The sequence below is a fragment of the Pongo abelii genome, chromosome 17 (assembly GCF_028885655.2).
Source record: "Pongo abelii isolate AG06213 chromosome 17, NHGRI_mPonAbe1-v2.0_pri, whole genome shotgun sequence".
NCBI classification, from domain to species: Eukaryota; Metazoa; Chordata; class Mammalia; order Primates; family Hominidae; genus Pongo; species Pongo abelii.
Window position 1 is genome coordinate 92226556 of NC_072002.2, and position 288358 is coordinate 92514913.

General features: G+C 43.9%; 1 protein-coding gene and 1 long non-coding RNA gene across 23 annotated transcripts; one reads left to right on the forward strand and one right to left on the reverse strand.

Moving 5' to 3' along the window:
- Positions 1–65019: 65019 nt before the first annotated feature.
- Positions 65020–72749, reverse strand: LOC129051641 (uncharacterized). The gene is made up of 4 exons (XR_008516060.2): positions 72603–72749; positions 70132–71642; positions 65584–65694; positions 65020–65153 (listed from the first exon to the last, which is right to left on the reverse strand). It is a non-coding gene; the product is annotated as an uncharacterized LOC129051641 (long non-coding RNA).
- On the forward strand, positions 72749–205830 carry GALR1 (galanin receptor 1). Of its 22 annotated transcripts, none has more exons than XR_010137645.1 (8): positions 72759–72936; positions 73346–73570; positions 87970–88112; positions 89442–89529; positions 91148–91487; positions 94556–94668; positions 166456–166521; positions 205798–205830. XR_010137645.1 is itself a non-coding variant. In XM_002828329.4 (3 exons), exons 1-3 carry the CDS (start codon positions 160875–160877, stop codon positions 179981–179983), a joined length of 1050 nt encoding a protein of 349 aa, XP_002828375.4. In that variant the 3' UTR covers positions 179984–183800. The 22 variants fall into 22 exon arrangements, 1 of the variants encoding a protein (XP_002828375.4); XR_008516050.2 differs by lacking the exon at positions 205798–205830 and adding an exon at positions 167976–167992; XR_008516045.2 differs by lacking the exons at positions 166456–166521; positions 205798–205830 and adding exons at positions 158952–159074; positions 159145–159670.
- The last annotated feature ends 82528 nt before the right edge of the window (positions 205831–288358 follow it).

The following is a 288358-nucleotide window of genomic DNA, read 5'->3' on the forward strand; positions in this document are numbered from 1 at the left end:
ATACAATTTTTCACAAACATATTCCATTATATAAAAAGTTTCACTTCCAAATTTAAACTTTTAAAACCAGATTGCCGAAGATAGGGAACATCATTCTGAAAGCTGGATTTTTCAGGTTTCATCTCATTTAAAACATTTTAAGTGCATTTTATTAAATATAAAAAAGTTCTTTCCTAATAGTAAAAGCAAGCACAGATTTTAGACGAAAGGGCATGCTTTCCACTTCCAGAGTCTAAAATAAACCTGTCTGCACAGCTGCAATTACACGGCGGCGTTTCTGAAATGGCCTGGCACAGTGCGCGGCGCCTCACATATGCCCAGGGCCGCGGCCAGCGCCGAGCAGACTGGTGACTAGAAACAATTCCCCGTCAGGCTGCACCCTCCCTCTGTCCCTCGCGGGGGCATCTGCAGAAGGGCGCTGAATGCGCTCCCCACCCCAGGAAACCCAGCCCCTCCACTCTTCCAGGAAGGAGCGTCGTCATGGCGACACAGGCAGGGAAGTCGCCAATAACTGATGAACAGAATTCAGCCGGGCCGCACTCAGCACCGCGCTCCCCAGATTCAAATGGACACACGCAAACCGGACCCAAACTCGAGAATTCGTCCACAGAGATGCATCCACTACAACTCAAACATCATTCCACCTTAAAAACCCTGTTTAATGAAATCAGCCCTGCTCTGCCGGTTTTGTGGCCTCTTTGACGCAGGCTGAGGTCCTCTCTTCTCTGCCTCCCCGCTGGCTGCCAGATCTCACCAAGCCACAAGTTACAGACGCAGGGATGCAACTGAGGAACGCGATCAGTGAAGGAAGAAATAAGGAAGGGGGAGCTTTACGAGTCCAGCTAAAAACAAGAGGACAAACTAGCCAGACTCCTCGGAGAAGCAGGCTCCTCATTTTATGAAATCGGCCGTTTCCTTCAGCAGCCCGCCTGACTCCCATTACAGTCTGTGATGATGACGAGAGACATGCCTGCTGACCTGCTCAGTGTGGAACACACCGGCCCCGCGTGCATATTTCGCTGTTTCTGACTTCACACGAAGAACTGTTGTTATGTTTCTATCACTTACACACAGCAACCAGTGTTCAATGTTGTGCTCCCAAAGTCTGTTTAAAGTTGGCCGCTTGCAAACTGGGTCATAGTTTCTGACAAAAATGATGCTGGTAAGCTAACTCCCAAGCAGAGAATGTCCGTGCTGTGGGCAAAAGAACAGAGCCCACGTCCCCAGTGCCTGAGTGCCCGCCCCTGGGTTGTCTGAGCAGAAGCTGGATCGTGTGCCTGGAGCCCTGTCGCCGCTGGGCCACCTCTCCGGAAGCATCAGGGAACCGGTTGGAGAGAGGCTCATATGGCGGTCCCAGGGGCCACCTCGAGGGGGTTGACCGGAGCTGGGTCTGGGAGCTGCAGCAGAGGGAAGCTGGCATGAGGAGAGAACCGCAGGTGGGGTGTGTGCACAAAGTGAAGGCGTGTGGAGGCCCCGTGGGTTTACATGACCCTGAGACACCACTTCACAATCACCCCCACATTATTTTTAATAAAGGTTGTGGAGAGGCTGCCCTTGTTTGCTAATTACGCCTTATGTCTTTAATCATTGCATTCCAACTTAACAAAGCTCACCAGTTTATCAGATGAAGCAAAATGCCCACTTCCCTGCCTCCAAACCAGAATGACCTTCAGGTATGCTTTCCACCAAGCATGGATGAGAGACTTCCTCTGTGAATCTCCTCCAGAAGCAAAACATTACTGACTCAAAACGTTTGAGAGGCTGCTATCAAGGATGAACCTCGTAAGATTATTCTCTGATATCACTAAGAAATTCTGCATCTCAAACACAACATTCACAAGAAATTCCCATGGGCGGGCACTGCAACTGCTTCACGGGGTGGTGCAGGACACCCCGCCCAGCAGCCTGCAAGCATGCTCACGCGTTAGGGGAGGCTGCTGGCTTCCAAATGCAAACACGGTTTCATAAAACCACACCAGTACCATGCCTTACGCTCATTCTCAAGTCAGACATGGCTCCATTTGGGGTTTTCTTACTGTAACCAGGTTATTGACTATTCACGGGTCTTTAAAGGGTCTTTTTTTTTTTTTTTGAGATGGAGTCTTGCTCTGTCGCCCAGGCTGGAGTGCAGTGGCACAATCTCGGCTCACTGCAACCTCCGCCTCCTGGGTTCAAGCGATTCTCCTGCCTCAGCCTCCGGAGTAGCTGGGATTACAGGTGTTCACCACTACACCTGGCTAATTTTGTATTTTTAGTAGAGACGGGGTTTCACCATGTTGGCCAGGCTGGTCTTGAACTCCTGACCTCGTGATCCGCCTGCCTTGGCCTCCCAAAGTGCTGGGATTATAGGCGTGAGCCACCATGCCCAGCCTAAAGTTCTCTTTAAAAGGATGCCTTTTCTGTATTATTTTATTCCTCTCTTTAGGAGCTCACTGAAGTTTTATGGAAGCACTACATAAGTCAGCAGGGTGGGCTTTGGGGGGCGCATCACATCCAGAGGCAGTCCACACAAGGTTCCGTTGCTCGTAAGTGCCGGTTCCCGGACTCTGCAGGAGGCACACCTTAACGGGGACACTTTACTGCAGGTGCCACATTAAATGACGACTGTAGGACTCTCCCACATTGAGGTGAGCACAGGAGAGCTTACTTGTACATTTGTGCTGTGGTTTTTTACAGCACGCCAGCGCCATCCTTTTCAATTTGGGGCATTCATAAGTGTGACTGTATTTTTCAGAGGACTTTACCTCTGAACTCAAAATTAACTTTTGTATGATTTTGGGAAACACCCCAATTTTCCTCATGGACAAACAGAGCTAACACCTGTCTAGCAGGGCAATGGGAGAATAAGGGGCCGCCACAGCCAGCACACGGGAGAGCTCTGTTGTCCCGGGGGGAGCCACTCGCAACTGTGGCCACTTCCATCTAAATTGCTTAAAAATATATGACATTAAAAACACAGTTGTTCAGTTATATGGGTCTCGTGTACTGTGGGCCACATGTGTCTAGAGGCTAACGTGTCACCAGGCAGCACAAATATAGAACATCTCCATTATGGCAGAACATCCCACTGGAAGGTGCCGCAGGGGAGTGTCTGGATAGTAAGTTACCAACAAATGTGAGCTGTGACCACGTCGTCTGGCCATTTTAATGCACTTCTGCCTTCTAAGAGATCGTCGAATATTCTGCTATTGAGTTCAAGAGTTTTCTAGAGGTTTGTCATGTGGGAGGTGTGTGTGAAAGAGTTCTAAACTCTGCTGAAGATAAGGTACAGTAAAAAGCCTGTCGGCACTCACACGATCTAAGAATTTTCCAGGCATTGCTCAGTGCCTGCATGTGTCCAAGTGTCAGGCGAGATCGGTGAGTGTTTTTAGCCCCTACTTTTCAGTTCTCTAAGCTTTTAAACGTATATTAAATGAGCAATTTAAGAATTACATGAGTTCTCAAAAAATCTGCTTATGTGACTTACCTATAAAATAGAAATTTTACACGTACAGTTCTGTCAATTGCCAGCACACTGCAGTCAGATCAGAAAGGAAGAATTTCCCAGGGAATTTAGCGCTCAATGGCATGACAGCCGTGTCACAACAATCCAGGCGTGGGTTTGGATGACCGGAAGGAAGTGACTTTCTGAGTGATCGGGCTTTCCTTTCTGTGAAACGGTTATGGTGACAGGGGTCTATTTCAACACATAATTGTAAGAGGAAGTGTAAGGGAGGGACAAACAGCACATTGGATTTGGAGGTTTGACGGGTCTGGGCTTCAGTCCCACCTCTGCTGTTCTCCAGGGAGGATGGATGGCTTTTCCTGCCCCCTTCACATTTATGTGCTCAGATGTCACCCAGTCTTGTGGCTTCTGGACCTGCCTCTGGGCAGGGGAATGTCTGGAGATGTTCCGTAGACACCCCAGGCAGTTAGGATTCATTCCTTTAACAAACAGTTCCTCAACTTCAGCACTCGCCATGTGCATGCACCATTTGGGCCTGAGGACACCTCCGTCAGCAAAAACAAAGTTTACACTCACTGGACTTAATTTTACTGCGGAGACAGATGATTGCATAAAGCAGCTGTGAGCTAGTGATGGCTTAAAATATAATTATTTTTCATTCCTGAGGATGATATGACAAGAACAGAACTCACTAAAGATGTTAAATGCCCTGACAATCTCTTGCGCATAGGATAAAATGTTGCAGGATTTATGATTCCATAAAGGAATGGCCGTAAGAAAATAACTCCTAGTTGGAAAAAGTCAGTGACATTTCACAGCTGGGCTGTCAGTCATTTTAAAGGAAAAGCATTTTTCCCGTCAAAGTGAAGGATTCTATTTACATGTTGATGGAAAGAGCTGAATTGCTTCAATGCCTTTGTGTATATTTGCAAACTAAATGTCTCATTTCTCAGAATGTCATTTTAATAGTATCTGGAGAGTGTCATCGAGAAAGAGTTGGGTTTTAATGATAATTAAATATGGAGCAGATTCTGCAGGGGGTGTGATTACCCCTGGAGAGGTACAGAGCGTGCGCCTCATTCCTCCTGTCTGCACTTAGATTTGATGTGCAGCTTAAATAAAAAAAAAATCTGTTTAATTTGGAACACCAAACAGACCAATAAGTTAGTCTCCACTGTAAAATTTAGATACGATTTTACAGGCTCTCAGATCTTATTTTTAAGTGTGGTATCTTTTTTCTTAGGCTGATTAAATAGAAAAATCCAGAAATATTGCTCGGCATCTTTGTAGAACATTTTTGAGCCAGATATGATGACCAGGGAAAGCCCAGAGGCTAGCTTTTCTCAGCCCACCCACAGATGAAAAGCAGGTTTCCAGACTTATTGCTTGTTAGGTTTTGGAATGTTTTAGGAGCTCACCACTTGATTTCACCCATTTTGGGCAAATGTAAAAGTGTGAAGATAAACTACAGGTTGTGTTTTTATTTTTCAAGGTTCCTGGTTTACTGTTTCTAATTAGCAAGCCTTGTGAGTTTCATATGAGAAAAAGAAATAAGGTTTTTAGACCTCTCTTCTTCAAGTTCATTCACCTGTGAACTGAGACAGTGTTCAAAAAACCAAAGTGAAAGAATTCAAATGTTGACAAATAACTCAAGGCCACTACAAACCCCACTCCTTTGGGTTGGTGGGAAGTGGGGGAGCAGGAAGCACTGGGGAAGGGTACAGGGTCCCCAGAGACCAGGCCTGTTCTGGAACCTTCCACAGACACCCCCCCCCACAACAGGGCAACACAAGTGAGACCCACTGTGGGCCAACTCGGGGCAGGGGCTCCCCCCCGATCCTTTGGATAATCGTTCAGGTAAATTCCCAAAGGTCACGGCTCACAGATGTTGGGACCCCAGCTCTCCACCTCTGAAGATGGGGTCTGCAGGGGCCGGGCAGAGGGGAGCCCTGTGGCAGCTCTTCCTGTTGTGGACAACTTTCTCCTCCTGGAACCCATCTCTCTTCTTGGCTCTCCTGATTGTCTCCCTCCCTCTCAGCTATCAGTCACCCAGGAGGATTCCATCTCCTCTCATAACAAAAGATGCCACTGACACTCTTTTCCGCAGGACTTTGCTGCTCTGGGAGATGTTCTAGGGGAGAAGGGAGCTTCGAGCTTCCAGGATTCAAGAGGAAAACAGCTACCCTCGGGAGACAGAGTCTCAGCCAGGGCCATATGCAGAGCCAGACATCTTCTACACAGCCTGAGATGATTCCAACCTGTGTTAATAAATTGCAGCCTCACCCAGCGGGCATCCTCTCGGAAATTGAGATCTCAATGGGATGTGTTAGGAGCTGCCAGCCACTCACACAGTGACGCGGATTCATCACAGAGGGTGGCTGTCTCCCAGCAATCGCTCTGCGAGTTACATTTGGATGGGTCTGCAGAGCCAGGTGTTTTGGAAGGCAGAGTTCTTTGTGGGATAAAGCTGGACTGGGTGGAGCCGGTATTAGGGGGACACCCAGACCCTACAGCCTTGGCGATATTGAGTGGGAGAGGTTTGCAGCAGGTGCCCCAAATCAAATCTTTTTTAAAAAAAATACAGTATTTAAATATTTGCTTATGCTTATCTCAACCCTGGAAAATGGGGAAGGACACCCCGGTCTCTCCCTCTGATGTGAGCCCTCCCCGTAGCTTCTCTTGCTGGCCTGTGGGCTCTGGAGTCCTGCTGTCCTGAACTCTTCATACCCGTCACTCCTCTGAATGTGGTTTTGTAATTTTGTTGGTCTCCTGATTGGACTGTGAGCTATTCTGAGGACAGACACAGGGACTTCCTTCTTTTTTTTTTTTTACAATAATAGCAATAAGAAGAAAATTAGTAACACCAAACAACGCACACCACTTGCTATGTACAAGGGGGTGTTCTAAGTGCACCACACATGTGGACTCATTCACTTTACATAATGTTGTCATGGCATCATGTTACCATCTTAAGGAAGCACAGAGAGAGAAAGTAACTTGCCCAAGATCACCCAACTAGCTGCTGGTGAAGCCGCAATTTTCATTCACAAAGTTTATCGCAGTGTCCTATGCAGAGTAGGCATTCAATAAAAAGTATTTTTAATTAGCTGGTAGTGAAGCTGGAATTTTCATTCACAAAGTTTGTCGCAGTGTCCTATGCAGAGTAGGCAGTCAATAAAAAGTATTTTTAATTAGCTGGTAGTGAAGCTGGAATTTTCATGTACAAAGTTTATCACTGTCCTATGCAGAGTGGGCACTTAATAAAAAGTATTTTTAATATGTGTGTGTGGGGATGGATAAATGCAGGAATGAACAAGCATTTAAAATATTCCTTTCAGTCCTAAACAGCTAATTTTCACCTGCACTTGGAAAGAGCACGATCGATCCACTCATGAATTAAAAACAGGCTGTCTGTTGTCAGAGAAAATTTGTGGCAAGACAACTTGATAAATGTCATGACACCTGCAGGGCTCAGCCACAGCTCTTGGTTCAGAACCTGTGCTGAGGTCCCAGGTCTGAGCCTTTACCGCAAGGGCTTGGGAGGGCTTTGAGGCACCACCAAGGCAGGGCAGAGTGGGACGTGGGGCTGGATGCACTTCAGCAAACATCACTCTCACTGGCCCTAAATGGCCTCCGAGTCTGGGCAGATTTAAACAGGCCGTTCCTCGTTCCTCCTCCGCACTGCATTTTTATCCACGGCAACCCTTACAACTGCATTTATTAGCCTGGCCCACTACCCCCTCCCCTCTTCCTTCCCCCTCCCCCTCCTCCCTCTTCTCCTCTTCTCTCCCCTCCTCTCCATCCTCCCCCTCATCCTCCTCATCTTTATCAATCCCAACTCATTTCATACAAGGGGAGGGGGAGTGTGTGAAAAATTGGACCTGTAAGCATCTCTCAGGGAAAAATATTGGTAACTTACAATTTTTTCTGACTTCTTCAGAAAGTGCTTATTTATCAAGCAATGGGTACCATGCACAAAGGGGATGGTGAACGGCATGACGTACACTGTACGGGGGGGTCTCAGTGTGTCCTACCTGGCTATAGATGGCAAGGGGCGTGGGCATGGCCAGGGTTGGAGCTGTGCTGCCCAGACCTATGGTCCCAGCCACGTGTGGCCACCCAGCACCTGAGACATGGCCAGGCCACACTGCACCATGAGTTAAAATGTATCCCAGAGTGTGAGGACTTCATGGGAGAAGAATTGTAAACCATTTCATGAACAATTTTTATATGGATTCTATGCTTACGTGACATTGGAGGCTTCTTAGGTTAAAGAAAAGACATGACATTAAAATGATTTCACCTGTCTCTTTCCTCATTTCCTGTGGCCACGAGAAGACTGACACTCCCATGCAGGGATCGTTTCTGCCCGGCTGTGCCACCTGGGGCTCCAGGCCTGGCTTTGCTCTCTGGCTTCCCCACCATTGGCTACTCAGCCTCGGGCAGGCCCAGCCCAGCTCTGAGACTCAGTCCCTGGGAGAATGAAGATGATCCTTTGAGGGTCCTAAGTATGGGGAGGGGTGCACAAAGCCATGACTCAGCACGTGGCAGATGAGCGCTCTGCAGATGCCCGTCTGCCCTGGGAGGAGCCGCCGGCTGGGGCCTGTGGCAGGAGGCAGGAAGAAGGAACCTTGCACAGGAAGGGCCCAACCAGAGTCTGCAGAAGAGAAACCAGGTCTGCTGTCTCCTGAGGACAGGGCAGAGACTGCATGCGGCTGCTGGCGTGGAGTCCCTTCCCCAGGAAGCGTCAGACATGGCGGCAAATGCCAATTCCAGGCTTTCCTTCTCTACTCTAATTGTGCAGCCGCTGCTGGGGTTTATCAAGTAACACATGTGATAACCTTAACTGCGATCCTCCCGAGTCTATATGTGGATGTCCTAACCCTCACTGCCTCACAATGTGACTGCATTTGGAGATGGTGCCTTTAAAGAGGCCATGACATTAAGATGAGGTCCCATTGGAGTAGGGTGGCCCTGATCCAACGTGATGCTGTCCTTCTAAGCAGAGATTAGGACACAGACACACACAGAGAGACAGCCACTGGAGGACGCAGAGAGAAGATGCTGTCTACAAGCCAAGGAGAGGCTGCAGAGGAGACCAACCCTTGGCACCTTGCTGTCGGATTTCCAGTCTTCTGGACTGTGACAGAAGAAATGTCGGTCATTTAAGCCACCCAGTCTGTGCTATTTTGTTATGGCAGCCCCAAGAACTCATACAACATACAACGTAGACAATGTCTGCAAAGTCCCTGGCTCACAGGAGGCACTAATACAGTGTTAGTGCTGGCCTAGATAGAATTTGGTGTGTGTGTGTGTGTGTGTGTGTGTGTGTGTGTGTTTTGTGGTTTTTTTTTTTTTTTTTTGAGACAGGGTCTCACTCTGTTGCTCAGGGTGGAGTGCAGTGGTGTGATCATGGCTCACTGTAGCCTCGACCTCTCCAGGCTCAGGCGATCTTTCCACCTCAGCTTTCCGAGTAGCTGGGACTGTAGGTGCACACCACCATGCCTGGCTAATTTTTTAATTTTTTTTAGAGATAGGGTCTCACTTTTGTTGTCTAGGCTGGTCTCGAACTCCTAGGCTCAAGCAATCTGCCTGCTTCAGCCTCCCGCAGTGCTGGGATTCCAGGTGTGGGCCACCGCACCTGGCCTCGTTTGGTGTTTTGAACACATATTGAATCATCCCCAGGAGGCTTAGCTATCACCAGAAAACATCAAAGAGCAAGCCCACAGGTCAACAGATCCACAGCATTCAGAGAAAGCTGAGGGAGAAAAGCCACAAGCAGCCTGGCCAGGCACATGGGCACGTTCTGAGCACTTGCTGACCCTCCCAAAGGTAACTGCTCAGCCCCTTTGATTCACACTGCCAAAAAGGAATTAATTCCTCCAGTAGCCAGTGAAGCCAAGTGTCTTATGTCCTAAGGACCACGGACTGCCAGGCAGGCAAAGACTGCCTAAGACAGGGCATCCCTCTGTGGGTGGGTCTTGCCCCCTGCCCCTCTCCTGGCATTGAGGCGCATCCCTGGGTTCTCCAGGGCAGCTGGCACCCTTTCCTTCTTGAGTTCTGCCAAGTTCTGTAGTAAGACGGAGAACCAAATACAAAATGGGCAGAGTGACAAAAACCTGGTAAATTAGTGAGGCAGGACCACTTGGAAACCAAATTTCCCTGCAACTTAAAAAACATAGGGAGTCAAAGGCAGAACAGGAGTTTCTTCGTTTCTGAGAAGGAGCGCTGTGCCCTGAACCTGCGCCTGCCTGGAGGAAGTTACACTCCATCCACATGAGTGAATCATGCATCAGGAGGGCAGGCTGCCCACTCCTCTGATGGGTGGAGTGTTTCTGCCTGAATCTGATGTCTCCTGTTCTGACCCTCAACTGGCCCAGGAAGACGGCTCAACCACTGATTACCAGGGACCTGTGCCCCACATGACTGGACTAACACTGCAACTCCAGAAAAGTGTCTTTTTTTCACCAATCAGAGACATTCCACAGTTAACCCTTTAGTTAGTTTCTCTTCCTCTTACATCCTGCCGTGGCTTATTTGGGATGAGAGAGAAGCAAATTTCAAAGCCCTGAGTCACTGAGGGCAAAACTTGCAAAGGAGACTGGAAGCTCCTGCAGGCAACAGACGAGGCCTCCCCACCACCTCCCCAGCAGCCAACGGCACCCAAAGCCTGCTCAGGAAACTGAGCTTTTATGTGAAAAAGAAGTTAGGAAATAGGTATGATTCATTTACTCTTTGGAACATCTGTGAGCCAGTTATGTGCTGGGGATGCTCCAGGCTTAGAGATGGAGGCATCAGAGAGAGGAAAGTTCCCTCCTTGATATAGGAGGGGAGGAAGTCGGATGATAAACAAATCACCACAATCTGTATCAGAGCACTTGGCCGCAGGCTCTATGATAAACAAATCACCACGATCTGTATCAGAGCAGGTGGCTGCAGGCTCTATGATAAAACAAATCACCACGATCTGTATCAGAGCACTTGGCCGCAGGCTCTATGACAGCAGAGGAAAGAGTCATCCAGTGTGGGTGGGGAGAGGTGGAGAAGGTGGCAGCGGAGTGGGAAGGAGAGGGCCCTAAGCAGCCTGGGCCAGGCAGTGGGGCAGCTCTGCAGAGGCAGTGTGTGGGGTGGACTGGGCAGCCCCCACCGCAGCTACCCTCTCTGCGGACAGATCAGTAACCAGCACCTGAAACTGACAGAAACTTTCCTTGACTCTCTCATAAGGGGGAAAAATGCCTCCCAAAATCACACACAGAAATGCGCAGAGTGGTAGGCGACACGGCTGGAGCTCATGTCATGTTTTCTTTTGTGGTTCAAGTTTAAATGCTCTACTAAGCTATGCAGCATCACAGAGCATGTACTTGGAAGGGCACAAAATATTTCCCATCAAGTTTAAAGGAAAAAAAAAAAAAAGCTCTTACTTCTTAAAACTACCTACAGGAACCATAGTTTTAAAATTTCCAAGTTTTGAGGTTTTTAAATGATCAGAACTTTAAACATGAGATTTCAGAAAACAAAAGCCTCAGTATGGGCTTTGCTATGGCTTAACAGTCTTACTCTGATAGCATTAAACAAATTAAAAACATAAGTGGGTGTTTCACAGCGTCAAACAACAGGAAAGAAACTGTACACCACAGAGAGTTTCCTTGAAACTGGTGTTGCAAATCAGTCATTCTAAGACTTAAAATACCAACAGTGTTAAGAGCCTAGAGACTGCTAAGCAGAGCTGTTTTTTCCACTTTCACTTTAGCTGAAACTTAATCCTCCTGGTGCAGATACTATATCCAAGCCATGTTCTTAATAAATTAGTAACTTAATACATTTATGGTTGTTATTGCTAATTATAATGCTGACATTATCAGTAATACAGTTTAAGTATGGGCTGAATAAAATAATGAGTCACCCCCCCATTCAACATTGACCAGAACCATTTACATATTTATAAAATTAGTCTTTCTGAATCCTTAGGTAAGAAACTAAATACTGTTTATCACTTTAATCAAGATAAAATATACACAGGAACAGTATATAGTCACCTACTCGCCTTCCATGGATGATTTGAAAGCAAATCATGGAAAATTACTCATGTGGCTGACGCAGAAATTGAGTTCAAGTACAAATCAGAGAAGGACCTATTTCTTCCAAGTTTATTATTATTATGAAATAAAAACGCACTACAGACCTCAGTGAAGAGGTCTGGAGACTGAAATTCAATTCCGTTCAATTTTGTGGACATTTCTAAAGCATTTGGGTGTAAGTCGGGGGTTCCCCTGTCCCTCACCCCAGCCCATCTTCAGCAGCCGGACATTCTAGTGCACCACCATCTGCCTCGAGTTGGAGACACATAATTTTATGTTGAATTAAAGTACCAATGAATTGGAATAATTTCCTTTGAGGGGAAAACATATATGTTTAAAAAATAAAAAATGTTGAAAAATCAAAAGTATTTTTGCATCAGAGCAAAGGAATTTCATAATCTCTTCCCTCTCTGAGAACCTCCTGATACTTCTGGGAACAATCACACAGCATGGACCAAGAGCAAGGGCCGCCCCCATACAAATTAGGGGGGGTCCACAGTTCTGTGCACACTGGCAGGCTTACTCCTCACAGTCTGAAACGATTCTCCAGTGTAGAGAGAGGGGTAGGCAGACAGACAGACAGCTAGGACCCCTGGGCATTTGTGGTCCTTGTCAACATCATTGGATCATCTGTCCTGAGCGTCTCAGTGGGAAAAGGGTCCAGAACCCTGATTCAGGGCACTACAGGGGAACTGAAGGCAATGTAGAGAATCCAAATCAGACAGAGGAAGCTGATGCCTTCAAATAAGGTGGACAATGGCGAATGCTGCGCTAGAAATACAAAGAAGATGAATTCTTACTAGCCGGAAGAATTCGAATGATTTTTAATTTGCAGTTTCCTGTTTGTTTAACTGTATTTTCCAAATGTTCCCTGATAAGGGTTAGGAAAGGGCTGTAGGGGAGCCGCCACTGGAAAGGCCAGTGACAGTGAGATTGAAGAAGGGCTGGAGCCAGAGGCTGAGGACCTTGGACTTCAGTCTGCGCTAAGGACTTCCTGGAAGTTCCAGGGGCAGAAGGGTGATGATCCAATCAATAGAGGAAAATCCTGGCAGCCAAAGTACAAGACACACGGGAGCAGGAGGAACCTGGAACCTTGGCTCTAGAGCCTGGAGAGCTTTGAAAAATGCCCATGTCTGCATTGGGATCTAAGGAGGGCAAAGACCCTGGCAAGTCTGAAGTCTCTGGGAGATTCCAATATGCTGTCAGGCCAGAGCATGACCCCAAAGGAAGGACAACTGGTGAGGAGCCAAGGAGCCGCACGCAGGAGAAAGGAGGTAATCGATCTAGGAGAGGGCCAAGGAAACAGCTCAAGTATTTCCTGTCCTTTCGCCAGACCTCTGGGATTCAGTGTGAGTTCTTCTAGAACCAGACCAGAGCGAAAAGTTAGAGGCAAACTCCACGGTGGGTGAGAAGAAAGAAGTGGGACCTTAGCAGATGGAATTAGGTTTTTGAGCTAAAAGAAAATCTGATATGTTTCACTGTTTATGAATTGGTGTAAATTTTCATGCTCTTTCAAACCAGCAGCTAGTTAGAGAGAATGCAGTTTGGAAATACCTTTATCTAAAAAATAAAAATGTTAAAAAAAAATCAAAAGTATTTTTGCATGAGAGCAAAGGAATTTACAACCTCTTTCCTCTCTGAGAGCCTCCTGATACTTCTAGGACCAATCACAGAATGTGGACCAAGAGGAAGGGCTGCTTCGTCTTCCTCTCCTCCTGGTTTCCCTCTTTCTCTTTCTCCTTCTCTGTGTCTCTTTTTTCCTCCCTTTCTTTCTTCTTCCTAACTCCTTCCCTTCCTTCATTCCTTTATTTCTTTGCAAGGTCAGGACGTACCTATTGCCATGCAATCTTCCTGAATAAATTAATAATTAATAATCAATTGTAATAATAAATCATAATTATTAATTATTAATAATAATTAACAAGGACCAGGCTTCCACCCAGCTGTCAGGGAAGAGTGTAGCAGCAAGAGCCCATACCCGTAGCCTCTGACACACCAAGGGGATTTGTGTTTAATAAGAAAATGACATGCGCATGTTTAGGATCAGCTCACGTCTTACCGTACTGGCCTTCTCGGCATTTAATTCTCGTTTGCCTGCGTGGTTTCCCATCCTGAATGGATTGGTTCTTCAGAGGCTAAAAGAGAAAGAGAAAGAAAGAGTTAGCCCTAAGTCTAGTGCTCTTAGAGTTTTCGACGTTGTTTTTCCATCAGAAAGACAATCCTGTGATATATATAATGCCCATTTTTGAGAAGAGTAAACCAAGGCCCTGAAAACAGAAGAGACACGTCCAAGTCATCTTATTAACAAATGCTGTCTTTCCATCCCATGCAAAGAGCTAGAAAACAGAACCGCACCAACATCCAAATTCTGTTCAGTAACACACTTCAACCTGTCTCGAGAAATCTTGCAGATCTGTGTATATGTACAGAAATATCTATCTATTCATCCATCCATCCACCTATCCATCCATACCTATGTACACACACAGAGAATTACATCCCATACTCAGGTGCATTGTAATGAGATGAGCTGAGATGTCAGACAGGTGCTGACACTCTTCTAAAACTAAAAGGTAGTAAGAAGCTATTCATGCTCACTGCTTTAAAGAAACCGTGTGAGCACAGAAAGAGTCAACATCAGACCAAGGACAGCTTAACAGACAAGTGTCCAAAGAATCTGCAGAATTTGTAGGGAAGATAAAGTTGGATTCAGAAAGCACATGACTCATTTTTATTTTCTAACCCAAACCTTAGCAGCACATTTATGATTTTTCCCCAAGATATGTAAAGAACGGAAGAATTGAGCCACACCCATTCCAAGCAAATTGCTCCTTCCAGCCTTCCTGCAGAACCTGCCCTGGCCTTGGGGCCCTTCAGCCGAGGGCCACTGGAACCATCAGCCCAGACCTGGCTGCAGGTGCCCAGAGTCTTTAAGGACAATGACAACATGTTTTCCATGATGGATGTATTCTTTTGCAAAAAGGTGTGAGTACCCATTCTCCTGTAGAACCCAGGAACAGCTTTCCTTGAGAGGGAAGAAGATGAACCGTCTTCTGAACATGGGGAGAGGGGACTCTCCAAAACAGTAGATACGCCTGAACACAATGCAAATTGTGTTCCTCAAAAGTCTCTCTTTAGAAAAGAGAATTGCCTGACAGCCGAGCTTTTCCATCTCCCACGTTACTGGGGTCCCTTTTTGGTGGCTCAGGAAGACTGGCTGAGGACACTTTTCTGCAGGCGGGCACCCCCATCACCCCACAGCCGCTGGAAGGATTGCTGAGAAGAGAAGCAAACGCCTACAGCACAGTCGCCTCTCCCAGAGTCCACCTCCCTCACGTGTGTGGGAGACGACTAGCAGCCAACCACAAACTGGAAACCCCACCCACCTTCAGGGTGTGTGATGGAAACTGGGGCCCACCATAAGACTTCCGGTGAGGGGCTCGTGCAGGGAGATTTAAAACACATGTACTGCAAGTAACTTAGGTCAAAATGCCCACAGGTGATGCTCTGGGAAACAAAGATGCGGTTCTAGTGATGATATGAACACAATCCACCTGCAAGAATCAGGTGCACTCCCCATGCTTCATGGCATGAGAGTGAAAAAAGCAATAATAGTTTGATATGTGTGATTTTAAAAACACAAGGCTACCTTTGCGGATGATTTCGGTGTCCAGTGCGATTCTACCTTCCCAATTTATTTAAATCGGACAACCAAAAAAACCTTGAAGGGGCATTCTTCTCACCGGGAAATGAGGGTTTGTCGCACATGTGGTGCCTTACTGGATAAGAATGGGTTAACCAAGGGAAAGGCCAAATTCACTGTGTCCTTTTGGGGTCTACGAAAGAAGGGGTGTGTTCCTTGTGAGGTGTTGCTTTGAACCCTGGGTACACAGGGGCTGTCATTCCCTAATTCTGGCTCTCTAATTCCATGTGGTGTTGTTTTAACTAAATATTACGAGCTTGCAGGATGGACACACATTATAGAATAAAAACACGTCAAATATCTGTCAATCCATCTTTCTGTTTAAGAAATGAGAAGTGGTCTATTCAAAGCTAAACACAGGCAAAAACAGGTAACTTCCTTTAGTTAAGTTTGACAACTTGGACCTTCGGGAGCATTTTGCCCGTCCAGACATAAATGAACCTCCTATCACTGGCTGTGTGCTCCAAGTGCCTGTTTCTGGCCCAGGCGTCATCTCACCTCTGCCTCCTGTGAGCCCTCGCCTGCCCAGTCCCCTTCCTGTTCCCTGGCTTCATCCGTGTTTCACCCTCCTCCTCCCACCTCCTCATGCTGGGACTAGGCAAACCCAAATGCAACACTCACTCCTTCCAGAAAACAAAGCTCCAAGGACTTGTCCCAAATCAGAATAGTGTGGGCCATGTAAATATTTTGGGACTTGCTGGTAGACAAAGAGAGCTATTTTTGGGCAAAGGGCTCTTGAACACAGCCAAAATCTGCCCACAAGGTGCTGAACTGCTCCTTGGAGAGGGGCCATGTTTCTTCTGAGTCAGTTTGTTCTGATCAAATGTTATCATGCTTCATAGCACAACTCTAGGTTACGCTTGGGATGATTGATCTTAATCATGATTTAGAAAACTCAAGAATACTGGACACAGAATTGGTGAAAATAACTCAAGTCCAGATCAGACTTTTGAATACACCTCGTTGGATTTGACTAGTTAGACAAGCCTACTTACTTGCATTTGACTGGCCTCTCAGATTAATATAAAGAATATTTATATGGATCACTGAGGGTTGGTTAATTATAGCCTTAAATGCAAAATTTATATACTAGCAGGAAAAGAAAGACAAGAGGAACAAAACGACAACTTGATGTGTGGGAGCTCCCATCAGAGCCCTTAGTGGAAATGGCCCCTGAGCACTGGTAAGTGAGACGTGTCTCAAGGAACTATGGTGGGAACGACAGAGCATCTGGCTGATAATCATGAGTGACTGGCAGACTGCCTTATTAGCTTCTGACACTCTGCCCCAGTCTGCCTTTTAGAGAAGAGTTCGAGAAGGATGACGTTCTCACTATCACGGGGCTAAGAGCTCAGCCCGGCAGCTGGTTTCTGTAATGTGCTGAAAAGATCCATCTGCACACAAAAGCAGCTGCATGCTTGGAGGAAATCTTTTTTATTTCATTTTTTGCAATTAATCAAATTGAGAGAGCCAGAGAAAAATTGGGTAAACATGTGAAATGCTGCAAGGAAAGTCAGCTGACTCTGAAGCATCTCTTGGGTAATTAAAGAAGCCTTTTGTAAACTAATAGAAAAGGAAAGAGAGGGAGGAAGAACTGAGCTAGAGCTGTGGGAGGGACAGACTTTCAGATTCCATCAGGACCGCTGAGACTTCCATGGTCTCAGTTGGTATTCAGTTCTAGATCTGATTTCCAGCCACTGGGATTACTGGACACTTTGATAATGTCTGTGTGATTATCAACACTTAGTGTTACCTCGAGGGTTAACATTGGGCACAGGCAAAGTTAGTCATCCAGATTTACTAGGAAGCAGTCCACTGTTGTTAACTGTTAGGCCCTCGTGTTTAATAATGTACACCTAAAGCAGCTTAGACTACATGTCACCTTGGTGGAGCCATAGGATAATTCAGCATAGATAAAACTCACTAGCCTATCTGTGCAGGGAAATAGCTCCCAGCTGAAATGCTGGGGAGCAAACACCTTGTTCCTAGGTATTTTACTGATTTCATTCTGTAGGTAGTTCTGACTTTCTATAGTGAAAATCAGGCAGGTGAGACCTAGGTCTCAATCCAGGTTCCATCTGGGTGACCCCGAACAAGACTCCACTTTTCTCAGTTTCCCATAAAGTGGAGGTAATAAAACTTGCCTTTCTGCACTGGTGTGAGAATGAAGCCCATGTGGGCTGCAGGGCTGGGCAGGGCTAGGGCTAGGGTTGGGGTGTGCTGCAGGGCTGGTCAGGGCTAGGGTTAGGGTTGGGGTGTGCTGCAGGGGTTGCTTTGCTTTCTGTCCTCCTCTTCCCTCCACCAGGTCCAGGGTTCCCTGGGTGGGTGGTGAACAGCTGCAGAAACATTGCTACCTACTTACTATCACACATGTTCAGAGATCTCTAGATGGCTTCCCACATCTAGATGCATCCACTCCTAAACTGACGAGGTCAAGGGAAGAAAAAGGGCTAAAAACACCAGCTGCCTTGAGAAGCCCAGAAGTTACATCCTACAATTGCCCGTCAACAAAGCTCTTGATCCAACACACACAACTAAAGCACAGGGGAAATGCTGCTGCTGCTTTAAGACCACACAAAGTGCCCCAGGGTGTGGAAGGTGAGGAAAGAGGGAAAAAAGTGAAGAGGACATTCACGAGACAGCATGCACCAAATGCCAGGCAAGTATTCAAATATTAAAATGTGAAACTGGCTGTTTTTGAAATAATTGTGAGTGCAATTTTACAAGCAATGGGATTATTGTGAAATCCCTTGTTGAAATAAATGTATCATGAGATAGAGAAGACCTCAATGCCAGTCTTCCTAGATAGTTGGCACTTGGTTACCCAAATCATCTCACTCCCACTCCCAAACCTGCGAAAATGTAAGGAGCAAACATCGTCCCTGTTGAGGGTTAAGCTGACAAGCATGTCAGGTGCCACAATGCAAGGTCAAGTTTATGATGGCGTGGAATTCATCATATGCTCTCCACACTTCATTGTGTGTTTAGGCTTATTAGCAAAACATTTGCATTGTGTAGAGCTGCAGGGTATACCCATATTGTAGGACACAGATCACGCTTGTGTTACTTTTAGACTTAGGATTCTTTGGACGTTGTTTTCATAACATGCTTTTGATTGCACATTTTTTTTTTTGAGTCCATGTTCAAGAAAGCAATCCTAAAGTAACGTTTCTATGGAGATAACAGGACTTATTTTACAATGATTTGCTTTATCCTTCACGTTTCTATAAACCTAAGTTAGATAATTGCAGGAATAACCCTGTAAGCTTCATTCCCATTTTACAGTTGAGAAAGTTTAGAAGACTGAATCTAGCTATAAGAATGCCTCTAGGAATATATTTTAGTTATGAACAGTTATTTACATTTTGAATGTCCCATGTGGAAAGTATGACAGTAGGCCTAAGACATTCTACATTCCTAAATTATTGATGAATACAATAAGAGAAGTGTGCGGTGGTGAGGGTCTCAGAAGCGGATACGAGGCAGCGTGATGCGGTGTGGGGACCGGCCATCAGCACCTGAGAACTTCTTAGAAACACACATTCTTGGGCCCTGGACTCTTTGCTTTCAGAAGCACTGCAGGTGATTTGTGTTTGAGAACCTTCTTCATATAGATCAGGGGGCAAAAACCTATGACATATGTGAATTTTTTTTTTTCAGAATAGAGATTTCCCATGCTTGTGTCACAAGGACCTTCTCCCCAGTCCCCCACCTTCCCTTCTCCATGTAGTGAGAGAACTGCTCCTCTCCCCACACCACCTGCCTTGCACTGGCCACCTGGCTGCCCTGGCAGGGACTACATTTCCCAGCAGCCGTTGCAGCTGTTGCTGGTCACCACCGGACAAGGGGCCTTTCTCCATTCCACAAGTGTGTATGGAACTTTTGTTCTAAGACCACTTCCCTAGGCATCAAATAAATTAGATAAGATTTTTTTTTTTCTGTATTTGGAAACTGTAACATGTTATACCTAAACAGACACATGAGAATATGTTATAAAACACATAAATTGTGGTTAATTTAATAAAATCTACCCAGCAGGATCCACTTGGGAAAGACTTAACTTGTGCCTCTGCTAGTAGAATTTGAAGAGCCCACCATGAAGGCATCTTTTTCTGCTTTCTCTGCTTTTTAAAATCCCAGGAGCAATGTTTTCGACATCCCAAGTGCTTTGGAGTCTTCGCTGTGTACGGGACCTTAAAGCTGAGCTGGCTGTATTGCCTCGTGGCTGCTCCAATCCTGTGCTAGACCTCTCGCTGGCCTTGGGGTTCTCAGCGCCTGTTCAGAAAGCCTGGCAATGTTTGCCTGGGAGGAAAAGCTCCATAAATACATGCTGATGACACAACTCTGTGGGTCCGTCAGATGAAACACAGCATCACCCAGCATCCACCGAGGAGCCCAGTGCTCATGGGCATGGTTCTGTATTTTGGAGGTGCCATAACTACAGCTTCTTGAAGAATGCAACTAAGGGAAATGCTACTGTGGATCTGCACACATCAGAAAAGGCTTCTCTGACCCCTCAACTGTGTGCTAAATAATAAAGGAGACACCATGTAGAATTCAGGTAGAGAAAGGTGCAGACCCAGTATCCCAGGAATGAGAAAACCTGAATAAACAGTGGAACTGTGGAAATTCCAGAGGGTGTCGTGACCCTTTGTGGAGACGCTAAAGGCCAGGCAGGGGGAGCAGCAGAAGGCTGCGGGCTGCAGGAAGGAGACCCCCACAGGAGAGCCCTGGGGTCGTGTGAACCCTGGGCAGGTCCACTTGGTCTTGTGAGGCCTCTGCCTGCTCTCCAGCACCCAGGGCGGGATTCACCAGGGCCGCCACCAACATGCTGAGACCTGGTGATCTTCCCAGCCGTTGGTAACTGCTTGGGAGACCACGCCCTGGCTTGGCAGGCTCAGTAAGAGCTGTAGACACCGCCCACCCTCCCTGCAGAGAGAAAACAAGCCCCTCACCCCTACAACACGGACAGTGACAGCCTCAAGTCGGAGGGGCGGACAATACAACTCTGCTTCTTTGACATTTGAAAAAGAAATCCTGGAGAACAAATTTCAAAGAACAAGCAACTCATATATAAAATAAAACCAAAGATATCTGAAAGAAAATAAATGAAACCAAGTGATGGGACTTCTCTTCTTTCACTATCCTTGTCTCCTTTCTCTCTCCCCCCACGTCCCTCCTTCCATTCCTCTTCCTCTTATTCTATCAATACCCAAGCACTGAAGACTGTGTTCTGTAGACAATCATTTTTATTTCCCAGACCAAAAGTATGACTGTAACACTCTGTGTTCGGAGCATAGTACACAGCTACCGACGTCACCGAAAACCAATAAAATGAACACCGTGCACACGCACGCGCGCGCGCGCACACACACACACACACGCGCGGCAAAAAGAAACAGCCCATTTCAGAGCTGAGGACAAGGCGTGGGAAGAAGACGCGTTTGGTTTCACCCAGGCGAGTGGCGGCAAAGTTCTGAGATGCGCGCGCCGCACACTCCTTCCGTCATCCCGTTCCCACCTTCCACACACACCTGTGGGAGGTCAGACACGTCCTGATTGCGTGTTCATCACGATGGCAAACTGAACATGAAGAGAACGCCACCGATGCTGGGTGCGCCGGCTTTCCCAGCCCTCGTGCATGGGTGCAGACCCCATAACGGGGAGGGAGATGCAGGAAGTTTTTCCAACATCGGTGCAAAGGGGAAACTGTGGTTTTCCCATGGAGGAGGGTCAGGTCCCTGTCTTCCTCATCTCCCTCCCTCTTCCCCTTCTCTGTTTCCAGCTCCCTGTGGACTCTGTCCCACCCACAAGCTCGAGGCTGCTGCCATCTGGGAGGCCAGGAGAGAGACGGGCCCTGCCAGGACAGGGGCCCGCTGTTTGCAGGGGAGGCGTGTGCGTGGAGAACGCCTAGGAACACGTGGGTGGCCACGAACCCTGACCGTGCAGGTCGAGAAACCCTTCCCAGGATAGTATGTGGTGGATCGTGTCCACCTAAAAGGTATGTTATGTCCAAGTCCTGAGCCCAGGACCTGTGAAGGTGGCCTGGTTTGGAAGGAAGGTTTTGTAGATGTCCTCCAGTTAAGATGAGGTCATTCTGGATTAGAGCGGGCTCTAAATGCAATGACTGATGTCCTTACCAGAGAAAGGAAAGGGATTTTTTTTGAGACAGAATTTCACTCTTGTTGCAGAGGCTGGAGTGCAGTGGCGTGATCTTGGCTCACTGCCACCTCCGCCTCCCGGGTTCAAGCAATCTCCTGCCTCAGACTCCAGAGTAGCTGGGATTACAGGTGCCCGCCACCACACCTGGCTAATTTTTTTGTATTTTTAGTAGAGATGGGGTTTCACCATGTTGGCCAGGCTGGTCTTGAACTCCTGACCTCAGGTGATCCACCCACCTCAGCCTCCCAAAATGCTGGGATTAGAGGCATGCAGCACTGTGCCTGGTCAAGGAGAGGGAATTTTGGACATAGATACACGGCATTTCACACAAGGAGAAACACCACATGACAATGGAGGCAGAGATTTGGAATGACATGGCTACAAGGCCAGGGACACCAGGGATTGCCGCAGCCACCAGAAGCTGGAAGAGGTGAAGACAGAGCCTCCTGCGGAGCTCCCACTCTGCCAATGCCTTGACTTTGCACTTCTGGCCTCCAGGACTGTGGGGGCACTGCTTCTGCTGTTTCAGGACGCCCGCTTGTGGTGCCGCCTTACAGCAGCCCCAGAGGGTAACATGCAGGGAAGTGGGAAGTAAGTGGAGACTTGCAGGATGCAGAAGGTGCAGGTGAAGGTGCTGAGGAGGGAAACAGCGTTCTGGGCAGAGGGCATGGCTGTGCAAAGGCCCTGTCGCACAGACACCGTGAGTGGAGTTTGAGTGTGGCACAAAGTGACCTAATAGAACAGAATCTGCGAATGCACGGGGTGCACTCATGGGGATGTGGGGGGAGTGACTTACACCACGGGACACAGACAATGCTCTTCACCCGTTTTGAACAGTGAGTCAATTCTGCCAATGAGCAAGTCTTCCAGACTGTTGGGCCCTAGATGAAGAACGACCTGCAAGCCCGGAATTCTCTGCGAAGGACAATGTCAAAACTCATCTGAGGCATCCGTGTCTGTCCTAGAGCAGGCTTCCCCGAGCCACTGGAGGGACCTAGGCTCCCGGTAGTTTTCAGGAGCCAGCCCTGGGCTAGGGGCTCCACAGTACTTGCAAACAAAAAGAGTTCCAAAAACCCAATTTGCATTCACCCATGTAAGAAGTGCCTGATAAGGAAGTAGCTTCTGAATTTCCTGGGATGGGGATTTTTGCTCTGGGGTATCAGATAATATTATTTGTAAGCTAGTCATCACCATCCTTCGTTTTCTTCTGGCTTAGCAGATTCAAGTAGATTTATGGCACTATCACTGCTTTAAAGTTATCAAAAATCATTTTAAAAGAAAACGATGGAATTGCAGAAAAGTGGAGTTTATTGAAAATCTGACTGTGGTCCCTTGAAGCTACTGCTTACAGGATCAGCTGACTTTGGAGAGAAAGCAATTATCAGAATCAAGCAGCAAATTACTGGCTCCGGAGTTCCCAGCTTGCTACAATATCAGCTGTCTAAACCAAAACAAAGCATTTTGTTGAAGTGGGGGAAAAAAGGCAGATCAAAGAGTAGCTCATCCACGTGTCAGTTAGATTAGCACTGGAAATTCCTTGTGAATGTATCCACATGTTTACGTCAGGCATGGTGTTCAGCTTTAGCAGCATTATGGGGAGTTACGAAATTCTCTGTGTAAAAATAGCGAGGTCATGAGGAAACCACTCTTGCTGTGTAAGTCCTGACAAGCCATGCCAACACCGTCACGCTGGGACTGGCCTTCGGATGGCACGGGGAGGGCAGAGTCACGCAGGCACACGTGACACGCCCTTGCTCTGTGGCCAGTGGGATCCCTGGTAGCTTCGCAGTCATGTGGGGCTTAGTCATAGGAGCATAGGTCAGGTCCTGCTGAGCCCCCTTTCCAAGTGTGCGATGTGCAAGCCGCCCAACCCAGGGGCCGGCAGCTGGGACAAGGTGAGGAGTGGGCTGCAGGGAGGAAGTGAGGAAGGCCTGGGGCAGACGTGCCTGGGCGAGGGCCTTCCTATTCCTGCTCTCCCTGCCTGCTCTGAAGATGTGGGCCTGACCTCCTTATCTGTAAAGCCCTGATGGTGGATGCAGCTTCCTGGAGCTGCTGTGGAAACCACTGGTTAATATTTTACAGGTCGCTGGGTTACAAACTGTCAAGTCAGAGGAACACTACACACTGGCACCAGCTGCTCCTCTGTAGCCACCCGTATGTCCCTCCTGAGCCATGGCAGGGAGTGACACCTTTGCCGATACCACCATCCACAGGGTCAACATGACCCTGGGCCCTGGTCTTGGTAACTAGAGGAAACACACCGACTTCAGGCCTTGCTCACAGCCAGAGCTGGTGTTAACAGAACAATGTTTTAATTCACCTGCCGAGGAACTCACACATTCCTTGCCAGCAGGCACAATGGCTCTTGATAGCCTGTGTGCAGGGAACAAATGCGTTGGCCCCATGCTCAGGCCATGCGTACACATAAGAGCTGTCGTCTGGGTCTTGGCTAAAATAAACTGAATCTTCCTGAAAACACAGATTCCTATCACGGAGTCCATGATAGGAAAGATGTTCAGCTCTGCTGCTATCATGGGGAAGTAGAGTGGTTGATCAGAAATCTCCAGATTCTAATCAAGGAGAAGAATGCTGTGCTGTGGCCACAGACCCCACCATGGTCTCACAGAAAACCTGGCTCAGAGCCCATCTTCTGATCGGTGCCACACCTTCACATGGGTGTGCAGCGTTTTACTGGGTGACTGCCTTTCAGAACCTTCTGGAATTTTCCAGAGCCTTCTAGATTGTAATAAAGAAAAAGAATGCAATGTGTAGTCATTAATCTCAGCATGGTCCTGCAGAAGAACTGGCTCTGAGCTGATCTCCTAAGGGGCCCCACGTCTTCACATGGGTGTGTAGTGTTTTACTGGGCAACTGCCTTTCAGAACCTTCTGGAATTTTCCAGAGCCTTCCAGGTTCTAATCAAGGAAAAGAAGGCAATGTGTGGTCATTAATCTCACTGTGGTCCCTCAGAAGACCTGGCTCTGAGCTGTCTCCTGAGGGGCCCCACATTTTCACATGAGTGTGCAGCATTTTACTGGGCAACTGCCTTTCAGAACCTTCTGGAACTTTCCAGAGTCTTCCAGATTCTAATCAAGAAAGAGAATGCAATGTGTGGTCATTAACCTCACCATGGTCTCATGAAAGACCTGGCTCTGAGCTGATCTCCTAAAGGGCCCCATGTCTTCACATGGGCATGCAGCATTTTACCGGGCAAGTCCTTAACTTCGCAGGACACATTAGAAAGACAAAGGATGCTAGCAAGTGACAATTATATTTAAAGAAAAGGACAGGAGACACAGCTTGAGACAGAATTATGCATTGAACGGAACTAGATTTGGGCTCAGGAAAGCTTGGAGAGCAGCCAGCATCGACGGGGCGCTTACTGCAGGCTAGGTGCTCATGGAACAGGTCAGAAGTATAGCTTCTTAGTCCCGTCTACCGTACAAGGAGGCAAGTGCTATTATTATGCTCCCCACTTTACAGACGTTGAAACTCATGAGGTTTAGAAAGCCCGAGTAATGCGTGACCAGCCTGGCCAACATGGCGAAACCCCGTCTCTACTAAAAATACAAAACTTAGCCGGGTGTGGTGGTGCATGCCTGTAATCCCAGCTACTCGGGAGGCTGAGGCAGGAGAATCTCTTGAACCCAGGAGGCAGAGGTTGCATTGAGGCACTGAGTCGAGATTGTGCCACTGCACTCCAGCCTGGGAGACAAAGCGAGACTGTCTCAAAAAAAAAAAAAAAAAAAAAAATAGAAAGCCCAAGTAACACAAGTCCACACAGCAGGGCCTGACACCAACACCAACAGGTCAGAGCTAAGCTGTGCTCCTGGCTGCTACATGGTTTGTGACTTCATCAACCTGACGACCTGGTCTTTGGTTTCCTGATGCTTGAAGTCCTGTATTTCTTATGGAAAAGACCTCCATTGAAAGGCTAGAGGGTGCTTTCTCCTTCATATCACATGTATGCTCTGAAGACTCAAAATATATTAACAACTCCATAACCCGTTTCCTTCTACATGAAAATTATCACAAAGTAACAATAAATTATGACGCACTATAGGAATTTGTCATTAAGTGAAGTATCTTTTAAAAATCTGTTATTAAAAATGGCATTTAAATGAATGATTCAATAATAAACACCTAGCATGCACGGTGTATGTTATGAACATAAGACTGCTACTGAGCTTGCATTTTGAACTTGAACTTTTCGAGTGTTTTCTGCATGCCATTAAATTTCTACATGACATTTTTGGGCCTAAAAAGGTCAGTATCCTTTCAAAAGGTGATGATTTATTATCACTAGGTAGAGGCCTTATAATTTTATCCCTACATCAAAATCAAGATTATCCAGGAAGGCTTTTCACAAGGGGTAAAGAACAGGGTTTGAAAGATGCAAACACATTGGCAGAACACATTCACAGTTTCGTAGCTTGCCTGATAGACTGTGACTGTCCTGAAATTATAATCAAGTGTCTGAACTATTGATACTTCTCCAGAATTCCAGTATCTATGGATGGGTAATTTCCTAGTTGACCCTGATCTCAGATTTTGAATGAGGTAGGTAACATCTTGAGACTGCACAGAACCTCTGAGCAGCAGGTTGGAGTGGGATAGGGGACAGTGGGTTGTAGTGGGATGGGGGTCAGTGGGTTGGGGTGGGATGGGGGACGGGGGGTTGGGGTGGGATGGGGGACGGTGGGTTGGGGTGGGATGGGGGACGGTGGGTTGGGGTGGGATGGGAGACGGTGGGTTGGGGTGGGATGGGAGACGGTGGGTTGGGGTGGGATGGGGGATAGTGGGTTGGGGTGGGATGGGGGTCGGTGGGTTGGGGTGGGATGGGAGACGGTGGGATGGGAGACAGTGGGTTGGGGTGGGATGGGAGACAGTGGGTTGGGGTGGGATGGGGGACAGTGGGTTTAGGAGCAGGATGCCTGTGTCCCACCCCATCTCTCCCCTAGGGTGGACTGGCCTCAGCCAGACTGCTTGGTCTCTCTGAGCTCCACCCACCACCCTTACAACATGGGCTGGATTCTGGGGGCTTTGCACCCAGCAGTTGGCACAGGACAGGCCTGTTCAGGTTTTAGCACAGTCAGCTATGATCTGTGAGCTGCTGACCTGGCTTCTTCCCACTGGAGGCCAAATCCAAAATGAAATGCAGGAAATCTCCTGTGTGAGTGTCTGCCCTGTGCTCGGCACCAGGGTTCACAGACAGAGACAAGGCGGAGAGCTAGATTCCACCACACAGGCCACCCCCCGCCACCCACACACACACTCCACAGACACCACACACACACACACACACTACACACCACACACACACACCCCCACACACACACCACACATGCACACACTCCAGATGCCACACACACTCCATACCCCCCCACACACTATATGCACACCACACACACCCTCCACAGACACCACACACACACCACACACACACTCCACACCCCCCACACACTATACGCACACCACACACATACTCCACAGACACCACACACACACTCCACAGACACTTCACACACACCACACAGACACACACCACACATACATAGCCACAACACACCACCCACCCATGTGCACACACACTACCACACATGGTGCTCCTTTCTGCTGTCCCAGGGCGCCGGAAGGACACACTCACACTACCCTTGGCTGTGAGACACTGCCCGGCAGACACACTTTCCCTTGCACCCTCTGTGAGGGCAGCTGACAGGGGAAAGTGAAGACCACAGTTGGTCCCACAGGTCCCCGAGCTGGAGATGGGGCAGCCATGGCTTGGAGCTGGGCAGTGGAGGTGTCACTTGCCCCAGCCCAGAACAGGCAGGGGCTTGGGGACATGGAAGCCTCGGGAGAGAGCCTGAGGTGTCCTGGAAGCCACCAGGACCCTGTGGGGTGCTGAGAAGAGCCACTGTGTCACTGCCCAGGCGTTCTGCTTCCCCATCCCCATGTGTGCTCCGTCACCACCCCTGCCACAGGAGAGCACACCCAGCCGGGTCTCTGTCTTGTCACCATGGTGTCCCCAGGACCTAGCACAGTCCACAGCACACAGCAGGCACATGGTACACAGCAGGCACATAGCACATGGCAGGCACATGGTACATGGTAGGTACATGGCACACAGTAGGCACACAATACCCAGCAGGCACACAGCACACAGTAGGCACACAGCAAGTGCTTGACAAATGCCTGTCAAGTGGATGAGAGAACGGCAAGGGAAGTGCTGGCTCTTCCCTGTCACCTCAAGCCGCGCCCACACAGCTCAGCACCTCCATGTGTGTCTGGAGAAGAGACCACCTGGTAAGCTCCAGAGAGCCGAGCGCAGGAGCCAGGACTGAAGGCTCCTCCCAGAAAACTGAAGCCTTGATTCTGGAGGAACAAGGGACACCCCAAGGGAAGTGTGTGTGAGCCTCCTGAGGAAATGGGGCTTGGCACCGACGGTGGGGTGCTGGGGACGAAGGGACTCAGAGACAGTCAAGGTGGTCCTGGCTGTGGACCAGCTCCCTTCCCTGAGCTCGAGGCTGAAGCCTCAGATGCAAAGCCCCCAGGAGACACAGAGGGCCCTGGGACAGCCACGGGAAAGGCCCGGGCGCAGTGGGAGCAGATGCAGTGGCCCAGGCCACCCCCAGGTGACTCTCCTCCAGGGCAGACGGTGACCCTAACAGGGTGGGACAGACCCCCAGTGTCTCCAGAGACAGAGCAGGACCTGCAATTTAGGAAGAGCACAGCTGTGCTCAGCCCACAAAGCACGAATCCCACCTTGTCTTGGGTGAGGTATGCTAAAGGGTTCACTCTCCCTCGGTGCAAGCATTCTTCTGTGAATCCATTACGGGTCTCAAAGTCCTAATGTGGGGAACACACGCTCCCATAGGCTTCTCCCAATGCTGGCAAAATAGAAACCTCTAAAATCAGGTCAGCCCTCGCAGCATCTGGTGCAGCTGTGACTGGCACGGCCAGGTGACCTCAGACGCGCTGCACACACCTGGGAGGCCGCAGAGGGGCAGCGGTGAAGTGGGCCTGTGATGCCCAGAGGCACTCAGGCATTCAGACCTGCACTGACCCGGGACAAAGACCTCAGCGTGGGGTGTTTTTCTTCCTTTCAGGAAGCCCCCCAGGCGCTGATTTGGGCCTGAGCTAGGCCTGCTTGGAGGAGTGAATGAGTGATGAATGAATGAATGCCCTCTGCCTGGCTTCTCCCTGCCAATTTTTATATCTGGCTTTCTCTGGGCCTCCAGATTATTTTAGAAAACACATTGTTAGTCACGAGGTCTATTGCACCAACAGCAGAAAATTCCAGAGACAGTGGCAAGAAAAGTTCACCCAAGAAAAGGATGGGGAAATATTGGGATTCGGAAAACCACATTACCGACCTTTGGAGCTGCCCTCTGAGCACAGGTGGCATGGTAATTAAGCGTCATTCCATCGAAAGAGGTCAGGAATAAACCTCTGTGCGTGGAATCGGTAAATTTTTCAAATTCCTCTTCTACACATGTTGTAAAAACAAATGAAGTTGAATCTACAAGATTTAGGACCCCGTGAGGATCAACCCATACAAAAATACTGCCAGGACCTTTTCTATCTTCTTGAGCAAATGTAGTTGTTTTGTTTTTGAAATTGTGTGAAACGTAATCCATGTTTTAATGTACCTCCCATTAAAATTTAAGGTTGGGCACAGTGGCTCACGCCTGTAATCCCAGCACTTTGGGAGACCAGGTGGGAGGATCCCTTGAACCCAGGTGTTCGAGACAAGCTGGGGCAACATGGAGAGACTTTGTCTCCACAAAAAATAAAAATACAAAAATTAGCCTGGTGTGGCAGTGTGTGCCTGTCTGTGGTCCCAGCTACTCAGGGAGATTGAGGTGGGAGGGTCATTTGAGCCCCAGAGATTGAGGGGTCAGTGAGCTGTGATCACACCACTGTACTCCAGACTGGGCAACAGAGGGAGACTGTCTCAAAAAAAAAAAAAAAAAAGACTTTTACTTTAAGTTTCTATAGTACGCTTGATTTTGGTGTTGCTTATCTAGCTGTGTGTTTTAGTATTAGGACTCTTTCCTAATGAGGCTTTAACCCTGACATTTCACATACATTTAAACATGCGTGTTCAGGAGGGCTGTTGCCAGGCCTCAGCTCTTCTGAGTTCTCCCGCCCTGCATACACCAATTTTCAACCACTAGTCTGAAATGAATAAGGTGAGCTTTTAACATCTTGCTTAAATCCTCCTCTCTTCAGATATGTCTTGACATATGAAAATGACAGAATAAAAGAATCATCATCTCCCTTTCAAAATCACACCACCTTTCATACAGCAACCTAAAATGATATCTTGAAGCTGTCCACAGACGTGCTATGCCTGTTTCTGAAATACAATTGATCCTCTTTATATTTCTAGAAAGACAACTGTAGCTGGTGCTCATACTTCATAAATCTTGCTCTCAAGCTATCCCAAGGTTATTACATTTTCAGATAGCCGAAAGAACCGGAATAAAAACAACTGGAACACGCTGCCTGCCATAACCCCATGTAAGAGAAACCTAGCTCCTCAAATATGTGAGAGTCTTTTTTTTTTTTTTTTGGTCAAATTACTGAGTTAATTTATCTGGTATTTTCAGGCAACAATTTAAGCTGAATAAATCATGCCAGGTCTTTAGCTTCTGATTGGTGGAGAACAGATTTAGACCCATGACTTCTGGAAAGTATAGGCTCTTGCTGTATATCAATTGGATGATGATGAGTAGAACTGGCAGAATCCACCTCAGTTTATGCAACAAGTATTAGGGACTGTGCACTACGGTAGACATCAGTGGGGGCTAACACATATTTTAACAGTTTTCCAGAACAGAAGTTTGCAATGTAGCATTTAAGCCCCTTGTAAACAAAATGCTACCAAAACTGGAGAAGACAGCCATCCTTTTTGGAAGCTGTGCAAAGAAGGAGACAGCTGAGAAACAAGGGCAAGGAGGCGACTCCAGAAAGGAGTGGACTACATCAATGATGAGCTGGGAATCCCAGCTAGAGTCCCAGCTAGAGTCCCAGCTAGAGTCCCAAGAAGTCTCTCAGATGGGCAAGCTGGGAGAAGCTCAGGCAGCTGCCGGGACAGTGGAGGCCAAGTGGGAAGTGAACTGCGGCGTAGAAGACACCAAAACATTACAGTGTATTTTGTTTCTTTCTTTTTTTTTATTTTTTATGAGACAGAATCTTGCTCTGTCACTCAGGCTGGAGTGCATTGGCGCAATCTGGGCTCACTGCAACCTCCGCCTCCCGGGTTCAAGCAGTTCTCCTGCCTCAGCCTCTTGAGTAGCTGGGATTACAGGCGCCCACCACCACGCCTGGCTAATTTTTGTATTTTTAGTAGAGACAGGGTTTCACCTTGTTGGTCAGGCTGGTGTTGAACTCCTGACCTCAGTTGATCCACCCGCCTCGGCCTCCCAAAGTGCTGGGATTACAGGTGTGAGCCACCGCGCTTGGCTAGTATATTTTCCATTCAACATAATTCTGCCAGTTCTAGTCATCATCATCCAGTCTACTCCACTCCTCTACCGAGTGCAACCCCCTTCTTTAGAAACCCTGCGGCATTTTGCATACATGGCAGGGTATTGAGCAAATATTTTGCCTTGGGAAACTTACTTGGGAACTTCTAAGTTTCCTAATAAAACTATAAGCACTTCAAGGGCAAGAACAACATCTATTTTCTCTTAACGTACCCTGAAATGGACAGCATAGTATTTTTGTACACAGTAGACACCAAGGAATTTTTAAAAAGTAATGGTACGTTTGCTGTATGTGAGGAGCCTGCAACATAGTTCTGTAAGTTTTTGCTTTGATAGCAAGTTTAGCAAACATGGTAGCTTTCAACTATACAAGAAAGATGAAGAAAATGAGTATCCATAAACGTTTCTCATCAGATGAAGACTCACGCAGGACACAAAATATTATTCTCTAAATACGGAGAAAGTATCAAAAATGCATGATGCAAATAAAAATAAACTGTCAACAAAAAGCTTTAGTATCAATTAGTTATTCTAATGCAAATTCAATTTATCAGTGAAACAGAAAGGACTTCCTGATCACATGAAAGTACACTTTTGAGAGCTTGTGTGTGTCTATTTAGATGAGCTGTGTCGACCTGGAAACACCGAGGTACTCACGGTCTGTTTCCTTCCTTCACTTACAGCAGCGATCCTGAGTTAACCTGGAGCTCACTAAAATACATATTCCTGGGCCCGTCCCCAAGACTGTGGGGTGGTATGCCAGGGTGGGCCTAGGACTCTGCACTTAATTTGAATTCTCAGTGTAATGTGTGCAGGTGGCTGCAGACCACAGGAGCCAGCTTGTCCCCTCCCCTGGTGAGGAGATGCTTGGCTTGGGAGTTGGGCGTCCAGCCACCAAGCCACTTCTGTCCCTGCTAGGACCCTAAACTGACCCAGGTAGCTTTGTTTTGTAGCTTTGTTTTGTTTTCTGCATGTATTGACCTCTGGAGCTTTAGGTTTCTTAATCAGGCTCCAGGTGAAAAGCAGATCTGAGTGGAGCATTTCTCTGTCTCTGTGGGTTGGTGGTCAGCCGGGAAGCAGCCTAGGGCACCTGCATGGAGTCTGCGGGTGGAGCTGCCCTGAGCTCCATCCCTTCCCAGCACAGCGCATTTTGCTCTTGCTTGCAGGGCAGCACGGGCACACCCTCCCACCTGGAAGGAGCAGGGCTCTCTGGGAGCATCCCGTGTCACCGGATGCCCCAAAAAGTGGAGCTGCAACACCAGCAGTCCCCTGAACAGCTGAGAAACCTCCCTTTCTCCAGCCTCCTGCCTCCCCCTCATCTCTGCCTCCGAGTCATTTGTTTCCATGTTCTATCTCCTCTTTATTACTCGCCTTTTGATACATTTTATATGTGGTCTCTAATGTAAAATTAAACAGGTAATTTGGTTAATCACTTACTAGGAATAAAACTTCATTTTCTTTCTTGACCTTTGGAAAATTGGTGAGCTGAATGTTAATCTCTTTACTCTTAAAGTGAATTGATGTAAACATAAATCGCTAGAATAACTCTTCTGGCCACCATGCCTCCCGCGGGCCCCCACCCTGTGCTGGCCTCCTTTCTTGGGGCTCAGTAGCTGCTGTGGTCGCTGCCTGCACCTCCTTCCCCAGCTGCACCCCCGGAAGTGGGGGTTGGACACGGGGCAGCTGGGGCTGCACTGGCCTGGGTGCCTGTCTCAAGTGAGTTCGGAGGAGATGGGAGAGGAAAGGAGCAAAGTCTCCCCGGGGCCAGTCGGGGAGAGCCCACCCAGAGGAGATAGGAGACAGGGCTTTGGGGACTTCCTGAGGCTGTTGAGTGGGCAGCCACGCTTCACCTCCAGAGTTTCTGAGCCAGGTCACCTGCAGAGTGACAGGAAGTGGGACCCTGGTTTGCTGGCCTCTTTCTGAATCACGCTAGACTGCTCTTAGAGGCCCAGCTCATTATAAATCCTGGCAGCCAAGAAGGAAAAAGGGCTGGATCCCCATAAAAATTTTGTTCCTTAAATCTTTTCAGATTTAGCTAGATTCTCGTGGTTCTTCTTCAAGTCATCGGCTCAAGAGTGAGGTTGCAAACACCTAGTTAATCCCCAGGCTTGTGCTGAATCCAGCCCACTCCTCTGAGGTCCCGGCTCCTGCCCATTTCTGCACGCTTCTCTTTTTAGATCAATTGCTTTATCCTTCCTTTCTGCACTTATACTACTTGAACAAATGACAACGAAGAGGAGGGAGACTGTCTCTCCTGCCCTTTCTTCTTCCTCTCCTTCTCCTTCCTTGTCATTGTCATGCTCTTACCACATTTCAGTAATTTCACCTCCATACCTACTTTCAGATTCCTTTGTGGGGCCTTCTAATCTTCCTCTCTAACACTTCATTATCGCTGGTGTCATTTCCCCCCAAACTTTACATTGGTTTATTTATTGCTAATATAAATTACTAATTAGTTCAAACATATTAAAAAGCACAGATAATAATCTACAAGACAACTGGTTTATCTTTTTCATCAAAAAAAGTAACACGTTCTGTTATTTGTATAAATCTCAAAATATTTTTAAGAAATAAAACCACACAGAGACAGCCAATTCCCTCCCCTCCCTGAGGTTAGAAGATAACATTACCTGGCATGGCTTCTATATGTCATATAATCCCATGTAATCATGACCACATGTAGTATTCTTTTGTGTATTTGAAAATTTTAAATAAATAGAATAATACTATATATATTCATTTGCAGTTTGCTGGTTTCCATTCAACACTGTTATTTAGAATTTTGTCCATGTTGATACACAAAGTCTGGGTAGTTTAACTGTTGTAAGTAAATCATAGTATATAAATCTATAGCCCTACTCATGGGGAATTGGTGTTTTCCTCCTTTTTTTTTGTATCAAAACCTTTACTCGACAAAATATGTACACCTAGTTCAGTAGTACTGAGAGGGAATTCATAGCCTGAAATACTTATATTAGAAAACAGGAAAAGTCTCAAATCAATAATCTAAGATCTGATTCAAGAAACTAAAAAAAAAAGAGCTAAATATATACAAAGAAATATATACAAAGAAAGTAGAAGAAAGGAAATACCCAAGAAAGAAATCCCCAGGCCCACATGGTTTCACTGGAAATTTCTACTAAACAGTTAAGGAGAAATTTATGGCAATTTTATACAATCTCTTCCAAAAGTTGGAACAAGTGGGAGCACTTTCTAACTGATTTTATGAGGCCAGTTATCCTGATACTGAAACTAGCAAAGACTATACAAAAAATGAGAACTACAGATCAATATCTCACAAACACTTAGAGGCAAAAGTTCTCAACAAAATATTATTAAAGTGAATCTAGCAACATACAAAAAAATTATATACATGGCTAAGTGGAATATATACCAGATACTCAAGGGTGGGTCAGCATTAGAGAGTCAGTCAATCAATACTATCCATCATACCATGAAGTCAAAGAAGAAAAATCTCATGAACATATAAATTGTCCCAGAAAAGACATTTGACAAAATACAACACACACTCATGAATAGACACGGACTACTGACTTGATAAAGAACATCCATAAAAATCCTATAGCTGCGTCATGATTAGTGGTAAAAACTCAATGCTTTGCCCTTTAGATCAGAATAAGGCAAGCTCTTGCAACTCTTATTGAATATAGCACTGGACATTCTAACCAGTATAGTAAGATAAGAAAAAGAAATAAAAAGGATATAAATGGGAAAGAGGAAATAAAACTATCCAATTTGCAGATAACATGATGATCTACATAGACAATCCCAAGAAATCTACCAAAAAAAAATCCTCCTAAATCTAATAAGGCAGCTCAGTAGGTTGCAGAATGGGGATTGACACATAAAAATTACTCACAGTTCTACATACTCCACAATAAACGTGGAAACTGAAGTTAAAACACAATGCCATTTAGAAATGCCTCAAAGAAAATAAAACACTTATGTACACTGTAAAAAAATTTCAGATTCAGAATCTGTGCACTGAAATTTATAAAACATTGATGAAAGAAGTTAAAGAAGACCTAATTGCCCATAGAGAGACAACCTGTGATCATGGATTGGAAAACTCAACACAGTAAAACTGTTCATTCTCCCTAAACTAATCTATACGTTCCAAGACATTCCTATCAAAATCCCAGCAAGGTTTCTGTATCCATAAATGAGCTATTCTAAAATTCATATGGAAAGGCCCAGAACCTACCATAGCTAACACAATTTTTATAAAGAAGAATAAAGTGGGAGGAAGTCACTCCACCTGATTAAAGCTGACTATGCAACTACAGTAATCAAGACAGTGTGCTCTTGGCAGACAGACTGACATATAGACTAATGGAACAGAATACGGAACCCAGAAATAGACCCACAGCAATAAGTGGAAACGATTTTTAGCAAAGGTGCAAAAGCAATTTAATGGAAGAAGGATCACCTTTTCAACAAATAGTCCTGGAGCCATTGGACATTCATTGGCAAAACCCAAACCAAACCAAAACAAATAAGCCTCAACCTAAACCTCACACCTCATACAAAAATTAACTCAAAATGGAAAACAGGCTAAGTATAAAATGTGAAACTATAAAATTTGTAGGGAAAAAAGGAGAAAATCTTCGGGAACCTCAGGCTAGGTGAAGACTTAGACTTCACACCAAAAATCAAAATCCAAATAAGGTAAAATTAATAAACTTGAATTCAGCAAAATGTAAAACTTTCTGCAAAAGACTCTGTGAAGAGGGTGAAAAAAACAAGATAAACTGGTAGAAAATAATCACAGAGTGGTAAGGCCAGTATCTAGAAAATATAAAGAATTATGAAAACTCAGTTGTTAAAACCAAACAATCCAATTAAAAAGTGGGCAAAAGACACGAACAGACTTTTCACTGAGGAGGATACACAGATGGCCATAAGTACATAAAAAGGTCTTGAAGTCATCAGCTATCAGGGCAATGCAAATTAAACCATCAGGAGATATCACTACACACTTATTAGAACAGCTAAAATAAAAAAAAAAATAGTGGCAATACCAAATGCTGCCCAGGCTGGGAAGGTCCTGAATCACTCGCACACCGCCGGTGGGAATGCAAAATGGTGTAGCCAGTCTGGAAAAGAGTTAGCAGTTTCTTATAAAATTAGACATGTGCTAACCATATGACTCAGCAATTGCACTCCTGGGCATTTATCCCAGAGAAATGAAAACTATGTTCACACAAAAACCTGTACATGAATGTTCACAGGCAGCTCTATTTGCAGTAACCAAAACCTGGAAATAATCCAAGTGCCCTTCATGGGTGAACGGTTGAACACACCTTGATTCATCCAGATGAGGGAACACCACTAAGTAATTAAAAAGAAACACCTATGGACATGCTTGCCAACCCGGGTGGGTCTCAAGGGAATTGTGTTTAGCGGAAAAAGCCAGTCTCGAAAGGTTGCATAGTGTATGATTCCATTTATAGAGCATTCTTAAAGCGACAAAATTATAGAAAATGGGAACCATACTGTGGTTGCCAGTCTCAGGGAGGGGGAAGGAGGAAGTCAGCTTGGCTATAAAGGGTAGCATCAAGGATCCTGTGATGAAACTGTCCTGTCCTCTGATGTGTTGGTGGTCACATGGTTCTACATGGGTGATAAAATTACAGAGAACTAAGTGCACATGCATACCACACACACACACACAGATTGAGAGAAAGAGAGAGCAGTCCATAAAATGGGTACATGTAAACTGGTGGAATCTGAAATCTGAACAAAGTTAATGGGTTGTATCAATGTTCGTTTTCTAGTTGTGGCATTGTTCTATGATTTTGTAAGACGTTATTGTTGGGGGAAACTGGTGAAGGGAATTGCACGTGAATCTACAATGATCTCAAAACAGAGTTTTACTACATTGCTTCAGTGAATATCCACTGTGTGTGTCTTATGCACACAGACCAGGTTTTCCCTAGAGGAGACACCTAGAAGTGGAATTGTTAGATCTTAGGATACACCCACTTTCACTTTTTCTAGATTATTCTCTAACATCTTTGTTCCTATTTACATTCTACTCAAACTCATGTGAGGTCTAATTTTTCTACACCTTCTCTAATATTTGGTATAGTCACAATTTAAATTTTTTTCCAGTACCAGTACCGTAAAGGTAAAAAAAAATCTTTTTGCCATCTTAGTTTTGAATTCCCTGATTCCCAGAGGGTTAAAGTCCTTTTTGTATTTTATCAGTCCATCTGGGTTTTCTCTTCAGTCTCATAGTTTACTCTTGAGTGGCTTGTTTCAAATTACCACATTTTAGAACTGTTTCTGTATTCTAGATCCTGGCCTCACATAGGTCTGTTTCTCCCCATCTTTTAGATATCCACCTATTTTTCACAATGGTGACTCAGACCAATGCACTGCTGTTCACAGAGTCCAGAACAAAAGAACATTCGGAATGACATTTTTACGCTTTAATAGCTATTGAGTCTGAGACATTACTAATAGCTTCGGAACATGCACTCGGTGGTTGTCGCTGGCACTGTGGGAGATGTTGCTGTGGAAGGCAGCTTCAGTCGGCCGGAGAGATCAGCTGCCCTTCTGGCTGGCCTGTCGTACAGACGTCCCACAAACCTGGCCAGCCCACCTCTGCATAAGCAATTCCTTGCCATGAGTCTCTAATGTGTATCTCCACCTGCTTCTGTTTCTCTGGATGAAGCCTGTCCACTACAGGTTTTGACTGAGATTTAAAATCTCCTCTAGAGACTATTCCAGCTACTCATCTGGCATTTCTGCTCAGCTGGCATTAGGGCCTGTGGCATGAGCACTCTTCCCTTAAACAGCTCCAGAGCTTTCTTCAGGGGTTCCAATGGGCCAACAGAAGTGTCTTACTACTTAATGGCCACTTATTTAAAATTATCCCAATAGTAATTAGAGGCCAGGTGCGGTGGCTCATGCCTGTAATCCCAGCACTTTGGGAGGCCGAGGTGGGTGGATCACTTGAGGTCAGGAGTTTGAGACCAGCCTGGCCAACATGGTGAGGCCCCATCTTTACTAAAAAACAAAAATAAATAAAAAACCGCAAAAATTAGCCAGGCGTGGTGGTGCGCCCCTGTAGTCCCAGCTACTGGGGAGGCTGAGGCAGGAGACTCTCTTGGATCCAGAAGGTGGAGGTTGCAGTAAGCCGAGATTGCACCACTGCACTACAGCCTGGGTGACAGAGCAAGACGGTCAAAAAAAAAGAAAAGGAGTAATTAGAATATTTTCTTTTCTTTTCTATTGACAACTAAGAAAGCTAAGGAGAAGATGATGAACAAAGACGGATGACAATAGCCTTATGGTCAAATCATTCTTGAAAGGAAACATGTGTGGGACATCTCTGGGTACACTCACTCATCATTAGGGGTGGAATTTTAAAAGCAGGAACAAGGAACACCTTTGCAAGGCATCCTTTTCACCACCGCGGTGCAGAGCAGCAGTTAGGCGCTGGTGCAGACTCCCCGGATAGAATCCTGCCTCTTCTTGTGTGCCCTTAGAGTAACTTAACCTCTCTGGGCCTTGTTTCCTCATCAGTAACAAATGAAGATATGAATAGGATGGTGACATCCAGTGAGGGCATCCTAGGGCCGTCCCGACTGTTATCCGAGGTGACAAACCGCTCTCAAAAGAGAGTCTGGCAACGTGCAAGCAGTCGATAAACACTCCCAGGGGACAGAAAAGGCACAGCGGCAGCTGCTAATCTTAAGCATGTCATATTTTTAAAGAACTTGGAGGAGGATTAAAAGTCAAACAAAATAACTTACAATTAACATTTACGAATTCAGGCAGAAATAGAAACATCACAAGAAAGTTTGGTCTCTTGTTTTTGTTTTTTTTTTCCCCCCAGCGTTTCGTGGCTACCTTTAACCAGTGCACACAGCTAGGACCGCCACTGACCAAACTCAAACCCGACGTTTTAAATCATGGAGAAGCCATGAGCTACCAGGTGTAAAACAAGCGACGTGTCTTATACTTTCTTATCTTTGGGCAGAACTGTGATACTTTTGGAGGATTTTCAAAGAGGATTTGAACAAAATAGCTTTGTTTAACCCGGAGTTAGTAGAAGTGGTTGTTTCAGAACAGTTAACTCCCTGGGAGTTACTCCAGCATTTACAGCAATTTTTAACTGTGTTCTTTTCCCTCAGATTTCTGTTTATCTCACAAAACAAAACAAAACAAAACAAAAACCCAAAAAAGAAAACACACACACACACCCACTGCCGCGGTACCTTTTCCCCTGGACTTCCTCTACTGAAGGGCAGCTGGTGGGTTCCAGGCTCTCGGCCATATCCACAGCCCCGGCCCCAACCTCTAAGGAGGTGCCCATCACTGGCGGTGGCCGCCAGGGAGCTCAGTGCAGGACCCTGCTCAATCCATATGGTCCCCTGACTTGAGGGTGACCGTCCTTAAACTGTCCCCCGCAGCTTCGCCAGATAAAATGTCCAAAACACACACTGGAGTTCCCTGACGTTTCCTTCCTCTGAAAAACTCTCTTTCCAGGCGGGGCGTTCTGTGGTCAGACCAGGCAGAGGCCTCCCCGGAAAGAAGTCCACGCCCCCCCCCCACCCCAGCACTCAGCGAGCCCACGCGCCCCTCACCCACGCGCAGAGAAACCGAGCACTTGTTGATTCTGACGTTGTTGCAATTGGAAAACGGAACAAGGAACCAGAGCGCGCCTGTTTCCAGCCAGAGTCGCACTGGGGTCTCCAAAGACGCTTGAACCTTTTCCCAAGCCCCACTCCACCTTCCAAAACGGGGGGCTCAGGTGGACGAGAAAGGACACAAGGCGCTGCCCCCAGCACCCCGGAAAATCTAGTGTGGCGGCAAATGACCGCAGGTCACACACGCTGGCCTCGGGGGCCACCGAAACCGGACGCACCCGGCCCAGGACAGGCAGTGGGGCCCAGGAGGGGACTGCCAGGAAGACCCGGGCGGGCTGGCGGGCGGCTGCAGGCGGCGCACGTGGGCCCAGGTGCGAGCAGCGACGGGCCCGGCCGAGGAGCCCGAGACAGGCCCTGCGAAGGCGGAAGCCCAGACCCGGGCTCTCCTGGCCGCCCTTGGAGCTCAGAGGGAGACTGCGCTTCGCCCCGGGGGAAGGGGCAGGAGCAGGAGCGCGATCGCGCGAGGGGCCCCCGGGGTGTGATTAGCAGGCGCCGCGAGCCAGGAGGACCCCCCAGCCCGCCCTGGCAGCCAGCACCCTCTCCACACCCGCCCAGAGTGGCCGCTTTTGACCGCCGTCCCCTCCCACTCTAGACTCCTCCCCTCAGCCCCACGGCCCGAGGCCGAGCGGTTTCAGCGACCCTGGGACCGCCGGGCCTGGCTGGAGTCCACCCCTGGACACCTGTCAGGGTCCGGCCCCGGCGCTGTAAACCCGCGTCTACACCCGCGCCCACCGCCCCCCCCACCACCCCGCAGTAGGGATCGGGGGCGGCGACTTGGGTTCGGGTCAGGGAGGCCGCCGGCTGCCACCTGCTCGGCCACCTGCGCCGCTGCCTAGGTTTCCCCTGCGCGTCCCCAGCCAAGAAAGGGACTCGGAGTCCGGGCGTCGGGACAGCTCCTGTCCCCGATCTTGCGTCCCCGGCTCCCGCGGGGCTCGGGTCCGGGGTCCCGCCCAGGTCTCCGCGGTCCCCACTCGGAGGGGCACAGAGACAAAGGCGGCAGAGCCGCCCGCCCGTCCCCGAGGGTCACCCACCGGCGCTGCGCTCGCTGCTCCGAGGCCGAGAGGCGCCGCGGGGTCCAAGGCCCTGCTCCCCCTGCCCAGGCCCGGGCAGGCTGGTCTCGGCTTCAAGCGCCGACGCGCGGGGTCCCCGGGCAGCCTGCTTCGCCTTCCGGGGTCGGGAGACAGGGGCCGCCGGGGCCGGAGGCTGCTTCTCTCTGGCGCGCGGTGGCGGTGACTGAAGGCGGCGGCTCCGAGGGACGGGCGCGCACCCCGCTCCCCGGCCCCGCCTCCCCGGGCTTCCTGCGAGCCAGGTAAACACAGGCCGATCCCGCCGGGCCCGCCCCACCTGGACGCGGCCGCAGGCGCCGCCCCGGGAGCTCGGAGGACCCCGGGCCGGCTCTGCCCACGCGGAACTCGGGGGGCGCACGGGGCCCACGCGCAGGGTCAGACCTCGGAGGGGCGGCCTGGAGCCTCGCCCGCTGCCGAACTGGGCTCCGAACTGCGGCCCGTCGACCCTTCCCGCGTGGCTTGGCCTCCGAACCCACCCCGACCCCGACCTCGACCTCGCGGGAGGGGTGCCAGGCCGCATCTCCCCGCGTCCTCAGGGGCTGGAAACCCCAGAAACTGCCGATGGACTTGGCGCAGCCCGGGCCCTGCAGGAGGAGAGTCAGCCCCGCCTGGAGGCGAAAGGAGCCGGCAGGTCCTCCCAAGGCACTCCCTCCCTCCCCTGGAGCCCAGGCCAGCCCATGTCCGGACCGCAGGTGCTCCGCTGGGAGCCGGGAGCCGGGAGCCGGGAGCTGGGAGCCGGGAGCTGGGAGCTAGGGGCGCACCTTCTCCTGCAGGACCGGCGCAGGAAGCGCGCGCGGCAAAGACAGCAAAATACGCGCAGGTGCGAGGAAGCAGCCTGGGCCCGCAGCCCAGAGACATCGTGGTCTTCGTCGCTCTCTTGATAAAAAGAAAAAGCCTGCTGTTTAGCCATGACTCACCTGCACACAGATTTAGTGGTCAGAGATCTTTCTCTGGATTCTCGGCCTCCTGATGGTGGAAGAGGAGGAGGTTGGGGGAGTCCCGGAATGGGGCCCCGCGTTCCTCCTGACCTACACCCCCAGTCAGGGATCTGGATCTGGAGCTTCTGGGGGACCTGGAGCAGCCTGGGACCCACAGTTTGTTAGGAAGTGAGGGAGAGGGGTGAGCGCTGTCCCGGCCCGCGCTGGGAGGCCGGACTCCAACTTCAGCGTGGGGTCGGGGTTGCGGCCTAAAACCAGCCTCCCCCAAAGCCCCGGAGGATTTAGCAACTGTGTTCAAATGCTGGCAACTGGAAGAGAAATACTTCCACAACGACACAAAAGCATTCAGTCTGGTCGTTTCCTCAGGAGAGATTTTCAAGTGGAGGGGGCAGGAGGGTTCTGAGACTTTGAGGCTGAAGGTGAGGAGGGAAAAGGGTGCCAAAGATAGTGTGTTTCTCCAGTTGTTCTGCCCCACAACCTCACTTTTAAGTCAGGGATGAGCGGAGTGGGCGTGGGAGGCTGGACAGCTGCTCTAGGAGCACGGGTGGTGACAACGAACCCGGGTGCACCCAGGTCCCAGCTCGAGTCACTCAAAGTTCAGGCTGGGGAAGCTGGAACACTGGGTCCCATTTTAGATATCTGTTTTAGCATCAGAAACAGCTTTTCCTCCCCCAAACATCTCTTGGCTTTATCTCAGTGACTCCACAGGGCGGGGCCACCTTCCTGCCTGCAGATGTCCCTGTGTGCTGGGCTCTGGAGCGTCCCTCAGGCCACAGTGACAGCTGCAGCACGCGGCCTTCTGTTTGGTGCTCCTTCTGCTGGTGTTTCAGTGGTTTCCTAAAACACTACATACGCCAATAGTCAGCCCTGCAAATGTCAGGCTCCACAAGTTCCAGTTAAAAGTCTTTTTAAAGTGTTTATGAAATTGCACCATGCATATTTTGTTGGGATAGAGTGTCCACACAGATGGGCAGCCAGGCAGTTTTAAAAAGTCATGGATTCTTCAAAGAAAACATGTAGATAATACCATTTAATAAAACAGTGGATTCACATTTGGATCAACTGGTCCTATCTTGGGGGCTTTCATGCCCTCCTGGTTAGAAAAAGGACCCCAGGTTGAGGACAGTGGATGGAAGAAACAGAGGCTGGCATTTCACTGTCAAGAGACAAACTTTCACATGAAGATGTCCATGTAGCCCTCAGCAAAGTGACAGAGATTCGTTGTGCTGAATAAAATGGAAAGGCATCTTTTGACAAGTAACCCATCAAAGCCTCATTGTGTCTTTGACATTTCTAAGAAAATCACATTGCAGTTACCCCCATCTTTCACAAGGTACCAGAAAACAGAAAATTTGACCTATCCAGCATCTCATTTGGCAGCAAATAGCAAAATGTTTTGTGTATGAAATACACTCAATAAATTTTTGTTAAGCTGAATTAAACTCCAAATTACCCAAGCTAAAGGAAGTAAATGAATCTAAATAGTTTCCAACAGACCTCAGACTGCACGAACTTTGAGTTTTCTTTAGTTTCCTCATCAACAGATTTGTCTTTGTTATGATGTTTTGCTTAGGAAAGGACTGAACTTTTTTTTTCTTTTTTTTTTTTAGATGGAGTCTTGCTCTGTGGCCTAGGCTGGAGTGCAATGGCACAATCTCAGCTCACTGCAACCTCCGCCTCCCAGGTTCAAGCGATTCTCCTGCCTCAGCCTCCCAAGTAGCTAGGATTACAGGCAACCGCTACCATGCCCAGCTAATTTTTGTACTTTTAGTAGAGATGGGGTTTCACCATGTTGGCCAGGTTGGTCTCGAACCGCTGACCTCAGGTGATCCACCTGCCTCGGTCTCCCAAAGTACTGGGATTACAGGTCTGAGCCACCACACCCGGCCAGGACTGAATATAATTTTCAGACCTGGTCTAAACATCTCTGAGCCTCAGTCCCTTCATCTGTAGTGTGGAGGTAATAGTCATCCTCACATCAGGGCTGAACACTCTCTTTCTGCAGCTCGGGCATCGGTGGATACCCAGGTGTTGAGGTTTCCCTCATTCACCCAGGGGTTGATCACAGTTGTTTCCAAACAAGTTGTACTTCGGAGGAATTCTGGGCTGGCTGTTCAGACGTTACGTCTGTTCATTCTGTTGCAATATATATTCACAACCTAGCCAGTGGGGCTTATTTCCCACTTGAGGGTGTATTAGTCAGCTCAGCGGCTATAACAAAATACCACAGACTGGGTGGCTTAAAAACAGACGTTGTGCCAGCTCTGGAGTCTGGAAGTCCAAGATGCAGGTGCTGGCGGACTTGGCATTGGGCTAGAGCTTGCTTCTTGGTTCATAAACAGCACTTTCTCTGTGTGTGTGTCGGGTGGTGGAGGGAGAGAAAGAGGAAGGGGAGGAGCCTGGGCTCTGGCCTCTTTTTCTTAAAAAGACACTAATCCCATTATGAGGCCACCCTCATGGATTCAATCTAAGCCGAACTATCTTTCAAAGACCCCACGTCCAAATACCATTCCATGGGGGTTGCGGCTTTGACGACATATGAATTTCGGGGGGGACAGATATGCAGTCCTTAATAGAGGGTTAGATTAAGACATAGGGAAAGAAACGAATGAATACTCAGCTTCCAATCTAGTCAACAGAGTTCCCTGCGAGGGTGGGCGGAATGAGTGCCGGCCTCCCCAGGAGCTGGGAAGGAGCTGGACTGTGCAGGAATAGAGTGAGGGATAGGAGAGCCTCAGCCAGGTCTGTGGGGTGGGTGGGGGTTGTGTGTGTGCTGGACTTTGTGCTACATTTGATGCTCCTATAACAAGGGGATTAAATGTGACATCTTAATAACCAGCCCCAGGAAGCAGCCTGAGAGGACGGGAGGGTTGATGGGAAGTCCAGATCGTGCACAGTGTGAATGTGCATGGGAGCCACGGCAGACCTCAGAGGGAGCCGGGAAAGGCTCTGAGGACAGAGCAACACTGTTGCAGGGGTGGGGTCAGAAGCCAGCTCTGAGGGAGGGAGACGGGCCCTGGAGGGGCTCAGAGGCAGGGTGAGTGGGAACCAGGAGGGCTTGGTCCTGGCTTTGGGGACCTCCCACTTCTGACCCAGACCTGCCTGCACGGTGCCCCTCCTGCCTCCACGTTCTTCCTGCACCAGGCTTCCTTTCTCTGGAGTTTGTCTTCAAAGGTGGAAAAACTGTTTCTACAGCAAAAGTTCACTGTTAAGGGTTGAACTGTGTCCCCGAAGAGAGAACTCGAAGTCCTGACCACCTAATACCTGGGAAAGTGACTGAGCTTGGAAATAGCCTTTGCTAGGCTCATCAGGTGGAGATGAGGTCCTTGGGGGGCTCCGGTGCGGTGACCGTGTCCTTGTAAGCAGAAGGGACACTCAGAGGGAAGAGGCTGCGTGGAGACAGAGGCAGAGGTGAGAGTCATACATCCCGGAGCTGAGGGACGCTGGGGGCAGTAGGAGCTGGGAGAGGCACGGAGGGACCCTCTTCTGCAGCTCCTAGCAGGAGCACGGCCCTGGCCACACCTGGATTTCATACTCCTGGCCTCCAGACTGAGAAGCTACATTTCTGTTGTGAAGCCTCCCAGATGGTGACTTTCTGTTACAGCAGGGCCAGGCAATAAGAGCCAATCCCTCCAGGGGGAAAAATGTGCGTTCACTCTACAAAGCCTTTAGTTAAAGTGGAAATCAAGCAACTCGGCCACAAAAGACACGAGGTGTGGGAGGAAGGCGAGCAGAGGAGACTCAGGAGGACCACAGGGCAAGGCCTTGGGAGCCATTGTGGGGAGTGAGGTCAGGGGTCAGAAGTCAGGGTCTCTGCTTGTTCCCATCCATGGCTCCAACCACCCAAACCTCCTCTCTGAAGCTGTGCCCAGACAGCCTAGGGCAACACCTGGCCTCTTCTCCCCACCTGCAGGCTCCTAGCGCCCTCCAGGTTCACAAACCGCAGGGGACAGTGTCAGGCCACCCCGCAGGAGAGACCCACCCCCTGCTGCCTGTGCCTGGTTCTTCCTCCCACAGCTCAGACCCCAAAACCACCCTGAGCGGTGTCATCTGCTACTTCCTTCCCAGAAGACCTCGGCCTGAATATTGTCATTTAGTGCCTTGAGAACGTGTGCTACACTCCTGACATACGCCTGGCACTGGGCCTTGGGGGCCCAGGAGCTGGTCACAGAGACGTTTGGGCCAGTGGTCGTGTTAAGGCCAGTTGCAAAGGCTGGCAACAACAGCAGTTTGCAGGGGCCTGGAAAACCCAGAGGGTGGCCCCTGAGCCCTGCCCGGAAGTCAGGAAGACCCTGAGGGTGTCTTTCGAGGTGTCCTGGGGGAAATGCCAGGTGGAGAGGGACAGGAGGGGCATTGAAGGTGTGCCAGGTGGAAGCACCAGCCAGCAAAGTCTCAGAAGCATGACGTGCTGAGGAACCATGGGGTTTTTGGAGCACAAAATGTGTGACAAAGAGAGACTGAACATCAGAGAACATCAGAGACCGAACAGCAGCTTGGAGACATCAGCTGGGGCCAGGCCGTTTTGGAGCCGGCTCCTGCCAAGGAGCTTTAGGGCTGCCCTGGAGGAAGGAGAGGTTTGAGGCCAAGGAGGGCACTAACCAGAGGACGTGGGCTGGTGAGCATGTGGACAGCTCTGGGGAGAGCAGAGAAGTGGGGTGGGGGAGATTCCAGCAGAGAAAGCACTAGGGAAACCCATAGTCATTAGTGAGACCCAGGGGCGCCTCTCTCATTCCCTGCACTGTTTCAGGAGCCTGGGACATGAGCCGTGAAGTCCTCACGGCGAGCGGCCTTCAGAGGAGCTCACGGATTCTCCATGCTGCACAGGGTAGTGACCCCCTGAGGGTATCAGCGACACTGTGAGCTCCTCAAGGACAGGCATGGGGCCACCGCTTAGCTACTTCAAGCACCCAGAAGAGTGCCTGGCACACAGGAGGCCCTGGATAAATATTTGCCGGATTTGTTTCAAAAAAGGGCTAGAGTCTGGCGTGGGCAGCAGGCAGTCTGACTGCATACCAGACTCTGTATCAAAAAAAAAAAGGTTAGGAGACCGAGCTCCTCCTGTTGGTCTCTCCTGGCCATATACTTATGTCTCTTCTTGGATTAAGCATTTCATATTTTTCTGCGACTTCGTTTCTCCATAGCTCAAGTGAAACGGGACTAGGTGATTATTTGACAGTTAGCAAATATCATAAGCCTTGAGGACACACTAATATTTTGAAGTGTGTTTGGTAATCAGGAGTTATGGGAAAATGACTTAGTATTTAAAGCTTTTGGCTAAATCGTACAAGATAAATGAAACTCAGTAGTTTTTACTGAAGTGAACTCTCTTTTTGGCTTGGTACTGTATTATCTATTAAAGTATCCAATAGTAATCGGTGCGAGTGAAAGATGCCAGCATGGTGTTCGGTTATTCTGGATATCTTTATTGTTACTGTTTCTGGGATTGAACATTTATGTGTAGCTGTTCTTATGGCAATCAAAAACAAAAATTTTAGAAATTCATCTGGTTAGGAAAATAAATTTTCTTCTCTATTTGCAGAAGGACATGTGCCACAGGTTATTAAAATAAATGCAAATTAACATACAGCCTCATTGAGCATGGATTATATGATATAACCAGTGATTTTAGCTTTTTTTTTTTTTTTTTTTGGAGAAGAGTCTTGCTCTTTCTCCCAGGCAGGAGTGCAGTGATGTGATCTCGGCTCACTGCAACCTCCACCTCCTGGGCTTAAGTGATTCTTGTGCCTCAGCCTGCCCAGTAGCTGGGACTACAGGTGTGTGCTATCATGCCTGGCTAATTTTTGTATTTTTTTTTTTTAGTAGAGATGGGGTTTCACCCTGTTGTCCAGGCTGATCTTGAACTCCTGACCTTAAGTGATCCACTCGCCTTGGCCTCCCAAAGTGCTGGGATTACAGGCATGAGCCACTGTGCCCGGCCATTTTTAACTTTATGGGAACGTAATGTGTGGTCAGGTTTACATGGAGAAAAGCAGTCTACGCTACTCTAGTTTTTTTAATGTTAAATTTCTCTATGACACTGTATCCTAGGTCTGACATTGCAGTTCACCAAGGAGCCACGTCTCCCAGGCAGAAGGGAGATCCATCCTTCCTGGCCCTGCCTTTCCGCCTTCTCCGAGCCAGCGTTCTAGTTGTCTCCAGGAATGACCTCCCTGACCATCCAGGGCTCAAGCCCTGAACCTAGGAATTGTCCCAGATGCTTTGCACCCCCATGTACCTAATCTGTTGACACATCCTGTCACGCTGTCCCCCAAACTTCCTTGTTCTCTGCATGTCCGTTCTTCACCTTGCCCAAGCTGCTCTGAGGCTCCCCAGGCTGCAGTGGCTGTTTCAGTCCACACTGTGGAGAGATGGGTTCTTTAGCCCTGCACTGGTCACGCCACATCCCTCACTTGAAGTCCTGCAGTGTTTCCCATGTGATATGGTTTGGCCGTGTCCCCACCCAAATCTCACCTTGAATGTTAAAATCCCCATGTGTCAAGGCCAGGATGAGGTGGAGCGAATTGAATCACAGGGGCGGTTCCCCCACACTGTTCTCATGATAGTGAATAAGGCTCATGAGATCTGATGGTTTTATAAAGGGCAGTTCCCCTGCACACGCTCTCTTGCCTACTGCCATGTAAGACTTGCCTTTGCTTCTCCTTTGCCTTCCGTCATGACTGTGAGGCCTCCCCAGCCATGTGTAACTGTGAGTTCATGAGTCCATTAAAGCACCTGCCTTTATAAATTGCCCAGTCTTGGTGATGTTTTTATTAGCAGCATGAGAACAGACTAATATACCATGGCCTTTAGAATAAAATCCACACACCTTCCCCTGCTTGGCTGTGCCCCTCAGAGCCCCTTCCAATAAACCCTCTGTGTCTCATGCTTGCCTCCCGTGTTTCTGCCTCCCCTGTGTCTGCTGAGCTGTTTTCTCTTCCCCACAAGCCCCCAACATTGGCCCATTTTTCTAGTCATTTGGGCCTCCACTTAGAAGTCTCTTCCTCCTTTAAGGGGCACAGAGTTTCTCTTCTGTAAGACAAGGAGGGTTCTGGGGGTGGAAGGAGGTGACGGCTGCAGGAAGATGTGAAATTGCTAATGCCACTGAGCTGTGCACCTAAACGTGCTTATGATGATTGATTTTATAGTATGTGTATTTTACCACAATTAAAAAAAAATCCTCTCCTGGCGAGACCTATCCTGGCCTCCTATTTGGAAGCAGCCGTCTCATCAGTGCACTGACAATATGACCTGGCACATTCCTGCTTTTTTACTGGCTATGCTCCACACTCTCAGCCTCCTGCATTAGCATGTGAGCTCCACACAGGCAGGGGCCTCGCCCTTCCTGCTGACTTCTGCCTTGTCAATCGCTCTGGCAGGCGGGCCTGTAGTAGGGCTTCAGTACAGCACCTGAGTGATGGTCAGGCCCCATGTGACCCAGTCTGGCTCAGAGAAGCACAGTTTATCAGCTAAAAGGAATTGCAAGCGACTGTAAACTACCCTGGTTACTCCCTGAGAGTATAGGAGAGAGGGGAGCATGTCTCTAATGCCAACAGACTGGATTAACTACCCTCTCCCTCCAGCTCTCTTTAACACAGGATGGCCTCTCCCCAAAACACTCTCCTCTTATATTTAATTGAATCCTTTTCATTATTTTCTTTGCAGGAAATGGAAGACCGAAGTCAAAACAGTTGAATAACACATGGCATTTACTATGTTGTGTTTTAGAGACTTCCATGATTTCGTCCTCACAACATGATGCTCAGTGACACGGGGCCAGGTCCACAGCCCGAGAGGGTGAGCGTCCACTGAGGGACACGGGGCCAGGTCCACAGCCCGAGAGGGTGAGCGTCCACTGAGGGACACGGGGCCAGGTCCACAGCCCGAGAGGGCGAGCGTCCACTGAGGGACACGGGGCCAGGTCCACAGCCCGAGAGGGTGAGCGCCCACTGAGGGACACGGGGCCAGGTCCACAGCCCGAGAGGGTGAGCGTCCACTGAGGGACACGGGGCCAGGTCCACAGCCCGAGAGGGTGAGCGCCCACTGAGGGACACGGGGCCAGGTCCACAGCCCGAGAGGGTGAGCGCCCACTGAGGGACACGGGGCCAGGTCCACAGCCCGAGAGGGTGAGCGCCCACTGAGGGACACGGGGCCAGGTCCACAGCCCGAGAGGGTGAGCGCCCACTCAGGGACACGGGGCCAGGTCCACAGCCCGAGAGGGTGAGCGTCCACTGAGGGACACGGGGCCAGGTCCACAGCCCGAGAGGGTGAGCGCCCACTCAGGGACACGGGGCCAGGTCCACAGCCCGAGAGGGTGAGCGCCCACTGAGGGACACGGGGCCAGGTCCACAGCCTGAGAGGGTGAGCGCCCACTGAGGGACACGGGGCCAGGTCCACAGCCTGAGAGGGTGAGTGTCCACTCAGGGACACAGAACCAGGTCCACAACCCCTAGAGGGTGAGCGCCCACTGAGGGACACGGGGCCAGGCCCACAGCCCGAGAGGGTGAGCGCCCACTGAGGGACACGGGGCCAGGCCCACAGCCCGAGAGGGTGAGCGCCCACTGAGGGACACGGGGCCAGGCCCACAGCCCGAGAGGGTGAGCGCCCACTGAGGGACACGGGGCCAGGCCCACAGCCCGAGAGGGTGAGCGCCCACTGAGGGACACGGGGCCAGGCCCACAGCCCGAGAGGGCGAGCGCCCACTGAGGGACACGGGGCCAGGCCCACAGCCCGAGAGGGCGAGCGCCCACTGAGGGACACGGGGCCAGGCCCACAGCCCGAGAGGGCGAGCGCCCACTGAGGGACACGGGGCCAGGCCCACAGCCCGAGAGGGCGAGCGCCCACTGAGGGACACGGGGCCAGGCCCACAGCCCGAGAGGGCGAGCGCCCACTGAGGGACACGGGGCCAGGCCCACAGCCCGAGAGGGCGAGCGCCCACTGAGGGACACGGGGCCAGGCCCACAGCCCGAGAGGGCGAGCGCCCACTGAGGGACACGGGGCCAGGCCCACAGCCCGAGAGGGCGAGCGCCCACTGAGGGACACGGGGCCAGGCCCACAGCCCGAGAGGGCGAGCGCCCACTGAGGGACACGGGGCCAGGCCCACAGCCCGAGAGGGCGAGCGTCCACTGAGGGACACGGGGCCAGGCCCACAGCCCGAGAGGGCGAGCGTCCACTGAGGGACACGGGGCCAGGCCCACAGCCCGAGAGGGCGAGCGTCCACTGAGGGACACGGGGCCAGGCCCACAGCCCGAGAGGGCGAGCGTCCACTGAGGGACACGGGGCCAGGCCCACAGCCCGAGAGGGCGAGCGTCCACTGAGGGACACGGGGCCAGGCCCACAGCCCGAGAGGGCGAGCGTCCACTGAGGGACACGGGGCCAGGCCCACAGCCCGAGAGGGCGAGCGTCCACTGAGGGACACGGGGCCAGGCCCACAGCCCGAGAGGGCGAGCGTCCACTTGGGGACACAGAACCAGGTCCACAGCCCGAGAAGGCGAGTGTCCACTTGGGGACACAGAACCAGGTCCACAGCCCGAGAAGGCGAGTGTCCACTTGGGGACACAGAACCAGGTCCACAGCCCGAGAGGGTGAGTGTCCAGTTGGGGACACAGAACCAGGTCCACAGCCCGAGAAGGTGAGTGTCCACTTGGGGACACAGAACCAGGTCCACAGCCCGAGAAGGTGAGTGTCCACTTGGGGACACAGAACCAGGTCCACAGCCCGAGAAGGTGAGTGTCCACTTGGGGACACGAGGCCAGGTCCACAGCCCAAGAGGGTGAGCATCCACTCAGGGACACAGAACCGGGTCCACAACCCCTAGAGGGTGAGCGTCCACTCAGGGACATGGGGCCAGGTCCACAGCCCGAGAGGGTGAGCGCCCACTGAGGGACATGGGGCTAGGTCCACAGCCCGAGAGGGTGAGCGCCCACTGAGGGACATGGGGCTAGGTCCACAGCCCAAGAGGGTGAATGTCCCCTCAGGGACATGAGGCCAGGTCCACAGCCCAAGAGGGTGAGCATCCACTCAGGGACACAGAACCAGGTCCACAGCCTGAGTGGGTGAGCATCCCCACTGGCCTCTGGGTAACAGGCAGAGGTCGGAACAGTTTAGAGGCTCAAAAAAAGACAGAAAAATGTGGGAAAGTTTGGAACTCCCTAGAAGCTTGTTGCATGGCTTTGACCAAAATGTTGATAATGATATGGACAATGAAATCCAGGCTAAGGTGGTCTCAGATGGAGATGAGAAACTTGTTGGGAACTGGAGCAAACGTGACTCTTGTTTTGTTTTAGCAAAGAGACTGGTGGCATTTTGCCCCTGCCTCAGAGATTTGTGAAACTTTGAACTTGAGAGAGGTGATTTAGGGTATCTGGTGGAAGAAATTTCTAAGCAGCAAAGCATTCAAGATGTGACTTGGGTGCTGTTAAAGGCATTCATTTTTATAAGGGAAGCAGAGCATAAAGGTTTTGAAAATTTGCAGCCTGACAATGCAACAGAAAAGAAAATCCCATTTTCTGAGGAGAAATTTAAGCTGGCGCAGAAATTTGCATAAGTAATGAGGAGCCAAATGTTAATCCCCAAGACAATAGGGAAAATGTCTCCAGGGCATGTCAGAGGTCTTCACAGCAGCCCCTCCCATCACAGGCCCAGAGGCTTAAGAGGAAAAAATGATTGTATGGGCCAGGTCCAGGGTCCCTCTGCTGTATGCAGTCTAGGGACTTGGTTCCCTGTGTTCCAGCTGCTCTAGCTGTAACTAAAAGGGGCCAAGGTACAGCTCAAGCTGTTGCTTCAGAGGGTGGAAGCCCAAGCCTTGGCAGCTTCCATGTGGTGGTGAGCCTGCAGGTGCACACAAGTCAAGAATTGAGGTTTGGGAACCTCTGCTAGATTTCAGAAGATGTATGGAAATGCCTGGATGCCCAGGCAGAAGTTTGTTGCAGGGACGGGGCCCTCATGGAGATTCTCTCCTAGGGCAGTGCAGAAGGGGAATGTGGTTTTGGAGCCCCCACCCAGAGTTCCTACTGGGACACCACCTAGTGGAGCTGTGAGAAGAGGACCACCATCCTCCAGACCCCAGAATGGTAGATCCACCGACAGCTTGCACCACGTGCCTGGAAAAGCCACAGACGGTCAATGCCAACCCTTGAAAGCAGCCAGGAGGGAGGCTGTACCCTGCAAAGCCACAGGGGTGGAGCTGCCAAAGACCATGGGAACCTACCTCTTACATCAGAATGATGTGGATGTGAGACATGGAGTCAAAAGAGATCATTTTGGAGCTTTAAGATTTGACTGCCTGCTGGATTTTAGACTTGTGTGGGGCCTGTAGCCCCTTTGTTTTGGCCAATTACTCCCATTTGGAATGGCTGTTTTTACCCCATGCCTGTACCCCCATTGTATCTAGGAAGTAACTAACTTGCTTTTGATTTTACAGGCTCATGGGCAGTAGGGACTTGCCTTGTCTCAATTGAGACTTTGGGCTACGGACTTTTGAGTTAATGAAATGAGTTAAGACTTTGGGGACTGTTAGGAAGGCATGATTGGTTTTGAAATGTGAGGACATGAGATCTAGGGGAAGCCAGGGATGGAATGATATGGTTTGGCTGTGTCCTCACCTAAATCTCCTCTTGAATTGCAACTTCCACACTTCCCATGTGTTGTGGGAGGAACCCAGTGGGAGATGACTAAATTATGGTGGAGGTCTTTGTTGCACTGTTCTTTTGATAGGGAATTAGTCTTATGAGATCTGACAGCTTTAAAAATGGGAATTTCCCTGCACAAGCTCTCTTCTCTTGTCTGCCACCATGTGAGATGTGTCTTTCACCTTCCGCCATGATTGTGAGGTCTCCCCAGCCATAAGGAACTGTAAATCCAATAAACCTTTCTTTTGTAAATTGCCCAGTCTTGGGTATGTCTTCATCAGCAATGTGAAAATGGACTAATACACTTTGGAAAGGCCCTGAGATGACGCCCCCATGTGGCTCCACATTTTCTAGGGCTTTCTTATGGCAGAAATGTGGGGTCCTCCTGCGTGTTTGCCTTGGTGGCCCTTGGCTCAGTTTTAGCATTTCTTTGGCAGTGCAAGGCCTTGACATTTAGACTTCTGCTCTGTTTGTTTGGTTTCAGTTGTTTAGTAACCCAAACCAGAGAGCTTATCTAGCTATCAAGTTTGAGCCCAGAATTGGGAGGGAACCTCTGTATCCTGGCAACAAGCTTTCTCCCAGCTTCACTTTGCATTTAGTGGCTTCTGCCTCAGGTACATTCCAAACAATGTCCGTTAGTGGGAGGCAAAGCCTTGGCTGCTCACCAGCTGAACCTCTCCAGGAAGAATGACTTTCGAGGAAAGAAAACCTGATGGGAGGTGCATGGGGGCAGCATGAGGATCTGACTTCTCCCGACCTCTGTCCATGGTCCTGTTAAATCCCCACTTCCCGGCACTGCTGGTAATACCTTGGCCTGGGGATAGAGAATCCTGCAAGTCTCTTGGCTCCAGAAGGTCAGTTAACCAGGACCACATCTTCTGCTCACCAACCCATACCCATTTCTTCTCTGCATCACAAGTGGCCCCTTCCAAAGCAATCCTCTCTTTCCTGATTGGGCCTCACTCTCCACATTTTGAATTCTGTGGTCCCCTAGTTCTGTAGCCTCACATCACACAAGTGCCAGCTCCACTCACAGATAATATAGCTGGATGTTTAATTTTAAAATATCAAGGATGGCCAGTGGCTGCCTCTTCTCCACCTCTAGGCAGCCAATGCCATGTTTGAATGGGCTGTTGGTAGGAATATTCCTCTCCTGACCACGTTATTTATTGGTTGGAAGTCCCAAGAAGAAAACCAACATTAATAAGGATGCAGGCAGTAAGAGGAAGCCACTGTATTTTGCATTACTAGAAGGTTCTGAAGGATGCACTGAATTTGGCAGCTCCCATGATGAGATGGGGGCCACCATCCCTCTCTCCACCTGTCCTGCTTCCTCAGAGTGTATTCCAGGTTTGGCAGGGTTCTCTCATTGCCCACTGCTGCCAGCAGCCCTGGGTGTCTCATTCATACTCGGTCTTCAAATAAAACCTTGGGGCTCCCCTCAGAGGGGATCAGCTCAGGCTGTGTGGCCGTCACCTAACCTAGAATGGCAGTGTGAGAAGGGACGGAGCTAGCCTGGTCACGACAGGAGTTCCGTGAGCCCTCCCGGCATGGGGGCAGCTTTCTTGGAAGGTCGGGCTCACAGTCACACATAGACACTCAGGTGAAAGTGATTTTTGTCGCTGCTTGTGCAGAGATGCCGTATATGATGACACTCAGGGGCCTGTGTGAGGGCTGGGCTGCCTGGGCTCAGCCTCTGCAACTTGCTGGCTGTGTTTTCCTCAGTGTCTCCCCGGTAAATCGTGATGGTCACCATTCTGCCCATATCCCAGGCATTGTCCTGAGGATGAAATGAGAGTCTGTGTGAGATTCTTCAGAAGTGCCTGGCACAGAGTGAAGACTGAATAAGCATTTGCTATGCATCTATGTATTTTCTATTTTTAAAGAAAGTAAACATTATTAGTTTCAAGAGCCCAGAGGAATCACAACTAGGCTAACAAATTATAGCTGAACAGAGGACATAGGCTCCATTCTTTATAAACATGAAGAGTAAAAACCATAATGACTTCTCATGACCTAGTGGGTAATTACATGAGCACCGGAAGGCATTTAAAAAGCTTTTTCTCTTAAGTAGTTTGAACATTCTCTTTGAAACATGAATACTATGCACAGGATTCAGAACTGGTGACATCTGAGAAGACGTGAGCTTAAAGGGAAAGAGGAAAGTGGATGCTGTTAGTTCCTGACAGCTGGGGTTTGTCCTCTCGGTCAGAGCCACCTGGCAACACAGAGAGGGAGCCCACTTCACCTGAGCCGGGCTGTAGATGGGACCTGTTGATGTCAACTGCCAGTGGCATGGGAGACAGCGTGCAGGAACAGGAGAGAGAGCACACAGGTTTTCCTTCCTTTTCCTGTGCAGACCTGCTCCAGGGTCATACAACATCGAGTGCCAATCAGACAAGGTCCACCCCCTGGGTGAAAAAAGAGCTACAGTTTAAAAACCTAGCGGGAAATCTAACTGACTCATCCCTGCCTTCCCAAATATGTTCTGGGCCTGTTGTACCTGCAAATACCTCTGCTGTCCTGCAGATGGGCCTGAGTGCTGTGCATTCCCATGGGGTGGGGAGACATGACTGGTGCTCCCGCAGTGGTAATGCCACTGTAGGCAACTGAGAGTGACACACAGTTAATTCCTCAGCTCATTCACTTCAGGTCCTGAAACAGTCACAAGGTGACTCTTCTGCAAATTGGAGCAGCTTCATAAGCAGAGGAGAGAAGAAGCTTGACAACACCCAGGATGGATGCCCTGCTGAGCCTGGGCATCAGTGTTGGCTCTGCCCACTTCCTGCCCAGACTCCCGTGCTGTTTGGAGAAAACTGGGCAGGAGGTGGGAGAGGTCTTTGGCATAAGAGTGTTTGGTAGCTGAATAGCCTCCTCATAAACGATCAGCCATTAGCCATAACTGTCTTTCAAATGTTATGTTATTCAAGCACTGCCTACGTATGGCTAAAGGTTAGAAAATGTAGAAAAACATTTTTAAACATAAAAAGCTCCAAATTACACTACTGAGAAACAATTATCTGAGTGTGGTATGAACTTTCACTTTTCACTCTTTTATTTATAAAACTATAATCATGCTATAATTTTTTTGTAACTTGCTTTTCCACTTAGCAGAATATCGTAAGCATCCTCCCAAGTCAACGAATGGGTATCGATGTCCTGATAAAAGTAACCGTGTTCTCTTTTTGGACTGGCTGATTGGTTTCCATTCATTTTGCTGTGGAGCCCACTTCTAATGTGTGAGTTTAGAACTAGAAAGTCCTGGGTCTCTCATATTGCTGGTCCCTCCTTCCTTTTTCTGATTTCATGGTGTTCTGAACGTATGCTAGACAACACTGGTTCGCAGAGCCACACCTGGAAAACCAGACAGAAAACAGACCTCTGTGTGCAGGCCCAGTCTCCACTGTCCACTGGGAGAAAAAGTTCTCAGAACAGGAGGCATTTGCACACAGAGGTCCTCAGTGGGATGGGAATCAGACCTGCTGTTGTGTGTCTGGGAAGAGCTTGGAAAGATGTCAGGGGTTTACAGATCTGAGATGGTCTCAGGAGGGGAAGTGCGCAGGCTGGGTGACAGGCCCTGCTGCCAATTCCCCCTTTGATTTGTCACTTCCTCTCAAGTGAGTCACTTGCTCTCTTTAAGGCCAATTTTCCTCATCTGTAAGGTAAAATAGAATGTCGTGGGTATTAAATAAGAACTTGCATGTGAAAGCACAATAAAAATTTGAAGAACCTAATAGAATCATGGCATTTGTGTTAAATCATCATCATCATCATCATCATCATCATCATCATCATCATCAAGTCTAGAGCTGCCTGTAATCCCAGCACTTTGGGAGGCCGAGGCAGGCAGATCACTTGAGGTCAGGAGTTTGAGACCAGCTTGGCCAACATGGTGAAACCCCATCTCTACTAAAAATATAAAACTTAGCCATGTGTGGTGGTGCACACCTGTAATCCCAGCTACTCGGGAGGCTGAGGGAGAATCACTTGAACCCAGGAGGTGGAGTTTGCAGTGAGCTGAGATCACGCCACTGTAGTCGAGCCTGGGCTACAAGAGTGAGACTCTGTCTCAAAAAAAAAAAAAAAAAAAGAAAGAAAGAAAGAAAAAGAAAAAATAAAGTCTAGAGCTGTGCTAGGCCCAGGTGAAACTCTACACAGATAAACTCTACACACTCTACACAGATAAATGCAGTCATGGAAATTTTGGCAATAATTATGAAATGCATGTTGCTACTGAATGAAATACCAGTGGGCTGACAGAGTAAGCTCAGCCCACATTCTAGCAGAATAAACCTGCTTCTTGCTTTCAGCGAAGCCAATGTACAAAAGTTCGTAATTACCCAGGTGTGGCAGCTCACACCTGTGGTCCCAGCTACTCGGGAGGCTGAGTTGAGAGTATTGCTTGAGACCAGGAGGTTGAGGCTTCAGTGAGCTGTGATAGCACCACTGCATTGCAGCCTGGGTGACAGAGCGAGATCCAGTCTCTAAAAAAAAATGTTCATATTTACCAAGGGGATTTAAAAACTGTGAGATTTCTTTGAAGTGCAAGTTCCCCTGGTTCATTTTAAGTGAGTGTTAATAATTCCCACCTGCCTTTATAGAATCACAGATATCAGGTATTTGGCTCAGAAGGTCCAGTGACTTGTCACATGCCACCGTATGCAGGACAGAAGATGGGCACTCTGTGAGGAGTGAGGGCGGTGGAGAAGCCGTGTGTCATCTGTTGCAGTGTATATTCGTATCAGAATGTGGGGTGTGCCTGTCCTCCAGGAAAGGCAGGGTTAATTCCCGAGGAGATGGTCCACAGCTTCCACTTTTTGTTTCTAGTGTTTACAGGCTTTCACTAGAAAAGACTTCTGGGGACTTTAAGAGCAGCTCTACTGAAGAATGAGTGAGGCCCGCTCATTGGTGCACTGACTTTATTTTTTTATTATTTATTATTATTTTTATTTTTTTGAGGCAGAGTCTCACTCTGTTGTCCAGGCTGGAGTGCAGTGGCGCGATCTCGGCTCACTGCAAGCTCTGCCTCCTGGGTTCACGCCATTCTCCTGCCTCGGCCTCTCGAGTAGCTGGGACTACAGGTGCCCGCCACCACGCCCGGCTAATTTTTTTTTGTATTTTTTAGTATAGACGGGGTTTCACTGTGTTAGCCAGGATGGTCTCGATCTCCTGACCTCGTGATCCGCCTGCCTTGGCCTCCCAAAGTGCTGGGATTACAGGTGTACTGACTTTAAATTTGATGATCTAAATCAGGAAATGAGACAGAAATGTAATCATCAAGTCAGCAGAAAAATAGCATTAAACCTGCTTAAGTGAGAGGTGTATGCCCCCATTTTTCCTTGGGAAACATCAAAGAAAGTACCCACAGGCTCACCTCCCATCTTTGTGTTATGTTTGTAGTACATCAATTGCATTTGCACGGTTCTAACTTTTCCAGCTAGAACACACAGCAACAATAACAACAATTAGCTCCTTAAGGTTACATCCTGGAAATCATAAGAGGTAATTTGGAAGTGGTCTTGATTCTTCTGGTCGCTTGAGTAACTCAGGCAACTTGTTTAGGTAACTGGAATTAGGACTTGGAAAAGCTGATTTAATGCCACCAAAAAATCTATTCACGTAGACAATACCTTCACAGGGCTTCATATCATGAATAGATTCACAGAGCATTTCCCCTTGAAAAAACTATAGGGTGTGATATGTATATTAGTGAGTATTATCATATGGGACAATGTATCAGTCAGGGTTCTCTAGAGAAACAGAACCAATAGAAGATAGCTATCTGTCTATCTATCTCTCTGTATCTATCTACATCTATTTATCTATCTTTTCCTATCTCTCTATCTCTCTCTCTATCTCTCTATCTCTATCTATCTATCTATCCATCTGTCTATCGATCATCTATCTATCTATCAAGAGATTTATTTCAAGACATTTGTTCACATGATTGTAGGGCTGGTACTTCTGAAATCCAAGGGGCAGGTAGGCATCCTGGAAACTGGATCAGGAGCTGATGCTCAGTCTTGAAGCAGACCTTCCTGTTCTCCAAGAGTATACGAGTGGACCTCATCTACTTTTTTACTTAAAGTCACCTGATGATAGATATGAAGCACATCTACAAAATGTCTTTGCAGCAACCCCAGATTAGCATTTAATTGAATAGCTGGATACTGTAACCTAGCCAATTTCACACACAAAATCTATTCATCACAGAAGGCATTGACAAAGTTTCATAAGAACATTTGGGAATTTGTGCAGCCTTTGTTTGTATGGACATAAAATGGTTTTAGACCATCTCATGGATTTCTTAATACAATGGACTAGAATTAAACAAGCCCCTTTTCCTCACAGCTCTCAGAGTTGCAGTTCAATATACTATTTAGATTTTATTGCTGGGGGACACAGATACACATGTTAAAATGCATTTTTCATTTGTCTCCTACCCTTTATGAACTTTAAGAAAATAATTGCCTTTAGGATAGAAATCTGGATGCTTTTAAAAAATAGCATTTGGTAGAGTTGAAAGATAAAGTGCTTGAAAAGGCCGCCGAGATGTGTGTGCCTGACACACTGGCTCATAATGGTTTTTCTGTGCTAATGTGTGCCTCTGAACCTCTTTAAAATGCCAAATTATTCATTTCTTGGAGGGATGAAATCAGTTCTCTGCTGACTATTATGAAAAATAGAGACAGAAGCAAAATCTCTAATGCTGTTCTACAAAAATTATTTAATCATTTCTGGCCTATTGTGGAAATTCATATGAGCTATTGCGTTGATGTGCAGCTCTGCAGACCAGCGTTGGCAGATGCAATCACAGCCAGTTTTATGAAAAATTCTGTTTATTCATCCATGCAATACATACTTTCATGACAATGAAAGTGCAGCTGAACTCTGCCTTATACAATGGCAGAAAACTATTTGAACTCAGAGGCATTGGAAAGGCTCCACCTGCCTTTCAAATGGAAAATAATGTCAATTTTCTACTGGCTGAAGATGGACAGTTTAACATTCTAACATTATGACTTTATTTTAAAAGTCTGATTCATGATACAATGCAGATAGCACTGGGAGTAGTAAATGAAATGGAAAGTATGAGTTAGTTTCATTTGGATGAGTGAATTTTGGATCTTCCCTGATCTGATTTCACTAGGGTGGAGGAAAGATCAGAAGTGAACCAAGATCCTGGTGGGCATGTTGGCAAGGAGCTGGGCTTCACTGGGAGATCAAACACACTGCACACCATTTTTATTCTTACCTCCCACTTTTATCTGGAACAGACCTGATTGCAAATGTTTTTCAAAATCTAAAAACAAAATTAAAGGTTTCAGTTTCATTTATATAGCATGAAGTGCTAATAATTCCAAGAATAATGACAGGATGTGGAGAGGTCTGGAAGTAAGGGAGAATGTTTAGTGTGAGGAGAGGAGGATTATGAAGTAAGATAGGCTAGGAGAGGTTAGGAGGGGAGAGATTAGGAGAGCAGAGGTTAGGAGAGGGAAGATGCTTAAGGCTGAGAACTCTGAGATTTACACTGAGGACAAGGGCGAGCCATTAAAAAGTTGTAAAGTTGTAAGTGGGTGAGTATGACGAGATTGTATTTGCAAGAAAGTATGCAATACATTTTAAAGACTTACATTAAACTATTGAGGCAAAAACCAACTTCTGGAATAATCCCCTGGGTACCTTGGGTCTTGCAGCAGATGTCGGTTGATTTGCATGCGATGCTTCAGTTCCCTTCTCACCTGCCTCACCATCCATCACACCTGGAATATAGGGGTGTCTGAGCTTGCTGACCTTAGCCAGAAGGTGGGAGAGGCGGGGCACTGACCCAGGTGTAGGGCGCCCAACATCTAGGCGGAGCTGTGTTCCCTTTGACTCTCCTCTTTGACAGCAGTCACATGCTGAAGGGCTGTGGTGATGAAAGGTGCTGTATAGAGGTAGCACCACACTGGAGCCGCCCCCAGTGAAAATAGAAATTAAGAACCGGCAGAGAAAGCTGTTCTGCAGAGAGAAGAGAAGCACAGATGAGAGAGATTCAGGTGTCTTGGTGAGAGAAGGAACTGATGCCTGACTCAGAGTGAGGGAAAACAGACACAAACTGTCTAGAAATGTTCACTGCCCGTGGGGTCCAGCTCTGCCACAGAATGTGTTTGTATGTATTACCTCTTGATGTGTTCAGGAACCCAGCTGCACTGGAGCTAATTTGCACGGTCTTCTGATTCTTCCTTCGCCGCCATCCTTCACAAGTCAGAAATGGCCTGGAGAGCAGTTCCGCATGGGATAGGGAGCGTTTAACAAAGGAAGGACGGGGAAGTGTTTTTTCTAACTAGGCCCACTATGAGGTTACGTTATTATTTAGAATTTCTTACTAATCTTTTAAATTTATTTATACTTCTCTTTCTTCATTTTTATTTTAATAGAGTAGGTCTAAGAGAGCCTTAATTTTGTGTAGTAGGCATTAATAAATATTTGTTGGCTGAATGAATATATTTTATTGTGCCTTAATTTAGTAATTTTATATTTTGAAAAGGATTTGAAAGAATGTTTGCCTACAGTAACAGAATTTGGAATATAGACAGAGAAATCATAAAAAGCTGGAATCACACAAAAAGTCATATATCATAAAACATTCTGAATCTTTGAGAGTAACGTGAAAGCATGGGGAATGTTTTGTGGTTAGTTATATTTTTAAAATCCTTTTGAGTTTCATTCTGTCATTATGAGAAATAACCTGGAAGATAATATCTTAGTCATTTATTTCATTGACAGTGAGAAGTCTAATAAACAGTGGAGGAACTAAGTAAGACTTTTCCCCTGTCAATGATTTATATGTTTATACAGGGGGAGATTAAAGTAACTGAATATGAAAAAAATGTAAAAATTATCGATGTTACCTTTAGCCACCTATGGAGATCATGTACGTATTCAAAAAGTTGTGAAACTATCTAAACCAGTTTTTATAACTCATCGTTTGGAAAGCCTGCCTACACTGCAGCCTGGGTTCTAGAAGAGAACGCCCCAGAAAACAGTGCTGGCCGAGTGTGTGCGGGCCAAGTGCTTGCTCCATGCCCAGGGCTCTCAGATCTCAAGCCCGATCTCTCATCTTCTGTGTGCACACATAACAAATGTATCATCAGTTCCTTCCAGAAATACATTATGTGTAACCTTCCAGAAATACATTATGCGTATCCTTCCAGAAATACATTATGCATAGAGAAGCAAATATGTAGCTAAAACACAGACCTATACATAGGCACTTTCCCCTTTCTCAACCCTTAAGGCACTATATGATATAAAATTTATATACTGAAGTTTGTAAGCTGTTCCACATTTTTTTACACTTAATAACATATTAGTACTTGAGGAATGCTATGGTCTGAGTGTTTGCATCCCCTCCAAATACATATGTTTCCATTTGAATCCCTAGGAATCTCCTTTGAGAGGTGATTAGGCCATGTGGGTGGAGCCCTTACAAATGGGATTCGTGCCCTTATGGAGGAAGCCCCGGAAGGCTGGCTCTCCCCTCCCACCATGTGAAAACACAGCAAGAAGGTGCCATTTAGGAACCAGAAAGCAGGTCTTTACCAGACACTGATTTGAGACTTCCCAGGCTCCAACATCATGAGAAATAAATTTCTATGGTGAAAACCTACCCAGCTTATGGTATTTTGTTATAGCAACCTGATGGGACTAAGATAGGAAACATACTCACTTCTGAACATTTGTATAGAATTTTATTTTATGAATGTGATGTAATTTATTTACCCAGAGTAAATAAATACTCAGATACTAAATATCTAAGTTAGTCAGAGATATTTAGGTTATTTCTGATGTTTATAACAAATAAAGATGTAAAGAAATACCTTACACCACATCACTTAACACACATGTAAATGCATTTGTAGAGGTAGTTGCTGGGTCAAATGTTATACATATTATATTGATAATTAATGCCAAATTGCCCTCCTAAGAATCTGTCCCACTGTGTGTTGTCAAATTTTTCAGACTTGCTGATCTGAGAGGTGATAAGTTATCTTGGTACAGTTTTCATAATGAGTGAGGTTGAGCTTCTTTTCACACTACTAGTTCTTTCCATGTGAACTTTCTGTTCATGGCCTTTAACCATTTCTGCTTGAGTCTGTTGGTGTTCTTAATGCTTTGTAAATTTTTCTATGGATTAGGGAAGTTGGCCATTTGTGGCATGAGTTGAACAGGATGGTTCTCAGTTTGTCTTTTTACATTGCTTGTGGGAGATCTTACTCTTTTCTCAAATATTCAAATTTTTCAGTTGTGATGTCAGATCTCATGACTGTCATGGATAGTGGTGAATATTCATCTTTTGAGAAACAAGCAGAACAGATGAGATGTTGATGTTTTGAACTGAAAAGAATATGGCTTCGTCTTTAGCTGTTTTTGAAGACAGTCCCCAAAGAGGAACATTGACATGTGTTGAGAAACATCTTCAGCATGTAACTTCTCGAGTCAATGGCGACAACTCCCCAGGATGACAATGGGGAGTGCCCAGGCCCTTTTGTACATATAAGCGATTGTATCTGTTAAAGTATTCTGCTGAATTAGCGGCCATGCAAAAGATCAGCAAACACTTTCTACGACACAGATGTGGGCATGGCAGAGACACGAGTGTCTCGGGCAGAGGAAGTGGGTTCTGTGGGGTGGGGTGGTGCAGGGTGAGAAGGAACAGCGAAGGGGCTGGCCCCCTGTCCCAGGGCCACGAAGGGCTTTGAAGAGTTCAGGAGTGCTCTTTAATGCAAGAGCAACAGGCTGTGTTTTAAACTTTATTTACACATTAAATAGAATAAATTTTATTTATTATTAGTTGAGGTCATTTGGGCAACGTTGCAGGTTGAATAGCGTCTTCCCAAAGGATATGTCCATGTCCCAACTTCCAGTGCACTGTGAACTCGACATGATTTGGAGGCTGGGTCTTTCTTTGCAGCTATAATCAAGTTGAGATGACGCCACACTGGACTGGGCAAGTCCTAAGGCATGGATGGGTGCCCTTGTAAGAAGAGGGGAATTTGGACACAGAGACACAGAGAGAGAGTGTCCTGTGACAGGGGCAGAGATGGGAGCGGTGCAGCCGCAAGCCAAGGAGCACCGAGGACTGCCAGGAGCCACCGAGGCCGGGGAGGCGGGGAAAAGATTCTTGCTCAGAGCTCGCAAGAAGGGGCCAACGCTGCGACACTTTGGTCTCTGACTTCTGGTCTCTTGGATGGTGGCATGATACATTTCTGTTGTTTTCAGTCCAGGTTGCAGTACTTTATAACGGCAGCCCCCAGGAAACGGGTACCAGCCACAAGCATGAAAAACTGGCTCTCGCTAGCTCAAGCCAAACAAAACAAGACAGAAATATAAAATCAGAAAACGAGACAGCTTACAGGAACAAATAAGACCTCAGAAGTAAAGAAAGCTGGGAATGGCCTGGAGTTTGGGATCCACCCTGAGAGAATTCCTGTCCCGTGTTTGGTGAAGCTTCCCTGGCTGCCTGATGGCAAGCAGCTGACAGCGCATGAAGCTGCAGGCAGTTGTGATATTTGATATGGTTTGGATCTGCGTCTCCACCAAATCTCATGTCAACGCGAGATCCCCGGCGTGGGAGGCGGGGCCTCCTGTAATCCCCGGCGTGGGAGGCGGGGCCTCCTGTAATCCCCGGCGTGGGAGGTGGGGTCTAGTGGGAAGTGACTGGATCATGGGGTTGGGATTCTCACGAATGGGTTGTCATCATCCCCTCTGTGCTGTCCCCTCGGTGACAGTGAGTGAGTGAATTGCCCTGAGATCTGTTTTTTAAAAAATATGTAGGGTGCACCTTCCGCCTCTCTCGTTCCTGCTCCTGCCATGTGAGATGCCATGTGAGACGCCTGCTCTGCTTTGCCTTCCGCCATGAGTCAAAGCTTCCTGAGGCCTCCTCAGAAGCAGAAGCTGCCATGCTTCCTGTACGGCCTGCGGAACCATGAGCCAATTAAACCTCTTTTCCAGCCAAACGTGGTGGCTCACGCCTGTAATCCCAGCACTTTGGGAGGCCGAGGTGGGCAGATCACCTGAGGTCAGGAGTTTGAGACCAGCCTGCTCAACATGGTGAAACCCCATCTCTACTAAAAATACAAAAATTAGTTGGGCGTGGTGGCGGGCGCCTGTAATCCCAGCTACTTGGGAGGCTGAAGCAGGAAAATCACTTGAACCTGGGAGACGGAGGTTGCAGTGAGCCAAGATTGCACTATTGCACTCTAGCCTGGCCTACAAAAGCATCTCAAAACAACAACAACAAACAAACAACAAAAACACCTCTTTTCCTTCTAAATTACCCAGCCTCAGACATTTCTTTATAGCAGTGCAAGAATGGACTAATATAGTATTAAAAAGTGGAAACGACCTGGCAGCAGGGTGACATTTTGCTTGATATTGCCGGCTCATGTTTCCACTTCATGTCATTTGCATGGCATTGCTGGCTGGGGGCTGGGAGGTGCAGCCAAGGACAGTGATCCTGGGTTGAAGAGAAGAGGCTGATTTCGGATTTTTCTTTAGGAGGTGTTTTGTTCAATAGGAGGTGATGGTTGATTGGGTATAACATCAGGCTGCCTAACTCCGTCTCCCAAGGTAAACAGGCTTAACCATTGTTCAAGTCACAGCAAGGTTCAATTTGATTCTAGTAATTTGACTCATAGCCAATCTATACAAATCCATGTCCCATTCTTAGATATATAAAATAATGCTTTGATAACTGAAAGAGGTTTGAAATTATAATTATAAAGATGGACCTAGTAGTTTTCTTTGTTTTAATTATGAAAGATTTTGAACATACAGCAATGTAGACAAAATAATATAAGACATCTATGTGTCCCCCACTAAGATGAAACAGATGTGAGAGTTTGATGTATTTGCCTCAGGTCTGTATTCCTTTCTTTTCTTTCTTCCTTCCTTCCTTTCTTTCCTTCCTTCCTTCTTTCTTTTTTTAATAAATAGCAACACTGAAAAAGCTGAGGCTCATTAATTCCTGCTCTCATTCTCTCCTCTCAGAAATAATCACTCTTCTGAAGTAAGTGAGTATCATGATCAGGCAAGCTTTTGCACTTTTATGATACATGTTTGCTTCTAAAAATATCCCATACTTTGTACTTTTCAGGTATTCTATGTGTTTAAAACACATAAATTGCATTAGCCTATATGTGCCTTTATGTCACCTGCTTTTTGTTTCACATTTTGCTTTTAAGATGTAGCTGCTATGCACAGGTAGCTCCAGCCCACCCATCGTGACAGCTGTCGTGTATGCTATTACGTGGATAAACCCTAGCCTCTGTCTTCCTCTGCTATGGACAGTCAGGGTTTTTCCACTTTTGAATGCTAAAGAGTCTGCTGCAGTGAACACTGTAGTCTCTGTCTCCCTTGTTCTCTGGGGCTTTTTTATTCATTACTAATTTTATTGATTGCTCACTTAGCTTCTTCTTTTGAAGCTCAGCGCCCATCTTTTTTCCTGACATATGTACTGATGACTATGAGTCTCTTTCCATCCTAGCATTATCCCACATGGATTTAATTTGTGCTCACTTAAAATAAACATTTTCTTTTTGGCTTTTTCTTTGACCCTGATTTTGTGTGTGTGTAAAAGTATGTGTTTATATGTGTGATGTCCACATGTACATACGGCAGGCTGTAGTTATCTTTTTGTCATCATTTTCTAATTTTATAGCCTCACGGTGGATGTGCTTCATTTGATCCCAATTCTTGGGTATTTGTTGAGAATTGCTTTGTGGTCTGCTTTGCACGTGGTTTATAACCGTTCTTAGTGTGCAGGGAAAGAATGTGTGTTTTCAAATTGTGGAATGCAAGGTTCTTTACATTCTATTACATTAAAATGTCTTAGCTGTGCTGTGTCCATCTTCTTTAGCCATACTAATGTTTAAACATTTTGTTTACAATATATTTTGGACATACAGAAAAGCTGTGAAAATAGTACAGAGATTTCTGGTATACTTGTGACCCAGCTTTCTAATATGAAGGACATACCTAACCGTTGTACAACATGGAAACCTAGGAACTCACCTTGGCACCTGCTATGAAGCCCTCCACAGACCTTACTCAGATCCCTTTAGTTGTCCCACTAATGGCCTTTTCTGGGGCAACATTCGGCTTAGGATTAGGTGAATGAGTTGCCTTGTCTTCTTTCTGTCTTCTAATCCAGTGGTCCCCAACCATTTTGGCACCACTGATCTGACGGGAGGCAGAGCTCAGGTGGTAATGCTCCTTGGCCTGCCGCTCAACTCCTGCTGTGTGGTCTGGTTTCTAACAGGCCACGGACCGGGGATTGGGGACCCCTGTTCTAATTTGTGACAGTGTCTGAATCTTTCTTTTTTAAGATCTTCAGGTTTTTGAGGGCTACTGGCCAGTTATTTTGTAGAATGTTCATGTGCTGGGCTGAAAGGTGGCCTCCAAAAATCCATGTTCACCTGGAACCTCTGAATGTTACCTTATTTGGAAATAGGTGTAATTAACCAAGATGAGGTCATCCTGGATTTGGATGGGCCCCAAGGCAATGGCTGTTGTCTTCACACAAAGGGGGAAATGTGGCACAGACACACATAGCTTAGGACACCACGCGCTGACAGAGGCAGAGGTGGGAGTGAGGCTGTCACTAACGAAGGAACGCAGGTACTGCCTGGAGCTGGGGAGGAAAGACAGGTCCTTCCTCAGAGCCTTCATAGGGAAGGTGGCCCTTACACCTGAACTCAGACCTCGGGCCTCCAGAACTGTGGGGGAATACATTCCTGTTGTTTTATGACAGAATTTCTGCTTTTTTTTTTTTTTTTTGCTTATTCATGATTAGAGTGTATGTATATTTTTATATGAATAACACTAATTTTTGATCATTTGATCTATTATGTTATATGAAGATGTGGTTAAAAGTCTATTATTGTGGTAAATATCTGCTATGGTCCAAATACCTGTATTCCCTCTAAATTCATGTTAAAATCCTAACCATCAGAGGGATGGTAGTAGGACATGGGTTGGAAGGGGATTAGATCAGGAGGGTGGAGCCCTCATGAATGGGATGAATGGCCTCATGAGAGGCCCCAGAGAGCTGCTCTGCCCTGCTCTGCCCCTTCCACCATGTGGGGACGCAGCGGGAAGATGCTGTTTACGAACCAGAACACGGAATCGCTGGTGTGTTGGACTTCCCAGCTTCTCACATCGTGAGAAATTTATGCTATTTATATGCAGTCCAGTTTATGCTATTTTGTTTTGGCAGCCAGAGTGCACTAAGATGAAGAGTCTGAAAACAGAGATTGATAGTAGATGAGGCCTTTGCTTACTTGCCCTATATTTAAACATTTTCTGGCAGCTGGGTTTACTAACGTCCTCCATTGGGTTCTGATTTTTTTTTTTTGAGGCAGAGTCTTGCTCTGTTGCCCAGGCTGGAGTGCAATGGCATGATCCTGGCTCACTGCAACCTCCGTCTCCTGGGTTCAAGTGATTCTCCTGCCTCAGCCTCCCGAGTAGCTGGGATTACAGACACCCACCACCATGCCTGGCTAATTTTTGTATTTTTTAGTCGAGACGAGGTTTCACCGTGTTGGTCAGGCTGGTCTCAAACTCCTGACCTCAGGTGATCCACTTGCCTTGGCCTCCCAAAGTGCTGGGATTACAGGCGTGAGCCACCGTGCCTGACCTGGGTTCTGATTTTATTTTTAAAGTGTACTTGTGGCATTTAACCATTTGTGGATGCTCTTCATTCTATATGTTTTGCATATCCCCCGAATTGTGATTAATAAAGACATACAAAGTGTCTATTCTTTTTTGTTTTTTTGAGATGGAGTCTGGCTCTGTCGCCCAGGCTGGAGTGCAGTGGCACAACCTCGGCTCACACAAAGTGTCTATTCTTAAATCTTCACATCTGAGGTGACTAGAAGAGTATATTTAGGAATGGGACTTTAGAAAATGTGATGGTGAATCTGGATGAGAACTAATTAGTGCAACTCAGCATTGCAGTGGAGGTCAGTCACAGCATTACGAAAGAGGCAGGAATTCCAAGCTCTGATTTTGCTGCTATGTAACTGGGGTGCACGTATATTTACCCATTTCTAATTAATTTCCCCTGTCACCCAGAATCTTCATACAAGGACTCGTGGAAAGTCATTTATTTTAGGTATTCTCAGTCATCACTGGGCAAAGTTAACCTATGAAAGTCGCTTAATTTCCTTGTGTGTGTGCATCAAGTTCCCATCGTTTAAACGACAGGCTTGAACTTGCTTTTCTATCTGCAGGGTCCCTTTCAGCTCTGGATTCTTATGCATTTACGATCCTGAAGAAGGCAGCGTTTAGATGCAGGGTACTGTGACCACCACTTTCTTATTCTGTTGTGTAATTATGGTTTCCTGAGAAAAGCGCTTCCTCCTTTCAGGCAGTCCCCTTTAACATGCAAATTTTGATGTTTCAGAATGATCTTCTTTTAATCCCAAGACTACAAAGTAAGACACCAGGAGGATGATGAATTATATGATGGGTTTTGGAGGCATTTTTAGCATGTCCTTCACTTAGAAATAATAGACTAATAATAGAAAGTAAGTCCTATCCAAACACAACAGAAAACCATACATTCAAATAACATGTCCAGCGCATGAATTGTTGGCTGGTTCTGCGGCCAGAACAAGTGATTAAAATTTGAGAAATTGAAATAGTTTAAGATGAAAAATTGTGAAACTCACGACATAAATACAATTTTTTTTCTACATTGGATTAGACAAAGACTTGAATTCTACTTATAAATAGTGTTATTTGTTAAAAACATGCTAAATTTATTTGTGTTGTAAATATTGGCACTATATAAGAACAGCATAGCATCCCAAACTCCAGACTTTAAAAGGCTGAGGGAAAGCTAATTTATCAATAATTATGGACAATTGACAATTAGAGATATTAGTCTCACCTGTGCATCAAAACCAGTTTTATTGACATCAGTGAAGACTTTGGCATTTCCACGTGCGACATTCAGCTCTCAGTCTTCATCTCAGCTGTCTTATTAGCAGCTGACAAGTTTGATCATCAGACCGTTAGTGAATTGCTTTCTTCACTTTGATAATGTTAAACTTTTACTTGAGACCTGTTCTCCCACATAATAGCAGGGGTGGAGAAATCCCCGCAGCGTTTTGCATAATGGGAAATGACTAAACACGTTCTCAGTTAAGTGCAACCTCCACTCTTCCTCAGAACTAACAGGATATATGTGTACATGAAAGGGAGTTTATTAAGGAGAACTGACTCACACGATCACAAGGTGAAGTCCCATGAAAGGCTGCCTTCAAGTTGAGGAGCAAGGAAGCCAGTAGTGGCTCAGTCCGAGGAGTCCCAAAACCTCAAAAGTCGGTAAGTCAACAGCGCAGCCTTCAGTCTGTGGCCGAAGGCCCGAAAGCCCCTGTCAAACTACTCTTGATGTAAGTCAATTCTCCTTAGTAAACTCCCTTTTCATATATACATAGATCCTATGAGTTCTATCCCTCTAGAGAACCCTGGCTAATGCACTAGGTAGGTTGGTAAAATGCTCAGGTCGTGCATGCCCTTAAATCAGAGGTGACCAGGAGTATGGACAGTATCTTTCAAAGTATCAACAGTCTAGCTTCAAGAAACTTATTTAACGCTACTGAATGAAGAGTTTATTTATTAGGAATTCAGTAAGTGTCTGTGAATCCACGACGGGATGAGCAATTTCCTGTAGGTGAAGACACAGACTCCACAGGGCGGGGCTTCTGGCTGGCTCCTGGATAAATACGCAGCACCTGGAATGCCACCTAGCACATAGCGGTGCCTCAGTAAATAATGGTGGAATGAGTTAAGGTTGGTGAAACAAAATCATTTTTGGTAATCTATCTGCTCAGACTTTTATTAGCAAGTGATAAAAACCCAACTTGAATAAGATAAGTGAAAAGGAGACAATGAAATTTAATAAAACAATGAAATAATGCCAGGGTTCATCTTCGTCCTTTGCCACAGAAGCCAGGGTAGCTGCGTGGGGGGCCGTGATGCCTGTGGGCCTGAGGCTTATCGGAACCGGAACACCAGCACTGTCGGAAATTCTCCCTCATCCTGGCCCCACTGGCCCCTATGGCTCCAGCCCCTGCCTTCCTCCCTGGCTGCTGAGAGCTTCCTAGACTTTTATTGCATAGCCACAGTCAAAAAGAGGGCTCCTCCTCCTTCACTGCCCAAGTCTACACGTTCAGGGAATGGGGCACACTTTAATAACAGTCAGGCTGAGCCTTGCAGTCACTCAGTCTTGAGTCAGGCCCCTCAAGCCCGCAACCAATCCTGGGAACAAAGCACACAGGAGTCATATGGATGCAATGCACGTGGATGTAGCTTCCAGGAAACAGGGCGTGCTGCTCCCAGAACTGGTGGTGCTGGGCAGACAGCACACGTACGCCACGGGCAGATCTCCTGGAGACACTGTGGGTAAAAGGTAAATACTTTCATGAAGTGAATCATTTCTTTATCTATCTGGGGATTACTCTTCTTGGTGGGCACTGGGAGAAACCATGTTGCCTGGAATAGGATGCTCCTTGAGGCTCCACTGAGGTTTTCCCTGCCTCTGGATGGGGGACTGATGATCTTGGTTTGAAAGTCTTTCCAGCCAGAACTCTTCCAGTCATGCTCCACTGGGACCCACTGTTAGGGACTCAACAAGCATTTGTTCAAGCATCAGAATGGAGCCTGAGGTACCTAGATAGCATCATTCTATTTTAAAATTAGCTTTACTGAGATTAATTTATATGCCATAAAATTCCACCTTTTGAAGTATATAGTTCATTCAGTGATTTTTAATATATTTCCATCACATAATCTACTTTTTTTTTGAGAGAGAGAATCTCACCCTGTGGCCCAGGCTGGAGTGCAGTGGTGCCATCTCGGCTCTGGGGACGCAGTGTGGTGGTTTGTGTTTTAGAAGAGGTCTTGTTGTTGAGGGAACATTTGAGAAAGATGAGACTGGAGGCGGAAGAACGACTGGGACACTTTCACAGAATTCTTGGGGGAAAATGATAAAAGTCCGTGGGTCAGTGGCTACGGAGACAGAGATGGGGTGACTCAACTCTCCCAGTGATGGAGACCAAAGCTCCTGGCGTCCAGGACAGGCAGGGTTCAGAGCATGTGGGAGTGGGCCCTGCATACTTAAAACAAATGCTAGCAAAAGAATACAAGGATCCCCAGGTATGAAAGTTGAATATTTGAAGTTTCGGCCTTTCACGGATGGGCTTCTCTTCTCAGAGACATCAGCCCCTGCTGCCGGCTGCCCCTCTTCCTCAGGCCTCCCTTCCCACCTCCGCTCTCTGGCCGCTCCCACCCCACACACTCACAATGAATCCGTCAGCTGGGCTGCCTGAGCCCCTCTTGCCCCACTCATTGTCCCACCTGCTCTAGCTGTGCTGGAGAGCCCGCCTTTCTGATGAGACAGGCTCCTCTGGTTGGCGTGTTGCACACAGGAAGTCCCTCTCTGGGGGAGGGAGGGGCATCAACGCTAACTCATCTACACAGGAAGTCCCTCTCTGGGGGAGGGAGGGGCATCAACGTTAACTCATCTACACAGGAAGTCCCTCTCTGGGGGAGGGAGGGGCATCAACGCTAACTCAGCTACACAGGAAGTCCCTCTCTGCGGGAGGGACGGGCATCAACGCTAACTCATCCAAACTCATCCAGACCCAGTGAAGCAACTCCGCAGGCGCCTCCTGCAGCAGGACACGGCCAGGTGAGGCCGGGAGGGGCTGGGGGAGGTTTCAGCCCATTCATCTGCAGCCTCATCTCACTCCCCGTTTCCCAGGGAGGGCCTCCTGCACAGTAGGGCTGTTTCCCCGTCTGGTGGAAGGTGCCCGTCAACATGTGGCCACAACGCGGCATTTTGAACTACAAGGTCTCTGGGTTGAACGTGTCCGGCGGTCAGTCAGTTGGCAGGGAGGCTGAGGAGCCTTGGAACAGCTCCAGGGCAGTGGTGGGAGGACGCACCAGTGGAGCGGTGGGGATGTCTGTGGAAGGGCAGAGCTTGACCTCGCTGGAGTTGTCGGTCCATGCGCAAGCAGTCCATGTCTTGCACATGAATGTTCATGACAGCCACGTTCATAGTATCTCCAAAACGGAGCAACCCACATGTCTCCCAGCAGGTGAAGGAATATGCACACCTCTGTGTGTGCACACGGTGAACAGTGCTCAGTAGTGAGCAGAGACGAGCTCCTCACCTATGCAGCGCAGGAAGGAAACTCACAGTCATCGTGCTGAGTGACAGGAGCCAGGCCCAGAGGAGCTCTCGCTGCACGAGGCCAGGTGCGCCAAGTTCTAGGAAACACAAACTCATTTACGGTGGCAGAAACGGGATCAATGGTTTTCTGGTCAGTATTTTTAAAACAGGGTTTAAGGGAATAAAGCTCCCTTCCACCCAGGATTTCCGCAGAATGGAAATAGTATGGCGCGGGAAGGGTGTGTGTGTGTGACAATTTATAAAACTATCCATAAACCAGGCATAGCCAGCTCTTGAGGGAGGATCCTGGACCCACTGCGTTTTACTCATGCAGTGTGGACGCAGGAAGGCTCCTCTGCAGCGCGGCGTGCCCAACGCCATGTCTAAGGAAATGAGTAGATAGGGGCACCTGGGGCTCCTGGGAAGCGGAAAAGCAGACAGCAGCTTCCTGATGAGGTGACACCCACTTCTCAGGCTGGGAGGCTGCCAGGGCTGTGGTGAATTTCTAGAAGGGAGGGGACGATGGTGCTGGGCACAGGCTACATTCCAGCCATGTCTGAATGGCTTCTTGTGTGTCTTTTAACTTGATTCTCACAGCAGTTCACTCTTAAGGGGCCCCCTGCCTGGGTTGGATCTGGCCCCCTCCTACCTGGGAGGGGTTTTTTTCTTTTGCCTCACTTCTCTGCACCTGTTTCCTTACCTGCAAAATGGGAAGGCGATAGCGAGTACTCAACAGGAAAGCCGTGAGGATTCCACGAGCTCACGTTCTGGGGCCGACAGAACCACGCCTCCTTCAGGATTGCGTGTCCAGGTGTTTGTGGAATAAGTTAACCTGTCCAGTGAACACTGACCACTTCTCAGGTGACATCCACTGGTGCAGCGAGGTTCTGGCCCTCAAGGGACCTAGCAGAGGAGACAGTGAGCAGACAATTATCCTGCAGCCTTCACTGTGCCTGGATGCAGGAAAGCACAGATGCTGGAGGCTCCACAGGGGTCCTCAACACCCCGAGGAAGGGGTCACCAGGCCCCTGGGATGGTGGGTCACTCTATGAGGCTCGGAGAAGGCTGGTCCTGAGGAGCTGGTGAGGTAGAGCAGGAGGAGCATCCCAGGGCGAAGAACCGTAGGGCAGAAGATCAAGGGGTGAAGGGGAGAGCGTCTGGTTTAGGAGTGGAGTGGAGACGGCAAGCCTAGGTGTGCTGTCAGGACCAGCCTGGCAGTGCAGCTGGTGCTCATGGTGGGTGTGGAGGATGGGAACCGGGGACAGGCATGTGAAGCGGGGTCAGAGAACAGGGGCTTAGGGCAGAGCTGCTTGGCCCTCAGCATCCCCCCAGATGGCAGAGGAGCCTTGAAATCAGCATTCCAGAGCCCCCGCGCCGGGAATCAAATGAAATCATTCTGGATGTGGCCGGAGTGTGCAGATGTCCCAGGCCCCTGAGGGATGCATGAGTTAATCGGGAGTCAAAGCAAAGCCTGCCCTGGACAGAGTTAAGCCAGTGAGGAGACTTTATTCTTGAAGGCGGTTGCAGGAGGCGAGAGACGCAGAGGCTGTCTGAGCTCAGTTCTGTGGACTGAGGGTGAGAGGGTGGGAGCTTGTAAGAGCTGGGGTGTGGGCCTAGGCCATCTGCGTTTCCTAATTGGCCCTCCCTGAAGGAAGAGCAAACTTTCTTCTGCATTCATCACAGGAGGGACGGAGGGACTTGCATGGCTTGAAGAGAAATGAGACTTGGAGAGAAGTGCACCTTGAGGTTAGGGCCTGCCTCCCATGGAGACTGGATGTGGGCCACTGTCTTCCTCTGTGATTATGTTTCAAGGAACGACCAGCCTCCAGATCACTGAGAAAGACACTCCCTGGGCCTTACAACTGGCAAGATATGTCACAAAAGGCTTACATCTCCTTTCTCTGCCCCTTGTAAGGGGCAGAGAAAGAATTTACAGTGACAAGTTTTTCTAACACAAATGCTCCAAGAAAAGGGAGGTGGGGGCCGGGCGCGGTGGCTCACGCCTGTAATCCCAGCACTTTGGGAGGCCAAGGTGGGCAGATCACGAGGTCAGGAGATCGAGACCATCCTGGCTAACACGGTGAAATTGCATCTCTGCTAAAAAAATACAAAAAATTAGCCGGGCGTGGTGGCGGGCACCTGTAGTTCCAGCTACTTGGGAGGCTGAGGCAGGAGAATGGCATGAACCTGGGAGGTGGAGCTTGCAGTGAGCCAAGATTGCACCACTGCACTCCAGCCTGGGCGACAGAGTGAGACTCTATCTCAAAAAAGAAAAAAAAAAAAAAGAAAAGGGAGGTGGGGGTGAGAGTCAGGAAGAAGCTTGGCTGAAGTTTAGTCAAGGTCAGGGGCAGGGTGAGGCGTCTCTGTCACAGGATTGAGAACCGAGTGCCAGGCCAAGGATGAAGATTAGCAGGCATCTGGGACGAGACCACCAGGTTCTAAGCTACAGGGCAACATTGGGTGGGATCCAGAACTTGGAGTGGGGTGCGTGTGGGGGCAGCCTGGGAAGGTGCAGGTCCCAGGCCTGAGGCCTGCTGGGGGCAGCTGGGGAGTGTGATGCCTCTTTCCCTGCTCAGGTGAGGAAGAAAGGCATCCTGGGTGTCCCCTGCATGGTGCCCCTGAGTGGACAGGTGTTAGGGGTGCTGATTGAGAGGCACTGGTGCTGTGAGGGGCTTGGCAGTCATGGCTGAGTCAGTGATGTGGACGTCACTTCTAGACGTTTGTCACCAAAGCAAGGCCCTGCTCACCAGCTGATTAACTGGCAGGACGAGGAGTGCAGCTTTGAAAATAAACTCCCATTCCCATCACTGGCACCAGGCACTAGATGAGATGCCAAGTGGTGTGTTTGTAGAAGGTTGGCAAAGCATGTTTCATATTTATCTGCAAAAGCCTTAAAGTCTGTGTTGAGAAGGGATGAAGGTTATTGGGACACATGAATTTTATCCTCTTCCCTGTGATTTTACTGGGCTAGTGATCACAAAAGCGCTGCTCTGTAGGACCTGGATTTTAATTGTAGACTTAATCAGATCAGCGGGCACTTGGGAACACTTACTGAAGTAAAAAAAGACAATTCAAAGATTCATTGAGTGTTTCCTGGGATATTTATAAATAAAGAAATAAAAAACTACTTTAATGCAAATGTTAAGAATCGAATTAACTCAATTTTGGCCAAGCATTCATGCAATGTTCCTTAGGAAGTTTTCTGCCACAGATGTTTATGATTTTAGTTTTAGGACCACAGAAAGCTTTCCGCCCGGATGTTTATGATTTTATTCTTGGGAATGAAATGAGCAACCTACCAGAGTTCGAGTCACTTTCAAATTAAGCCACGAACCTTGGGAGGCAGAAGTCCTGCAGGGTGATAGTTAGGCAAAGTTTTTCATCGTTTCTTCCCAAAGACCTGCAGAGAATCTGCCTCTCTCCTTTAGAATATCCTGACCTCATTGTGCCATTTTCCAGCTTCGTGCCTGTCTGTGCCCGATGCCGCTGGGGGCTCTGTTTCTGCCTCTCACCACTCTGCCCCCCCTTTCCTTTGGGGAACCCTTCCTCCCAGCCCAATGATTCAAATGGGGTTGCCAATAGTGGATTCTGCTACGGCAGTCCCCGGGGAGCCTGTGCCGCAGGCCTGGCTGGTCCCACCGCTCTTCCCCACCCAAGGATCAGCCCAGGTGGGTGTGGAGCCCAGCCTAGGCAGTCAGAGTCCTTTCCTGGAATCATGAGGAGCTACAGGAGAAGGGAGAAGTCTTATTTGTATGTGTGTGCGTGTGTGTGTGTGAAAAAATTTCCATGGAAATTGGAAGATAAAATTCTGAAGATCTTAAAAGCTATTTTCCTTTTAAAAGAGAGAAAGGTTGTCTGAGTAGAAAAGAATTGCTTTAGGCAGAGAGCAAGCGATAAAAGCAACAGAAAACAACAGTGGGAATCCAGAAGACATCACTTCAGTTCCTGGATTCAGCTGGGCCTGCATCTGTGCAACAGAAAACAACAGTGGGAATCCGGAAGACATCACTTCAGTTCCTGGATTCAGCTGGGCCTGCATCTGTCCCGACCAAGGATGCACTGGTCACGTGAAGACAGACCGTTTAATTTGGCTTACTCTACATGAAATCAGTTTCTTCAATTTACAACTGCAGAAGTCCTAACTCGAACAATCGCCTTACTCCTCAATAATAATGATAATGATGGCATTAAGTGTAAGAAAACTGCAGTGGCAGCTAATATTGAGGAGGTTCTCACTGGGTACCAGGCAGTGTGCTTCACGATTTATAGGTGAGCTTTCACTTATTCTTCATAACACACTTTACAGCTGAGAAAAATGAAGTTGGAGATCTTGCCCAAGGCCACAACACACATAAGCCGTGGTTCCAGAATCAATCTGTTTCTGACCTTGTTTTTAATTGCTGTTTTATGTGTCTCCTTAAAGGCTGTGTTTACCCTTCTCATTTACTGATTTATACCAGCACCACCATCGCCCAGAAGGTGATAAATAAATGCTGATCGAATGGCTGTGTTTGAACCTGCTGGTGACAGGGTTGGTAGATGTGTCCTGCCCCTGAGATATTAATAACCATCGCTAGGAATCCTTTCCTTTGTGTCGGGGGCTGTACTTACACCTCATTTCATGCTCCTGGCAGGAGACAGCACTGCCTCCATTTGGGGTGGCCACGGACAGCGGAGGCTCTGGAGGTCCAGAGTTAAGCGGCCAGCTGCTAGCAGAGAGCTGGGCCCTCCTGCACTGCCAAAGCAGGTGGTTTTCTTGTCACAGCATCAGAGGGGAGAAGAGACGTGAGTAGGATTGTGAGCGCTCTGCACGCATTGAGTACTTTACGTGCTGTCAGTCAGAATGATCCTGAGAGTGAGTTTTCTGCTGCCGACTTTATAGATGAGGACTCGGAGGCTGAGAGAGGCTGGGCACTGGGCCCATGTCCCACGCTAGTGTCAGGGGAGCCAGGATTTGCAGCCAGGGGTGGCTGGCCCGAGGCTCCCTGGCGTTATTCTATGCTCCACAGTAGAGGTGGTGCGAAGGCTGTTGTGGGGCCCTTGGGAACATGAACGTTGAGAAGCTGCGAACTGTGCTCCAGCCGTGCATGAGAAGGGAGGTGGCTGGCCAGCACCTGCGAGGCCTGACGGGCAGTCATGGCTCAGGGGGTTTTGCCAAGGCCTGGGGTTTGGCCTCACACTGCAGGGAGAGCCCGGTTTCAGTGAGAGCCAAGCCCCTCTCTCAAGGGTTCTGCACTTGGAGGAGCAACACCAATGAGGACTGTGGCTTCAGAATAGACTCAACCCTGAGTGTTTCTCATCATCCTGGCTTCTGCCACCATCTAATCTAAGCACCATGGTTTCCCACCTGGATGACAGCCCTCCCGGGCCTCCTGCCTCACTGCCCCTGCCTTGAAAGGAAACGAGATCACGTGAGCTCACACAGTGGTCGGACACATATTCTTTGGGGTCTATAGCACCATAACCCACTGGGAACAATTATCTTCACATTCCCAATCTGACCGTGAGCTCTCGGAGGGCCGCGCTGCATCTTTTACGTTTCAAATCCCTAGTTTCTAGAACAGTTGGCAATTATAGTAGGTGTGCAATAGCTGTGTGTGAATTCATGGAAAATGGTCAGACCTGTGGAGAGCTGAGTGAGAGTGGCCAGCGACCGTGCTGTTCAGAGAGGTCATCATCGCGTGGGGCTTCTTCCACTCAAGTGAAGAAATCCTTGGCAATGTTTCTAAGACTCAGGTTTATCATTTGAATAATTATTCTTTGGGTTACTTTGATATTTTTTAATGAAAAACTATGCCTTTATATAAGAGTTCAAACTCTTACTTTTGGGGGTAGGAATATTCACATTTTTATCCTGGTACTACTTCTGGTATACCTGCTGTGGACATGCCAACTTAGCATTGGATTCAGTGGCTCTAACTTATTAGTGGGTCAATTTCTTTGTAAGATTATTGACACTAGAGGTACAGATAATATAATAATATTTATTAAGCCACTATGTTTATCAAATACTCATTCTGGACAAGGCACTCTGCTGCATGTTGGATTAGCAGGGACTAGCAATTATACAGGACTCCATATACTATGGAAGATGCAGACCCCAAAGACATTCTCTGGGACCTGATGAGTGGACTCCTGAGGTGGGCGCCATGCCAGCAGCAGGAGTGGCTGCAGAGAGGGTGTGTCTGGAGAGCAGGGCAGTCCCGAAATGGGGTGCCTCACCCTTGCTCTTCTGATGCAGGGCTGTATCCTTCTCTGTGTGTGTGTGTGTGTGTGTGTGTGTGTGTGTGTGTGTGTGTGTGTGTGTGTGTGTGTTGTGGGGGGGGCGCGGTGGTTCCTGTGCCTTGCAGGACATGTAGCCACATCCTTGACCTCCACCTACCCATCACAAAAACGCCAAGGCCTCCAGGCTGGCAAAATGTCCCATGGGGATGAAGTTGCCCCAAATCGAGAATCACTGTCTGAAACAACCCTGGACACTTTGTGCTGTGTTGCTGCTTCCTGCAGAAGCCAGAGCTTTGTTCTCAGCCTTGTAGCTTTGAGAGAAGGATTTTCTTTTTATTTTTCTTTTCTTTTTTCTTTTTTTTTTTTTTAGAGACAGGGTCTCACTCTGTTGTCCAGGCTGGAGTGCAGTCGTTTGATCTCAGCTCACCGCAGCCTCGACCTCCCAGGCTCAAGCAATCCTCTCACCTCAGCCTCCTGAGTAGCTAGGACTACAGGCGTGCACCACCATGCCCAGCTAATGTTTTAATTTTTTATTTGTAGAGATGGGCTTTTGCCAGAGAGAGGCATTTTCTTGCATCATAAAGAAGGATGGACCATTCATCTGGTTCTGGTGAATGAGCTGTAATTCACCAGGGATCCTTCTGTTACCCAGCAGCTCAATTTATTGCTTTGCTGAGTGCAGGGCTGAGAAGCCAAAGGACACAAAGCTGTCATCTACGGGATTAGGATCAGATGCCTAAGTGTGAACCCTCTAAGCCTCATGTGTTGTTGCCATGGCAGTTCTACTCAAGAGACCTTTTTGGACAGGAAAGAAGAGTGCTTGCTCTGGAGGGGAACTTGAATCCTTGTGCCAGTTCCCCGAGGCCAGGTGCTGTTGCGGGAGGCCGCTTCTGAGTAGAGGAGAAAGTTGCCTGTTGAGCATTCAGCCGGCACCAAGGCAGGCAGGTGGTTTTAAGAGAAAATCTTCTCAAGGCAGATGAGCCCTTGTCTTTACAATCAACATATTTAATTTTAGTGGCAAATTTATCCTAATTACATTAATAATGGACCCCTTTACTCTTGTAGGATATAAATTGGACATAATAGTATTTAGTTCATAGGGTTGTGATGGGAATTTAATGAGATTATGTGGGTTGTATCTGTCTACATTGACTTAGAAATTATTTTCTCAGAAATTAAAACAGGATAATTTATTAATATATTTAAAACCAATAATTATAAGCCTGTTGCATGTAAACAGTGATAATATCTATTTCTTTATGGAAAATAATTATATCTTTTGAAACAAAAACAATCAGTGATGAGTGACTATTATGTTTTTGTGATGTCTAGCTTAACAGGAGACAGCTGGATTCTTATAGCTGCCCCTGCCTTTAATCTGCCATGATATCTGTTCTGGCTGAAGTATACGGAGAAAATTCAACCCCATATGGATGAGTAGTTGGAAAAGGGAGAGTTAATAACCTTTTCCTGTGATTGTGGATGTTTTCCTTATCTGTACCAAAACTAGACAAGTGATAGCTTTTTAATGATTAATTGCAACATGAAATCTGAAAGCACATTAACAAACTTTTAAAACTCTTTTATATTAAAATTCGTTTGTCATTCTTACTCTTTGAATTCATCTTGTCTCCCTGCAATTATACAATTTATAACATCAAGCATTTGTCATTTAGAAAATTCGTTCCACCGAATTGTGCAGATCTTCCAAATATTGACATATATCATGAATTTTTATCATTAAAAAATCACATTCCTTAATATCCCCATTGATGTTATCAGAAAACACTTTAAGTATCTGAAATCTGTCAAGTGTGCAGAGGCAGATATACATTTTCCGAAATTCAGATTTTCACTCTAGACCTCGAATTGTGTTCTTGGCAAGAGATGGTGTCAGTTGTGTTCCTTGAGGTGATGGGATCCCTGTATTCATTTCTGAGAAAATACCAGCCATAAACTCAAGTCTGGATTCCCTTAGATTGTCCATTATCTTTCTTCCACTAAAAACCGTCTCATTGGCCAGGCTTGGTGGTTCACACCTGTAATCCCAGCACTTTGGGAGCCCAAGGCGGGCGGATCCCCTGAGGTCAGGAGTTCAAGACCAGCCTGGCCAACATGGTGAAACCCCATCTCTACGAAAATACAAATATTAGGCGGGCATGGTGGTGGGTGCCTGTAATCCCAGCTACTCAGGAGGCTGAGGCAGGAGAATCACTTAAACCTGGGAGGTGGAGCTTGCGGTGACCCGAGATTGTGCCTCTGCACTCCGGCCTGGGCAACAGAGCAAAACCCTGTCTCAAAAACAAACAAACAAACAAAAAACCCAGACTGTCCCGTGAGTAAAGCTTTTCTCTGAGATGACCACAAACTTCCATCTGCAGCAGACGTGCTCTTTGTGCCCTTCCAGTTTGTGATAAAGAGTTTTGGAAAAACATGCATTGAAGAGTTGAGGTTTAATACAATTCACAATTTATGCTGCTTCTTCAGGGACAGTCTTTAACGAAAGTGGCAGTTCTTTCACAGGTGAGTTTGTGGGGGCCAAGAGGACAATGATCACTGCTGCAGGTCAGTGCCACGCTTCATATCATGCTAAAGAATGAGCAGTTCTACCCGTCATTTCTTTGGAACCATTAGTACAAATATCAACACAATAAGAAGGATAAATAACATCTTAATATTCTGATGAAAATAGTTTTGATCTTGTGGACTCACAAGTCCCTTCCAGGGACTCTCAGGTGTCTGCAGCCCACACTTTGAGAACTGATGGATTACGGTAACAAAGAAGGAGGCAAATAAATGATTCTGGGTGTGTTTGGGAGCCCATAGGACTTGCTGATGAACGTGAACGTGAGAGCAAGAGATGCATATATTTATGGACCATTTTCATCTAATTAAAATAGCATATGACTCTAATTGTCTTCCAGGTCTGTACATCTTCAGAGTAGAAACCTCTGAGATGTGAGCTTTCAGTAGAGCCCTCCAGATGCCAAGTGCGTGGAAGCTAACTTCAAAGTCTCTGTGAAGAAACCCTTTGTTAAGGATTTTAGATGAAGTCTTCTCATTGTCTTTCATTTAAGCTGTGTCTGATTAGACCCTCCTCGTCTCTGGGCAACACACTGGATTCTTGCACCACCACCACCTGGTCTCATAATAGTCGATTGCTATAAAACCATGACAGCTGCGTAGGCCTGGGGCACTTTCATGGTACTGTAGCCGAGTGCTGGTGCTCCTAATTGCTGGAGACCTTGAGTGCAGTTAAACTCTCTGCTGGTTGCATTTATAGTAAAAATCTGCAAGGAAAACAAATTACACTAAACCTAGGCAGTGTCTCATTTGTCGTTCTGCTTATTTTGTTTATAATGTTCTCTTAAAAAAAATCCTTGTTTTTAGCTGGAAAGCAGTAGGATTTGGCAGAAACAAGGAGCTTCCCAGCCTCTGACAAGGCTCTCCACTTCGCCTCCTGCTCTGGCAGGCATTGCTCAGTGATCACTGGAGTGTCTACCTCAGTCCTGGCCTTGGCTCAACATTACAGAGGAGGGCCCTGTCAAATGAAACTCAAACTGTGCAAAAGTCATCCACAGAGGGCTACGTGTGGAAGCCAATGAACCACCTGGGAAGTTTTTACGTAAAACAGACCATGGACATTGGTAGCTTGGCCCAGGGTAGGCCACAGTGAAATCTGGTCCATAAGGGACCTAGAGACATTGAAATCACCCCAAGGTGATTTGCTAAGATTGTAAATCCAAGCTAAATGCACTTGAAATAAAGAATATATAAAATAAAAGTAAGCCTTCTGAGTCTAGTTATTGACTAATTTTAATTACTTACACAAAAGACAATTGCTGAGGCACTTGATTGTCTATGAGCTAAATGTGCCAAAAAAGAGATGCTTAACAGATGGCAATGTTAAGAAATTCCTGGTTTTAAATCTGTACAGATGAATTAGGTTTGAACAAACACCACATTTTTCTGACCCTTCGGAGCTCTACACATCATAAAATGCCAGCCGATACTCAGGTACTAATTACAAAAACAATGCCATGTACGAAAAAACAAAGTTTGTGCAAAAAGCGGTCTTTTCTAATTTCCCAGGAATCTCGATGTTCTTCAACTACGTCTATTACCTTAACTTTACAACATGTGAAGTATGGATAATACATTTTTGTGGGACTTTTTAATCCTAGAAAAATCCTTCACCTTTATTGGTGCCATTGTGTGTAAGGTTAGATTCTTTAGCTTAATATTCATGTCTGTAAATCCACCAGCATTAGCAGAAACTCTGAGTACTCTGAACTGTCACTGCAGACACCCAATTCTTATGAACCGCCTCTGCGGAATGTTTCTAGTCGGCCTATCATAATTGGTGTGGGTAAAGGTAGCCAGCATAAAAAAATTAGAGAGGAATTCAAGTCTTATATAGAAGTTAACCATCAATTATACCTATAACTGGAGAACGGTAACTGTGTACATATAAAAGTCCAGGAGATGTTCACCATTTATCCTGCCTGGGTACAGAGAGCATTTCTGGAAATCATTATCTTGAAGGCACGAGATAGTAATAAATTACCTCTAGTAGTATGGAAACCATTGCAGTGTTAAAAAGACTACAAGACTTGGTCTCATGCACTAAGCTGATTGGCATAAACATGATAGCCCTCTTCTTATGGTAAGAGACAGAAATGTATTTCAAACTTCTTGATAACAGAGCATAAGTCAAAATTTTTCTTAGTTCATCGAATGCCATTACAAACTTGGCCATCACAGGTTCTTTCTCAACTATCTACAAAACATGAATTTTTATGTAGCATTTTGTCTAACACGGAATTAAATTATTTTCAGTTGAATTTGAGAAATTTTTAAGCAAAACCATTATGGAATCATGATCAAACTTCCTTAGCCACAATCAAGCTGAATGAGAACTTGAAGAATAATCTGGAATAGATAGTTCTAGAAAACAGTAATACTACTAATAATATAATAACAATATTAATAATTAACATTGTTGTTATAAAATTACAAACAGATTTTTCATTGCTTATTATGTCATTTCATGGTCAATATTAAAATCCAGTTTTGTTGGTCTATTAGTGAGATAATGTTCTATTAATGAGATAATATTCTGCTATGGTTTGAGTTTGTCCCACCAAAACTTATGTTAATATGTGTCCCTAATGTGGGATGGCGTTGGAGGTGGGGCCCAGTGGAAGGTGTTTGGGTCATGGAGGTGGATCCCTCATAAATGGCTTGGTGCTACTCTCTTGGTAGTGAGTTCTGGTGAGGTTGATTAGTTGTGGTAGGAATGGATTAGTTCCCATGAAAGCAGGTTGTTATAAGGCCAGTATGCCCTTGGGATCTGTCTCTACATGTATTTGGCTCCTCTCTGGCCTTCTCTGCCTTGTAGGATTGTGTTAGTCTGTTCTCACACTGCTAATAAAGACATACCTGAGACTGGGTAATTTATAAAGGAAAGAGGTTTAATGAACTCACAGTTCCACATGGCTGGGGAGGCCTCACTATCACGGTGGAAGGCAAAGGAGAGGCAAAGGCATGTTTTACATGGTGGCAGGCAAGACTGCATGTGCAGAGGAACTTCTTTTTATAAAACCATCAGATGTCATGAGACTTATTCACTATCATGAGAACAGTGTGGGAGAAACCACCCCAACGATTCAATTATCTCCACCTGGACCTGCCCTTGACACGTTGGGATTATTACAATTCAAGGTGAGATATTTTTTTATGTTGGTTTTGTCATTTCATTTTTTTTTAAATTCCAGAGGTTTTTGGCGAACAGGTGGTATTTGGTTACATGAGTAAGTTCTTTGAGTAGTGATTTGTGAGATTTTGGTGTACGCATCACCCAAGCAATACACACTGAACCCAATTTGTAGTCTTTTATCCCTCGTCCCCTTCCTACCCTTTCCCCTTGAGTCCCAAAGTCCATTGTATCATTCTAATGCCTCTGTATCCTCTTAGCTTAGCTCCTTCTTATGAGAACATAAGATGTTTGGTTTTCCATTCCTGAGTTACTTCACTTAGAATAATGGTCTCCAGCTCCATTCATGTTGCTGCGAATGCCGTGTCATTAATTCATTCCTTTTTATGGCTGAGTAGTATTCATATATATATATATATATATATATATATATCTCCCAGTTTCTTTATCCATTCATTGATTGATGGGCATCTGGGCTGGATCCACATTTTTGCAATTGCAAATGGTGCTGCTATAAGTATATGTGGGCAAGTATCTTTTTCACATAATAACTTATTTTCCTCTGGGTAGATACACAGTAGTGGGATTGCTGGATCAAATAGTAGTTCTCTTTTTGGCTGGGCGCCATGGTTCACACCTGTAGTCCCAGCACTTTGGGAGGCTGAGGCAGGCAGATCACTTGAGGTCAGGAGTTCAAGACCAGCCTGCCAACATGGTGAAACCCTGTCTCTACCAAAAATACAAAAATTAGCCAGGCATGGTGGTATATGCCTGTAGTCCCAGCTACTTGGGGGGCTGAGACAGGAGAATCACTTGAACCTGGGAGGTGGAGGTGGAGGTTCAGTGAGCTGAGATTGTGCCATTGCACTCCAGCCTGGGCAACAGAGCGAGAATCTGTCTCAAGCAAAACAAAACAAAAAACAAATAGTAGTTCTACTTTTAGTTCTTTGAGGCATCTCCACACTGTTTTCCATAGTGGCTGTACTAGTTTACATTCCCAGCAGCAGTGTAGAAGTGCAAAACCCCCTCTTTTCTTTGTGAATTACCCAGCCTCAGGTATTCCTTTATAGCAGCACAAAATGGACTAAGAAAATTGTCTTGCGGAAACAACTTGGCATATAGTCATGAGTCATTTAACAACAGGCATAGTCCTAAGAAATGCATTGTTGTGTGATCTCATCTTTCTGCAAACACCATAGAGTACACTCACACAAGCCTACATGATACAGCCTGCTACACATCCAGTCTATATGGTATAGTCAATTGCTCCTAGGCTACAAACAGCGTGTTACTATACTGAATACTGTAGGCACTTGTAACACAATGGTAAGTATTGGTGTATCTAAACATAGAAAAGGTACAGTAAAAATATGGTGTAAGAGATAAAAAATGATAGAGCTGTCTAGGGCATTTACCATGAATGAAGCTTACAGGACTGGAAGTTGCTCTGGGTGGGTCAGTAAGTGAGGAGTGAGTGAATGTGGAGGCCTAGGACTTTATTATACCTTCCTGTAGCCTTTAAAACACTGCACACTTAGGCTACACTAAATGTATTTAAAACAGCTTTTTTCTTCAATAATAAATGCACCTCATTTTTCTATATAACTACTTTATACATTTTTTAGTTTTTAAAAAACAGTTGGCTCTTTTATAATAACATCACTTAAAACACAAACATATAGCTGTAAAAATATATTTTCTTTATATTTTTATCCTATAAGCTTTTACTATTTTTAAATTTTTTTACTTTTAAACTTTTTTGTTGAAAGCTAAGACAAATACACACATTAGCCTAGGCCTACATAGATCAGGATCATCAGTATCACTGTCCTCCACCTCCACATCTTGTCCCATAGGAAGCTCTTCAGGGGCAATAACACGTGGAGCTGTCATGACAACATCTTCTTCCAGACACCTCCTGAAGGACCTGCAGGAGGAGCTTCTTAAGGAGGTATCACTCTTTTCAGAAATATGTCCATGGCAAACCAACATATGTTTGCTCCCCTCCTCCTCCTCCTCCCCTCCCCCCTCCCCTCCCCTCCCCTCCTCTTCTCTTCTCTATGGAGTCTTGCTCTGTCACCCAGGCTAGAGAACAGTGGCGTGGTCTTGGTTCACTGCAACCTCCGCCTCCTAGGTTCAACCAATTTTCCTGCCTCAGCCTCCTGAGTAGCGGGGATTACAAACATGTACCACCATGCCGGCTACTTTTGTATTTTTAGTAGAGAAGGGGTTTCACCATGTTGGCCAAGCTGGTCTTGAACTCTTGACCTCAGGTGATCCACCTGCCTCGGCCTCCTGAAGTGCTGGGATTACAGGCATGAGCTGCAGTGCCCGGCCTGTTTCTTTATCATAGATTTGGATGTGCAATACATTGCACTATGATGTTATAATAGCTACGATGTCACCAGGCCATAGGTTTTCAGCTCTATTGTAATCTTATGGGACCACTGTTGTATGTGTGGTCCATCATTGACAAAAAGTCTTTATGGGGAGCATGACAATTTTGTTTTTAAGTTACTATGCATTAGATAGTGGATCTTTTTGACTCCTGTATAAATTCTTTGGAGGAAAGACTTCTAAATATGTATTATTGCATTGTTGTCCTTCAGCACTCAGCAAAATGCTCATGATCATAGGAAAATGACAACTCTTTTGCTGCTCCATTTGCTTATTTGAAAGAGGAAGAGGTCAAATCAGTGCTCACTCAGCACCCCCAGCCCATCTAAAGCTGGAGAGAGTGTGATTCTGCCAGGTACTTGTTAGTTGCTTATCTGATTAATTAGGTTGAGGGAAAGCACATGGTAATTACACGTTCCATTAGCAACATTAATGCTACTTATATGTCATTACTACCTAATGTTCTCTGTCTCCAATCTCTTTGAAATTCTTCACATTTTTTAAAAATTTGGATAAGATGTCATTGTTCTTTTAGAATTATAATTCTCTACTTGACGACTTCTACTCACAAACATTGACTGAAAGAGGTCTTAAAAACTGTGCTAGTTTTTCAAATGCCTCTGCAGAAGTGCAGGTTCTCTGCTGACTTTAATTCATTAATGTAATTATAGTTCAGTAAAGCACAGTGGCTGGGTGATACTGACGCACTTCTGTTCTGACTTCCGCTGCAATGCTCCTCTGGACCCTACTCAATCTGCCCACTTTTATCACAGGCTTGCTTTTTCCAAACAGTGATATAGAGTAGTCAGTACAATCAATCATATACAATGGATTACAGAATTACATACTGTAAAATACATAATATTTTAATAAATTACAATAGATAATTCGGTATATAAATAATATGCAATAGAATAGCAGCATTCAATAGCACCTGCAATCATACAGTGCATTCTGAATTATCTCAGATGCTAAGATTAGAAGTGGCTCTGGCAAGTTAAAAATCTAGTAGCATAAAAATTGAAGTTATCAGTAAGGGGCCACTCAAATGCCTGATTTGGGGAGGTGGTGGTTGAAATGCCCATACAAAATACGAACCCTGTTTATCACTGCATCATGAATCTACTTTCTGGACTCCCTAGGAGTTTTAAATAAAACTCAGATTCCCTGGAGAGAAGTCTTACCTTCTGTGTCTACTGACTAATCCTAAATTGTCAGGGATTAGGCTCTTGGGTAGTTGATAGCTGAGAGCAAGAACCTGAGAATGGCAATGAAGGGCCTGCTTTTCCTCGCACCCCAGATCTCACACTCACCGAGGCCTGTGCAATGCGGTAAGGAGGGAAGGAGGCAGAAGGGGAGGCCTGCTGGGGGCGGCAGCAGGAGTGTCTGCACCTGACACCTGGCTAGAAGGTGGGGCGCACTTTCCCACTGACACTGTAACATCAATGGTGGTTAATTCTGCAGAGCAATTAGAATGAGAGGCCCGCTCCCATATTAGTTAGATAGGGCTTGGTCAGGTGGGCTTTTAAAGAAATAATGTTATCATCAGCAGTAGTCTGGCCTTAACAGAGAACAGTTGGAAAACTCCCCAGGTGCCCCTTCCTCCATTATTTGGTATTATCTTAAGTCAGAAGACCACTTGAGGCTGATCTGAACAATGTTTCCTCCACCCTGTTCATTGCAGCTGCTGTGGGTTTCTGGCGGCATCTCTGCTTTGAGCCAATTCCAGTCATCTGTGAACAAATGTATAAATCGAGCAGGGTTTATAAAAGGTAGGATTCCCAGATCTTCCACGGACTCTGAGTTTGTTCTTTTTGGGTTGTTAGAGGAAGAGACAAGGCCCCTGGACTAAGCAGTGCCCTCCTCCTCCCTGGTGCTAAGTGGATCTCCACAGTCTTGGCTCCCACAAACATGGAAAAGGCTCAGGAAAGCTACTGTGTCTCCAGAGCCTATATGACCAGGACTGTGTCTTGTTTGGTGCCTGTGAGGGACGTGGCACAGAGTCCCCAGTCCCCATGGCAGTGAGAATTCATTTTCAGAATATCTTATTTAGTAATTTCTGAAAATTTTGCCATTGAAATGGTCTCTGCTTACCCCTGGGTTCTCCTAGGCCACCCTAGAAATGCAGAACCCACAGTGAGTGGGTGAATGGGCCCCGGCAGGTGTAGCAAGAAGGGAATATTGATGAATCTGTTTCCAGGAAAAAGACATTGCAAAATCTAAACAATCAACTTTTCAGCTTAAAAACAACAACAAAAGCTTTTTCCATTTTTGGAGGCTGCCTATGTATCTAGTTCTGAATTTACAGAAACTCCTAGATGCTTCCATTCCTTTTTACTGCCAAGATACTCATAGGAAGTAAATGAGAAAAAAGTTAAACCTTGAGGTGTATGCATTGCCTCAAAGGCTTCTGCATGAACCCCATTGATGGCTGTAGACGCAGGTCTTCACCCACGTCGACTGGACTACACAGTCCTAACGTTCCTGAGCTACAAACCTGTTTGCTTCTTTCTTATCAAAAAAGAAACAAATATTTTGACGATTTGGTGTTACCAGACAATGCTTCCACTCAGTGTCAGGTTTCAGTAAGGCCCTCGGGATTCACGTGTTTATTATTTCTTGTTTTAGTAACTTAAGAACACTCAAAACGTTGAAGACACATAGTAACTTGAATGTTCGTGAGTGTTGCGATGCTCTCTGCTGTGCACAGAGCAGGTCCCTGAGCTAATGACGGAGCCTTGCCAATCCCTCGACACCTGTACCCAATGCCTGTCTGCTTTTAGATCAACTATTCATGTTTATGAATCGGGGAATTCAAGAGTCTTGAAGGGAACCCCTGGACACTGGAAGTCAAGAATCAAATACAGATACTTCTTAATTGGGAAGAATTTGAGGGTTTTAGCTTCATCATTTAATACATTGAAGCCAAGAATCCTGACATTTCTGAGTTTTGCCAGCATTACATCTGCAGTCAATCACACATTTTGAAAGCTCTGTGGCGTTGAAAAGATGATACTGGGGCCTGTGGTTAGGTGGGGGGAGGGGGAGGGATAGCATTAGGAGATATACCTAATGTAAATGACGAGTTAGTGGGTGCAGCAAAGCAACACGGCACATGGATACATATGTAACAAACCTGTACGTTGTGCACATGTACCTTAGAACTTAAAGTATAATTAAAAAAAAAAGAAAGATGATACCTCGACATGTTCTTTAATCTGCCTGCTACCCAGACTTGTGGCTTATTCCCCATTCAGATAAGAAATTATTATGTTAATTGAGCTGCTCTATGCTGAGAATGGTACAGGGTTATGATTTAGTCACTTTTTCATTTTAATTACTTGAGGCTTAAACCTTAACCATGGCAATGACTTTCTTGCCTCTTTCCAGTGGCAATCTCGGCAGCTTCACGTCTCCCACGTGATGAGAACCAGGGACGCTGGTCAACACCCAGACTCTCATCTGCCACGAACAGAGTTCGTCTCTCCGTTCAATGCTGCCGGGGACCCAGGCACCAGGACTCCCTACCCCTCCATGGGAGAGGCTCAAGCCAGTACAGCTTCACGCCAAGAACATCTGAAACAGAGGCTATCCCACTTTTCCAGGCTTACTTTTAGTAATTTCTGTAGGTTCCTCGTTAAGTTAGTTGCATTTGCAGCGTCTCCTGTCATTCTGTGGTATTGCTTGATATCCCTCATTATAATCAGCGGCCAGTCTGCAATTATGTCAGGTTTGTAATGTCTTTGTTGACAAAGTCACTTGTTGCTGAACAGTTTGGCCAGTTTTATTATTGACAGGATCATAGTTTGAGGCAGTAGTAAGAAATCACAAGTTCTTGTTTGAAAAAGTTAAAAAATGTACTCGAAATAATTGTTATTATTGAAAATCAAATAATTACTTTCTACCTAAAGCATGGGTGCGTTTTTCAAAACATAATCCATTGTGTCTTCTATTTTTAAAGGGCAGGTGAGAAGTTGCCCTCAGATAATAGTGAGTAATATATTACAAGCACCAATGCAGTAGTTTCTTTTATGATGTTAGGTCTTTTGGGAAGTTGAGTCTTTCTAGAAAGGATTTAAATCATGTAACTTTGTAGCAGGAGAAAGTTCATGTGACCTCAAAACCCCTGGGCGTGCACCAGCTCTGTGCAGCTGCCCCTGTGCAGGGGTACATGTGTCCAGCCTGCTATTATTACTTCTCTGCTTCCTCAACCACTTTTTTTTTTTTTTTACATTTTAATTCTTTAATTCTTGTGGGTACATAGTAGGTGTATGCACTTATGGGTACACAGTAGGTGTATGCACTTATGGGTACACAGTAGGTGTATGCACTTATGGGGTACTTGAGATTTTTTGATACGGGCATGCAACATGTAATAATCACCTCCCAGAGAATGGGGTATCCATTCTCTAAGCAGTTATCCTTTGTGTTACAAACAATTCAGTTATACTCTTTTAGTTATGTTTAAATGTACAATTAAATTATTATTGACTGGAGTTGACCACTCATTAATTCTGTTACCAAGACAAGTAACTTGGATGTTAAAAGACAAATGGAGGCGATAGGCCGGGTGCAGTGGCTCACGCCTGTAATCCCAGCACTTTGGGAGGGCAAGGCGGGTGGATCATTAGGTCAGGAGATCGAGACCATCCTGGCTAACACGGTGAAACCCCGTCTCTGCTAAAAGCACAAAAAATTAGTGGTGGCAGGCGCCTTTTTTCCCAGCTACTGGGGAGGCTGAGGCAGGAGAATGGTGTGAACCTGGGAGGCGGAGCTTCCAGTGAGCCGAGATTGCGCTACTGCACTCCAGCCTGTGAGACAGAGCGAGACTCCGTCTCAAAAAAAACAACAAGAAAAGACAAATGGAGGCGATAGAATTCTACACTTCAGCCTTTGCTTAGCATTCAGCTAAGGAAAAATACCCAGAGAACCCTTATTTCCTGGTTCCACGTGACTTGAGAGCTACCTTGATTGACAGAGCATCTCCTGGAGCAGCTGGCGAGCAGCAGTGAGTCTGTGTCTTCCTAGGAGTCCTGTCTATTTTTGCTCCACCTCCCTGCAAACCCCAAGGTCAATGAGAGAGTTGAATATAGATTTAAACAGGCATAGGCACACAAATGCATCCTTTCTCAGTCACCAAAGAAAGACAATAAGCATGTATTTTATTTTTTTATTGTTTAAGTACCAGGTTACATGTGCAGGATGTGCAGGTTTGTTAACATAGGTAAACGTGTGCCATGGTGGTTTGCTACACCTATCAACCCATCACCTAGATATTAAGCCCTGCATGCATTAGCTCTTTTTTCTAATGTTCTCCCCGTCACCCTCCCCGGACAGGCCCCAGCGTGTGTTGTTCCCCTCCCTGTGTCCATGTGTTCTCATTGTTCAGCTCCCACTTATAAGTGAGAACATGTAGTATCTGATTTTCTGTTCCTTCATTAGTTTGCTGAGGACAATGGCTTCTATCTTCATCCATGTCCCTGCAAAGAACATGATCTCATTTCTTTTTATGGCTGCACAGTATTCCACGGTATATATGTACCATATTTTCTTTATCCAGTCTATGATTGATGGGCATTTGGGTTGATTCCATGTCTTTGGTATTATGAATAATGCTGCAAGGAACATATGCATGCATGCATCTTTATGATAGAATCATTTATATTCCTTTGGGTATATACCCAGTTATGGGATTACTGGGTCAAATGACATTTCCAGTTCTAAATCTCTGAGGAATCATCACACTGTCTTCCACAATGGTTGAACTAATTTACATTCCCAAATTCTTCAATTTTTAAATGCCCTTTCATCAACCGAGTTTTGCATGGGAAGGTGCTGTGGGACTCACTCTGAAGTGGCCCGGTGTGGTGGCTGATGGACATACGAGTTACCCTGGAGCAGTGCTGGCGCCTGGGTAGCCTCTTCACTTTTTTTTTTTTTTTGAGACGGAGTCTCACTGTGTCGCCCAGGCTGGAGTGCAGTGGCGCGATTTCGGCTCGATGCAGGCTCCGCTCCCCTGGTTCAGGCCATTCTCCTGCCTCAGCCTCCCGAGTAGCTGGGACTACAGGTGCCCGCCACCTTGCCTGGCTAATTTTTTGTATTTATAGTAGAGATGGGGTTTCACCGTGTTAGCCAGGATGGTCTCAATCTCCTGACCTTGTGATTCACCCGCCTCGGCCTCCCAAAGTGCTGGGATTACAGGCATGAGCCACCGCGCCCGGCCCGCCTCTTCAGTTTTAATGGAGATTAAAATTGACAACAAACATGTAAGTAATTGTTGTCAAATATGTCCACATTTGTGCATAAGCATTCAATTATTTTTCTACCAAGACCTCGCAGAAGTGATGCTTGGGGATGGAGACAGCTCGAGGGGGAAGAACTTCAGGGTTCCTGGTGTTTGTTAGTTGTCATTTCGTTATTCAGTGTGATAGGGTGAAAAGGAAGGTAAGGTATGAGCAAACCTGAAAATGGTGAAGGCTGACATTTCACCCTTATAGAAGTCACAAAATAGAATTTTAACACATGGTGCTTGATTTAAAAATTAAACAATCTTCATGCTGAATACACTTAACAGATATATTATGTGAAACTTGCCAAACAATGCCACTCTCATCTGGGGTCTGCTGTGTATTCCAATAATCATACAATAACACAGACCACCACACTAACCACTTGCAGACCTTCAAGACATGGTTCAGATCCCATTACAGTTGTGGTCTTGTCTCATCTTGAGGCTAAGTCCTGTCCGTTTTTAATTTTCTTTTCTTTCTCTCTCTCTCTCTCTCTTTTTTGAGACAGTGTCTCGGTCACCAGGCTGGACTACAGTGGTGCAATCATGGCTCATTGCAGCCTCGACCCCCTGAACTCAAGCACTCCTCCCACCTCAGCCTCCAGAGCAGCTGAGGCTACGGGTATGTACTACCACACCAAGCTAATTTTTTATTTTTTGTAAAGATGGGATCTCACTGTATTCCCAGGTTAGACTCCAACTCCTGGGCTTAAGAGATCCTTCTTCCAAAGTGTTGAGGTTGAAGGTGTGGAGCCATCAGGCCCAGTTCAATTTTTAATTTTCTTTGATAAGAAAGAACAGTTAATGCCATTCAATTGTTTTGAAGTGATTTTTTGAAAAGCTGACATTGAGTGTTCTCCAAGGTCTTGCCTGTGTGCTTAGAGATTTACGAGCGTGGTCTCATGTAATCCTTGTCACTAGCCCATCTCAGCCAGGAGGAGAGTGGTGGCAACTTCCTCCTGTGTCTGAAAGCCTGTTAAATGGGGGAGTTGGATTTGAACACTTGGGGGAAAGAATGTCAGGGTTGGCCACGCCCTGGGTCCGGCAGTGGGGTGTTGGCGTGAGCAGTCGTTGTGTTTCCTTCCTTAATCAGATCAGCTCAGGGCTAGGCCTGTGGATTGTGAGGATGTCGGGAAACCTAGATGTGACCCGCTCTGCCAGAGGCCGCCTGCCTGTGGAGCCTGTGGGAGCACACGGCTTCCTGACTCAAGGTTCCTAACCCCCTGTGAATCACCCTGGAACAGGCCTGAGGTCCTTGACCACGCACACCACAGCGATGGTTACGGGCAGGCCAGCCCTCTCACTCCCCATGCATGTAGGTCCCAGCGAGGTCGGAAAGGTCTGTGCAGGGGGCCCCTGCCCTGCGCTGTGCCCAGCCAACTTCTCTATCGGGGGAACCCGCCCCCGATAATTCAAAGTTATTTCACGTAGGTTCTTTTCTATTTCTCTAAGTGTCGGCTGGTCTGAGAAATAAAGGGAAAGAGTACAAGAGAGAAATTTTAAAGCTGGGTATCCGGGGAAGACATCACATGTCAGCAGGTTCCGTGATGCCCCCCGAGCCATAAAAGCAGCAAGTTGTTATTAGCAGTTTTCAAAGGGGAGGGAGGGTGCGAATAGGGTGTGGGTCACAGACATCACAGGCTTCAAGGGCGACAAAAGATCACAAGGCAGAAGGTCAGGGCAAGACTAGAACCACCAGTGAACTTCCATGTCCTGCTGTGCACGCATTGTCAGGGGTCAAGAGCAGAGAATTGGTCTGACTAGAATTTGCCAGGTTGGAATTTCCTAATTCTAGCAAGTCTGGGGGCGCTGCAGGAGACTAGGGCGTGTTTCATCCCTATCTACATCTGCATAAGGCAGACACTCCCAGAGCGGCCATTTTAGAGGCCCCCCTGGGAATGCATTCTTTTCCCAGGGCTGTTAATGATTAATATTTCTTACTGGGGAAAGAATTCAGCGATATTTATCTTACCCATTTTCAGTAATAAGAGAAATATGGCTCTGTTCCACGTGGCCCACAGGCAGCCAGACTTTAAGGTTATCTCCCTTGTTCCCTGAACATCGCTGTTATCCTGTTCTTTTTTCAAGGTGCCTAGATTTCATATTGTTTAAACAATTTGTGCAGTTAACACAATCATCACAGGGTCCTGAGGTGACATACATCCTCAGCTTACGAAGATGATGGGATTAAGAGATTAAAGTAAAGACAGGCATAGGAAATCACAAGAGTATTGATTGGGGAAGTGATAAATGTCCATGAAATCTTCACAGTTTATGTTCAGAGATTGCAGCAAAGACAGGCATAAGAAATTATAAAAGTATTAATTTGGGAAACTAATAAATGCCCGTGAAATCTTCACAATGTATGTTCTTCTGCCATGGCTTCAGCCGGTCCCTCCGTTCGGGGTCCCTGACTTCCGGCAATACTTCTCCATGCCGTCTTGGGTGGAGCACTACCTTTTAGGGCTTGAGTGAGGAATGCATGAGATAACGTGTGTGAAGCATGAGGTAATGTGTGTGAAGCATGAGGTAATGTGTGTGAAGCATGAGGCAATGTGTGTGAAGCATGAGGTAACGTGTGAAGCATGCCTGGCACAAAGAAGTGCTGGCTAATTGTTAGCCATTATGATTGTTAAGTGCAATGAGGCACACAGAGCTCTTAGCACCGTGGCCGTGAAATAGACAGTGCTCTGCAGACATCAGCTCCTTGTAGCTATTGGACGTTGTTTCTTCAGCCTCCCAAGTCAAGGAAAACCAGACAAAATAGCAAGATTGATGTTCAGGTTAATTGACAAGGGAGTTGCTCATAGTCCGTTGGTAAGCAGGGACGATCCTCTGTCCTTAGTAAAATTTAGTGGCTGGTGAAAAAGGGAGGTGTGTCCTTTACAGAAAAGGATGAAAGGCTTTCTTTCTCTTATTACATTCTATATCATTTACTTAAATTTTTTATTCATCTAATCACAGATAAGCATAATTTTGCATAAGGATGTAAAGATAATTAATTTTTTAATGTTTGGTATAGGTTCTTTTTTTACTAGAAATTGTTGCTGAAATAATTATAGACAAGCATGTAGTTTTAAGAAGTTATACAGAGACAGGCCTGTATACTTCACCTACTTTCCCCCAATGGTAACATTTTTCAAAACTATTGTATAATATCAGAACTAGGATATTGACACTGATAGGCTCAAACCATCTTATTCAGACTTCCATAGTGTTGCTTATACTTATGTGTGTGTGAGTGTGTGTGTGTGTGTGTACTTAGTTATATCCAATTCTGTCACCTCCACCCCACCATATCAAAATGCTCCAAAGGATCCTGCTGATGGCCCTTTTACAGTCACAGCCATGCCCCTCCCCCCACAACAAATCCATATCCCTGGCAACCACTATTCTGTCCTCCATTTCTAAAATTGTGTCATTTCAAAAATCGTATATGAAAGGAATCATACAGCATGTAATCTTTTCAGATTAGCTTTTTGTTTGAGTATAATTCTTAAGAGACTCATCCAGGTCTGCATGTCCTTTTTATTGCTGAGCAGTATTCCACGATAGGGGCGCACTGCAGCTTGTTCACTACTTACCTGTTGAGATACAACTGGGTTCTCAGTTTGGGGCTATTATGATCAAAACTACTGTGAACATTCATGTACAGTGACATGGTTAGGCTGTGTGTCCCCACCCCAAATCTCATCTGGAATTGTAATCCCCATAATCTCCATGTGTCAAGGGATCAACCAGGTGGAGGGAATTGAATCATGGGGGCTGTTTCTGCCATTCTGTTCTCGTGATAGTGAGTTCTCATGAGATCTGATGGTTTTATAAGAGGCTCTTCCCCCTTCACTTGTCACTTCTCCTTCCTGCTGCCTTGTGAAGAAGGTGCCTTGCTTCCCCTTCACCTTCCGCCATGATTGCAAGTTTCCTGAGGCCTCTCCAGTCATGCTAAACTGTGAGTCAATTAAACCTCTTTCCTTTATGAATTACCCAGTCTCAGGCAGTTCTGTATAGCAGCGTGAAAACAAACTAATACATACAGGTATTTGTGTGAAGATAAGTTTTCATTTTTCTGGGATAAATGCCCAAGAGTTCTCAGTCACATGGTGTGCATACTGAGTTTTATATGAAATCACCAAACTGTGTATAGAGTGGCTGAGCCCTGTTGCATTCTTACCAGCAGTATGCCAGTGACCCAGTTCCTCCACATCTTCAACAGCGTTTAGCTTTGTGACTTTTTAAATTTTAGCTTTCTGTTGGTGTAAAGTCATATCTTACTTTAGTTTTATTTGAGTTTTCTTGATGGCTAATGATGTTTGCCACCTGTGTATCCTCTGGTGAAAGATCTGTTCATGTCTTTGCCTATTTTCTAGTTGAATTGTTTGTTTTTCCTGTTAAGGATTGAGTGATCTTAATATTTTCTAGAGACTAGTCCTTTGTTGGATAGGTGGTTTGCAGATATTTTCTTGCAGCCTGTAGTGTTTCTTTTCATCATTTCCGCATGGGCTTTCACAGAGCAAATGGTTTTATTTATTTATTTTATTTTATTTTATTTATTTATTTATTTTTGAGATGGAGTCTCGCTCTGTCACCCAGGCTGGAGTGCAGTGGCACGATCTCGGCTCACTGCAGTCTCCACCTCCTGGGTTCACACCATTCTCCTGCCTCAGCCTCCCGAGTAGATGGGACTACAGGTGCCCACTGCCACGCCTGGCTAATTTTTTTTTTTTGTATTTTTAGTAGAGACGGGGTTTCACTGTGTTAGCCAGGATGGTCTCGATCTCCTGACCTTGTGATCCGCCTGCCTCAGCCTCCCAAAGTGCTGGGATTACAGGCGTGAGCCACCGTGCCTGGCCAAATGGTTTTAATACTTACCAAGAGCCATTTATCAATATTTCCATTTACTGATTCTGCTTTTAATGTCAGATCCAAGACCTTTTTGCCTAGTCTTATGTCCTGAAGGTTTTTCTTTTTGTTTTCTGCAAGTTTAGTGGTTCTCCATTTTACATTAAATTCATCATCCGTTTTGAGTTAATTTTGTGTGTTACGAGGTTTAGGTTGAGGCTCATGTTTGCTGCCTGTGGATGTCCAACTGCTCCAGCATTATATGTTGAAAAGTGAAATGGTCTTTTGGATGTTTCAACTTGGATACTCTACAGTCCTCAGTTATTTACTCAAACCTTAATTTAGTGCTATGAGGGTATTGATTTTTTACTTGTGATGAAAGTCACTTGGCTTTAACTAAGGCATATTATCCTAGGTAATCTAGGTGGATCTGGTTCAATCAGCTGAAAGGCTTTGAAAGCAGAGATGAGGGCTCCCTGGGGAAGAAGAAACCCCACTTATGGGCCAGCACCAGCTCATGCCTACCTATGGATTTTGGACACAACCAGCTAGCTCCCTAATCCCAACTCCTTGCAACAAATGCTTACTAAATATCTCCTACTCCTTCTGCCTCTTTGGTTGAACCCTGCCTGATACAAAAAGAATATTCTCCCTCTGTTGAATTGCTTTTGTACCTTCATCAAAAATCAATTAAACATATTTTTGTGGGTCTTTTTCTAAGTTTTGTGTCCTGTTCCATGGATCTATTGTTTAGCCATCAGTTAACATCACAGTGTCTGGATCACTGTAGCTACATAGTCAGCCTTGATATTGGTAAAGTGATTCCTCCCACTGTGTTCTTCTTTTTCAACATTAGTGTAGCTATCCTGGGTGTCTCTGGATGGGGATGGGGTCTCAGGCCCAGGATGAAGGAGAGTGCTTTCCATGGTCACTGTTTTCATGGCGATCGATCTCATTTGCAGGTGGCACTGGGCTCACTTGATGTTGTCAAGAGGAGCCCCTGATTGATCAGGGGACGAATGTGCCTACTGGGGCTGCCTTTTTTGGGGGGCTGGTGGTTGGTGGGTGGGTGACAGAATCTGGCTTCTGTTTCTTCATCGAGTGGGGTCACAAGACACCTTGCCGCTGTGCTGTCCCAGAAATACAAACTGCTGTGCTGTACGTCTTCCAGTCCCAGAAGTACAAACCACATCGCTTTCCTCTTACCATACATCACAGCTGTCCTTTGATTGTCTATTGCTTTGTTTCCAGGGTTTATAGTTGTGCTTAGTGGGAAAGAGCAGGGAAACAGTTCTATACCACCTTTTTTAGGCTAGAAGTTGAAGCAGGCATTTTTAATACAATTTTTTTCTTTTCCTTTTTCATTTGTCTCTCTTCCCAAACTCCTTCACCCACATCAGAACCTACTCGATTGCCTACGTTTTGACTGAGTGTTCATTCTGTGTTTTGGTATACATGTATAGAATACTGTGTAAACATGCACATACATACAAACACACATGCAGACACATGTACATATACAGGCAAGTGTCTGTTTTTGTTTTACAGGAACAGATTGATTAATCACACGTTTCAACAGCTTTCCACTTAACAATGTTTTACGAAAATCTCCCTAGGGAATATGGTGTAGCTGTAATTTGTTTTTTGGGGGTTGCATAGTTTTTTATGGAGAGGTATAGCCTAGTTTATTCAGTCAGCCTCCTGTTGATGGATGGTCTCTTTATTTGCAGCTCTTGTCCATATAAACAATATTGTACACCTTGTACATTTGACATTCTTAGTGATGTAATTTCTATGGGATAGTTTCCAAGAGTGGGATTTTGGGGTTGAATAATTTATGTATTTTGAATTAAACATCTGTTCCCAACTTGCTTATGAAAGAAGCCACAATACTTCACATTCCTTCACAATGTATGAGAGTAAACCTTTTCCAAGAAAGAGATTTCCTGAAGTCAGAACCTCCCCGTTACCCAGCCTTCCTTTTCTGGCTGCAGCAAAATGCTTTTGTTTGCTGCATTGGTAAATCCCTATGACTATCCAGGTACAGGATGGCACAATAGCAACACAAAATTCCTCCAATGGTGGACACACGTTTATTTCCTCTTGCTTTTGCTCAATCTCTTAATCCTCCTTTCCCTTTGAGCCCTGGGAATAGACCAGCTGTGGGTTACTAATCAGCTTTGCTCCTTACTGCAGAACCACAGAAGTGAACTTATGATCTAATCTTTCATCCTCCATCACAAAGCACTAATTCCAACTCATTTATAAAAGTTCAATGCTAGCTTGTAAAACGTGTGTCCCGTACACCACAGAATTCAGGCAGCTTGGTCTGACTTTGCTACCTCAGATTTTGGATGTAAAAAAATTCACTGTGTCTCTTCTGCTGCCATTTATTGTCATCTTGGGTTAGAATTCTTGCAATTATTTTACGTTTTCGTTTCTAAAATGATGTTCAAGCTTTGAAAGTAAAGAAAAAAGAAAAGAACAAAAAGTCTACTTGAGTTCCCTACTAAAATGGCACAATATTAGGAATAACAGATTTTAAAATTCTCTGGGTAGTGAGCTGTATGAATCTCTCTTTGAAATAACAGATGAAGCCTGTAAGTTCAATTTATTCTGTCTTGGAAAAACAAAGCATGATATTAAAAACAAAACAAACAAGATGCCTTCAAAAGGAGCAGTGGCTATAAATAATTGAGTCAACAATTGAGAAAAAAAATCACCCAAATCACAGCTAGTTTATATTCCAGAATGGATGAAGAAAGGCTTACTAGAAAATGTTGTATTTGAAGTAGAGCCAGGAAGCACAATGTGGGCCTGTTTTAGGGGACAGATTGGCCCAGCGTGGAGCACTTAGACAGAAGACAGCTTGGACAAAGGCTCCAACAGGTGGAAGAGCAGCTCTAAGGGACTGTAAGTGATTTGGCCACTTGGGGCCCAGGGAAGAGAAGAGATGCAAAGACTGGCAAGAGATAAGCCATGGAGCAGTAGTTCATTCACTCATCTGTCCATTCCTTAATTCATTCAGCAGTTACTTGTTGATAGCCTACACTGCGCAAAAAGCTCTTCCCAATCCTGGGAATAGAGTGGTGAGAACAAAAATATAGTATATAGTTATGCTTTAGTGCATGAATTTAAGCATCTTAACTATTTTTTCATAGAAAAAAATCTTCAAATACTCAAAAATGCAAAAATTAAAAAAGATAAAGATTGACATAAGTATTTTTAGAGTATTTACTGGATAGAGTGATGTTTGTTACCTACAGCATATTCATCTTTAGCTATTTTGAATAATTTTGGTGACTAGTCTTATAGTCCATTGGCCAGTTAGATTTTGGGTAGATAAAAAGGACTCAAAGAAGAGTGTGTGGGAAAGAAAGATATAAGCCTTGTCTAGACATGACCTTTTGGACACCAATTCAGTTAATTTGTTGGTCTTCTTTTTTGGACTTCCTAAAATGGGGCTCCCACATTTGAACTCTGGCCTGGAAGTGTCTAACCAATGTCAGAGTTTAAGATGATGATTAACTGTCTTGTTTTAGAGACAACCTTTCTCTGAAAGTGGCCCTCCCTGTGCTGGGTGAGTTTTATAGATAATTTACCTATAGGAATTTGTCCCATGAGTTCTCTTAAGCCGGGAATTTTCTCTGTCTATCTCTATACTGGCAATCTAAAATTCAGGAATTTTCAGTTCTTCTCGGGACGTGTGTCTTGCTGGTTTCTGCCTGTCATCCTAACTTGTTGGATCCTTTTAAATCTTGATTTGCCCATCCAGCAGACCAGCTGTCTTTTCCAGCCCTGCCATCCATAGATGCATCTGCTAGGTGTGATTACTGTGCATTGACCTACTATAGGACTAGAAGTGATCAACTGGCAGAACCCTGTGGTCTACATGAGAGTACCCTCCAGAAGGGCATCAGATTCATGCACAGGCCCAGGGAATATGATTATATTACTCATAGAGCCACCTCACTGTGGAAACCTGCTGCTATTATTTATTGTTGATTTATTGAAGATATTACAAGAGACTTATCTTATGCCTTGTGGCAATCCAGTTACAGCATGCTCATGAAATTCCTGGAGCTACCAGCTTGGAAATAATGTCCAAAGGGAACATGCCATTAGTTTAGCAAATATTGTTCTTGAGAAGCCATCACCCTCATCATCATCTTTTTAAACTATTCATCAACTGTATCTTTCATAAATCATTTTTGAATGTTGCTAATGATAAACTATGATAATTCATCTGGAGCTTGCAAGCAATCTTAAAATTGCTCTTGGAAAAAAAAAATCATGACCCGTCTGTTATTTCTTTTTTTTTTTCTTTTAGGATCAGGGGTACATGTGCAGATTTGTTACATAGGTAAGTTGCATGTCACAGGGGTTTGGTATACAGATTATTTCACTTCCCAGGTAATAAGCATAGTACCTGATAGGTAGTTTTTCAATCCCCTCCCTCCTCCCCCCAACCCCCTTCAGTAGGCCTTGGTGTCTGTTGTTCCCTTCTTTTTGTCTACGTGTATTCAATGTTTAATTCTCACTTATAAGTGAGTATTTGGTTTGCGGTTCCTGCATTGGTTTGTTTAGGATAATGGCTTCCAGCTCGAAAAACATTGCACAAAAAACATTATCTCACTCCTTTTTATGACACCATAGTATTCCATGGTGTCTATATTCCATATTTTCTTTATCTAATCTACTGTTAATAGGCATTTAGGTTGATTCCATGTCTTTGCTATTGTAGATAGTGCTGTGATGAATATATGCATGCATGTGCCTACATGGTAGAACTATTTATATTTCTTTGGGTATATAACCAGTAATGGGATTGCTGAATTGAATGGTAATTCTGCTTTGAGTTCTTTGAGAAACCGCCTAACTACTTTCCACAATGGCTGTACCAATTTACATTCCCACCAGCTGTGTATAAGCATTCCCTTTTCTCTGCAACCTCGCACCTGTTCTTTATTGACTTTTTAATAGCTGTTCTGGGTGGTGTGAATGCTATCCCATTGTGGTTTTGATTCGCATTTCTCTAATGATTAGTGATGTTGAGTATTTTTTCATGTGCTTGTTGGCTGTGTGTATATTTTCTTTTGAAAAGTGTCTGTTCATGTTCTTTGCCCACTTTCTAATGGGGTTGATTGATTTTTGCTTGTTGTTCTGTTTTAGTTCCGTATACATTCTGGATATTAGGCCTTTGTCAGATGCATAGTTTGAAAACCTTTTCTTCCATTCTATAGGTTGTCTGTTTATTCTGTTGATAGTTTCTTTTGCTGTGCAGAAGCTCTTTAGTTTAACTGGTCCCATTTGTCAATTTTTGTTTTTGTTACAATTACTTTTGGCATCTTCATCATGAAATTTTTTGCCAGGGTCTATGTCCAGAATGGTATTTTCAAGGTTATCTCCCAGGGTTTTTATAGTTTTAGGTTTTACATAAAAGTCTTTAATCCATCTTGAGTTGATTTTTTTATGGTATAAGAAAGGGGTCCTATTTTAATCTTCTGCATATGGCTAGCCAGTTATTCCAACATCATTTGTTGAATAGGGATTCATTTCCCCATTGCTTGTTTTGGTTGACTTTGTCAAAGGTCAGATGGTTGTAGGTGTGTGGCTTTATTTCTGGGTTCTCTATTCTGATCCATTAGTCTATGTATGTGTTTTTGTACCAATACCATACTGTTTTGGTTACTGTAGCCTTGTAGTACATTTTGAACTTGGGTAACATGATTCTTACAGCTTTGTTCTTTTTGCTTAGGATTGCCTTGGCCATTCAAGCTCTTTTATGGTTCCATATAAATTTTAAGGTAGTTTTTTCTAATTCTATGAAGAATGCCACTGGTAGTTTGACAGAAATGTCATTGAACTTGTAAATTGCTTTGGGCAGTTTGGCCATTTTAATGATACTGATTCTTCCTAACTGTAAGCAGCAGATGTTTTTCCATTTGTTTGTGTCACCTCTGATTTATTTGAGCATAATTCTCATTGTAGAGATCTTTCACCTCCCTGGTTAACAATATTCCTAGGTATTTTGTTATTATTATTTTGGTGGCGATTGTGAATGTGATTCTGTTCTTGATTTGGTTCTCAGCTTGGATGTTGTTGGTGTATAGGAGTGCTGCTGATTTTCGTACATTGATTTTGCTTCCCGAAACTTTGCTGAAGTTGTTTCTCAGATCAAGGAGTTTTTGGCAGAGACTATGAGGATTTTTAGCTATAGAATCATATTGTCTGCAAACAGGGATAGTTTGACTTCCTCTCTTTCTATTTGGATGCCTTCTATTTCTTTCTCTTGCCTGATTGCTCTGGCCAGGATTTCCAGTACTATGGTGAAGAGGAGTGGTGAGAGAGGGCATCCTAGTCTTGTGCCAGTTTTCAAGGGGAATGCTTCCAGCTTTTGCCCATTCCGTATGATGTTGGCTGTGAGTCTGTCACAGATGGCTCTTATTATTTTGAGGAATGTTCCTTCGATGCCTAGCTTGTTGACAGTTTTTAACATGAATGGATGTTAAATTTTATCAAAAGCCTTTTCTGCATATATTGAGATAATCATGTGGGTTTTGTTTTTAGTTCTGTTTATGGGATTAATTACCTTTATTGATTTGCATATGTTAAACCAAACTTACATCCCAGGGATAAAGCCTACCTGATCATGATGGATTAGCTTTTTGATGTGCTGCTGGATTTGGTTTGCAAGTATTTTTTTTTTTTTTTGAGGATTTTTGCATTGATGTTCATCAAGGATACTGGCCTGAAGTTTTCTTTTTTGGTTGTGTCTCTTCCAGGTTTTGGTATCAGGGTGATGCCAGCCTCATAGAGTGAGTTAAGGAGGAGTCCCTCCTCCTCAATTTCTTGAATAGTTTCAGTTAGAAATGGTAGTTGTTCTGTACATCCCTGGTAGGATTTGGCTGTGAATCCATCTGGTCCTGGGCTTTTTCTGGTTAGTAGGCTTTTTATGACTAATTCAATTTTGGAGCTCGTTATGGTGTGTTCGGGGAGCCAATTTATTCCTGATTCAATCTTGGGAGGATGTATGTTCCCAGGAATTTATTCATTTCTTCTAGGTTTTCTAACTGTTGTGCACAGAGGTGTTAATAGCAGTCTCTGAGGGTTATTTGTATTTATGTGGGGTTCGTGGTAACGTCCTTTTGTCATTTTTGATTGTGCTTATTTGGATATTCTTTCTTATTTTATTAGTCTAGCTAGCATTCTACCTTATTTATTCTTTCAAATAACAAATTTCTGGATTCATTGATTTTTTGTATGGTTTTTCCTCTTGAGTTCAGCCTGAAAATTCAAAGAGTCATGTTTATGGAATAGTTTATGTTCATGGATTCTTTCATTTCCTCCAGTGCAATTTCTCCTTCTCTGCTGTTTTAATGGTCTAAGCAGACTTTGTAAGGAGAAGCTTCCCTAGGCTCTTTCTAGGAGTTTCCAAGCACAGAAAATATCATACCAATTAAGCAGGCCTTTTCACGTTCATAGACTGTGATACAATTATTTGCATGTTTCCAATTGCTTTTAATAGGCACATCTTCAAAATGATGGCAACTGTGATTTATATACTAAATTCAGCTTAAGAATGGTGCCTTCCCCTGGGGACAATGTTTGGATTAAATTATTTAATCAATCTAGCCAAGTGCCTTGGACCTAGAAATGAAGGAGGACAGGGTTTGGATTCTAGAACCTCTGAGGTTTTAAAGAAGGTGGGGAAGGGAGGGGTGTGGCCAGGGATAAAGGAGAGGCTAGAAAAGTCTCTGTCACGTCCCCTGCTGGCTGGCTGGGGTGGTTTTGTTGATGAATTCTATTTTGTGTTTCAGGAGGGGATCTAATGTTCTCCTCTTTATATAATCACCTCTATTTCTCTTCTCAAGCAGCTTGAATCTTTCACTTACCATGAAAGACTAAATATAAAAATAATACTAATACTTTTTAAACTTTCATACCCTACCAAGCTGTGGAGCTGGGGAAGCCAGGTGCAGCAGAGAGGAGCTGCCAGGTGGGGCCTGAGAAATCTGCTCGGGAGCTGGCTTGCAGATGCCGCCTCAAAGCCAGGAATTTGCTCTTGGTCACTGTGTGGCACATTTATTTTCCTTCTGCATCAATTTTTTCCTAAGATTATGACTGTTTTAGTGAAACAGGCTTTATGACAGAGGAGTTTGAGCCTTAAAAATCTGGAATAACACTGAAATCATAATTATACGGAAAATATATAGACATCTGAGATCCTGCTACGTAGAAAACATCTTCTCTCAAAAAATAATATTACAGATGTGAACTAATCTCTTTTTTTTGTGGTCAATCCATGCTAGAAATACCGATGACAATGGCAGTCATTGTAACAAACACTTATACAGCCCTTTATAAAGGACTCTCATCCTTACCACCTTAGTGGTTACTCTTGAGTTTATACCTGAATAAGTCAAGGAGTGGCACAATTATGCTTCCTTCTCCCAGGTATGCAGAGAGGAAAGGGTGAAGCTTGGACTAAACCAGGTCTATTAATTTCTCAAAGGAAATTACAAAAATTAAAATTTGGGCTGGGGTTATATACACATGAACGATTAATAGGTAGAAAAAGATTCTTCAATAATCAGATATTACTAAGTCTTAGTAGCTTACTTAGTTCACAAGAATAAATTTCTCACTTTAATACTTTTTTTTTTGCATCAAATTTCTAGGCACTATTTCTATTTTAAGTTATTCATTCTAGAATCTTTCTAGTTTCCAGAATCAAAGTTTCTCTTTCTAGAATTCCTTATAGGATAAAGCTTATTGCATTCTAAAGACAGTGTTCGAGCTATTAGAATTTAATTTTTAAAGAAATAGCAATAGAATTCAAAAGTTACAAAACACAAACAAAATAAAAACATGATTTACCTCTGGTTGATCTTACCAGTAATATAGTTCCTCTTCTAATTTTATTTTGCTTTGGATATTTCTCATTTATAATTCTGTTGTAGTTTTTATTCTTAAATATCCTTGTCTACGCTGAAAATGTCGTATATCCAGAATATCTGACTCAGTTATTATTATTTTTTGTTCTACTGGGACTCTTGTTAAAAAGGGAAATGCATGACAAGTGATAAAAATGGCAGTTGGATGGAACTGTCATTAGAATGTCCTGGTTCTGTGCTTGATGCCACCAGGACACTGTGACCAACGAGGCTGCTCAGGGATCCTTGACAGCCCAGAAAAGCCAACGCCACCCCATCGGCTCAGCGCACAGTCCCAGGACAACATGCCCCTGGGCCACCCCGGCGGCTCAGCGCACGGTCCCAGGACAGCAACGTCCATGTCTCTGGGGAGCTTGTTGGCAATGCGGAATCCCAGGTCTCCCCCTAGACTCTTGGTGTCATGAGATTCCCGGTGGTCCGTGTGGAATCTGAGGTGAGAGGAGCCTGCCCCTCACTCACTGCCCGCTGGAAGATCCCTCTGCCTCCTCACATACAAATGTGTCTGTCTGCACCCACCACTCTTTCTTCTTCCATCTCTGAAAACAAGGCCCATTGTTACTTATTTTTCATTCTTCCTAAGTCTCCCTTCTAAGGCCTCTTTTAGTTAGAGCACCATATTTGATAATAGCAACAATTTCTGCAACGTGAAGGTGATGAAAAAATCTCTGTCTCCCTTTCTTCCTACTACGTGTGTCACATAACCAATACTGACAGCTTCATCAACGCCTTTCCACTTCTCCCTGGAGTTTTCGTGTGGTTTTTTCTCACCCCACCTACTCATCTTCAATAGTTCTCTGTCCCCTAATGGCTTTGAAATGAATATCTGTCTCTGCAGCTCCAAAGCCAAGACTTTAGGCCACTAGCAGATATTTCTTTTGGATGTTCCTTAGGGCAACTTAAATGCCCATAACTAATGACAGCACTGCATGACCACCCGGCAGACAGCTAAACACTTCTTGAAAATTACGAATGACTTGGACACTCCTTAAAATGACTCCTACAGGGTGCTGCAGTAAAATCTCAGAAACTGTGTTTTACTGCCTAATTTGACCTAATGAGATTCTGCAAGCCGCATGTGACTGGAGAATTCTTCCCTCTCTATTTTACTGACGAACTACAAATTTTGTGTTGCAGGCTGAGAATATGGGGGCCCCAGGCTTCTGAGTGGCATGGCCAGGGAGTGACAGTGTCTCTCCAAATCATCAGCTTGGGCTGACTTTTTCCAGTTGCCTGAACATCTCAACATCATAGATTTCCCAATACATTTGAGAATTGTATGCTCTAAGTCTATATTGGCACATTAAACCATGTGTTGAACTTACAAGGCTGTTCAGGGCTTTAGATATTACTCATGCTTAAAAGAAAGGAGTTCATGATGAATTGGTTTTTCCATTTTAGCTTTTAGCCTTTAATATGATTCAGAAACAGACAAAACATAATATCCATGGGAACAAGGCAGAGCTTTTTTTTCCCCTTTGTGTTCATTTTCTATTTCTTGCTTCTTAGCCCATATATCATAGAATTAGCTCCAAAGTTCATAGGTATAAATCAGGGCATCTCAACAGCAACACTGTTGGTATTTTGGCTCGATTGTTCCTCGCTAGGCAGCTTGATCATCCTCCTGTCTGTGCACTGTGGAATTCTGGGCAGCATCCCTGGCCTCTACCCACCGGGTTCTGGTAGTGGTTCCCCACACCTCTAGGTTGTGACAATAAAAAATGCTGCACAATTTCCAAATGTCCCCTTGGAGGAAACTATTGCTTCCAGTTGAGAACCACTCTCATCTAATGATCTTCTCAACTGTTGGAAGAGAAAAAAATCAGCAACTCTTCCCAACTAGGCATGTTTTAAGATCCCAAAACATGGCAAATGGCATCTCTGTACTGTGAACCTGTTGTGTCTGTTACCCCATTGCTGGTGCCATTTCCATGTGGCCGCTCTTGCTAAATCTTTTCTGTGCATATAATTCCCATGTTTGGGTGAGTGGGAGGGGGATAGTCACCTGAGCATGTGGGAGTGGGTGAGGACCTGCCCCAACCCTACTGCCTACCCAACATCCCAGTGCACTCCAAATCCCGGGCCCTTTATGTCTGCCCTTTCTCTGTCATCTAGGTAATTTACCATTTTTGCACCCATTTTTTTTGCCTTCCTATTTTGTGATTTGTAAGAACAGATGTCTCCTAGCTTTGTGAAAGGTGAAGTTTGGGTTTATTTTCTTGTTCTGATTGTATTGAGATAATTTTGGAAAAGACAAAGAAAAAATGTTGTTACTATGCCAGATTAAATGGAAGGGCCTGGTACATTTTTGCTGTTGAATTCAGGGAGAACAGCAAGTCTCAGGAGACAGGATCCCTCACACCCGGAGCTCCTTTCAGCCCATTAGGGACATGCATGTGCGCTTCTAGATGAATTTATCATTTAAAATGAGAACCTGTGTTTTCCATTAGCTTAAGAGGTTTTACTCAGCACCATATGGGAGTCAATTTAAGGGATGCCCAGATCACTCATAATCTTAGAGACATAACTTTTAATTAAATTTCAATTAGTTAAACTTAAGTTGTGTTTGCTTGTTTAGAAGGTGTCTTTCCAAAATGAAAATAACGTATTGAAACTCAAACCTGTAAATATTATTCCTTAATATCATTTGTTCAAATTATAAAATCTCAAAGTTAGAGTTTGTTATATCTGGAAGGAATGGGTTAGAGGTCTGTTTCTGTGTCTATTTACTTGTAATTTTGAGGTGAGACAAATTAAATGCACATGGTTGGAAGCAGCGCCATTTGGAATTCAGCACTAGGTTGTATTTGTCATGGGTGCAGATTACTCACAGCTATGAAGCTTTTGCTGAGAGACAAAGGCCTTTTCCTGGTTTCTTTAAGAGTAGGCCCTGTGAAACTGTTTTCCTCTCTCACCCTTCCCACCCTTCCCTGTGCGAGGGTCTTCACAAACATCTGGCCTTGTAGGGTGCGATGACCTGTCTCTATTGGAGAAAGTGGGGCCCCAGATCTGGAGCGGGGCTGGTGGGGACAGTGAGAGACCCTGCAGGCTCACATCCAGATCAGGGTGGGATTTCATACATGCACTGCATTGCAATGCAGAGAGGGGCCCCCTCTGCTGAGCCTCAAATGAGTCAGGATGAACTCATCATTGTAATCAAGGGTCATTCCTGACAGTCACCTCGGAAACACAGGAGGAGACTGGTCTCCCGGGTGGGGAAGAGCAGCGGCCAGGTGTGACTATGGCACCAATCTCTCTCCATCCTCCTTATGATGGGCACAGGGGCTGAGCCCCCAACGGGCTCTGGGGTGCAGAAACCTCACAAGAGGAACAGAGACAGCTTCTCTGGCCTCCACCCATGCGACACCAGTAGCATCCAGGCATCATTGACAACCCAAATGGTTCCAGACATCGCCAGTGTCCCCCAGGACAGCATTACCCTGTCCATTACCCTGGGTTTAGAGCCACAAGGTCACTCACTGGCTCAGAAAAATAACTATTATTTAAATTAGGGTGGCAAAAGGAACATGTCTCCTGATATTTTATCAAGAATAGCTCTAAAACAATACTAGATATATGTATTTTTAAATCAAAGATTGGCAGCTGGGAGTCCCTGAGCCATGCTGCTGATGGAGGTCTGTTGTGGCTTCATTTTTTCTCTTTTGTGTGTGTGTGACTGTCACTGTTTCTGTTCTGCTCATGGTCTGCATGCTCACGAGCACAGCTTATGCTCTGGCTGGAGAGAAGCGGTTGCCTCATGACTGGGCAGGGGTCTTCCTCTGGGCGACCCCGTCCTCCTACGCATAGCCACGGTGGCCCTGCACCTGCAGGTTGGGGCCGCCTCCTTCTCTGACTGTCCCTTGTTCCTCCCGATGGCTTCTGCATTTCATTTTGCTGATACGAGACCCTGCTGCACCGATCTGCTGTGACAGCCTCCTGCACGGGTTTCTCCAGTTTCCTCACAGCTCTCAGGCCAGAGAGAGCACCCTAACCCCCACAGCCTCCCATGACGGCCCTGGAGCTGGTGGAGCTGCTGTCCCTGCGGCTGGTTGCTTTCTGGTGGCCGAAGGCTTTCTTCATCTTCAGCTTCATGAGAAACTGGAAGTGGTTGTCAGTAACAATCTTACAAGAGTCGTCATCTGTTTGGATCTTTCTAGATGTTTCTGGCCTTCTCTTTCCGGAGCCTCCTTCCATTCCCGGCAGGTCTTACATCTTCCTGTAAAAGTCTTTCACCTCTAGAAGGACCTTCCTGTCTGGCTCCTTGCCCCCTGCCGTCTGTACCTTCCACAATGAATGGCATCTTCTCCACCCAGCCAAGGCTTTCAACGCGGGACTTACCTGCATCGGTGTCTTCTTCAGAAGGTGGCGAGTGATTTATTCCAGAAGAAACACTGTGAAGATCTTTCCCAGCAGCGGGCTGTCCTCAGAAAAGGCCACCACCTGGCTCTGTCCACAGCACCAGGTGCTGACGCCTTTCTGGAGCCTCGAGCCTCTGTTTCACTCCAGCCTGCAGCAGACAGCCCTGGATGCCACTGCAGCTTGATGTGGCCACCGCTGGGCTTGCCGAGGGGCCTGCACGAGTCCTGGCCTCAGTCCTCATTGTCTGATCACTAAGGTCAGGGCCACTGCTTGCATTTTTCAAATGATTCGAGGCTGAGAGGAAGGGCCTGCGGAATGGGGGTGGTGGTGGAACCTCTTGAGAGCTTGCCTTTGAGGGCGAATGTGATCAATCCCTCCCTTCTGCCTTCTTTACCCCATGCCTGGCAGGGATTCTGGAGGTAGTTATGACCAATATTTACTTCCACTCTCTGTATCGTATCAGAGCAACATAGCACAATAAAACCTTTCACTGTCTCGGAGCCCGTACGCTTGCTGTCATGAGCGTGTATTGGTGGTGCAGACTGGCCTGTCGGCTCTGCAGCCCAACCCAGCCATCGAGCTTCTGAGTTCAGGAACAGCACGTGCAAGAGGGGATGTTCAGTCCTGCCCTGCACTCCGTTATGTCTGCTTCATTAAATTTATTTGCTACATGTTTGCTTCATTAAATTTGTTTACTTAGTGAATGAATTCTAACCAAATGCCTTCATAACTTTCTCAGTAATTCCTGACTTGCCTCATTTGGAAGGGAAAGACGGATATAAACCCAGGCTGTTCATGTTGCTTTATTTGACAGGAATGGCCACTCATGGTAGGGCTTCCAAGGCTGCACGGTGTCTCTCCTGTCTGAGGAACTCAGGCTGAGGACGAGGAGGGCCCGGCTCCCACTGCAACCCAGCACCACCGCAGCTGCAGAGCAGTGACCTGTGTCAAGAGCGTTTTGCAACACTAGTGCTTTTCTGTCCTTTAAGAAAAATATGAGCCCTATTGCATACTGGGACTCCAATTTATACTTCTGAAGCCAAAATGATATCTGTGACCCATTTTAAAGTTAAATAAGTTAGTCGATAGATGGGAAGATGCTATGACCATAAGAGCTGATAGTTTCCTGCGGCTTCCCTAAGCCTGCCAGCTCTGGTTTAGAGAACTCACAGGCGCACACATGCAGGCAGGGAGGCTGAGGGTCCACCTGGCTCAGCCTCCACTGGCCGTGGCCGTGCCTAGCCTCTGGAGGGCAATGACTCCCTCGATGTGAGTGAATGAATGAATGATACAGTGTGTGTCCAGCCTGTGATGGGCTTTTATTGTGTGAGTGGAAACTTGGATGAACAGGGCGTTCCTAGCACAACAACATCCATCCGGGCTTCCGAGGGTGGTTTGGAAACAATCCAGTCCCAGACATGCCCTCGCCTTTTTTCAGGTGTGATGGCAGCATCCATCTTTCCCCTCCTGGAAGAGCCTGTTACCATCTGTAGCCTGGACACCTGCAGTAGCCACCTATCTCTTCTCAGTCCACTCTTCTGGTTGGTTTTCTGTATTGTAGACAGGTGATTTTTCAAAATCGCAAACCTTGAGGGCCCTTTCTCTGCTCACCACCTTCTAGTGGGCTCTCATTGTTCTGAGGGTAAAGAGGGAAACCCCAACAGGACCTGGACGGCCCACTGGAGCTGGCCACCCCTTCCCCCCCAACCTCATGTTGTGAGATTCTCACAGATACACGCTGTTCTCTGAAGTCCTATGCTCCCTCCCGCTGCCCCGTGCTCCCTACCACAGCACGAGGCTCCCTCCCACTGCTCCGTGCTCCCTCCTGCTGCCCCGTGCAGCGTCTTCTGCCAGGAGGAATTCTCTGCTGCTTCTCATCTTCCTCTCCCTCCGCACTCCTCTCTCTCTCTCTCTCTTTCTGTCTTTCTCTCCTGTTTGTTGGTTTCCGTCGCTCTGTTTTTCTGTCTCCCTTTCTTTCTCCTTCCCTCTCTGCCTCTCTCCCTCCTCTTTCTCCATTTCTGTTTCTCCATCTCTACTTCTCTTGCTCTCTTCCCCTCCTTTCTGTGTCTTCACCTTTCCTTCTCTCTGGTTCTGAGTTCAGCTCATGGCTGTTCTGGTTTTGGCCTCAACACCATTTCCTCGGAGACAGGCTCCATGAGGCCCAAGGTACTTGCTTATATTCCTTCATGAAACCATGCAGTCTTTTTTCTCTTCTTTTCATTCAGTGGGGTCTTGCTCTGTCACCCAGGCTGGAGTGCAGTGGTGTGATCATAGCTCACTGCAGCCTTGAATTCCTGGGCTCTAGCGATTCTCCTATCTCGGCGTCCTGAGTAGCTGGGCCCACAGGTGAGCGCCATCATGCCTGGCTAATTTTTAATTTTAATTTGTAGAGATGGGATCTCCCTATATTGCTCAGGCTGGTCTCAAACTCCTACGCTCAAGTGATCCTCCTGCCTCAGCCTCCTAAAATGCTGGGATTATAGACGTGAGCCAACACAATTGGCCATCATGCACTTTTCAATAGCCAAGTTATAATTTATAATTACAGATTTATTTTGTCATTATTTGACCAATATCTATCCTTCCCCATAGGGCAGAGGCTGCTCACTCTTTTAACAATGAACATTTATTGAACTTCTGCTTGTATCAGGCACGTCTGTGTTGTCCACCACCCATGGTTGGCCATTGAAATTCAGTGAAAGCGAAACAAAGTTAAAAAAACTCAGTTCCTCACTCACACTGTCCACATTTCAAGTATTCAATACCCATGTGGGACTAGTAGACACTGTGTTGAATAATGCAAAGTTATATAACATTTCTATCAGGTGATATTGGTCTAGAATCTGAAGAGTCCACAGTGAATAAGACAAAACGCTGTGTCTGCGGAGTGACCTCTCTGGGTGACGGTCTATTCGTGTCAAGCCTCATAAAGTCTGCCCAGAGCCAAGTGCACCAAGTATTTGTGGAAGAAATTAATTACTAAGAGGTTTCCTGAAAGGGCAACACTAGGGTTATCAAGGACACCCATGTAGAGAATTCATCCTATACATCATGTACATGTAAATGATGTGTGTGAGTACTTAACAAGACTGTCTCACAATATTTACATGCCCGTCTCCTTTCTGTGTTAAGTAGAACAACAAACAGGGAGAATCGGAGGTGGTTCAGCAGCCTCCCCACGCTTCCTGATGTTCAGAGGCAGTCTTTCCTTTTTCCTATAAGTGAAGGTTCATCTCAAGCTTTGATAAATACTATAAAGAATTCTTTGATGAAAGGCAAAGGTGAGAATGGAAAATATATGTAGAAAAAGTAAGCAGTAGCCTTTGCTTACTGTTTGATGGTACTTTTTCTTTTCATCATTGCAAATTTGTTTCATGTTTTTAGTGTTTTAAAAGAGAATTGCAGCCACCACTCATACTTTTTTCTATCTGTTTCTTTTTGCTTCACTGATATGAAGAAGTAAAGTAATGATAGCATAATTCAGTCTATTAACATATATAACCTAAAAATGTGGAGATGAGATAGAAAACTTCTTACAAAGTTAATAATTCAGTTGAGTTCTGTGTAGATAAACAGTGGGCTTGTCTATTCCTTTTAGCCCTGTAGCTTGGGGGAGGATACAGTTCTGTTGCTGATTCATCCCGTTCAGCCTGCACAAGCTGTCCCAGAACCACTAGAGAACTTGGACGCCTTTGCCTCCCCCATAGCCAAGGGCCCTGCTGGGAGAAGTGGAGTTGAGTTGGTGTAGAATGTTTCCCCTGGGTGCTCAGGGCATTTATTGAACGGGTTGTGGGCTAGAGGGAGGAAAAGTTCATTCTGGTAAGCTCAGGCCCAGAGGTGTGCAGAGATTTTCCTGTCCATCTCTGGGTTTAGAGGGACAGGAAAGAGCCACAGGGGCTTTGCCAGGGACACTTTTGGATGCTCCTGGCTGGAACGACCAGGCAGGCAGGGGGAGGGGTGTGAGCAGATGGATGGGAGTGGCCATGGCATGGCCTTCTCTGTGATTTATCCCTCCCTCTCTAACGTTTTTATAAAAAAGAAAGTTTGGCAAAACTAGATGAGCTGAATGCTCCTAACTATTGCTGTTTGTTGAAATGACCTGCGGTGATAGCTAGTCCACATGGGACGAAACCTGCATAGACTGACAGGCTTAGTGATGTATGCCACCAGAAAATGTCCCCAGTTCTTTTGGAAATATTAAAGCTGAAAAGTGAGAAATAAAACAATACCATTCGTGAAATAGTAAAAATGAGAAACCCCAGGCTTATTTTCAGTCCTGCCCTGGAAGCCCTGTAATAATTAAGATTTTTCTAGAAAACTCTTGAGAGGTGAAAAGCCCTGGGTGGAAGGACACGCCCTGCTGTATGCTACATGACCTCGGAAGATGCTCGTGAGTCTCTTGATCCTTCTCTGTAAAGTGGGGCACACCACACATCTGCACCAGGGGCACGACACAGGGCTCAGCATGAAGCCCTCACACGGCAGGAATTTCAGAAATCCCAGCTGGCAGCAAATTTAGAAGCCCCGAATTATTGATAGCATATTTTCTCTCCTGCCTGAATCCAAAGACTTTGTGAGGTCAGGACCACGCTGGCTGAGTGCCCAGGGTGCTCCAGGGTCGGGGCACGCGCTCAGACACATGCAGAGAACGACTGAAAGTTGAAAGGGGTTCAGTTAACTCCAAGTCCACGCATTCAGCAGACTATGTCCGGGGAGAAACACACCAGAGAGATGCCGACCAAAGACAGCCCTTGCTTCTGCAGTCACTAGTGTTTATTATTATTATTATTTTTAGAAAGAGACGGGGTTTCAGTACGTTGCCCAGGCTGGTCTTGAACTCCTGGGCTCAAGTGATCCTCCCATTTTGGCCTTCCAAAGTGCTGGGATTCCAGGCGTGAGCCACTGTGCCCGGAGGCTGGTTGTTTTTAATGTCCTTACTGAAGTATAAAAACACTGTTTAGTGTTTCTTTATTTTGTTTTTCCTGGCTTTCCTGTACTTGAACTTTTTTTTTTTTTAAGAATTCCATTTTGATTTATCTAGTGTTTTGGGGTTTATACTTTTTTATAGTTTTTAAAAATGGTAGCTGTAGGTACTTCATTATACACATCCTACATGGTCTAGTGGTGCTGACATTTTGTTAGTTCTAATACAATGTGGTTACCTAAACTCTCTTTTCATATTTTCCCTCCCCCATATTATATTACAGTTTACAATATTATGTTATAGTTTATAATGTGCTATCATCTTTAATACTTTCTTTACATACATTGAGAACATCAGACAGCATTATCATTTTTGCTTCCAACCATGGAACATAATTTAGAAAACTCAAGAGGAGAAGGAGTCTATTTATTTACCCATATTTTTTACTTTTGCTGTTGTTCTCCCTTTCTTCCTAATATTCCAATATTTCTTCTTTTATAATTTCTCTTTTGTTTAGGAAACTTCCTCCAGCCATGCTTTGAGTAACCCTGCTGGTGGCAGATTCTCTTAGTGTTCCTTCACTGGAGAACGTCTCTATTTATACCCGTCCGTGAACGTCTCTATTTATACCTGTCCATGAGGGACATTTTCCCTGCCATAGACTTTTGGTTGACCGTCCTTTTCTCTCGGTATTTGAGACACGTGCTACTTCCTTTTGGGTTCCATGGTTTCAAATGGAAAATTTGCACATCCTACAAGCAATGTGTTTCTCTTTGGCTACTTTGCAGCTATTTTTCTTTGTCTTTAGTTTTTCAGACCTTTGATTATGATGTGTCTTGGTATAAATTTCTTTGGGTTTACCACATTTGGAATTTTCTCAGATTCTTGAATCTTTAGTATATTTCACTAAACTTGGGAAGTTTTCAGCCATTTAAAAAATATACCTTTCCAGTTCCACTTTCTCTCTCTCCTCTGAGGGTGACACAGGCTCCTGACAGTCTATTCTTTCTCCTCGGCCCACTTCCTAGATGCTGCTCTGAGTTGGTGACTTCTGGCCCTCATCCAGTCTTTTGTCCCCTCGCTGTCCTGTTTTGTCCCCTCGCTGTCCACCCATTGAGGTTTTATGTTTGTCTTTTGGTTATTGTGTTTTCTTGCTTTATAATTTCTTTTTTTTTTTTTTTTTTTTTTTCAGACTGAGTCTCACTCTGTCACCCAGCTGGAGTGAGGTGGTGCGATCTCTGCTCACTGCAACCTCTGGCTCCTGGGTTCAAGCAGTTCTCCTCCCTTGGCCTCCTGAGTAGCTGGGAATACAAGCGCCCACCACCATGCCAGGCTAATTTTTGTATTTTTAGTTGAGATGGGTTTTACCATGTTGGTCAGGCTGGTCTCGAACTCCTGACCTCAGGTGATCCACCCGCCTTGGCCTCCCAAATTGTTGGGATTACAGGCGTAAGCCACCACACCTGGCCTCATTTGGTTTTTCTTTATTCTTTTGCTAAAATTGTCTAATTTTCCATTTATTCCATGGGAATTCGTACTTGCTGAAGTGTATTTATGATGGTTATGTGAAGATTGTGCTCAGCTAATGATAGCCTCTGACTCATCTCCGTGTTGTCATCCATCGATTTATTTCTCCTTCCAGTTGTGATTATCCTAGTTCTTCGTACACTGAGTGACTTTGGATCGGAGCCTGTACATTTAGGATATCTTATGAGACTCCCGAGCTGCTGGCGTCTTCGTCTGCAGCAGGTGCTCTCCGCTGGGCTGCTGTGTCTGGGCAGGGTACACGTGGCACTACAGCTGCAGCAGAGCCCTGACCGTGCTGAGTGGCTGCAGGCAGGTGGGGTGATGATAACCTTCCCCTGGCCCTTCTAGTGTCTTCAGGTGGATGCGGGGCTTTGGCTACACTCAGCTTCCTTGGGCCCTGCTGACCCCAGGGAGGCTGTGGGGAAGCCGGTGCAACGGCCTGCCTCCCACTGCCAGCTTTAGCCTCAGTGATGCTACACAGGGAGGGGGCTCCCTCCTCAGCCCGGTTGATACTGAGGGGAAAAAGTGGACTCAACCTGCCCCTACCCCTTATCCTTTCTTATGGTGAGGGGCTTGCCAGGGAGGGCACAGGGCAGTGAGCAGCCCCATGTCACACTGCTTTGCTCAGGGTTGTTGCTGCCGGGTGGGGTGGAGTGGGGCTCAGCTCCACAGTGGACCCACTGACATTGCCCTGGATAGGTCAGGGTGCCGCCTGCTTGTGCAGGGGGTGGGATGGAGCCAACTGATGCTCAGCGCCGCCCGAGGCCCTGGCAGGAGTGGGGGTGGGGAGGTGGAAGGTCCAGCCCTCATCGGCCCTGCTAAGAGCCTGGGGATGGGCCTTGTGTGTGTCTCGTGAGTCTTGCTGCGGGGGTTTCCTGTGGTTGGGCTGCTCTGTTCGTGGTCCTCTGGCTGGCGGATGCGGGTGAAGGCACGGTTTTCCTGGAGCTCCTTTTGTGGGTGTTGGCGAGTGGTCCCAGGGTTGGAGCTTCTGCAGAGCCGTGTGGAATCCATGAGGGGTGGTAGGAAGCCCAGGAGCTCAGGTCCACATCCTCCCTGGAGCCCGACTCTCTGGGCACCCTGCCTTCTTCTTCACACCCGTTGGCTGTGCTGTGTCTGGGATTCTTGGTCATGAGAGACAGGACTGGGGAGGAAGGGGAAAGCTACCTGTGATGGGACTGGAAGTCTTTTCCTAAATATGTGTTGAATAGAGAAGTCATTTAAATCCCACCCACTGGTGTCTGGAGGGACTGCTTGTCCTGTGATGGGCTCTCCCTCCCAGGCAGTGAGGAGGCATTGTCCCGGGGAGCAGGGCTGCTGGGTGCTCCTCTCCACCAAATTGAAATGAAAGAAGGTGTGCTCTCCTACTCACCAGAGGCCTTTTTGGTTGACAGCTTGCACCATCTCTATCCCATCTTCATGTAACTTGGAGGCCTGTAACCCTTGGCATCTGGCTGCAGCCTCCTGACATTAGTTCAACAGAGCACAGGCGGGTGTTCTGAGCTTCAGGTTTGTCCTCGCCAGGTCCCTTGATTGGAAGTTGGTCTCTGTTGCTGTGCCATGTGGATGACTGCAGTATACATTTAATAATCACAGTCACAAGCTCCTTCATTGCCAGCCCTCAACACACAAAAGTATTCATTTGGGTAACTTTGAACAATGCACATTTTCCTTACTTGCACTTTGGATCACAGGATAAGAAGGGGGAAATGGTAAAAACAAAAACTCACAAACCAAATGAAACATTTATCTCTGGGATCAAGGATGCTTCACGGAAGGGGGACCTGGCGGTCTACAGGTTACAGCTGGAAGTCACTGCCTGCTTTGCTGTGGTGGTATCTTCTAGGATTTGGTCTTTGTGGAAGCCTCCATATTAAAACAAAGGAGAAGAGGTGAATGTTCCGGACTGCATGCCCACATGGAGAATCTGAGGGGAGGAGAAGAATGAAAGACTTCGAATGGGAAATTGCTTTGAAATCTATTTCCCCAAATCTACTTAACCTTAGGCCAGGAGAATATTGTATATCACAAACTAATTTTGCAAATGACATTTCAAAGATCCCTTTTTAACCTAATTTAAGTGCATTCCATTGTGATTCTCTACTAGCTGCTTGTGAATAAAAATCTAATTACTGTAGCTAGACAAAATTCTTCTGGATGGAGCAACCTTTCCTTCCTTCTTTCCTTCCTTCCTGGGAATGCCAAAGAACATTGCTTGATCTTTTAGCAAGCAAAGGCCAAGGTACACAATTATTTTGGAGGGCCTGAAAAAGTATTTCTGTTCTTGTACATTTCTGTTGAGCCGTATCTGAATTCATGGGGCCTGCTGCCTCTGTAACAGGTCTGGAATAGTTGTAATACTACAGGGGCCAGTGACTGCGCCTGCATTTTAACTATGGTGCCATCAAGTGGTCATTCTTAACAGAGCTGGGCTCTTTAGTCAAGCTGGTAGTAGAAATTTCCAAGCCCTTCATTAAGAAATTTATATGTTTGGCCGGGTGTGGTGGCTCATGTCTGTAATCTCAGCACTTTGGGAGGCCGAGGTGGGTGAATCACCCAAGGTCAAGAGTTTGAGACCAGCCTGGACAACATGGTGAAACCCCATCTCTACTATAAATACAAAATTAGCCGGGCATGGTGGCAGGTGCCTATAATGTCAGCTATTTGGGAGGCTGAGGCAGGAGAATCGCTTGAACCCGGGCGGCAGAGGTTGCAGTGAGCCAAGATTGTGCCACTGCACTCCAGCCTGGGTGACACAGCGAGACTCCATTTCAAAAAAAAAAAAAAGAAATTTATATGTTTATTAAAAAATTGAACTGTAACTGGGCATGCTGCATCTTTAATGTATCAGAATTCAAGGTAAATAAACCCCTTTCCAAGCCTTTAAAATCCGTATAAAAATCTAGCCAGAGTTTCTTTTCTCCACCTCCCTGTATGGCTTATTTGCTGTTTGTTTCTTTCCCTCAGGGACCATATTTTCCTGCGACTGGCTCTTGGCTTGGCCCAGTCACTAATTATTTGCCTCAGTGTCTTGCTCTACTTTTCTTGGTCCTCATTATTTGATTTACTCAAATTCTTGGTACCTTGTTTATGGGAAAACCATGAGGAAAGGTTCCAAGACCTCAAGTTTAATTTAGCTCAAAAGTGAAGAGGTTGTTGTGTGTTTCCTTTCCTGTTAAAAGAACAGTCACGTTGACGTCCTCTCTCCTCACATATGACTTCTGCAGAGATTGAAAGGCTGGGTGTAGTGGCTGAAGCCTGTAATCCCGGCACTTTGGGAGGCTGAGGTGGGCAGATTGTTTGAGGTCAGGAGTTTGAGACCAGCCTGGCCAACATGGCGAAACCCTGTCTCTACTAAAAATACAAAAATTAGCTGGGCGTGGTAGCGTGTGCCTGTAGTCCCAGCTACTCAAGAGACTGAGACACAAGAATTGCTTGAACCCAGGAGGTGGAGGTTGCAGTGTGCCGAGATCACGCCACTCCAGCCTGGGAGACAGAGTGAGACTGTCTAAAAAAAAAAAAAAAAAAAAAAGATCCAATCATCTGTCTTTCTTTTCAAGTTTGTCCTCCAAACTAATTGGAAGATTAGTATTTGAAAGGCAATAGAAAATCAGACTGAAATTTCAAATACATAAAAAGGAGTTGTTCCCATTGTCTGTAAGTGTGAAAGCGCCGTAAAGGTAAATGTCACGGTGGAAAAAAGTCCAGAGGCTACAAGGGAACAAGGCCTCCTGCTTGGAGAGCCTCACTCCTGCATGTCAAATTTTCAGGTTAGTTGCTGCGACGATTTCTTGTATTTCCAGACGTTTCCCAGACATACACAAAAATAGTTATGTAATAATTTCTTCCTCCTTTTTAAAAAATCCAAGGCATCAAATTGTGTGCTCTCTTCTGCAACTTGGTTTCTTAACATATTTCTTGGAAATCTTTATAAGCTGTTATTATAGTTCTACTTCATTCTATTGTAATTATTTAAAATTATTAAAATTAAAATACTTGGTAAAAATAAACATGCACTTGCGAACAGAAAGTCACAGTCATGCCACGCCTCCTCAACAACCTACTGGTAACCAGAGGCCATTGCTTTGAGCTCTTTCTATTTTCACTTCTATTGGCAGGAACCTGCAAAACTGTAGCTAATACATTTATATCTTTTTGTTTAAAGTCTGCAGCTTCAGACAATATTCATTAATTCTTTTATATGAAAGATGAATATTTAGCTTGCTTACACTTTTCATATCCTAATATTCAATTACATTTCTTTATTAATTAATATTTTAACTTAAAATATTCTTTATTATTTTATGTTCCGTCAATTTTTTTTTTGTTGTTGTTGTTATCGTTGTTGTTGTTGAGATGGAGTCTCACTCTGTCACCCAGGCTGGAGTGCACTGGCACAATCTTGGCTCACTGCAACCTCCATCTCCCAGGTTCAAGTGATTCTTCTGCCTCAGCTGCCCAAGTAGCTGGGACTACAGGCATGCGCCACCACACCTGGCTAATTTTTGTATTTTTTGTAGAGATGGGGTTTCACCATGTTGGCCAGGTTGGTCTCGAACTCCTGACCTCAGGTGATCCGCCCACCTGGGCCTCCCAAAGGGCTGGGATTACAGGCATGAGCCACCGTGCCCAGCCCCATCAGTTTTGTATAACAGCTGTTTTGAGGTATAGTTGATATAACATAAAATTCACCCTTTTAAAGGTTACAATTCAGTAGTGTTTAGTTTATTCACAGAGTTGTGCAACCATCACCATGACCCATTTCCAGGACATTTTCACTACTCCCGAAAGAAACTGTGCACCTGAGGCTTCTGTCTTCATCCCGCCTTGCCTAGCCTCTGGCATCCAATAATCATCTTTCTATCTCTATGGATTGGCTTATTCTAGACATTTTTATATAGAGGAAATCATCGTGTGTGTGGTGTTTTGTGCTTTCAGGTTCATTATGTTGCATGTCTCAGTGCTTCATTTCCCTTTATTGCCAAACAACATTCCATTTTATAAATATACAATATTTTGTTGATGCCTTCATCATTTCATAGATACTTGGTGTTTTCCATTTTGGGGTATTTTGAATAATGCTGGTATAAATATTAATGTATAGGTTTTGTGTGGACGTATGTTTTCAATTCTCAATATACATAAGAGTGTAATTGCTGGGTCATGTGGAAACTCTGCATTGAACCTTTCGAATTAAACTTGAGTCACCAAAACAGTTTGGAAAACTGCGAAACTCTCTTCCAAAATGGCTGCACCATTTTCCCTTCCGACCACAGCGTATGAAGGGTTCAGTTCCTCCATATCTTTGTTAACACTTGCTCTCTGCCTTTTTGATTTTAGCCATCCAAGAGTGTGAAGTGGTGCCTCACCACAGTTTTGATTTGTGGTTCCCTGATGGCTGATGACTTTGAGCTTCTTTTTATGCCATTATTGGCTTTTTGTGCACTTTCTTTGAAAAAATGTCTATTTAGAACTTTTCCTTACTTTAAAAATTGTGGTGTCGTGTTACTGTTAATTTGTAGGCGTTCTTTATATATTCTCCATGCTTGGTATTTATCCGATGTACAATTTGCAAATATTTTCTCCCATTAAATGGGTTCTATTTTCACTTTCTTGGTGTTATCCTTTAAAGCAAAAGTGTCTTTAATCTTGATAAAGTTAAGTTTATCTAATTTTTTCCTTTGGTGTCATTTCTAAGAAACCATTGACTAATACAAGATCATTAAGATTTATTTATCCCTATGTTTTCTCCTAATATTTGTATAGTTTTATTTATTTATTTTTTAATTTTATTTATTTATTTATTTTGAGATGGGGTTTTGTTCTTGTTGCCCAGGCTGGAGTGCAATGGCATAATCTTAGCTTACCTCAACCTCCGCCTCCCTGGTTCAAATGATTCTCCTACTTCAGCCTCCCAAGTAGCCGGGATTACAGGCATGCACCACTGCACGTGGCTAATTTTGTATTTTTAGGAGAGACAGGGTTTCTCCATGTTAGTCAGGCTGGTCTCGAACTCCTGACCTCAGGTGATCCACCCACCTCGGCATCCCAAAGTGCTGGGATTAGAGGTGTGAGCCACCATGCCCGGCCAGTTTTATTTTTACATTTGAGTCTTAGACTTATTTTAAGTTAAGTTTGCATATGCTGTGAGGTAAGGGTCCAATTTCTTTCTTTCTTTTTTTTTTTGCATGTGGATATCTGGTTGTCCCAGCACCATTTGTTGAAAAGACTATTTTCTTCCCGTTGAATTATCTTGGCATTTTTGTTAAAAATCAAATGTATGAATTTATTTCTGGAATCTCAGTGCTACTCCATTGATCTATATGCCTCTTCTTATGCGATTTTACTTAATATATTTTGGAGCTATTAATATATCAGGACAGAGAGAGTGTCTTCATTTTCTTTCTAGCTGCATAGAATGTATAGACCTTTACTGAACTGTGTAATTTTACCTCAGCCCGTTTTTGATTGGAAAATTGTTTACAATCCTTTTGCTGCAGTGACTATATATGCACCTTTAAAATTGTGTATATGTGCCCATTTATCTGTAAGATAAAATTCTCATAAGTAGAATTGCTTATCCAATTATGTTTACAAAACAGATTTGGTGGAGTTTTCTAGAAAGCTGGTTTGGGTCCGAGGGCCAGTATGGGAATTAGTTTCCAAAGGATGAATAGAAGACCTTTTTTCCTTAATCATCCTCAAACAAAATGAGATCTGCTCACAAAGGGAATAAGATTGGTTTCTGTCCTCCTTTGCCTTTCCCATGTGATACTCCTAAAGGGAAATCTGTGCATACAGCGGTCTCTCCAATTCCAAGTTCACATTTGATGTTTACATTGGACTTCTGATATGGTTTGGCTTTTTGTCCCCACCCAAATCTCATCTTGTAGTTCCCATAAATTCCCACATGTTGTGGGAGGGACCCATTGGGAGATGATTGAATCTCGGGGGAGGGTCTTTCCTGTGCTGTTCTTGTGATAGTGAGTGGGTCTCATGAGATCTGATGGTTTTAAAAATGGGAGTTTCTCTGCATAAGTTCTCTCTGTCTGTCACCATGTGAGACATGCCTTTCACCTTCCACCATGATTGTGAGGCCTCCCCAGCCATGTGGAACTGTAAGTCCAATAAACCTCTTTCTTTTGTAAATTTCCCAGTCTTGGGTATGTCTTTATCAGCAGTGTGAAATCAGATTAATTCAACTTCTGTTATGGACTGACTGATGTCATTTTCTAATAACAAAATCTGCTTTTTTTCCCTATCAATGAATTAGTGGAGCAGCAGACTGATTAAACATCTTCCCTGAGTTCCACAGTTCCCCTGTACGATTCTCCATTGTTGCCCAGACCTGCAGCCCTGCCATCAGCATTCTTCCTTCTCTCCGATGCGCTGAGCATTTTACGATTTCTCCCGCATTTAATTCTTATAACCATCCCATGATTTTGGTTCTGTTCTCATCTCCAGTTTACAGATGAAGAAACCCAAGCTTGGTGAGGTTCAGTATGTGTTGGAAAAGCAAAGAAGCAGGTGTGTCTGATTCCAGAGTGCACATGTGTTGCATTGTTCCCACGTGGGTGGCAGGCAGCTGTCCCACGCTCTCTCAGCCTTCTTGCTGTGGAGTTCCAGGGGCAGCTGCACCTCGTGTGCTCCCCAGCTAGGGCGCACCCTGTGTTCTGCTGTTTTTTTATTCCACACTCTGCACTTACCTGTCTTCCTTCCCTATTGAAACACAGTTTCTCTTAATAGAGAAAATAAAAGTTCAGGTCAATGTATTTGCCAATTGGCCTCAATGTATTTGCCAGAGAACTTCAAGAAAAGCCCTAAGTTTATTTAGTTATAGTCAGCTCTCCAGGCAGCTTGTAAATGAGCTGGGTTCTTGGTGCAGTTTTCTTGCTTCTCACTTATTGCTTTTGACTCATTAGCTTAAATCCTAGCCTAGTAATATGTTGTAAGAAAGAAAAAAATGTAAATTTTTAATGAATCTCAATGTCCTCTTAACTCCTGGCCAAATGCTGTAAAGTTTTTAAAGGGGATACAGAAAGATCAAAGAGTTTTTTGCTTAGGGTTACAAATTAAGGATTTTTGTAGTGATTGTTCAAAAGTTCTTATTTACCAAAATGAACAACATGGTCCAAGTTACTTTACAGATCAGAATGATGAGCATAAGAAAATAGCAAATCCAGTCAGAAGAAAATGAAAAGCTATTATCACAAAGAGCATTAGCAAGAGGCCTGTTTTGACATTTAATATACGAATATTATATGTATATTAAATATCCTGAAATATTAAGACAGCCTTCATTAAGGAGTAGGAAGAAGACAGACTGCAAAATTAGAAAGATAAAGAGAAATCTTCCCAAGCAAGCACCATGTGTAGTAAGATATTGTGACTTTGTGGCAAGACAGGTAATTTCAAAGTGAATAAATGAGAACCAGTATGATTTATTAATTCAAACCATATGCATTTGCCAATATTCAAACTTTTTAAACCACAGAAATTATACTTTTATACAATTTGATCTAACACTTAGACTCTGGTAGAAATATAGCCACATGAAAAAAATAATTTTGTGAGCACTTACCAACTCAAAGTGTGAGAAAGCCAAAGTAGTTTTCCTCTTGGAGCTCCGTTTTACTCCTAATTATTATATATTTATATTTATATATATTTTTTTGAGATGGAGTTTCACTCTTGTTGCCCAGGCTGGAGTGCAATGGCACACCATTGGCTTACCACAACCTCCGCCTCCCAGGTTCAAGCGATTCTCCTGCCTCAGCCTCCCAAGTAGCTGGGACTACAGGAATACGCTACCATGCCTGGCTAATTTTGTATTTTTAGAAGAGACAGGGTTTCTCCATGTTGGTCAGGCTGGTCTCGAACTCCCAACCTCAGGTGATCCGCCAGCCTTGGCCTCCCAAAGTGATGGGATTACAGGCGTGAGCTACCGTGCCGGCCTACTCCTAATTTTGAAAGGTAACAGCTTCACTGCCCAAAGGAGTCAGTTATGCTTCCGAAGTCTTGCAGAGGTGAGGGAGACCTGTGGAGGCCAAGCTACTCAATGGTGGCCCTGGTCTGGACAGCCGTGCTGTGGTCTTGTCTTTGGGGCCCAGCTCAGTGCTCGATACCTTGCTGCTCTGGTCCCCACACAGGCTGTGGTGATGCTTCCTGTTGGCTTCCTATGGTGAAACCTCCTGTGTTCACCCTGACAGACCTCCCCTTCCACCCAAAGCCTGGCAGTCCCGCTGTGGTGGTTGCAGCCTTCACTGCTGGCCACGTGCTCTGAATCAACAGTCCCCATGGGCTCATTCACACTGAGCTGTGTCTGGGTCGCTGTGTGGGGTCCTCCTGGCAGCCCTGGTGCACTTTCCTACTGACAGATCTCAGTAAAGATTTGTGAATGCTGAAATTCTAAAGGAAGGTATTGGAGTACTCTTAATACTGATCTCAGTATTAATGAATATTAATTAATGAAGACATTGTGGTAATTGTGAAGGATGGCCATAATGATGCATGGAACAGAACAGGTTCAGGGATAGACTATACATATATTGATTATTTGATAATGGTAACAAGGTTACTCAAAAAAGAAATGATAGAGTTTTTAACAAGTGGTGCTGGAACAGTTGGGATTCCATATATAAAAAAAGAACCTCAGCTTACATCTTGTACAATACACACATATTTACTTGACATAAATCATAATTCTTACTATAAAGCCACAGACTAAAAAGCTCTAGAAAAAACCATGTAAGAAAATCTTTGTGACCTTTGGCCAAGCAAGTATTTCTTAGATAAGTTACAATAAACATAAACTATAACAGAAAAGCACTGACAAGTTGAATGACCTTCATGAGAATTTAAAAACTTCTGCTCTTTGTAAGGCACTGTTAAGGCAACAAAAGGATAAACAATAGGCTTGGAGAAAACATTTGCAAAACACGCATGTGATGAAAAAGACTCCAGTAATCAGAAGATATACGGAACTTTCACAAAATAATACAAAACAAACAAAATAATGGGACAGTGGCAAAGATTCGGACAATTCACCAAATAAGAAGTATCAATGGTGAATGAACACATCAAAAGATGCTCAAAGCCATTAATCATTAGACAAATTCATGTTCGAATCAAAAGGAGATAACACTACACATAAATTAGAATGGCTTAAAAAAAATGCCAGTACAAAATGCAAGTGCTGGTGAGGATGTGGAGCCACTGAAAGCCTCATCTGTTACTGGTGAGAATGCAGCACGGCGCAGTCACTCTGGACGAGTTTGGCAGTTTCTTATAAAGTTAGTCAGATGAATACCACTTAATCCCATAATACAACTCCTAGGTATTTACCTAAGATAAATACAAACATACCTGTACACCAAGACCCATGTATAAATGTCTATAGTCCCTATTTTTATAACCAGTTCAAACCAGAATATCTCAAACATCCATCAGCCTGTGAACAGGTAAACAAATTGTGGTACATCTACACAGTGGGATGCTACATAGCAATAAAAATGAATGAATTGCGGACACAGGCAACAGCGTGGATGAAAAAGTCATTATGTTGAGGGAAGCTAGGTGCAAAGGCTGCATACTATATGATTCTATTTATATGATATTCTAGAAAGATAAAACTGTACAATACAAATCAGATTAGCACCTGCCAAGAGCTGGAACTGGTGGGAGTGGCAATTTGTGGATTTAAGGGGACTTTTCTGTGATGGAAATTGTTCATGTTGGTTATGGTGGTGGTCTCACAACTGCATCCTTTTGTCAAAGCTTATAAAACTCTACACATAAAAAGGGTGAATTTTTCTACATATAAATTATACCTCAATGGCTGGGCACAGTGGCTCACGCCTATAATCCCAGCACTTTGGGAGGCTGAGGCAGGCGGATCACCTGGGGTCAGGAGTTCAAGACCAGGCTGGACAACATGGCAAATTCTGTCTCTACTAAAAAATACAAAAATTAGCCAGGTGTGGTGGCAGGCGCCTGTAATTCCAGCTTCTCAGGAGGCTGAGGCAGGAGATTCGCTTGAACCCTGGAGGCAGAGGTTGTGGTGAGCCGAGATCACGCCACTGCACTCCAGCCTGGGAGACAGAGTGAGACTCCATATATATATTTATTTATATATATATATATAAAAATATATAAATAATTGTACCTTAGTAAGCCTAATATTACAAAATAAAAGAGGGAGGAGATTTATTTATTGGCTTCTTTCTTCTATTCTATACAAACATACCCACCTTTCCCTTAGCAACCAGGTTTTCACAGTGAATAATGTGGGAGGGTCCCAGAGAGACCTGTTACTTCCTGCCCTCAAACCAATGGTTGTTGACTAAACTCAATTTATATTTGCACAAGTAAGAAGCACCACTAGAGGCTTCCCCAGGACACAGCTTCCCAGCCACAGTGCCTGTGAGCAAGTAACCAAAGCACTTAGGTGGTCTGGCCAGTTCCTCTGTCAGGAACAGCTGAGGTGTCTTACAAAAGTGATCATAGTTTCACGTGTGCCAGAACATGAGCGGTTAGGAGGTTCAGTAAGATCTTTGTAGGATGCTGTAACATTTTAGAGATTCTTCATATACTTGAATTTCATCCATCCATCAATCCATCCACCATCTGCATATTTATTCATCTGCAAATCCATCCACATATTCATTTATTCATTCATCTGTCATGCACCCACCCACCACCCACCTATCCATCCACCCATCCATGCATTCCATCCATCCATTCATCGATCCATCCATCCATCCATCCATCCATCTGCATATCCATTTATTTATCTGCAAATCCATCCACATATCCATTTATCCATTCATCCATCATCCACCCACCCACCACCCACCCATCCATCCACCCATTCATGCAATCCATCCATCCATCCATCCATCTGCATATCCATTTATTCATTTGCAAATCCATCCACTTATCCATTTACCCATTCATCCATCATCCATCCACCCACCACCCACCCAATCCATCCATCCATTCATCACATCCATCCATCCATCCATCCATCCATCCATCCATCCATCCAGCATATAGTCAATGAGCACTTAGAGTGCCAGATTTTGTTAGACACTGAACATAGCAGTAAATAAGTTTAGAAATGTCTTATTCTCAATCCAGAGGAACATTTCAACAAATATGCAGGAAATCCAGTGTCATAGGTTCTTTGATGGAAAAAGTAGAGATGGTATGGAAGAATATGATTTGAGTACTTAACTCAGACCCAGGCTAAGAGAATGCTTCCTGAAGTCATGTCTTATAAACTGAGATTTGAAGGATCACTGGAAATGAGTAAGGCAAGGACACAGTCTGTGCAAAATCTGGAAGGTTAAAAAGTGTATGATAAGTTGGAAAAACAGAAAAAAATATGGTGCATCAGCATTGTGTGTGTGGGGTATGTCTGGGGGTTAAGGTTGATGGAGGCAAGCTAAAAGTTGAGGCCTGGGGACTAAGATGAACTTCATCTTGAGGACAAGAAGGCTTAATGCAAGAGAATGTTTTATGTTTTTAGGAAAATCACTCTTACTTTGGGGGAGGAATTGAATTAGAAAGGGGATAAAACTGGAAACAAGAAAATAAATTTAGAGCCATATTTGAAAGTAATGAAAGAGAGTTTCTTTGAAAATGGTTTTCACATCATTTTTTAAAACCAATTCAAAGTGTATTAATTATGTATATTTACCATGGACCATCTATAACAAAATATTAGGTCTGTAACAAAATCTTCAGTCTCTGTAACATTGGAGTTGGCTTTTAGTGTCCCTGAGATAGCATTATTTACAGCTACTTCTGGGCAGGCATTACTTTGCAAGGATTTATAGATAAGTCCAGTGCCACAGTTTATTAGGGTTAGACCATGGGGAAAGGCTGAAGAAACAAATCTTAATTTATCAGAGGTAGAAATATCTTCAGATTATTTATATGCTCACCTTAGAAGGGAGCAAATTGAAAATTACTCTTTAGTGGTAGTACTTCTCAAAGCTATTGCAGAAGCGTTAGTTACTTTGGTTAGAAGGCGTGTTGCCAGCACAGCAGATGGGTGGCAGTGTCTGGATTTAGCTTTCCTCCCCTTACCTAGCATGAGCAAACAGCACTGTGACATCAAAGGAATCACAGTATTGTTAGAGAGTCGGATGTGTTTAATATTGCATATGTTATTTAGAAGGTATGTAATGAAATTTAAAATTAATTGTATTATACACTTTGACCTATCCCAGTTATAACAATTACAATTTTATCTTAAAAACGTCACACTTGGGATAATCGCGGAGTCATATAGTCATACTTAGAATATGTTAGAACATATTAGATATTGGCTAACGTCCTAGATATTAAATAACATTAAAATAACTTCATAATTACTAGGTCATTGTTTCTTCTTAAGAATTTCTTTGTGGTAGTTAGATTTAACAAACCAATTCAATTGTGTAAGCTGTGGTCAGATGGAATAAAATGGAAAGGGTTATTCAAGAAATTAACTCTCTTAAAAAAGTAATGAGGTAAAATAGCTCCTTTGATCATTGGCTCTACAAGTTTGGTCCCTGGACCAGCAGCGTCACAATCCCCCAGAAACACACTAGAAACGCCCATTCTGAATCTGCTGAAGTGCTCCCCCACCCCCACAACCCCAACCTGCTGAATCAGAGCCTCTGGGGGTGGCCCAGCAATCTACATGTTAGCAGGCCCTCCAGGAAGTCCTTAGAGTCTCAGTGCCTAGGTTTTTACCTGGGCTAATCATGGGGGCAGCCTCTGCCTGGCATGGACTGAAATTCCAGACTCAAAAGCAGATGTTCAGCATAAATCATGTTGTTTGTAGAAGCAGTTTAGGTACAGCGAACACCACCTTCGTCAGTTAATAGTGGTGGGGACCCTCCCCAAATCCAAGTTCCCAGATGCCAGCCAAGAACCAACCCAGTAAGCGGGTCTTTCCAACCACAGCAGTCAGGCCTGAAATGTTAACTCTTTTCCACACAGAGTCATACAGGTGTCATAAAATGAGCTGGCAGGATTTCTTCCTTTTCTATTTTGGAAATAATTTGTGAAGAATTGTTATTATTTCTTTTCATATTTTGGGAGAATTCAAAAATTCAGGACTGAGATTTTCCTTGTGGGTAGTTTTAATTATTAAATGTAATTACTAATAAACTTAATTACTCTCTCTTTGTTATAGGTCTAATCAGATTTTCTGTTTCTCCCTGAGTCAGATTTGGTGGTTTTTGCCTTTGTAGGAATTTGTTCATTTCATATGAGTCATCTAATTTCTTGTCACACAGTTGTTTATAGCATTCTCTTAGATCCACCCCCTCCCCTGCCTTTTTTTTTTTTGCAATGTTGTCTTCCAGATGAAGTTTGGACCCATAATTGCAATGAAATTTGATTGGATGTGTGTTGAGGTTATAGACTAAATTTGGGAGAATTACTACAGCATATTTACAACTTTGGTCTTCATTGCTGCCTATTGTCTGTTTACACAGCCTGTCTATATACTTTGTATAAACAGGAAGCATCTACCTAATCTTTGATTAATTCATAGAAAAGTTATTTATTTTTTATGTTAATCTTATACTGAACTAACATTATGAAGTCTTTAATTTTTATAAATATTTAGTGTTTTCCTCTAAACCTTTAGACAATAACTCCATATACATAAAAATGACAGTTTTCTTCTCCTTTCCAGTGTATTGTAGCTTTTCTCTTATCTTCTTGCTATATTCTACTAATGGCAATGGCAGGGTTTCATTGATTGTCTTCTTTTTTTGTCCAGAGGTCATTTTTGGCTTCCTTTATCTGGTAGAAGTATTTCAGGAAGTTTTGTATTTCTCTTTGCTCCAAAAGAGTTTAAATTATAAAAGAAAAAAAAATGGTGAGTTCCCTGTGAGCATGATACCTTGTCTGATGTTTTAGCATCATGCAGAGTGTGCACAGAGCATTTCATTTTCTCCTTGTTGTGATGTGCTTGCTCATATGTTCCCTCTCTTTTCAAGTAAAGAAAGGCTGGAAAACTGCATTTTCCTATTACCTCTATTTTTTCAGCATGATAGGTATAAAGTTGTAAATTCCGCCTTAAAATTCCCATACCACCTTAAAATTTCCTTCTTATTTGTTAATTTCATTACTCACTTGCTTTTGTATCTTATTTTTTTTCACATAATATTGAGGATATTGTTTTCAGACCTTAAAAAGACTGACCATATTCCATTTTATTAAACTGCTCTTTAAAAAATTCACAGCAAATAAATGGATTAGTTTGTAATTTTCACCATACTAATTAGATCTTTGATAAACATTTTTTTTTTTTTTTGAGACAGAGTCTGTCTCTGTTGCCCAGGCTGGAGTGCAGCGGTGCAATCTTGACTCATTGCAACCTCCGCCTCCCAGGTTCAAGCAATTCTTCTGCCCCAGCCTCCTGAGTAGCTGGGACTACAGGTGCGTGCCACCATGCCCAGCTAATTTTTTGTGTTTTTAGTAGAGACGGGGTTTCACCATGTTGGCCAGGCTGGTCTCGATTTCCTAACCTTGTGATCCACCTGCCTCAGCCTCCCAAAGTGCTGGGATTACAGGTGTGAGCCACCGCGCCTAGCCTTTTTTTTTTTTTTTTTTTTTTTTAAGAGCAAGAGTTTTTATTGTTGTTGTTGTTTTCTTTTTTTTAAGTTTTAAGTTCAGGGGTACATGCATGGGTTTGTTATATAGGTAAACTTGTGTCATGGGGGTTTGTTGTACAGATTATTTCATCACCCAGGTGTTAAGCCTAGTTCCCATTCGTTATTTTTCCTGATCTTCTCGCTCCCCCCACCCTCCGCCCTCCGACAGGCCCCAGTGTGTGTTGCTCCCTTCTATGCGTCCATGTGTTCTCATCATTTAGCTCTCACTTATATGTGAGAACATGCGTTATTTGCTGGTGAGGTTATAGAGAAAAAAAACGCTTATACACTGTTGGTGAGAGTGTAAATTAGTTAAACTGTTGTGGAAGACCATGTGGCAATTCCTCAAAGACCTAAAGATAGAAATACTGTACAACCCAGCAATCTCATCACTGGGTATATACCCAGAGGAATATAAATTGTTCCATTACAAAGACACATGTACATGTATGTTCACTGCAGCACTATTCACAATAGCAAAGACATGGAATCAACCCAAATGCCCATCAATGATAGACTGGATAAAGAAAATGTGGTACATATACACCATGAAATGCTATGCAGCCATTAAAAAGAACAAGATCATGTCCTTTGCAGGGACATCGATGGAGCTGGAGGCCATTATCCTTAGCAATAAGGCAGGGACAGATAAATATGCTTAATAATAAATCTTTGTGTATGTCATTGACTTTTATCCTTAGAATTAATTGCTATAATTGTAATTGCTGTGCGAAAAAGGAGTAATCATATGACTTTTGGTATATTTTGACAATTTGACTTCCAGAATACTTGCTTCATTTTGCTCTCCTAGCAATTTAAGAGCTCCTATTTATCTATATTATTGACAAATTTGGTTTTTCTCCTTCCTGGTAAATTTGATGGTGAAAATTTGTGTTACGTTATTTTTCTGTGTAATAACACACAAAATAATGTTTGGTAATAATGCTTGTGGTACATTTCTGATTTCAATGAGAATATCTTGTGTTTGGCCATGTAGTACAATGTCTCTTGGTCTTACATATGTTCTTTATCATGCTAAGGAATGTTATTAGGTCTTTTAAAATAAGAAATGGAGATTTATTTTTTACTACAACCTTTAAAAAATCTTAGTCATTATATTATTTTTATTGATGTAATGAATTAGATTAAACTGTTTCTAGTTATTAAACAAACCATTCTTGGATTACAGTAATAAGCCTAACTTACTGTGGTTGATCAATAAGCATTTGTTTGACAAACATTTTTGAACAAATCATTGTTTGCTATAACACAAGATTGCATTTGCTTCTAAGTTACGAAGGTTTGCTGTATTAATGTTATGTAGGGAGGCCGAGCGAACATTTTGATGTTGTCTTTGTATGTTTTGGTGGTGGAGCAACACCGTGACTTAAATACTGCTATTTTCATCCCCATTTTGCCAACGAAGAAACTGATGGATATGGGGTTTAAATGACTTCCTCAAGGTCTCTCAGCTGTAAAGGGCAGAGCTGGGGTGGAATCTAAATGGTCAGAGTCCAGGTTCCATGCTTTTATCCTCTGCATTGTAAGAGCAGAGACAAATGGTCTGTGGGGAAGACGAGCCTTCTCTCTGCACTAAGGTAGGCAAGCTGCGTCACTAAAAAGACAACGCTCCAAGAATTCACCACGCAAGTTCTTTCCCTTAGACATATTTTCCATCAATTGTTTAAAATTATGCCATGGTAGAGTTTTAATTTTCTTCTGTAAATTTCTGGTTGTGTTTTTTCTCTTTTATTGACAAGAAAAAAATATATATCTCACACATCCTCAAATGTGTCCAGAATCGAACTTATAGTAGCTTGGCACTGTATCCCTGTTTCATGAATAATACACTGTAGCCCTTTATAACATCCTCGGTTAGTTTTACAAGAAAGGGTGCAGTTTCTGCATTATTCCGTAGTTGAAGGTGTCTTTATTTAAGACTTACTGTGATTGATAGCTTGTTTGGGCGTAGAGTAGGTTCAAATCTGTCCCGTGTGTTGCTGGAACCGCGGTCAAGACGGGTCGTTTTCTCGGTCACACACCGGAGGCGTCTTCTTCTCCCCGGAAGCTGCCATTTTCTCTCGCTGTTCTCAAATTTCTTCAGAATGTTTCTGGACGTGAATCTTTTAAAATTCATCTTGTCTCGAAGTGAATGTTTTGATTCTGAAAACTTCTGTTCATCTTTAGATCTGTGGAGGAAGTCTCTTCTATTATTATTTTTTTTGAGACAGGGTCTCGCTCTATCTCCCAGGCTGGAGTGCAGTGTCGCCATTTCTGCGCACTGCAGCCTCAGCCTCCCAGGCTCAAGGGATTCTCCTCCTTCTATTATTTCTTTGGCAATTTCTTCATCTCTTTTTTTCTCTTCCGAGGTCTGCTGTTAGTCAGTTGGGGGATGACACAGATGGTGCCTTCACGCCATGTCTCCTGTCTTTCTTATTCTTCTTGTCTTTTTTTTCTCTTCTGTTGTGGGATACCTCCCTCACTCTATTTTTTAAAAAAGTTATAGGCATATTTTAGACTGCAAAACCCTTTTTGTCCTCTGATTATTCCATTTTAGAGCATATTGATTTTATTTTGTGAAAGTAATATCTTCCTGAATGTCTTAGAATGTTAACTAATATTATTTTCTTTCTGTTCCCTGAGTTATCTCTGTCTTTTTTTCCTGTCAGTTTTTATTCATCTTTCTTTTCCATATTACCCTCTTGTCTTTACATGGCTGATGATCTTTGATGACACATTTACACTGGATTGCTTCTTCAAGACTGTTTGATGAGTATAGGGAGTGCCAATTTCTCAATCTCATTATACTTGTTTTTTCTTTGCTCAAACTCAAGTTGAGAGGAGCTTGGCTAGTGCATGTGAGGCTCTAGGCCCCTTATCTCTGTCCCTGTTGTGATAATATTTTTTTTCTGGCATATCCACATTTCTGAGAGCTTTTAATCTGGTTCTAAATTTATCTTGTTTTCCCTATGGAATTTATTGAGATGCATCATATTCTAACCATAATTTATGTTTCTTTCATACTTTGAGTTTATGAAGATTTTGACAATTAAAAATCCCAGCTTGCTTTTCTACCAAGTTATTTCAAACATTTTCACCAACCCACGAACTTAACCTGTGGAGGCTACACGGTGCATGTTCAGCATACCACATCCTTCTCTTTCTGCCTCAATCTGCTCCTATTCATTTTCTAGATTTTAAAAGTCTGGAATTTGCTGTGAGTGAATAAGAGAGATGGTGTTTAATGGCTAGAAGTAGTGAGAAGAGGGAGTACTTTTTAAAAGTACTATGGGGAATATCTGCCCATGTTTCTAGTTTGGTTTACTTTTGTTTCTTTACATGAGGAGGGGCTGGGATTTATGAAGGCTCTGCCAACTCCACCTCCTTTTTAAGGTAGTTTCTATTTTTTGAGACTGTTTCATAAAATCTTTAGGTTTATCTGCTTATTTTTATTTCCTTCAAATTTCTGAGATTAATTTGACTTGCCAGTCTTCATTTCCAGTGCTGCTAAAAGTCTTACATTTTATAGCAATTTGGGAGAGACTTATTAGAGGCTGCAGATGAGATGCATCTTCTTTAATACTTTAAAAATTATTAGCTATTTGCTAGAAACACACAATCTTGAATGTCAAAATTGATCATGCTATTTATTCATCTAAGTTATTATACTGGAATTTGTTCTGAAACAGAAATGCTCCTGTTGCCTCTGTAACTATGGCTTGTAAAACCTATGAAGAAGAAATGAAGGGGGAAGATTTAGAGAGCAGATTCTGATAAATTGAGCAGAAAGAAACTAAAAGAATATAGTAATTATCTTCAGGACTCAAATCCCTTATAATTATTGGGATTTGGCTTTGACTATATAATTTAGTTTGGGAATTATTAATAAATCATTTCTGTTTAACTTGAAAGAGTTTAACTTTTTAATAATGGTAGAATAAAGAGGCAATATTGACATAAATATTTAAAATTGATTGAAAACTTTATTTTTCCTAGTGACATGTTATCTTTTATCTATTGGACTAAAACTAACATCACAGAATGAAAATTGAGAACTTTGAGTAATATTAAAATCTTTGAACTATTTCTCAATCAAGTACTTGGAAGAGTAGAGTTTGTCATAGGGTGCAGCTGGTAAAACCACAGGTGATATATATGAAGCCTTCAAAAGATACCTTATCCCCATGTTCTTGTTCTGTTCCTTTCACTACGGTCTAGAGTATCCTGAGAGGAATGAATTACTTCCAGTGACTTTACCACTTTAAAAAAAACCACTTATATTATTATTGGTCAAATTTAATACTGACTTAATGCTAGATAAGTCACTACTATTGTTATCGTCTTTTAAAAACTGCTTTGCATTGTTCGGCTTACATATTATTTAGATCATATCTTCACAGTCATAAACAATGTCAATTCCACATCAGCATTATTAAGGTGGGACTATTACCTTCATCTTAGTCTCATTATTATTTAAAAATTTCCACAAATGCCCCTTGGAAATATCTATCATTTTTCCTATATTGTATGGACACACGGACAAGGAATTGATCTAAATATCCAGGAGACTAGAGTAGATTAGTTAAATAAATTATAATAATTCATATAATGAGCAGTTATACAGATGAAAAAATAATAAGGTATGGCTCCATTTGTTGATGGTCAAGAAATATTACTGAGTGAAAAAGAAGCAAAATCCACATCTTTGTATAAGCTATCACCCGATTCATGCAAATAAAAAAATATATATATATGCTACATATTTATATATAAGGGAGTATATGCATGTAATTTTTTCTCAAATGATACTTGTCAAACAATCTTAGTGATTGTTTTTTGGGGAAAGGTAAAGACTAGAGGAGGGAAACTTTTATCCCCTTATTTTAAAATATAAGTTGCCTTTTTTTGAACACTTCTACACTCCTGGTGGGAATGTAAACGAGTGTAATCACTGTGGAAAACAGTGTGGAGATCCTTAAGGAAATAAAAGGAGAGCTACCATTTGATCCAGCAACCCCACTTCCAGGTATCTGCCCAGAGGAAAAGAAGTCATTATATGAAAAAGATACTTGCACAGGCATGTTTATAGCAGCAAAATTGACAATTGCAAAAATATGGAACCAGCCCAAATGCCTATCAATCAACAAGTGGATGAAGAAATTGTGGTGTATATATATATGATGGAATACTACTCAGCCATAGCAGGAACAAATGAATGCCATTCGCAGCAACCTGGATAGAACCAGAGACCATTATTCTAAGTGAGGAAACTCAGGCATGGAAAGTCAAACATCACATGTTCTCACTCATAAGTGGGAGCTAAGCTATGAAGACGCACAGGCATAAGATTGATATAATGGACTTTAGGGACTTGGGGAAAAGGGTGGGAGGGGGTGAGGAATAAAAGGGATAAAAGACTACCAATTGGGTTCAGTGTATATTGCTCAGATGATGGGTGCGCCAAATTCTCACAAATCACCACTAAAGAACTTTACTCATGTAACCAAATACCACCTGTTCCCCAAAAAACTGTGGAAATAAAAAATTTTTAAAAAGTGAAAAAAGTTGCCTTTTTATTTTTAGTGATGTCATGTACATTCACGATGTTGTGTAATCATCCCACTATCTATCTCTGGAACTTTTTCATCTTCCCAGACTGAACCTCTCTATCCCTAAACAATGACTCTTCATTCGTATCTCTCCCCAGACCGTGGTAGCCTGTGTTCTGCTTTCTGTCTCTATGAATTTGCCTATTCTAGACACATTCAGTTTTATACCTTCCATTATTATCTGAATTTTCTGATCATGTGCATGTGTTACTTTCATTTGTTACAAAATGTTAACATGGGTTATCAGGTAAAAGGATTATGGGCCGTTTTTATTTCCCCCTTAGAATTTTCTGTTTTAAAATAACCCTAATAAATGTTCTTGTATGTGATCTCATGGAGGAAGAGGTAACTGAATATGCCTGGGGGAGAAAGAGCTGAGGTACCATTTCTTTTAAGATACAGGAAACCTTCATTTGTGTGTAATTTCCAATGATACTCTGTTGCCGTATTAAACAGTTACTGGCAACAGCATGAAGAGAGGTTATTATTGCATTAATATGCATGAATTAATTAAGTTGAACTTTATTGTAACAAGCTGGTTAGAACGTTAGGTCATGATACATTTATTTAATAGCTTTTGATAAAATTGTTAAACTATTTTAATAAGTAAAAAGATTTGATATATTAAATTAGCAGAAAATAATAGAAATTGTCATTTAATTTTTGATGGCATAATTGCCACGGTCCATAAAAACCATTTATAAAATTATACTACTGCTAAAGATATTTATCCTAAGGAGATAAACTATCACAAGAAAAAATTTCCATAAGCATAAATGTTGTGACCTTGCTTCCAATATTTTATGATTGTAAGTGATCTAAATATTTAACAATAGGAAAATAACTAAGTATATTAACATATATCATTCAATAGATTAAAAATGATAGCTAACAGGAATATACAGTGATATCAGAAATTCTTCTAGGATTAAGCAAACAAAAGTAGGACAGTAATTTTATGGATACTATGTAATTATTCAAAAAATCCACTGAAGTTGACATTTATTTAATCAACAATTACTTTATTGCCTGCTTCAGTAGTGTAATTTCATTTTCATACTTCCCGGCCTGTTGGGAGCACTCAAGGTCATTGCCAACTGCCTGAGTGTGGAAGTTCTCTCCTCTGTCTCTGTCCCTGTCCACTCTTTCTCTTCCTTGCTCTCTTCCTGTGTGTATGACTGTCCCTTCTCAAGTCACTATTTTGGTTTCCCATGCTTTTGTGCCTGAAATCTTTCCTCCTCAAGGTTTTGCCATGAATCCTCATTCTTGTCATTCTACACAACGGGTAATCTTCTCCTCTCCCAAGAGGTATTATAAAAACTAGGATATGCTTGGCTGCAGTAACAAATAGACCCAATATTTCCATGGCTCATTCAGGCAGAAATTTATTTATTGCTCATAGAATAATCTGAGTCTTTGCTCCAGGCTATGGGGGTGGCCCTTCTCTTTGGGATCATCAGGGACCCAGGCAGCCGTTTTAGGGGAGGGACGGGACATGATTCCATGGGTAAAGTTTGACTAAAACCAAGGCTCTGAAGCTCACATTACCCCTCTGAGAAGGACGGTGTCGGCTGACGTCTTTCACAGGAGACACAGGGGAGCGCTTGGAAGTGGAAAGGAGGGGAGAGGATGGAACACTGGGTCTCAAGCTGGGGTCAGGCGTGGGCCCTAAGTTTCCGTTTCATGCGCCCCATGAAAAAAAAAGCTGGGGCCATGGAGGGGCGTGCAGGTGAGGGAGCACAATGGCTGACAGCAACTCCCAACACACATTGCTGGGCACAAGAGTGCCACTGTTTACCACTGGACCTAAAGTCTTGGTTTGATAAATTTTAAATGGCTTTTTGTTTGAAAGATTTTGATTTTTCTTATCAAAGGGGAATTTCTACCGGTGTTTTCACTTTATGAGTTCTATAACATGCAACAAGAACAATTTTCTGAAAGAGACTTGAAAGATTTCCTTCATTCTTTTGGAGTAGAGAGTATACATGTGTGGTTCCTTCCTGAATATTTGACAATCTGGGTTTGAAATGATGACTATAGGAAAAATAAAACAACCCAGGGCATCAAATGTCGGCACAAATGCACAAACCTCTTTCTTGGCTGAATTCCTCTGGGATATCTCGATATTCCCATATTAGATTTGTTACACTGTAAACAATGAATTTTAGGTTCAATTTCTTTTATGGGACTGTGTGTTTCTCAATGCCGTGCATCATTCATCAAGTCTCTGCTGCACATTCAACTCAGGATGGGGGGATGGGGTGCCTGCTAGCAGCTCAGAGCTTGCACAATGAGGAGAAGTGGGCCAAATTAGTCTCCCGTGCCGTACTTCTTCCCCACATTTTAAAAATAAGCATTTTATTTCAGAACAGTTTTTGGTTTGCAGGAAGTTGTGCAGATGCCACAGAGTCCCAGGATCCCTGCAGTATCTTCCCGGTTACCATCTTACGTTATCATGTTACGTTTAGCATAGCTAATGAGCCAATATTGATGGATTATTATTAACTATAAACTAAACTCCACTATTAATTTGGGCTTCACTAGCTTTTCCCTAATGTCTTATTTTTGTTCCAGGATGTCATTCAAGACACCACCTTACATCTAATTGTCATATGTCTTTAGGCTTCTCTGGGCATTGACAGCTTCTCAGACTATCCTGGTTTTGATGAACTTGAGAATTGTGAGCAGCACTGATTAGGCATTCTGGAGGATGGCTCTCAATCTGGGTTTTTTCTGAGGATGGCCCTCAATCCGGGTTTTTTCTGATATTTCTCCCACGCTTATGCTGGGGTTATGGGTTTTTGTGAGGAAGACCACAGAGGTGAAGTGCCATTTTCATCATAATTCAATAAATAATTCATAAATGAATGTACACATGGCTATGGATATTGACATTGATCACCCAGGTGGGGCAGTGTCTATCAGGTTTCCTCTCTGTACAGTTACTCTCTCTCCCCCTTTTCATATTGTACTTAATGTTTACTCTCAATAAAGCATCTCCTCCCCTCCTCCTCCTCACCCTCCTCCTCCTCCTCACCCTCCCCCCTCCTCCTCCTCACCCTCCTCCTCACCCTCCTCCTCCTCCTTCTTTTTTTTCTTCTCTTTCATTACCTCTCTCTTTCTCCATTTCCCTTCCCTGCTCTGCCAAAAAGCTGTGTTTTAAAATGAATCAAGACCTCAAAGCCAATAGAGTGAAGTTAATGGTTAAAATTTCAAGCAACATTGAATAATGGGCACGTTTTAGGGGCAAAAAGGCTGTCAGGTTCGACAGAAATTTTGTACCACCTCAGCAGTTACTCTTTATTCATGTATAAGTTTTGCTTTGGTGGGCTGAAGTTGAGTTTTCAACAGGTTTGTTGCTGAGAGTTTTAGTAACAGTAAACAGACTCACTTTCTGGCTAATACTTTATTTGATTGAACAGCTCTGGGGATAGTAAAACAGGAAACATCTGATGCAGTTGTTCTGAAGGATCACCTTGGTGAAGCCCAATTTCTGCAGATCCTGTGTACAAAGGTCAAGAAACGTGCCCAGATCTCCGTATATACTTATTTTCTGGGTAATTAATTTCAGCAAGTGACATCTGGCAAGTAGATCAGGTCTGTCTTGTCTTAATAAGTGGAATATGTCTATTAATTTTGCTATTGTGGGCTCCTATATAAAATTATATTTTAATTTACATACAAATTGTAGTTTTTAGTCCTCTTTGAAAACCATGGTCTCATAGTTACAGGTTATGAAATTGAAATTTAGGTTTCCATATGCATTTCTTCTAGTAGGAAACTTGGGTGAGGTGAGTTCTGTGTCTCACCCACTCTTCCAGCCAACATGTTTCTCATGATGCCCTCACAAAGGACGCACCTCCTGACCTGCGGGCACTGCTGCAGCTGCCCTCACATTCTTGTGGGCATTGCTGCTGCTGCTCCCCCTGTGCTAAATGCTGCTGCAAATCCGCTCTGTGCATGACGACGTGCCATGTCCAGCGTGTTTCATAGGTGCTATTTCTCATAATAATTAAAGCAAACCTATTTTACAGATGAATTGAGTGAGGCCTAGAAACACTGAGGAGGTTGCCCTAGGCCACACAGCAGGAAGCTGGGGCATGAGTCCAGGTGTGCCTGACACAAATCCATGCTCTTTATTAATGCACAGCTTTAGCACCTTCAGTTTCCGATTAGCATCTGCACAGCTGCCTTTGTAAGTTGTCATCGGCAGTCATGCTCACAGGTGTACTGTGTACACATGATGACTGCAGTCACTGTTCTGCAGAAGCACACAGTGGCTGCAGGCCCATGACCGGACTCCACCAGTGGTGCTCCATGAGGGCGGCATGCCTGTGGCCTCAGTCTTTTCATTCCTCCTTTCCCACTCCTAAATGCCTAATAGGAAACCATGCATATCATGGTAACTTGATACCCTACAACAGAAGGGAATGAATCAATGCTTAGGTGATGAGTTATGACGTCAAGTAACAGATTTAGAGTTCTGCCTTGTGGGGTTTCTCGTATTCATTGACAACACCTTCAAGAAAACAATCATTCTCATCCAGATGCCTTTATTTTGCCATCTGTTATTTCAAGTCTCCATTGCTTTATAGAAGGCAACTATTTCACAGCTAGAGAGGCCTGCAGTGGATTGTATCAGCCAGCAGATATTTGCTCTTGGCTTCCCACACACACGGAAGGAGCAGCCTTCCTCAAAGAGTTTCCTGAGGCTTGTTTGTGTGACTTGCTTTGGCCAATGCTGTGTGAGCAGAATGGACACACACTGGATCCAAACAAATTAAATGTGCTTTCGGGCTCAGCCTTTTCGTCTCCTCCGCACCGAGCTGATTGTGTTCTCAGCTGGACTCTAGAATTTGGATGTGGAACCGACTTGCAGCCAAGCCCACATGGCAAGCAGATGTGGAAGACAGACATATGTTCTTCTTGCTGACAGCCTCTGAGTCTCAATGTTTTGTCATCTCCAGTATTGCTGCAGCAAAAAGCTGGCTGGGGACAATGTCCATAGTGGTGAAAAATGCCGCACACAAAGAAAATGGCATTATACCTTAGTGCTGTCTGATTGATTGTGACTGGGGAGTTGCTGGGCCACTGACCTACACCATAGTGATTAAAGTGGGCTGGGCAATGGATGCAGTAAATTCGGGAGCTTGGAGCCCACCTTCTGTTCTTTCTTCACCTGGCTGCTCTTCCTTCCTGTCAGTCAGTGGCTGGGAGGAGAAACAATGACTGGTAGTAAGTGGGGTGGGCTTCAATGATAACCAAACAACTGTAGGGTTGGGTTAAGCAGCTTTTGATGGAGGGCTAGGGAAGGAACTTCTTAATGATTGTTGGAAGGCTTGAACTGCCAGACAGGTCTGAGAGCAGGAAGTGCTAAAGGTCAGCATCTTGACCGTTCCACAGAAGAGGTGGTGGTGCTGATAGTTCCGGGCATTACAGAACAGGTGTGGTTCTTTCAAAGACAGATGGGTGCCAGAAACCTTGGTGCTTTGACCTCCTTCAGTGGAAATGCCTAAGGAATGAGTATTCTGTGATGGATCACCTATTTAAGACAAGTATCCTTTGAAACGAAATGAGACAACTTGGTGGACCCTTTGTCACCATCACTTCCCAACTGTTATCACCTGCGCCAATGTTTCTTCTTTGCTAGATATTGTACCTAAATCCTTCCACTTAGAGATACATATTCAATTAGTACTTTCTCAAGATGAACAAAGACCATCATAACAGGTTGCAGTTCCAACTCAGCACACCAGCCAATAATATCAACCCAGAATCCCTGCTGGCTCTTGCATAGTTTTTGTTTTAGCAGTCGTTAGCATAAGTGTCCATTGTTAAGTTTTGACCATTTTGGGTCTGAATTATGTTGCCCTCCTCAATTATACCATTCTAACCTGGATGATTGACTAGGTGAGAATATATAAAAGGATGAAGTTTTGGAAAAATTATCAATAAAGTTAAAGGCTGTAGGTGTATTGCCTTCCTCAGCATTTGTTGATTATGAATCAGTAACCATTGCTAAGTTTTGGTTTAACTGTCTGTAAAGTACATATTGTCACTATTTTACATGCAATGTCATTATATTCTTATGTTGACCACACCACAGCCTTCACATTTGATCTATCCGTACAATATGGTCTGGCTGCATCCCCACCCAAAATCTCATCTTGAATTGTAGTAATTCCCACATGTCAAGGGCGGGACCAGGTGGAGATAATTGAACTATGGTGGTGGTTTCCCCTATACTGTTCTCATGATAATGAGTTCTCACGAGATCTAACGGTTTTATAAGAGGCATCCCCTTCACTTTGTCTCTCATTCTCTCTCCTGCTGCCATATGAAGATGGACGTATTTGCTTTCCCTTCCACCATGACTGTAAGTTTCCTGAGGCCTCCTCAGCCATGCTGAACTGTGAGTCAATTAAACCTCTTTTCATTACAGATTACCCAGTCTCAGGTATGTCTTTATTAGCAGCCTGAGAATGGACTAATACACCATATTTCATGAGAAACATTCTTATTAACATTTACTAAATATACCTAACATTTAACAGACAGTATTATAATATAACCATCTCTATGGTGAGCCTCTTAGTTATAACTTTGTAGTTTCTAGGGTTAATGATCTTCATTTTGCATTTGTTGAAATAAGGTTTAGGGCAATTTCCACCATCTAAAGTGGAGATTAAAGTGACCTCATAAAATTCTTTTGAAGATTAAGAGAATATTAGATACACTATCTACATTAATCTATCATTTATTTGAACTCTTAATATTTCTGTGAATAAACTTGTCCAAAGTTATAGAGTTACAATGTGAGCAAATACATTCTAAACCAGACTTTTCTGATTCCATAATTCATAATCTTTCTACTAAGCTACAGTGTTTTATAAATTCTCTTAAATATACAATTTGGAATTTTCATGCATTCTTAAATATGTTTTAATTTGACCCCAAGAAGTATGTTCCAGTAAAATAAATATCCAACATTGTAATAAGTTCAAAGCACATATATTCCACCCAACAGAATATTATTCAACAAATATAATGTGGTGGCATGAGCCACCACACCTGTCCTAAAGTAAAATGTTAATGTGTCATTTTTTTTGTTTTGTTTTGTTTTTTGAGATGGAGTCTCGCTCTATTGCCCAGGCTGGAGTGCAGTGGCACAATCTCGGCTCACTGCAAGCTCCGCCTCCTGGGTTCACGCCATTCTTCTGCCTCAGCCTCCTGAGTAGCTGGGACTACAGGCACCTGCCACCATGCTCGGCTAAATTTTTTTTCCATTTTTAGTAGAGATGGGGTTTCACCATGTTAGCCAGGATGGTCATGATCTCCTGACCTCATGATCCACCTGCCTCAGCCTCCCAAAGTGCTAGGATTACAGTCGTGAGCCACTACACCTGGGCTATGTGTCAGTTTTTTTGAATAATCAGCAATTGGTGTTGTTTTCACTATTGGTCCATTACATTAACAGAGAGTTGATTACATCATAAATATGGAGAGATGTGATAAAATTCTGTCATGAGGAATGCAAGTATCTTAAATAATAGAATCAGCTGTACTACAGAGAGAAAGAATGAAATACTAAAATAGTAGCATGTTAGAAGCAAGTATCTTAAAATGCAAACATTCACAAGCTGAATGGATGGATAACTTAAAAGTAGCATTTTTTCATGCTTATTTTATGCTGTCACTGTTCTTAGAACTTTACATCTATTAGTTCATTTAATTTTCAGAACAACTCCGTGGGGGAGGGACGATTATTATTTCTGTTTTACCAATAAAGCATCTGAGGCAAAAGAAAGGAAGCAACTAGTATAAATCCCCCAAATCAGAACAGTAGCTCAGTTGGGGTTACCCTGGGTTAGAGAGAGGACAGAAGAAGAAATTGGTTGTTTACTGCCAGCTCCATTAATTTATAATGTCTAAAAAATTTAAAAATCATTTTACTATTTATTTTAGCATCTCATATTACACATTACTTCCTATAAGTAACATATGTGTTTCTCCTTATGAAAAACAAACATGATCATATGGAATGTGGAACAGTGTTTACCCTCAGCTCCTCCCCACTCTCAGGGCCTTGGAGCAAGGAAGCCGAGGGCTCAGGGGACTTGGCAAGGGCAAAAATGCAGGAAGGAAGAAGGGAAGTTCCTGTGGCAGATGTGTGTTTCTGCAGGGGTTGGACGCTGTTGGGAAAAGCTAAGTGTTGGGAGAAGCTGAGGCAGGGCTTGCACGTCTGACATAATGTAAAAGAGTCTTGGTACATGAACAGGGTCCAGGGTCTAAAACCCCTCGTGGCCTTTGGAACACCAAGCTCTGTACTAAAGGGTGGAAGGCTACCCTGACACACCATAGTCTAAGCCCTGGGCATAAAACCCCTCGTGGCTTGGATAGAATCCAGGGCTTATGGCTCTGGAGTGTGTCTAGACTTGCTGGTTCCTTGCTCCTTGCTCTCCCAGGATCTATTGTATCTTGAGTTAAAAGAACCTGCTCCCTGTTATCTCAAGTGGCAGAGCATATGCTAAACCGTCATAGCTGTAAATCATGTGCTTCATGCAACACTCCCTTTCAACCCCACATTCTCACCACCTGTTTCTTTGTTTGATCACCAATAAATAGTCTGGGCTTCCAGAGCTCGGGGCCTTTGCAGCCTCCACACTCGCAATAGCCCCCTGGTCCCACTTTCTCTCTCAAGCTGTCTTTTCTGATTCTTTTGACTCTGCCAGACTTCGTCACCCCCACAACCTGGTTTTGGGTCTGATCACCCCAACAGACCCAAGGGGAACCTGTACACCCGTAGCCTGGGCCTCTCCCCCAGGGGCTGCTCTGCTGCCTCCCTGACCCTGTGGGCTGGCCATTCCTTCCTCACTCTGCTCCTCATTTCCCTTAACTTCTGAAGGGCCCCTGAGTCCCAAGGACTGCATATCACCTTTTTGTGAGGCCAAAGTTAGATGTATTAGTCATCTGAAACTGCTGGGAGTAGAATGTATACAGCAAAACAATAGATGGGAACTATATTTTAAAACTCAACAGATGGCTGGCCATGAGGTTCTCACCTTAAATTTGTCAGAAAACCATCTCACCATAGTCTGTGTAACTCATTATTCTATTTTATTTTATTGAGATGGGTTCTTCTCTGTTGCTCAGGCTGGAGTACAGTGACATGATCATAGCTCGCTGCAGCCTCCAACTCTTGGGATCAAGTGATCCTCCCACCTCAGCCTCCCAGGTGGCTAGGGCCACAGGCATGCACCACCATGCTTGGCTAATTTTTGTATTTTTTGTTGAGATGGGGGTCTCACCATGTTGCCTAGGTTAACTCATTCTTTACATCTATTCTGTAGTTTAAGAAAATAAAACCTGGAGTGCAGTGGTGTGATCTTGGCTCACTACAACCTCCGCCTCCTGGGTTCAAGTGATTTTCCCACCTCAGCTTCCCGAGCAGCTGGGATTACAGGCGCCCGCCATCATGCCTGGCTAATTTTTTGTATTTTTAGTAGAGACCGGGTTTTGCCATGTTTGCCAGGCTAGTCTTGAACTCCTGACCTCAGCTGAACTACCCACCTCAGCCTCCTAAAGTGCTGGAATTACAGGCCTGAGCCACCATGCCCAGCTGTCTCCTAGTTATTTTGATGCAAAACTTAGAAATGGAATAGAGGGATAGGTAGGAAGTAAACTTATAAATAGACTTGGATAGATGAAATCAATAACTCCTTTAAATATTGGAATCCAAATGGACTTTAAAGAAAGGAAATAAGAAGTCAAATGTGTTGCTCAGAATGGACAAGTTCCAATATTATATTGAAAGATAAAACATCAGCTGTGTTCAGTGGAAGATAGGCCATTTCTTCAGCTTAATTAGCCAGGAAACATTTACGAGCTGCAGTAGGTGACAAGCCGCGTGTGATTATCCATAATGTACTGAATAATGTAAGCCAGACCCCCACCTCTAGGATTTATTAGCAGTCAGAAGTTAGGAACCAGTTCACGAAAGACACTCTCAGCTGCTCCAGTTCTTACAAGCATACTTCAGTGGGTTTTGAGGAGATTAATGAGGAGCTTTGGGAGGGCAGCCCTCGTTATTCAGAGATGCCCTGTTTCTGTTTTACACAGCTTTTGTGTTAGGGGACACAGTCCCTTTCTGGGAATGCAGAGGACTCTAATTGTAAGGCCCCTGCTTTGTGCATCTTCAATTTTCTTGCAGCACCCCCAAACACACACTGACCTGCATTTTATGGAAGGTGTGTAAATGCAGCTTTCTTGAAGCACTGAAGAACTTTTGAAGATCTGCCACTCTGTAGACTTCCGATTCATGCACCTTTTTGTGCATTTATCACGCATGTCAGTAAGATTTGCTTGTTTAGGAAAAGCTGCACAGGGTAATCCTTTCTTGGTGTAAATATCCTACATTTCCTGCCTAGAGGAAGGAATTATATATGATTTCAATTTAAGTGTATTCCTTTGATGAATGGATGAATGAATGGAATGAGTTAATACAGAAAAAATCTTTAAAGTAATGATCTCTCTCAAATGTGTGAACCCTTACTATTCTTTAAACTTTATTTTCTTAGTGACATTAAGGGAAACAGTGATTACCTTAAATCTAAGTAAGAAGAAACTGGGTATGGTACCTCACACCTGTAATCCCAGCACTTTGGGAGGCCCAGGGAGGTGAATTGCTTAAACCCAGGAATTTGAGACCAGCCTGGGTAACGTGATGAAACCCGTCTCTACAAAAAATACAAAAATTAGCCTGGCATCGTGGTGAACACCTGTGGTCCCAGCTACATGGGAGGCTGAAGTGGGAGGATGGTTGAGCCCAGGAGGTAGAGCTTGGAGGTTGCAGTGAGCCAAGATTGAACCACTGCACTCTAGCCTGGATGACAGAGAAAGACTCTGTCTCAAAAATAAATAAATAAATAAGTGAAGAGATAAAAAATTAAAATATTTAAAGTATTAAATCTGGAAGATAGACCAGAAGTATCTGGTTTCAAGTACCTATTTAATTTTTATCATTTTGCGTTCTTTTTTCTTTCCTATGTATTTTATTTCTCAAATTGAGCATAAATAAATAGCTAAGATGCATTATGTATATTTCTCATGAAGCAGTGCTACATCAGGCCTTTTGTTGGTTGCAGAAACTTAACTAAAATGCACTTGTGAAGAGCAGGAGCTTATCTCATGGCACTGGCAAGTCTAGGCGGGGCACTGGCTTCAGGCACAGCTGGATCCAGCAGCTATAGTAACATCCTTTGAGCTTGTCGATCTCCATTTTTCACTTGGCTTCCCTCCACATGATTGGTGGCTCAAGGGGCCTACTTCACACAGTGACGAAAGCAGTCGCCAACAATTCTAACTTTTTGTAGATGTGGCAGTTTGGAATATCAGGGGAAGATTAACCTGTGGGATATTTGGATTGGCTAGGCCTGGGTAGATGCTGATTTCTAAAGCTAAGATGCATTATGTATATGCAATATGTGTATATTGTATATGATGAAGAAGTGCTACATCAGTCCTTTTTTTGGTTGCAGAAATTTAACTAAAGTTCGCTTGTGAAGAGCAGGAGGTTATTATCTCATGGGACTGGCATGAGATAATATTCTAGTCCCATGAGATATGCCCCTCCACCCCATGAGTGGGGGGACATCTGGGGATGAATCTGCTTTACCATAGAATGGTGAAACAATGTTTCTCGAAGGTAGGGATGGTGGGCAGACAAATATGTACTTGCTTCAGGTATTTTCTACACAGGAAATGAATCTCCATGAATTTGTTTCAGGGGATACCATCTCCCACTGTACTTTGACTGACATAGGTATATACTAAATATTCTACAACAGTATAAAGATTAAGAATATCGTATGTGGATTGAAATTGATCCAGCTTTAAATCCCATCACCACAAACAAAAATGTGCATGAGTCCTAAGGTTGGTTTAACCTTTCCAAGACTTAGCTGTTTGTTTGTAAAATGGTGAAAATAACACCAACTTTATAGAGTTGTTATAAGAATTCAAAGAGATAGTGAACATGTTTCCTACAGTATAGCACATACGACACTCTTTCAAAATTATTGCTAATTATTAATGACTTGGTTAATGCTGGTTTATTACTATTCATTCATTAGCATGGTCACATGCTAGCTTGGGATGCAAAGATGAGGAATGTGTCTGCTGTGTTTCAGAGTATGGAGGTGATTAAATGAATGTGGCCAGATAATACTTTAAATGCTTCCTTTTCCATATTTTTCTAGATATTTTATTTCTGTTCTACACCATATATATCACTAAAACTTAACTACTAGACAGGATTATGTCCCTTGGGAGAAAATTACAACAGGCCCCAGTGCCAGAGGTGGGGGTAAGGGAATGGAGTCCAACTTTTGCTGTGAGTTCCCAAACCTGCTGTTTAAAGCCACACAGAGAGAGTGGCCTTGCTGGAACAGTGGTACCTGCGTGGAGCCTGGAACATCCTAGAGACCCGAGAGTAGGGAGGGGTGCAGCAGATACCCGAGGCTGGTGCTTGTGCCATACCCTTGGGGCTGGATGCAGGGCAGGAGGGCCTGGCAGGGACTGGCTGGGAAGCCAGGGGGCTGGGTCAGTGGCAGAGGGGATGGTGGCCCCCTGCCCCCCCAAATCCCCGGGAGTTTGTGACTCCAGCAGTGCCTGTGCAGCTGCCCTCAGACCCCAGGAGTGTGCTTCATCCACCCAGTGGGCTGCCTGCGTCTCCAAGGTGACTGGAACAGCTGGGTCTCCAGGCTGGCCCTGCACCTGTCCTCACAGACACACGGGGCTCATGGGCAAGCAGGGAGGATGCCGATGGCATCCACCCCCAAAAACCCTTACCTGGCTGGTGCCTGGCTGTGCGGGAGACCTCCAGAGACCCAGAGCAGCTGCCTGGAGCCGACCCCAATGTGCCCTGGAGAGACTCCCGGGTTTCAGCACTGCGAGATGCTTGCCCGCGACGTGCGAAGTTACAAAGCATTGTGAGGGTGCTTTGGGAAGCCAGGACAGAGTTTTCTGTGAGTATAGAGGGAGGGGTGACGTGCCCTAACAGGGACAGCCAAAAAGACTCTGGAAATGAGATAACATTGCAGCTGGGTCTTGAACGATGAGTCAAAACATCCTAGGTGTAATACAATGAACATTGACATTCAGATAGGTGGTCTGTCTGTCATGTAGGAAGGCAAAAAAATTAAGGAAGAGCAGAGTATGTTAGGATGCTTATTAAGAGTCCACCTGACTGGAACAGCTACCAGGAGGGCAGAGAGTGGGGAGACAGGAGTTCCAGGGACATGGCACAATATCCAGAAGGAAGGACCCTGGTGCAAGCTGCAAGGCTGCTCAAGGAGTCAGGGGGTCAGCACAGAGGCACTCAGGACAGAGCTCTGTGTCAGATGGTGCCACAGCATCCCGTGGGATGGAGAAACTGCAGCCCACCTTCATGTTTGCTCTAAGATCTAGGTGATCATTCGGCCAGTTGCTTATCTGTCCAAGTCCCCTGTATTTTTCCCGTGGTGCCTGATCGCACAGGACAAACATAATGGAACTCATGGAAAGAAACTCCAGGCCAGGCACGGCGGCTCACGCCTGTAATCCTAGCAGTTTGGGAGGCCAAAGCGAGCAGATCACTTGAGGTCAGGAGTTTGAAACCAACCAGTCCAACATGGTGAAACCTGATCTCTACTAAAAATACAAAAAAATTAGCCGGGTGTGGTGGCGGGCACCTGTAATCCCAGCTACTTGGGAGACTGAGGCAGGAGAATTGCTTGAACCTGGGAGGCAGAGGTTGCAGTGAGCTGAGATCTCACCACTGCACTCCAGCCTGGGTGACAGAGCGAGACTTTGTCTAAAAGAAAAAAAAAAAGAAAAAAAACCAACTCCAGATTCTAGGATGCTCCACAATAGGGGGATATAGCAATCCTGAGGACCTGGACATGAGGCCTGGGTGTTTTTTATTTGTTTTTGAGATTTGTTTCTTCATGTTCTCATGAAATGTTTACATTTTCCTTTTGGAGATATTTTTCTAACTCGATCTCAATATATTTGCTATAAAGCATTAAATTCTATGGAAAAAAAAACACTTTCCAGACATAATTTTCTATCAATATTATATATTCTATACTGAAAAGCCCTACTAGGCTTTTTAAGACAGCATCTTGAGTCCATAAACAAGCTTTTGATGAACTGGGGAAATTTTTGGGTTCCAAAAATGAAGAAGCAGAAAATTACAGTACTAAACAGATATGAAAGCCAATGCAGCCAGCAGGACTTTTGACAAATTTATTAGCCAAAATTTTGGGGAATTGCTAAGGATAGGCTGTGTTTTGCTGCAATAAAAAAAGAGTTCCAAAAATTTCAGGGCTTAACACATGAAAGGTTAATGTTCATTTGCATAAAGGGTGTTGCTGCTCTGGGAGACTCTCCTCCATGCTGTGACTCAGTGCTCCTGCCCTCTTCCATCTCACGGCTGTACATCATGGCCTTCTCCAGGGTCACCCAGGTCAACAAAGAGAAACTGGATGCTTGTGTGGGTTCTTCCATGTGGCTTGGAAGTTTCTCTTTCTTTTCTATTTGATTGGACATAACTGATTCTGCAGACCTGCAAAACATCAATGGGGCTGAGAAGTGCAGTCTTTCAGGAGCCTGGAAGGGGAGAACTGAAAATTTGGTGAGCACTCATAACATCTGTCACAGATTATTATTATTATTTTTTAGAGATGAGGTCTTACTCTCTCACCCAGGCTGGAATGCAGTGGTATGATCATAGCTTACTGCAGCCTCCAATTCCTGTCTCAAGCAATCCTTCTGCCTCAGCCTCTCAAGTAGCTGGACTATAGCACGTGCCAGCATGACCAGCTAATGTTATTTTTATTTTTATTGTAGAAATGGGATTTTGCTTTGTTGCCCAGGCTGGTCTCCTAGCTTCAGGCATCCTCCCTCTTTGGCCTCTCAAAGTGCTAGGATTATAGACATGAGCCACTGTGCCTTGCTGAGTTTTAAAATTTCCATTAGGAGAGACTAGGTCGTCTTGGATTCAACTCTAAGAGAATTGGAATAAGACGGAATAAGACAGATAAATGAGACCCTTGTAAAAATGCAGGATCCTTGAAAGGCTACACTGTTAGTGAAGGATTCACCTATAAAAAGTTTCCTGGCAAAAAAGTGCTGTAGTCAGCTTTTGCTGCATTAAGCTGCAGTAACAAGTAGCTCACAGCCACAGAGGCTAATTTCTTGCTAAGGGGACATTTTAACTGGGGTCAACTGAAATCCTGTGCCACGTATTCATGGAGAACACAGCCCAAAGCAGCAGCCTGCACTGGGATGCACAGTCTTCGTACCTGAGGGGGATGTGCAGTGTTTGTACCCCAGGAATGAATCCCATGGTATCGCTTAGACCTTGAGCTCAGGATGACCTCACAGCTGTTGCACTCACATTGTCTCAGCCAAAGCCTGAAGGAAATGGGTGAGACTCATTTCTGCCCTGAGAGGAGCACAGAAAGTCACCTGGGAGAGGCAGGATTACAGAATCTTCCAATAGGGAGCGCAGTAAATGAGTGGGAACAACAAAGCAATCTGCCCACAAACACTTCTAGAAAATTCCGTGGCAGCCTTAGGGCCAGGTGGGAGAGAAAGGCCTGAGAATTCACTCCCCCATTCCCTCTCTTATGTAGGTTTTGGGGTTTGAATTTACCCTTGTGTGTCCTGAGGCATATCATGCTGAGAAATTAACTTAAAAATGTCCTGAGTTGATGGTACCATTGGGCCAATGGCAGAGCAAATAAAAACACTTTTATGGGAGTATGCACTTAAGTCTATCAAATCATCACCAGTATGTTCTGGCCTAATAGAAATCTAAAGGACAAAAACAAAACAAAACAAAACTGGAAACAAGTTATGAGAACAGGAACTTGGTAGAAGTAATAAAAACATAATTAGACTCCAGGGACTTCAGATATTAGAATTTTCAGAATATAAAATCAGCACATTTAAAATATTCAGATAAATAGGAGAGGTAATTAGAAACATCAGCAATGAGGAAGAAAATATTAAAAAATAGGCCTGGCACATTTCAAAAAATTCTGTGAGAACTTAAGGAGAGTAGTTAAATAAAGGGTGCATAGCTGAAGAAATACCAATAAATTGGCACAGATGAAGAGATGAAAAGTATGAAAAAGTGAGTCAGTGATAGGAAGGAGATAGTGGAAAGCCCTAAGCTATGTCTCTCAGAATTCCAGGAGGAGAGAGTGCCAAGAATGGGGAAAATAAAAGAGATAATGGCTGAAAATTTTTCCAGAACTGAAGAAAAATATATTAATCTTTAGCTTCAGAAGCTCAACAAGAAGGGCTAAAAAATGAAAATCATCACAAACCTATCAAAGTGAAATTATAAAACATCAATGATAAAGAGAAGATATTAGAAATAGAGAAAAAAGTCAGATTATCTCTAAAGGAGTGACAGAAAGTACATCAGCTGATTTCTCAAGAGCAAGAGCAAAATCCAGAAGGTGGAACAATATCTTCAATGTACTGGGAGAAAAGAACTGTCCATCTGGCCAACTCCCATTCAATAATAAGAACCAATGAGCAATTTTTATCATTGACTATCACTAAAGGAAAACTTAAAATATATTCTCTAAAAACAAGGAAAAGGCTTAAGATGAATAGAGGAAGGTGAAGAAAGCCATGGGCAAGAATGTGGGTCGCCAAACTGGATATTGCCTGTATCACACAACAAATATGCCTAATTGGGGGGAAATTAAAAGAACTAAACAACTGGGCAACAAAACCAGGTAGAATGAGAAAAAGTGACTGGAGTTAGAAGGCTTCCTGAAACTTGTATGGCTTGGGAGAAGGGGAGTGATAACAATTAATTTTAAATTCTATTTAATATTAATAGAATTTTAGTAACTTCTGAATCCATGTCTCCAGCTCTGGTCTCTCTCATTAACTGAAGACTAATCCACCCAACTGCAATCTTGTCAGTCCCATGTCTAGCAAGCATCTGAAATTTAACTTGATGCTCCACACCTCCAAACCTATTCCTTCCACTCTTTGTGTCAACTCAGTAAATGGTGATTTCCCATCCAGGCTGTCAGACTAAAACCGTGGTAGTCAACCTTGCTCTCCCTTTTCTCCCACCTTAAATCCATCCACCAATGAATCTCATTTGCTACAACATTGAGATATCCAGAATCCAAGTCCTTCCCACCACACCTAGAGCGATCTGTTGTTTGGGTTCCTGCCAGCTTACTGGCTGGTCTGCTGTTTCCTTTGCTCTTCTAATCTGTACACCAGAATCATCATTCTGAATCGCAGGTCAGAGCATAACATCTCTCTGCTTGAAACTCCCTATAGGACTTCCTCCGAAGTCCAGAATGAAGTCCCAGGCCCCTTCCTTGCTCTCCAAGGTCCGAGGTCATCCATCCCCATTTTCCTGAACCAATGTTTTCTGATCTCATGGCTGACAAATCTTCTTCCCAGCTGTTTCCATGACAGCAAAACTGTACTACTCGTTCTTCACACAGCTTCCTCTGCTGCACTGTTTCCCAGGAATGTGTCATGCCATGTGTTTAAAAAGGCTTCCTGCTGTACTTCCTTCAGGTTCCTGCTCAAATGTCAGTTTTTCAGATGTTTCTCCCTATTGCCTGTGTATAGTTACACTCTCTAACTGCTGTCTATCCCTTATCCTGCATTCTTCTCTTTTAGGGTTGTATTAGGCCATTCTTGCATTGCTATAAAGAAGTACCTGAGGCTGGGTACTTTATAAAGAAAAGAGGTTTCATTGGCTCACAGTTCTGCAGGCTGTACAGGAAGCATGGTGCTGGCATGTGCTCAGCTTCTGGGGAGGTCTCAGGAAGCTTCTAATCATGGCAGAAGGCGAAGGGGGAGCAGATACATCTTACATGGCAGGAGCAGAAGCAAGAGAGAGAAGGGAGGAGGTGCCACACACTTTCAAACAACCAGATCTTCAGACTCACTGTCCCGAGGACAGCACCAAGCCATGAGGGATCCACTCCATTGACCCAAACCCTCCCACTGGGCTCCACCTCCAACATTAGGGATTATAATTCAATATGAGATTTGGCAAGGACAGATATCAAAACTATATCAGTAGTGTTTACCACATGTGACATTATTATTTTATTTATTTTTAAATGTCATGTCCATAATGAAATGTAAAATCCATAAAATAAAGTACTTTGTTGTGTTAATTGCTCTATCTGCAGAACCTACAATAGTTCCTGGCACATAGTAGGCACTCAAGGGTAACCAGTAAAATAATAAATGTACACCATATTTCTTCCTTTTCCAAGAATGTGGAGGGAGGGAGAAAACACTTTAAAATGTAATTCAAAAGATGTCATGAAAAAAGAGAGAGAGAAAAAAAGCACAGAAATAGAAAACAAATAAAGAGTACAAAATAAAATGTTAAAAATAAATCCATATAGGTTAGTAATAACAATAAATATAAATGACCTAAACTCACCAGTTAAAAACTAGAGATTTTAAAATTGTGTTTTAAAATAATTCAGTTATGTGCTGTATTAAAGAGATACCTTTAAACTGCAGGACATAACATAGGAAGGCTGTAAAAGATGTAACAGGCAAATACAAAGCAAAGAATGTTGTTGTGCTTATAGCAATAACAGACAAATTATACTTTAAGGCAAAAACAAACAAAACATGTACCATAATACCAACCACATAATGTTAAAGCAAAAAAAAAAAAAAAAAAAAAACCTCACCACAATATATTATTTAAGATCATATGCGTATGCCAAGAATGTATAAAGAAATGACTAATAGACAACAAATTTAGGTTACTTGGAGATAGTGGGAGGGTGGAGGTTGTGATTGGAAAGTATATAAAAGTGACTTCAACTCTATTGATAATATTTAAAAATTATTCTAAGCTAGATGGTGGGTGCATTGGTATTCAATGTAATTTTATCATATCTGTTTCATGTGAAAATAGTTCATAATTTAAAAACTCTCCCAAATCATATTACTACTAACTTTCAATGCAACAGAGCTGTCGAATACAACATGATACTTTGAAAACCTGGGTAGGAGAGCATCTCAAGGAAGAAAAGCAATACGGATTGGCAAGATCACCTAAGGAAGTTTCAAGGCATTCTCTCAGGTCAGGGCAGGTAAGAGCATTCTTGGCTTTAGCAGGATACCCAAATAGGCAAGTTGCTTACACTCAATTTTGTCTTCCAGAAAATGTGTGTGAATAGAACAATTCCCTTGCGAGGAACTCCCTAGCAATGAATGTAGATAAAATACATAGATGTTCAGTGAACTGCATCAAGATTTATCTGGAAATGAGGCAGAACAGAGCTAGCAAGATAGAAAAACAAGATCCTACTTCCTTAACTCCTCAAGGCAAAGAGCCCCTGCCCTCTTTGGTCTTTGGATTACCCATCCCCTCAGGCACTGCATCCGCGCATAATGGACAGTCACCAGATGGAGAATGATGGAAATGCATCGGTGTTTTTGAAAGTGAAAACAGACAGATCACCGCAAATAAAGGAATCGGTGTCAGCTCTCTAGCTGGGAACCACCAAGGTTACAAAGATAACGTGACTAGCCCTGCTATACTGAAACGGCTTAATTTCTTTCTGGCAAATCCGCATTTACGGCAGTAAGATACTAAACACGTTCTTTCACTTTAAAAATATTTTGTCATTGCTGCAGTTTATGTCCCTCAGATGAGTAATACAAGGCAAAAATGAAGTGAGGTTGAGTGGTGTGAACAGCCTTCCCCTTCAATGCCATCCACGTCTATAGACAAGCTCACGCAGCCCTTTCCCTTTGCACTTCTGTCCTCTCTAGCAGGCCGCGGGGTGAGGGTGGGATTAGGCGGCCAGTTTTACAAAACTCCAGGAAGCGTCGCCAGCCTCGATTTCCTGGGGTTATTCCTGGGACAGAGGCGTTTTCACGGACAGCCACCCTGGGAAGGAGGAGGAGGAAAGGCACTGATGGATGAGGGGGCCCGCGCACCCCTCCGCCTCCTACCCCGGCGCGCCCTGGACTGCCCTGGAGCGCGCCCGGCTTCCCTCGCCCGCCTGGCCCGCGGCATCCGGCAGCCCCGCCTTCAGCCCGCCGGGCAGGTCCGCACTCCGCGGAGGCGAGCGCGCGCCGGTTCCAGCCGGGAGGTGGGCGGCGACCCATCCCGCTAGAATCCATCCAGTCTCTGCTCGCGCACCGTGACTTCTGGGGGGCGCGGATTTCAGCCGGGCTGTTTTCGCCTCTCTGTTGCAGCAGAGAGGCCCCTGGCACCCGACTCTATCCACCACCAGGAAGCCCCCCAGAAGAGCTCTCGCCCTGTGGACGACTGGGAATCCCTGGAAAAGCCGCGAGGGAGTCGGAGGCGCCAGCCCACTGGGGAGGTGGCGCTGGGCGCGCGGGAGGCGCGGGGAGCCCTCTCTGCAGGAGCCGCACAGTGCACTGCTGCGCGCTGGGCAGTGCGGGGAAGCGCCGCGGGAAGGAGCGGCTCCGAGCAACAGGTGCAGCCCGCAGCCGCTCCGGGAGCCAGGGAAAACGGCCGGCGAAGATCTGGAGCGGTAAGGCGGAGAGAAGGGTCTTTCCACCTGCGCGGCTGCAGCCGGCGGATCCCTCTTCCCAGGCTCCGTGGTCGCGCAGCGGGCGGAGGCGCCCGGGCAGGGGACCCCGGTGCTCTCGAGATCACCGTCCCTTCCCGAGAAGGTTCAGCTCCGGGCTGCCGACCCCACCCTCTCTCAGAAGGTCGCGGCGCAAAGACGGTGCCACGAGGCACGGCCACCGGATCTCCGCGCCCGCTGGCTCGCGCCTCAGGGGAAGCTCAGACTCCTCGCGCTCTCCGTGCTTTGCGCCGGGACCCCCGGCCATCCCTGGCGCCTACTTTCCCGCCAGACACCCGGCCTCCCTCCCCGCGCGCACCGCCGCTCGCCTGGGCAGCCCCGCGGGCCATGGAGCTGGCGGTCGGGAACCTCAGCGAGGGCAACGCGAGCTGGCCGGAGCCCCCCGCCCCGGAGCCCGGGCCGCTGTTCAGCATCGGCGTGGAGAACTTCGTCACGTTGGTGGTGTTCGGCCTGATCTTCGCGCTGGGCGTGCTGGGCAACAGCCTAGTGATCACCGTGCTGGCGCGCAGCAAGCCGGGCAAGCCGCGGAGCACCACCAACCTGTTCATCCTCAACCTGAGCATCGCCGACCTGGCCTACCTGCTCTTCTGCATCCCCTTCCAGGCCACGGTGTACGCGCTGCCCACCTGGGTGCTGGGCGCCTTCATCTGCAAGTTCATTCACTACTTCTTCACCGTGTCCATGCTGGTGAGCATCTTCACCCTGGCCGCGATGTCCGTGGACCGCTACGTGGCCATCGTGCACTCGCGGCGCTCCTCCTCCCTCAGGGTGTCCCGCAACGCGCTGCTGGGCGTGGGCTGCATCTGGGCGCTGTCCATTGCCATGGCCTCGCCCGTGGCCTACCACCAGGGCCTCTTCCACCCGCGCGCCAGCAACCAGACCTTCTGCTGGGAGCAGTGGCCCGACCCTCGCCACAAGAAGGCCTACGTGGTGTGCACCTTCGTCTTCGGCTACCTGCTGCCGCTCCTGCTCATCTGCTTCTGCTATGCCAAGGTGCACGCCGGGCGCGGGGCCGAGACGCGCGAGGGAGGGCGGAGGGCCGGTGGGGACCCTGGGGTGTCAGTGTCTCGCGGCCCTGCCGGAGCCTTGGCGGCAGCCTGGCCCCGGTGATCCCCACTCTGGCGGCGCTGGGACGGATCTGTGCAGAGAGGCTTCCTGGCCGCTGCTGGAGCTTGCCATTGGCTTGCCCAAGAAAGTTACTTGGAGTCTGAGAGATGCTGGGGAACGTTTGCAGTTTACTTCGCATGGTCCAGTAGAACAAGTTTCTTCTCCCCTCCCCTTCCTCGCCCCTGCAGCCCTTCAACGTCCCCAGGTTGCCTGGGCGGTAGGTAGGCGGGCGCTGCCCCATCCTTCCCGGTACAGCAAACCCCGCTCGGTTCCAGCAACTCTTCAACCAGATCAGCCGCGCGGGGAGGTTACCGCCGCGGCGCTGTGGGACCTGAGGAGAGCGCGTGGTCACCAGAGCGCGGACCTTTTGCGAGGGTGACGGGTCCCCACAGCTCCCTCCCGGGCTCTCAGCTGGCCGTGGCGGGGAGGACTCGCGGGGCGGCCCCTCTCCCCCGGGGTGCGCAGTTTGCCCTCGCTCCGAAGGCTTTGCGCACACCGGGCTCTGTGAAGCCGCTGCTCCCGGGGACAGAGCTTCGAATTTTATTTTATTCTGAAGCTTAGCTTTGTAAACCCAAGTGGCAAAAGGGTGTTTGTTTCTTTACAGAGTCTTGACCGCAGGCTCCAGGAACTTGGCATGGAATGGACTCGAGCTTTCGGCTTCCCCATTTCAATCCTTTTTAGAAAGGTCTCCTGAACAGGGTGAAGTGGTTGAGGCGGCCGATCTTCACCCTAACTGTAGCAGAGGCACCGTCCACGCGTGTGGGAGATGGTTTTTCCCTTCGTACAGCCGGGCAGAGCTCAGCACTCACATTCTTTTTCTCATTAAGTCCACAAGGGTTTGAAGACTTTATACTGATCAAAACGTCTTCAGCCTTTGACATACTTGTTTCTATCTGCGTAAACGGGAGCTTATTTTAATAGTCGGGTGATGGCGATTCACGGGGTAAACCCCAATGTGCGCACCCTCCTCGCTCCAGAGCATCGCCATTTGAAATACAGCTGTTACCAGGTTCCACCCGACTTCACCGCTGTCTCTCACTCTGTTTCAATAAGGCTGTGACTATACGACTACAAATAACCTGACTAGGTAGAACAACTATCACTTTTAATACTCAATTCACAAGGTATTTTTATCAACAAAAGTGTTTACTATAAGCCACCTGTTTCCCCTCACCTATTTCATCTATGTAGATTGTGTCTATTTTGAATAATAATATTGCTGGATATTATATGAACGGCCTGCACCAAAAGGTTAAATATAAAGAAATACAGTAGCACTTTGGGAGGCCGAGGTGGGTGGATCACCTGAGGTCAGGAATTTGAGACCAGCCTGACCAACAAGGTGAAACCCTGTCTCTACTAAAAATACAAAAATTAGCCGGGTGTGGTGGTGGGCCCCTGTAGTCCCAGCTACTCCGTAGGCTGAGACAGAAGAATTGTTTGAACCCAAGTGGCGGAGGGTGCAGTGAGCCGAAATCGTGCCACTGAACTCCAGCCTGGGTGACGATGGAGAGAGACTCTGTCACAAAACACCACCACCACCAATATAGTAGCAGTAAGGGAATTTGGAAAAGAACTCTAGCTTAGCTATTTGGAAAATGGCTGGTTTATTAACGTGGTCTTCCGCAAATGCTAAACAAAGGCTATCTTCCATAGCACAATTATCTGATATGTGCACCATCTCATTTAATTTGCACAACTCTGTGACTTGGAGCTATTTTATTATTTACCCATATTTTATTATTTAAGAAAAAACAGCTTTGGAAAGGAACACCTGACCCAGATTATGAAGCTGGTGAATGATTCAGGAAGGATTTTAACACAGGAATTCCCAGTCTTCTGAGGACGGGACAGTTGGTGAGGCCTTGAGGACATTGAAGTCTGAGATTGAGATTCTTAACATATATGGCTGTTAAGTTCCTAATTACTGTGTAGAACTGAAGCACACGCTTCCTTATTTCCCCAAAGCCTTTAGGGAGAAGAACTAAAATCTTCTTACTGGAAATGACAAAGTAAGCTTTTAGGAATAAATTAGGCTACATTTCTGTCATTTGCGAGTCTATAAAAGTCCCACAAAGGGCAATGTTTAAAAAATCGTTTTTTAAAAAAATTTTAATGAACACATGATCATTTGGATTTTTTTATATGGAAAAAGTTTACTTCTAAGCATAACTGGAAAAATATTTTGAATTCAGCATAATATTCATAATATTTGCAAGTTAATTTCAGGGCTGTCATGGATAGGTGGAGATTTAAGTTATTTCAAGTTGCTTTTCTTTGGCTCAGGCATTAGGTGTGCACCATCCAGTTAAGGATTTTGCTACTTGAGTATTAGTTTCAGGATTCTCTGTTCCTCCAAACCCCAGGTCTGTTGGATAGCCTGAAAAAACACAGATGGCTAAAAGGGAACCTGAGGTTATGATGCTTTACATAAACAAAAGAACTTAAGACAATTGCATTCCAGAGTTGCCTTTTGCCTCTAAATTCTTACAAGTTTGTAAGGGAACAGTCTTTTGCACCAGACAGTTTCTGGGAAACTCATCGAATACATGGGTGGGAGGATGAGTCGAAGTGGTCTGCCCAGTGCCCCCTGAAGAGCCCTCCCCTCTACTGCTATGGAGCTGTTCTTCACCAGGGCTGTGCCCTCGCTCACTTTCCTTAGAGTGAATTACTGTCCAGAATCTCCTTGGTCTACCGTGAGGATAAACTCAATGGGCCCACCCGACTAAGTTACTCCGAATCCCCAGGATGTACCCAACAGGACCTGGGTTTGGTTTGAGCTAGCACCTTCCTGTGCACACACAGAAATTACAGACTCACCAAGAGACCCCAGTGTGTTATTATCACTCTCTTCTTAAACATCGTCATACCCTACCATGATACCTACATTCTTTCTCCTTTGCTGACGAGACCTTCATTGGGGTACATCATGATATACCCCATGATATACATTCTGTGCTCATAGTATGAGCTATTGAAGAGAAACAGAGCTAATAAAAATATGCTTGAGTATTTTCTCCATTGACCATTTAACAGCATTCAACATTCTTGGGTGTTTTGAAGTGGCTGAGCTGTGATCCGAATTTGGAAGGAACAATTGGAGCTCGGCAGCGTTATGAAGCTGGTCACATTTGGACATTTTGTTGTGATTTGTCCAGGTGACCCTCTCTGATTTTGCGTGTGGGGCCTCTTCTCTGGTCTTTCCTGTGTCCTCAGTGGCCAGTGCTGTCCTGCGTTTCCCATTGGGAAGGCTGCCACTGAGCCATCTAGGCAGTCCTGTCCTCTTGGGCACGGTCCTGCCTCCTCCATCCCTTTCCTGCCCCTTTGAAATGCTCTCATTTGCTCCCGCAAGAAAACCCTGTTCTGTTGTTGCCTTGCATTCAGGTGTTGATACTCTCATTTTGGCTGGCAGAATAGTAAACTAACACCTTGTCAATATATTGAGTGTTTTCCCAAATGCTTCTGCGGCAAGTAAACACTTGTTTTGTTGCAGATGTTGCTGAGTCATTTCAGGAAGTGGGAAGCATTTCAGTAGGGGAGAGAATTTAAAGTCAGAAATTCACGTCCCTGGGATGGCTGCTTGTTCACCTGCATAGGGCCTGGGCAGCTGGTAAATATATCCTGTGGCTTCCAAGTAGGGTGTGACTAATTGCCCTGAAAGTGCCTCACCTGGCTGAATGGAGCAGGTTTTTGCAATAAGTTCCATTCGATTAAATTATTTCCATGCTACAGGGAACAAAGAACTGGTTGGAACATGGCTTCTGGTTCCTTGAGAGACTTCTCAGCAATCTACAGATGTTCTAAAGCACTTAGTCACCCTGGGGCTAGATTTTCTCTAGATTTTTCCCTCAGATGGGATATAGCAATGAACTTAAGTAACAGTTCTGCAGGCTTGACGCAGGCTTGACAATGTTGTTGAAGACCAAATATATGTTGGAAATTCCTACATCTAAAACCCCACATTTTCATATCATTTCTCCTGAGTGTTACACTGGCAAGAAAAGACAAAAATAGTTTCTTTAATTGAGGGAGCCAGTGTGTTTCAAGGAGATTCCCTGACAGCGACATTAATTGTAAAACCTTGCAAAAATGTTCTGTAAATCATCAGTGATGCTGACTCCCCAATAAGTTGTCTAAAAGCACAGCACAGTGTGTAGGATTTGAATAAAGAATGAAAGGAAGCCTGATGGGTGGTGGTTTGCCGTAAGGAGAATTGCAGTGGAGGCAGCCCATAAGAGGAAGAAGAAAGAATATTTTGGCACAAATGCTGGCCATATTTGGGTTGGCTGCACTGAAGAAATGTCTGATGATATTGTCTCCATTTGTTTACTTGCCTCCTTTCCCCATCAGATGGTGAATTTCGGAAGGGCAAATCTCTAGTTTTTCAATGCATCCAGGATCTAACATTGTGCCTGACATGTAGTAGGGACCTGGCGTTTGTTAACATATGGGGTCCTAGAAGAAACCAAGGCAGACAATAGACTAATAAGCATGCCTGAGTGGGTCACGGCATGGCTGTGACCCCAGAGCTCCATGCGCTGGGCATTCTCTGCAAACAGGTGCTATGGCTGTGAACTTGTCTGGCTGTGCATCAGCCTTCCTGGCTGCTCCTAAATGTTAGAAAAGAATGTATTTGGCAATTCATATTCATTGTTACCTAATCACCTAATTTGAGTTTTTATTTTAATGATCTTATAAATAGTGATGTTACCATTTCAGCATGTCAATGATTGTTAATGCAACATAGGCAGTGGGTTGTGAGAGGTGAGGCGAACTGATTTCAATAGTCTGTGTCTTTCAGGTCCTTAATCATTTGCATAAAAAGTTGAAGAACATGTCAAAGAAGTCTGAAGCGTCCAAGAAAAAGGTAATGATCACAAATATATATATATGTTACTTTTCAGAGCTTAGTTTATCTTTTTTTTTTTACTTGTCCTCATGTCCATCCAAAGCCTGTAACATTTAGGATCCTTGGTGTGGCTAAGGAGGTTTGAGATGAGCCTCCCACCATTAGGATGGGAATGGAGGGTCAGCCTTGGCAAGGGCACCATGGGCCACTCTGTGCTGCATTCAAACTTAGCTGAAGATCTGGGGAGATGAGGAAATGCGGGTTCTGCTGATTCTGCCCCTCACCAGGAGGTGTGCTTGGGTTGACTGAGACAGAGTGCAGAGTGCAGAGTTGCTGACATGCATACTTAGAGGGAAAGTATAGTCATTTTGTTTTATGTTTACAATCTCTGATGTGATTCCGAAAAGCCCTGGTTTGGTTCTTGTTTAAGACAACGTTGTTATAATCCCTCCCTAAAGCCGCCAGAGCGCCGGGCCATCCTTGCCTCTTTCACCCACATGTGATGACCCTGACCCAGCAGGTAAAGACTGAAGAGTGGACAAGGCTGAAAGCAGATTCCTCCTGCTGCTAACTGACTTTCTCATCCCCCAGCCCTGATTTAAACAAGCTTCTCCTGAGTAGTATTACAGCATCTAACTTATTGATGGTCATGACATTCTACATTTTGAGGAAAAACTATTTCACAAATCAAGGTTAAATTAACTCTTACTCAGAAAATAATCTATATAGCTTCTAATTTTAGGAAATAGAATGAGATTATTAAGCAATATGATTAAGAAGTAGGAGGTTATAACCAGACATTTTAACCCAAAAGTGTAGTAATAACATCTTAAAATACCTTGTTTTTTCCTTATGTTTATTATGATCAATGACATACATAATTTATAGAAATTGTAGTTTAGATCATGTTTATATTTAATCACGTTTACTTAAAAATTCTACTTGAATAAAGGACAGCTTTTCCTGACTTTCCTTCTTTATGAACAGTAAGGTGGCTAAAAGGCCATCTGATAGTCCAGAGTCAAAACCAGTGGTAGAGAATTGGTTATAGGGCACAAACATTAAGACTTTTTTTTTTTCCTAGCAGCAAAAAATTAGCTTATGTTAGAAATGCAGTCATACAGTTTTTAGGCTAACCACCTAAGAATACAAGGTGCAATATAAATAACAAGACCACGTTATGGCTTTATTCCATTGATTCTTTCTTACATCTGAACAATTATTATGAATATTTCATTTTAGGCATCTAGGCCCCTCATTAGAGCAGCTGACCAAGTGCTAAGTTATATGAATGGAATAAACGCTAAAAGTTGGTGCTTTCCTCCTCTGTTTTTAGTGATGTGCTGTTATGGTAGAGATTTTCCATTTTTCTGGTATATCTATTTATTTTTCCTCTGAGTCACACTTCTTATTTCTAAGAAAATGGTTCTTTAAAGACAATTAAGGATTGTTTCTGACTTTTCCTTGGACAGTTATTTTTAGAGCACCTGCTCTGTGTAGGACCAAGCTGACCCAGGGGATTCTAAGAGGAACTGGCTCCGCATGGAAGCCAACATTGTAATGGAAGAGATAAATGTGTAAGTCCCAAAGGCCTGTTCAAGGGAGCAGTGTTTGGAGCATCAGAGAAGGGAGAGATTAATTTCCCTTGGGAGGGATTGGGCTTGTCAAACTTTAACTGAGAAGACACCATTGATCTGTGATAAATGTTTGTTAATGATTCAAAAGATTTTATGCTTACTAAAAGAAATAAAACAAGACATTTATTTAACATTTGCTGAATCTTACTTGTGTTGATGGTAGTTTTAGTCTGTATATTTGAAGAAGTATTGGAGAGAAATTGTGAAGGTCTCAGAGAAGAACAAAATATTTAAAAAATAGGTCTTATAAAAATGATTAGAAAAGCTTCTATTTTATTTTATAATAAAAAACCTAAAGATGAGTGATTAGTTCAGTAATTAGTTATATACACATACACACACATATATACACAAATATTTAGATTTATGTGAGTATATGTATGTATAATACATATGTGATTACGTATATACATATACTAAATATATCTATATAAAATTATCTTTTGCTTATTCTTACCATGAGGAGGTTCTAGCATTTGAAGAAGGGATGATTTTCTTTTTCATTTTCATAGCCTCTGACCCTTAACAGCCACTGAACAGATGTCAGATCTTTGTTGATGTATTTAATTGCCTCCTTGTTTGCATAGAATAAATAAATGTCGTGGTGGTGGTGGTGATGATGGTGGTGGTAGTGATGGTGGTGATAATGGTGGTGGGTGGTAGTGGTGGTGATGATGGTGATCATTGTGGTGATGGTGGTGATGGTGGCAATTGTGGTGGTGGTGGTGATGGTCATAGTGGGGGTGCTGGTGGTCATGGTGGTGATGGTGGTGGTGGTGGTGGTTGTGATGGTGATGGTGGTGGGTGGTGATGGTGATGGTCATAGTGGTGGTGGTGTTGGTGTTGGTGGTGGTGATGGTGGTGGTTGTGATGGTGATGGTGGTGGTGGTGATGGTGGTGACGGTGGTGATGGTGGTGATGGTGATGGTGGTTGTGATGGTGATGGTGGTGATGGTGGTGATGGTGGTGATGGTGGTGATGGTCATAGTGGTGGTGGTGTTGGTGTTGGTGGTGGTGATGGTGGTGATGGTGGTGATGATGATGGTGGTTGTGATGGTGGTGGTGGTGATGGTGGTGGTGGTGATGGTGGTGGGTGGTGATGGTGATGGTCATAGTGGTGGTGGTGTTGGTGGTGATGGTGGTGATGGTGGTGGTGGTGATGGTGATGGTGGTGATGGTGGTGGTGATGGTGGTGATGGTGGTGATGGTGATGGTGGTGGTGGTGATGGTGATGGTGGTGGTGGTGATGGTGGTGGGTGGTGATGGTGATGGTGGTGGTGGTGGTGGTGATGGTGGTGGTGGTGATGGTGATGGTGGTGGTGGTGATGGTGGTGGGTGGTGGTGATGGTGGTGATGGTGGTGGTGGTGATGGTGGTGGTGGTGATGGTGATGGTGATGATGGTGGTGGTGATGGTGATGGTGATGGTGGTGATGGTGATGCTGGTGGTGGTGATGGTGATGGTGGTGATGGTGGTCGGTGGTGTTGGTGGTGGTGATGGTGGTGGTTGTGATGGTGATGGTGGTGATGGTGATGGTGGTGGTGGTGATGGTGGTGGTTGTGATGGTGATGGTGGTGATGGTGATGGTGGTGGTGGTGATGGTGATGGTGGTGATGGTGGTCGGTGGTGTTGGTGGTGGTGATGGTGGTGGTTGTGATGGTGATGGTGGTGATGGTGATGGTGGTGGTGGTGATGGTGATGGTGGTGGTGGTGATGGTGGTGGGTGGTGATGGTGGTGGGTAGTGACGGTGGTGGTGGTCATAGGGGTGTTGGTGGGGGTAATAGTGGTGATGGTGATGATGGTGGTCATGGCGGTGATGGTGATGGTGGCGATTGTGATGGTGATGGTGGTGGCGGCGATGGTGCCAGTGGTGGTGGTGGCAATAGTGATAATGATGGTGGCAATTTTGGTGGTGATGGTGGTGATGGTGATGGTGGTGATGGTGGTGATGGTGGTGGTGGTGATGGTGATGGTGGTGGTGGTGATGGTGATGGTGGTGATGGTGATGGTGGTGATGGTGGTGGGTGGTGTTGGTGGTGGTGATGGTGGTGGTGGTGATGGTGATGGTGGTGATGGTGGTGGTGGTGATGGTGATGGTGGTGGGTGGTGATGGTGGTGGTGGTGGTGATGGTGATGGTGGTGATGGTGATGGTGGTGATGGTGATGGTGGTGGTGGTGATGGTGATGGTGGTGATGGTGGTGGGTGGTGTTGGTGGTGGTGATGGTGGTGGTTGTGATGGTGATGGTGGTGATGGTGATGGTGGTGGTGGTGATGGTGATGGTGGTGGTGGGTGATGGTGGTGGGTGGTGATGGTGATGGTGGTGGTGGTGATGGTGATGGTGGTGGTGGGTGATGGTGATGGTGGTGATGGTGGTGGGTGGTGTTGGTGGTGGTGATGGTGATGGTGGTGATGGTGATGGTGGTGATGGTGATGGTGGTGGTGGTGGTGGTGATGGTGGTGGTGGTGATGGTGGTGGGTGGTGATGGTGATGGGTAGTGACGGTGGTGGTGGTCATAGGGGTGTTGGTGCGGGTAATAGTGGTGATGGTGATGATGGTGGTCATGGCGGTGATGGTGATGGTGGCGATTGTGATGGTGATGGTGGTGGTGGCGATGGTGCCAGTGGTGGTGGTGGCAATAGTGATAATGATGGTGGCAATTGTGGTGGTGATGGTGGTGATGGTAATGGTGGTGGTGGTGTGTGTATCTAAGAAAGAGATGGGAGAGAGGAGCAGAGAAAGGGTAAGAAGAGGGTGTGGAAGCGGAGGCGTGACGAAAAGGGAGATGGCGGACAGAGGGGGACAGAGGCAGGAGAGGTGAGACAGGGGAAACTCGGGAAGGAAAGCAAGAATACATGGCAACTTCCCTGAAGACAGGAACTGGATTGGTCCATTGTGGGTATTTCCCCAGGTCTCAGCACAGAAAATTGCTACTGGTGCACACGTTCATCATTTGATTGGTAATGGAAGATATGACGGGGATTTGGATAGTTTGCTCATTTCAGCTCTACTTGTTTCCAGCCCTTTCTCTCAACGGCTAAGTAAAGTTCCGTTTCTCTGCTCTGTATCCACTGGTCTTAGTACGTTCAGGCTGCTTTAAGAAAATACCGTAGTCTGGGTGGCTCATAAAAAATGGAAGTTTATTTCTTGCAGTCCTGGAGTTTGGAAGTCTGAAATCAAGCTCCTGCAGATTCAGTGTTTGGTGAGGGCTGTTTTCTGGTTCATAGATGGCCCCTTCTCTCTGTATCTTCACAGAGTGGAAGGCAAAAGGCAGATCTCTGTGCCCTCTTTCATAAGGGGACTGGTCCCATTATTCATAGGGTGGGAGGTGTAAGGCAGCTCTCTGGGCCTCTTTCAAAAGGGCACTAGTCTCTGTGTCCTCATAGGGTGGGAGGCGTGAGACAGCTCTCTGGGCCCCCATTCATAAGGGCACTGATCCCATTATGAGGGCTCCCCCCACCTCATGACTTAATTACCGCCCAAAAGCCCCATCACCTTGGTGATGAGGTTCCAATAGATGAATTTTTTGGATGGGGTGGGGACATAAACTTTGAGGTGGTGCCGCCGTCCATACAGGGCTTTCCTGTTGAGAGTTATAATTACTATGGGGTGGGGAGATTGGTCTTTCATGATAAACATGCTAACAGTTATTCTCCATGTTTGGAAAAAGTGCAAAAGAATAGGATTTCTACTGCAGGAATAAAGGCTGGGATTGATCACATGCTTTGCTTAAACTCTGCTAGACATAAAGAAATGTTTCTGGCTCAAAGCTGATTGTTAAAATCTTGGAAGACCTCAAAATGGGATAGACACCCATACTGGTTGGTTGCTTCTTGGAGAAAATTGGATTAAAGGACCTCTTGATGTCCTATCAAGCCACTGGGTTCTTTTAATGTTTGCTTTTTTTGTTGTTTCTTTGGCTTAAAGTAATTCAGTAAGCTTTTTGGATGTCATTTATACAATTTGTGAGGGTTTTTTTTTTTTTTATCATTCTCACCTTTTAGTCAGTTCTTTTCTCCCCAGCCAAATTCCATTAGACATATTGTGAGTAAAATTCTTTGAAGAAAGAACAGACATCTCAGATGATTTGAAAAAGAGCATCTCACAATAAGAAGAGACACTAATATTTTTTCAGATACTTTCAGCAGAAGGAGCACAAAGAAACCGTGCTATTAAAAGACCTAAACTCAAGTGTAAGAAGAATTTGTGTGCAGATTTAGCACATAATTTTAAACGATGATTTTTTCTCCATCAAAAGATAATGTTGAGATTCTATACGCTAAATAGACAAAGGAGAGAAGCAGTGCACACACAGGGGACATGTCTGTCTGATGGAGACGGAGGACCCTGTAAGAGAGTAGAAAGAATCACGTCATAAATAAATTTGAAATATTAGCCTCGTCCTCCACAGAGGGGAGTTCTCTTTGTTACTTTCTCTGCGCTGTATCCACTGGTCTTAGTCTGTTCAGGCTGCTGTAAGAAAATACAACAGCCTGGGTGGCCCATAAACAGTAAAAATGTATTTCTTGCAGTCCTGGAGTTTGGAAGTCTAAAATCAAGCTCCTGCAGATTCAGTGGTTGCTTTCTGATGTTTCCATGGGAAAGACAGGAAGCGGCTTTTCCAGCCCTTTCTGAGGAAAGGAGATGCTTCAGCCTTAAGGGTTGATACTAAGCGTTTTTTATTGCCTTTAAATTGAGGTGGGTAAGACAACTTTCCTTTTGTTGTGACTTTTATGTAATTCATCAGTGGTTCTCCAAACACCTTCTTGAGCTCTTTTTAAATTTATTTTTAGAGATGGGGTCTTGCTTTGTTGCCCATGCTGGGGTGCAGTGGTGTGATCATAGCTCACTGCAGCCTCAACCTCGTGGGCTCAGGAGATCCTCCCACCTCAGCCTCCTGCATAGCTGGGACTACAGGTGCACACTGCTGCACCCAGCTAAGTTATTTGAAAACATTTTTTAAAGGCGAGGACTCAGGATGTTGCCCAAGCTGGCCTAGAATGCCTGTCCTCAAGCGATCCTGCTGCCTCAGCCTCCGAAAGTGGTGGGATTACAGGCATGAGCCACTGTATCTGGGTGAGCTTTTTAAAAAGGCAGATTCCTGGGTAACTAGTAAACTCTACCAATTGCTTTAAAGCCATAAGAGATGAGGTATAGCTATCTGAATAAAAAAAAAATAAAAAGCTTTGCACTGGTTAAGGATGGGCATACTAACTTACTTAAATCCCAGGGTTAAAATTAGTATGCATGCATTATTTTGCCAGATCTTTAACTTTGAGCGTGTCTATGCCAGGCATATATTGTTTCCCGAGTTTGACAGTGTGGAGCAGTAGTAAATCAAGAAAGATGGTTTTCCACTGGCATGGAACTTCTTGCCCCGTGTCCCATCTTCTGCCAGCATCCGTTGCAAGGGAAGAATGAACACGAAAATCATCTACTGTTTTCAGCCATGCACATGGGTGTATTTGCCACATTGTCGTTGCTATGACTGAATTGGACTCACCTCAAAGATAGCAGGACCAGGTGCCCAGGGCCTGTTTGCAGGGAGTTGGCTTTTACCAACCAGGAGGCCTTCAACTTCAATGGCCTGAGATGCTTGATAAACATGAAGAAAATAGTAATCCCCTGGAGATACTTAGCTGGGAGGACAGTCAGTGTTGACAGGCCTTCTATTAAACTCTTTTGCGAACAATCTGAGACAGATGATATAGTTTATGCAAATCCATTAAGCTTTCTTTCCTGATATTTATGTTGCAAACTGTAATTCCATCTCATTTCAAAGCTGCTGGTAAACGAAGAAAAAGAACCTGATTCTTATCCATGGCTCTAAGAGCAATAGGACTAGTAAAAATTAAAAGGTAAACTTGGAATGAGTCACCGACACACAAAGTTATCAAACACTGCCAGAGAAAACACTCCGGCCTCAGGGCACACTACCATTTGCCTTGTGGATGTTGATAAGGCATGGATCTTATCAGTAAGCTGCTGGGATAGATTTCTGCTTTGTACTTAGTAAAATTGTCTAAAAGAAACAATGAAATGCAATACCCAGAGGGTAACCATTTTGTGACGTAGAGAGGTGGTCTGATTGTCTTAGAAAGAAATGATGATGTTTTATATTCTATTTGTAGGTATAATTATATCTAGATTGTTTTGATTAAATCATCTGAGAATGGCATTTCTCATCCACTAATGGGTAAATGGATTGATAGCAGGCACTCCCTTAATATATGTGAGCACATTATCTGCTTGCTTTGTGTGTCATGCAATAAGTGGCTTTAATATGTAAGTTTGTACCCTGTAAAACCCGTACTCAGATTTTTATACCTGAGTTGTTTGTCATGTTTAAATAGATGAGGCATGGTGTAGGAATCATTTCATTGGTTCATCCTATTCTTAGCTGAGGAAGTTGAGGCTCAGGGAGTTTATGACATTTTGCAAAGGTCGTACAACCAGCTTATGGCATGGCCAGGTGGGAACACAGACCTGCTGTCAGTCCTGGGGTCTTGTGCAATCCCTAGTGCCTCTCGATAGGGAGCTTAACTCTCATCTCCTGTCCACCTTGCTAGTAGGATTTGTCCTGGTCTTGATCTGAGATCTAGCCCTCCCTCTGCTGTCTCTGCCTGGATCCTGGGCACAGCTTCCTGGCTGCCAGTCCCCCTCTTTGATAAACTTCATCTCATGTCTTACTTTGCTACCTTGTGTCAATCCTTGAAGAGCTGGCATCTCATGCGTTATAGTCTGGTTTTCATTTCTATTCCAGTGGAACTCCAGTTCATGGGGAGTGAGAAGAAGAGTCCTTTTGGCCAGGGGCAGTGGCTCATGCCTGTAATCCCAGCACTTTGGGAGGCCGAGGCAGGCAGATCATGAGGTCAGGAGTTTGAGACTAGCCTGACCAATATGGTGAAAACCCATCTCTACTAAAAATACAAAAATTAGCCAGCGTGGTGGCGCACACCTGTAATCCCAGCTACTCAGGTAGGTGAGGCAGAAGAATCACTTGAACATGGGAGGTGGAGGTTGCAGTGAGCCGAGATCGTGCCACTGCACTCCAGCCTGGGTGACAGAGCAAGAGTCCATCTCAAAAAAAAAAAAAAGAATCTTTTGCCATGTAGGATTTCACCTCCTAACAGTGTGGAGCTGTGGTTCCCACTGCCCTGTGATAGTCCTGCAGGGTGTGAGGTCCATGCAGGATCACTGTAGGAAGTCCTGTGTCCCAAGGGAAAATCTGTGGTGGGACAGTGCTGTCTCAGTCATGGAGTCACTTTCCCATGTCTTAGTCTTCCCTCCACGTGAAGTTATAAGAAAAATAAGGCTCTGTTTATTTTCATTCTTTTTCTCTCTCTTTCTCTTCTTTCCCCCCAACTTTTCTTCTCCCACTTATCCATTTCAGAGTATTTCTGTTTAGAAAACAGACTGGTAGCCACAGGTAAACCCTTCACCACATCTGTATGCTGTGATGGGAAGGCCAGGGGAGGGGGTCTGCTTTCCTGCTCCATGAAACCCAGTGAGGCCTGGGAGGAGAGTGGGTATATTAGTCTGTTCTCTCACTGCTAATAAAGACATACCCAAGACTGGGTAATTTATAAAGAAAAGATGTTTAATTGACTCACAGTTCCACAGGGCTGGGGAGGCCTCAGGAAACTTACAATTATGGTGGAAGGGAAAGCAAACATGTCCTTCTTCATATGGCGGCAGGAAGGAGAAGAATGAGAGTAAAGGCTGGGAAAAGCCCCTATAAAACCATCAGATCTCATGAGAACTCATTCGCTATCATGAGAATAGCATGAAGGTAACTGCCCTCATGATTCAGTTACCTCCTTTTGGGTTCCCGCCACCACACATGGGGATTATAGGAACTACAATTCAAGATAAGATTTGGGTGGGAACACACAGCCAAACCATGTCTTAGTGCTCCTGGCCCCTCTCAAATCTCATGTCCTCACATTTCAAAACACAATCATGCCCTTCCAGCATTCCCCCAAAATCTTAACTCATTCCAGCATTAACTCAACAGTCTGAGTTCAAAGTCTCATCTGAGACAATGCAAGTCCCTTTTGCTTATAAGCCTTTACAATCAAAGGCACGTACCTATTGTGCTTCCTAGTTACAATGGGGGTACAGGCATTGGGGAAATACAACCATTCCAAATAGGAGAAATTAGCCAAAACAAAGGGGCTACAGGCCCCATGCAAATCTGAAATCCAGTGGAGCAGCCAAATCTTAAAACTCCAAAATGATCTCCTCGGACTCCATGTTTCACATCCAGGTCACACTGATGCAAGAGGTGGGCTCCCATGGCCTTGGGAAGCTCCTCCCCTGTGGCTTTGCAGGGTATAGCCCCCTTCCAGGCTGCCTTCATGGCTGATGTTGAGTGTCTATGGCTTTTCCAGGTGCAGGGTGCAAGCTTTTGATGGATCTACCATTCTGGGGTCTGGAGGATGGTGGCCGTCTTCTCACAGATCCACTAGGTAAAGCCCCAGTGGGGAGTCTGTGTGGGGGCTCTGACCCCACATTTCCATTCTGTACTGCCCCAGCAGAGGTTCTCCATAAGGACTCTGCCCCTGCAGTAGACTTCTGCCTGGGCATCCAAGCATTTCCATACATCCTCTGAAATCTAGACGAAGGTTCCCCAACCTCAATTCTTGACTTCCATGCACCTGCAGGCCCAACCTTATGGGTAAGCTGCCAAGGCTTGGGGCTTACACCTGCTGAAGCAATGGCCTGAGCTATATGTTGTCCCCTATTAGCCACAGCTGGGACACAGGACACCAAACCCCAAGACTACACAAAGAAGCAAGGCCCTGGGCTTGGACATAAAACCACTTTTCCTCCTAGGCCTCTGGGTGTGTGATGGGAAAGGCTGCCATTAAGCCCTCTGAGGTGCCCTGGAAACATTTTCCCCATTGTCTTGGTGATTAACATTTGGCTTCTCATTACTTATGCAAATTTCTGCAGCCTGCTTGAATTTCTCCTCCAAAAATGGGTTTTTTCTTTTCTATTGCATGATCAGGTTGCAAATTTTCCAAACTTTTATATGCTTTGCTTCCCTTATAAACATAAGTTCCAATTCCAAACCATCTCTCTCAAGTTCAAAGTTCCACAGATCTCTAGGGCAAGGGCAAAATGCCACCAGTCTCTTTGCTAAAGCATAGCAAGAGTGGCCTTTACTCCAGTTCCCAAGAAATTTCTGATCTCCATCTGAGACTACCTTAGCCTGGACTTCATTGTCCATATCACTATCACCATTTTGGTCAAAGACATTCAACAGTTTCTAGGACGTTCCAAACTTTCCCACATCTTCCTGTCTTCTCAGCACCCCCAAGGCTCTAGGAAGTTTCAAACTTTCCAACATTTTCCTGTCTTCTTCTGAGCCATCCAAACTGTTCCAGCCTCTGCCTATTACCCAGTTCCAAAGTCGCTTTGACATTTTTGAGTATCTTTACAGCAGTGCCCCACTCTCTGCAGTACAAAAATGTACTGTATTAGTCCATTCTCACACTGCTAATAGAGACATACTCAAGACTGGGTAATTTATAAAGGAAAGAAGTTTAAGTGATTCACAGTTACACAGGGATGGGGAGGCCTCAGGACACTCACAATCATAGCAGAAAGGGAAGCAAACACGTCCTTCTTCACATGGCAGCAGGAAGGAGAAGAATGAGAGTGAAGGGTCAGGGGAAACCCCTTATAAAACCATCAGATCTCGTGAGAACTCACTCACTATCATGAGAACAGCATGAAAGTAACTGCCCCCATGATTCAATTACCTCTCACTGGGTCCCTCCCATTATGTGTGGAGATTATGGGAATGACAATTCAAGATGAGATCTGGGTGGGGTCACAGCCAAACCATATCAGTGAGATTGCTGCCAGCTCACGCTCTGATGCTTCCCCTCCCAGTGTCCAAGCATGCTCTAAAATATTACAGCCTGGACTATGTCTGAGAGAAAGAAGTTACTTGAGTCCTAGCCTTTGGCCAAGAGGCTGAAAGGTGCACCTCTTTTGCGCTTAATGTTCCTTTTTTCCTATGAGAAGTAAACTCGCTGGTGAAGTGAACAGAAAGCTGAAGCCGTTGAACAGAGGAGGCTGGGGAAGTGCTCTGTCTCTTCACGCGAGGGAACTGAGATGGAGGTTTTCTCATGGGGGCCTTTATTGCCCACACAGCTAGCATAATGCTTCTTGAGAAGCAGCCCTATTGTGTGCAGAGAGGAAAGTGTGGCTTGTGATGACCAGAATTTTCCCTGCACCCCAGCTGCACAGCACATGGGCTGGGGAGCATGTTGACCTGGCTGCCAGCCCCAACTTTGCATTCAGCTGTGGGACAATGGGCATTTGCTTTTCCCCTCCTGAGTCTCAGTTTCCTCATCTACAACCTGTGGGTCATGATAGCATCTGCTTCATAGAGTCGTAAAGGGCATTCGGTGAAATAATGCATGTGATCCTATCATCGGTCCACTAGTTTCGATGGCTCTGTTGTGACCATCAAGGCACTAGAGGTTGTGTGTGGGTTTTGAGCTGCACTTGTTAGAGAACAATCCGTTTGAGGAGGGAACTAACTGATTGGTTTGTATTTTATACTTCAAAAAATACTAGATTCCTGTAATTAAAGTATTTTAATAAATTAGATCATTGTCATTTCTTTGAATCCAAAGACAGAGTTTTCAATTAATCACAAACTAAGCTATCTAGCTCTTGTCTTTCAACATGTGTGGAACAGGCGGGGTTGCCCTAAGGCTTAATTCCAGTCCCATAGGTTTGTGGCCAGTGGAGGAGGCCATGGCCATGTATATAGGCACATGCTTGTTGAGCATAGGAGGTTGATGTCCTCTCCTGTTGAGGTCCCTAACCAGCGATGACTTCCTCATACCATTTGCTCAGTAGAAATCACAAAAGAAACACGAAGACCCTGCCTCTGATTTCTAAGTATTTCTGATTTAGGAGCAGCAAAGAAAGAGTTAAAATGAAAGAAAGCAAAAGGGACTAATTCGGTCCGTAGACTGAAACTGAAAGGAAACACATCACTGCATCAATTAATTTGGCCTTGAATTTGCCAAAGTTTAACGAGGAGAGATAAACACTTACACACCTGCTCATAGAGGTGACTATTTGGAGCAAAGTCCAGCGCTCCTCCGAGATGCATTGCTGGTGATACAGCTGCGGTGGGTGAGATGCTCGAACAGTTTTGCTGGTTTAAAAGTTACAGTCTCTAACTTTGTACTTTTCTAGTTCCATGACTTGAAGCATACTTCCTATAATGCATTTCACATATATCACAAAATTATTACTGTGGAAGGTAAAGACAGGTCTTGGAGAAGTTATGAACAAAATTATTATGGGGAGTGAAGGTTAACACTTAAAGCAGATGTAGTATCCATTTTTGATCTCCTGAAAATATACATAAAATTAGCTTAGGATGTATTTTAAAATGCTGGATTCTTTTTCTGTTGTAATCGATGAATTTCCCTCCTTCTTCTTCTCCCTTACCGCCACCTCCTCCTCCTCCTCCTCCTCTTCTTTTCTAGACTGCACAGACAGTTCTGGTGGTGGTCGTGGTGTTTGGAATCTCCTGGCTGCCGCACCACATCATCCATCTCTGGGTTGAGTTTGGAGTTTTCCCGCTGACGCCGGCTTCCTTCCTCTTCAGAATCACCGCCCACTGCCTGGCGTACAGCAATTCCTCCGTGAATCCTATCATTTATGCATTTCTCTCTGAAAATTTCAGGAAGGCCTATAAACAAGTGTTCAAGTGTCACATTCGCAAAGATTCACAGCTGAGTGATACTAAAGAAAATAAAAGTCGAATAGACACCCCACCGTCAACCAATTGTACTCATGTGTGATAAAAGATATATTAGAGCATCCTTGTGGTTGAGTTTCCATATAAGTGGACCAGACACAGAAACAAACAGAATGAGCGAGTAAGCAATGCTGCAACTTGTTATCTTAACAAGAATTCAAGTGATTTTAATTAAATTCCACCTGTGTTAAAAAGTACTTTGATCCATTTAGGAAATTCCTAGGTCTAGTGAGAATTATTTTTCAATTTTATTTTAATTCTAAATTATGTTTCAGAAACAAAAGACAATGCTGTACAGTTTTATTCCTCTTCAGAAATGAAAGGGAACATATATATTCCATATATATGTTCAACTCTTCATAGATTGTGAACTGGCCCATCAATATGGTCAGGAATATTTGCAGTCTACATTTTAAAGCAAATTTGTTTAGAAAAAAAATTTGAGCTTTAATTCTTTAATTTTAAGAGAAGTAATATTGTGAACTATGTATTTTAAAATATGATCATGGACACACAGTGATGAATTTTTTGGCCATTTACATAGACACATCTATTAAGTGGAAAGAAGGCTTTCTGAAGTCTGTTTGCACAGGTGGCATTTGCTTCCAATTGTAGCTAGTGTACAGAGCTTTGGAAGCCTGTCGTTATGAGATACAGTCGGTTTACCTCAGGAGTCAATTCAGTGTTGTAGTGGTGACCTGGGATGCAGTAGTAGGCACTGTTGATTCAAATTTATCCTGTGAAATTAGGCTTTATAGAGTTCACAAAACGGAGTCAGAGGCCACTGTCTTAACAGTGGAAGATGCAAATAAGTTTTTGAGAATAAAACTGGATTTTGAAATTTTATATAAGTACTTGACAAAAGTTTTCATTTTGCTTTGAATGGAACCTACTAAAAAGAGAGATGAAAAAAAAATCAGCGAGGGTGATGTAGACAATAATTTCTATGGGACCAAAGACTAGACAGAATTCAGTAAGTCACATGAAGTAATGGTCATGCCTGTAGATAAAGCATATTTTATGTTTGATTTAGATGACATTCAAAAAAAATCATAGGACTGAATATACCTAAGGGTATCCTATCTTGTACAAATGCATGCTTTTTCATTAAATTTGTAATGATGTTTAATGAACATTTCCATCAAACATTATTTCCTCTAAAAATGTTAATTTGGGGTTAAAACCATCACCATTTGAATTTCAAATGTAGTTTTCATGACGATTTTATATTGATGTGTGTTTACAATGAGAAAATGGCATGAAAATATTAAATTATCTTGTATTGGAAAAGTACTTTTCAGACCGTAAGACTTTGATATGTTTTAGGAGGCAACAAAAGCAAGAAGTTTTTTTTGTTTGTTAAAAAGGATTTGGCCAGGCACAGTGGCTCATGCCTGTAGTTCCAGCACTTTGGGAGGTCCAGCTGGGTGGAATGCTTGAGCTCAGGAGTTTGAGACCAGCGTGGGCAACATGGCAAAACTCAGTCTCTACTAAAAATACAAAAATTAGCTGGGTGTGGTGGCGCATGCCTGCAGTTTCAGCTACTCTGGAGGCTGATGTGGGGGATCACCTGAGCCCAGGAGGTCCAGGATGCAGTCAGCCAAGACTGCACCACTGCGCTCCAGCCTGGATGACACAGTAAGACTCTGTCTAAAAAATACATATATATATGTGTAATGTACCTCTGTGCCAAATCAGCACTCCACATGAAACATCAAATTTTAGATAAAAATACAAACTTGACATAAGCCTTTGGCATGCTAACTTTTTTAGCTCATTCTCTTACTTTCACTAATCATATTTCAGTGACTAGTGTTTACATTTGTAATGTTATTAATAACTCTCTGGATAAAGGGAAAGAAAAACGTTAGAAAGATTTTGAAGTGATATGTTTGTTGACTAGAGGAAGAAATTCTGTTTATGTGTAAGTGAGGGTCTTAAAGAATATGTCCTTCGCGTCGAATGTTTTTTGCACTTTATTCAAATATAGAGGAGCAGAAAAATTTTATCCTGACGATGATACTTTCTGTGATTTGTGGAACTTGAAGTTGCTGTTGCAAACTCCAGCACAACTTCTTTGGGTGTGAATTCACAAAACTGTGTAAAGAAGTGCCTTCTGGTTGTGTTTGAGTTTGCATGAATGGAAATGATTTCTCACACCATGGCTATTTCTTTGTTTTCTCCTTCTGATCTGTAAGCATATAAATGGAAGTATTTAAAAAAATGCTGTAGCTAATGTTGCTATTTTCTAGAGGCGTGCTGAAAATGTGCTGTGCCTTTTGTCCTTCCCAGATGCTACTGGCGCGTCTGAAGCTTGAGGCATGGCACAAAAGTAATAGCTCGCACTTGAAACCCCCCCATTTTGCTAAATGTAAATGCTAATTGTTGCATTTTACAGTTAGATAGGATATACTTCCTGCATATTGTCATTCTAATCAAATCAATTCCTCTTACTCAGAGTTTTGGCTGAGTCTACTTCTAAAACAAATTTTGATAGGGATAATGACATCTTCTGCAAAGATCTAAACCTGTACAAAATTTTCTGAATAAAGAGTTCCAGAAGAACTCGTAAACAGAATGAAATTAACCAGAAAAGTATAGGAGTATGTTGCATTTGCCAAGCATCTGCTTCCTAGCTAGACTTCCCCCTAATATATAATGACCAATTCTGAAGCACCTTCTTTTCCATCACTAAATAAAGACAGCTTCCCAAGGACACACTTTTTCTCCCAGCATCAGGTTGAGGGAGAAATATTGTGTATACCTTTGAAGTCAGGCTGCTTGAAACCCACATTTTCAGTTTACTTCAAAGAAAACTGATGCTTTCTACGTAGATTTGGCTGTCTCAGTGCCCAAGGCAGCTGTTATTTTCCTAGGCTTTTTGCTTTCACGTAAGGAGACAGGCTCTGGGATATTTAGTGGCTGAAATGCTTGCTGTTTCACACACATAAGCAACAATTTCAGTGTCCTGCTGATGAATACAGTGATGCGGATGGAAATATTTTCTTGTCCTATATCCTGGGGATAGGAAACAGATTCTCTGTGTGCTCTTCTGACCAGGTATGTGCTCAGCAATATGGGGGACTGAGGCCATTTTCTGAATACTTTAGGTAAATTACTTTGCTTTTAACTAAATTGTTTTATTTTACACGTTGGGAGTAAAACCATTTCCTGCCCCATCCCAATCTCTTGTGCTTTTATCTTTTTTATCCTAACTCACTTCTATCCAGATTTCCTCTCGATAATATTTACCACAGATGAATTCCTCCTTCGGCCCAGATATAACAAATCAGAGTGGGGAGGAGAGATGCTTAAGGAACTGCATGAGTCATGCAAGGCTCAGAACTTCTTGTGGCTCAACTCGAAATCATATTGCATTCCTGCATTCTCCCAGATGCTTTGAGGCAGTGCAGCGATCATTCTAATGTGTTAACTGAGACCCAAGATCTCAGCAGGAGAGGACAGCTTATCCAAGCATCCCTTTCCTTTTCAGTCATGGCCATGGATATCTGTAAACACCAAAATGCTCATGCTGAAGCAGCATTACATTGAGGAAAATAACTTATTGTGCAGCTTCATCACGTTCTTGCTTTAAATGATTTATCAAATACATGTATGTAAACTACATAGTCACTAACTGCGAAAATACATCAATGTGGCTACTTCCTCTGGAAAGTTACTGTCTAAAATTTGTAAATTTTAATCTTTACTGTTGCACATATTTTCCATGTCTTAAATTTGTAAGCAGGTTTCTATTAAAGGTAATTGTGTTCTTCTTGACCATTAAAAATGTTGCATGTAAGGCTATTTCTCAAGTAGATGTTAATGACTTGTTTAATTATTGACTTACTTATTTTAAAAGCTATGAAGCTTTTATGTGATCTATGAAGCTCCTTTTTTTGCTGGCTAGATTGCCCAAAAACAAGTGAGCTCGTTTTTGGGCAATCTAGCCAACGTGTCACATAATGGGGAAAAATGCAGATGGTCCTGTGGCTGGTGCTAATGAAGAACGACCTGGGCCCAACATAGAACTTTTCCAGTATGGTGAGCATCAAAGTAGGCAGACATCCAAAAGCTGAGTGAAGGGCAGATCCCCAGGCGCCACCCAGGCCCTGCAGGCAAAGCTCTCAGGGCCCCATTTGTGTTTGTGTGGCCTGCACTTTGTAAGTGTTGTTCCCCTAGGACTTCTGCAATGGGGATACCAAAGATGACGTGTAAGGCCTTCAGTATATAATGGACTTGTGTCAAGTACCTAAGGGTTCATTGCCTTGTTTGAAGAATCACAGAACATCATTTCTGATTGGTTCTTAGAGCCTGCATCTTGTAGCACTGGGACTTCTGGAGACCTCTGGGGACCATTGACTATGCCAGGAGGGTGGAGGAATGAAGCTGATGGCAGAAGCAGGCTCCCAGCTCCTCCTCTTCTACTGAGCCAGGCGATTCTTACCTCCATTGGCCTTTGGATGGCTGTGTAATAATTTGTTGAGAATCATTAGAGAACAACTAATCCAAAAAATCTATCATCCTTTATTTGTGCTGACTTTCTGATTATGCCTTCATTCACTCTTTTTATTACTCATACACATGTCTGTTTTTATTCTTCCCTACTCTTTTCTTAAAGTTGGTTATATTTCTACACTTGAGATCTTCCAATTTCTGTGAATGTTGAGGGGTTCACAAAGTGGCTTGGCCCCAGACCTCTATATCCTCGTTGTTCTGTTTGGACTTAGGACTTTTTTCCTGGCTATCCTGTCAATACTTTTCCATCTAACAGAAAAGCAAGCTTCATGAGCAAGTTATTTTTATAACAGATCATGTGAGCAATTACTCCATAGCATTGGTTGTAGAACAGGTCAGTTGGCACGTGGCCTCCTGAGGGTCTTGCGTGGGGTTCTGGACCCAGCAGGGGCCACATCTCTGAGAACTCATTCCCTGTGGGTGTCTGGGGTGCATCGTTACTTCTGAAATGTTATGACTTAGCAGATGAGATTTGTCCGTCCACTCAGTGAGAGGAATTCCTAAGCTGGGACTTAACTCCTGCTGCAGGGAGCTCTCTGGGCCCGGGCATGTTGGATGGAGTTGTGACGGGTGGGACTTGACTCCAGCTCTCTGGGCCTGGGCATGTTGGGTGGAGTTGTGACGGGTGTGCCTCCCTCGGACTTACTCTGGCCGGGAACTGCATCTGCTCCTCTAAGGAGATTTGAGTAGATGAATGGAGTTTCCATCATTGCTGGTCTAGAGTTCACGTGTGAAGGTCAAATATAGGTGGGGACTTGGCAGCACACAACTTTGAGTGAAAGACACGATCAGCATGATAGACAAGTGTCTTGCTATGTGACTTGCCATTGTGGTCACTTGTTACACAAAGTCTCCATTTAGAAATAGCAAAGATCCAAGAAAGCAGAAGAGTAGGGGTGGGAGCAGGGCTAAATGTGTTGTTCTTCAGTGGAAATCTGCCCATTTTGTGGGAAAGAAAGGAAACAGGGTACACAAATGCTGTTTGGGAACATTGTTTCAGGGTCACCTAGATTTGACGATGAGAGTGTTTTTTAAAACGGAAAGCATGTCATTTTCCTTCTAGAGAGAATTTTCTGGTATGTCAATGTAGCTTCAGAAATAGGTCTCAGTGTTCTGGCTCAGGGCGAGGTTACAAAAGAGGCTTCGGTAGCGTCCTCAGGCCCATGTGCCCTGTGTTCTTCACAGCCTCATGGGCCCCAGAGGAACTTTTACATGATAGACACTGAGTGAATACACAGATTCCTAGATTTGAGATATTTTCAAAATAGGGCTAGCATATATAAAGAATCAAACTTAGTCATTCCATTGAAAAAAAATTGGATTATAATTTAGAAATATTTACAAGCCAGAAATGGATGTGTAAATGTTAGTTTTCATATTTTGGTTTTCTAAGAGTCACATTTTATTGCCATATAGCACATAGGGATTCAAAATTTGACAACGAGGTATAGAAATCCAAAGTTTTCTTGGGTACGATTGAACAAATCTTTTAATCTCTTCAGTTCTTTCTGCCTAAGTGAGGAGAGTAGTTGTGGAGCATTGTAGAAAGGATAAAATGAACATTAGGATACTGAGGGTTCGGTCTGAGTTCTGTTTTTTCATTGCTACTGAAGTGCTGTCTTTGGTGTCCTCGTGCATACAAGAAGGATTTGGAAAAGGTCAGTGAGTTTGAAACTGGCTGCACAGTTCAATGAGCTGGGCAGTTGAAAGTACCCGTGATGCTCTGGCCTTACCTTAGATCAGAGATTCTCATATTTTATCAAGCATCAGAATCACCTGCAGAGCTTGTTGAATACAGATTGTTGCCCACATCTCCAGAATTTCTCATTCAGTAGATTTGGGATGGGGCCCAAGGATTTGCAGCTGGTCCAGAGACCACCTTGTGAGATCTACTAGCTGATTTAATTGGTTTGAAGGTGAAGGTGGAGTCCAGGCTTTTTAAAATAAATAGCGTCTGCATTTTCAGAGCAGATAACCAATCAAATTGAGCAGATGGTCTCTTAAGGTCTAAGCTTCTATGGTTCTGTGAAAAAAATTGTTTACGTGGAATTTAAATCATTCAGAATTTTTATTGCTTACATTGATCAGATCCATAAAATATCTGTTTAACTATTACATTACCCTAGCTACAGAAATTCGTAAGTTTTCAAAAGCATGAAGGAGTTTAATAACTTGTAAGACTTTCAGAGATTGTTATAATTTTCCCCTCAAAAAAAAAAAAATAGCTGGGTGGAAAAGAGCACCTATGCATTCACTTTGTTTCCCTCAAATGCTAAGGGTTAAAATAGTACTCAAAATTGTTAGATGTGAAGTTTTGAACCCAGTGTTTAAACTCACTGTTTAAATATTTGCATGTCTTTCTATGTGACTGCTAATTCTTAACTACATTATTATCTCTAAGAGATAAATAAACTTTCCCTGTACTTAAAGTTTTTAAATTAAGTATCTTATGATAACATAAGTAGTATGAGTAAGGAAAAAAAATCTATGTGTACTGTATTTTTAAATTTTAATAAGGTGTGCTATGGTTTGGCTCTGTGTCTCCACCCAAATCTCACCTTGAATTGTAATAATCCTCACATGTCAAGGACCGGCAGGTGGAGATAATTGAATTATGGGGCTGCTTTCTCTCATACTGTTCTTGCGATAGTGAGTTCTCACGAGATCTGATGGTTTTATAAGCATCTAGCATTTCCCCTGCTGGTACATTCTCTCTTTGCCTGCTGCCATCCATATAAGATGTGACTTGTTCCTCCTTGCTCTCTGCCATGATTGTGAGGCTTCCCCACCACTTGTAAATGTAAGTCAAATAAACCACTTTCTTTAGTAAATTGCCCAGTCTTGGGTATGTCTTTATCAGCAATGTGAAAACAGACTGATACAATGTGATTGTTTAAATGCTGATATGAAAGCAGTGCTGAACGTGGATCTTCTTGTACCAGATACTGTTATAATTATTCTCCAGAGAGCTGGCCATACAATTTATCTCATTATTTATAGATCTAGCATGAATGCCAGTAAGCTGACAAAGCCAAAAGCCAAAAACTAAGAGTTTGTATTAATCCAGTTAATGCCAAATCTAGTCATCCTCCATCATCCTACCTCTGTGTTCTGAATGAAATATAATTGGCCTTTGTGATTGGAACCAGTTTTCTTGTATTGAAAATAAAATTTGTTCCTCAAAATGCTCTAGTTTAAGAGTGCTTTTTTTCCCAAACAAAATGGAAATAATTTTCTGTTCCCATAAAGTTCTTGAAGACGCTGTATTCTTTAGTTACTGCATATTTGAGAATATTAATTTGTTGCCTTTATACCTGAAAAACAGTGTGAGATGAAATTATTTTATTGCAGTATAGTTTTATTAAGATATCTCTAGACCCAGCTTAGAATTTTGAATGTTACTAGAAAAAAGTCAGAAGGCAAACTGATGCCCCCATTTTAGGTAACTAGCTTTTTTCCACTTGGATGAGCACATGCTTTTTAAAGTTATTGATGCCTGATACCTTCACCAGAATGTCTTTTCATCACTCTCTAATACCTGAATATTCTTCATAAATTGAATTATATTTCCATAAACGTGAAAGGGACATTTAGCCTGGTAAAGTGACCATTTAGCCTGGCAATCCCAAATCTTTTTTCATGTAAGGATTCTTTTACAAATATAAAATTGTTCCCAGATTTTCATATGACAATAATGTACTTTTAGTATATGTCAAGAAAATACAAAATGAAAAATAAAATGAAAAATAAAACTACAGACCTCTATCTCTCGTGGATATAAACATAAAATCTTCAACAAAATGTTGATAAATCATATCCAGAAAGGTTTAAAAAGAATTATATACCATTACCAAGAAGGGTTTATTCCAGGAATGCAAGGCTGGATCAACAGTGAAAAATCAATCTATGTAATCTGCCATATTAGCAGCCTACTAAAGGAAAATTGGACTATCATAATTGACACAGAAGAAGCATTTGACAAAATCCAGCACTATTCATGATTAAAAAAATTCTCAGTAACCTAAGAATAGAGGAAAATATCCTCAATTTAATAAATAGCATCTACAGTAAAACTCTAGAGCTAACATCATGTTTTAATAGTGAAAGACGGAATGCTTTTCGGAATGCTTTTCCCTTAGATAACGAAAAAGGCAAGGACATCTGTTCTTATTTCACATGGTATGGAAGTTGTAGTCACTGCAATAAGGCAAGAAAAAAAGGAAAAGGCATATAGAGCAGAAAAGAGGGATTAAATTGTCTCTATTTACAGCGGACATGATTATCTATATAAAAAATCCCGCTGGCTGGGTGCGGTGGCTCACGCCTGTAATCCCAGCACTTTGGGAGGCTGAAGTGGTCAGATCATGAGGTCAGGAGTTCGAGACCTGCCTGAGCAACATGGTGAAAGCCTGTCTCTACTAAAAATAGAAAAATTAGATGGGTGTGGTGATGGGCGCCTGTAATCCCAGCTACTTGGGAGGCTGAGGCAGGAGAATCGCTTGAACCCAGGAGGCGGAAGTGGCAGTGAGCCTAAAATAAAGGACTTGGCCATAGAATATTACATCTGGGTCCTGAGATTGTTCCAGTCTAGTATCTCCTTTCTGTAGTGATCAAAATTTTGAAAGACACTGAGATAAAATCAATAGATTTCAAGTGTAATGACTTTTAATATTGTCCGCTTTATAGTGACTTCCTCTGGCCACATCTGTAATGCTGCAGAGAGATGCCTAATTTTTCTTTCCACTTTGGCTTGCTGATTATTTTATTTAGTAAGAAGAAGCTTCATATTTTCCTTCTGCATACTTATACACATTTGATATGATTTTCTTTTCTTTCTTTCTTTTTTTTTTTTTGAGATGGAGTCTTGCTCCGTTGCCCAGCTGGAGTGCAGTGGCGCAATCTCAGCTCACTGCAACCTCTGCCTCCCAGGTTCAAGTGATTCCCCTGCCTCAGCCTCCCAAGTAGCTGGGATTACAGGCGTGTGCCACCACGCCTGGCTGATTTTTTTGTATTTTAGTAGAGATGGGGTTTCACCATGTTGGCCAAGATGATCTCAATCTCCTGATCTTGTGATCCGCCCACCTCGGCCTCCCAAAGTGCTGGGATTACAGGCGTGAGCCACCGCACCCGGCCTTGATATGATTTTCTCTACATACAAGAGAAAAGATTCTGGTTCATTGGTGTTGTCATCTGTGGTTAAGAGAATTTTAAAAACAAATATAAAAATGACTGCAGTTATAGTGTAAATAAGATCAGTGGGTCATTTACTTTTTTTTTAAGTGAATAATATTTATTTAAAGAATTCATAGACTCAGCAGTTAAGAGAATATTATGTCTTCAGTTGAAGCCATTTTAAAACTGCATATTCCAGTATCATCATCTCAAGGTGTAGGTACTATTTAATGATAGAATAAAATATTACTTAATATTGCAATAAAAAATCCAGGGTTGATGGTTTTCTTGTAAATGCATAAACATGGGGATATATGATGGGTTAGGTAGTTGCTGGGGCATCCATCCCATGAGGGTGCATTGCAGCTCGAGGAATCTTCCTCGTCCCCTTTCCGTAGCAGCGCACCTTTACCTCACTGGCATCTCACCAGACAGGCTTCTCTTGGCCTTGCACAAAGTCCCTCCACCGTCTGTGTCTTTGAGGACTTCCCTGGGCTCTTCTGATCCATTGCCCTTCTTCATAAACAGGGCCTGACTCCCACGGCTTTGCCCCCAACCCCTTGCAACTCACCTGCTCATCTGTCCTGTGTTTAGCTGAACTCAGAACTCTCACTATGCTCATCCAAGAAGCCCATCCACACGTTGATGGGATGTAGAGAAGGAATTCTCTGCCTCTGTCTCCTGACCCTTGACACCTGCAATCTCTTTTTAGATAATTGGTAGATATTGGTGGGTGCAGGCAATAATGTTCCTTTCTTTGTTCTTAAACCATTCATAACTATAACAAAAGGAATTTTAGAGTCTGTGAATGGGATACAGGCTGTTTCTGAAGGTGGTGAGTCCCCTGCTCTGGGAGCCCCCCTTAGTCCCTTGCACCCTTCCTTGGCTGGGATGTTGTAACATGTGTCCATTAAGATATCTTCTAAGATTCTGGGATTCCATAGTTTGGGGGACCAGGCCTGAGAAGTGGTGTTCATGAAATAATTTTGTGCAGGTGTTATTATTTTTTGTACATAGAGCTTTCCTGAGGAGTATATTATTAAGTTTTAAAGCTGTCATTTAAAAAACTTAAATTGGTACACTGAAAGCTGCTAATTGCCTTTTATTCTATTTTGTAAAATGTGATTAAACACATTTGACCTTTTGGGAATAACTGAGAGAAGAAAATGCTTGCAGAGACTTCAAATAAAGGTATTAATGTATATAAATGGCATTCTATCCTCTGAAGTCTAAATTAAGTGTATGATGAATGTCTGTTAAGAAATAATAGGTGGGGAAGGAATAAAATTCCAGAAATTTGTTTCTACCTAGGGTGATTACACTGTAGGTATAGAATACTGGTAAAGTAAATATCCATAAATCTTAAATGCATTATCTGAATAATAAAAAAAATAAAGAATATGCTGATAGGGTTCATGTTGAATGTATAAGTTACTATAAATTGTCTCTTACAAGAAAGCATTTCATAAATATGATTTCAGGAAGATTATGTTACCTTTATGAATAATAGTTGTGCTCCCAAAATGAAAGTTTCTTTAAGTTGAAATCTTTTTTTCATTTCGCCAATCAATAAACTTTTTTTGAGCATCTGTGTGCAATTCACCATGTTAGGCATTGTTAGGAATAAAAATGAATATAATATATGTTTCTTGTCACCCAAGGAATGTAACCATATAATTTTAAGAAAGAAGATAGCCCGGGTGCGGTGGCTCATGCCTATAATCCCAGCACTTTGGGAGGCCGAAGCAGGCAGATCACCTGAGGTCAGGAGTTTGAGACCAGCCTGGCCATATGGTGAAACCCCGTCTCTACTAAAAATACAAAAATTAGCTGGGCATGGTGGCAGGCACCTGTAATCCCAGCTACTTGGAAGGCTGAGGCAGGAGAATCACTTGAACCTGGGAGGTGGATGTTTCAGTGAGCCGAGATAACGCCATTGCACTCCAGCCTGGGCAACAGGAGGGAAACTGTCTCAGAAAAAAACAAAACAAAAAAAGAAACAAGATAGATTGTTGATAAGACAAATTGACAAAAATGTCAAGTGGCAAATGAGTGATCAGGCAGAAGCCGTATTAAGAGGAAACCCCCCTGAGTAGCAGAGTTACCTGAAAGACTCTATGTGGTAGTTTTTGTTTTAATAGACTCTGTTTTAAGACTGAATTGTTACATGTTTTATGCCCTTGATCATTGAAACTCTATAAATTTGATAAAAGACATGTATCTAACATCCAAGAAGCTCAGCAAACTCCAGATAGGAGAATTTCAAAGAGACACATACCTAGATACATCATAATTGAAGTAGTTTGGATATTTGTCTCCGCCTGAATCTCATGTTCAATTGTAATCCCCACGGCTGGAGGTAGGCCTGGTGGGAGTGTTTACATCATGGGGATGGGAGTGTTTAGATGATGGGGGGTGGCTCCCTCATGGCTTGATGCTGTCTTCATGACAGTGAGTTCTTGTGAGATATGGTCATTTAAACCTGTGTGGCACTTTCACGCTGCCCACTCACTCTTGCTTGCTCCTGCTTGCTCCTGCTTTTGCCAGGTGATGTGTCTACTGCCCCTTCACCCTTCACCATAATTGAAAGCTTCCTGAGGCTTCACCAGAAGGCATGCAGAGGCTGGCACCATACTTCCTGTAAAGCCTGCAGAACCATGAGCCAACTAAACCTCTTTTCTTTGTAAGTTACCCAGTCTTGGGTATTTCTTTTTAGTAATGCAAGAACAGCCAATATGATAATTAAACTGTTGAAAGACAGAGAAAACTATTGAAGGCATCAAGAGAGAAGTGAATTGTTACACCACAATTGTGTGATTAATAGCTAACGTCTCATCAAAACAATGATACAAGGCAGTGGGATGACATATTCAAAGTACTGAAAGAAAGAAAGAAAGAAAAAACCAACTCTTAACCAAGAATTCTTTGTTTTTCTTTCTTTGAGATGGAGTCTTGCTCTGTCACCAGGCTGGAGTGCAGTGGCATGATCTCGGCTCACTGCAACGTCCGTCTCCCGGGTTCAAGTGATCCTCCTGCCTAAGTCTCCTGAGTAGCTGGCGCTACAGGTGCCCGCCACCACACCCAGCTAATTTTTGCATTTTTAGTAGAGACAGAGTTTCACCATGTTGGTCAGGATGGTCTTGATCTCTTGACTTTGTGATCTGCTTGCCTCGGCCTCCCAAAGTGCTGGGATTACAGGCGTTAGCCACCACACCCAGCCTTAACCAAGAATTCTATATCCTGCAAAACTAGCCTTTAAATATAAAGAAAAAATTTAACACATTTCCAGATAAATGAAAGCTGAGATATTTTGCTGCTAACAGATCTAGCCCACAAGAAATACTAAAAGGAGTCCTTCAGGCTGAAATGAAAGAAAATTAAACAGTAACTCAATTCCAAATGAAGAGATAAAGAGCACCAGAAAAGGTAACTACATAAGTATATAGGAAAGAGTGTATGTTTGTACATTTGCTTGTAATTACACCTTTTATTTCCTCTACAATGAAAAAGACAACTGAATAATATAATAATTTAAATGTATGTTGATTGGCACACTATTTATAGATATGTAATATGTGAAAATAATACCATATGGGGGAGAAGAATGAAGCTATATAGGAACAAAATTTTTGTATACTATTAAAATTAAGTTGGCATTAACTTGGAAGGGAATTGTGTCATTTGAGATGGTAATTGTGATTGTGAGAGTAACCACTAGGAAAATGACCATACATAGTAAAGGAAATGACAAGAAGCTTAAAATGGTACAGTAGGAAATAAATATTCAACACAAAAGAAGGCAATGATGAAGGAACTGGAAAAAAAGATGTAAGACATAGAGAAAATGGCATGTATAAATCTCGCTTTACTAATAATTACATTAAATGGACGAAATGCTTCAATTAAAAGGCAGAGACTGGCAGAATGCATTAAAAAATGTTCCAACTATGTGCTGTCTGCAACAAAATCGCAGTAGAATAAAAGACACAAATAGGCAGAGAGTAAAAGGTTGGAACAAGATATGCCATGCAAACATATTTGCAACCGAATAGAGCTGGGTTGGCTATGCTAATATCAGATACAATAGGCTTTAATACAAAATTTGTTAATAGAGACAAATAAATACTTTTATAATAATAAAAATGTCAACCCATCAAGAAGATATAACAATTATAAGGCCGGGTGTGGTGGCTCATGCCTGTAATTGTAGCACTTTTGGAGGCCAAGTTGGTGGATTGCTTAAGCTCAGAAGTTTGAGACTAGCCTGGGCAACATGGTGAAACCCCTTCTCTACTAAAAATACAAAAAATTATTCAGATGTGGTGGTGCGGGCCTGTAATCCCAGCTACTCGGGAAGCTGAAGTGGGAGGATGCTTGAGCCTGGGAGCAGAGTTTGTAGTGAGCTGAGATTGTACCACTGTACTCCAGCCTGGGTGACAGAGGGAGGCCCTGTCTCAGAAAAGAAAACAAACAAACAAACAAACAAACAAGCATGTCTGCATTTGACAACAAAGTCCCAAAATACATGAAGCCAAAATGGACAGAATCCAAGGCAGAAATAGATACTTCAACACTAGTAGGAGACCTGAAGACCTCATTTTCAGTAATGAATAGAAGACATAGAAGATTAGCAAGGAGAAAGAAAACTTGACGATGGTGTACATCATCTACGCCTAACAGGTATCTATAGAGCTCTCTACACAGCAACAGCTCTCAAGTGTACAGGAAACATTCTCTAAGTACATTCTACATTACACCATCAAACACATCCAATTTGATTTCAAAGGACTGACGATACACGAAATATATTCTCTGACAACAGTGGAAGGGAATTAGAAATCAATAACAGAAGGGAACTTGGGAAATTAACAAATATGTTGAAATTGAACACATGCTCCTAAATAACGAATGGATCCAAAAAGAAATCAAAAGGTAAATAGGAAACCACAGTGGTGAGTTAAAAAGATACCAAAAATCAAAAGAAGTAACAAAAGCAGGGCTCAGAGAGAAGGTTATAGTTGTAAACATCTATGTTGAAAAAGAAGAAATATCTCAAATCAATAATATAACCTTCAATCTTGAGATACTAGAAAAAAAAAGAGCAAACTAAATCCAAAGCTAGCAGAAAGAAGGAAGCAATAAAGATTAAAGTGGAAACAGATGAACTAGAGAATAGCAGCAGAATAGCAAAAAATCAATGAATCCAAAAGTCAGTCTTTGAAAACCTTTAAAAGGTTGAAAAAGCCTTAACAAGACTGACCAAGAAAAACAGAAAAGAATTAAATGACAAAATTCAAGATGAAAGGAAGAACAATATTACTGACCTTATAGGGAAAGAGGACAATGAAACAACACACAGTAAAGTGATTGGGTTAGTAATAATAATAATAAAAAAAAACTCCCCACCTGGAGAAATCCAGGAGCAGATGGCTTCACTTGAGAATTCTTTTTTTTTTTTTTTTTTAATTATTATACTTTAAGTTCTAGGGTACACGTGCACAACGTGCAGGTTTGTTACATAGGTATACATATGCCATGTTGGTTTGCTGCACCCATTAACTTGTCATTTACATTAGGTACTTCTCCTAATGCTATCCCTCCTGCTGCCCCCCACCCCATGACAGACCCTGGTGTGTGATGTTCCTCGCACTGTGTCCAAGTGTTCTCATTGTTCAATTCCCACCTATGAGTGAGAACATGCAGTGTTTGGTTTTCTGTCCTTGCGACAGTTTGCTCAGAATGATGGTTCCCAGCTGCATCCGTGTCCCTGCAAAGGACATAAACTCATCCTTTTTTGTGGCTGCATAGTATTCCATGGTATATACGTGCCACATTTTCTTAATCCAGTTTATCATTGATGGACATTTGGGTTGGTTCCAAGTCTTTGCTATTGTGAATAGTGCTGCAGTAAGCATACATGTGTATGTATCTTTAAAGTAGCATGATTTATAATCCTTTGGGTATACACCCAGTAATGGGATCACTGGGTCAAATGGTATTTCTAATTGTAGATCCTTGAGAAATTGCCACACTGTCTTCCACAATGGTTGAACTAGTTTACACTCCCACCAACAGTGTAAAACCATACCTATTTGTCCACATCCTCTCCAGCATCTGTTGTTTCCTGGCTTTTTAATGATTGCCATTCTAACTGGGATGAGATGGTATCTCATTGTGGTTTTGATTTGCATTTCTCTGATGACCAGTGATGATGAGCATTTTTTCATGTGTCTGTTGGCTACATAAATGTCTTCTTTTGAGAAGTATCTGTTCATATCCTTTGCCCACTTTTTGATGGGGTTGTTTGATTTTTTCTTGTAAATTTTGTTTAAGTTCTTTTTAGATTCTGGATATTAGCCCTTTGTCAGATGGGTAGATTGCAAAAATTTTCTCCCATTCTGTAGGTTGCTTGTTCACTCTGATGGTAGTTTCTTTTGCTGTGCAGAAGCTCTTTAGTTTGATTAGATCCCATTTGTCTATTTTGGGTTTTGTTGCCATTGTTTTTGGTGTTTTACTCGTGAAGTCCTTGCCCATGCCTATGTCCTGAATGGTATTGCCTAGGTTTTCTTCTAGGGTTTTTGTGGTTTTAGGTCTAACATTTAAGTCTTTAATCCATCTTGAATTAATTTTTGTATTAGGTGTAAGGAAGGGATCCAGTTTCAGCTTTCTACATATGGCTAGCCAGTTTTCCCAGCACCATTTATTAAATAGGGCATCCTTTCCCCATTTCTTGTTTTTGTCAGGTTTGTCAAAGATCAGATGGTTGTAGATGTGTGGTGTTATTTCTGAGACCTCTGTTCTGTTCCATTGGTCTATATATCTGTTTCAGTAGCAGTGAGCAAGGGGCCATGGGCGTGGGACCCACCAAGCCAGGCGTGGGATATAATCTCCTGGTGTGCCATTTGCTAAGGCCATTGGAAAAGCGCAGTATTTGGGTGGGAGCGTCCTGTTTTTCCAGGTACCGTCTGTCATGGCTCCCCTTGGTTAGGATAAGGACTTGAATCCAGACTATTTAAAAGAGTTTTAAAACTCTTTTATAAGAACCAAACTATTATTAAAAAGTAGTTAAAAAATGAATAAACATATTTCCAAAGAAGATATACAGTATAAAGAAGCACATAAAAAATTGTGCACCATCATTAGTCATCAGTGAAATGCACGTCAATGCCCCAAGGAGATACCACTTCACACCCAGCAGATCATGATAATTTAAATGGAAAAGGAAAGTAAATGTTGTTGGGAATGTGGAGATATTGGGACCTTCATATACTGCTGGTGGGAATTTGAAATGATACACCTGCTAGAGAAACTAATCTGGCAGTTCCTCGAAATGCTAAACATAGACTGACCATACACCCTAGAAATCCCACTTATGTGTATATATCAAGAGAAATGAAAACATACGATCTTACAAGAACTTGAACAGGAATGCTCATGGCAGCATTGTTCATGTTAGCTAAAAAGTGGAAGCAACCCAAATGTCCATTAACTGATGAATTGATAAGAAAATTGTGGGATGTGCATACAGTGGTGTGCTATTCAGCTGTGTTATAACCTGAAGGATCTGTGAAAACATCGTGCTACACGAGAGAAGCCAGACACCAATGGCAACACATTGTGGGATTCTATTTACATGGATTGCTCAGAATAGGAAAATCCATAAGATGGAAAGTAGATGTATTAATCCATTTTCACACTGCTATAAAAATACTACCTGAGACTGGGTAATTTATGAAGAAAAGAGGTTTAATTGACTCAGAGTTCTGCATGGCTGGGGAGGCCTTAGGAAACTTACAATCATGGTGGAAGGTGAAGGGAAAGCAAGGCACATCTTACATGGTGGCCGGTGAGAGAGAGAGAGAGAGAGCAGGGCAAACTGCCACTTATGAAACCTTCAGATCTGTGGGAATTCACTCACTATCGCTAGAATAGCTTGGGAGAAATTTCCCCCATGATCCAGTCACGTCCCACCAGGTCCCTCCCTTGACATGTGGGGATAACAATTAGAAATGAGATTTGGTTGGGGACACAGAGCCCAACCATGTCAGTAGATTAGTAGCTGCCAGGAACTTTGGGGAGGGAAGAATGGGAGTGGTGGTTAAGTGGTTCAAGGCCTCTTTTTGGGGTGATAAAAATGTTTTGAAATTAGTGATGGTGATTTTACAACCTGTGAGTATACTAAAAACCACTGAATTTTACCATTTAAAATAGTGAATTATGATAGTAATTATCATATATGAGATATATGAGTTATATCTCAGTAAAAAACAAACCCCTCTCCTTGAACTCCTGTCAAGATTTTTTTATTTGTTTGCTTTTTTCACTGTGCCACAAGTTTGATTTATTGACCAGGTCCATGAAAATCTTTTAGCATTTTAATTTTAGTAGATGAGTATAAGGTACATTTATGTACCATGGTACATATTTAATGCTTATTGGGCATCCATATTTCCCAACCACAACTGAACATCATGAGACATTGTTTTGGATTTTTAAAAAAGAGATTTTATTCTGTGGAAATAAGTATCAACAAGTTTAAACAGACAGGACGTTTACACACATCAAAAAACTATTTCTCTCAGAATCTGCCTTTGTTCTAAGGGCCTCTGCCTCTTCCTGGGTTGAGACAGAGTGACCCTGGGTCAGGATGTGCACTAGGTGTCCACTGCAACTAGGGGAATGTGCTGTAGTGGGTTCCTACTAGCAGGTGATTTTCTCCCAGTTCTTCTATAGTTGCATTTCTCCTAAAAAATAGACAGTGACATTTGGAAGATGCTTTATGGCTTACCCATAGATGAAATATATTCACTTTTAGGACCAAAACAAACTATGTATCTGGTAAGCAGGAGTTGTTGGCTCAAGGTGACTGAGTTTAAAATAGATGACTTTGGGAGGCTGAGGTGGGCAGATCACGAGGTCAGGAGATCGAGACCATCCTGTGTCTTCCATTTGTTTGTCTCATCTTTTATTTCATTGAGCAGTGTTTTGTAGTTCTCCTTGAAGAGGTCCTTCACATCCCTTCCATTTGATGTGAAACCTTCCATTAGAGATGGTGAAACCTTCCATTAGAGATGGTGAAACCCTGTCTCTACTAAAAATACAAAAAAAAAAAAAAAAAAAAGCTGGGCTTGGTGGCAGGTGCCTGTAGTCCCAGCTACTCGGGAAGCTGAGGCAGGAGAATGGCGTGAACCCAGGAGGCGGAGCTTGCAGTGAGCTGAGATTGTGCCACTGCACTCCAGCCTGGGCGACAGAGCAAGACCCCGTCTCAAAAAAAAATAATAATAAAATTAAAAAAAATAAATAAAAAAATAGATGACTGCTGCATACCCTAATTTAAGAGAGGGCAACATCCAACCACACTAATTAAGAATTTTAAAGGCATTTGATTCAGTTTGACACTCTGTTAGTCATGGTTCAAAAAATGTTAGCAGGAAATAAAACACTTTGAGATGTCCTTGCACATCCAAGTCACAGCTATGTAAAAATATGAATATAAGACAAATCAGTACTGAATAAAATATTTAATAAAGAGGTGAATGAAAAGTAAATCATTGGTAGACTAGAGAAAAAAACCTTTAGCTTTATTGGAGATAATAAGTTCATTTATTTACACAATAACCATTGAGACTTTACACTCTGCCAAGTGATCCAGTTTGGATGTTTGACCCCACCAAATCTCATGTTGAATTGTAATCCCCAGTGTTGGGTCTGGTGGGAGGTTTTTGGGTCATGGGCGTGGATCCCTCGTGAATGTCTTGGTGCTGTCCTTGTGATAGTGAGTGAGTTCTCATGAGAGAACCTTTCCCCTCCACTTTCTCTCTTGCTCCCTGATGTGGTTTGGCTCTGTGTCCCAGCTCAAATCTCATGTTGAATTGTAATCCCCAGTGTTGGGGGAGGGACCTGCTTGGAGGTGACTGGATCATGGGTGCCGTTTGCCCCTTGCTGTTCTTGTGAGTGAGTTCTCATGAGATCTGGTTGTTTAAAAGTGTGTAGCAATTCCCCTTTGCTCTCACGCTCTCTCTCTCTCTCTCTCTCTGTGTCTCTCTCCTCTCTATCATGTCGCCATGTGAAGATGTGTTTGCTTCCCCTTCACCTTTCTGCCATGATTGTAAGTTTCCTGAGGCCTCACAGCCATGCCTGCTGTACAGCCTGCAGAACTATGGGTCAATTAAACCTGTTTTCTTTACAAACTACTCAGTATTGGGTAGTTCTTTATAGCAATGTGAGAATGGACTAATACATTATCACTCTTGCCATGTGAGATGCCTGATCCCACTTTGCCTTCTGCCATGGTTGTATCTTCTTGAGGCCTCCCCAGAAGCTGAGCAGATGCTAGCACCATGCTTCCTGTAGAGCCTGCAGAACCATGAGCTAATTAAACTTTCTTTCTTTATAAATTACCTAGTCTCAGGTATTTTTTAGCAGTGCAAGAATGGCTTAATGCACCAAGGATTGTGTAGGATGCCAGGGATTATTAAGTGCATATAATCTATTTTGCTTTTCAAGGAGCTCCTGGCCCAGGGGAGAGATCAAAATCCCTCAGACAACACAGACAATCACACAGGACTTGAGCATGTACTGTGGGAACAGAGCATGGCCATCTCTGTCTCCCTGGGAAGGAAGATGTGGAGAGGTTTGGATAATGATTTGATAACACCTTGTGCATCCTCCTAACCCTCCTGAAAAAAACAAAGTAAGGAAAGGAAGAATTTTAGGAAAAAAGAGAAAACCAAGGAACTGGAAGAAACAGAAGAGTACCTAGCCATTTGGGGATGAGGAAGCAGCTTACGATGATGGGGTTCAGTTTGGACTGGGATTGCCGCAGAAAGGGGCACTCGGAAGGCAGGGGGAAGCAGTCCACAGATGACCTTTAGATTTTGGGTTCAGGAGTGTGAATTTTAGCTGATGAGTGAGGGGAGATTTTGGAAGGTTGGTGTTATGGCAGTGCACTACACCCTGCGAAGGTCTCTCTTGCAGAGTGAGGACAATGCATTTCAGAAGATGGAGAATGGAGGCAGGAAAAACAAGAGATGTGTCTTAGTCACTCTCTGAGCTGAAGATTATAGAAAACCAAACCAGAGTGGATCCAACTAATAGGTGTATTCTGTTGACTTTCTGGTTTGTAAAGAAAAGAACTAGGTGGCCTGTCATTGGCTTAGAGCTCAATAACTTCAGCCTCTATGCCCCTCTATTTCTCTCACATTTTTCTCATGGTCACAAAATAGCTACTGCAATTCTAGTATTTACTCCAGTCAATAAAGGAAGAGGAGAAGGAAGGAAGAGGAAGCCCCAGCACAATTCCACTTTGGCTTCCTTAGGTGGAGCTACGTCAGATGGCTCCCTATGCCTCCAGGGGACTAAATGTTGTTGCATTTCCAATCTGTGGATTTGAGACAGGCAAGGGAGAAGGTGGCTGGGGATGTGTGCTGGGAAATCTGGTCTAGAGTAGGTGCCACAGGAGGCCAACATAGATGTTGCTGAGTAAATATTAATTGATTCAGTCTTAGCATGTGGTAGATGGCAATGATGGGACTAGAGGAGGGCTAATGAATTTGAAAGTGATTTTCCATGCAGAATAGACAGGAGCTGGGAGCTTATTGGATATGGGCAGCTGCAAGCAAGGCAAAACCAGGGAAGGTCTAGGAGCAGGCAAGAAAGGCTTGGAGACTTGTGACTTACATGGCAGGAGGGTTAGCAGTGTCAGGAACGGGGACAGAGAGGACAGAAAAAGAGGTATTTGGGGAAAAACAAAGGCTCATCTCAAGCACACTGAGGTTAATCCAGGGAAAAACATGCAGCTGGCAGTTGGAAATGAAGAATAGAGCAGGATTTCTCAAGGGACTTGGGATGTCTTACTCTCTTGGTGATTTGAGGACCCCAAAGAGTTTTGGTTTATGTAGATTATCTCTACATTTACCGTGTTAGAAATTAAAACAGAAATTTAGTAAAATTCATTAATTTGTTAAAATAGCAATCATTAACTCCTTGAATATTTTAATGCAGATAATCATGTTTTTAAAAAAATTGTAGTGAGGGAGTGGCTTTGTTTCCTGTTCTTCATTCCTCTTATGGGGCCACTGCCTTGGTTAGTGTTAAACTTCTGCAGTTCTCCCCGCTATTGCTACTGCATCTCCAGTGCAAATTTTAACACAGTGAAAAAGGCAAACAGCAGTGCCAATATGGAAATGGCTTTTCCCTATGCAGATGACTTTTGGACAATGTCTGGAGCTGAAGGGGAGAATCTGAGTTAGAGACAAGGCTTGTAGGTTTGGACGAGATGACACAGGAGATTGAGCTGAGCGAAGAGAAGAGGCTCAAGTGTAAATATCTATGGAGCAGCCCCACTGTTGGGCGGGCAGAAGAAAAGGTGACCTGAAGGGAATTTGTGAAGAAAGGGCCAGAGGCATGAAGACAACCAGAAGTACAAGGTGTCTCAGGTAAAACATAGAGTAGTGAAAAACACCAGAAGCCAAAAAGAAGCTAAATAAAATGCTGCTTAAAAGTGCCCATTGGATTTGCCGTTGAGGACATTGGTAGGATTAGTTTGGATGGCTGCAGTGGAATGGTGGGAAGTCAAACTTCATGGACTTCAAGCAGGAAGGGAAGGTAACAAAATGCGTCTGTTAATTTTGACCAATGTTTTAGAAAGTTCTTCAGCAGAGGTGTGGGAAGAGATATAATCGTAGATGGAAAGCACTGTATGAGTGAAGTGGATCTTGATTTTTTTTCTTCTTCCTTTAAATATGGTAGATATGTGTAAGAAAGGGCCAGATTGAACTGTCTGTTTTCTGAAATAGGAAAGAATGAATCTTTCAGGAGAGAACTTAGAAGGTGAGATGGGACAGAAGGTGAAGATAGGATTGTCTGATAGCCTTTCATAGCCTTTAATTTCCATGATGTGAGATGCTATTTTGTTAACCAAGGGCAAAGTGTGTGGCAGGTGGATCACGAGGTAAGGAGATCGAGACCATGCTGGCAAAGATGATGAAACCCCGTCTCTACTAAAATACAAAAAAAAAAAAAAAAAAAAAGAAGAAGAAGAAAAAAATTAGTCAGGCATGGTGGCATGTGCCTGTAGTCCCAGCTACTCTGGAGGCTGAGGCAGGGGAATCGCTTGAACCCAGGAGGTGGAGCTTGCAGTGAGCTGAGATCGCGCCACTGCACTCCAGCCTGGTGACAGAGTGAGACTCTGTCTCAAAAAAAAAAAGAGTCAAGCAAAGTGGTAAAACTTTCTTCTGTGTGTTGTGATAGAAGAGGGAGAGAAAGGAAGTGGACCAGGATAAATTAAGAGGCCACCACGTGTAATGAGAGCTCACTTAGTTCTAAAGCTACACATGTAGTGGCAGTGACCTGCAAAGGTGTACTCTTTTTTTAGCGAGTCACAGCAGGCTGGATCTGAGTCCCAGTTTCCAGATGCAAAGTGATTTTGCTATCCTGGGGTGCCTGACGTGGTGCGTTTCTCATCCGTGGACGTGGCCTGTGAGGGACCTGGTCTGTGGTTCTGTGTTTTCACAGCATCTGGCAGTGGCGAGTGCGGTAGGAAGTGCTTGATGCAGGCTCATTGTGAAGAGTCAACAGAAGGCATCAAAACTTTTCAACAAGGGAGAGACAGACTGAAAGTGGTTTCGTAGGGCACGTAATTGGGTGGTGCTGATGTGCTTGAAGAATTGGAGAGAGTGGAGACCTGAGTCGGAAAAATCATGTAAGAGACTTGGAAGGGAACAGGGGCTCTTGAAAGGGTGGGAAAACACAGTGGTGAATGAAAGTGATGGAGAACAGAGCATGCCTGAGGAAAAGCAGGTCATTTTATTAGAATTAACGGGCCGACTGCACACCGTGTCTTGGTTTTCAAATTACCGGCCAAATCACCAAGCCAGAACCCCTCGTTCCCCATGTACCTCATTTTGGCCATGAAGCCACCCCAAGATTGATTTAGAAAATGGGCAAGGTCCGTGGGGTGAAAGGCCTCCAAAGTGGATTAATTACCTCTGCCTTGCGTTAGATGATGAGCAAACAACCCTAGGCCAAAAGTCATCAAGGGAGGGACTTCTGTCCTTAGATTAACACTCACACATTGTTTATCATCCAGACAAAGCCTGCATTTTGTGAAGGATACTTTTCTGCCTGTAAAGATCTTTACCACCTTAAAATGCAATTTCCTATGCAGAAAACATGGCAAGAAAGGACCAGGGAAATTTGTTTTTATGTTGAGTTTTGTTTTGTCTTTTTCCATGGATACTGCAGCATCAGATATTTTTAGCTGATTTTGAAAAGGATAATTTCTAAATAAGTCAGAAGACTTGTATGTTTAGTGTTTGGTTCATAACACAAAATTTCAATTTGCTAAGCACCCATTTAATGACCATTCTCATCTCATACTTTATTATGACATTGACTTGTGGTCATATTTCATATCTACATAGCCACTGAAGCATTGAGACCAGGTCATCCTTCAGGCCGGTTTAAGTTAGAAATTGCAATATGCACACAATGGTGATTCAGTCTGTTCCTGCCACAGCACAGTAAGTGTGCCATGCTGCAAAATGCAACCAGGGAGCCCCTCATTTGGGATCGCTGTGAGGGTTACAGTTTAAAGGATATTAAACAGTGCTTTATCAAGGGTTAGATGCAATTGAGTGTTAGTTATTGTCATTGTCACCATCATCTTTGTGTCATCATCATCACCATAGTAATGTTTTTATACCTTGGTGGTAGCAACAAGGTTTTCTTTCCCTGTAATTCACTTTTGAATTATTTTAGGAGAGGAGTCTTTCTTCTTTACCCACAGTGCTCAGTAAATACTTGTTAAGGCAGGTTGAAGATCTTTGTCTTGGGCTTGTAAATACTTGTTAAGGCAGGTTGAAGATCTTTGTCTTGGGCTTTCCATCACCCTTGGAATGAAGCTCTACCTCCTTCCCCTGGGGTCAGGACCCTGAGCAACAGGGACTTGCTGACACCTGCTCTGCCCAGCTCACACTGAGTGTCAGTCACTAGGGCCATGAAGGGCCAAGCTCCCCTGCACAAGCTCGTTTTTCCCCTTGATGTACCATTTGAACTCCTCGGTCTCCCCTTGCACCCAGGTTTCCTCTCCTCTCTACTCATAGGCGCATTACCTGCATTTGCATTTTTTTTCAGGACTCTGTTTATCCATCACTTTACCCAGGAAGCCTGTGCTGACTCTTGGATGGAAGGCTTCGCGCTCGGGTGCCTCTCTCTGACTGCTTTGACTCATGTGCCCACGCGCACTCCTCTGTCTCTTGTGCGTTGCTCACTGCATGGGAGACTCGGCTGGTCAGGAACTGTGGGTCACCTAAGGGTCATTGTCCTCACAGTTCAGCCCTAGGGTATACCACAGTGCATCACACCAGCTGGGTGCATAATTACCATTTGTTGAACATTTGAATAGCCTTATGTAAAAAATACCTGAAGGCAAGTCTGGATAAAGTCTCCTGTTCGCTAAAGACAGGTAGGGTAGGTAAACATTTAACAGTATGAATCTTCTTTGGGGAGTGCCCCTGTCTAGCAGTGTGATCTTACATATGAGACATAAGCACTGCATGCCTCGGCTTTCTCATCTCTGAAGTGGGGTTAATGGCAGTGCTGCCATCTGATGAGCCCGGTGCATGTCAGCAGTGACTCACGTGGGCATTGCCTGCAGATGCCTGGCTGATGCCATGGCCAGTGCTGGCATCATCAGCCTTAGGAGCTTCCTATTTTAGGCCCACAATGTGTCTAACGGCTTTATCACAATCATACATAAAAGCTATGTATATTTGTGTGCTGTATATATAGGTATGCATATATATGTTAATTCACTAGAGTAATTTTTATTGATTTATTAGTTATGATCCTTCCAAAAGAAGTCATCGGTTTTAAATTCACCAAGTTGAAGGATGTAAGAGAAATACACATATGAGAAGAAGTCGTTGGGCATGGATTATTTTCAGCAAATGATACCACCATTAGTGTTTGGGAAATGATAATTCTCTTGTCCATTGTACTGAATCAGATTTTAGTTCTAAATTTCCATTCATCTCATTGAGTGTCATAAATTTGCTTGATGTTCTAAGTTCTTGATGCGTGTATGATTTTTATTTTGATGACATTTTCCAATGCCATGTGATATTTTTGAAATGGAAAAATTCATACATTTTGATCAACTTGCAGCAAACACCCCTTGAGAGCCCTCCAGCTCCAGGAGCTTAGACGTCTTGACTCCAGTACCCACCGGATGCTCCACTCGCTTTGTTTTCGCCTTCACTCCACAAACCTGACTTTAATACAAACCCAAGTGAAGAGCACTGGACGTTGCAAGACTTTAAAGGCCGCTCATCAGCACCTTTCCCAAGCTCCTGCTTGCCACCTGCACATGACAGATGTGACAGCTTAGACGAAACCCATGAGGTTTTTCTCCCCAGCTTTTGGTGCGGAGCTCGCATCTGGAGCTGTGTTTCACCTGGCACTGCGGGGCATGATAACTAACAGCTTGTTAATGGTATGGCTCCCACAGCATTGTCCCCCTCACGCCAGCTCTGTGAAGCCGCTCTTGTGCCCAGGTGACTGGCATTAGCAGCTGTGAGCTCCTGTAAGGAAAGCCGCAACTTTGGACTCAGAGCCTCTGGTTTTGAAGCCCTTCCCCTTCCCCATTTTTCCCCACACCTGGGGGAGCTCTGTGCTTAGGTTTCCTTGTATGTAACAGCGGAATATCAATACCTACCTTATAGGGCTATTGTAGGGAGCACATGAAGAACATATTAGTAAAAGTAAAGCTCTTCAATCAATGTTTACTTTTCCTGTTGAGAAGCATAGATATCTGAATCCTACTAGTAGCATGAGAAACAGAAAGCTTACTATGAACACTTTTTTTTAAACCCAAACTCCAGCTTCTCCCCTTCAATGTCCCCTCTCCAAAGTAGCCTTCCTCCTCACTCTGTGATCTGGGGTGAGGTATTTGGAACATTGATGGGCACGTGCTGGGGAGTGGGGGTGATATGGAGGCCAAGATTGTTTCAGACTGAACAACTTCATGACTGTAGCCTCCACAGTTGGTCTGGGCTTCCCTGCCAGACACCTCCTTTACCCTAAAGGCTGAAAGTTTAAATGATTCAATCAAGGACAGGTAAAGATTGTGGCAGGCCCAGAGCTGTGTTCTAGGTCTCCTGATTATTGAACCAGACCATTTTTAACAGCTGTGCTGACATACTATGTGCACATTAAGAGATGGAGGTGACGTGGTGCAAGAGGAAATCATCGTGAACAGGATTTTTAAGTGCCTGCAACACAGCAGAGCCAGCAGTGTCACCGTCGATGGGATCCTTCGGGTTCCAAGAGACAGAAACCCAAGTCAGCTTCCTTAAGCCGGTGAGGACAGTGGCAACAAAATAAAATCGGGCATTTTCACCATCAGGTGTTTGGGGAATCCTGAGTTACAAATGGCTGCATGGAGAGGGGTCAAATGATGTCACCCAGGTGCTCGCTGTCTTTCCCTCTTTTTTCTGTTCTGCTTCTCTCTCATTTGCTTCTTTCTTGATAGGCTCCTCATCTATGTGATGAGCAAGATAGTTGTTATCAGTCCTTGGCTTATACTTCCAAATTTAATTACCAGCCATGGCAGAAAGCTCCCATAGACGACGCAGAGCGGCTCTGTTTTAGCACGTGTTCAGAGGGTGTGAATTCCCTACTGGCCCTGCCATGGGGACCGCAGGGCTGGGGAAGAGCACTTCTCCAAAAGAAAACTAGGCACTATTGTAAGAAGAGATTTCATGAAGATGCCAACATAAGGCATTTTGCTATGGCACCCTTCTCTTTTACTGATTAAATGATCTCAAAAACAGTAGTAGTGCCATCTGTTTTTGAGACATGGTCTTGCTCTGTTGCCCAGGCTGGAGTGCAATGGCACAAAAATAGCTCACTGCAGCTGTGAACTTCTGGACTCAAGTGATCCTCCTGCCTCAGGCTTCTGAGTAGGTGGGGCAACAGGTTTGCACAACCACGCCCAGCTAATTTTATTTTTATTTTCACTTTTTAGAGATGGAGCGGTCTTGCTATGTTGCCCAGGCTGGTCTTGAATTCTTGGCCTCAAGAAATCCTCTCACCTCAGCATCCTCAGTCACTGGCATGAGCCACCAGGCCTGGCTATCATCTTTTTTTTGTAACATCACATGAACATTCATTTTTAAAACCAGTCAAGTATATTTGGAAACCAAATAGGCCCAATTTAGTAGATCATTAGCAGAGATGCTCCTGCATTGCTCAAATAAAGTTGGCTGAAAGAAACCTTGAGAAATAGTTTATTACCCACTTTCATCTAGACCACTACAGCAGACGCAATTTTATGTCAGTGTATACCACATCCAAAGAAAGCGAACAACCAATGATAAGAAACTTAGAGTAGAACATGACTTTATTCTGGTAAAGTATCCTTATGTCTTAGGTTAGGATAACAAAACCTTGATGTAGCACACTTTTTGCTCAAAGTCATTCCACTAGTGTCTCTTTGGCTGTTTGTGAAAGATGAGGCAAAACACTGCTTTCCTGATTAGAGTGATGAATGAACCCACATGATTTCTGGACTGTGGAGCTGAGAGCCTAGCAGGAATGCCACACATCTAGCAAGCAGCCACAAGTGCAATGAGTGCGACAAGAAAGACAAGCCTGAGAGACATGTAGGGTCCAAGGGCAACATGACATGCCTGTGAGATATGGTTTGGCTGTGTCCCCACCCAAATCTCATCTTGAATTGTGATAATCCCGGCATGTCAAGGTCAGGGCAGGTGGAGATAATGGACCCATGGAGATGGTTTCCCCCATACTGTTCTCATGGTAGTGAATTAGTCTTATGAGATCTGATGGTTTTATAAATGGGAGTTCCCCTGCAGAAGCTCTCTTGCCTTCCTCTGCGTAAGACATGCATTTGCTTCTCCTTTGCCTTCTGCCATGACTGTGATGCCCCTCAGCATATGTGGAACTGTGAGTCCATTAAACCTCTTTCCTTTATAAATTATCCAGTCCCAGGTATGTGTTTATTAGCAGCATGAGAATAGACTAACATTGTGTTTGCAGAGACAAGGAAACTATTCCTAAAAAAGAACGTACAGGTGTCAAGTGCATGGAGGTGGATGAGAAAAATCACAGGCAGACAGGAAGGTGAGAAGAGAGACCAGTAGGTGGTGGATCCACAGACACACAGCTCTTGAAGCAGAAGATTATTTTGCAGTCTTCCGTGAAGACTGCGTCCTAAGCAGGTCTTAACAGGCTGGAACACTGGAAACAAGTGGCAGAATGGCACAATGTGAAGCTGCAGAAGGCACAGGAACAAGGGTGGGAAGGGCTTGCAGGGGCTGGGTGAGCACTTTGGACTTATCTTTGTCAGTTTTTTTTTTTTTAACAACGTAAAATATATTTGACTGTTTTTAAAAGGCTCAAGCCTCAGCTTTTCAATAGGCTGCACACATCTGTCTCATCTGTTGGACATCTCTCACCAGATCAACGTGGCTTCAGCTGGCAGCACTTCATTCCATCCACAAGAAAAAGACCAACTTAATTTTGAGAAAAGAACCTCCAGGTCTGAGAACAATGAATGTTAGTCTGTAGTTGAAAATAGGGTGAATGTCTCATGTTGCTTTCTAGAGCCTTCTCCTCACACAGAGCCAGGTGTGTGATCCCCCTAAGTCAGCAGACGCTGATGCTGATGGATGCTGTGCACATGCACACACATGTACAAATGCACACACGTACACATGCACACATGCACACATGCACACACACATGCACACACATACACGCACACATGCACACACATGCTCTCACACATGCATCAAAAACTGCTGACGAGTCTGCTGAGAGGAGGAAGGGGGATCTCTCCTAGGTTTGGCATCACAGCAGTGATTAAAACCCTAAATGAGAGTAGATAGAGCTGGAATGGGGTTGGAAGAATGCAGATTGGGATTTCTTGAGGCAGGAGTGAGAGGTGAAGAAATCGTTGCAGCAGATCTAGAGGCAACAGCACAGAGACTGTTTTATCTTCTTAGCACTGGCGAAGGCAGCAGTGCCCAAGCACATCTCGGGCTCCTTGCTGCTAGGTGGACGCACGACTGATCCCATCAGTGGGCAGTGGCTGAAGCTTGAAGGAGCTGACTAATGACCAGGGGAGGCCTGTGCTCCAGATGGCACAGCTGCAAGAACAGCAAAGCATTCGTGGCTGAGCAACTGCATCTCAGAGGATTGTAGATCACAGACCTGTGTTGGCCCGTGAGACTGCATTCTCTTTAAGGAGAAACCTTAAACATAAAAGCGTTGCCTTTATGCAGCAAGAATAAGAAATAAATATTGGGTATGTTAAATCACTGGACTGCTGGGGCTGTTTGCTAGTGCATCCTAAGCAGAGGTGAGGTTGGTGGGGCTTCTGTTGTGGCAGACACCGAGATACAGAGGTGGTTCACTGTTCAGCTTTACCCTAGCTCATCCTGAAACTGGAAGGGCAGTGCCATTTTAACAAAAACTCAGCATATTCATCATTGGTTCCGGGTCCCATGGTGCTTGGTGGTAAAACTGTTATCGCTGTCTGGAAAGATGGCAACACATGTTAGCCAAATGCCTGTGAACTGAGGTCAGTGATAACTCGAGAGACAGCTTGTGCAGCAGTTGAACGTACAGCTCTAGGGCAAGAAACCACTTGGTTTTGTAAATACACTACAGGAAAGAGAAAGCATTTCCAGTTTGCAAGCAGAAGTAAAAGGATATGGAGAAACTCCAGCAATTCTGTGCCTTTCAAATTTGGAAGCACAGGCTGTTTCTGACCCCCAAATCATGCATATTATATTGAGAAAGATTTCTAGAGACAGACACCTGGTAAAATCTTCCAACTGATTAAATTGTCAAGTGGCAAAGATGAGATTTAAGATGTTGTACCCAATAAATCCTATTGATAGATGACTTGGGGCAAAGAGTCAGATTAACCCATTTATGCCTGAGATTACAATTTTTTGAATTTTTGCGATCAGACCTTGGCAATGACCTTGAGTAGTAGGATATAAAGAACTCCCACATGCTTAGCGTTCCAATAATGGAACACTAGGCATAAATGGATCAAGGCTCCCTACAGAAGCCAGACAGCCTCAAGCTGCCTTCTAGTGCAAAAGAGACAGGTGTAAAGGCTGATCCAGTCTGTAGAGCAGACCTGAGGACCTCATGTGTGGCGGCTGGCATACAGAATTGACTTGAATAAAGGGGATAAGAAGCCTGCAGAGTTTTTAAGTGACTGCATTGCCGAAGACAGCATGAAACAGAATTAGTCATTTCATGAGCATTCAAAATTTTAAATGACATTTGAGCCCCAATTTATTTAAATAGGAAATGGATGAGAAAACTGCATTCTCTTTAAGGAGGGGCCTTAAACTCTTTAAAAAACTTTTTTTCTTATTTTGTAGACAGAGTCTCGCTCTGTTGCCCAGGCTGGAGTGCAGTGGCACGATCTTGACTCACTGCAACCTGTGCCTCCCAGGCTAAGATTTTTTTGTATTTTTTTGTAGAGTCAGCGTTTCGCCATGTTGGGCAGGCTGGTCTCAAACTCCTGGCCTCAAGGGATTCACCTGCCTCAGTTTCCCAAAGTGCTGGGATTACAGGTGTGAGGCATTGCACCTGGCCAGGAACATTAAAATCTATAGGCATTACTTTTATGCAGCAAGAGTAAAAAATAAATATTGGGTGTGTTAAATTGCTGGACCACTGGGGCTGTTTGCATCCTAAGCAGGCCTTCTGATACTGACTAGTGCACAGAGGCACAGTGCTTATCTGAAGCGGGAAAGACTTCACTGAGAAGATGCTTCCATAAGCGGACTGCAGAGTAGAAGAAATCTTCAGGTGATGCCCAGGCTTTATGCTTGGGGAGGAAGACGCTGTGTTCATGAGGATGTTTGAGATGAGAAGAGCAGAGCTGAGCACTTTGCTGGAGGATGAGAAGAGAGCATATCCAGTGGGGAGCTGAGTGCAGTGACCTGGGAGACATCATGTCCTCGGTGGGGGTCTGGAGCCTACTCGGCGATATTATTTTTCACCATGATGCCAACGGTATGAACTGAAACTACAGAAATTACAATTTAGCCATGCCACTAGATTTCTTATGGAAGAAGGTAGAATGTGCATCAGGAATTTCTTTCTTTATTGCTCTAAAATTTTATTCTATGACCATATTACTATTTGCTTACCCATTCTACTGTTGATGGACATTTGACAACATATGCTTGTGGCCACTCAGTGAACACTTTCTTATTCCTTTAATTGTCATCTTCTAGAATGTACATGAAACGATAGATTGTTATTTTCACAGTTCTTGTTTTCCCTATTAGAAGGTCAAGAATGAATTGCCGACAAGTTGCGGTGGTTCATGCCTGTAATCCGAGCACTTTGGTAGGCTGAGGCGGGTGGATCTCCTGAGGTCAGGAGCTTGAGACCAGCCTGGCCAACATGGTGAAATTCCATCTCTACTAAAAATACAAAAATTAGCCAGGCGTGGTGGCATGCACCTGGAATCCCAGCTATTTGTGAGGCTGAGGTAGGAGAATCGCTCGAACCTGGGAGGTGGAAGTTTCAGTGAGCCTAGATCATGCCTGGGCGACAGCACAAGACTCTGCCTAAAAAAAAAAAGGAATAAATTGCTGTGTATTTTCATGAAAAGTATTTGTAAGAGAGGAATTTACAATAGGCAGAAGAAAAAATGGTAAGGAACGGATTTAAGGTGAACATTTATTTAATAAAGGCTCACCTCCCTATATTCTCACTTTAGATTGAGTTGTGGAAATTTGCATTATTGGGCAATTTTCATAAGTTTGAAGGTAAACAAGTTATTTTTTTTTAAAAAGGTTTGAAACTGTCGGGGTTTAAAAATGACAATAGATTTTCAGATTTCTAGATGATAAGGGAAATTTAAAACAATTTGCTTTCTTCCTCACACTTTAATTAGAAGGTCTTTCATTTCTTAACCTCTTCCAATTATCCTATAATGTATGAATTTATTTTGCTTAAAAATGGAACTGTCTCCCTTTCTATTTCCATCTAGTGGAGAATTCCCCTGCACTGCGCACTGTGCGAGGTGCCAGGTATAACGCAGTGAACAACAAAACAAGAATAAACCCTGGCATTTTGAATTGTCTTTCAACCGAATCACTCCCTCTGCTGTTGCTGTGGCCTCTGAGATACCATCTGTCTTGATATTGCACTAAAAAGTGCTCCTTAAAAGCTTAACTGGGTCAATTCGCACCTCGTGGTTATTTCTAAACATCAACCATCATGGGTCACCATCAAAGTCAGGAGACTCAAAGGATCCATCATCAAAGTCAGGAAACATAAACGATCCATCATCAAAGTCAAGAGACTCAAAGGGATCCACCACCAAAGTCAGAGACTCAAAGGGATCTTGAGGGGTTAAAATGCAAACAAGGCTTTTTGAAAAGACCTGAGGGGAAGTCTATTTTGCCAGCTTCATGGGCAATGGTTCTTTGAATATTAAATCATTATCATTATCAGCTTGCATAATCTTTTTAAAGGTCACCTATACACGTGGGTTATAGGCACAAGAAAATGGCACAGACATTCGGACCGAACTGGGCTCAGGGCCGGCTGTAGAAGAATGAGCATCCCCACCACGCTGCTGGGACAAGGCGTCTTTGCTCTATTCAAACAGCGAGAGAAGCACAGAGGGAAGAGTGTGTGCTCATGTTAATGCACTTAATTATTTCAAAAATGGTGGAATTTATTTAAAGTGTTTCTTTTTCATGAGCCATTTAGAAACCAAGAAAATAATGGAAAATTTGTTTTGAATATTTCTCCCCAAAACGTGTGTGTGTGTGCTGTATGAAATTTGCATTTCAGGGATTAAAGAGTAATTTCCTGTGCTCTTGTTGTTTAAAAGTCTGCACAGAAGAGCTCCATGGCCTGAACTTTTCTGGGCAATGTGCAGAGCTGTTTTCAGCTTGCACTACAAATAACAGGTGAATCTAGCAGGATTCCCAGGGGGAGTGCTGATCCTGCGGAGGTATAACTTAGGACTGAAGAGAACACAGAATGCTGTAGGGACAACAGGAAATTGGAGCCCAGTCCAGTCCTAACCTAGCACATGCGTGGTGCTTTTTGGCACCCTGAAGCAGATAAAAGCATGGCTCTGAAGTCAGACTTCCTGGATGCTGGTTCCTCACTGTTCCCCAGCTGTGCGGCTGAGACTTAGATTTTCTTTATGTGCAAAACTGGGGTGATAATATTAGGTCTGTAGGAGGACTTCATGCTTTTTATACAGTCCCTAGGACAGTGAAGGGCACATAATATTGGCTCAAGATAGGTTAACTACTGTTATTTGTAACTGAACGCAGATAAACAGGACCCAGGAAGTGTGGGAGTTTTCGTAATCCTGAGGCTGCCGCAGTCATTCCATCATGGAGAGAGGGTGGGCAGGTCTGAAGGTATCAAGGTAACCCGGTTCTTCTGCAAACCTGAAAAATAGTCTTGGCACAGGCTCAAGTCAATCCCCGTATTGCCTTTTCCAATACTTTGCATTCATTTGTCTGTGCAACAATTTTTTTTTGTATACCTACTGTGCGCCAAAGCAGTGATGAGCCCTGAACACATAAGGTGAACAGGACACCTGGATTTGTGCCCTTACAAGACACAGGTCTGCAAACAAAGAAACAGCCCTATGTATCTATCATCTATCTATCTATCTATCTATCTATCTATCTATCTATCTATCATCTATCATCTACCTATCATCTATTATCTATCTGTCATCTATCTATGTATCTATCTAGAAATAGCACTATTATCTAGAGATAGAAATAGGCACTACAGAACATGAAGTATGAGTACAATTTTACAATGTTGCCTGTATATTATTAAGAACTGATTGAAATTAGATCATGGGGTTTTGTCTATTCTACTTGGGTTCTCAAGTGTGGTTTTTCATGAGATCAAATCTCATGAGATAATTCTTTGTGCTTTTTTCTTGCTGATTTGAGTTCTCATTAAAAAGTGAGCAAATGAGATGACAGACATTTCTTGAAAGAAGATATATAAATGGCCAACAAACATACGAAAAAAATGCCTAATATCACCAATCATCAGGGAAATGAAAATTAAAACCACAGTGGGGGACACCAACTTCCTTTAGCCAGAATGGCCAGTATTAAAGTAAAAAAAAAAATAGATGTTGGCATGAGGTGGTGAAAAGGGAACACGTATACACTGCTGGTGGGAATGTAAATTAGTACAATCTCCATGGAAAACAGTATGGAGATTTCTCAAAGAACTAAAAGTAGATCTAGCATTCAGTCCAGCAATCCCACCACTGGGCATCTCCCCAGAGGAAAAGAAGTCATTGTGATGGTTAATACTGAGTGTCAGCTTGATTGGACTGAAGGATGCAAAGGATTGTTCCTGGGTGTGTCTGTGAGGGTGTTGCCAAAGGAGATTAACATTTGAGTCAGTGGACTGGGAGAGGCAGACCCACCCTCAATCTGGGTAGGCACCATCTAATCAGCTGCCAGCACAGTTAGAATACAACAGGCAGAAGAAGGTGGGAGAAGCCAACTCGCTGAGTCTTCTGGGCCTCATCTTTCTTTCCCTGCTGGATGCTTCCTGCCCTCCAAATTCTCCAGCTTTTGGACTCTCGGACTTACAGCAGTGGTTTGCCAGGAGCTCTCAGACCTTCAGCCACAGACTGAATACTGCACCATAGGCTTCCCTACTTTTGAAGTTTTGGGACCCGGACTGGATTCCTTGCACCTCAGCTTGCAGATGGCCTTGTGATCTGCAAGGACTTGCAGGACTTGTGATCATGTGAGTCAATTCTCCTAATAAACTCCCCTTCATATTTACATCCTACTAGTTCTGTCCCTCTAGAGAACCCTGACTAATACAGTCATGATATCAAAAAGTCACCTGCATGCATTGGTTTATTGTAGCACAATTCACAGTTGCAAAGATTTGGTTCAACCTAAGTGCCCGTCAACCAGAGTGGATAAAGAAAATGTATGTATACATCGTGGAATATGACTCAGCTATAAAAAAGAATGAAATCATGTCTTTTGCAGCTACTTGGTTGGTATTGGAGGCCATTATCCTCAGCGAAGTAAGTCAGAAATGGAAAACCAAATACAGCATGTTCTCACTGATAAGTGGGAGCTAAACTATGGGTAAATAAAGCCATATGGAGTGGAATAATGGACATTGGAGACTCAGAACGAGGGAGGCTGAGAGGGGGTCGGGGATGAAAAATTGCTACTGGGTACAATGTGTACTATTTGGGTGACAGGCGCACTAAAAGCCTAGACTTCACTATAAAGTTCCTTCACGTAGCCAAAAACTAATTGTACCCCTAAAGCTACTGGAATTTTAAATAAATAATAAATTAAATTACATAATTCTAAGTGGAGCATTTGGAAAGATTTTTTGATTTCCCGGCCAAAACTTTTGCTATTTCTCATATGTAAATTTCTCTCTTCCAGAGTTAACTGGGAGAAAAGCTTTTGAAAACTTGATGGTGTTATAGGGCTCCTTTGATGCCATGTACAACACTAACATAATCTCACTGATTACATAATGTGAGGAAGGTGGAGTTTTAGGTATATTTCCACAAATATGAGGAACCATTTTCTGCCACTCCACCTTTGGCATCCTGTTCTGTGGCAGTCATCACCCAGGTCTCAGCTTGGTGACGCAGTGAGCTGAGGCCCCAGGACCCTTCTGGAACTGGGGAGCAGGGTGTGGAGGAATCGCTGTCACCAGAAACCAGTTTCTTTTGAGATTGCTTCAGCTGTATCCACTCAGCATTGTTATTGATAACAGAAAACTTCTATCAAAACCTTTCAATCAAAAGCTATTTTCCTGAAAAATAAAAGGATTCTCATGTGTGGCTTTGCATTAAAACAGAGTGGTGATGTTATTTATATTTTTATAGTAGACGTGGTTCATTGTTGATGTTTGACTCATTTGAGGGAACGAAATAATGACAGAAAGGTGGAGGAGCTTAGCCAAATCAGACTTCAGAGATCATACAATCAAAGTGTCTCAGTTTTTAGATGAAGGAAGTAGAGCTTCCCCAGGTTAAGAAAGTTGTCTGGAGCCACAGAGGCTCCCAGGTCATCACCAAAGCTTGGATTGCTCTGTGCATTGTTTCTCCAAAGAAGATTTTGGGTAAAAATCAGCTCAGCAAAGTCTACTAACAGAAGGAAAAATTACTTTCTTCATTAATATAGTGTCCCTCAATTTGTCCACTGTTGGCTTCTCCAGTGTAACAAAAAACTTAATAGAATTAGAATGTTTATTAAATCCTTTTTAGTCTGGCTATTCTTAGTTTTTAGGTAAATTATTAATATATTGGTAATTATCTGCAGCATAATATATTGCACCAAATCAGGTAAATTGGATAACTTTGAAAGTAGCATTACTGTTTTAATAGTAAATTCTGATTGAAATTTTTCTAATTTTCCTTGTAAAATAATTATTACCTCACAGAATAAGCTAGATAGTTGAAAGCCTTCAAAAAGCTAATCAGACAGGCTTGGTGTCCAAGACCAGGAGGAATCTTTGCTATCTAAAGCATCTAGATTGATGGAAAATGCACCCAGGCTTTCCTTTATTGAAGAGAGACCATATGACATTCTAGAGATGGCTGCATGCAAGCATTTAAAACCTTTGAGAGGATACAGCGCACCAGGGAGACTATTATTATGACTATTGGGAGGATAATACCAAGAGTTTGGAGTATGCTCCTTAGCCAAGGTCCCCATAAACCAAACCTCCTAAAATCAAATAGATCAAAGAATGGGCTAGATAAAGAGTTTATTCACTTGTCTAAGCAATTTCTTCATCAATCCTCTACCACTCCATAATCTTCATTTGATGTATTTCCCCATAGGCCACAAGTGCCAACAGCTGCACAGATACTTCTCTGTTCAGCCAATTCTATTATTTAGCATAAATTTCACAAGATAATTTAAAGTCTGTTGTGTAACTGTAGACTTTACAGTAGAATTTGCTATAGAACCTATTATGAGGGCTACATTTCTAATCATTGCTTCTTTTACTTTAAACCATGGAAAAAGGACCTAACAAATGATGCCTTTCTAGAAGAGTGAAGGCCTCCTGGCAATGTTCTCTTTAACCCATGATGTGGGTTAAGAGGAGTGAACCAATGTTTTGTTTTTGACTGATTATGAAGCAACGTGTGTACCATTAAAGTTTCTTACCTACATTGGGACTTCATCTTTTATCTATCAAAGTATAAGGTTATTCAGGTATAAGGCTGGCTGCAAACTCCTTCACAAATAAAATATACCCCATTAGTGTACAGAACAGATGCCTTTTCCACTTCTATTGTTCATGGAGACATAAGCAGGAGAAAGCATTCAAAGATAAGAGTTTCATGATACTGAAGTCTTAATCTGTGAACTTGGGGAAAGCTGTTCACATCAAGGATGCCATCTTCTTTTTGGTAGAAATTTCCCTGGTTAGTTTTACCTTAAGGGTTCCAATGGGTGTATAGTTCCAAAAGTGTGGAGGGACCCTTCTCAGTTGCAAGACCATGAACCCAAAGCCCAAGGTCCTGAAGTTTTGTTGTAATGTGGATGGCAAGGACAATCTTTCACCAATGGTCTCAGAAGATCCAAACCATAATAAGCTTTTTTACCAGGTGAAAATATACTGTAGCATAATAATCTACTGTTATAACATCAGCCCTCTTGCATGGGAAAACTTTTATACAACCAGAAAACATACACTGAAAATAATAGTTGAACGAAATCCCTTTATAAAATGTTTAAATGGCCCACCAGGTGAGCAAATGTACTTGAAGCTTTAATTGCTTTCCCAGGAATATGGGATCAAGCATTGGTTATAAACTATTTTAGTAATTTGTAAGTCACTACACCAATGTATTCAATTTGGATCATTGTGTCTTTTCCATGATGAGTCATGGAATGCAGAACTTTTAATAATAAAAGCTTTAAGGACTCAGGAAGGGCAAGGTGGCCATCCTGGTTCTCCACGAGTCCATGCTTCATTAACATTAGACTTACTTCCTCTTGGATACCAGTTGTTTTTCCAAATTAGGTGCATAGCACTGACAAGAAAATTTGGTTATTTTTGTGATTTACAATAACTTAACATAATAACCATAATTATAATTGACAGCATATGCTATTTTAGAAATCCCATACAATTTTGGAACATATATTAGTATTATTCACAAAAAATATAACCTAAAGAAGACTGAACATCATTTTGGCAATCCCATGTACCTAAACATATCAAATAATCCTGTTTACCTCTTTTCTGGATGTTTTCGGGGGCCCTCTGATCTGTCCAGAAAGTCAGGTGTTAGGAAAGACAGTTTTGAAACCGAAGTTTGATTTTGGAATTCCAGAGTATCATAAACTATTTATTTTGATAAAATGATGACTCAGAAATGTTAAAGAAGCAAAAACCTTTTATAATATTTTATTAAAAAAACACATTCTACTGTTCTTACACACCTTGCATGTAAAACTGTTTCTAATAGTCTTACTTGCATGTTATAATGGCACATTTTAACATAAAACCTGGTAAGTTATGTTCTGATGAGGTTTGATTGGGTAAGGAGCATACTCCAAACTCTTGGTATTATCCTCCCAATAGTCATGATAATAGTCTCCCTGGTGCGCTGTATCCTCTCAAAGGTTTTAAATGCTTGCATGCAGCCATCTCTAGAACGTCATATGGTCTCTCTTCAATAAAGGAAAGCCTGGGTGTGTTTTCCCTCAATCTAGATGCTTTAGATAGCAAAGATTCCTCCTGGTCTTGGACAGTCTGTCTAATTAGCTTTTTGAAGCCTTTCAAGTACCCAGCTTATTCTGTGAGGTAATAATTATTTTATAAGGAAAATTAGAAAATTTTAAATCAGAATTTACTATTAAAACAGTAATCCTACTTTCAAAGTTATCCAATTTACCTGATTTGGTGCAATATATTATGCTGCAGATAATTACCAATATATTAATAATTTATCTAAAAACTAAGAATAGTCAGACTAAAAAGGATTTAATAAACATTCTATTAAGTTTTTTGTTACATTGGAGAAGCCAATGTTGGAACAGTGGACAAACTGAGGGACACTATATTAATGAAGAAAAAAAGTCCTTCCCCCTTTGGGGCAGGGCAATTATTCCCATTCATTCCTAGGCCTTCAGGCAGCACCAGGGAGTGAGTGACCCCGGCCAATTGCCCTCAATTTCCAAGGAGCTACTAGGAAACAGCCACTGAAAGACTGAAAAAGAGGAAAAAAACCCATGAAAAAGACCCAGGGCCCTTAAGCAAACCGGGCGGTGGTGGTCAGGCTTCTCCACATGGAAATCCCTTAGTTTCACTGGCCATGGCCAGAAACCTGCAGTTGCTTCCATGTTTAGGTGGTGGCCAGCAAGGGTCTCGGGTTGGAAAGGAAGAGAGAAAGATGTTCCCCTGTATGGAGCAGAAAGAAGAAAGGAGAAGAATAAATCTCAAACTTTGGGCTTACCTCTTCCTCCTGGCTGGCTCACCAAAATATGTTAAAGATGGATGGTGTCCAGGTTCTTGGCGTCTTCAACAAAGAATTCGACAAAACACACAAACAAAGCAAGGAAGGAATGAAAGGATTTGTTGAAAATGAAAGTACCCTCCACAGTGTGGGAGTGGGCCGGAGCACAGGCGCTCAAAGGCCCCATCACAGAATTTTGGGGAGTTTAAATACCCTCTAGAGGATTCCATTGGTGACTTTGGGGGTGCCCTATGTAAATGGAGAGGATGAAGTAAAGTTACAAAGTCCGTTACAGCGTACGCACTATAGAGAGGACATTTCCTGGTATAGCTGACGTGTGAATCGGCCTTATGTTCCCTGGCTCCAGACCCTATTTTCCTGCCTTAATAGTAGTTATTTCCCATTGTTGTTGGGTGTTGGGGGCAGGCCCACGAAGAAGGCAGAAAAGTCACGGCCCTCACGGATCTTACTTGCACAGCTTCTACAGACAATACGGCCCTTTACACAGACTACCAAATTAAAAAAAGGACATCTCTCTGTGTGTGTATATGCATACACATACTTATAAACATAGTTATTATACTTAAATGTGCATATTTTTTAAACTTTTAAGTTCAGGGGTACATGAGCAGATTCATTACATAGATAAACTCTTGTCATGGGAGTTGGTTGTATAGATTATTTCTTCACCGGCTATTAAGCCTAGGATCCGTTAGTTATTTTTCCTCATCTTCTCCCTCCTCCCAGCCTGCACCCTGCAGTAGGCCCTAGTGTCTGTTGTTCCCCTCTATGTGTTTATGTGTTCTCATCATTTAGCTCCCACTTACATGCGAGAACAAGTGGTATTTGGTTTTCTGTTCCTGCATTAGTTTGCTAAGGATAGTGGCCTCCAGCTCCATCCATGTTGCTGAAAAGGACATTATCTCATTTTCAGGTTAATGAAGTTAATGACTGCATCATATCTGTCTCTTTTTGAAAACAAAAAGCAAATTCAGAAGCACAATTTCATGTCACTGCATGGTAACTTTCATGTATTTGCATATACTTCATCTCCATCTGAAATAAACAAAAAATAACTAGAAAAAGAATATATATATTGACAGGCAATCCTGGTACTCCAAGCTTCTTCAGCATTTCAATTTAGTGTGCAAATAATAATAAATTAAGGCCCCTTCCTATTGGATCTAGGATGCCCAGTCTATCCTCTCTTCCTCTCCCTCCTTCCTTCTAACTAGATTTCCTTTGCCAAGTAGTCCGGGGAATTTTGCCAGGGTTTCCTTCATGCACCACAGGTCTGCTCTGGTTGCACTGTGTCCTCTCAGCCAGCTGATTGGCATTGGATGCCTTCTTCTGTCTTTGTCCACATCCTGTTTCCCAGGCTGCTCCCTGGGCGTCTGCTCTCCAGCCTGGGTGCTCCCAGGCGTGCACTGGCGTCTGCTCAGGGTGGCAGGAGCACAGTCCCCAGATGGTGCCTCTTCATGGGGCTTGACTGGAGACGGGGAGTCCAGGAGACATGAGCTGTACCAGAAGAAGGGCAAGCAGACCCAGGGGGTCCCCAGGATCTCTCTCCCTCACTCCTGTCTTCTGTCCTGTTGAGAAACTGGCCAACTTCCCCCAATATTTGGAATTGAGGTCTCCTTAGAGAAAACCAAGCCACATTTTCTAAAGGGAAGCTTAATCTGCAGCGATACAACTTCCCGTGCAAGAGCGGTGACCATCTATGCAATTATCTACCACAGTTTAGCACCTATGGTTTTAATCCTTTCTGTTCCTAAATACAGCCTCTATTTCTCTTGTATGCAAAATGAACTATTAAACTATTTTACCTAAATAAAGAAGCTGTCATTAAGAGGTTGGGTTGAGCCTCCACAACTAGAAAAAAAAATTGCTTGGAGATTCAAATTGTTCTCCTCCAACTTTTAGCCATTGGCATTTAAAAAACAATATTGTGGTTCAGTCTCGGTGGAGGACTGGATTCTTGAGCAGTGAGTGATTTCACGAGCACAAGAATTGTCTTGTAAGATAAGCGAGGCTGCAGAAAGAGATGAAGACACAAGCCTCATCTTGAACAGCTGGCAAGATGCGAGTGGTTTCTCTGTGATTCTCCTGCCATCTTCTTAATGTAAAATACATTGGTGGAAGAGGACAAGCTAAAATTACAGAGGATTCCAGCATCACTGTTGGGGCACAGCTCAACGAGGTCAACACTGAATTCAGGGCTTTATTCTCAGCTCCCAAGTGTGTTTCTACCACGTGTACTTAATACTTTATTTCATCTTCTCAGTCAGCCATCTGCACATTTGGCTCAGAAGTCTTGCTTTCTATCTTTTTAAACAAATAAACTTTTAATTTTTAAATGTATAGAAAAGTGGCAAATAGAGTAGATAATTCCTATATACGCCTCACCCCCTTTCTCTCACTACTGACATCTTACCTTACTAGCGTACGTCTGTCAAAGGGAAGAAACTGCCATCAGAGTTACCCGTAGCTGAACCCCAGGTGGTATTTGGATTTCACCGGTTTTTCCACTAATGTCTTCTTGCTGCTCCAGGATCCAGTCCTGAGCACCATGTTACATGTGGCCATTGTGTCTCCCGGACTCCTCTGGTCTGTGAAAGTTTCTCAGTGTTTCCTTGTTTTTTACGATCTTGACAGTCTCCATTACCTGTGGTGGTAAGTTTTGAGGGTGTACAGCCGTGCCTGCCATTTATGGATTGTCTATGGCTGATTTCACACAGCAACAGTGGAGCTGAGTCATGCAGCAGAGTCCAGACGGTGGACAAAGAGGAAAAAATTCACGATCTCACCTTTGTGGAAAAAGTTTGCCCATTCTGTTCGAAACAATTAGCCTGTCTTCCTTTGGTAGACTTCAAATTCCTTGAGCACAGGAATCTATCTTTTCATCTCAGTGCTGATTAACCTTCATAAATCTCATTATACGTGCTTAATAAATGTTGACCATTAAATGAAGAAAGACTTCCAATGTGTCTAAAGATAGGAGGCTCCGATAATTGAGTAATTTTTCAGTGAGTTATTTTCTAGAGGAAATTTAATCACATGATACCTAAATCCTATATTCTCTTTTTAACTGGCTGTCTACCTTTTGTCAACTTGTCAAGGAGAGTTTCTGATTTCTATAGTGAGAACTTTTTCTTGCAGAATTCCTTTCTCAAACACAGATAAGATTTGCTGCACCTTAAAAGGCAGTTAATTCCTTTGAAGACAGATGATTTCCTTGAATAGATTTGAATTTCAAGAAACCAAGAAGTTTGATGGGCTTGGAAAAATATACCTAGGTTTTAAAATATACTTGGGATATTTTCCAAGTTTTAAGAAGAATGTTTGTCTTTTTAATGTGACTGGGTACCTTGGTTTGCTTAATCACAGGTGTCATTGTCAAGTAAAAGACTAAGGCAGGCCTTACCTGCTTTTGGCAGCATTTCATGATGCTTATGTTTTGGGGGCTTTTCTGACTTTATCTCTAATTCTTAGAATTTTCAGAGATAGAATAAGGGGTCTGTTGGGACATGGACTTGGGACATAACTCAGTTTCCCAGTTTGCTTTGGGCATCAGACATGTCTAGTATCACATGGATTACCAAATGTATCCTGCCTGGTGCAGAGGGGAATATCCATTTTTGAAAAGCTGTAGTGTTATTTTAGAGCCATCCTTTAAAATCTAGTTTTCATTCCATTAGTTTAACAGAGCAGCTTCTGTTGTAGGGTTTCTTTTCTAGGTTGAATTTAATAGGATTTTTTTTCCTTTAGTAATTTGTGTGTCTGTGGTATGGATGGATATTTCTTTAACTGATTTCTGTGTTTGAATCCTCATTATAGATAACAGCGGTTGCCATAGGATGACCTTCCTGGGAAGATCTAGATGAGGCTGAGACCAGGGACTCTGTTCCCATCAGAGAGGATTTAGGAAAAGAACTCTCTTTTCAGTACTCTCAGTGGGTCCTTGCTGGGAACCTAGCTGAAATACTGAGAAGAATGTGGAAGGAAAGCCTCTCTGAGCCCCCAGCTCACTGTGTGGAGCTTCAGTTTACTGGAAAAATAAGGTTATTTCTAAGTTTCTTTCCTCTTTGACATTGAAGGGCTTTATGGTTCATTTACTGGAATAAAACTAAAATTCTTAGAAGAAAGGTGCCCTAAATATTGCTTTACTGTGTTATTCATTTTTTGATAAATGCACTTTAACATTTAATTTTGCTCGAATAGCATGTAATCATTATTTGATGGTCCAAGACAAAAAGAAAGGCCTGGTTTCTACCAAGACAGTGAGCTGCAACTGGGCTGTAACTAAATTGCCTTCCCTGTAGCACGCCACGTTATTAGTTTTATTTTTTTAATTTGCCAGCAGCCTCTGTTGAGTATATTTTTATTATTATACTCTCTTTCATTTAAGAACTTCTTCCTCATGCTCGTAAGGCATATACCTACATGATTACACTATGAATAAAAGCTAAATTAAAATACAAACAAACTCTGGTCAAACCCTCTTGGGTATGGTAGTTTGCATAATTTTGAAATTCTAATATATTTTACCAGTTCTTTTTGCCATTTTCAGTTTTCACAGTTGCTTCGTGTGAATATGTGGGACACTCATCAGAGTTATGCATATTGTAGCATACTAGGTCTATTTTGTGGACAATAAGACAGTAACCCAGATGATACTCAGTAAAAACCCATTTATGAGTAAAATATCCTCTTGTCCCCAGTAGATTTTCAGAGTATTTTAATTTTCTGTGCTTTTTTTTTTAAATATATATTTTTGTCACAATTGAAGGTTTTTCCTCCGTGGCTCAGGGTTTTTTTTGGGAAATGTTGATTTCTTCTCATGTTGAGGGACCTGGCTGCCTTAGCAGTAAAGGCAAGACCTCGTTTTCTATTCATGCAGGTTTGTAACCCTTTAGAAAAGATAAAGAAGTAAAACAAAGGATTAGGATTTATGTTTATTCACCTCTCCTATTTCCCCTCCTCCTCCTCCTCTTCCTCATTCTCTGTTTCAGCAGTGAAGTTTTACCAAAAATGTGTTTACTTAAATGTATGTTTGTCACTTAATCACCTAAGGAATTTATTTCACTTCTCAGTATGAGATAAAAGAGAAAAGTAGGAATGTGCTTATGAATGAGATGGAGCAGGCCCTTCTTAAGGGCCTGTGAGTCCCTCTGCACATGGAAATACAGGAAAATCTTGAGTTCTTTCAGGGGGATTTTCCGAGTGCTTAGCTAGCCCTGAGAAGTAAATAAGCAATGTTATAAGCAAGAAGGTAATAGTAGCTTAAAACAATTGCCAAGGAAGCTCGAGTCACAGGAGTTTTGGTTCCCCATAGAAGCTAAAGATAACATCCTCATACATGTCCCTGAGTTGTTCTGGGGGAGCCTGGCCCCCCACCAAACAGATCTACTGGCACACAGACCTCAGATAAAGGGAAGCTGAGACTGAACTCGGACCACTGCTCTTTGTTCTAAATTTCTTCCCAAGGGGTCTAGAGGAGGTCACAACTGTGAGCCAGAGCTAGGGTTCCTTTCTGCTGACCCCAACTTTAAAACAATTTTTTTCTTCTGTAACCAGTTGCAAATCAGAAAATCTTGAATCCACCTATGACCTGTAAGCCCCCGCCTCAAGATAATTCACCCTTTTAGACCAAAACCAGTGTATAACCTTCATATGTTGATTTACTATTTTCCCTGTAATTTCTGCTTTTCTGAATTTTACGCTTGCCTTTAAAAAACCCTTTCCTGCAAGGTATTGGAGGGTCAGAACTTAAGCACTAGCCTCACGGTCCCCCGTGCTCGGTGCCCTGCAAATAAACACCTCCCTTTCTCCACTGCAAGCCTTAGTGTGGACATCTGGTCTTACTGCATGGGAGAGCTGACCCTGGTTTGGTTTGATAACACGAGCAGAGTATTCAATTCCAAAAAAAAGAAAACAATTTAAACTTCCAAAGCATATCAGGATTGGGAATTTCTGGGAAGGTGGCAATATGGTATCCCTCTTACAGGATGCTTTTTTCTGGCTGGTCCAACTCATCACCCCAAATATAGCTAATATAAAGTAAAACACTAAACTCACTTTTTGGAGTATGTTGCTGCCATGCACCATGGAACACTGCTGCATAAAGATTCTGGTCAATATAAGATTGATATATGTGCCACCCTGACTTGAGACACTACAAACATTAGCAACAAACATGGACACTTGTGAATGTGTGCAGCCTGGAGGCCAATAAGTGTGCTGATAATTGTCCCGCGACTGTTTTGAAATCCTGACGTGGCTGAGGGCACCTGTTCTTCTGCTGGGATCGCTGGTGCTTGTGAGCCTCTCTCAGTGTGGCTGCCTAGTCTATGATTCCCCTAGAGACACATGCTTGTGTTTCCTGCTATTACTCAAGCCTAGGCAGTCCTTGAAGGAGCTATTAATAATCTGTGAAGAAGATTGTACTAAAGGCCACTTGAAAAGCCTGGCACGGCAGGACGCAATCTTCAGCATAAACACTTCACACTTCTGTAGACTGCTGTGAAAGCCATCTCAAAGACAACCTTACAAAAATGTTATTGTCAGCATTTTAGACAGTATATACATTTGTTTATTACGTTTGTAAATATATTTACTATATTAAACATTTTGCACACTAAATATATTATTAACAAATGTAGTTAATAGATTAAATATATCAATTAACCAATAATAAATATACTTAATATATCAAATAGATAAATTAACCAGTAGTTAATATATTTAATATATTGATTAATGTTTAACACAATAATGTTTATCATATTAACAATTTTATACAATAATTAATAATTTAATACAATAAACATGTATTGTATTAAATTATTTATTGTATTAAATTATTAATACCATAAACATAATTATTATTTGATATTTAGCAATATTTAGTATACTAAATGTATTTAATGTGTGTATACATATCTTTATATATGTATACACACATAAGCATACATGATATATATGTAGGTATACGTACACACACAGATGCATATGTATGGTGTATTCATACACACAGAATTTTCTGGCTCCTGTTCCCTGTTCTGCGGCTTCCTCCTTCTGAGACATCCACCCCCTCACTTTCTGGTACCGCTGCCAGCGCTGCCCTCCATCCTCTGACCTCTGGAGTCTGAAAGTCAGTCGACTCCTGAGTCCTAGCTGCCCTGCACGTGCACGGGCACACGTGTGCTAGGGAGGCGGAGCTCCTTTTTTCAGGGAGTGACTCACCTCCCACGCCTGCCTGCCCCTTCTCTCTCTCCAGTGCCTTCCATAGTTGTTTTCTGTATTTCATTCTGAGTTTATCGTTGTTACCTGCAGAAGGGTTAGTCCTGTACAAATGACACAGCCATTATCAGAAGTGAACAGCTGTGTTTATTCCAAATAAAAGAGTGAGGAAAGACTAGAACATTTATCTGTGCGATGCAAGTCGTTTTAAATGATCAGGCCCAGAGAGGCATTAAAATGAGCTGGTAATCGCGTCCTGCTCCCCCGACTTTGAGCTGTGCGTTCCCCTGAAACTGCTTGCACTGCGAGCAGTTATAAATTAACTGAATAATGCTGCACTGGACACTGGACACTCTAATCCATACTCTGAAGCTTAACAATGTCTAGCCAATCAATAGCTTATGTTATTTTAAGGTAAATTCTTGGTAAACAACTCAGACACTGCCTCTTCTTTCCCTCTAAAAATCCACTTGATACTGCTGCTAATGAGAGTGTACATTCAGGGCACCTTGAATCTGCTCCCAGGCTGCAGTACTAAGGTTTGGCTCAAATCGGCTCTCTACTTATGCAATTTGGGCCAAGCCTTAGTACTGCAGCCTGGGAGTGTAGATTCAGCTTTTCCTGTTAGGTCAACAAGAGATCAAACGTTCAGAGATGTAGAGGTACAGGTTTGCTGGATCAGACGGACTCGAAGCAACCATGCAGCACGTCCCTCATCGCCAAGGAGCGGGAGAGGCAAGCCCCGTGGTCAGGCCTGGTCCTGATGTGGCCGGAAGGCCAATGGGATCTGCACCCAGGGAGTCAGGGCTCACTCCGCCAGGCTGTCGCGGGGAATCTGGATTTCACTCCGAGTGCACACTCAGGTTGGAGGTTTTGAAAGGTTGCTCCAGTTGCTGCATAGACAGTACATCATGGAAGGGCAGAACCCTGTTAGAAAACTTTTATTTTAGGCAAATGATACATGACAGTGGCATGGGTTTAGTGGTGTGATTTGGGCAGTGAAAAGCGGTTTATTTGGGATGTAACTTGAAGTTAGAGTCAATGGGATTGGCTGTGAGAGGTAGAAGTAAAAGAGAAACACAAGATAACTCTTAGGATTTTTATCTGAGCTACTCAAATGGGACTGATTTGTGTAGAATGGAGTCTGGGGAATGAGGAATCAAAGCTATTCTTTGGACACTTTAAAATTGGAAGTGCTTTTTAGACATCCGAATGGAGATTATCAAGTAGAGAGTGGAAATATGTGAACATGGAATTTAGCAGAAAAGTTGGGACTGGAGATACAATTGTGAGTATCATCAAATCAGGAATAAATTGCATTTAGAATCATGGGTCATCCAAATTGAGTGTCGATGAATCAGAGGGATGAAGAACGAGCCCAGAGCACTCCAGTGTTGAGTGGGTTGAAAGAGGAGTGAACAGCTATGTTGTAGGACATATGCCAGGAGCATGTGACATCGCATAGCCAAGTGAGGAAGGTGTTTCAGGAAGAAAGGTGTGTGCAGTGCCGAGGAGAAGACAAGGACTCAGAGCGAACATTGGCACCCCACAGACTGTGTCAAATCTAAACTTGATTAAGTGAACATTCTATGCTACAGCATTATTTGCCACAGACCCCTCTGCACTGAGGTCACTGAAATTTTTAAATGTATAAATAATGGCTTAATAAGTCCCTCTCCCAGGAACTGAAGCTTGATGAGAGCTGGAGCCACGTCTCTCTTGTTCACACTTAGAGCACCTCTTGTAGTGAGTACTCAATAAACACTTGCCAAGGGAGCACGTGCCAGGGCATCGGGGAAACATGTCACACTGGGTGGCGATGAATGGCTTAGGAGCTGTGCGAACAGCATGGTGACAGGAAGCTGGCTTGCTGCAATGACATCTGGTGTGTCCTTGGCAGGTTGGATGAAGGGGGGAGGAATGGGCTCTTCAAATGGAAATTCCAAATCTGGAGCTGAAATGGTCTCTGGCAGCAGAGAAGCAGCATCTCTGTTCCAAAATCCTGGGCACTGGAAATATAGTTTCCCAATAAATTCTTTCAGAAGTGTTTCCATGTGTTCTCAGCAACACTGCCAACTGCTGAGAGGACTTTCACAATATCACAGACAACGTAAGTGAATACAAACAAAAAATCATCAACTGAAGAGAAGTGCAGCTAAATTAGAAAATGCAGATTAAAACGTGTTACTGTGCCATACACGCTACCACAGCACAAGTATATTAAAAGGAAAAAATCCAAGGTTGTGGGGACTATTTTGAAATACTTTGTATGTGGCAATATCCAATAAAAATAGAGCTGCTAGTGCTTCTTGATTTGAAATTCAACTTTGGGGAATGAATCTCAAGGAAATAACTCCCTTTGAAATTGGACAAATATAACTTCAGTGACATTGTGTAAGAGGAAGAACTTGGAAATCTCCCCGAATAACCAAGCAAATGGCATGTTTCAACAACCTATGTCCTGATAATAGAGTGGACTGCCACAGGACCCACAAACAGTCAAACACGTGGCTGTATCCATAACTGAACGTGTGCATTTGAAGTGACAGTGAAAAGCAAAACACAGCATAAAAGAACACATCTACTCTGAATGCCTTTGGGAAGTCTTAGGTACCTAGGAACGGCAGATTTTTTTTCAAAAATGGCTTATTTTAATAAAAAAATGTTATTTTTATAAAAATAAGTTGTCAGGAAAAATTCTATGTGTTTGGGATTCCATTAATAATGCAAGCAGGTCATGATCTTATGTCTCATTCAAAGTTAAGATCAATTGATGGACAACAGTGATGATCCCAGAAAGAGTTTTGCTATGACCATAGCACTTAGAAGAACTATCTTTTTTTTTAATGTCCTGCTCAAAACACTTGGCCATTAAATTTAACAAAATAAAACAAAACAGCACCATAGCCAAAGCACCACGAGTTTTAAATCAGTAAGAAACGTGGAAGAATTCGCATGAAAACTGTCTTCACGGTGCAGAACTAGCAATTAAAGAAACAAAGCAGGTGCGATGAACAGTGTATCAGAAATGATGATTACAATGTCAAGTTTTATCTTGAATAACACATACTGAATAGCAGAAAAGTCGTTATGGGAAACTGGAATGTGATAGAGAAAATGTTCCCAAGAAACAGTAGTAGTGTCCACCAGAGGCTCACATCCTACAACAACCTGAGGGCCAGATGCCGGCTATGGGGCTAAGAATGATCTTTACATATTCATTTGTTGGAAAAAATTAAAAGAAGAAGATTTCGAGACACATGAGAATTCTAGGAAATCCCAATCTCAGTGTCCCTGAGTGAGATGTTACTGAGATTTCAAGACACATGAGAATTATGGGAAATCCCGATCTCAGTGTCCCTGAGTGAGATGTTACTGAGATTTCAAGACACATGAGAATTATGGGAAATCCCGATCTCAGTGTCCCTGAGTGAGACGTTACCGGAACACAGCTTCTCCCCTGTGCTTTGGTGCCACAGTGACAGGTTTGAAGAACCCTGAGGGGGACCGTGTGACCCACAGGACCTAGAGGACTTACTATTTGGCTCTTTACTGAAAAAGCTGGCTGCCCCCTGGTGCACATCACTCCTTCGAAAACTAAGTGCCAGGTTGTGACTAAAGAAATGTTCAGCCACAAATGTCAGTGAGCATTGCTGCACCTGGGTGCCCACCAGTGATGTAGCAGCTCTGAATAAACAGGGTTGATTTGAATCAAAATAGCTTATCTCGTAGGAGTGGAATCTTCATTTCCGGCCTTCTCACGAAAGCACTGCAGGCTCTGGTCCACGAGAGGAATCTTTTCACATCTTTAGTTTGCTTTGAGTGCTTTTCTTACCTTACATGCGTTAGGCCATTGGTGCGATAAATTATAGCCTAGGGCACATGAGCTCATAAAGCCCAGTGAGACTTAAAAAAAGTATATATATTGTTTTAATATACGGATACATCGTGAAATGATTACTATAGTCCAGAAAATTAACATACCCATCACCTTCCATAGCCATGGATATGGTAGTTTTGTGTGTGTGGTAACAGCACCAAAATCTGCTCTTAGCAATTTTTTGGTACTCACTACACTATTATTAAATATAATAATTATAGTTGTTATAATTTTGTTATAATTATTAACATATTATGTCATTATAACTCTTATAATTGTATAATGCAATATATTAATTTTAGAATCCTGATGCTGCACATTAGATCTCTGGTCCTATTCATCCTACATAATTGTCACTTTGTGCATTTTGACCTACGTGTCTTCATTTCTTCTCCTTTTCTGCCTTTGGTAAACACTGTTCTCTATTTCTATATATTTGACTTTTTTAAAGATTCCCCATATAAGTGAGATCATGCATATTTTTCTGTCTGTGTCTGGCTTATTTCACCTAGCATAATATCTTCCAGGTTTCATCCATGCTGTCACAAATCTCAAGGTCTCTTTTTTTTATTTATTATACTTTAAGTTTTAGGGTACATGTGCACAATGTGCAGGTTTGTTACATATGTATACATGTGCCATGTTGGTGTGCTGCACCCATTAGCTTGTCATTTAACATTAGGTATATCTCCTAATGCTATCCCTCCCTGCCCCCCCAACCCCACAACAGGCCCCTGTGTGTGATGTTCCCCTTCCTGTGTCCATGTGTTCTCATTGTTCAATTCCCACCTATGAGTGAGAACATGCAGTGTTTGGTTTTTTGTCCTTGTGATAGTTTGCTGAGAATGATGGTTTCCAGCTTCATCCATGTGCCTGCAAAGGACATGAACTCATCATTTTTTATGGCTGCATAGTATTCCATGGTGTATATGTGCCACATTTTCTTAATCCAGTCTATCATTGTTGGACATTTGGATTGGTTGCAAGTCTTTGCTATTGTGAATAGTGCCGCAATAAACATATGTGTGTGTGTGTGTCTTTATAGCAGTATGATTTATAATCCTTTGGGTATATACCCAGTAATGGGATGGCTGGGTCAAATGGCATTTCTAGTTCTAGATCCCTGAGGAATGGCCACACTGACTTCCACAATGGTTGAACTAGTTTACAGTCCCACCAACAGTATAAAAGTGTTCCTATTTCTCCACATCCTCTCCAGCACCTGTTGTTTCCTGACTTTTTAATGATCGCCATTCTAACTGGGATGAGATGGTATCTCATTGTGGCTTTGATTTGCATTTCTGTGATGGCCAGTGATGATGAGCATTTTTTCATGTGTCTTTTGGCTGCATAAATGTCTTCTTTTGAGAAGTGTCTGTTCCTATCCTTTGCCCACTTGTTGATGGGGTTGTTTGTGTTTTTCTTGTAAATTTGTTTGAGTTCTTTGTAGATTCTGGATATTAGCCCTTTGTCAGATGAGTAGATTGCAAAAATTTTCTCCCATTCTGCAGGTTGCCTGTTCACTCTGATGGTAGTTTCTTTTGCTGTGCAGAAGCTCTTTAGTTTGATTAGATCCCATTTGTCAATTTTGGCTTTTGTTGCCATTGCTGTTGGTGTTTTAGACATGAATTCCTTGCCCCTGCCTATGTCCTGAATGGTATTGCCTAGGTTTTCTTCTAGGGTTTTTACGGTTTTAGGTCTAACATCTAAGTCTTTACTCCATCTTGAATTAATTTTTGTATAAGGTGTAAGGAAGGGATCTAGTTTCAGCTTTCTACATATGGCTGGCCAGTTTTCCCAGTACCATTTATTAAATAGGGAATCCTTTCCCCATTTCTTGTTTTTGTCAGGTTTGTCAAAGATCAGATAGTTGTAGATATGTGGCATTATTTCTGAGGGCTCTGTTCTGTTCCATTGGTCTATATCTCTGTTTCGGTACCAGTACCATGCTGTTTTGGTTACTGTTGCCTTGTAGTATAGTTTGAAGTCAGGTAGTGTGATGCCTCCAGTTTTGTTCTTTTGGCTTAGGATTGACTTGGCAATGTGGGCTCTTTTTTGGTTCCATATGAAGTTTAAAGTAGTTTTTTCCAATTCTGTGAAGAAAGTCATTGGTAGCTTGATGGAGATGGCATTGAATCTATAAATTACCCTGGGCAGTATTGCCATTTTCACGATGTTGATTCTTCCTACCCATGAGCATGGAATGTTCTTCCATTTGTTTGTATCCTCTTTTACTTCCTTGAGCAGTGGTTTGTAGTTCTCCTTGAAGAAGTCCTTCACATCCCTTGTAAGTTGGGTTCCTAGGTATTTTATTCTCTTTGAAGCAATTGTGAATGGGAGTTCACTCATGATTTGGCTCTCTGTTTGCCTGTTATTGGTGTATAAGAATGCTTGTGATTTTTGCACATTAATTTTGTATACTGAGACTTTGCTGAAGTTGCTTATCAGCTTAAGGAGATTTTGGGCTGAGACGATGAGGCTTTCTAAATATACAGTGATGTCATCTGCAAACAGGGACAATTTGACTTCCTCTTTTCCTAATTGAATACCCTTTATTTCATTCTCCTGCCTGATTGCCCTGGCCAGAACTTCCAACACTATGTTGAATAGGAGTGGTGAGAGAGGGCATCCCTGTCTTGTGCCAGTTTTCAAGGGGAATGCTTCCAGTTTTTGCCCATTCAGTATGATATTGGCTGTGGGTTTGTCATAAATAGCTCTTATTATTTTGAGATATGTTCCATCAATACCTAGTTTATTGAGAATTTTTAGCATGAAGGGCTGTTGAATTGTGCAGAAGGCCTTTTCTGCATCTATTGAGATAATCATATGGTTTTTATCATTGGTTCTGTTTATGTGATGGATTATGTTTATTGATTTGTGTATGTTGAAGGCAGGGTCTCTTTTTTTAAGGCTGAATAATATCCAATTGCATGTATATACCATAATTTCTTTATCCGTTCATCTGTCCAGGGACACATAGATTGATTTCATATCTTGGCTATTGTGAAAACTGCTGCTGTGAACATGGGGACTGGCAGCCATCTCTGTGAGGTGCTGATTTCATGTCCTTTGGGAATATATCAGAAGCGGGATTGTTGGGTTACACAGTGGCTCTATCATTATTTTTTTTGAGGAAGCTACATGCTGTTTTCCATAATAGCTCTACCAATTTTCATTTCCACCAACGTGCACAAGAATACCCCTTTCTCCACGTCCTCACCAATATTTGTTATCTCTTGTCTTTTTGGCAGTAGTCATCCTGGCAGGTGGGAGGTGCTATTTCATTGTGCTTTTGATTTGCATTTCCTTGATGGTTAGTGATGCTGAACACCTTTTCATATACTTGTTGACCATTGTTATGTCTTGGTTGGAAGAATTAATATTGTTAAAATGCCAATGCTACCCAAAGTGACAGATGAGTCAATGCAATTCCTATCAGAATTCCAACATTTCATTTCAGTGTTTTTCAGAGAAATAGAAAAAAATTCTAAAATTTGTATGCAACCACAAAAGACCCCAAGGATCCAAAAAAATTTTGAGAAAGAAAAACAAAGATGGTGGGACCACACTTACTAATTTAGAATTAGGTTACAAAGCTATAGTAATCAGAACAGTGTGGCACTGGCATTAAAACAGACAGGTGGATAGATAGAACAGAACAAAAAGCCCAGTAATAAACCCATATAATATATATGGTCAAGTAATTTTTGACAAGGCCACCAAGAAGACACAATGGGGAGAAGACAGTCTCTTTAATAAGTGGTATTGGGAAAACTAGATATCCACATGCAAAAGAATAAAGCTAGACCTCGTCTCACACCAGACACAAAAGTCAACTCAAAAATGACTTAAAGCCTTAAATGTAAGACCTGCAACCATGAAACTTCTTAGGAGGAAACAGAAGGGGAAGTCTCCTTGCTATTGGCATTGGCAATGATTTTTGCATATTATACCAAAAGTTAAGCAACAAAAGCAAAAATAAGCAAGTGAGACTACATCACACAGGAAGGCATCTAACAATTTTGAAGCTGCCAAAAAATCGTTTTGCATTTTTAGAAGCCCAAATTGATCATTTATTTCTGAGTTTGCCAAAGCATGTTTGGCAGAATACTAATGGTATCAGTAATGGTGTTGTCAGATGCTTCATAAAAAACAATTCTAGGATTAAAAACAAATGCAAAACCAAAAATCAAGCAATACCTAAAAGCTTTGAGTATGCCTGAAACCTACAGCCTCTCTTGGAGATATAGAGGATATATGATTAGCCTGTTACGATTCAGAGACATACTGTAGTAAATAGACCACATTAATTCAGTGTCTCAGCTTTTTGACCACAGAAATCTCCCCTCCTCTGCACCACAAACAGGTCTCTACATGTGGGGAGCCAAACTCTAGAGAAGACATCAGTGACTGCTGATTTGGAGTGGACTGACACTTATTCCTGAGAGTAGATGTTTCTTCAACATCCAAAGAAATGTGTCAAGTTTGTATTAGATGGAATATGGCTTACTTTGTTGCTGAAACATTTTTTAGCATTGACTATACTTGCAAATGTAAGGCATAGTACATCAACATAGCATTAAATTTAAGAATAAGAAAATATGCTATTCAAATAGAATTTGTTGTATTCTATATGCTGAGAATTGTATCATGTTATTATAATATTATGAATTATATCTTATTTTCTCCTGTGCTCATTTCTGAAGAAGTAGGGTAAGGTTTTTAATAAAATATATTGATGGCTTTCATGTAATTATAGAAGTAAGGCAATTAGAGATAGGGACACTTCAATAGGAAAATTTAAAACTACCCAGAATCATGTTATTGTTTGGGAGCCTGCTTTTCTAGTTAATCAAAATTTTTGATCACATTCCTAAGTTGTTGATGGATACATGATCCAGTGTCCTTTGTACGCATTTACCATAATGAATACAATCTATTGTTTCATAGCTAGGCTTCTTATTTTTTCTTTTATAAACAAAACTACAGTGAAGTGCACTAAAACTAAGTCTTTCATCAAATTTTTGCTTTTCACCTCAGGATAAATATTGAGGTGGTGGCTCCATTTATGCATATTTTAAAATCTTGATAACTTTTTCTTGTTCTCTTCATTTTTATATTTACTTCTTTATGTGTTGATATTAATTATACTAATATCAAAACAGCAATGTAACTTTTTGGCGTGTTTAGAAAAGTTTTTCGAATTTCCAATTGTTGAATATTCTTTGGTGTGTGCTTTTTGTTATAAATTTTTAGTTTTGTTGCATGTGGCTAGGAAAACATAGCCCATACAATTTATCTTTTTGGAATTTGCTGAGATCTTCTGTGTGGCCTGATAGATGGTTTCTAGGAAGGGAGGTCAAATATTCTCCACATGTACAGAATAAACATCTATTACCATGAGCTGCATTTGGCTTGGGGGTTGTAGTTTGCTGACCCCGCCCTCGATTTCTGTTTTCATCTTACCTACTTGATTGAGAGATGTGTCAAAGTCTTTTACTACTATTGGGTAGATTTATATTTTTGGTCAAAGAGAGAATGAGCCAGAGTGTGTGTGTGTGTGTGTGTGTGTGTGTGTGTGTGTGCGACGGAGAGAGAGAGAGAGAGAGAGAATCACGACCCGTGGTCTTAGTTACATCCTTACTTGTACATGATATGTTTTATCAATAAAACAATGACTTTTTAAATACTGATTAATACATTGAATCTTGAATTCTATTTTTTCCAATAGTAATATTGCAAACTTCTTTCCTATTGGTTTGCATTTGCCTGTTTTAACTCGCCTGTTCTTTAAGTTTTAATTCTCCATGTCTTGCATTTCAGCTTTGTGTTTTGTGGGCATTGGGTAGGTGGACTTGGTGGAATTTCTACAAGCTTGCTTTATTTGTAGGAGTTTTTCTCAATATGGGATTTTTTGAGTTTAAAATGTAATATAACTAATCCATATCAATTCATAATTGGCAGATCATCTTTTCTATTTGGTTTTGCTTACATCTTATTAACAATTTCTTTGGCTTTTTATCTTAATTTCATTTGCAATATGAATTGTGCTTTCTTTGATGATCTTTTGTCAGTAATATCACTTATATTCTGTGTGTCTCAGACAGAGTAGGGAGCTGCTCTGTGTGTATCTGACTGACCAGTTACCTAGGGGGAGCTGGTCCTGATGGCCTTATTTGAAAGGTTGGCCGAATGAACCAGATTTTCCCTTTGATGAACTTGTATTGAGAATTCTCAATAAGAAATATGGAAAACAGTTGGGAATACTAGTTGTCCTCTCCCTTGAGCCCTTGGCAACTACTAACATAGTCTTTGTCCCTGTAATTTGCCTTTTTGAGAATGTTGTAAATGCAGTCAGAGTCTGCAGATGTTGGAGGCTGGCTTTTCTGCTTAGCTAATGGATGTGAGGCCCATCCCTGTTGCTGCAGTTTATCCCTTCTTATGAGGACTGTTCCATGGCTTGGATGGTTCGTATCCACATTCACTATCTATTCCCCAGCTGAGGAGACTTGAATTCTTTCCAGTTTTTGGAAAGTATGAAATTATAAATATTCATGTGTCAGCTTTTAAAATTTCACTTTGGTAAATGCCTACAAATGGGATTGCTAGAGGTTATATTAAGTGAATGTTTAGCATTTAAATTTAAAGGGCCACCCACTGTTTTCACAGAGGCTGTGCCATTTTGCATTTTCGTCAGCAACATTTGGCTGTTCAACATCTACCCCAGCACTTGCTCATGTCAGGGTTTGTTTCATCGTAAGAGCTGTACCGTGGTGTCTTGCAGTGTTCATTTACAGTTTCTTTAGGATTAAAGATGTTGGCTTCTTTCCACTTTGTTTTTTGGCCATCCATATATCCTCTTTGGTGAAATGTCTGTTCAAATCTTTTGCCTATTTTTTAATGTTGGGTTATGTTTTTTCATATTGTTGACTCTGAAAGTTTTTTTATATATTCTAGAAACAAGTTTTTTTCTCAGATACTTGATTTGTAAACATTTTTCTTTCCATCTGGCTCTTATCTTTTCATTTTCCTAATTGTGTCTTTAGAAGGACAATTAGCTTTTTCATTTAAAAGTCTAATTTTTCAATCTTTCCTCTATGGATTATGCTTTTAGTATCATATTTAAGAACATTTTACACAACCCTAAAATCACAAAAATCACAAAGATTTTTCTCCTGTTTCTAAAGAAGTCTTGTAATCTTGTGTTTTACATATGCTTATTATCTTGTTTATGAACTATTTTAAGTTAATTTTTGTGTAAGGTTTGATACATAGATCAAGATTCTTTTTTTGTTTGTTTGTTTTTACATATGGGTATCCAGTCTTTCCACCACCATTTACTAAATAATTTGCCTGTGGATCTTTGTCAAAAAATCAACTGAGGCAGGCGCAGTGGCTCATGCCTGTAATCCCAGCACTTTGAGGGGCCAAGGCGGGCGGATCACGAGGTCAGGAGATGGAGACCATCCTGGCTAACATGGTGAAACCCCGTCTCTACTAAAAATACAAAAAATTAGCCGGGTGTGGTGGCGGGTGCCTGTAGTCCCAGCTACTTGGGAGGCTGAGGCAGGAGAATGGCGTGAACCCGGGAGGTGGAGCTTGCAGTGAGCCGAGATCGCGCCACCGTACTCCAGCCTGGGCGACAGAGCTAGACTCTGTCTCAAAAAAAAAAAAAAAAAAAAAAAAAAAAAAAATCAATTGAATGTATATATGTGGTTCTACCTTTGGACACTCTATTCTGTTCAACTAATCAATGTGTTTATCCTTTTGCCAATACCACACTATAGTTGTTTCTTTGGCTCTGTAGGAAGTCTTGAAACTAGCAGGAGTCCCTTAACTTTGTTCTTGTTTTTGAGATTGTTTTGACTATTCAAGTCCTCTGACTTTCCATATAAATTTTAGAATAGGCTTATTATCTGTGAAAAATCTTACTGCTATTTTGATTGGAATTGCATTAAATCTACAGATGTATTTGGGGAGAATTGAGACTTCAATGCTATTGCATCTTCCAAGCCGTCGGTGCAGTATATTATTCTGTGTATTTAGATCTTCTTTGGTTTATATCATCAGTAGTTTACTTTTTTTTTTAAATTTTCTGCATACAGGTCCTGCAATTTTTTTGTTATATTTACATCTAAGTATTTCTCTTTTAAAAAATGTTATTGTAAATGGTACTGACTTTAGTTTCATATTTTCTTTGTTCATTGCTATTATATAAAAATATAATTGTTTTGATATATTGATTTTTAAAAATTTGCAACCCTACTAAAGTCATTAATTAGTTCCAGGAGTATTTTTGTAGATTGCATAGGATTTTCTATGAAAAAAATCACCATACTCTCGACATAAAGAGACAGTTGTATGAGTTTCTCTTCAGTCTGTAGGAATTTTATTTCTTCTTTCCTTATTGCTCTAGCTAAGTTTTATGCATGATATTAAGTAGGAGTGGGGAGAGCCAACAGCCTTGCATTCTTCTCTACCTTAGGGGGAAACACTGTTATTCAGCATTAGGAGTGATTTGAGTGCTAAGTTTTTGTAGATGCCTTGTTCCCACAGAACAGGTTGATTATTTCTAGAATGTCCTTTCTTATTAGGATTCTCCAGAGAAACAGAAACAGTAGGAGATAAGAGAGACAGACAGAGACAGAGAGATAACGAGAGACAGGAAGAAAGAGTCATTATGAAGAATTGGCTCATATAATTATGGAGGTTGAGAAGTCCCCAAATCTGCAAGCTGGAGACTCAGGAAAGCCAATAGTGTTAAGTTCCAGTCCAAGTCCAAAGGCCTGAGCACTGGGGAAGCCTGTGATGCCAATCCCTGTCCAAAAGCAGAAGAAAGATGAGAATTCCTGGCTCCAGGAGTCAGGCAAGGAAAAAAGAACCAAATCCATCCTCCTTTGGCCTTTGCTCTATTCAGGCCTTCAACATATCCCCCCATTTGGTCTTCTATGCAGAGTTTAACAACCCCTGGACCATTCCTTCTGGTGGCCAATGGCAACAACAATTTCTTATCAAAGTTGCCCCTCTGGGGTACTCTGGGTGTTTCATGCCCCACAGTTACCAAATACAGAGGAATGTCTCACTGGTCTCTGCACCTCTAAACTCGTTTCAGCATGCAGACAGGTAAACTGAGTCACATTTCTGACACACACTGGCACCTCGGATGCCACCAACCTCCTCCTAGACAACCTACGAAACCTCAGAACATCCAGGGACCTCCGCCCTGAAGGCCTGGGCAGAGTGGGAGCGACCTCCCTCTTCACTGTTGTGCCAATAGAGTGACGGGTTCATGTGCCTTCAATGGGTAAACATGCCCCTGGTCAAATATACTCAATGGGCACAATTCCAGTGGTGACAGATGTCACAGGCTGCAGCATCCCTCCAGGCCACACACTATGCTCTGACCACGGGAGGCACCTGTGTGGCCACATTACTCTCCCCACCCACTGGTGAGCCCCTCTGAAGCCACCATGCAGGACTCCCCAGAAATTCCTTATCCCTTTCAAGGTCTAGACACTCTTGGTAGTGACTAAGGCCCTCATTTTATATCAGAACACAAAACACTGGGCTCTCGAACAAGGCATTCGAGGGAGCTTTCACCTCCCTCAGCAGCCTCGGGGAGGGGCCTGGTAGAGCACTTACTTCTACAAATCCTGCTATTTATAAAACGATATATGATCTTCTAAAGCACTCTCCCTCCTGCACAAGGCTGTGCTTATGCTGAACTCCTGGTCATTAGGGTCCACGTCTCCTTTTCGAAATGCATTTACTACATCCCAAATGCCTTTCTTTGCCCTTAAAATGGCGTGACACTATGGGGCCCAGGAGGACTACATCGCACCTCTTCCAGCTCCCTCTCCTCCGTCTCAGCTCCCAGGCCTGTCCCCACTGGGACAGGGGTGCACAGAAGGTGAACCTTGAGCTGCAACCCCTTCACTATTTATCCAGATGAGAGGCGTCTGTGTAAGCCACAAGCTTTACCAAAATTTCCAGCTGCGAAGGTGATTCCATTAGTAAGACTAGCAATGATCTGACTCAGAAATCAGAAACCACAGTTATGGATCCACACCCACATCAGTGCAATGGCAGAAAGAGGCCAAGGAAAGTCAAACGTGGTTTCAATCAAAAGCACCCTCCCCAGTGGAATGCAGCCGTTCCTGACCACAAAGACCTGGAATGGGAGTGTAACTTGTCCACATGGTGACCATGCAGGTCTGTCCCCAGGCCCCTGGGGTGTGGCACCCTATGCAGGCCACTGCTTGGCCTTCTGGCTCTTCATAGCCTGGTTCTGTCAATTCTGCGGAGTAGCCTGGGCCAGGATGTTGCAGTCCACTGCACAGAACCAACTTGTAATGCAGTACTCACTGGACTGTTTTTATTTTTGCCAACAGTGCTACCCACATTTACTTGTCTCTTCAGCAGTTCGACCATAGTCATCCCCTCATCTCCTCTGGGGATGCCAAACCACTGCTGGCACCAGGTGGAAAACATCTTGCAATGCTTGGAGCAGCCCCTCCCTAATAGCCATTGCAAACCCACTAGGGAGTCACACAGCCCAAGAGGCAGACCAAACACTCACCAGAAGCCTTCCAGCGGTTGCCTCTGCTCAAAACCGGCCATACCAATACACGGTTAAAACATTTAGAGGATGCCGGGAAAGACCATCCTGGATTATCTGGGGGACCCTGGTGTCCTCACAGGGGCCCTTCTAAGAGGGAGGCAGCAGGGTCAAGGGCAGAGAAGGCGATGAGTGGATGTGAGCAGCGGGAGGTGGAAGGGGGTCGAAGATGCCACGCTGCTGGCTTTGAAGACAGAAGAAGGGACCATGAACCAAAAAGCACACGTGGCATCTGGAACCTGGAAAGGCCAAAGACAGATTCTACCCTGGAGCCTGTACAGGGAACCAGCAGCACAAATCCTTTGGCTTCAGCTCAGTGAAGCTCATTCTGGACTTTTGGCCTTTAGAATTGTAAGAAGAAAAAAGTAAGTGTGTTGTTTTAAGCCATTGTGTTGGAGGTAATTTGTTACAGCAGCCATAAGAAACTCATACACGTTCCCTTAGGGAGCAGTTTGGGCCACTGGATTCCTAGGAGCTGAAATGCAGTCTGCCCAAGAACTCCAGGCCATGGACACCTTTCACGGGATTGCCTCATTGCAACGCAGGTCTTCGTGAAATGTAAACAGTGTCAAGACACTATTATATCCACTAACCAGGGAATTAACATCACATGTCATCATTTTTTCCCAGTGCCGGGGTGTCAGTTAACGTCCAGTGGTTTCCTTCTGAAGATTCTCTGGAGGCTATGAAAATCAAATTTTGGGAAGGTAAACTTGTCTCCATAATCACAACACTCTTGAAATTGAGAGAAAAGATGAACAGAGTTTTCTGTAAAAGAAACTGGAAAACATCAACTACCCAAGGAGACATTTCTAATCACTCTGGGCTCCAGGGATGAATCTTTCTAAGATACCAATGCATCTTGGAAATCCTCTTCAATTTGAAACATGACTACAAATGGGAAGGACAAGATCCCAATCTCCCCCCGTTCCCTCCCTTTCTCCAACATGACAGCTCAGATGAGAAAGCAGCTGCCTCTCGGTTCCTACCACATGCACCTGCCTGGATGAGGCCTTTTTTTCTCCTTCTCTTCACTGGTTTGGAGGTGATTGTCTGTTCCTACCATGTGCACCTGCCTGGGTGAGGCCTTTTTTCTTCTTCTCTTCATTGGTTTGGAGGTGATTCTTCGTTAAAGAACAAAGTGACCTTGTCAGAGAATTACAGGCAGACTAAATGTTCAACTTAGCAGAAAGTCTGCCTTTGACTTACACTATAATCGCCAAATGCAGACGCTTTTTCTGTGGTCAGAAGGCTGAATGCCGCACATCAAGTCTTTCTGCCATCAGAAATGAAGCTTTGAAGAAGCCACGACCTTTCTTTGTGATGCGCAGCACTGGAAAGTGAGCAGGGCTATTCAGCACCAGTTGAGTGCTTTAAATAAAAAATCCTGCTTTTTTCCCCCTGTACCTGAAGTCTATCAACCAGTGCCTATTAATCAAAGTCTATAACACAGTGCAATGCTAGCTGCCACACTGATTCTCTGCTTTCTCATTTCTAATGAGGAAACATCCAGGTATTCCAATGACTTTAAATAATATACAGTCCATTTGCACAGTGTTGACACAAAGGGTTCTTCATGGTGAGATATGTTGGCTTGAAGGCATGGCTCTTTATTAAGTGAAAGTCTGAGGTTTGACACGAAGAGATGAAACAATGTTAGCTACTCACTGGGATGGTCTATCGGTTGCTGACTAGTGTAATTAAACAAAGTAATTAGTAAACATTGTGTAACCATACAAATGCACTGGAAAACAGGAAAATGTATCCACATATAGAAAACAATCCCTGGTGAAGGGCTGAGACAGGAATTTTATTTTTATAAAAGGAGCAGGAGAGCAGGAGGAACTGATGGGTAGCACACTGTAGACAGTATACTTAGAAAGCTACAGACAAGGTATCGTTTATTTTAAAAACAATGCCAAGAACATTAAAAATGCTGTTGTATGTAACGTTATTCTATGTTTTCAGTTTCCAATCTTGAGGAAAGGAAAAGATTGGCATTTTTCTTAAATGAGTAATGCATTTAATGAAGAATTAAGCAACTCAGACACTCACGGCTTTTGCATGACAAATAAGTGTTCAGAAATGAAAACTGACAGGCAAAATGCCCTCTTTAGGAGGAATGACATGAGTCTGCATTCTTATGGGGAGGGCTGGCAAAAAGTGGGTTTTCAAGTGGAGGTGCCCGAGGTGGCAGGGCGAGTGGGGCAGCCCCACAGGGGGTGAGAGGAAGGAGACAGGTAGAGGGAGGCTGGATCTGGGGGTGGGTGAGAGAAGAGGAGGGAGGAGTGGGTGGAGGAGCCACCCCAGCTGACCTCTGAGCCTGACAGTCAGCAGCACAGACCCCCGGAGGAGGGTGGGCGTTGAAAATGGCATCCTCCCACGAGGGAGAGGAGAAAAGTGGTCCCAGACACTGCACCCATGTGCACTAATTTAATCCTCACACATACTCAATGGATTAGGTGAAATTTCTTTCTTTTCTCAATGAAACTGAATCACAGACATCAGCCATGATGACCAAGGTGACCGTGGTCAGGGCTGAGAGCTCAGCTGGAGTGTCTGATTGTGCTCTGCCCATGGGGTGTGTGGGGCCCTGAGTGGAGGGGAGGGGGGATACCCCATGGGGCACAGCTGGTATCGCGTGGTTTCCAGAAGCAGGGGGAGCCACGTGCCACGGGTGCCTGAGACCCTGGGACAGAAGACATATTGGGGCAGTCACAGGGGATAACTGGCTCACTGGTGCTTTGGGTCTTGATCGGACCTGCAGTGTGGTATGCCTGAGTTTCTCACCCACCGCTCTACCACCATGCCGCGTGCACACAACAGCTCCCTTCACAACTGGAGGGGCAACAGCCTGGAGCCAAGGGTTTCTGGATTGCAGCTTGAACTTTAAAAAAATGCTCAGGGCAGAGCACTCCCCACTCCCACCCTCTTGCTGCTGCCCCCACGCCGGGTTGTGAAACTCCCAGGGGTCTCTCTGCCTGGAGTTGTCCCAGCTCCTTCACAAGTGGGGGCAGGGATGTGAGAGAGATTGGGCCAGGTGTCAGCCCACAGGCTGTGCAGGGCTAAGGGCATGCAGGGGTCAAGGGGAGCCAGGGGCTGGAGAACTCTGCACACAGGAGTCCACCCAGGAGGGGGTGGCAGGGAGCTCCAGGCAGGGTGAGGGCTGGCAGCTCCCCTGCCTGGGTGTGGTGCCAGCCGTGACCTGGCTGGAATAGCCCATCTCCCTGCAGCAAGAACCTGAGAAGCAGGTGGGCTGGGCCTGCCTGGCCATCTCGTCTGGGGAGATCTGTGGCCACTGGCCACGTGCCCTAGGACACCAGGGTCTCTGGGTCTCAAAAGTTCCCTGTTAAAATGCTAACAGTGCTCAGCGGGCCCTCAGCTCATCACCAAGCCCTGCAGAGGGATTTGGTTCTCGAGTCTGTGTCTCTTCTGCGGGAGCCTGGATCGCAGCTCCCTGGACCTCCAGTCACCCACAGCAGCGAAAATAATAGCTTACATCACTGACTGCCTCTCAGTTACTTCATGCTGCTGATGGGACAGAATTAATTGAATTCCAGAGCTGGAAAGGACTTAAGAAATCATTGATTCCCAACATCTCCTTTTGCATATTGAGAAACCAGGGATCCCCAGGGCAATGGGCTATCTGTGTGTTTCCCCCAAATCCATGCCTGGAAATCCTCCTCTTCAGCGTGGGAGTCAGCAGGTGGGGCTCTGGGAGGGGGTTAGCTCACCCGGACGGAGCCCTCAAAGATGGGGTGAGTGCTCTTATGAAAGAGACCCCTGAGAGCTGCCTCGCCCGTCCCACCATGTGAGGATGTGGTGCGAAGGTGGCCATGAGCTGGGAAGCGGCCCTCATGGGACACCAAACCTGCAGGGACTTGATCTTGGACCTCCAGTCTCCTAACTCCTAGAAGTGGGTTCTGCTGCCTATAAGCCACCCGGACTATGGTATTTTGTTACAGCGGCCCCAGCTGACTGAGACATCCTGTGGGCTTCTGCTATTTCCAGCAGAGGCATCAAATTTGGGCCAGTGACTGTCCTAAGCCGGGCCATGGGCAGACACAGACCACGTCGAGCCTCTCCCTTGCACCTCACTCAGGACTCCAGGGCACCGCCATCCGCCTGCGTTACCTGTCTGTTTGCACCTCACTCAGGACTCCAGGGCACCGCCATCCGCCTGCGTTACTTGTCTGTTTGCACCTCACTCAGGACTCCAGGGCACTGCCATCCGCCTGCGTTACCTGTCTGTTGAGGGGATTTGGTTTTGCAATGCACTGTGGTGGAAGAAAGATAGGACGGTGTATTTATCTTTTAGATTAGGAGGTGGAGACTCAGATTAAGTGACACAACCATGAAAATAAAAATGAAAACAAGACACGCTGGGCACGGTGTTTTCTGGCTCCTGGTCTGAGGCTCCTTCCATGCCAAGTAACTCAGTGTCCTGGGTAAATGTCGCCACAAGCTAGTCCCTTTGGGGCTTCAGCTCTGCGACCCCTCAGGAAATAACAAGGAGCATGTTCTCTTGAGTCAAGATAGTTAGGGGCTTAGACAGGGCAGCTTTTCAAGCAGAAAGGCATGGAGAGCAGTGAGAAATTAGGGAGGAAGGCGACTTCTCTTCCCCATCCTGCTCTGTGCCCAGCAGGCTCCACACCTGCCCAGGTGAGGTCCTGGCAGCTCCCGGCAGATGAGGGGCCTCCAGCCAGGGTACTTGGTCCCTCGGTCCCACTATGTCTGTAGCCCTCACATCAGGTGGGGTCCACGGTCACCTGCCTGGTATGAGCAAGAGGACCACCTTCTGCACTCACAGCATTTGGGGTCAGTTCTTCAAAACCACGTGGTGTGGGGTAAGGAACAGGGCTTACGGGGAAAACGTAATTAGGCCATGGCTCCAGCAGAAGAAGGCTCAGCTCACCCATCTTGCATCTTCCTTCACGGGCACACACTGAGGGTCCACATTCCAGGGAAGGACCACCCCTCCGTGGGAAAGTGGTCTTGTGGGGGAATCCCTGCAGCCGGTGTGGGGTGCCAGCTGCTGAAAGCTGTGTGGGAAGGTCAGGGGCTCTGTCCTTGCAGATGTCGGTCCCTCCTGTTGGGGAAGGGAGCCTCTGGTTGTAGGAATCTTGTGGGTGGGGGTGCTGGCTCCTGCAGGATGGGGAGGCCAGCCCCATCTCAGCTGTTGTGCACCAGCCAGTCACCAGTGTACAGCTTCCTCTTTAGTTATTTATACTAAATAACTGCACTGCAATGACAAGTATTTTCCAAAATGGCGCTGGGAGCTTACTCTGGACCCTGAGAAGAGTTGCAATCACGGGAGACGCCCCAGGGCCCTGGAGGACAGCCCGGCTTACTAGCGCCATCTGCCTGACTGGATTGGCCCTACCTGTCAGAAAAGAGGAGCTTCCCCAGAAGACACCCCTGGCAGACTGTCTCCTGGCCTGCTTTTTTAATAGGACGGGGGTGCCTTGCTTTGCAAATGACAGTGGTGGGCCTGGAAGGAGATGAGGCTCCTACAATCCCACTGAGAAACGGAGTCATTTCCTAGCTCCATTGTTCATGCTCAGATTGTTAAGATCGGTACAAACTCCATAAGCCGGAGAGGTCTCTGCTCTGAATTACCCCAAAGCCCTAAAGGGCCACAGCTGGAGGGTCTGGGAAGGGCCATGGCCATCTTGCTTGGGAAAGGCCGTCTGGTGGAAGCAGGGTGAGGGCACCCCTCCCGTGCGGCCTGCCGTGGAGACATCAAAGCCAGCAGCAGTGGCTAAGCGCAGGCTGAATGTAGGCTTCCCAGTAGGTGCATACTAAACCTGTGTCTGTACAATTCCAGGGGCAGGTTTTTCAGTCCCCGTCACACTGATTCACCCAAAGCTCCTCCTTGCTGGCAGATTCTAGGGCTGAGATCTAAGGACAGGTGTGCCTGCCCCAGGTCAATGGCTCTGTGTTCCCCCTCTCCAGGGACATGCAGCTGGTGGAACACATTGTCTTGATCTCTGATGCCTTTACTGGAAAATCAGATAAGAAAAACTCATGTAAAATGGTAAACCTGTATTGGTCTGGGAGATCATGTCATAAAACATACAAGGAAAGGATTTCATGTTAGTAAAATGTAAGTTTAAAGATCCAACTTTGATCACACATATTGTTTCTAGGGGTAAGGTTTTAAGTGTGGCAGGGGTTGAGTGGCCACCATCAGGGGCGTCCTTGGCAGTAGGAAGCCTGTAGAGCTGTCCAGGGCTGTTCAAACAGGGGCTGTAGACACGCGTCTGTGAGGACATGGGGTCTGTTGCTGGAGTCTGGAGCCAGCAGTTAGGCAGGGACCAGGGAGCACAGCCCACGGCCTTTGTCGGGCCCATACAAGTGAATGTGTGGCTAAGGTATGCAGCCTGGTGCCCAAGGCCCTGGAGTACAGAACTGGCACCAGCGCTGCCAGGGTCCCACGGTCCCAGGCCAGTGCAGCAGAACCAACACAAGCTCTGTGAGGGTCCCGGGCTGGGCCAGCAGAACCAGCACCTGCTCTGTGAGGGTCCCAGGGTCCCAGGCCAATGCAGCAGAACCAACACCAGCACTGCCAGGGTCCCATGGTCCTGGGCCAGCGCAGCAGAACCAACACAAGCTCTGTGAGGGTCCCGGGCCGGGCCAGTAGAACCAGCACCTGCTCTGTGAGGGCCCCAGGGTCCCAGGCCAGCGTAGCAGAACCAACACAAGCTCTGTGAGGGTCCCGGGCCGGACCAGCAGAACCAGCACCTGCCCTGTGAGGGTCCCAGGTCTGGGCCAGCAGAACCAGCACCAGCTCTGCGAGGGTCCCAGGGCAGGGCCAGCACGGAAGCCAGCCAGCAGTCTCGGGCAGTAGGTGGCCATGTCGGGGGCTGTTCCCAGATTCTGTTGATGTGGAGCTGCCCAGCACCCCTCAAGTTCCCTCCCTCCAGGGACCTGGTAGTGGAGTTAGGGTAGATGAGGTCAGTTATGTGGTCCCAGGGATGGGGGTGGAGCACAGGGTTTAGGGTCAGGCTCAGAATGGAACCTTGACTCCTCCCCTCAGTGGTACAGCGTGGCCCGAAGAGGAGGAGGAGGAGGCTCAGGAAGGAAGCAGCACCCAAGTGTTGGGGAGGGGGTGTTGGGGAGGGAGTGTTTGGGGGGTGTTGGAGGGGATGTTGGGAGGGGATGTTGGGAGGGGGTGTTGGGAGAGGTGTTGGGGAGGAGGTGTTGGAGGGGGTGTTGGGGAGGGGGTGTTGGGGAAGGGGTGTTGGGAAGGGATGTTGGGGAGGGAGTGTTGGGGAGGGGTGTTGGGAAGAGGGTGTTGATATTTGGCCAATAATTCAGTCATATCCAAATCTCATCCTTGGCTAGTCTCCCCCATTCTCCCAAGAAATGTTTAAAAGGGGCAGGGTCTAGCAATGGCATCCCCCTTTTTTACTGTGATTCTGTTGTTAGCACAATTCCTTCCTCCTTAGTGTGCACCTGGGTCACCTAGGATCCTGACTTGCAGACCTGGTTCTGGCAGCTGCGAGGCTGAGCCTCAGGGTGCATTTATAATGAGATTGGGGTGATGCTGGTGGTGGTGCCACCAGGAGCAGGAACACAGGTCCTTCCTCGGTTGGTGTCATGGCTCATACCTGTAAGGGGTCTTCTGCGTGAGGCAAGCTATGTCGTTCCCCACCCTCCGGTACTCACAGTGTGATGCCTGTGCCAGAGGCATCAGCTTCACCATGGAACTTGTTACAGATGCAAATATCTGGGCCTTACACTAGATCTGCTGAAGCTGAAACATGGGGGACGGGACCCCGCAGCCCAGGTCTAACAAGCCCTCCTGACACTCGAGCGGGTTTGAGAACCATTGTCCACCAGCAGCTGGCAGCCCACGGACGCTGCTTCTAGGCACTGTGGGGCCCACTGACCTCCTGGCCTTGGTCTCTGGAGGAGCTCCCAGCACAGCCCCCAGCTTCCTGAGGAGCATGTGGCCTGGGCTCCTAAAGTGCCTTTCTTATTCCATTTTTCTGCATCTGTGCACACTCCCCACTTCTTTCCATCCCATCTCTGGCCATCCCCTGGAGGTTTTCCTCCACTTCCTCCACTTCAGGCCCCTTGTCTGGACTGAGAACAAATAAATATAGAGAGAGTGCTGGCCTCCCACAGAGCTACCGGCCTTTATGAAGGATGAGGCTCTGAGGAATGATGGAAACTTGCCCCTCACATTGGAACACAACCCCGTGGGCCAGGCCCTTCAAGGGGTGCATTGTGGCAAATCCCCACCTCTCTCTGCCCTGCAGAGCAGGTTTGCAGGAGGAAGAAAAGACTCAATCAAGTTTCTGTGTCTGCCTCCACTTTCAGAGGACTCCGTGAGCTCTGCACCCCCTCTTGTCACTTTCCCTTCCTCTGGCCTGGGGTTCTTGGCTGGCTGTGCTGTAAACTTCCTTCCTAAAGCTTAGCCCCTTTGAATGGATTCTAAGCACATAATCTGATCATATTTATGTCTGTTTTTCCCCTTGGATATTAGCTCTCAGATAATTTTGACTCAAGCTCTGTGAGGCCAGCCTCCCTCCTATCACACCACCTGCCCCCCATTTGAGCTTCCCAGAGACTATCACTGGCTGATTGCCCTGGATGGTGATAAAAGTCTTAATGCCTTAATGTGGTTTCAGTGGCTCCATCATGGTCTGGCTGGAGGAGTAATAAACTCTGGTCTACAAACTTCAGTTCCAAGATATATACAATAAAGACTGTTTTTTTAAAGCCAGCTGAAACGATGCTGACTCCTCGTCTCCTCCCATTTCACCCTCTGGGCAGCAACAGCCACCGGGTTCACTCTCAGGGCTCCTGGTGGCAGGCTTGATGCTGCGTGTCCTGTGGTCAGTGTGTTGCTGGTCATCTAATCACACCGATACCCACTGAGGGGTGCCAGTGTCCTCAGCCCACATAATCCACCCCCTAGAGGTGTGGGCTGGTTAACTTCGGACCCGGGGAACTAGAGCCTGGATCTGGCTTTCCTGAGATGTTGAATTTGATTCCCTCAAAGCTGTCCTAGATGTGGGACCTTCCAAGAGGCTGCATACAGTTCCCAGTGTTCATGGGACCAGTAGACTATTCACACTTCATTTAGGAAGGCTCGCTGCCAGTCCTTCTTACATGATTTCCAGATGCAGTTTTTAATTTTTTTCTGAATGTTTTAAGGTTTTAGAAAATAACCTTCCCCAGGCAAGGAAGCACAGAATGTACACATTATTTAGGTTGAGAAAGGGGTAAAATGGGAGATATATGGTAAATTAAGATCTCAGGAAGCTATATTCTTACCTGGTCATCTGTGAGACTGCCTTAAAAACGATATTGCTTCCCTTCAGAAGATGTGAGGGTTAACTTCACATCAGTGTGACTGGGCCGAGGGATGTCCAGGTAGCTGCCCAAGTATTTTTCCTGGGCATGTCTGCGAGGTCTTTTCTGGCAGAGATGACCAATCCAACCAGTGGATGGGTAAAAAGATTGCCCTTCCCAGTGTGGGTGGGCACCATCCGGTCCACTGAGGGCCTGAACAGAACAAAGGCAGAGGAGGGGGAATTGACTCTCCCTGAGCTGAGACCTCCTCCTTCTCCTGCCCTTAGACATTGGTGCTTCTGGTTCTCAGACCTTTGGGTTTGGCCTGGAATCTGCACCACCAGCTTTCCTGGAACACCAGCTTGCAGATGGCAGATTATATAGGCCAGGGGGAAGCATAACTTCTTTTTATTTGTTTTTTCTTGAGACAGGGTCTCATGTTGTCCCCTAGGCTGGAGAGTGGTGGTGCAATCTCAGCTCGCTGCTGTGTTGACCTCTAGGCTCCATCCATCCTCCCACCTCAGCTTCCCGAGTAGCTGGGGTTACAGGCGCGCGCCATCATGCCTGGCTAATTTTTGTATTTTTGCAGAGACAGGGTTTTACTATGTTGCTCGGGCTGGTCTTGAACTCCTGGGCTCAAGTGATCTGCCTGCCTCAGCCTCCCAAAGTGCTGGGATTATAGGTATGAGCCACTGTGTAGCCGATAACTTCTTGAGATGTTAGTTAATCTTGTTTATCAGTGTCCATAATGGCATGAACCCATCCCTCATGATAAACCTCTTTCTATATGTCCATATAGATCCTTCTGCTTCTCTAGAGAACCCTGACGAATACAGTAGATTATGAGCAAACTGGAACAAGGGACCACACCTAACAAATACATGGGCATTTTCATTTGTGATTTTTCCATTGCTTAGATTGCTTACTTGACAACATACAAATACAATTTTGTAAAAAAAAAAAAAAAAGTTTTACAAACAAAATAAAAAGCAAAAAAATAAACTAGGGAAAAATGCCAGAAATTTCACAGACATTGAGTTCATAGCCTTAAACTATCGGAGTCTACACACTTGGCAGAGAAGACTCTACATCAGTGATTCATAGGAAATGGAAATGTGTCATAAATAAACAACAAGGTTTTATTTCAACAATTCTAAAAGAGATATTGGTCAACTATAAATCAGCAAAAATGAGAAGCCCAAATCATATTCAGCGTTGATCTGAGCCCAGACACAACTATTCCTCTCATTGTTAGTGGAAAAATAAATTGGTGCAACTGTTTTTAAAGCTGTTTTACAATATTTGTCAAGATATACAGTGATATTAAGATTCTTCGATTTAATAATTGTAGCTTCAAAAACACATCCAAAGGGTTAGTTCCAGATGCAGACAATAATGTATGCATAAAAAGTGACATTAATTGGCTGGGCATGGCGGCTCACACCTGTAATGCCAGCACTTTGGGAGGTCAAGGCGGGTGGATCACGAGGTCAGGAGTTTGAGACCAGCCTGGCCAAGATGGTGAAACCCTGTCTCTACTGAAAATACAAAAATTAGCTGGGCGTGGTGGCAAGCACCTGTAATCCCAGCTACTCGGGGGGCTGAGGAAGGAGAATTGCTTGAACCCAGGAGGCAGAGGTTGTAGTGAGCTGAGATCATGCCATTGCACTCTAGCCTGGGCAACAGAGGAAGACTCCATATCAACAAACAAACAAACAAAAAAACAAAAAACAAAAAATTTACACTCCCACCAAAAAAAAAAAAAAAAAAAGCGTTGCTATTTGTCCACATCTTCTCCAGCACCTGTTGTTTCCTGACTTTTCAAAGGATGCCATTCTAACTGTGTGAGATGGTATCTCATTGAGGCTTTGATTTGCGTTTCTCTAATGACGTGATGATGAGCATTTTTTCATGTGTCTGCTGGCCACATAAATGTCTTCTTTTGAGAAGGGTCTGTTCATATCCTTCACCCACTTTTTGACAGTGTTGTTTGTTTCTTTCTTGTAAATTTGTTAAAGTTCTTTGCAGATTCTGGATATGATCCCTTTGTCAGATGGATAGATTGCAAAATTTTTCTCTTATTCTGTAGGTTGCCTGTTCACTCTGATGATAATGACTTCTTTTCCTCTGGGTAGATACCCAGTAGTGGGATTGCTGGATCAAATGGTAGTTCTAGTTTTAGTTCTTTCAGGAATCTCCACACTGTTTTCCATAGTGGTTGTGCTAGTTTACATTCCCACTAACAGTGTAGAAGTGTTCCCTGATCACAGCATCATTGATTTTTTTGATTATGGCCATTCTTGCGGGAGGAAGGTGGTATCACGTTGTGGTTTTGATTGGCATTTCCCTGATCATTAGTGATGTTGAGCATTTTTTCATGTTTGTTGGTCATTTGTATATCTTCTTTCAAGAATTGTCTATTCATGTCCTTAGCCCACTTTTTGATGGGATTGTTTCTCTTGCTGATTGGTTTGAGTTCCTTGTAGATTCTGGATATTAGTCCTTTGTCAGATATATAGATTGTGAAGATATTTCTCCCACTCTGTGGGTTGTCTGTTTACTCTGCTGACTGTTCCCTTTGCTGTGCAAAAGCTCTTTAGTTAAGTCTCAGCTGTTTATCTTTGTTTTTATTGCATTTGTTTTTCAGTTCTTGGTCATGAAATCTTTGCCTAAGCCAATGTCTAGAAGGGCTTTTCCAATGTTATCTTCTAGAATTTTTAGAGTTTCAGGTCTTAGATTTAAGTCCTTAATCCATCTTGAGTTGATTTTTGTATAAGGTGAGAGATGAGGATCCAGTTTCATTCTCCTATATGTGGCTAGCCAATTAACCCAGCACCATTTGTTGAAAAGGATGTCCTTTCCCCACTTTATGTTTTTGTTTGCTTTGTCGAAGATCAGTTGTCTGTAAGTATTTGGGTTTATTTCTGGGTTCTCTATTCTATTACATTGGTCTATGTGCCTATTTTTATAACAGTACCATGCTGTTTTCATGACTATGACCTTATAGTATGGTTTGAAATCAGGTAGTGTAATTCCTCCAGATTTGTTCTTTTTGCTTAGTCTTGCTTTGGCTATATGGGCTCTTTTTTGGTTCCATATGAATTTTAGAATTGTTTTTTCTAATTCTGTGAAGAATGATGGTGGTTTTGTAATGGGGATTGCATTGAATTTGTAGATTGCTTTTGGTAGTATAGTCATTTTCACAATATTGATTCTACCTATCCATGAGCATAGGGTGTGTTTCCATTTGTTTGTGTCATCTATGATTTCTTTCAGCAGTGTTTTGTAGTTTTCCTTGTAGAGGTCTTTCGCCTCCTTGGTTAGGTATATTCCAAAGTATTTTATTTATTTATTTATTTATTTATTTATTTTTATTATACTTTAAGTTCTAGGGTACATGTATACAATGTGCAGGTTTGTTACGTAGGTATACATGTACCATGTTGGTTTGCTGCACCTGTCAACTCGTCATTTACATTATGTATTTCTGCTAATGCTATCTGCCCCCAAGCCCCCCACCCCCTGACCAGCCCCAGTGTGTGATGTTCCCTGCCCTGTGTCCATGTGTTCTCATTGTTCAACTCCCACCTATGAGTAAGAACGTGCGGTGTTTGGTTTTCTGTCCTTGTAATAGTTTGCTTAGAATGATGGTTTCCAGTTTCATCCATGTCCCTGCAAAGGACATGAACTCATCCTTTTTTATGGCTGCATAGTATTCCATGGTGTATATGTGCCACATTTTCTTAATTCATTGGGTTGTTTCCAAGTCTTTGCTACTGTGAATAGTGCTGCAATAAACATACATGTGCATGTGTCTTTATTGTAGAATGATTTATAATCCTGTGGGTATATGCCCAGTAATGGGATTGCTGGGTCAATTGGTATTTCTAATTCTAGATCCTTGAGGAATTGCCACACTGTCTTCCACAATGGTTGAACTAATTTACACTCCCACCAACAGTATAAAAGCATTCTTATTTTTCCACATCCTCTCCAGCATCTGTTGTTTCCTGACTTTTTAATGATCGCCATTCTAATTGGAGTGAGATGGTATCTCATTGTGGTTTTGATTTCCATTTCTCTGATGACCAGTGATGATGAGCATTTTTGCATGGACAAAGACTTCATGACTAAAACACCAAAAGCAATGGCAAAAAAAGCCAAAATAGACAAATGGGATCTAATTAAACTAAAGAGCTTCTGCAGAGCAAAAGAAACTATCATCAGAGTGAACAGGCAACCTGCAGAATGGGAGAAAATTTTTGCAATCTATCCATCTGACAAAGGGCTAGTATCCAGAATCTACAAAGAACTTAAATAAATTTACAAGAAAAAAACAAACAACCCCATGAAAAAGTGGGCAGGATATGAACAGAAACTTCTGAAAAGAAGACATTTATGTAGCCAACAGACATATTTTATTTTATTTTTATTTTTTGCAGCTGTTGTAAAAGGGATTGAATTTTTGATTTGATTCTCTGCTTGGTCAATGTTGGTGTATAGCAGAGCTAGTAATTTGTGTACATTAATCTTGAATTCAGAAACTTTGCTGAATTCTTTTATCAGTTCTAGGAGCTTGGAAGGGTCTTTAGGGTTTTTTAGATAAACGATCATATCATCAGCAAACAGTGACAGTTGACTTCCTCTTTACTAGTTTGGATGCCCTTTATTTCTTTCTCTTGTCTGATTGCTCTGGCTTGGACTTCCAGTACTATGTTGAAGAGCAGTGGTGAGAGTGGGCATCCTTGTCTTGTTCCAGTTCTCAGAAGGAATGCTTTCAACTTTTCTCCATTCAGTATTATGTTGGCTGTGGGTTTGTCATAGATGGCTTTCATTACATTGAGGTATATCCCTTGTATGCTGATTTTACTGAGCGTTTTAATGATAAAGGATGCTGGATTTTGTTGAATGCTTTTTCTGCATTTGACACATTCTGCACAATCATGTGATTTTTGTTTTTAATTCTGTTTATGTGGTATATCACATTTATTGACTTGTGCATGTTAAACTAACCCTGCATCCCTGGTATGAAACCCACTTGATCATGGTGGATGATCTTTTTGATATGTTGTTGGATTCAGTTAGCTAGTATTTTATTACAGATTTTAGTATCTATTTTCATCAGGGATATCGGTCTGTGGTTTTCTTTTTTGGTTATGTTCTTTCCTCATTTTGGTATTAGGGTGATGCTGGCTTCATAAAATGAATTAGGGAGGGTTCCCTCTTTCTTCATCTTGTGGAATTGTGTCAAAAGGATTGGTACCAACTCTTCTTTGAATGTCTGATAGAATTCTGCTGTGAATCCGTCTGGTCCTGGACATTTTTTGGTTGGTAATTTTTTATTACCATTTCAATCTTGCTGCTTGTTATTGGTCTGATCAGGGTATCTAATTCTTCATGATTTAAGCTAGGAGGGTTGTATCTTTCCAGGAATTTATCCATGTCTTCTAGGTTTTCTAGTTTATGTGCATAAAGGTGTTCATAGTGGCCTTGAATGATCTTTTGTATTTATGTGTTGTCAGTTGTAATATCTCCTGTTTCATTTCTTAATGAGGTTCTTTGGATTTTCTCTCTTCTTTCTTTGGTTAAAGATTAACCAAGATGGTCTATCAATTTTATATATCTTTTCAAAGAACCAGTTTTTCATTTCATTTATCTTTTGTATTTTTTCTGTTTCAATTTCATTTAGTTCTGCTCTGATCTAGGTTATTTCCTTTCTTCCGCTGGGTTTGGCTTTGGTTTGTTCTTGTTTCTCTAGCTCCTTGAGGTGACCTTAGAATGTCACTTTGTGCTCTTTCAGTCTTTTTGATGTAGGTGTTTAGGGATATGAACTTTCCTCTTAGCACTGCCTTTGCTGTTTCCCAGAGGCTTTGATAGGTTGTGTCATTATTGTTGTTCAGTAGGAAGAATTTCTTAATTTCCATGTTGATTTCGTTTTTGACCCAATGATCATTCAGGAGCAGGTTTTTAAATTTCCATGTATTTGCATGGTTTTGAAGGTTCCTTTTGGAGTTGATTTCCAGTTTTTTCCACTGTGGTCTGAGAGAGTGCTTGATGTAATTTCAATTTTCTTAAATTTGTTGAGGCTTGTTTTGTGGCCAATCATATGGTCCTTCTTGGAGAAAGTCCCATGCACTGTTGAATAGAATGTGACTTCTTCGGTTGTTGGATGAAATGTTCTTTATATATATATGTTAAGTCCATTTGTTCCAAAGCATAGTTTAAATCCATTGTTTCTTTGTTGTCTTTCTGTCTAGTGCTGTCAGTGGAGTATTGAAGTCCCCCACTATTATTGCATTGCTATCTATTTCATTTCTTAGGTATATTAGTGATTGTTTTATAAATTTGGGAGCTCCAGTGTTAGGTACATGCATGTTTAGGATTGTGATATTTTCCTGCTGGACAAGGCATTTTACCATTATATAATGTCCCTCTTTGTCTCTTTTAACTGCTGTTGCTTTAAAGTTTGTTTTGTCTGATATAAGAATAGCTACCCCTGCGCACTTTTGGTGTCCATTTGCATGAAATGCCTTTTTCCACCTCTTTACTTCAAGTTTATGTGAGTCCTTATGTGTTAGGTGAGTCCCCTGAAGGCAGCAGCTAGTTGGCTGGTGAGTTCTTACCCATTCTGCAGTTCTCTATCTTTTAAGTGGAACATTTAGGCCATTTACATTCAATGTTAGTATTTAGATGTGAGGTACCATTCCATTCATCATTCTATTTGTTCCTTGTGTACCTTGTTTTTTTTGTTGTTGTTTTTTGCTTTTAAATTATATTTTTGTTTTATAGGTCCTGTGAGATTTATGCTTTAAAGAGGTCCGATTTGATGTGTTTCCAGGATTTGTTTCAAGATTTAGAACTCATTTTAGCAGTTCTTGTAGTGGTGGCTTGGTAGTGGCGAATTGTCTCAGCATTTGCTTGTCTGAAAAAGACTGTATCTTTCCTTTATATATGATACTTCATTTAGCTGGATACAAAATTTTTGGCTGATAATTGTTTTGTTTGAGGAAGCTACAGATAGGGCCCCAATCCCTTCTAGCTTTTAGAGTTTCTGCTGAGAAATCTGCTGTTAATCTGATAGGTTTTCCTTTATAGGTTACTTGGTACTTTTGCCCACAGCTCTTAAGATTCTTTCCTTTCTCTTAACTTTAGATAACCTGGTGGCAATGTGCCTAGGAAATGATCTTTTTTGTGATGAATTTCCCAGGTGTTGTTTGTGCTTCTTGTATTTGGATGTCTAGATCTCTAGCAAGGCTGGGGAAGTTTTCCTCTATTATTCCCCCAAATATGTTTTCCAAACTTTTAGATTTCTCTTCTTCCTCAGGAACACCGAATATTCTTAGGTTTGGTTGTTTAACATAATCTCCAGACTTCTTGGAGGCTTTGTTCATATTTTCTTTGTCTTTGTTGGATTGGGTTAATTTGAAGACCTTGTCTCGAGCTCTGAATTTCTTTCTTCTACTTGTTCAATTATATTGCTGAGACTTTCCAGAGCATTTTGCATTTCTATATGTGTGTCCAATGTTTCCTGAAGTTTTGATTGTTTTTTCTTTATGCTATCTATTTCCTTGGACATTTCTCCCTTCACTTCTTGTATTGTTTTTTGGATTTCCTTGTTAAAGAAAAGGCTGTTGTTCAGATTCTTTTGTCCCACAGGGTGTTCCCTTGATATAGTACTGTCCACCTTTTCCTATGGATGTGGCTCCCTGAGAACCAAGCTGTAGCGATTGTTCTCTCTCTTCTGGATCTAGCCACCTAGCAAGTCTACCCGGCTCTGGGCTGGTACTGGGGGTTGTCTGCACAGAGTCCTGTCAAGTGGACCATCTGTGGGTCTCTCAGCCATGGATACCAGCATCTGTTCTAGTGGAGGTGGCAGTGGGTTGAGATGGTCTCTGAGGGTTCTTAGCTTTGGTGGTTTAATGCACTATTTTTGTGCTGGTTGGCCTCCTGCCAGAAGGTGGCGTTTTTCAGAAAGCATCAGCTGTGGTAGTGTAGGGAGGATCAGGTGGTGGGTGGGGCCGTAGACCTCCCAAGAGTATATGCCCTTTGTCTTCTGCTACCACGGTGGGTAGGGAAGGACCATCAGGTGGGGACAGGGCTAGGCGTGTCTGAGCTCAGACTCTCCTTAGGCAGGTCTTGCTGCAGCTGCTGTGGGGGATGGGAATGAGGTTCCCAGGTGAAGGAAGTTGTGTACCTAGGAGGATTATGGCTGCCTTTGCTGAGTCATGCAGGTTGTCAGGGAAGTGGGGGAAAGCCGGCTGCCACAGGTCTCACCCCATTCCCATGTAATCTGAAGGGCCAGTCTCACTCCCACTCTGCCCCCCACAACAGCTCCAAATCTGTTTCCAGGAGGACGGCGTGCAGGGCTGAGACCTTGCCCAGCCTACCTGACTCTCAGATGAGAAAGAAAAGTCTGAGTTCCTTCCTTGCCTATGGAGTCTGCATGGTAGATTCCTGCCCTCCCCCAAGTTCTGGCCGGGAACCTTCTCACCTGGTTCAAATTGTTACAAAGTTCAGCTGAAGCTTCTCACCTGGTTCAAATTGTTACAAACTTCAGCTGGAGACTTCCTTCTCCCTGTTGCGTTTTCCCTGTGCCTCTGGCCACCCTCCTGATGGATCCCTGTGGTGCCAGGCAGGAATGGTCTGCTTGGGGACCCAGTGAGCTCCCAGGGGCTTTCCCGCTGCTTCCTCTACCCCCATATTTCGCTTGGCTCTCTAAATTGACTCAGCTCCAGGTAAGGTCAGAAACTTCTCCCACAAACTAGACCATCAGTTTCCCCAGTAGGGGAGTGTGTTCCGGGGTGGAGGAACTCTCTTTCCCACTTCCTCAGTTTGGGCATTCACAGTAGTGTTTGGGGTGTCTTCGGGTCTTGCAGGTGCAATCCACTTCCTTCAGAGGGTCTGTGGGTCCTCTCGGGTTTCCTGGCTTGCTCCTCCAGTCGTTCCGGAGCTAAAATTCACCATGCCTCTGCACACTGCTCTGTCTGTGCGAGTCAGAGCTGCAGTCTAGTCCTTCCTCCCCTCCGCCATGATGATCCTCCACCTATGCCAAAATATTAACAACAGTTATCTCTAGGTCATGAGGTTATGGAGGACTTTAATCTGTCATTTATACCTATTTACACATTTCATCAATGAGCATACATAAGGCTTATTTTTAAAAATTACCTATATTCTTAAATCATGTAACCCTCACATCCATGCTCTTCCCAGAAGTCATTATTGTTACAATTAGCTTTGTAAACTCATTCTGTTTTTTTCTATGCAATTGACATTAAAAACAATAAAGAAGCAAACACATATCACTTTTGTTTTTTTTTTTATGTGACTGATGTACCATACTCACATCTTTTTTTTTTTTTTTCAAATATTTTGGAGCTATTTTCACGTCATGACATGTTGTTCAACCTATTTTATCTTTTCTCTGTGATGTGAGAAGCTTGATCTCTGTGAACACTCTATCTTGATTTGTTCACACAGATAATAAATAAATTAGGTAAGTGTTGCCTCTTTCAGAACATTTTCATGCATAGAATGAAGGCTATTTATATGAAAGTCTGTTTCTGTGATTGCAAAGTGCTACTGTAGCTCAATTATAATTTACAGACCACCTAGTATGTAATGGGCTATGTAAGACAGCTGGTGGGCTCACAGATAAGCAGACATGGTATCAGACACACTATGGGGTTGCAGAACAGGTTCTCCCCTCCAAATCCAAATCTTATACAAAACCCAAAGGTTTTGATTTTGTATAAATGTGGCACAGCTGGCCACGTCTTTTCTTCCTAAATGCTTCTCTTGCTTTGGCTTCCATAACATTCTCTTCTCCTGGGTTTTTGCTAATTCTCTGCCTCCTTCCATTGGCCCTTTACTAATTTTCTTTCTTCTACACTATTTTTAAATATTGGGGCTCTTCAAATCTTGATCACATTCTTTCTTTTTCTCTGCACTTGTTCACCTGGCAAACTCACCAATCCTATTGCTTTAAATATCAACTATATTTTTAGGGCCCCAAATTATATATTCTTAAACTTTAGACCTATATATCCAACTGCCTATTTGTAACTGCCACGTGAAAGTCTACAGAGCACCTCAAATTTCATGCTCTTTGGTTTTTCTCACTTTTGTTACTTTTTTTTATCACAAAAGTTGATAGCTTCTGATAGTAAGAAGTAGATGATGGTTAACGTCTTTCTTTCTACAACCTAGTTACCATGTGGTATGTTACCAGGGAAGCAAGAATCACACTGAATTCTGCCATGTCTAGAAACATGATCAGAAGCAAGGCATAAAGGGATGAAGGCATAAAGGGATCCAGCCTTCTGTCGATGACGCCCAGGCTTTCTACATGCTTTTAGGCTCTTTGATGAAGTCCTTGCATGAAAGGTTTACTTGGGAGAGAGGAGCAGTATCACCAGCAGGATTTAGTGAACCTGCTTATCAGGACTACGTGCGTGAATTTTCTGTGAGTGGCAGACATAGGCCCACAAGGAGCTCTAAGCATCCTGTAGTTGTCAGATTGTTATACCCTGTTCATGCAACAAGGTACGGTCCATGCAGCACGTCTCTCCAGTTGGTGTGTCTCAAATGGCTTTCATTTCACTGGTGAAAGATGATTTCTAGCGTCTGTTATGCTAATACACAAACTCTGGTGTTGACCCTAAGTAAGACAAGTTAAAGAGTTTGTAGATGTTCCAGTGTGGTTTGTGAAGTGTATATTCTAGATTAGAATAGTTCAAATATTAACCAACACCCCCAGGATACACAGATGAAAACTAACCCTTACACATGTATTGATTGTGCTGTCTCTGCTTAAGTATTTAAAAATAAATGATGGTGACACCCAAAGCCCAAATTCCTTCCTGCCCCATGATTTGCTTCTCAGTAAAGGCTGCCTTTATCTTCCCCAGAGCTGAACTGGGCATTGTCCTTGATAACGCCTTCTTTTACCTCCACCCTCAGATACCCGTCCCACCCTGTTGGTTATCCTTTAAGACATTCCTGCAGTGTCTCCACTTGACTTTATCTTTCCTTTGGCAAGCTATCTTGTCTAGACCACAGCAGAGGCTGATTTGCTCTCCCAAATCCCGTCTTTCCTGCTCCATTTTCCTTGTACGTCCTACCCCCTCATCCGTAAAGTCATCAAGACTCACTCTTACAGGAATGATTGCAATCCATGCTCTGAAAATGGCCAATGCATTCTCTTTGACTATTTCCAGTGTATACATGATGATGGGTTTGAGGCTATTGTTGTATGATTGTGTATTGATCTTTGATCAGATATGTGTAGAGTGACGATTCCCATCCATTCTGTCACTCACACTGTAATGTGTTAGGACTATCTTTTGTAGCACAGAAGTTTTACATTTTTTAAGTTGAGTTTGTTAGGGTTTTTTGTTTTTTTTCACCAGTGCTTTTGTAGTTTGTTTTGCTTCCTTTACGTTGAATGTTTTAATCCATCTGTAGTTGATTTTGGGGTGTGATAAGAGAGGCAATTTTATTTCTTTCCTCCCTGGATAGTTAATTGTCTCACAGCATGGAGCATCTTGGCCAAGCAAGGGAACCGAAGGGCTATTGCCTCTTGCATGCTGCCATTAATGGATCTCATCCCCAGTGTTCTTAGTCTCTGGGTCTTTTTATTCCAAATTTTAAATTACTGGGAGAGAAACTGATCAAATCAATTTTGATTATGCAACTCTCTTTGGATCAATCATGAGAGCTGGGGTGGCCGCCTAGGGTCCACTCTCCATCTCAGCTGCTCTTGCCGAGGGAAACAGTGGTCCAGGCAGCCACAATTCTTACTATTGGCTACAAGAGTGAACTAAATTTATGACCACAATTCCAATGCATTAGGCATCACCTCAGGCTGGCCTTTAAGAAAGTGAGGAAATGCTAACCTGAGACATACCCTGAGAGCACTGCATTGCCATGTGTGCACCAGAAAAGCTCCGCCAAGGAGCCCAGTTTTCTTGATTTTTTTTTATTGTAATTATTGAAGACTTCATGAAAAAAATAGCATAGAAGAGATATTTGAAGAAAGATTTTCTGCCATATCTATGAACTATCACTATGAACATTTCTGTTAAATTTGAGCTATGAGACTAAAGTTAATTTGAATGCAAAAGTCCTGAAACTAGGGGTGACATGTTTTTTTAAATTATTATTATTATACAAGGAATAAGGAAGTAGTCATGGAAAATAAATTCTACAGGGTCTTGGCCCTTGGCTTATGTTTCCCAGTTTAGATTTTTTTTTTAATGGAGTCTTGCTCTGTTGCCTAGGCTGGAGAGCAGTGGCGTGATCTTGGCTCATTGGAACTTCTGCCTCCTGGGTTCAAGTGATTCTCTGCTTCAGTCTCCCGAGTAGCTGGGATTACAGGTGGCCACCATGTCCAGCTAATTTTTGTATTTTTAGTAGAGATGGGGTTTCACCATCTTGGCCAGGCTGGTCTTGAACTCCTGACGTCATGATCCACCCACCTTGGCCTCCCAAAGTGCTGAGATTACAGGCATGAGCCACTGTGCCTGGCCCCCAGTTGAGTTTTTAACTTGCTGAATGCATTTGAGTAGCCACTTCACCACTCTAGGATCCTGTAGAACTACTGAAAAAAATTAGGCAGTTGGTCTGAGTGTCAATTTGCTTTAAGGCTGTAACCTTCTGTCAATATATGGCTCTCACAACTTTCCCATGAGTGAAAATGAAGAACGTTTGTGCCCTTGGATGTTCCCATTCATAGCTCGAGGGTGGGGAGAAAGGAAGATGGAAGTTGGGATTCATCAAGAAGTCGACATCATAGAAGTCAGAATCCAGTGTCCCATCAGAAGATAACTTATCCCTGGAGTAACATAGTCCACATGACGGAGACTTCCATCATGGGTACTAGAACTGCTGATTTGAGAGCATTTTGACACTTTTGTTTAACAGGCATTTTATAGATTCAGAGACCTCTTACAATAAAATGTTGGGTGATTCCTGCCATGGTTTGCTTTTCTCTAAGGTTTCAAGAGGAAGATCACTTCTTGTGTTAGTTCAGGGAATACCTTGATAGAATCTTTGACACACTGACTCCTGTCATATGAACCTGGACTTTTCAAGCTTCCTTGAAGTTAACCATGTAAAGCCCAAGAGAAATCTAAGCTGAGTTCTGTGAAGCTCCCCTGTGACTCATGGGCCTCTGCTGGGGAAGGCATCGTTCACTTTTGTGTGACTCTGGTGTTACTAAGTTCCTCACATCTATGGAAGCATCCCAAGTCACTACCCCCCTCCCCCATTATCAGATTGTTGGAGGAAAAGGCAGTGAGGAGGAAAAATAGAGCCATGGCTGTGAGATGGGTCATTTTTAATTTCCTTCTCAGCTCATTCACTGCTGGTATCTGCAGGAGCTTAGGAGAAGCGTGCCTGGACTTACCTGTGCCGCCTCCTATGAAACTATATACAGAGCAGGCTCCAAACTTGTTTTCCTTGGGGGTGCTGGAGCCTGTCTTATCTACAGTGGATTGGTTCCAGGACCTTGCAAGGATCTGCAGTTGTTCTAATCCCAGATACAAAATGCCTTAGCACAGCCAGCCTTCATATCTGCAGATTAGAAACTCACAGATATGGAGTGCTGACTGCAATCTCAGTTTAACATCCCTCATGGTAAATGTGATTTTTCTCCTTTAGAAATGAGAAAACCAAGACTCAGAGGTGGCCAGCCCTGCTACATGGCCTGTTCATGACAAAACCAGACATCAAGTCCATATCAATATAGCAACAAAGATTGTACTTATTGCATAATTAGGATGTTTCCATTTTGTGAACTTTCAGGGGTAGGCAGAAGTTGTTGTAACTAATACCAGTATAGAAGACATTCTATTAGTGACCAACTATCAGTTAAGGATGTTTCAATGGATGCTTTTATTTTGTGAATGACTAGGCCAGATAATTTTAAAAGATTCATTTTATTAGTATTAATTTGTGATCAAATTACTGGCAGTTTCAACCAACAAGCATTCGTCATTGGTCTCTGATATGGTTTGGCGGTGTCCGTACCCAAATCTCATCTTTAACTGTAGCTCCCATAATCCCCACATGTCATGGGAGGGACCGGGTGGGAAGTAATTGAATCATGGGGCCAGGTTTTCCTGTGTTGCTCTTGTGATAGTGAATAAGTTTCATGAGATCTGATTGTTTGATAAAGGGGAGTTCCCCTGCACGCACTCTCTTGTCTGCCACTATGTAAGACATGCCTTTGCTCCTCCTTCATCTTCTGCCATGATTGTGATGACTTCCCAGCCATGTGGAACTGTGAGTCAGTTAAACCTCTTTTTCTTTATAAATTACCCAGTCTTGGGTATTTCTTCATAGCAGTATGAGAATTGACTAACACATTCTGACTTGAATTCATGTCAGTAAGTCTCAAGTGAACCCTCAAGAAAACCTAAAAATACCACTACATTCTCTCATTGCTCAAAAACAACTATTTCAGCCTTTCCCTCTTTAACACTTTACACTTGGATGATGATCTTGTTTCACACCGCACTGAGAAATTGGTTAGAAATGATTAGAAGGAAACTCTCTTATTTTATCACTTTTGAAACTACCAATCTACCTTAATCTATATTCACTCTCTCTGCTTTCACTTCCTCCTCTTATATAAGGTTAATCTCTTCACTTGTATTATAAATTCCACTTCCTTATTCTTTCAAGCCTACAATTAAGCCCTTCCTTCCTTGAAAGTTCATAATCTTCCTTCAACATCTTCTTATCAACCCACAAATATGCTCTAGTATTTCCTATACTGAAATATACAAATGACAGAATCTGACCCCCTACACCATTCCCTCTCAACACGAAGGCTCTATTCTTAGATCTCCTCACAGTAAAATCATTCTCCAGTTCACTGTAATTGAGAATTTGATTTCAGTTCCCTTTTCTTTCTTGGATTTACTCTATCTGTGCTCTGTTCACACATCTGTCTGAAATTACTCTCCTCAATGTTATTGTATTAGCATGTTCTCATACTGCTAATAAAGCAATGCCTAAGACTGGGTAATTTATAAAGAAAAAGAGGTTTAATGGACTTATAGTTCCACATGGCTGGCAAGACTTCAAAATCATGGTGGAAGATGAAGCCAGAGCAAAGGCACTTCTTACATAGTGGCAGACGAGAGAGTCTGTGCAGAGGAATTCCCCTTTATCAAACCATTAGATCTCCTGAGACTTATTCACTATCAAGAGAACAGCATGGGACAGACCTGCCCCAATGATTCAATTACTTCCCACCACGTTCTTCCTATGACACCTGGGAATTATGGGAGCTACAAATCAAGATCAGATTTGGGTGGGGACACAGCAAAACCATATCAGTCATCTGTCACGAGCTGGCTGGATCCCATGTCTTGCTCGGTCCTGGTCTTCATTGACCAAATTGCAGCAATCAGCACCACGGACAACTCCTTCCTTTTTGAAGCACTCTCTCCTCTCCATGACATCCTCCCAGGTTTGTCTCATTCCACAGTGGTTTTTCCTTTATTCTGTCTTTACTGATTGGGCTGACTTTTCTCCTCTGGTAGAGTTTCCGTGTTGGCATCCCTTAGGTCTCCATTTCTATCTGAGGCTCTGCTTGCCTAAATACATTCTGTAGAATGAATAATCCCAATTTTATATCTTGGTGGCAATTTCCTTCTTTGAGCTCTGAAGTCAGGTAGACAAGGTCCCACTCAGGGTCACCATTTGAGTGTGTAGCATGTGTTTCAAACTAACATGGTTGAAACAGAACTCTTGGATTCTCTAAATCTTGACCCAAACCTTATGTCTTCTCCTGCTACCCCATTTTAACTTCTTCTTTTTGTTGGACATGAAGTGAGTTCTATTCACTAAAAGAAAATTACAAAATATCATATGCTTAATATAGAAAACAAGATCCACAAATCTGCAAATAACCATCATCAGTGTGTTGGTTTAGATCCTCCCAGGTGCTTTTCTATGTACTTTCACTAAAAAAGTGGTTTCTTATTGGCTATGATTCTTTCAGTTTCAAAACACAGAAGGTTAAGTCAAACTGTTCTAAGTAGAAAATGAATTCACTCCCTCATACAACTGAAAAGCCCAGTGGGTGACACTGCTAATTACAGGGGCTCAAACCAGGTTGGCTCACAACATGACATGGCAATGATGGCCTCTTTCAAGAAGATGGAATGGCTTTAGTTGAAAATCTCCCAGCAAAAGAGAATGCTGTTTTCCTGTAAGCATGAGCAGAAACAGCAGGGAGGACTCTTGTTGGTCCAGCAGGATTACAAGCTCACTCCTGAGCTGATCATGGTGGCAGGAGGATACCCCATTTGGTAAAGTGCTTTGTCCCAAACCCCATGCCACCCACAGGACTAGGAAAAGAGGAAGAGGGAGTTCCCTCAATGAAATGGTGAGCAGACAATAAAGTCCATCTCAGCAATCATACCACAATAATATTTCTACACTCTCTCTCGTTAAGGAAGATATCAGAAATGTCTTTCTGTGTCAATAAATATATCTTTAGTAACAGCAGTTTCAACGATTGAACTGTGGTCAGATATGTGCAAGTTTAATAATGTAACCACTCCTTGCTGATAAACATTTAGGTTGTTTCCAGTTTTCTTTAAGACATTCAATATCACAGGAATATCCTCTTAATGAAATATTTGCACACAAATTGAATTCACTATTACCATGCTTAAATATTTTTAAGAAATGGAATCTGAATCAAAAGGCACACATGTTTAATGCTGTTGGTAGAGTTCATTAACTCACATTTCTAAAAATTATGCAAATGTACACTCCTACCAGCAATATATGCAATTATGGATTCTTTTCATCATATTCATAACAGCAAGGATTCTTCATCTTCCAATTATGTAAATCACTTGCTTCTTGTTTTTACTTTGAATTCATATGATTGTGGGGAATGATTAATTTTTTATTCCTACTGTCCATGCTATATTCTCCAGCTGTATAGCATAGGCCGCAAACCAGCTGAAGCTATAATAATAATTGGATAAGGAATGTATATTAGTCTTTTTTCACCCTGCTGATAAAGTCATACCCAAGACAGAAGAAAAAGAGGCTTAATGGATTTACAGTTCCATATGGCTGGAGAGGCCTTACAATCATGGTGGAAAGCAAGGAGGAGCAAGTCATGTCTTACATGGATGGCAGCAGGTAAAGACAGCAAGAGAGCTTGTGCAGGGAAACTCTCCTTTTTAAAACCATCAGATCTCATGAGACTTATTCACTATCATGAGAACAGCACAGGAAAGACCTGCCCCCATGATTCAATTACCTCCTATTGGGCTCCTCCCACAACACATGGGAATTCAAGATGAGATTTGGGTGGGGACACATTCAAACCATATCGGAATGATAATTGTCATTTGCTGAGTGTTTACAAAGGGACAATCATTGTACCTAACCATCACCATTGTCACCTCATTTCTACATGACCTCCTGTTTAACCACTTCCCCAACTTCACCACCCCCTCATCCTCACACTGCATGGGGCCCCATAGGTCTTTTCCCCCTCAATTATGCTTAGTTTGTTCTTAAGCCATTTGCTTTTCTTGACCTTTCTTTTGGAATAATCTGCCCTGAGCATCTGCACAGCCACCACCTTGATATTATCCTAATTTCTATTTCATTATCAGCTTCAAAAGGAAGCCTTATTTCATTGCCTAATCTAAAGCAGGCCCTGCCTTCCCCAACCCAGCCATGTTCCCTCACTTTGTTTCACGGTCTTTTCAGCACTTGTTGCTGTCTGAAATTATCTTGACCATTTATTTGTGTTCTGTCTGTTTCTCCCACTAGAACATAAGTAGGAGCTTGTACCCTTCTACTCCTATATCCCTGCACCTAGAGCCCTTCTTCTTCAGCCCCTGATACATGTTTATCACACAGGTTAGCACATGAATGGATGACCTCAGTTACCTGGCTGGAAAATGCTGGATTCCACCTTGACTCATGTTTTCTTTTCATTAGGTTTATTCATTTGATTTTCCTCTTCTGCATTCCCTTGTTTCATTCCCGTTCTCTCTTGCGGCAGCCCAAGTTTAATATCACATGACTTCTGGACTATTTTAATGCCTTACTCAATGCTCTAACTTTTTCAGTTTCCTTTTCTATTAATTCTTTCTATAGATCAGTATGGAATTAATCTTTGCATAAAGGAGATAAAGAAAAATCTCATTTATAAATAGAAACTAGTTATAGCTGTTTCTATCTCTCCGGTGGAAACTATATCAGTAGGGAAATAAAGTGGCACAGAATTCCCTTCAGCAACGACTCACAGCAGTTGATTGGGGAGGGAGAAGGGAAACGGGGCTTCTGAGAGCATCTGTCAACCTTTCTGTTCTGTCAAAGGGCATAGTCTGAAGTCTATTTCTCTCCATTTGGCAGGCAAATGATTAGGTGTTGAATATGCAGAGTCAAGTCGAGAGCCCTGCGGGAGGTGGGAAACAAAATTCTTTGCATCATAAACTGAGGGTAATCAAGTTTATAGAGAAAACCTGAAGGAGAGGCAGCTGATTATAGGAAACAAAGTTTGGAAGCAGGTGGAGCAGACTGTGAAACATAGAAATGGAAGAGGCTTTGGTTGTCACAAATGTTCGGTAAGTCAGCAGCACCCAAAAATGCGTTGGATGCTGGAAGCTTTGTAGGCAAGGTACAGGGAGGGATCCTTATTCAGCAGAGGTGCAACAGTGCGGAATGAGGAAATAATATGTTAGTCAACAAGATGCAATTATTAAGTACACTCAGCTCACACGTGACAAGAAAAATTCCAGCCAACCCCCACTTCTTGATAACTGAATTTCATTTTCCCATAAGGAGTAGCATTGGAGTCCATTTCATTTGGATTTCTGTGAGTTGGGTGTCAAGGTTGACACCTGGGACATGTTTTGAAAAGGTGCTTCCCACCTGTAAATCATCTCCTGGGCAATATTTGGTGGCTTCTCTGTCACTAGACGAAGTACAGACTTAGCCCCACACTCAAGAACCTTCATGCTCTGACCCTCACCTGCCTTTGCAAACTAATTTCCAAAACCTGCCCTATGTGAGCCATTGTCTCTACATAGAAATGGCCAAGACTAGGCCATACATTCTTTTTGGTACCATGTTTTGAATTCCCTTTGGAATGATGACAAGTTTCAGGCCCATCTCAAGGAAAACATGGTGACAGACATTTAGTAGATAAAGCTTACCTGGAAAGGAGAAAGCTTAGGGACAACACACATTTCTTTTACTATTTGAAGAATACTGAGTAGGAGCAAAGTGGTCAAAATGTTTGTAGCTCCCAAGGGTTTGTAGCTCCCGAAGAGACCTCTGAGTGAAATGTAAAAGAAAGTCAATTTTGAAGACATGCCGAAAGACCATTTTGACAACAGAATCGGAATAAGCTGACTCACGAAGCAAGTTTCCTGACTGGAGATGTCCACACGCACGGGTAGCTCCAGGTAGGGATAGTGCCTCTGAGTGCAGACAGTTGTCATAGCCTCCATGAAAGGTCCTTTCAAACTCTAAGAATATATGGTTACAGAATGGCCCAATTATTCTTGCAGTTTTTCTTGTCAATATTTTAGTTTTCCCTCTCTAAACCTTTATGGATGATCTTGCTTGTACCAATCTTCTGTTTTGTTTTTTAGTTACCTTTTTGTGTGCCTGTCTGGTATTCTCAATTAGACTGGAAGCGCACTGAGGCCAGGGACTGTATTTTATTCTCTGCATTTTAAGTGCCTGGTAGAGGCCCCGTTCCCACCACCTGGTAACTACCTACTTTAGCCCAACTTCTGGTTTCCTTCAAGGTTGCTTATTCTAAGAACGTCCTTAGATAGGTAGTCCTTTTACATTTATGGAAGAAAGTGATGAAATTAAATAATTGACCTAGGGTATTAACATTGGAAAATCTAGTGAATTTTGCCTTTTCAATAACACTCCAGGAGAAAGTAACGTTTTAATCAAAAAGAACATTGCTATCTAACAGGGGACTCTCAGACCCTGGTATAGGAGCTGGTGGATGATCCCAGAATCTGTAAAATCTGACGATGGCTGCCCCTTCATCTTATTCAAAGACTAGTGCTATTCTCATTCATAATACCGTCTCCTCACACATTCTACTTTGCACAATTCTCTCTTCTATTTGATGGTTATGTAGTTAACATTTCCTTTCGTGGGCCGGTGTTACGTGTTCACAGTTACTGAGACTGAATTTAAAAAGAGTCTTCTTTTCTCAGGAAATTGGACGAATGTCCATTTCCTGAGCCATTTCTCCTGGGAGATGTTCAGACTGACTAGATTGGAGGTCTTTCAAGTCCTCCGGTTTGATTTTGAGTGGAAGTCCTACCATAGTGGCTCTCTGGTAACTTTCCAGATGTCAGACATCATGTGTTAGCTCTGCTGGAGTCTCTAGATCTTGCCCTAGATCTATTATCTAAAAACCTACACAGGCTTTGCATTCGCACTTGCCATAAAGTGGTTTTTAGGACTAGAGACTCTCTGGAAAACCGTGGCTTCTTGTGATGTCTTCTCCACAGCAACAGCCCTGCCTGCACTGTGTTCTTCTGCTTGTCCGATTTTGAAGAGCACAAGCTCCCCTCTCAGTTGTGGGTGCTGTATTCATTACTGCACTTTGGTTTTCTGTGTCTTACACGTTTGTGGATGGGCTTTAACAAAGAGCGATGTCTATGACAAACCAAGTGTGTTTATCGGGCTCAGGTAGCTCACACTCCATTCTGACCTCATCTAGTGTTCCTCCCTATCCTGCCAAGCCCGGAGGTAAAAATCACATTTCCCAGATCCCTTGCAAATCAGTTTGAATGAATAGTTGTGTGGGAGGCTGGGCAGGAGCCCTCGGGTTGCATCACGCATGTGGGTGGAGACTGTGCTGTTTCGAGGCCTCAGCACCCTGATGTGACCCTCCTGAGGAGGCTACCCTGCTCCCCACGGTTGGGTATCACTCTCCTGGGGTGAGGAGCCTTTGCTGCACCAGTGATTCAGAAAGCCGCCTCATCCCTGCTGATAAGCCTCTATTTGCTTAATCTGGCTAGAATGGTTCTTACTGTCAGCAATTGAACCCTAAACTAATGCAATTAGAGATCATTAAAATTCATTAACTTTAATGAATAAACCAGTGAATTGTATTTCAGTTTACAAATAAGTTTTCAGCACTTAAGAGTTTTCTCGGAGAAGCCCTTACCCATTTTGTAAATGAAATTTTTATTTCCCCAAACATGTCTGTATCACGCAACCTCCACTGCATGCTGGAAGCAGGATGGGCTCTGAGGTTAATGTGTAAGAGGGCGCCTCTAACTCCCACGTTTTTGTTGTTTTCCACCGGAGCTAAGGGCAATAAAAACTTTGCTCAGAATTGCAGCCTGCTCTGTTCCAGGACAAGAAAAGTCAGAGCCAGAAGGTCTCTTCCTGGGTCTGGCTAGCCGCTGGAGATGAGAAAACGGCATCCTCCCTGTGCAGTCAGCCCCGAGCCTGGGCGCCGTGGGCAGCACAGAGAGGCAGGAAGGAGCGGCCGTCAGAGGCAGGGGATCCAGCTCTGAAGACGGGCCACCTGCCTCTTCTGACGCCCGTGAGAGGAAGTGAGCCCCGTTCAACAAGAAGGCAGAGAGCCTCCAAACTCCTGCTCTCACACTTTGTCCTCTTTAGGGAGTAGTTTTTGCCATTTATTTAAAAGTCATGTTTATGGAGGCATAATTGTTTACATAGTAGAATTCATCCTTTGGAATGTGCAGGTCAGTGAGATTTGACAAATGCATTCAGCTGTGTAACTACCGCCACAATAGTTTCCTTGTGAATCTTTGGAGTCCATGCTCTCTCCCCGCGCCAGCTCATGGTGGCCACTGTTTGCTTTTCCCAGCGTGTCAGACAGATGGGCTCCTACGGTATGTAGCCTCTGTGTCTGTCTTCTCCCATTTAATGACATAACGCTTCTGAGATTGATGCATTTGCAGGAGGCAGCAGCTTATTGCTCAAGCAGTTCCACGGTGTGCATGCTCTGTGATTTGTGTCTCCAGCCACCAGCTGGTGGACACTGGGGCTGTTTCTATTTTTTTTTTTTTTTTTGGAGATTATGAGCAAAGCTATGGTAAACATTTGCCTGCAGGTCTTTTTTTTTTTTTTTTTTTTTTTTTTTTTTTTTTTTTTTTTTTTTTTTCACAGATCTTTTTATTTCTATTGGAAGAATGCCTATGGTAGATTGCCAAGTCAACACGGTGGGTGTCTGTTGAATTTTGAAGAAACTTTCAAACTGTTTTCCAAAGTGTTTGTGTGATTTTTCACTCCCCACTGCAATGCATGAAGATTTCAGCTGCTCTGCATTCTTGCTGGCTTTTGCGATCATCAGGTTTCTGAGTTTTAACTTTTTAAATTTAAAAAAGCCACTTTAGTAGCTGTGTATTGATTTTCATTTTCATTTTCTTAACAGCCAATGATGATGAGCAGCTTTCTCTGCATGCTCATTTGCTGCCTGTGTCTCCTTGTTGGCGAACTGTCTACTGAAATATGTGGCACCCCCCTCTTTTTTTTTTTTTTTTTTGAGACGGAGTCTCCCTCTGTTGCCCAGGCTGGACTGCAATGGCGTGATCTCAGCTCACTGCAACCTCTGCCTCATGGATTCAAGTGATTCTCCTGCCTCAGCCTCCTGGGATTACAGGCATGCACCACCATGCCCAGCTAATTTTTGTATTTTTCGTAGAGATGGGATTTCACCACGTTGATCAGGCTGGTCTTGAACTCGTGACCCAGTGATCCACCCACCTCGGCCTCCCAAAGTGCTGGGATTACAGGCGTGAGCCACCGCGTCGGGCCACGTTGCCCTTTTAAAATGGGATTATTTGTCTTCCTGTTGAGTTGTAAGAATTCTTTACATATTTATGTCTTCTGGATAAGCCCTTTATCAGATATTTGTTTGCTAATGTTTTCTCGCAGTCTTCTGACTTCTCATTTTATTAATAGTGTATTCATTTATTAATTGAGTACTTTCTATAGTTCCACATTTTTTTCCAGTGTTGGCTTACTATTAAGCCTTTTTAAAAGTTTTAAAATAGTTACTTTAGGGTTAATGTATACATCTGTGCCAGTAAAAGTAAAGGCTTCTCATATTCTCATCATATCCTGTCTTCAAACGATATTATACCACTTCATTTATAGTAAAATCTTAGATACTTTGTACATGCTCTTTGTGTGATTCTTATATATTTTACTTCTACATATTGTTATATTCATTTGTATAGAAAATTACTGCTGCAACACCTTAACACAAAAATTATGCAAATTTATTATCTTACAGTTCTGGAGGCCAGAATGTCTGCAAAAGTCTCCCTGAGCTGGAGTCCAGATGTTAGCAAGTTGCACCCCTTTCTGGAGGCTCCAGGGAAGAAGGTTTCCCTGTCTTCTCCAGCTTCCGGAGGCCATTGCATTCACGGCTACAGCCCCTTCTTCCACCTCCAGGACCAGCCAGGCCTCTGTTGCTGCCTGTTCTCCCATAGTCCTACCTCCCTGAGCACAGCCAGGAGACGGTCTCTGTTTTTAAGGCACTTGTGGTTAGATTGAGCCCCCCACAGCTAAGCCAGGAAAACCTTCCCACCACAAAGTCGTTAATTTAATCCCATCTGCCAAATCCCCCTGCCATGGAAGATGATATAATTGAAGGTTTCAGGGCTTAGGATGTGGACATCTTTGGGGTCTGTTACTCTGCCTAACACAATATGTGAGAGGCCGAATAGCGTACTGTTACTGTTTTAGTGTTTGGCTTCAGTTATACATTTAAAGTGAATAAAAATTAAAATGTGTTTTAGATTTACCTGTATTTTACCATTTCTGGAGCTTCGTTTCTTTGTGTAATCCAAATGACCATTTGGCATCACACTCCTGCCTGAAGAATGTGTACAGCAGAACTGCTGGTAATACATTTTCTCAGCTTCTTTTTTGGTCTGGAAAATCTTTATTTTACGTTTTCTGGGGAAGATATTTTCTCTGAGAATGAAATTCTCCCTGACAATCATTTTCTCTTTCATTATTTTAAAGATGTCCCTCTATTACCTTCTGGCTTACGTTACTTCTGAGGAGAAGTATGCTGAGATTCTCTTTGGTGTTCCTCTGTAAGCAATTGTAATGCTTCTTTCTCCTGGTTGCTTTCAAGATTTTCTCTTTATTTTTTCCCCTAGACATTTGAGGATATTTTTGGTTGTCTGTTGTTTATCCTTCTCAAGCTATCCTGAGCTTCTGGGATCTGTGATCTTTTTCTTTCTTTAATTTTGGAACACATTTCATCTCCTGTTTATTCCTGTCTTTCTCCCTAGGGTACCAGTTACATGTATGTTAGACCAAGTGAAGTATCCCAGTGGTTTCTTCTTCCTTATCCCCCGTCTTTTTCTCACTTTTGTTTTTCTTTGTGTTTTAGTTTATGTGACTTCTCTCAACCTAGCTTTAAGCTCACTGTTTCTTTCCTTAGCTGTCTTCAGTGGGAAGACACAGGATACCATTTTTTCTCCTGTATCCACAAGGTAGTTTCTCTGCCCTTGGGAGAAAGGGCAGGGGCAGTAAAAAAAAAAAGCCTGATTTTATGGCCAGATGCCCAGGCTTGCCCAGTGCCAAGGCTGGACCAGCAGAACCAGAGGCCTCCTGCTGCAGCCTTTGCTTGACTGATTCTAGCACTGAGAAATCAGCAATGATGACTGAGCACCCGGCGGGAAGCCAGAGTGGAGGAAGACCCAGTCCATGCCGCAGGCATCTCGGGCCTGCAGAGAGAAAAGGGAGGCAGGGACACAAACCCTTCTGAACCCAAACCCTTTTGAATCCTCGCCCTGCTCTGAGCCCAAGGTAACCACAGTCCTCTGGTTTTCCACATCTTAAGCAGAAGCAAACCTCTAGAGCATAACATCCTATTTAAATAAATTGTGAGTGCCAAGACTAGCATTGCACAAAGAACTGTATGTCAAGATTCTGAAATCAGTGTATGCATGCAGAGATTTTATGGTACTTAAAGGCTTTAGATCCTAGGCCATTGACACTCCAGTTCCCAGTAAGTTGTTGTTTCTTCTCCTTCTTTTTTTTTTTTAGTTTGGAGCTTAAAATTCCCTCTCATTATCTTCTTTTCTGAGATTCCCAAATGAGCAAAACATTTTTAAAAATGTCACAGACCTCAACATATGAAAGGTCAGTAAAATGTATTTCTTAGATGAATGTCACAGACATAATAATTTTCTCTTTTTCCTTTAATGAAAATGTCAACTCACTTTGTGGTTATTTGGGAAGTAAATAATAGATTACTTCTCAATAATGTTATGATACAATCGTTTAAAGGAAAACAGCCACATAGGTTCAATAAATTTGGCATAAGTAGGTAAAATGACTATTATCCTAAATTTTCTTCCTCAAAAGAAAATTTTACCTTAATGGAGTAAAACACAAGAAAGCCTTACTGTCAGAATAAAGCAGGTGGCTTAATTAATAATCTGGAGACCTTAATGATATTCTCCTTTTCCCCAAGGGCTTTCTGAAACTAGAATTGTGTTTGAACTATGTGTATGTCCTTGTCATTCAATACTAAGATTATTTTATCACACTTCTATGTGCAGGTTTTCTGAACTGCATTACTTTTCTAATTACAATAATTATCTGCACATAATTTAGGCCAAATCTGAAGCCCTTTTCAACTTATGATTTCTAGATAATTGCTGGCAGTGCATGATCTACGAATGAGTTGGGTTCTAACAGTCCCAGAGTGAGTTGTGTAGTTTTGACTGTGTCCTAGAAAAAAAATACTATATGATGGTTCTGTCTCTAGGCCTTCCAACAACATCCTTTTTTTTCTTTTTTTTTAAATTATACTTTAAGTTCTGGGATACATGTGCAGAATGGGCAGGTTTGTTATATAGGTATACACGTGCCATGCTGGTTTGCTCACCCATCAACCCATCATCTACATTAGGTATTTGTCCTAATGCTATCCCTCCCCTAGTCCCCAACTCCCCGACAGGCCCCAGTATGTGATGTTCCTCTCCCTGTGTCCATGTGTTCTCATTGTTCAACTCCCACTTATGAATGAGAACATGTGTGTTTGGTTTTCTGTTCCTGCCAACAGCATCCTTTTTACCCCATCGTGTACCTGAGGTATAGCATGGTGGTGAAATTGTACTCCAGAATGGAATCATTCATATAATATAATAATGTTAAAAGTGCATTTGGACATTTGTTAATCAGATTTTTAGAACAGAGCTTCTTAGGGAGATGGTTGGACCACCATAGTCCTGCATCTTCAGGGAGCTGCTCACCATCCCCACTACTGCAGGCACCACTGATCCCTGAGTGAGACCCAGGCGCTAACAAGACATGAAGAAGGTTCTGTGTTCCTGGCCGGTCCTTTTGACCCATAAGTGTGGTTCAGTTCTTGGCACTGATGGGCTGGTTGAATGGTGGTGAGGTCAACCACTCCTTTAGTGCCTGAGGCATGGTGAGTGGACTTTGGGACCTCTTCCTAGATGATGATTGCTTCTCAAGGTTGGGAATGAGTTCTTCCAGGGGTCAGCGGTGTGTCACAGGCAAGCACAGCACATTACTAGAAAGCATACATTTTATTAAGTAGAAGGTATCTTTAATTCCCTGAATATTAAGACAGCTTTGGATTGATGGAAAGGTTGCCCTGGGAAAGGTGGAAAATTTGTTGTTATGACCTAAAGCAGCATGCCTAACACCATGTTTGCCAGAGCTCATGCCCACACTGCCATCTCGGGGTTTTCTAAGGGAGAAGAAACAAGAGGAGGCCCTCGAATTTCTAAACGATTGCTCCAGTCAAAAAATTACTGAGAAGGACTCAGTGGAAAAGGGAAAACTCAAAAGTGAAGTATGCTGTGCAGAAGCCAGAGCTCCACTGGCTCCCAGGATTAGAGTAACAGTCAGGCTCCTGCTGTCTGGGCCCAATAACGCCATGCACAGCATCCACATCAGCTGTCCTGAAAACCAGCAAGGCTTCCAAAGCTTACTTTGTGTTGGAGGCCAGTACTGTCCCTGGTGTTCATTCTCATGCTAAACCCATGATCTTAGCAAGCACAGATGCAGAGACACAGTTTGTGGTATTGCTGTCATTTTCTTGGGAGTGTATCAACAGAGTATACAAGGGTAACGGTTCTTTTTTTTAAAAATAATCAGCAAAGTTTATTTTTATTCATTAATTTACCATGAAAATGATTTATTCCCAGTAGAGAAGTCAGTCTGGGTAAACCAGATAAAAACTAGACATGATCTTGTTCGCTGTGACAGAGGCAGCGCAAGAGGCCCAGGAGCTGGCTCACTTGACTTTGTTTTTTCTTCTCCTCTGCTTGCAGAACATCTCCACTACAGTGGAGGACCCACTCTCACAGTTCGGCTCCCCACCTCACACCCCAACCAAGCCCAGGACCCACGCTCATGGCCCCGCTCCCCACCTCACACCCCGACCAAGCCCATAACCCACACTCACGGCCCCGCTCCCCACCTCACACCTCAGCCAAGCCCAGGACCCACGCTTATAGCCCTGCTCTCCAAGTCACACCCCAGTTGCAGCATCTGAGGGGAGGGGCAGGACAAGGTGGCAGAGATGGGGCATTTTCACCCAAAGAAGACCAAAAACAGTCAAAGGAATGGTTTAAATACCTGTCTTTTCTATTTTTTCACTGACTCCATGGTAACAGATTTTGCAGTAAGAACCAACATACACACATCCCTAAAATGTATTTCATCAAATAATGCTGACATTATGTGTAGCACATGCTGATATTTTCTATTCTATTCTTGTTTTCTCTCTCTTTTTTTAAACAAATGATAATGAAAATCCACAAAGCTAAGGGTCATGACCAACTAATGGGTAACACCCTTCGGTTTGGAAATACTGATTTAAATTTTGGCTTGCTCTAAGCTATAATTCACATTTGACATTTAGATCATATTTTTCCCCTACTGACTCTCAAGTGGGAGCTGAGAGGCAGTACTTAATAAATACAGAGAAAAAGAAAGAAGGAAAGAAAATTGATATTTACAGCACAACCAAGTTTTAGTGTGAGTTAAAAAAACAGGTTTCTTTTTGATGAAAATCTTCTAAAATTGTGGTGATGGTTACACGCTTCTGTGAATGCACTAAAAACTATTGAATTGCACATTTTAAATGAGGGCATTGTTGCTCTGCGAGTTATATCTCAACAAAGCCATGAAAATCAGCAAACAAGAACAAACAGTTCTGGCCTAGGCCCTGCGAGGCCTCTTTCTAAGCCCCGCCGCGTGTCCATCTGGGCCATTAAACTCCTCAAGGCGCTCTGACTTCCTTGTGTAAGAGATATTGCTGTTTCTTGTAAGGCACTGATGTACTTTTGCTTCCTTATTGGGGTAAAATTTAAAGACAATAACACTGATGGTTTTAAGGGTGCAGTTAAAAACATTTTGACAAAGGTATAAATGTGTAACAACCACCCCAATCAATACCTAGCACATTTCCACGGCCCCAGCAGGTTTTCTTGGTCCCCTTCCCAGCAAACCCCTCCCTGGTTTCTGATTTTAGGTGCTGTGCTCTGCCTCGCTGGGAGCCCCACACAGGGAGGTGGAGTCCTGTGGGCGCTGCTTGCAGGGCGGATCCTCATTTCGTGGCTGGAACATTTTGTGCACTGTCCCTGTATTTTGTAACTCTCCAGCGTCTTCAAGCAGTTATCTTTAAAATGTATTTTTCCAGAGTTTTTCATTGCTATCAGCAAGTGCGTAATTCTATAGGAGCAATGCTAGCAATAGAGGGCACTAGAACAAAAACTTGTTTTTCATTTTGTCTCCGGAAGTCTCTGAAAATTCCTTAGGACATCCTTACATTTAATATATTTTGAAATGTTATTCTCTATCAAGCTAAAAAATGAACCACTGTTACATTTTTCATCTCAAATTATGCCCAGCTAATTTATTCAGCCTCCTTAGAGTTTGCCCCGTAGTAAAAACATATAATCTAAGCAAAATAATAAAAATATGACTAATCATACATTTTAATGTATACTTCCCATTATCCTACAATATTTAACTATGCAAATATCCTCTTGCTAATAGCCACATGCCTACAGTATTTAGATATTATAAGTAAAATCTCGAAACAGGTGCAACCACCTATCTGAATTGTCTCACAGCAGTGCCTCTCAGCGAAGGGTCACTGTTGTGTAGGGGACTTCAGTAGGGTCCAGAGGCCACGCAGACTACTGTGGTGTGGGAATGCCCTTCTGCAGGCTGTAATGGGTGGAGACGGGGATGCTGCCAAGCATCTCTCAATGATCAGAATGGCACCCAGCACCACATAATTGTCCAGAAGCAACGTCTGCGGTTCCACGAGTGAGAAACCCACTGTGTCCTCTAAGTGCAAATTCTCTCATATAATAGTACTACTGGGAGTGGGCTACTGGGCAGTAAAATATTGCAGCTGAAAGTAAAAAATGTCAGCCTTCAAATCCATACAAGTTACCAGCATTTGGATTCTTGACAAAATGCTTAAATTCTTTCTTTCTTTCTTTTTTTTGAGACAGGGTTTCCCTCTTGTCACCCAGGCTGGAGTGTAGTGGCGCGATCTCAGCTCACTGCAACCTCCACCTCCCAGGTTCAAGCGATTCTCCTGCCTCAGCCTCCTGAGCAGCTGGGATTACAGGCGCATGCCACCACGCCCAGCTAATTTTTGTATTTTTGGTAGAGATGGGTTTTCACCGTGTTGACCAGGCTGGTCTTGAACTCCTGACGTCAGGTAATCCACCCGCCTTGGCCTCCCAAAGTGCTGGGATTACAGGCGTGAGCCACCGCGCCTGGCCCACATGCTTAAATTCATAAAGCTTCCATTCTCATTTTTTGTAGTATTATTTTATGTTTATAGAAGCTGCAATGTCTTTATTTTCATTATTCACAAAATATTAAGAAACAGTTTATATATTTTAGGTGTACAATATGATGTTTTGATACGTTTTCATCCGTAAATTTGGAGTCAGAATACCAACGTCATGAGGACTAAAAATAACATTTGTCTTCGCACACAGCCCAGCTCAACATGGTTTTGGCGTCTTGTCTAACACATATCACAAGCAAGACTCACGTGGGGCGGGGCGGCCACAGTCAGGATCCGTAGCTCCAAGACTGGCTGCCCCCTTTCCATTAACCTTGGACTTGCGGATTCACAGAAGCCCATTCCGCTGGGCTGTTAAGTGCTGCTCGGTAACGGCGCTTGTTTGGTTCGTTTCCCGGCGGACTCCCTAGAGCTTGGAATGGTGCCTGGAACACAGCAGCGCTCAGAGAACAAACACCGTGGGGTCTCTTCTTAGGCGCCATTGGCATGGTACAGAGAATAATCAACTGGCGACACTCCGGTGAATTTTTGTTTGTAATGTTTATTTTATTTTACAATACATTTTTATTTTACAACTTTATTCACAATTTCTTGTGTGTATTCTAACCCCGTAGAAGTTTTGTGTGGACGAGTCTTCACTTCTCCTGTGCACACCTGGGAGTGGCGTTGCTGGGTCGTGCGGTGGTTTTCTGTTTAGCGTTCCGAGGACCTGCCAGGCTGTTTCTGGCAACCAGCCCTGCAAGGTGTTTCTGACCTGCCCCCGTCCTGAGCAGCCCTGGTTATCTTCTTTTAGCCAGACTGCCTGTGGATCATTCCATATTAATAGTTCAATTAACATATGCGAATGTATTATCACGTTAATAGGTTAAGAAGTTAGCATCGTTACATATGTATACATGTGCCATGCTGGTGTGCTGCACCCATTAACTCGTCATTTAGCATTAGGTATATCTCCCAATGCTATCCCTCCAAACCTGCACATTGTGCACATGTGCCCTAAAACTTAAAGTATAATAATAATAAAATTAAAAAAAAAAAAAAGAAGTTAGCATCGTAATACAGTCACTCAGATTCCCCGTCTGCTCCTCCCGGCATCTGTCCCACCCGAGCCGGTTCTCCTGCTGGCTTTGTCGCTTCGGGCCGTGCTCTTCCTGCATTGCGGGTGCCGTGCAGTTTCTGTTGAGAGCTGGACATGTACTGAGTGACAGGAAATGGAGAGATCAGGACCTTCCGGTGACGATTTCTGCCAGTCTGGTGAGCGTTTGGCCTTTGCTCATCACTTGCCTGAGGCGCCTAATCCAAGTGCACCCCAGTGAGCTTGTTCTTCTCTCTCTCTCTCTCGACTGTGAGCTTTCCTACAGACGTCTTTTCAGAGGAAGTCTGTGTCTCTCAGCTCTTGCTGCTGTAATCACAGTTACTACCCTGGAATCCTGCTGGGGTGGTGGTAACGTCCGGCGAGGGAGGAACATCCTGTAACCTTAGGATTGAGTCTCAGCCTCACCTCGCCCCTGTGTCTTGGGGCCACGGCTCTTCCTGTTATGCCCGTGTTGCTGCTTCTTCCCCTGCAGATGCCTCTCAAAGCGGTTCCTGACACGTCACCCTGCAGTCTGTGCTTCCTGCGGTCCCCCCTCAGGTGGAACAGGAATGCTGGGAGGGCTGCAGTGGGAGGAATTCTTTTCCCCCATTAGGGATAAGGCTCTGGCACAATATTTCCCTCTGGAGGGAGGGCCTTTGTTATATGGAGAAGGCTCTGGGTGTATTTCAAAATGATTGCTTTTTCCTTCACCTGTGGTGCCATGAGGGTGTCCCTGGGTCTCTCTTGGATTGTTACTGTGAGCACCCACTGGGTTCTTCAAGGGAAAGCCATCGAAGTGCAGAGGATCCTGTAGCTCTGCAGCCCCACCCTGCAGCCTCCAGATAGTCCACACTGGCCTCCAGTGGTTCATGAGTGCCACCGTTGGAAGGTTCCGGTGAGCTTCAATGGCTCCTGCTCCAGATCAGTGGTTTCAACCCTGACTCTCTGCAGGAGGCTGTCTGCAGATTTGGGGTTGGAAGTGTCCGTTCTGACCTCTGTTTTCTGAAGGTCTGATTGTCAGTTTGTTCACTTTCCCTTTATGGATGGCAGTGACAGCTTTCACGTCTCCACAGTTGTGAGCAGAAACCAAAAGCCTTCTGATAGAGTTTGGATGTTTGTTCAAATCTCATGTTGAACGTGATCCCGGTGTTGGAAGTGGGGTCAGGCGGGGTGTGTGAGTCATGGGGGCGGATCCCTCATGAATGGCTTAGTGCCTTCCTTGAGATAATAAGTGAGTTCTCATTCTACCAGTTCACAGGGAGAGCTGGTTGTTAAAAGAACCTGGCAACTCCTACCTTCTCTCTCTGCTCCCTCTCCTGCCATGTGACATGCGTGCTCCCCCTTCACCTTCCACCATGAATAAAGCTTCCTGAGGCATCACTGGAAGTTGAGCAGATGCTGGAGCCATGCTTGCACAGCCTGCAGAACTGTGAGCCAAATAAAGCTCTTTTCTTTATAAATTGCCCAGTCTCAGGTAGTTCTTATAGCAACACAAAACACATGAACACAGATCCTTCTTTCTTTAGAGGGTGACTTGGGTACATTCTGCCCTAACATTTAGATATGTCTGCCAGTGGTGCCCCGGTCTCCAGTCTTCTTGATATCTCCTGAATTTGAGTATTTAAAGCCCCACACTTCTGTTTGCTTCAGGCCTCTGTGTCTGGGCATTTGGCATTCCGGTGTTGAATTGAATGTGGGCTCTGTCTGGCAGACGCTCTGCTCTATGGGATCCTGGAGTCTCTTGGCTGTAACAGGCATTCTTCACGGTGCAGCCTGGTCTTCTCTGTGCCTCAGTTCCCCTTGCTTGGCAGGACCCTGGATTGTTTTCTTCTTCTGCCAGTGTTGGGGGTGCCTACAAGTCCTTATCTCCAGGGCCCAGTGGAACCACAAGTCCTCCACCACCAGCTCCTCATGCCCCATCTACCTTCTCTGTTTTGGTGACTCAGATGAAAGCTGAACCATCCTCTGTGCCAAGAGCTTCCCCACCCAGCAGGACTTAGCTGATTTTCTCTAGAGACACATTTTTCAGGCTTGTTGAAGAAAATAATAAAGAAAACAGCTTACATTGGTGTGATCTACATCTACATCTACAGGTGTGATCTACATCGGACCATTCAACTCCATACTGAAGTCCTTCCAACATTGAGTTAGCCTGCTTGGCCCAGGCATGAAAACCAGCACTCAAGCTCCCTGGCCAGAGGCAGGAGTCCAGGTCCCCTCTCTGGGCAGGAACTTGCCTGCTGCATGCACTGCGTGCTCCATGCACACACTCGGCTCCAGGTTCCTGCAGGGGCCTCCTCAGTCCCAGAAAGGAGTCTTCAATGTGCCAGCTCCAGATCTCACTACCACACAGTTGGAATTTCTGTAAGAAATGGGGAGGCATTGGCTGGTGGAAGTAAAGGGCTAGTGCGTTCCCACCCCATGCACTGGAGCTGTTGGTTGTTGAAGGGAGCTTCCAACCATGACTCCAAGTTGTCAACCTTTGCTACATGCCAGCATTACTCAGCGCTTTTAAAATCTGGACACCCAGGCTTCCCGAAGTACATATGCTGGTGGTTACAAACCTTCCCCAGGGGACCCCAGGGTGCAGCTTAAGTTGGACTCAGTCCTATCCCTTCTTCTGGGCAGCAGAACCATTTCTACATGTGCTTAGGTCAGACAGTGCGTGCTCGGCTTACAACGGTGCACACCCAGCACACACAATGAACACTTGGCACACGCAGTGCACACTCAGCACACAAAGTTCACTCATAGCTTACACAGCACATGCTTGGCACACTCGGTGCAGACTTGGCTCACACAGTGCACACTCAGCACACCGTGCACTCTTGGAACACACAGCACCTGCCTGGCACACACAGTGCACACTTGGCTCACACAGTGCATACTCGGCACACACAATGCACACTTGGTTCACAGTGGTCCCAACTGCTCTGGCCTCTGCAAAAAATCCCATTCCTACCAAGATCATGGAACCTCCTTGCTGAGCATAAAGGGCTTGTTACCCAAGTAGCGCTTCAGTTCCCCTTTGCTAGTCTTGCTGCAGAAGTGAAGCCTGTTTCCCTGATAAGCACATCCACTAGAATGCTGTTCTCAAGATTATCTGCACTATGGAATCTGTTGGGGAGCCTTAGACATTCCTGAGGCTTGGATCTCATCATAGGACTTCTTCATCCCATGCCCTGTGGCCTGGGCGTTAGGAGTTTGAAAACTCTTCTAGGTGATGGAATAAGCACTTGAGGCCCACTGGTCTAAACCTGGTGCTGACACCCACTGTGGCTTAGGATCACCTGGAGAACTTGGTAAAACAGATTGCTGGGCCCAGCCCCAGAAGTTCTGATTCAGTAGGGCTGGGGTGGAGCTCAAGAATTTGTATTTCTAACAAGTTCTCAGGTGATGCTGGTTTTGGGACCAGATTTTGAGAACCATTGCATTTATGGCACTGAGCTGAATCTTTGATCTCCTTAGTGGGAGAGAAGATTGATGGATGCTGCTGACTCCTGCAGGGCGAGGAGCTCAAGGCCCCTGTAATGTCTTCATGGAGAAGCTCTAGACAGGATGGGAAAAGATCCAGTGTGCTATGGATGGTGCATTAGGGATGGAACTTTTGGCATAAAAACTCTGAGTTCCCTGTGAAATACCCTATTTTTTAAAAATGCTGTTGGGATTTTCCTTTTTTGGCAATCTCTCCTGTGTGTTGGTGTGATAATAGGAGAGTGTTTCTCCCACTTGAATTGAATTCTTTGCCTGTCCTCCCTGGAAAGTCAATTGTGAACTAAGGTGGACATACAAAGAGTGAGACGGCTGGGGTGGTTGGTGAATGGCCAATGGCATGAGTTTTCCCCTTAATTCACAAGTCACTCCTCTGAGTCTTTCTTGCCCTCTGCTTTCCATTTGAGTGAAGAAAATCTCAAGACTCAAAGTCAGTGTCGGGGTCAGAGCACTTTGCCTGCTTTGGATGCATGAGCATGATTCTTGTAGGCAAAGAAAAGCTATACAGTATGCTCCCATACATCAGGAAACCACACTGGGATCTATGCCCCAATCGATCCACATTCACATCATCCACATTCATTTCCTTCAAGGAGAACTGAACGAGGAAAAAGGACATCGGCGTGGTTCGGGTACCTGCATCCAGGTGCCAGGTGTGCGTCCTGTTTCCACTATCCACCAGCAGCATGACTTTGGCAAGCTACCTCCATTTGTACCCTCACTGCTGTCCTTTATAAAATCCTGGTAATGACTGTAACTGTCTTGTGGAGTTGGTGTGAGGACCCACGGGCTGGTACATACACAGCACAGCACAGCTTGAGTGCTGCACACAGCAAGGGTTCAGCACATTCATCCTTCCCTCTGCCCTGCTCCTTTTAAAGGGGGAGCTCACCTGTCTTAGTAGCCTAGTTAAAGACTTGGAGGTTCCAACCCCTAGACTAGTAAATTTTCCTCTCGTTTCATTTTGGTCAACAATGTCCTCCCAAGATCCTCAGGCTTGTAGTAGGACCACGGAGCATCCTCTCCACCTCCTCCAGTGCTTCCAGTGGGAGTGCCGGTTTTCTCTCACATCCCCAACCCCCAAGGCTTAAAGTCACTTAACTTGGAATAAGGACTATGGGAAGAGAGAATTAGGGAGGGATGTTAGAGGCTTATCCAATCCTAGGAGACCCTAGCCATCAAATATGATGGATGAATAAAATAGAGTTGCCCTTTGCCTATAGATGTTTTGTTGTCTTCTCTCTGTGGGAATGCAATCTAAACAAATGCTGAATACTTAGTTCTCTCTTCCTCTGAAAAAAAGAGCAACTTTCATTAGTTCATGGATTTGTGTGTTGTGATCTCTGACATATTGGCATGTCTCTTGTCTCCTGACAGTTGCAAATGTCACCGTGATAAGATCAGTATTTAGAACCCTGATGACATTGCTTCTGTACTGAGCTGCCAGGTGAGGGAGATCTCAGGAATGTCTAATAGGTCTGATTCTCCTTATTAGAGTGGGTTGACGCAGGTGTTGTGAAGGTCTATGGAATGGAAGCTTGGGGGAGGGCTTTAGCTGACTGCACCTGGCAACAGAACTGATTTCTCAGAATTGTTTAAGAGAATAAGCAGCTGTCTTCTGACAACAATTTGTGGGAGCCAGGAGTGTGGACCGAAGTGATTCGTGATTAAAGTATCTGGGTTTCAACCTTGAATGCCCACATGAAGTGTAATCACCCTAGCCTTCAGTAATCACCCTAGCACATGATGAATGGAACACAGAGTGTCCTTATCTCTAAGAGAAATCCTTATTTCTCCTTTTATTTGAGAGGGGCAGCAAGAGAGTGTGGAGATCAAATTCTTTTCTCTTTGTGATTGTCTTGAGCATGACATAAAGTGATTCTCATAGTTTGAAAAGCTGTGCTAAGATGACGTCTTAAGTCGGCACCTCTCAGAGCCTGAGAAAAGTGACAGGGATGTGGCTTCTCACAGTACTGACACAAATGGGCTCATTTGAAGCAAGAATGCTCTCTGAGAGGAAAGGTTCTTAAAAGGATGTAATTTCACAGGACTTGCAATGCAATCTGAGTGCATTCCCATGCCTCCAGGATATTCTCCCTTTTCCAGGTTAATACAGCTCCCAGAGTTAAGGAGTTCTCTTCTGCTCTTCTAGAGATTGTTCATGTAATTGAATTCAACAAGAACCAAAGAAAAGTTGCCCGTTCTCATAGGCCTTGGGGTTGAACTGGATCAGAACAGTGCTGGCAGAATTACAGTGCAGTGTGGATACACGTAGTGTGCAAGGGACTCAGAGACTTCATCTACCATTATTTTATTGACATGTAATATTAAGATTGACCAATGGATTTATTTGCCTCCCGATTCATCCTTTATCAAGTTTTTTCCACTTCTGGTGCCTCTACCTCTTACCTGAATCCCGAAGCTCTCACGATGGCATTGTTGTTGTTCTTTTTTTCCCCCAGGGATGGTGGTTAAATCAGTGTTTCTGTGGGCCTTCTATTCTGCCATCTTGCCTCCTTCTTTCCACCTGATGAATTTTATCCATTGATGATTACTGTCCAGATATTTGATGTCTGCAGAGGTTACAAAGTGGTGATTTTCCTAACGTACAATTTCTTCTGAACATATTAGTTGGGTTTCCTCAATAAGGATCTCTCACCACCTACTTAGTTTTCTGTTTTATGCAGAAAAGCAGCACAAATGCTTAACTCTTACCCTTTATTTACTGATTTTCAGAA

Excerpts from the sequence above, each read along its gene's own strand:
- GALR1 (XM_002828329.4), top strand. The coding sequence starts at position 160,875 with ATGGAGCTGGCGGTCGGGAACCTCAGCGAGGGCAACGCGAGCTGGCCG. Across the intron at positions 161,541-166,455 it reads TCTGCTTCTGCTATGCCAAG|GTCCTTAATCATTTGCATAA; the intron begins GTGCACGCCGGG and ends TGTGTCTTTCAG. Across the intron at positions 166,522-179,665 it reads CTGAAGCGTCCAAGAAAAAG|ACTGCACAGACAGTTCTGGT; the intron begins GTAATGATCACA and ends CTTCTTTTCTAG.